The sequence below is a fragment of the Notothenia rossii genome (assembly GCF_949606895.1).
Source record: "Notothenia rossii genome assembly, chromosome: 9".
Classification (NCBI taxonomy): domain Eukaryota; kingdom Metazoa; phylum Chordata; class Actinopteri; order Perciformes; family Nototheniidae; genus Notothenia; species Notothenia rossii.
The window spans coordinates 70582285-70789335 of record NC_136907.1 but is presented as its reverse complement, the minus strand read 5'-3'; the positions used below and the strand labels follow the sequence as shown (position 1 = coordinate 70789335).

The 207051-nt window shown below is 40.1% G+C and overlaps 11 protein-coding genes across 22 annotated transcripts; 4 read left to right on the top strand and 7 right to left on the bottom strand.

Annotated features, from left to right (window-relative positions):
* The first annotated feature begins 33405 nt into the window (after positions 1-33405).
* Positions 33406-91143, top strand: LOC307017658 (netrin-G1-like). 3 transcript variants are annotated; one of them, XM_079647323.1, is made up of 7 exons: positions 33406-33542; positions 39060-39685; positions 59637-60280; positions 77242-77414; positions 81047-81073; positions 82059-82103; positions 88735-91143. In XM_079647323.1, exons 2-7 carry the CDS (start codon positions 39428-39430, stop codon positions 88971-88973), a joined length of 1386 nt encoding a protein of 461 aa, XP_079503449.1. In that variant the 5' UTR covers positions 33406-33542; positions 39060-39427; the 3' UTR covers positions 88974-91143. The 3 variants fall into 3 exon arrangements, with proteins under 3 accessions (XP_079503449.1, XP_079503448.1, XP_079503450.1); XM_079647322.1 differs by lacking the exon at positions 33406-33542 and adding an exon at positions 34436-34912; XM_079647324.1 differs by lacking the exons at positions 33406-33542; positions 82059-82103 and adding an exon at positions 34436-34912.
* On the bottom strand, positions 90286-104685 carry LOC307017659 (uncharacterized protein). Of its 4 annotated transcripts, none has more exons than XR_013802236.1 (5): positions 104427-104685; positions 99943-100013; positions 95837-96056; positions 94636-94758; positions 90286-90409 (listed from the first exon to the last, which is right to left on the bottom strand). XR_013802236.1 is itself a non-coding variant. In XM_079647325.1 (5 exons), exons 1-5 carry the CDS (start codon positions 104492-104494, stop codon positions 93951-93953), a joined length of 513 nt encoding a protein of 170 aa, XP_079503451.1. In that variant the 5' UTR covers positions 104495-104685; the 3' UTR covers positions 93389-93950. The 4 variants fall into 4 exon arrangements, 1 of the variants encoding a protein (XP_079503451.1); XR_013802237.1 differs by lacking the exon at positions 90286-90409 and adding an exon at positions 93389-93981 and having other exon boundaries at positions 95837-96053; XM_079647325.1 differs by lacking the exon at positions 90286-90409 and adding an exon at positions 93389-93981.
* Positions 104686-105737: 1052 nt separating this feature from the next.
* On the bottom strand, positions 105738-151657 carry LOC307018798 (guanine nucleotide exchange factor VAV3-like). Of its 3 annotated transcripts, none has more exons than XM_079649226.1 (28): positions 151132-151657; positions 147106-147222; positions 141593-141651; positions 141315-141380; positions 140423-140540; positions 138338-138430; positions 137861-137929; positions 137672-137775; positions 137018-137117; positions 136087-136182; positions 133868-133936; positions 133399-133485; positions 132087-132172; positions 131850-131982; positions 128921-129030; positions 126793-126894; positions 126300-126391; positions 125437-125459; positions 124410-124458; positions 122664-122794; positions 119988-120053; positions 119706-119740; positions 119442-119558; positions 115576-115663; positions 114952-115081; positions 108610-108663; positions 107212-107360; positions 105738-106545 (listed from the first exon to the last, which is right to left on the bottom strand). In XM_079649226.1, exons 1-28 carry the CDS (start codon positions 151333-151335, stop codon positions 106504-106506), a joined length of 2589 nt encoding a protein of 862 aa, XP_079505352.1. In that variant the 5' UTR covers positions 151336-151657; the 3' UTR covers positions 105738-106503. The 3 variants fall into 3 exon arrangements, with proteins under 3 accessions (XP_079505352.1, XP_079505353.1, XP_079505354.1); XM_079649227.1 differs by having other exon boundaries at positions 138338-138427; positions 151132-151656; XM_079649228.1 differs by lacking the exon at positions 108610-108663 and having other exon boundaries at positions 151132-151653.
* Positions 151658-154302: 2645 nt separating this feature from the next.
* dcaf8 (DDB1 and CUL4 associated factor 8) lies at positions 154303-164441 on the top strand. Of its 2 annotated transcripts, none has more exons than XM_079647319.1 (13): positions 154303-154561; positions 155035-155107; positions 155193-155288; positions 155503-156182; positions 157152-157292; positions 158027-158121; positions 159290-159400; positions 159514-159644; positions 160130-160237; positions 161261-161391; positions 161614-161733; positions 162195-162311; positions 162438-164441. In XM_079647319.1, exons 2-13 carry the CDS (start codon positions 155071-155073, stop codon positions 162543-162545), a joined length of 1875 nt encoding a protein of 624 aa, XP_079503445.1. In that variant the 5' UTR covers positions 154303-154561; positions 155035-155070; the 3' UTR covers positions 162546-164441. The 2 variants fall into 2 exon arrangements, with proteins under 2 accessions (XP_079503445.1, XP_079503446.1); XM_079647320.1 differs by lacking the exon at positions 154303-154561 and adding an exon at positions 154662-154804.
* A 1032-nt stretch (positions 164442-165473) lies between these two features.
* Positions 165474-173503, bottom strand: ndc1 (NDC1 transmembrane nucleoporin). 2 transcript variants are annotated; one of them, XM_079648108.1, is made up of 18 exons: positions 173332-173503; positions 172422-172542; positions 172239-172340; positions 171578-171752; positions 170599-170734; positions 170366-170474; positions 170203-170254; positions 169959-170091; positions 169383-169475; positions 169224-169305; positions 168936-169097; positions 168541-168795; positions 168162-168274; positions 167597-167647; positions 167065-167128; positions 166876-166976; positions 166467-166627; positions 165474-166371 (listed from the first exon to the last, which is right to left on the bottom strand). In XM_079648108.1, exons 1-18 carry the CDS (start codon positions 173368-173370, stop codon positions 166308-166310), a joined length of 2013 nt encoding a protein of 670 aa, XP_079504234.1. In that variant the 5' UTR covers positions 173371-173503; the 3' UTR covers positions 165474-166307. The 2 variants fall into 2 exon arrangements, with proteins under 2 accessions (XP_079504234.1, XP_079504235.1); XM_079648109.1 differs by lacking the exon at positions 167597-167647.
* A 72-nt stretch (positions 173504-173575) lies between these two features.
* LOC307020021 (uncharacterized protein) lies at positions 173576-174798 on the bottom strand. The gene has a single exon (XM_079651109.1). It carries the CDS (start codon positions 174613-174615, stop codon positions 173854-173856), a length of 762 nt encoding a protein of 253 aa, XP_079507235.1. The 5' UTR covers positions 174616-174798; the 3' UTR covers positions 173576-173853.
* Positions 174799-175663: 865 nt separating this feature from the next.
* yipf1 (Yip1 domain family, member 1) lies at positions 175664-179680 on the bottom strand. The gene is made up of 10 exons (XM_079647318.1): positions 179575-179680; positions 179156-179284; positions 178799-178953; positions 178596-178676; positions 178397-178484; positions 178099-178215; positions 177824-177990; positions 177459-177641; positions 176666-176771; positions 175664-176354 (listed from the first exon to the last, which is right to left on the bottom strand). Exons 2-9 carry the CDS (start codon positions 179187-179189, stop codon positions 176685-176687), a joined length of 912 nt encoding a protein of 303 aa, XP_079503444.1. The 5' UTR covers positions 179190-179284; positions 179575-179680; the 3' UTR covers positions 175664-176354; positions 176666-176684.
* A 125-nt stretch (positions 179681-179805) lies between these two features.
* On the top strand, positions 179806-182186 carry lrrc42 (leucine rich repeat containing 42). 2 transcript variants are annotated; one of them, XM_079647317.1, is made up of 7 exons: positions 179806-180578; positions 180667-180801; positions 180890-181008; positions 181112-181197; positions 181278-181391; positions 181524-181608; positions 181711-182186. In XM_079647317.1, the coding sequence occupies exons 1-7, from the start codon at positions 180190-180192 to the stop codon at positions 182004-182006; spliced, it is 1224 nt and encodes a 407-aa protein (XP_079503443.1). In that variant the 5' UTR covers positions 179806-180189; the 3' UTR covers positions 182007-182186. The 2 variants fall into 2 exon arrangements, with proteins under 2 accessions (XP_079503443.1, XP_079503442.1); XM_079647316.1 differs by having other exon boundaries at positions 179811-180578; positions 180887-181008.
* Positions 182187-183398: 1212 nt separating this feature from the next.
* tmem59 (transmembrane protein 59) lies at positions 183399-187320 on the bottom strand. Of its 2 annotated transcripts, none has more exons than XM_079652560.1 (8): positions 187096-187320; positions 186775-186880; positions 186448-186542; positions 185735-185887; positions 185566-185638; positions 184988-185108; positions 184757-184874; positions 183399-184113 (listed from the first exon to the last, which is right to left on the bottom strand). In XM_079652560.1, the coding sequence occupies exons 1-8, from the start codon at positions 187249-187251 to the stop codon at positions 183961-183963; spliced, it is 975 nt and encodes a 324-aa protein (XP_079508686.1). In that variant the 5' UTR covers positions 187252-187320; the 3' UTR covers positions 183399-183960. The 2 variants fall into 2 exon arrangements, with proteins under 2 accessions (XP_079508686.1, XP_079508687.1); XM_079652561.1 differs by having other exon boundaries at positions 185566-185608; positions 187096-187319.
* A 398-nt stretch (positions 187321-187718) lies between these two features.
* Positions 187719-189824, top strand: tceanc2 (transcription elongation factor A (SII) N-terminal and central domain containing 2). The gene is made up of 4 exons (XM_079651933.1): positions 187719-188110; positions 188203-188344; positions 188960-189153; positions 189444-189824. The coding sequence occupies exons 1-4, from the start codon at positions 188012-188014 to the stop codon at positions 189630-189632; spliced, it is 624 nt and encodes a 207-aa protein (XP_079508059.1). The 5' UTR covers positions 187719-188011; the 3' UTR covers positions 189633-189824.
* A 131-nt stretch (positions 189825-189955) lies between these two features.
* cdcp2 (CUB domain containing protein 2) lies at positions 189956-202007 on the bottom strand. The gene is made up of 7 exons (XM_079650600.1): positions 201871-202007; positions 193379-193481; positions 192791-193138; positions 192008-192349; positions 190783-191136; positions 190397-190575; positions 189956-190266 (listed from the first exon to the last, which is right to left on the bottom strand). The coding sequence occupies exons 1-7, from the start codon at positions 201919-201921 to the stop codon at positions 189961-189963; spliced, it is 1683 nt and encodes a 560-aa protein (XP_079506726.1). The 5' UTR covers positions 201922-202007; the 3' UTR covers positions 189956-189960.
* Positions 202008-207051: the final 5044 nt, after the last annotated feature.

Here is a 207051-nt window from a genome sequence, read left to right as displayed (position 1 = left end):
AATCTCTGGCGGTTCTAGTGTTAACGTCATTAATTACAAGGCGCAGACGTGCAATAACATCAGTCGTTTTTTTTAACTTGGGATTCCAACCAAACATTTTTTGAAAAGGAAACCCCTTGAACTGCTGCAACGATTTTACCAGTAGCTTTCTCTTTTTTTATTGAAGTAGAAATGTTTTTGCTGTACTTGGTTCCCCGGAGACTGTAAAGACATCTTCAAAAGAACACCTGCCCTTATCAGTGTGCTTGACCTATTTCCCCAGCTTCTTTGCTCCTTCCCCCCCTCGGTACGGTTTGGGCTGCAGAGGACAGGTAATCCCATTGACACCAGCAGAGACTGATGTAGTGCAGCTGTGATCTGGTTATCTTGCCCCATCTCCATCGCAGATAAACCTGGCAGCAAACCAGCGAGGTTCTTGTGGGGGTTGTCACAAATCATTGAGTAGTTTGCAGCTAAGTGAGCATTAAACTGGATGTTATTAGGGAATATATTGCTCGACAGAGTTTATAATGCTGGCTGATAATAGCTTCAGCCATGCCTAAACGTGCATGAGGAAAGAAACTGAAATACAAGGTAAAAGAGAGACTGATGGTACTTATGGATTCAGTGTAGATGAAAAGAAGACCTTGACTCAATACTTCAGAGATCTGCACAGAACAACACACACAACTAACTGGAAAGAGCTGCTGCATAATGAAAACAACGATAAGTACAGAAAATATAAAAGTAGCCCGAGCCTGGTCAATGAAGTGGAACAGCTAAACATAAACAAACTTAAATATTGATGCAGGATGCGAGTCTCCTGGGAGGAAAAGCAAAGGCGTCTTCTGGCTCCTCTGCGTCTGTCTGAGCTGCAGCGAAGCACAGGGAGCTCCCGCAGCTATAAAACATGTGAAGAAGTGAATGTAGTCCCCATCATTACCGGGCCTCCAGGTGCTTAACTCAGTTTTTACTCATTTTAAAACATAATGTGCACTTTGTTTGATCACAGCAGAGCAACTCAATCCGCGCGAGAGTTGTCCACTCATTCAATTAATTGATTTTGCTGTCAACAGCCACTCTCTGCTGAACGCTCGCTCTATCCTGTCTCTCTTTCTCTTCGACCTCTCTGCGGGCTCTTGATGGCAAGCGGACGGTCATCGCTAGGAGGCCCAGCAGGTCTTTAGGCTTTCAACGGCTCAGGATAATGTGCATCTAGTGCTCGAAGCTTAAAATGTAGCTACTCAGGCCTCCCTAATTCATTTAGCAGAGCCCAAGGAGGCTGCGCTCAGGCTATGCAAAATCCATCAGCTGGCGGAAAGAGTTCACCAAACAAACTGCCTCCAAAATGCTCTTCTGAAAGAGTGGAATACTTGTATTCCTCCCCTCCCAATGGATGCTTCCTGTTAGATGCGACCTGATAAGTCACATATGGAGGTATAGCTAACAGAAACACATAAGGAACATGGTGTTAATTAGTTTCACAATATTTATTTAGGATTCGATGGTGGATTCAACTGGATTGGAAGCTTCTTTTTTACGATGATTATGTTTTTTTGCTACAATCAAGCAAGTTGTATTTCCTGCACAGCCTCTGGGATTGTGCAGGAGATACTCATCTTTCTTACGAAGGAAACCAGGGCAACCACCTTCTGACAACTCCCTCGACTACCCTGGCTTATAGAGTCAGACAGCGAACACATGCATACACACAGGCAGCAGACAACACATACTGTAGGGGTGAGAGACAAACACACATGCCTAGAAATGCTGGCAAACAGATGTATAGGGACTTATCAAGACAGAGAAATGTGCTGGAAGTGCAGTTAAGATCTTATTGTTTCTAATTAATCAATTATTTGAACCTTTCTAAGAAATGTGGCTCTGTGGTCATGTGAACAAATCTTATCTTAAAGGAGACATGTCATGCTTTTCCGGTTATTACCCGTCCCCTTGTGTTATGAAGGTTTTTATGCATGTAAACGGTGTGCTGATTCACAAACCTTCAAAGTACAACCTGTAGCGAGTGAAACTAACACAGAAAATACCTCCCCAAAACGCCTCGTTGGAGATACGTCATTGTCCATTTGATTCTTCCGGTACGGCATGATGTCAACCCGTGCCCGGAACGAAATGGACTAAGCCGTTACCTTCTTATTATACATCCATGGTTACGTTACGTCCGCGGAGCCGTTACGTTAAGCCCCCGCTGATTGGTCCAAATTGACCAATCCACGGACTTCCTCACACACACACTCAGTGCAAGCAGCTCTGCTGATTTCTCCTCCCTGGCTGCAGGCTGATAACAGACAGTTGGGATCGTGGCAAAATTCTCTCCGCAGACCCATTCTCACAGCGTTTATCAACTTACTCAATATCAAGCCACACTTATTGTTTTTACTTCGGCTGTGACTTTGTGTGTGCTCAGGATGAGTTTGGCTGTGTTTCGCTGTGTATCGCTAAACAAGGAAACAACACCTCCACGGAGCTCAGTGCGATTCACAACGTCCCGACCAATCAGAGCACACTGGGCTCACAGGGAGGGTGGGGGCTGGAGCTATTGGAGCTAAGCCGTTAAAGGAAGAGAGTGAAATTCAGTGAATACACGTAGTTTACAGAGATGCTGTATGAGAAACCAATGTGAGTTTGGAAAATTGCACAATATAAATCTATTCTTGTAGACCTCAACAATGGAATTATGATCAGTGGAAATGGCCATGACATGTCTCCTTTCAGTTCTCGTAAGAAATGTTTTATACCCAACTTGCTGTTATTCAATTCACAACTTTTAGCATGGTGGGGCTTATTAAAAATAGATTTAAGCTTGTCTACCCAGATGTTTTTTCTCTGCATTAAATGTCACATGTAAAGTTTTTTTCTGTATATTCACACCCTCACACCATTTCTTTCTCTTGTGGCGTCAGAGGTATTGAGGGCTTTCTGTGACTGATGTGCTGTGGCATGAGTTGTCTTCAGCTGAGATGAGGACTGCAAAGGGTTCTGACAGTGTTCACTCCAAATATCCCGCTCCGAGTAGAGATGATCAGAATAGACGCCTCTCTCAGCATTGCTAAGCGGGCTCCACATCACAATCTGTCACCACTGTTAAAAAGTAGGGGCCGCAGTTGGATGCTCACTTTACAAAACGGCAATGGCCTGTAACATATTTTTTAACTCTCAAAAATGTCAGGTCTTATTTTCATGCTCTAATTATAGGTTTGGACTTGCAATACATAAAAGGAAAATATATAAGGGGTTTGGAAAAGGTCAAACATCTTTCAACAGTGAATTATGTATGAACTGATGCAAGACAGCGTAATCTTTGTTTCAGGTATAACATATCACACATATCCTTTCATCAGAAGCAGACTGCAACATGTATTGCTTTAGTATTGAGTGACTTAACCAGGCAAATGTTAGAAATGACTTCTCCAGTTATTGTGAAGTGAAGTAATGACCACTACGCCTGCAGGTATGAAGGTATAGTAGTCATTTAAAATTCCCCTGAACACAGGAAAGTGGTTACTTAAAGACACTCAAGTGTGTGCTCAATATAATAGTTTTTTGTTCCGTTATATAACACACTGGAGTTTGTCAGATGATTTTCAACACTTTCTCCATCAGTTCCTACTTAAAAGACATTGGAATACTTCTTTACCATTATCTGTTATTCTACTTAGAAAAGTACTGTATCCATGTGACAAGAAGTTATTTCTAAAGATGAGAAAATGTAATGATCTCATTTTGTACTGACTTCACACTGGAGTACACATCTACACAACAAGACAAAAACTACTGGATGTCAAAATCAACATTTCCATCTGCTTCTTCTGTTTTCTAACGTGCCATGTTTCAGTTATTGCTTTATTATGTGAAAGACATATATTTGGTAATCGTTAGATGTGCATGCACAGAATAATGCACACCTCGGTGCTTTTGCCACCAACATGAAGTTGTAATCCAACATCTAAAATGAACATCAGTCTGAATAACCTTTCCCTTGGTGATATGAGTCTGCTTTCTCTAAGGACAGCCAGAAGGGATCTCAAAGAGTACATGATGCATTCCTTCCGAGCCCGGTAGTGATAATAGCCTCCCAACTTTCAGGTACTAACAATAGATGGTGTGAATTAGCAAAAGTTACGGAAGGACGGCGCAAATCATTTGGGTAATAAGACCTTGTAATAATCTCATTAAAAACAGGGACAATACCATTATCTCATTCCTTCCCTGCATTAGAGGTATTTATTACTTTAGTTGTGTTGTGTTTTTTCTCATCAGCCCCCTGATCGGGATTCTGCCTCAGTGTTTGGCCGGAGAGAGCTCCCATCAACACTCAGGTGAAGTGAAATCTCGGACTGAAGGAGAATTCCCTGGTGAGCGGGCGGACATGGCTAATGGCCTTTCTCTAGGCCTGCCCAGGCATGGCTTGTCGATACAATTCTCTTACGTTTTGCCACTTGCCAGTTCCCATCTGGAGCCAATTCATGAACTGAGATGGTGTGTACCTTTCCCATGAGGTCAACGCCTTTCTCCGCATAACACTTAGCCCCAGTCCTTCCTTCCACATCCCCCTCTGGTCCACTCTCCTCTCGCTCCACTGAGCTTCTGTTCATTGTGACAGGCCGCACTGTGCAGAGCATTACACTCAGTCAACTTCCTCGTTACTGTTTATCTCAGGAAAAGGTGATAAAAGTTCTGCTGTGTGCCAGCCAAAGCATCACTTCACAACAGAGGGGTTTTATAACTTAGGTAGACTGTGAATAAATGTGGGCACAATTTTGAGGAAGTGTTATATTAAGGGTGTTATTCTGTGTTTCTTGCATATTTCTTTCAGATAAATCTTGGTGAATCTCAAGTGTATGTCAATGGTGTGCCTTCACATATTGAGATAATTGTATTTGCTTTGCTGTAAAACATTCAAATGTGGGTGTTTTAAGTGAGACTCAAGGTAAAGTCACACCGGAAATTCATGGGGGTTAAGCGTTTGCTTTATGCAGAGAGATATACGCTAGCACATTTGAGTTACTTTAAAAAAATAAAATTATGATTTCAAGCTGCAACTTCAGTCACTTTTCATCTGCCACTTTTACTTTTATTAAAGGCAGTTGCACACATAATCGTTGTTACTCGCAGGGACCCAGTATACTTAGGTTTTTTTCACCCGTCAATTTTCAGATGCTTAAATCAAGCAGGAGTCTGACTCCTGATGATCACCCTTTATAATGAATAGGTTTAATCATGTATGTCAAAGATATCCAAAAACATTTTGACAAAGTTGTGTACTTTATTCTTTAATAAAAGCGTTCAGTTGTCTGAAATAATAAAGCGTTGAAGGGGTCTTACAACTTCATCTTAAAAAGTTTTGCTCATTACATTTCAGAGTAACTTATCTTGTGATCTGCCAAAACATACCGTCCATAATAAAAACAAAAAACTTTGTTAGCTGCCACGAGTCAAGTGCTGAACAGCAGGAGGCTGTCAGGCGGCCCGGCAGAGGGGGTTACGGTTTCCACTCACCCAGTCAAAGAGCATATTCATTCACACCGCTCCGCTCTGGTTCATCGCTGAACTGTTCAACTGTGTCTCAAGGGTGAGCATCAGACAGGCGTAATTTCAAGGCCATGCACTGTTGCTTTCATTACTATTCTGAGCCATATTTACCTGTTTAGCAGAGGGAAGAAAGAGGGAACAGGTAAGACCGCAATAATCTTCAATTTAAACAATGGGGACTTGTTTTATATTTGAATAGAACCTTGATATCACAATCTGTAATTTTTGAAGGCAAAATAAATAATTAATGGAGAACATCTTTTCTTCAGACCCATCTATAACCTTTTTAGAGTCCAGAGGCCCGAGCATATGCCAGGATACATTTGGGAGAAAACATGGAGACACCCTGGACAGTTCATCACAAGTGCTAAAACACTGAAATACACACACGCACACACACTTAGACTAACATTGACACCTATTAGTCTACAGTTGACTTGACATGTATATCTTTACAATATGGGGTAAAAAGACATTGAAAACACACAAAAAGCAATTGTTAACTCAGATGAAGTTATTTAATGTCCTTGTCTTCACAACTCAGTGTTATTACATTTTGAATAAACCTGCTCAGGCAATGTTGATGAGCTGATTAGTTTGAACCAAGCGGCAAACTCTGGGGAAGAGCCGGGACGCCAATACGGAACACTGCAGTTCATATATTGGCCGATAGGCGATGACTGCAGAAAGGACCAATTTCCATAGACCCCCATGTTAAAATGCCCAACTTTACAGCAGAAAAAAACATGTTTCTACCCCTGGCTGCAATACATATTATTATGAATATAGTTAGATTCCACCTTCATGATTATGGATCTGTGAGTGAATTGTTTTCCAACACGACCCTTTTATTTATATTAGGTCTTAAAGTGTTTGCATAAATGATGGCGTAGTCACATTGAGTGACGGCTCTGTCAAGTGACTGCTGCTGTTGGCTTCTGAGCCTCATCCCAATACCCCTCCTCGACTCCTCTCTTCCCCTGCTCCGGGACTTGACCCGGAAATCGATCAAGACACGCCATTTTGAAGGACGTCCCAATAGCTGAAATGCAAACGGAGGAGTCGAGGAGGGGTGAGGGAGGAGGGGTGCAGGAGGAGACGAAAGGGAGGATACACGCAAGCAGACTACACGGAAGTGTTTTCATTACTCGCGTATAAAAGCCCCGCCCCCACCTTCACAGCTGGTCCATTTCAACAGAGGAAAACTGACAACAGGAAGATGAGTGGAAAAGTGTCACATAAATGTATAAGTGCTCACAGCTCCGTGGGAATTATTATGTTCAATTGACTTTTCGCAAAGCCACGCCCCCCCTTGGTTACTGTTGCTAGTCCGACAAGCTGAGAGCCAGATGCGTTAATCAAAGCCATAATGGAGGGTCTCCGTAACGTCGGAGTCGCCTTAACAGACTCATTTTGGAGCAATAACGCAGCAATATCCTCCAGGTCCCGACAAAAGGGGCTACAATACGCTATGGAGGGTTATATCCACAGTATAAACATTAGAAAAGAGGGAGGCACAACATCAATAGAGGCACTTGCATACAGGTCGCAGTGCAAGAGTGAAAAACCACATGAGCTGTATGTCAAATTCGACGGAATTATTATTATTATTTTGGAATAAAACAATACAATCACAAGAGGCATTAAATGTTGTAGTTTGTCTAAAGTTAACTACCGTTTCCTTGGTGGCTTTCTGCATCCACCTTGTTGTTCCTTTGTGGGGGTCGGGGTGCCCACTTGTGCAGCAGGATTAGGGAAGTCGACAGTAGGCTTTCCATTAACAAAATTCTACAAAGATTAAATCAAAATATAAATGAATGATTGCCTGTTGGCTTTCTTGTTTGTACTTTGACCACAGGTAGACTAATAACGGAGCTCAGCTGTTCAGACATTATTATGCATCAAGTGATATACATGGTCAAAACGACCTAGAAGCACACAGCTTACAGCTGTAATCGTGTGACTTTAGCTAACGTTAGTTAGTGAAATTAGTTAATTAAATTAGTTAATTTGTGAATGTAATCTTTGCTAGCTAGCTAGCTACGTTAGCACGTATTTACCTTGGAGCAAACGTATTTGTGTTTGTTGATATTCGCCATATTCGGTTGGGCATGGGGCCTGCCGCATTTCTTTATCCACTGGCGGCATCTCGGGTTTTGGGTTTAGGAAACGGGTAAAATATCACCCCCCCCTCTAAGCTTATGGGATATCTGCTATCCGATTTGCAAAGACCATAAGCACAACGCTTCACCATTTTCGCAATGAATTTGAACGCTAAGCTTGTCGGACTTCCACAGGGAGCCGCGCACGTGATCTAATATGATTGGACAACGGGCATTTAGGGGCGTGGCTTTGCGAAAGGTCAATTCATTTCTAAAAGGCTTTCACATTACTATAATTATAGTTTTATTTAAATGTAGGCTACATTGAATTCTCTAGCCTCATCCCAATACCCCTCCTCGACTCCTCCTTTCCCTCACTCGCTTCCCTTCCTTGCATCTTAGCTCCGCCTCCGTAAGATGCGAGCGAGAGACACGAGGAGGTGACGGGAGGACAGAGGAGTCCTCAGGTATTAATTGGGATGTCCTCGTTCACTCAAACGCAGTGGCGAGCCGTCAGGACCCTCTCTAGGCCCTCTGTGAGGGCCTAAGATATTCTACAAAATAATATTTAAAAACATTAAAAAAAACAAAAAAACTTTTCATATTTTTTTTAACATATTTTTTTAGTTATTTTTTTAGTTATATTTTTCATTAGTTTTACCAAAATAACTTGATTTAATTGTATTTAAAGTAACATTTCCAAAGAAATAAATCCTTCGAATCTGCCTAGAGTGGCGAAGTCCCGCCCACTTAATTCCGCATCATGGGACATTATTTTCCGAAAAAATAATACATTGAAGTCAATGGAGAGAGAAAACTTATCTCTTGATCCCGTTTGAATTGTGCCATTAATTACACATATGTTGTTTGTCAATCTTTAAAAATCCTTTCCATGTCAAAAAATTCAAAGTTTGTCTTAAAACTGTTGAAATATAAGACTATGAAAAATACGCAACTAGAGAGACTACAAATCCCAGAGTTGCGTAAGTGCTGTCATAACTGATGTATTCCCTCCAGATAGCTAAAAATACATTTACTTACTGTACTTACTTACTTTAACAAGATGCCTGTGTGCTTTGTACCAGGTTGTTATCATACCAGTAATAGTACCTCTTGCTCGTTCTCAACTAAAACAAAACACGAGAGTGTACCTTGTTAGCTAATGTTAGCTAGCTGACATTAACGTTACACATTACACTCGTGTTACTCACTGAAACCTTGTAAAGCCGGTTCTGCATGCTGGCTCTTACGGAACCGCCTAACTCCCCTTTTTCGTATGTTCAGCTCTCAACATGCCCAGACTTGTAGTGATTTTCACCTCTTTTAATACTTTTCGCCTCATTCTGAAAGAAAGAGGTGAAATGTACCAACGTGACGGCCATCTTGGTGTTGGTGACATGTGCAAGACCAGGGGCCGTATTCACAAAGCATTTTATCTTACCGCTAGGAATGCTCCTAACTCGCGCTAAAACATTTTACGTAGGAGTTTTTTTTTAAAAGTTATTCACAAAGCCGCTCAGACCTACTCATACTAAGGATAAATCACTAAGAGTGAACTAAGAGTGACGCTCCGTTGCTATGGATTACGTCGATTCTCGTGCATGAGTTTAGAAGCGGTCAGTACGGTGATTGGTTGTTCAGAGCAGGCGGTCTCGGTGAAACTCATCCGCAACATCCCACAAACGAGCCCACTAAATCACCGAAAAACAAGGAAATAGCCTAGGCTAGAAATGTATTCCTATCAAATAGTTATGGACAGTGCAGTTAGCAGAATACTTGCATGATGACAAGTTTGTGCAGACCACGATAATGACGTTGTATATGCACATTAAAGAGAGAGAGCAAACAATAAAAATACGTAAATTGCATTAAATCAAGTAGGCAATTAAAAGCAACCTGCAAACTATTATCCAATGAGCATATTTCCAGCACTTAAACACTTTCAATAACAGCCCATACCGCCAAGTCCCCCTATCATGATGAATGAAAACAATCTGCGTGTTGATGGAACGTACTTTCTTTCTATTGACGAACACGTCCTCATCTTTTGATGGCGCAATTATTATTATGTGCGTCCAGTCAATAGCACCGACCACACCTGCAATTGCCATGAAGTTGGCTTTGATCCTGTGTAGTTGTTGATTGTCCAAAGGAAACCGGATAAACTGTTGGATGATATGTGGTCTCGAGAGTGCGCTGATGGTTTGGTTTATGGCACGGCTGACTGATGGTTGCGATATTCCTAAATCGTCGGCATTGCAAAGTTGCATTTTCCCTGTTGCTAAATATCGTAGTGTTACCAAACATTTTATTTCCGGACTAATCGGGTTATTCCTGTTAGTCGGGGATATTATTGCATCCCGCACTAATTCCACAACAAGTTTGATACCCTCACGATTTAGCCTATACTGTATCTCTTGATCAATTCACAGTCTTCCATTGTCTCCAAAACATTTAGTCTCGCAGCCATTTTCAGATTCTTTGTGAATAGGTCTTACTGAGTTAGGAGTCCTCTCGAGGACTTTTAAGCTCTCCTAAACTTAAGTGCTACTTTTAGGCCTAAAATACTTTGTGAATTGCTCTTAGTGAATACAATTAGGAGTCCTAAATTTAAGACTGACACGCCCATTATGTTTAGGAGTTTCTCCTAAATTTGCCAGTTAGGAGCTACTTTTAGCCCTAAGATCCTTTGTGAATACGGCCCCAGAGTTGTAGTTCATTGAGCGCTTCACACAAAGAAATGTGTAACTTCACAGTTTTACGACACATTTAAATTTTTTTGACTTGCAAAATTATCTTTTAAATTGTCAAACATCTTATGTGTAATTTGTGGCACAATTCAAACGGGATCGAAAGATAATCTTTCTCTCCCCATTGACTTCAATACATTATTTTTCCGATATAAGGTCCCATGGAGGTCCACCGGAAGGGGAGGGACTTCGCTACTCTATTCAGTTTCTGTTGGAATGTGAAGGGTTAAATGAAAGAAGCTTGTCTCTGCGAGGTGAAGAGAGGAGCTGTTGGACGTCCAGCTATGAATTCACAGAGGGCTCAGCTATAGTAACTGAACGAGAGAGTAATGTCAAATGACAGTACAATTGACCAATCATGTCTTCCCTCTAAATGGGTGGGTGTTATTATCGCGGACTTTATGACAAGTTCCGTCCGTTTCCATAGCAACAACAAGTTCCTGTCAACAGCGTTAACTCGCCTTCAAAATAAAAGCATGCCAAATTACACTTAAAGAGCAACTTCCAGGTTAAAGATACCTGTGAATAAATGTGTAGGAAAATGATGAATACACTAGATTTTCAAAAAATATATACAGAAATATACACTACAGTGACATCTGGCGTCGTTTTTGTAAGAAATGTTCACTTCCGCATAAAAAAGCCTCGGCACGTGACCTCCCGCGTGTGGCGTAACATGGGGGAAACAAGGGGGAGAGCGGCCGGTGTAACATATTAATAAACATGGATCCCAATGCTAGTTTCGACACAGAAGACACAGAAGAAGTTGAACATGAATATTAGAATGCATATGACGGACCACAACCTTATAATTATGAGCCTGCTAGGCTTCCAAGAGACCAGGAGCAGCCAAGGATTAGAAAAAATAACGGCCATCGGAGAGAAATTGAGCTGTTGTGTGAGGAGAACCAGTGGAGAACTGGGCAGCTATCTTGGTGAGTGACCGGCGTTAGCTACAGAATGTTAGCTAACGTCACATCACAACATTGTGAAGTTAGCTATCATATATCAGGCTATAACTAAAGTAACATTGATAATATAGTAACGTTACTGGCAGGACTGTTGATACTGATCCATAACAGAAACTAATGCGTAAGTATCAGCCGTATCTCGCGTTACCTAATGCAACTCCACACTACGGTGCTGTGTACCGGAGGGGAGGCGCGAGATCAGCTGATACTTGACGATCTGGCGGAGAAAGGTTGTGGAGCCTCCGTTGATATGCCGTTGTAAATGGCTTGATGGAAAGCAGGTGTGTAGTCGGGGAGGGTGCACAGCTTATTGCAGCAGGTGAGTGGAGGTTGAGCCGGGAGCCAGGAGTGATAGCCACCACGCACACACAAACAACACAGACAGGGGGAAACAAACAAACACAAAGGAGACGGCTGGAGCAGTACAGCCACCACAGCGTTACCTAATGAAACTCCACACTAGTTCTTACGGTGCCGTGTACCGGAGGGGAGAGAGAGAGAGAGCAGCGAAGGGGGGGGGGAGAGAGAGATGTAATACGGTTTCCTGATAAAGCTGTGGAGAGTATGTGCTGCAGGGAGGTGGATGCACAACGCACCCAGGAACGAACGCTAGCTCCGGTCCTTTCCGTGAGGGAAACTGTGGACTCGATGTCCTGACAGGCTGGAGTTTGTGCAACCTGCACAAACACAATACTGCACCATGATTACAAATGGTGAAATACAATGTAAAACTTACGAAAAATACCAGCTCACTAAAACACAACCGCTCAACTCAACACAACTACTAACTATTCCCGCGGTCAGAGAGCGGAGATGTTTACCCTTTGTGATGTAATATGACGCGTTTCACGTATGACCTTAAAAAAAAAAGCCGTTTTTAAGAGCAGAGCTCAAAATTGCTCCTTTCCCTCTGAATTCCTGCCCTTATGTCTCGTAAAACATATCAAATCCTACATTCACTTTTTTAATTGTAATTTTCAAGCAAGTTTAAGCATAAATGTAGAAGAAAAAAAAACCTGCAAGATGCTCTTTAAGACACACAACTGCAACGAAAGTAACAAACACAATGCAATATCCTTTTCAATTTCAAAGAACACAAATAGGGTTATTTACAGGTGTTGTTTTGTGTGGTAGAGGGTCGCTTTCATTGATGCGTTTTGCACCCCGGGTCGTTGTTTTGATATTCCGCTGAAGTATACGCGAGGGAAAGGGTGGGGGTCAGAGAGCCTAGGTATAAAAGTCACGGCTCGCCACTGCTCAAACGTCACTTTTAAACGACGTCTGTTAATGATGCACAGCTGTATCCCCTCTCATCGGGCTTAACTGAATAACCCTTTAGAACCGGCCCATTTCTGGTTAAATATTTATGTAAATGAATGTATCTTTCTCTTGTTAGTCAAGGAATTCAATGTATGATGGTTGGTCCTGCTTTTGTGTTCCATTTTGGTGTAAAATGTAGCCTACATTTAAATAAAACTATAATTATAGTCATGTGAACGGAACTTCATACTGTTCATTAATAATCTGCTGAAATAAAAGCTCACTGTTGAAATAAAAAAAAACATTACAATTACAAAATAATTATATATACAGCCCCTAAACACACAAACACACCTCTTTTATAAATAACACACTTGTTCTGCAATAATATGTTTTATGTTTCCTGTAATTTTTGTTAGGAAAGGACATGCCTGAAAGACACGACTCAACATTTTCTCCTTCTCTGAGGGTCAAGAAGAACATCCAATAGGAACATTAAAAGCTGATGTTATGAGATTTTAAGACCAGTAAAGGACATTCACTAAGAAACTACTTTTATTGTGAAAACACAGTCAGCTGATCGAATGCACCTATTTCCACATCTACACTCCATCAGCTGATTATGTATATTTGCCTCACTTTATGAGCTTCACATCACCTGTACCTTGTACCGAAGAGTTTGAAACGTCACAAATAAATGGGGCAAATACAAATACAATTTATTGAAATGTGAACCAAAAGTTAAAACATGTTTTAAATAAAAAGCACATATGGACAGAAGGTGTAAACCTATTAAATGTAAAAACATGTAGTCAAATAAAGTGACAGACTAGGCCTGTGCAGTTGGTATCAGCTATGCCCAGCATGGGCTCCTCCATCAGGCCTGGTCCTCCTCGCTGATGAAAGACCCTCAGTCCTCTCCAAACCAACAGACAGGGCCTCCATCACACGGAGGTTTCTCCCTGAAGTCTCAGCAGCTCTCTGGACACCACGCTGTTATTTTCAAACGGAATCGAAAGATAAGTTTTCACTCTCCATTGACTTCAATACATTATTTTTCCGAAATAAGGTCCCATGGACCGGAAGTAGATGGGCGTGACTTCGCCACTCTATTTGGAGCAGGCTGGAGAAGGCGGGAGTTGAACTCTGACGTCACTGTCGAGCCGTTAGTGGCCGACTCCGCCTACTAAGGGCTTCTCGGCAACTCTGCAGAATCCTATGGGTGACGTCACGGACCCTACGTCCATTTATATATACAGTCTATGGTTTGAACTAAAAGGAGAATTGTCAGGAAACATGAGGGTGTGTAGGGCTCTGTCTTTACGATTTACATTCACATGCAGAATAATCATTCTGTTTTGCAAATAAACTGTAGCCTACATCTTCCCCTGATGTAATGCTAACTCAGAGACCCACCTTATTTGGTTACATAAGGCTGCCACTTTAAACCACTGGTTAGTAAACCTATTTTCTGACCGTTTCCTAAACTTAAAAGTAGGGTATGTAAATTTGAGAAAACGGCTCGAGATCGCTAGAATTTGAAAATGCACGACCGGAGAAAATCTGCCACTTCTTTATAGAGCCTCTCCTCCAACACACACAAACGCGCACATGACCAATGAGGGCACGAGATAAGTTTGTGCACAGATGGAAGGCTGACAGGCAGGTAGGCCATCCAGTTATTTTAGCCGGGCCGGCTCAGATCATTGGTCGTACTTTTTACAGTATTACGGCTTCCACAGATGAATTTTTCTATGGATTTTTTGTCAAAGCACTTAAGATATTCATTGTTATCGGGATTTTAAGAGCATAGGGTTAGGGTTAGGGTTAGGTATCTCGAGCCGGTTTCTCAAACTTACATACCCTACCTTTAATGTAACTTTTTTAATAAAAAAAAAAAAGGCCGCAAAAAATAATATTAACCAGTCATTTGCAAGAAAAGATTATTGTTGCATCTTCAAATAAGTTTTCCAATTTATCATCAGGCAACCTCTTAGATATATTGACCATATAATTATGGATATAATGATGTATGATTATTGGATACTGCTAACTATATATATTTCCCCTTGGAACAGACACAAATTCCATAATATAATTGTCCCGTTGTAGCTAAAATACAAGTATATATATCACCATTATGGCTTGAGGAGAGCACCCATTCATTTGAATGAAAGTGGCTTTCGGACTGCACACCTCGCATTATTTATTTCCAAGTTTGCTTTGTGTTGTGTGACTCACAACATATATCAGGGTTTTTTCTGGCTTCGGCTGTCTGTGCTACATTTTCATGGTCTCTAATAATTGACTGTGTTTGCAGGTCAAGTATATGTCCTGTCCACAGTTATTGTGTCTCATCATTCTACAGTAGGGGGGTAGTGCTTTTTGAGCTGTAAGGGATTACCTGTCCCTCTAACAGTAATACATCCATGTTGTGGACCCTAAGAGATGCTTGTCAGAGGGCAAGAGGGTCACATTGTTTGGCTTAAAGCACACAGCTCCATAACTGTCACACAAAGTTTACCAGAATAATCATCACATGCGCTTTCCCTCCAAGCTGAAAGCGTGCTGACAGTGCCGGTGTCCTTGCACCACATCATAAGACCAGAGCCCCGGTCCTATATACCCACAGGTCCCTCTCCGGAGAGCACTATACCTGACACATCAACCATCAGGGAAATATGCCACCTACGTAGTTTCGCCTCTCAGCGAAGGTGGTGAAGTCCTGCAGTAAATCGCACAAAGTTTGATTCAGTGCACAGCACAGTGGGCCCTGGCATCCGCCTCTCACACCCACAGGTCTCTGCTCGGTACACAGGTCTCTTCCATATCAACCACGCTCCGGCAGCATATGCCACCCACCAGCTTTCCCAGCTGCCAAACAGTAGGTGGTGGGAAGCAGAATATGCAGTTGTATGAAGTACAACAACACCTCAAAACACAACGAAGTCTCAAAGAACTCACAAGGCCTGCTCCTGGTGCCAAGTAAGGATATCAAAGACACTAGTGTCGTTTATAAACATTACTTATAATGTGTACATGCACAATCAGTATCAGAACACAAGCTTCATGTTCAATTTAATCTGCCCTTACAAAGTTATTTAAAACTGAGAAAAATTGACTTAACAGTTTTAAAGAAGAGCAAATTACACAGCATTCTAATAAATAAATATCATGCCAAAGAGAATATAGAGACCTACACACAGTTTTTTGCTGTTTGTCTTTGTATGTAAGAGGCCATAAACCACAGTTAAAGCTGCTATGAGCTGTGTGAAGCTCTCTTTACACACGAGAAAAGCAATGGCCCATTAATATAATCCGCAGGCAAATATTTGCCAGATCTGTGTCTCCTTCCTTATGTGAAACAACACCATGTATGATGCAGTATCCAATTATAGAAGGCAGAATCTTGTCAAGGGTAATGAGCCCTAGTGACCCCTGACCCCACATGCGATCTGTTGGTGCCTACGTCTTAATAACCTGAATGCAGCTGCAGATCACTGCTGTTGTGACATTCCTCCATTCAGCTGGATTCCTCATGGTCCTGCAATAGATAAAGCTGATTTGCAATGACTTAATTCGGGCATCAAGTTTACATTATGAAACAATAACATCTTCACATTCACAGATTTTACTTTTTAAATCAATATTAGACTTACCACCTCATAATTTCTTGATAGTAATTGATTGTTTTGTAGATGCAGAAGTATGAGGTAAGAGACTCTCATCATCATGTAGCACCATGTTTCTCTCTTCCATGGACGAAGAGTGTCTGTGGTAGGTTGTCAGGGAGGGACTGCTGATCATGCAGCTTATTGAGGGTGCTATAGCCACACATTGACATCTGAATTATGTTCAGAAGCAACATTTCGTTTGAGTGAATAAAATGCGACATTTATACACAGGGCAAGAGACAGGAAACATAGGATGTTATGTCATATAAAGTTAAAAACATTCACGAAGTGTCAAGGTTTAGACATCATTTGATAATGTGATGGCCACACTATTGATAAAGCAATGATGAATTCTAGCTGGTAAGTGTTAATAAACATGTCGTATCTCAAGCCACTTCAGATTTGTTCTCTATTAGACTGCAATATTTCCACAATGTTAACCAAGTACTGCCAGTGGTTGAAAATAAAAGTAGAGTTTAATACCGCAGTACCTTTTTCAAGATCAGAAATCCTATTTCGGCAGAAGCCACACGTATTTGGTGTTGCACCTGAGGTGAGGTGTATTTAAATGTAATGTACACGACTGGCTTGGAAAGGGGGAGTAAAAAGAACACTCCTTATTAAAGACCAGATCACACAGACATTTCCTCACACAGCTTTTCACTGAGAGCGACAGGGTTGTTTCTTTGTGTGCTTTAAACACTGTATTGTTTTGCATCACTGTCAATCAAGTCTGATGAAAACACATCCATACAATGGTTTCTACATGTTCAGAAGATCCACATATGCCTTTCAAGCCGCGCAAAAATACACCCTGGCTTTTCATCTGAAATGAAAAGAGTGGATCATATATCCCTGCATACGCTGCTTCTGTCTACTCGCCAGGCTCTTTGAGTTAAGGGAGAATATTACATGGCTCTTTTTTTTATGTTCTCTGTAAATCCTGTGGGGAAATTACCCAAGCCCGGTCACCACCGTTTGTGACAGATGGAAAACCTTTCCAAAGGGATTATGATGCCCTAGACTTGCGCTCGTTTCTCATTTCTTTTAAAGCCCAGGTATCAGTTATCTGTCAGCCGAGGTGTGCGTCTCGGCTCGCTCCTCGTCGGGGAGCGGATGAAATCCCCCGTTATGACCTCTCTGTCTCTGCCATTCACAGCTGTCAGGGAACACAATGACACGAGGGCGACATTTGAAACGCACCCTAATAGTGCTCTGTTGGGCCTTGTTACCACCATCACCCCCACCTAAGAAAGGCTTTACGCTAGTGTGACACATTTACAATTGCTCCTCGAATCGGGATTAACTTTAAGTGCACATCTGGGAGGACACAGTTAAGAGGAGAAATGGACTGACTGGTCTATTATAGGGGATGTTGTTGTCTTTACCTCGATTGAGATATAATGTACTGATGAAAAAGGGTAGCGTGTATGCGTGTGAATCCAGAATGCTGTTAGCATGTCAGGGTGGTTTGTTCAATATTCTGTAGCCAAGAACATTACCTCCGGCAGAAAAGAAAAAATCTGAATGGCATGTTTGGTATGGTTTGCTTTACATGTGGTTGGTTTAAGCTCATCTTAAAACAAATACAGTATATAAATAATACACAAGAGTACATATCCAAGAGTATGTGATATCTAATCAATGTGAATTGTATAGTTTTGGGAAAAATGCAACCCCTAAAGCCCCTGTCACACTGTCCCGAAATTGACACCCGATGGACACACGATTAAGGAAATGTTCAAATTCGGCTCTGATCGTAACAACATCGGGCCATTCGTGAGGGCATCTTAAGCCATCGTATGACCGCCGGTGGAGTTTCTCAGGCTCCGGCAGCAACTTCGGGAGCGGTGGCAAAATCTTTGGCATCACAAAGCATTGCAGAAGGACCTTGTGAAGGTTCATTTTCGTGTTGACTTCGTGTGTCCATTTTGCCCCTCGTAAGGCATTCGTGAGGGCATCTTAAGCCATCGTATGACCGCCGGTGGAATTTATCAGGCTCCGGCTGCAACTTCGGGAGCGGTGGCAAAATCTTTGGCCTGCCAAAGATGGCTTAAGATGCCCTCACGAATGGCCCGATGTTGCTACGATCAGAGCCGAATTTGAACATTTCCTTTATCGTGTGTCCATCTGGTTGTTTTATTGCCCAACAAAATCATGTAAACATATTATGTAAATAACCCAATTTGTGTTCTGTGAAACTAAAAAGGATCTAATATATTATTTTGAAGGCGAGGAAGTTGTTGTTGCTATGGGAACAACATGACGGAGAACATATAAAGACGGATAAAGTAAAGAACAAAGTCTGAACATATCAGTACAGTATCATAGTACTTTAACATAATTGTTTTTGTTACTTTCGTTGCAGTTGTATGTCTTAAATGTAATGTAAATGTTGCCTTCGTGTGTGGTTCGGGGCCATCTTCGTGCAAAATTCACAATTCCATATTCGTGTGTCCATCGGGTGTCAATTTCGGGACAGTGTGACAGGGGCTTAAAACAAGCACAGCACAAGGTTTAAATATCTTATTTGTCAAATGTAATACTGCATGTTGATATTGAAAACATGTAGGAACAACTGAGCATGCTTAAAATCATTTTAAGCAGCAGACATTGAGGGACTGAAGGGAGATTTAATTCAACAACTCTTTCTCCAACCTGCATGCCATTCCCCACAATGCATTTGTTTGTGTATGAAGCTATTATACAAGGGTGAAAAATCCATTATTTAACTTTCTGTGACAGATAAGCATGAGGAAATAGAGAAAACACTGGAGGAACACATACCCTTGACCCAGGGGGTGAGGAGACACAATTCAATGCATGATTGAAAAAGAAAATCTCAAGCGGAAGTCTGCATTTGCTGTTCTTGTGAGCAATCACTCTTTGTACAACATGATATTCCCACTGGTTGCCCGACACTAATTCTAGACTACCAACAATATAAGAACAAATGAAGCCTGAAGGAAACTGATTTCCATATGTCGGCCCCTTCGTCCCCACACTGCCTGAGAGTGCACTCTATATATTCATTGTCGCTCGAGGTATGTTCTTTCTTACATCTTTGACATTCATATAAATGATATGCTCTGTTTCAGTTGCATTAAGGTCTATTACTTTCTCTCCCATTAGCTCCAACGTAAGACGAAGAGAAGTATCCATGAGGAACTCGTAAAATAACTTATTTAAAGAAAAATTTAATGACACAATGCACAGATCATAATTTTTGGATCTGCTCTGTTGAACTGTTTATGTAATAAAGTAATTGCTACTAGCAAACAAATAGCAAACCATAACACTTGTCACTTGGATTAAGCATTAAAGCAGCATATTGTCCCAGTGCACTTGTTTTCCTGTCATTTAACTTGCAAAGAGAGAGAGATGTGAACATGATTACCACTCTTATGTCTTGACAAATGTGAATAGACGCTTGCACAGCCCCTGAACAGTCATACCAGCACATCGCTACATGTTAAAGGTATTAGATGTAGAATTGTTTGTATCAATACTTCATATATTTACACAAATGTGTCTTAAACAAAACAGAGCGTGCTTGGATTAATTGAGGTGCTGCATTTTAAATCAAGTGCCACTGGCAATACAAAGCTGAAGCCAAGAGAGGGATTATCTAAGTTTAGCATACAGATTGGAAGCTTGGGTAAGAAACAGGTGACTATCCTTACCAAAACATCAATAGGTCTCAAAATCACGTTATAACTTGAATGTTAAATCGGAATCTTGGTGAACAAAACATTTAAATGGCCTGTGTCGAGTTTTATTCACCTTTATTTTCCTGCAGGAGAGCTATTGATGTTCTGGTCCCACTCCTAGAAAGCATATAAACTAACAAAGTTAATTATTTTAATTCTGTTTCTCAGGTTTAGACACCTTTTTTGGAATGATGTAAAACATTTTAAATGAGGAAGAATCGAAACGGTTTAAACAGCAGCGGCAGTAAACAAGTTTATTCTCCAAGAAAGCTTGAATCGGGAACAATGAGAAAATCCATCGGACCTCTGAGTATGACAGTCTTAAATATTCTAACTCTTGCTTCCTTGTGAACCTGCCATCATCGGGACACTTTGCTTTACAGGCATAATCTATCTTCATAACTGTATATATCACCAACATATGTCTATGAATATGATTTTGTTATTCAAATATATTATTTTATATAATTGAAAAAAAGCAGAAACACACAATTTGTAAATTATTTCTAGATGTTACGATCTAATTGAAAAAAGTCAGATTATCTAGTGAATACATAATCAAAGCTTTGATTTTAAATAAACATCTAAAAGGAAGTCTTGTGACTGACCGAACCTCAGAATTAGTGGAAAAAATAAAGAAGCTTGGAGGGTAATCTTTGGAAACAGGATTGTAATTTTGCTAAGTGAGTCATCAAAGATAGCCATTTAATCCCAGATCTGTACCAGACAGGGAGAGCTCTTTTGATCAGGAAATGAGGCCAGCTCTGGGCCTCCAGAGAAAAACCCAAATCCATTTTGGGGATTGCAGTCAATCCAGGGAATGAAAAGATCAACAAACTATCTATTTGCCAAATTTTAAGCCTGTGGTTATCTAATTACGTAAAATATATACAAATGAGCCTATTGCTGTGCAGTGGCCATGTCTCTTGGAGGAATCTTTAGGAATTCAAATGTAGACTTATTCAGTAAAAGTGCCATTTAAGTTCATTATCCATTGATATGAATCTATGTCCTGTACAGACACAGGTGGCTAATGCATGATGGCTTTGTTGTAAACATGCTTTGTACTATTCTCTGTTATGCAACCATTATTCTCTCTCACACATAGAAATATCACAGCTTTGACGGCTGTCCTCTATTATTAAATAGAAGGAGAGGGAAAAACGGCAGGTGGTTGGCGTTTAATATTTAAGAGCTTTCGCTGGATTCCAGCACCTGCCAGACGTGGCCTGCGGACCCTGTGGCCTCTACACCAACCTCCATCCCACAACACCCCCTTCCCACCTATCCACCAATCTCTCAACCCCTTCCTGTCCTCTCCATAAAGCCTGCTATGCACCCAAACACTTCGTATTCATGCTGTATTCATTTTCCATAACATGAACATCACAAGTAAGTCTCTGTCTGTCAGATTCTGTGTTTAATGTAAACCCCGACAAACAAAGAGGACTCAGCGCTTGATGACAATGGATAGGTGCTATTTGTATTGTAATATTAATTCATTAGATCCGTCTATATTCAGGAGCCGGCAGCCTATTTCAGCGCTGATGTGACGTTTTGTTTCCACGGGAAACAATGTTTCCCCGAAGATGAGGGCTGGAGATAGAAATGTCCTTGTTCATCTTGTTCAATGTTTATCATGATTTCTACGCACTCCTGTTATTTTCTGACAAATCATCGGAAACACCTCTTACACCAACATTCGAGGGAGATATGCTCCCTTAGGACGTCCAATTTTGAGCTTCTCATGTTTGTTCTCTCCGAAGCATTCAGCAGGGGAGAATGTTTTATGTTTAAAATGAAAAGAGATGTCATGAGGCGTCCCTAGATGCATGGGGACTGTCTGTGTTTGATTGCTTTGCTGTGGTGTAAGGGGCTGTTCTCGTGTCTGTTTGGTGCCTATCACTTGCTGCTGGTTTGCCTCATCATAAATAATGCAGGCTCCACCCTGCCCACCCAACAAACACCTAAATGAAGGCAGCCTGCATTGCAGATTCTCAGAATGAGAAAGGTTACTTGAAGGAGCAATGTGAACCTAAATAAGAAAACAAAAGGAAACGCTTGACGAGGAAGCCTCTGTTAGGGGGCGGTGTTTAAAAATATGTGTATTCTTGTTGGGATGATGTGTTTGTGTGTTTGTCTGTGTGTGTGTCTGTGTGTGTGTGTGTGTCTGTCTATGTGTGTCTGTGTGTGTTGGTGTTGCTATGCGTGTGTGTGCACATGTATCTGTTTGTGTGGGTGGAATAAATAAAGGTACCGTACATATCAGCGGCAGTATAGAGGGAGAACAGAGAAGTCTATGGGTGGATGCGTGAGCCTGTAAAATACAGTAGCTCTATCTCCAAAAATATCATGTTTTGGGGGAGATAAGATTGGCGGAAAAAAATATGTGATGACAGTTATCTTCCACATAAAAGTCTGCTCAGGCAATGCTCCAGAAAACTTGTGGCTCAGGCATTCCAACTATCTGAATTCTGCTTCCACTCCACTTTTAATCACCTGAGTTTCTGATGAAATACCTCAGCTGGAGGCATGTCAATGCCTGTTAATACCGGGAGTAAATAAAACCCAACGGATCCCTGACTACAGCACAACAGTGAATGGCTGGATGTATAAACAGTTGCAGTAATAAATATTGGAAATCCATTCTTAAATATACATACAGTAGGTCGCAGGTAAGAATGCTACTCATTAGTAAAACCTCAAAGGCATCAACTTCACAGTAGAGGCAAAAATACAAATATGAACCTGTACATGTGCATAATATGTCTTCTTTAATGGAGAAAAAACTTGTACATAGAAATATATTTTTTGACTGATTCAATTAATTAACTTTGACTGACCTTGAATAGAATACATTTTTCCAAGAAATGTGGAATTGAAGTCCTCTTGACACTACAATGTGGGCATTATTTGAGACTTGTAAAAAGTAACCTATGCTTTGAGTGGTATTTTACATTGGAAAATACTTGAATATATTGTCATGGACCATACACTAATATCCTAGGATAATGTGAGTTTGTGGTGGCCTCTGAACATGAACTCACAACAACCCGGACTGGATGAGTTCTGAGAATGTACTCTACATATTGTCTGGACTTCATCACCAAGGATACAGAGGCCATGCTGGATAATCTGTGAACATCATATAACATTGTTAGGGAATAATTTGCTTAGGTATTCAACCTTTGACACAGTTCATAATTTTCTCCTTTCACTGTCTCTTTTGCCATGGCATAGTTCTACGGCCTTGGGTATTGCTGCTATGTCTCTTAGGAAGAGCAGCTTGGGCGCATTGTTGTTGCAGTTTATGACCGAGCACAAGCCGACATAAGATAGTTTATTGTTCAAGGACATCTAGAGGCCCTTCTTTTTTGGAACGTAGGTTCCCTGGCGCACATTCTTTTCTATGGACGACAGCTCTAGTTAGATTCAGGGTCCATATTTGTTTAGTCTCACTGATGAAGAATGTTGATTATTATACTCCTAACTAGTTAAAACCTTGAGGTGCAGAAGAGTTCTTCAGAATTGATTTTGCATCTCAACCTGTGTCAACTCGTGGCTCGTGACATGTCTTGTGAATTCTCCGGCCGAAGCTCCAAATAAACCGTCAGTGTTTGCCATCAAAGCTCCAGCTCTCCTCGTGTCTCTCTGAGTCCTGTTTCCAATTGCTTCAGAAGTTTCCCTCACAAACATGTGGTAGGTTATGTGCTTGGCTCACATATGTTTCAAAACAATAACCTGCCATGTTAAGTGGCTAAACACACTCCGGGTTAAAATCTCAAAAATAGCTGTGAGACTATTTCTACTGTTCTTATTTCAAAGTGTGTGCTGTTCAGGGGAACCAGTGGGAGCGAAAGGTTTGTTATTGGTTGAGCTGGCTGAAGTTTGCAAAGATTTCTCTCCTGATACCACAGCAGCTTCAGCCGTTTGAGTTCAGTTTAAGAGCAGCACACAGGTCCCTGTGGTTTGTAACATCCCAACAGGTTAACCTCAAAGAAAAGTAGATTAGACATGGGTGAGTGAATGCTTAGTCAAGCATTTACAAACACACAAATCAAGATAGTGGACTTTATTTTTACAATGTATGCTAACCCTCTGAATCAATATTCTCTAAGTGCACCTAAACATTAGCCAGCAGTCTCCACATCGCAATGTGTTACCCTCAATCAAAAGAAGATTAGGTAGAGGTCAATGACTACCTTGTCGTCTGCCAATGGTCCATGTTGGAAATAATGAACCGCTCAGAACACGACAGACACAAATAGCATGATATATGGGAGTAACATGCTCAGCACAGGCTGTGCAGCCTTAATTGATAGTCAAGTGATTAATAAGGCAGAACACAAGAAAAATCCAATCAATTCATAGTTTGTGGGACAACACCCCCGCTGCACTGCCTCCAGAATACAGAGATACCGTACATGTAGTAGCGACAAAGAATAATGAATGGCTGCTTGGAATTTTAATTAATGACAGAGGCAACATTTGTCTGTGCTAAAGCGTGTTAACATGCGCCCAGCGTTGGTTGGTTACATTCTGTTGACGATCTCCTGAGTGCCTCTACCAAACGTATTCAGATCTACTGTTCTCTGTAATACAATCCAATTTATAGATAATTGATTCTGGGATATATTCCATCTCAGTCTGCCTTCTGGGAAGCAGGCTAGTGGTCACAGAACTACGGAAAAGCTTCAAGACATTAATGTCCAGCCAAGAAATACTATCTTGGTCTAATTCATTCATTTCTTTTTATGACCACTGACAAAAAGATAGGATTTCATAAACTTTACAATATGCTCTAACGTCTGATTCCAAAGTTTCCCAGTAAATGAGGCTTTGATTCACAAAAATGGCGAACCTGGCAAGGATCAAACCACAAAGCAATGAACCTGTTATGGTCAAGTATTGCAGATATGCAACCTGAAATATAAAACCCTGCTGTACTGCATGCTGAGTGTTTATCAGCATGTCAATCCACCAGGAATCTTGCAAGAAAATCTCAGCTCTCCTCTGCACCACATAACAAGTCTAAACCTTGTTTAGAGCAAAGCAAAAGAACCTCAGGGAATATATGGACTTTATGGCATGCCGTACCTAATAAATGTCAAGAGGCTCACATGGGTTTGTAGACATGTGAGTCAAAACTTAGAGCTGAATCAACGCTTTACAGAACAAAAACAAAGCCTCCTCCGGACTATTACCTAATGGGATTTTCTCTTCTTTTTATACCTCCAAAACCAGCAGTGATTTTTTCCCCTAAAAGGTCCCATGTCATGCTTTTCCGGTTATTACCCGTCCCCTTGTGTGTTATGTGTCACGGTCTTTCTGTGTTGTGTTTTTGTCTATCTCTGGTTTACTGTTTTATTTTGAAAAGTGTTCACCCCCTGTCTTGTCTGTTGATTCCTGTCTCTGGCCGTTTGTCAATCGCGAGTATGCTTGCTTGGTAGCACATGTCTAGCGAGTCACTTCCTTCAGAAGCTAGGCAAGAATCCTTCCAGGCATTCAGAAAACGAAGAGTGGAACAGGCTGTGCGTCATATGAGAGGCCCCGCCTTACATTTACCGCCACAGATTTTGGGAAATTGGTCCGTGCGCAAAGCATTGTGGGGATTTGAAGGATGCGAAGTCTACCCATGTCCAGCCTCAAAATTACCCCCAAACCAAGGACGCGGCCTCGGTGGAATTCCAAGTATGCTGGAGATTGGAACAGTCCTTCGGCGGCACTCGATGACGTAGTATCTTTGAAATATTGGCTTGGAAGCCAGTTTCCTCGCGATTGAGAAACGGCCTCTGTGTTTGCCCTCCTGTGTCTGATTTCCTGATTGTGTTCACCTGGTGCCCCTATGTTTTCTCCTCCCTCCTAACCTGTCTCTTGTTCTTTGATTAGTCCTGTGTGCATTTAGGTTCGTTTTTCCTGTTAGTCTTTGTGAGATCGTTGTTTGTCTTGACTGTTTCACAGTGAAGAGTTCTGTTCGTGTCTATTTAGCCTTGAAATAAAGGATTTTTCTGTTTAATTCTGCGTTTGGGTCCTGCCTGCTTCACTCTACCCTGACATAATCAAGGTTTTTATGCATGTAAACGGTCTGCAGAATCACAAACCCTCTAAGTACACCCTGTAGCGAGTAAAACTCTAACACAGAAAATACCTTCCCAAAACGCCTCGTTGGAGATTTCTCATTTTCCAATGTTTACTTCCTGGGCACTGTGACGTGTGAATACCCAGAGGCCACACCCTCTGCCAGCCTTTCACAAAACAAAGCTTCCCAAACCTTTCAGCGATTCATGCCGGATATGTACAGCGTAGGGCACTGAAGAACGATGCTGTTCCTACTTTGTTTGGACCAGCGGGAGATTCGGGTACACAACCTGTAAGGATTCATTGTTGTTTGTGTATTTATGATGTTTAAAACAAACAAGGTATCTACATCGACTGTTTAAATGGGTAAACGTTTTTCGGGCTACGACGTTGGGATCGCGGAGAAATGCTCTCCGCAGACCCATGCTCACAGCGTTATAAACCTTTTTCTTACTCAACATCAAGCCACACTTATTGTTTTTACTTCGGCTGTGAGTGTTCGTGTGTGCTCAGGATGAGTTTCGCTTGTTCTCCTGTTTCGCCGACACGGAAGCCTGTCTGCTCCTCGCAGCAACGTCCCGACCAATCAGAGCACACTGGGTTCACAGGGGGGGGGGGGGGGGGGCAGGAGCTCCAACAAGCCGTTTAGGACAGAGAGTGAATACCGGTGAATACACATACTATACAGAGATGCTGTATGGGAAACCAATGTGACTTTGGAAAATTGCACAGTATAAATATCTTTTATTATACCTCACCAATGGAATTATGATCAGTAGAAATGGCCATGACATTATGGGACCTTTAAATTCCCGCTTGTTGAGTACATTGATTATATCATTATGAATTCAATTTTATTTAAGGACATTTGAATAAGCCTGTGGCAAGTATGAGCCATCCGCAGTACATACAGCCGTAATAAGACACTCAATAGCACCATCTCCTCCGTCTATTGCAGTAAAAGGTCAGGAAATAACCTAAAGGTGTTAATTGGCCTTGGGTATCATTCACATTTATCACCTCATTTAAATCTCAGTATTTATCCTAACAGAACGCTTTTATCTCCTCTCACATATTACAGAGGGCTGTTGATGAACTGACCATCATGTAGTGAAATGAAGCACGGCTCGCAGAGAGTTTGACGGGTTGCCCACATCTCTCAAGGAAAGAAAGGCCGGGCACCAGCTGCTTCAATGGCCTGGTTTAGGTTCCGCCCCCTGCCTCTGATACCTGCCAAGAGGAAGTGTGCCACCCACTCAACATGACTTTTGATTCAAGATTGCAGGAGTGCAAAGAGCACAGTCACGGTTGTCTCTAGTTCTCTCTCTATGTGTCTCTCTTGAGGTTTATTTCTAACTATTCATATATCTTTATATCCAGAAATGCCATTCATGTATGTTATCAATTTATTTATGATGATGTATACCAATCAAAAACGTTTTCCTTATGTCACATGAGATGTTTCAGAAGTGAATACCCTACTCAATATTTCGTTTTAAATCAGAATTTGTCCTCAAATTAGATTTGATGTTATTGATAGTTTTACTTTGCCTTCATTGCAGCAAAGCCAAGTTAAGGTACTGTCGGAGCATCCTACTTGTAGTTGGTTTGGATGGACCAGAAACCCTGTCTACGTTCAAGCACTATGTTGGTTGTGTTGAGGTCTCCATATAGGTTTAATAATTAAAACGAAAGTTAATATAATCCAATATAATCCGATATAATCTTGTATAACCCACACTGAAAACGCATTATATTTCATGTTGTTATATATTCACAGTATATACAAACACAAGTGGTTTGTTAAGTTGAGTTTAAGGCCTATTTAGGCCATACCATAGGAGAATATGTCTGGACATGTCCAGTCCTGCACACCAGAGGCCATGACCTTTTCCAACATATATGGGTATGAGGTGTGTCTTTGGGTTTTTTTCTGTCCTTTTGTGCAGCATAAAAGGACTAACTGAGAGAGAGAGTGGGGTTTCTCCTTGGTAAGTTCTCTCAAATTGGTTTTGTTTCGACTGTATTTTACTAACAAGACTTTAAATGTTACAACTGAAGAGGGCAGTTGAAGTTAGATTTTAAATGTTTCAACTGAAGTGGGCCAGTTGAAGTTAGAATTTAATGTAAGAAATGTAAAACTGTGAATTGAGTTTTTATATTAGAAAAGGACCACAGCATGATATGTTTTGTATGATTGTCATATTGTAACAAGAGAAGGTAAAAACCCTGCAGAAGTGTGGACCATTTTTCTTAAAATAAACGTATCCCACCCTTTTGGATTGGGAGAACTTAAAAGAAATCTGCGCACAACTGCCACACTCACACTTAGGTAGGGCCACACCTCATTACTGATACCAAAAGCCTTCGGGATTGCTGAAACAGATTTAGCGTGTCGTCTGAATTGAAACAGCAGTTAATTGAACCTTGTTCTTCAGGAGTTAATAGAGGTGAGACCTTGCTGACCTTGGTCGATCTGAGCCGAGCAGTAAACTTACATAGACTCAATAGCTTCTGTTAGGTCAATTATGGCGCTTTTCCACTGCAGCACGTTGCATGGTTTAAGCGGGCCGGCTTTTTTTTGCTTTTCCACTAGGGGTAGTTCCGGCTCAGGGCTACTTCTTCACCTTTTTTCTGGCCCTCCAAAGTCGAGGTTCTTACCGGGCTGAATATGATAAACTAGTGACGTAAACACTCTCGACTGCTGAATGGTCAGAGAGAATCGCTGGCAAGGGGGCTTCAACTACAACAAAATGAATATATTTTACCGTTATTTAATTGTAATACACGTTTCAAAATGATGCCGAAGTAAAAACATACTGATACCCGTCTGCAGAAAAGACGGCAGGCGAAAAACCTTTTAAAATTCAGAATGGAGATCGGATCGATAATGTTATATATGCTCCGTCCACACTCAAAACAAAGGCCTACAGACATAAATAAACCAGCGACTGTATTCGCCATGACACAGACAGTCTGTGGTTTGTACTTGTTTGACTTTTGTCAAGTTTCTGAACAGATAAAGGGCTAACAGCTAACGGCTGATGTTTTGGTTTTTGGATTCGCATTGAAGATGATGTCACTGCAGTTTTACGCAGCGTCGCTCCGCCCGCCGAACAGCCGATCGCCCCGCCTACACTGCGTTACTATAGTTACTACCCCTGTTACTAAACTGTAATGGAAACGCAGCATAAAGGGAGCCTGGCCTACCAAGGCCTAACGATACCGTACTAAGCCGTGCTAGGTCCTGCAGTGGAAAAGCGCCATTAGTAGGTCTGAGTAATAAATGAACAGGCTTCCCGACTCCAACAGTTGATTGAATTATAAAAAGAACAAATGTGTGGCCCCTTAGGCTAAAAAGTAGACCAATTTCATTGCATTTCTGTCTCTATTTGGTAGGGGCTTTGGAATGATCATTTTTACAACAGCATCTCGAGATTTCATAAAGAGTATACTAGTTTGTTTGATGTTTTATCACGAATGACAAATTGCGTACTCATTGTTTTCAGTATCAAACAGTTAGATGGAAATTCTTACATCCAAAAATAGGTAACTACTGTATCTCATGTTCTTCATTTACTGTATAAAGTTGTCTCCCTTCTGTTTTTCTTCCTGTTATCAGATAAAATAAATGAAATATACAAAAATAAATTAAAAGCGGAGTAAACTGCTATGAATCAGGGCAAAACGTGTCACCATATAAGTTATTAAAGATGTTTACAAAGTAAATGGATAATTTCTATGATTAGTGTCTCGAATAAACATTACTTTCATCATTTTGCACACACACACACACACACACACACACACACACACACACACACACACACACACACACACACACACACACACACACACACACACACACACACACACACACACACACACACACACACACACACACACACACACACACACACACACACACACACACACACACACACACACACACACACACACACACACACACACACACACACACACAGCAGTGCTTGAACTAGTTCCAAACAGTGTTTCGTGACTCTGCAACCTCCTTCCTCACCCTGATCACTTCCTGTTCTGAGCTGCACTGCAGTGGCTATGGCATACTCTCCAAAAAATGTCACATACTCCTTGTACACAGTGACTTTTATGTGTGGTAACAACCCGCTCAAATCCAAAACTGTGGAGTCATATGGCATCACACGGTAGCTCCACTTGGCACTTTAAAGGTGAAGTTTCACTCCAATTATCAGGAGACTTCTGGTGACGCAAAAATAACAGGTCAACACTTATAACAACCTTCTCGGCCAAACGATGAATGATGTTTGTCAGCTCCATGTGAATTTCACTTTAATTATAGCCAGAAGCGCTGTGAGATATTTATGTAAATCCCCAATACCTGAAAAAAAACCTTTTGGGTTAACTTTCACTGGGAATTGGGAAGTTATCTAATATTTATACCCCCTCTAATTGCATGCCATAATTACAACCTTGGCCTTAAGAAAGGCTTTGGAATAAATTGAATTAATGTGGCAGCCATAAGTTGTGTCTGCATGCTGATTCACTCTGCTCCACCTCTGGAGATAAATCTTATTAAATACACTAATAATACACTTAAACCAGATAGAAATACTTCATGAGAAAAAGTAAAAGCCTCGAGCTGGATGGGATCAAAACAATGTTATTCCAAGAAAGCTCATAGAGAAAATGTTACATGATGAGAAGGTTGAAAAGTGTCTGGACTGACTCATACTCATCTTATCTCTTTACATCTGAATGTCTCTTCATCTCTCCTTCTTTCTTTACTTTCCTTTGACTGCTCACACACAAACACACACACGTACAGGACTGCTGATCCGGTCCCCCTCTGCGGTCTTCCAACATGCAGCCGGGGTCACAGATGATTAAAGCAGTGGCAGGTGGACTCCACTTTCAAACCATCAATAGACCCCCGAGAGCTGAATCAAACAGCAAACCCTCCATCTCTGTCAGCGCCAGCTCTGGGTTGAGGACATGCAGAGGGTGAGAGGGCAGACTCCACCTCTGTCTCTTCACCAGGCACCGTAGCATGCCTCTGAAAAACCGAGGAGCTGCAATGGAGGAATTCTGGACGCTATGATGTGATTTCATGCAGGCTTTGTGGATTCATTCAGATGACCCTGAAACCTTTGACCCTCGGGGGCTGCAGGGGCGTGAGGAAAGCTATCTTCTGCAGTATATTTATATTCCCACTACTCTTTAGTTTGCAACGTTGAAATTCAATAAACTGTAGATTTTTGGTTGCTTATACTGTTTATGGAGTTAATATAGGTACAAAAAATCCACAAGGTCATTGTGATTGTTTGACCTTTCCATGTGGAATGTTTTAACATTGGGGCTCCAGAGCTTTATTTTTAGAGTGGCATGGCTGCAGGGACATTAGTGAGAGTCAGTCCTTCAGTCCAACACTGTGGTCGAGATTGTAAGACCTCAACAACTAATAGATGGATTGCTTTCAGATGCCATTTTGTCCAGGTATTTAAAACCCACAGAGGATGAATTTCAATTACCTTGGGTTATCCTCTCTCAGCTCATCTAGCACCAACATGAGGGTGACATGTTTTGTTTTGTAGCATAATGATCCAAATCTGTTAGATGTACTTGGTGTTTGGTGAAAGGTTAGCATGCTAACACTTCTGAACACATAATGAGCATGTTAGTATTGTTACTATGAACATAATAATTTGTCAGAACTTAGTCTAAGAGCCATGGCCCTAGGTTTTTGTTTCACTAAAACTGGACGCCATTACATTATAGAAGAAATTACCAAAAAGAAATGCAAGAAAAAAAATCCCTTTCTTTTATAGTGACCAAAATCGATTGTAGTTTGACACATAAAATGACCAAAATATGAGCAATTTAACTACTATGACTACTATGCTAATGTAAATGTAGTTGAACTCCATAAAAACTACTGCAAAATGGAAGTATGTTTTTTGTTTATTTACATGTTGACTACTTCCAAAACCACAATATATCTATTCATATCTATCTATCTACCTATCTACCTACCAATCTATCTACCAATCTACCTACCTACCTACCTACCTACCTACCTACCTACCTACCTACCTACCTACCTACCTACCTACCTACCTACCTATCTACCTACCTACCTATCTATCTATCTATCTATCTATCTATCTATCTATCCATCCATCTATCCATCCATCCATCCATCTATCTATCTATCTATCTACACTGCTTATAATCAAAATAACAGAGCACAGTCATGCATGTGACTGCCAGGGCGCCATGGTAGTATTTCCAGGAGGAATGATTTAATGGAAATGTCAAGAGCAGCAGTCGCTCCAAGCAAAGGCTGAACCCTCTGATACAATGTGAGCCACTTTACCTCAGTGGGGATGAGAGACTTGTTGTCATGCATGCAGCTCCGGTCTGGACCAAATCTGCCTTTATCAGAAAAGAAATGGCTTTTAATGGGATTACAAGTCTTCCCTTGCATATTAATTTGCCAGAAATCAATACAGGCTGATTTGGGGGCATTTTAAAACCCTCAGCTTCATAGTGATCAAGGTGCAAAGAAAAAGTGATATAGACCAAAGAAAGCAGGTTAAGAAATGAAGTGTGTCTATTCTGATGTCTTAGAGGAAGAGATGGAATGAAAGGACTCCTTAAAACTGATATGGTTCATTCCAATATGTTTATTCTAACATTTAGAAATAAAAAGAATGAAGTGGGTGAAAAAAGGACAATCTATATAAGGGAAAGAAAGGAACCCACTGCGAGCCCCAAACTGTATTCATCACAGTCTACTTTGCCAAACAACGTTTTAAAGCATTGTGAATATGAAAAAGCGTTACCTTCTTGATTATAAAGCCACTGGTGAAGTTGCCATAGGGCACAAGAGCTGTCCAAGGTTCTGAACATGAATGCAAGAAGTTAACAGAAGGGAGTAAAAACAATATAATGTAAAAAAAATTGTGCACCTTCACATTTCTAACTAAATGATTAGAGGAAAACACCCTGGTTGCTTTGTGGCTTCGATGGAACTCAATCAATTTACACACCTCTTAAAATGATTTGAGAATATAAGGGTCTGGAGTACTACAGTACATTTACAACTCAGTTTTTTTGCACCGACATGGGATACAGTCCACTCAATTACTGTGGTGACCTTCAGGTGGGCGCGGTTGTTCTTATCGTGCAATCTCCACCAGTTGGCATTACACCTCAATTAAAATGCGTGTTCAAAGCGACCCGTCACCGCGGCTGTTTGCCGTGCTGCCTGGCACCCTGTAGTGGAGAGGGTGACACCTATGACTCTTCGCCAAGGGAGCCCGGTATACGCACCTAACTGTAGTTATTCTATCAGCTCTCCCTTCAAAATTCGCCGACTATTAACACCATCAACTTCGACTGGAGGACTTTTTTCCCTTTCCTTTTTCTGCACGCGCAGAAATCCACACAATCTTAATGGAAGGTAAGATATTTATTTTGTCCTTCCGAAAACATCGAGTTCTGAAGCAGTGTTGTAGTGGAAACTTCGTCTATATTATCAGGTTGTTATGAGCGTCAACAAAACAACCAACATACATTATATTTCCAGATATTTTGTTTAGTTTTTTCGGCGATCAAATCCTTCCAACTAATAATGTATTCTAATTGTGTACTTTTTAATGTATGTCCTGAGGACTTGCCTCTGTTTAAATTTGGTTGATTTATTCTCCACATGAATCCCTGTCATGTTGACGGATCCTAAATGTGATAATACAATCGCAATGAGTTAACACATAGCTGTGGTGTGCACGGCGTTAGATGACACGTCTTATCAGAGCTGAACACTGTAATTACTGTTTGCTGAAGTCGAAAATGTTCTAACTGTTTTTCAATGGATGTTAGTGCGTATTGGCTTGCGTAGAGGCTGTACCACATACTCTGTTGACATCTTGGAGCAACTTTAAATATAAGATTCGACTTTCGACGAAACAAATCATGCCATGTTAATTAGTTTTAAATGATTTCCTTCAGATGAGTGAACGGGAGGAAATATGCTGTCAGGGATTTTCCAAAAGCATCCCCTCTAAGATAAAGTCAGAGTTGGATTTAAAACACAATATTAACTACTATGAAAAAAAAGAGATCTTGAGGCTGAATCGTTAGATAAACGACTCTAGGGAAGGTTTGCTATTTTACGCAGTTGCTCGAATTTAACCACGTCGTAAAAAACAATGGTTGAAGTTAAGATTTACAAGGAAGTCTGAATTGTCTTTAGGACCCCGCGGAGTGCTCGTATGTAACTGGACATAGCGTCTCCATTTGAGGAAGATTGCTTATCTCCCTCCTCCTTTACGGTCCACAACTCGGCAACACTATCAAATCTATCCAAAAGCCTCCATAAGTTGCTCAACATCAGGATGTGTTTTCATACGCGTTGATGGACTTTAATGCATTTGCGACCACTGCGAATCCCCTTAACGTCTTGTTGAAGTATTTATCGTGCGCCATTCCGATATATGCTGCGCTATGAGCAGTGCTGCGTAAAGCCAAACAGCCTGTGTGGACTGTCGTTACTTGGCGGCGTTTGCAGGCGCGAAAGGAAAGGTCTCAATGGGAGCAAGTCCCGGAACAAAATATGGACAGTAAAGCTACTCTAGTGAGACTCAAAAGTTAAAACAAAGTTTTTTTTTAAAAAGAGAGAGAAAACGTTTAGCTCTTCATTTGAATGCCGCTTCTCTTGATTCATCTGGTGAAATTAGAATAATCACTCGAAGGCGTATCAAAGTACTGCTGCAACTTCTTTTGGCTGTTAACTTGTTGAATGAGCAGCTCGACCCAGGAGCGAATTTAAATGTGAGTATTGTCGAGCTTTGAACATTCATATTGTTCATTTTCCTATTTGTGCACACCGTCACAGTTATAGAGCCATCACAGTATAGGTTAACTGTCACTCTAATCAGGTTTGAAGTGGTATTGTTTAACATAGGGAAGCCTAAAAACAACGTATGCACTTAAACATCACTATTATTTTTCCGATTAATATTTGTTTTATAATGGGACTTCAACCTGTTGCGCAGCAGGTCAGTAAAGTCAGATATAGGTGTGCCTCGCCTCTGCGCAAAATCTGACCCAGAACATAACGAGACAGCTCCTGTTAAATATCTAAGTGTGTGTGCCTAAGGGTTGCTTTCTGTGCATCTTACTTTGAAACGTGCTTTATCACATGAAAAACTATAACGTCAAGGACTTTTCCCTTGCTCTCTGTTGTGTGTTTTTGATTGCATAAATGTAAGATGTCCTAGATTTTAGAATGTATTCAACATGTTCTGCGTTTTTGCATGTTAGTGGTTGGAGAAGAACTTTGAATAATGTATGGCATCAAATTTCATGTGTGGCATGCAGTGGTGCAGGCAGGCTGCACCACTGCCTCTCTGGCTGGGCTCCTCACTGAGGGACCCTCACACTGTCTCCACATCAACCACATCCTCCCAGGGTAAAAGCTCTTTGCACAGACAGTCACTGTTGTAAATAAAAAGTGACTCCAATTTCAGAGGCTAAAGGTGGAGCCCCTGGACAGTAATTGTGATGTTTAATGTGCTTATAGATCTAGTGCAGTAATGGTGCCGTTGAGAGACAAAGAAATGGAGAAGGGTTTGAAGAGAGAAAGAGCAGGGCTGACCGATTGAATGAGAGACCCTGTGAGAGTGAAAGACAATGAGAAGACAAATGCTTGCCAGTACAGACATGCTTCTGCTTGCCATTGGATCCCACTGTGACTCATATGGAAGGGTTTGGTTCTTGGCGCGGAGGACCTTGGAAGCATTAACACGTTTATTGTTGCACTCATCAGCCGGCCACAAAGCATCAGTCTGCTCAAACTGGCTATGGATCAAAAGTTATTGGTTGGAAGTCAGCACAATCAATAAACACAGCGAGGCGGCATTGTGCGTGTACACATCCAAAATCCTTACCAGGTGCTCGATAAAGAAACAGCAAGACAACAGAACAGCAATTGTTGCGAGGTAAACCGCAGATGGGGCATCAGTTTAGGCTGTCAAGGGCTGTTTTCTTGTTTTTATACTGAAATCAATAAAAGTGTCACCTTGAAATCGACGACAGTGTTTAAGATACAGGTGTACTACTGTGAATCGTAGTATGTCATCACCATGGACAGCTCTCTTCCACTTTGCCCATTAAGGGAGCCAGGAGGAGGTCAGAAAGCCACCCTCGGAGACAGAGAGCAAAGCCACACTTTAGCGGGATTACTATAAAATGAATAGAATACATCCGCCATGGTTTTTAAGAGTCTGGCTGGGAGTTTGTAAGCAATATAAGCCACGGGGCACGGCTGCCTGCTGACTTTTAAGACACTCCGCCATGCTTGAGCTGCCCAGGGGATGGAATGCAAGCGGACACAAGGGGGTGTTTCAGAGGCTTCAAAAACAAGTGAAGGAAATGAGAGAGAGAGAGAGAGAGAGAAAGAGGGGGAAGCTGAGGGTGAGGGTGGGATGGTCACCCTAAGCTCTCACTCTCTCTCTCTCTCTCCCTGCATACGGAGAGCTGCTCAAATATTTATGACTTTTAATATAGAATCTGACTTCATATTTCTCTCAGCTAAATTATGACATTCCTTAGTTCCTCCGTGCATTATAGTGGTACGAGGTATGATGAAAAGGCGGGGGAGACAAGAGGAGTAGTTTCTAATTCCTGTATATTTATAGTGTCAGAGTGTAATTTTTATAATAAATATTTTTTTCCTATTTCCACCTCTCTATTGGATTTAAATTAGCCAAGATGGTGTCAAAACACTTGTTGTATGTAGGTTATTTTTCATTTAAAAAAAAACTGAAAACGGGTCTTAAAACATTTGTTACTGCATGATTTACTCCCTTTCCTTTCAAATTGCTGTGCTCTGATGTTGAATGGTATCTGTCAGCAGAGGTTCACTGTGAATCCTGACACATTTTCCTTTCATCTGAAGATTTCATTACTCCAAGTGTCTGTGAATTAAATCCAATATCCCCGCGGTCAGCTCAATTTGCTGTCGCTTATTAGCTTTGAATGTTCCCTTTTAAATAAAAGAATAGCCTCCCTGACACTGCAGCTGGTACCTAATTTACCTGTCTTTATAATGAAAGTCAACCTCAGCATTATGAAAGGGCGAATATAGGTGTGTGTCTGAGTGCTTGTGTGTGTGTGTGACGCCATGTGAGTTGGAGAGTGGTCCATCCTGTGACGCATCGCTGATCAGCGACTGACATTTATATTTATGAATTTTGATACACGCAAGAGAAATCGCTCATTCATCACTCAGAGCTCCAGCCGTGTTATCAAATTTGTAATTGGCCTCACCTTAGGAGTCTTGTTGATTGACATGAGCATTTTTTAAAACCCTAAATTCCCTCCCTTAAAATGTTTCTTTCACCAGTTTATTTTCCCCTCCCACCAGAGGTCTATCAAATGAAGCCTGCCTTCAAACCTCCTGACATGGCTCAGGTTGAAAGGTCTGCCGAGCCTGAATTGTGGTGCAGATATTCATTTTGCTTCAGATGAATATCTGTCATTACATTTGGAATGTATTCAAGCCCGTAGTCATTTTTGTAAAACGGGCGTTAGGTTGGGAAAAGAAAAGAGGTGATTGCCTTAGATGTGGTCAAATGTATTCAAATTGGCACCATTTTCAGTCAAAGACAAGATGGCCAATTTAAAATACTGAATTTTAATGCCTCCATATGTCAGCAGGGAGCACAGAACCCAGCCTGCGTGTGTGAGCTGTAGCAACTCATTAAGATAAGTTTCTGTTTCCACAATGTGATCCATACCTTTGTCCTTTCACACGATGAACCTTTTTTATTAAAACTCTTTCCTTAATTAATTGTATATGACTTGATAATCTCTTGATAAAACGGTAATCTCGTGACACAAATCCAAAAGAAGCTTTTTCCTCTGAACATAAAAGACTCTGCACATGCTTCCAACCCAATTTTACCAGAAACTGTTTTATTTCAGCACTGACTGTCAGTCACAGCTGTAGCCTAAATGGGGAGAGAGTAAAGCTGTTGAAGGGAAAGGCATGTTCCCAGTGGTTGTGACAGGCACAGCTTACGTCTGAATCTGCGTTAGAATAAATGTGATGTGACATTGCAAACTTGTAATGGGCTTTTAAAAGGGATAACTGTTCATGCTTGTTGACATTTGGTCCTAAGTAGACAAACGTTCAATTGTAATGTGAGTACATTTTTCTGAAGAGCCACTAGCGGATACTTCCACAGACTTCTCTCACAAACCTACGGCTACTGAGCACATTGACTGTTAACACCTAACTCCTATTTACTGAAAAGTTGCATTGCTCTGTTGCAGGTAGTTTTGTTATAGCTGCTCCATATTTTTTTCTCCACCAGCACACAGACCATTTACCTGAGACATTGAGATTGTGTGCGTCTCCACTGACTGCTGCCAGGCACCATTACCTGATGAGTTAGGCCATCTGACTGATGGCTTGTGATAGCTCCGGGAAACGTACAATCCCTCAAATAGACCATTTCTGTCTCCCAATTTTACTTTAATATTTCCCAAATGCCTCTGAAAGCTTTGGGACAAAGGCAACCCCACATTCAGCAGTGAAAGGAGCAAGAGAATCGGTAAAAGCAATAACTTAAATGCGGCTACATGACACATGGAAATAAGCCTTTTTGTATGAAAATAAAATGGAGATTAGGCTTCGCAGAACAAGCACGATTTGAATTGTATAGACTGATTTTGGCAAGGTTATTATTGAGGGTAACGTATAAATAGTGGACTGCTGCATTGTCTTTGTGTATAAATGGTGTGTGTGTGAGTGGTAGTAGGTGATGTGACGCACATGTTATCCACCTCAGTGCCCTTAAACCATGTAGAACTTTAAATATATACTATAATTCAAAAGTAATAATAACAATGTCTCAAATGCTTTATATGGTCTGTTAAATTCACCAAAGTGTCCTTTTCTTCTGTCTTATAGGATGCTGTGTGCTGCAAAAACCACAACTGAAAGGAGATCAAGCTAGAACATCTGACAGCCGCTGACTTATGAGGAGTGTCACTCCCCTCTGCCCATCACATCTGACTGTTAGTTGACCCTTTCATCAACACCCAACACTTGTGAAAAGCCCCTTGTTGACACACCTCATCAACCAGGCAGAAGTGCTAGCAATCGAAAAAACAAAATAACTAAATGGGGGCGAATCGTTGCCTGAAGCTGCTCATACAAAAGTAGCAACATGCTACCATTTGGCTGAAGTTGAATTAGAAAATTCTCAGCGATTTTGTCATTTCTTTATGACAAAGCAGCAGCTGTAAAAACGAAAAGTTCAACAAAAAACACACAGAATGAGATCAGCGATGCTTTTGCCCGTTTTGTTCGCTCTTCAAGCTGGGTGCACCAGCGTGGCCCACGCCATGCAAAACTACCCCGCGGCCTGGGGACACTATGACGTGTGTAAGTTCCAGATCTATACAGAGGAGGGACTGGCGTGGGACTACATGGCCTGTCAGCCAGAAGGCACTGACATGACGAAGTACCTGCGAGTGGCCCTCGACCCCCCAAACATCACGTGTGGAGATCCGCCAGAAACGTACTGCGCTTTGGTGAGTAGTAACCTCGCCCGTCCCGTGATGGAGACAAATGAGGCTGTAGGCAGGATCACACAGAGTACTGGGTCAGGGATAGAGAGCGGTGCATACAAGGCACCGAGCTATTGCTGCGTCAGAGATTAATGTGCACATTGAAACAGTGTGCACACTTGGATGCACTTACATGAAGCAGCACAGACACAATGCAGAAACACATCAATAAACAATCATTGAGAAGCAGGTGTTAAGATCCAATGGTTTGTATCAGCACCCTAATATGTACAGCACATGCAAGCAACAAGTCATTAGGCATGAACCACAGTTAAATTACTCATCTGGTAGCCGAGTTAAATCAAATGTGTGTCTTTTCTGACAGTACTAAGGTTTTAAACTGCGGTCACAGATTGTTTGTCAGAGAGAACCATTCAGAAAAACCCATTGAAAGCTGTTTGAGAAAAGGAAGGCACTTTCAACAAATATTTAGCAGGTGATGTTTTTTTAACCACCTTAACCACACCCATAGCTCCTCACTGGAAGCTGATTGGTGGAAACGCTTTGTATGAAGCCTGATGTGCTGGATTGGATCTTGTGATTTTTCTCGTATGATCTGTAATATGTTAAGAATGTACCTGCCTCATATGGTCATTTATGCATATTCTAACGAGCCATTTAATAAATGCGAGGTATTTTGTTCTTAATCCCTTTGAATAGATAGATATATGTTGTGCTATATCATAAAACGCTGCAGAACTTTAAAGTTATTTATTTTCCTCTTTTAAAATGTTTTTTTACATTTACAGCATGTTGACAAATTAAGGTATTTGGTCCAAAAATATGACAATATTAAAATTGTACCACTTAGCTCTAATAAGCAAACACAGGCACATGCCAAACAAAGTATCCCTGCAAACACTAAAGCATTATTAGAACTATTATTTTAGAACTACACACACACACACACACACACACACACACACACACACACACACACACACACACACACACACACACACACACACACACACACACACACACACACACACACACACACACACACACACACACACACACACACACACACACACACACACACACACACACACACACACACACACACACAAACACACACACACACACACACACACACACACACACACACACACACACACGATCAGTCTTAGCACTGATAGGGTAATTGTACTGGCGCAGTTGTTATGCACTGCATGCTCACAGCAGTCTCAGCGTCGTGTTTCATTGGCCCTTATCAACCGTTATCAACAGTTCAACCTCAGGTTGCATTTGTCTAGAATCACACAAAAGGAAACAGCAAGAGCCCACAGGCTCTAAAGTGCTTCATTAGAAGTTGCGTGTGAGCCCACTGAGAGCCCCTGAAAGTAAATATTTACCAATTAAAATGAGCATCTTTAAAAGGAGAGTTTTAATTTGTGCAGCTCCAGATGGCATTGAGACATTTAATGCCACTGTAGGATGACAAAGAAGCAAGTTGCTAGTCAGGTGTTATGTTCTGTAAAGCTTTATATGAAAACAAACAGTAAAACCTTTATCATCAGTTGATTATCCCGAAAAGCACATTAAAATAACGCAGGGAGTAGAAAGAGACACATAGTGGTCAGACTGGTGCCTCCTTTGGCTACACAGTAACTGTTGGTACCTGACGTTGTTTTTGAACAACTTTGTCTATATATATATTTTCAATTGAAACATTCCTACAATATTGTTGAATATTCTTGTATTACTCTGTGTTTATAGTTGATAGTTAAGATTAATAAACCAAGTTGTTTTACTGGACATTTGTTAAGTTTCAAATGATAATATAATGGTTACAATACATGCTAGTTGAGTCTATTTTGATGTTGAAATTCAACTGATGTTAGCAATGTTGCTAGTTGTGCGTAGGGTTGCAAAGAGGCGGAACATTTCCGGTACATTTCCGGTACATTTCCATGGGAAGTTAAGCTGGGGAACTTTGGAAATATTCGATGCAAAATTAAACAACAAACATGACATTTCAACAGATTTTTTTTTTTTACATTTTTTTTTTAAGTGGAACAGAACAAGTTTAAATTATTTTATTGAACAATTATTTGTTTCATTGAAGAACGAACACAGGAATGTTAAGGTTAAATATTACTGTGCATGTGATGGAGGAATGCACAGTGCCTGTAGGGGGTGTGGTCTTAATAGCCATGCATTAAGCAGTGTGCTATGGCATGGATATTCAAGTGTACTTGAATGGCATCTGTTTGTTTTAGTCAAGATTATGCTAAAATATACTTTCCCCAACTATATTTAAGTTCCTTATGAAGAGCCAACCTTCAATTTTGAAAATTCCCAGTTTATTCGCATACATTCTGTTAATTCCCATAAATTCCCGTTTATTCCCATGGAAAGTTTCCATCTTTGAAAATTCCCGGAATTTTGCAACCTTAGTTGTGCGTCCTGCTTCTCTTACGCTTTAAAATCCAAAAGGATTCAGTAAACTCTACGTGTCCAGAGAACACACCCTATCATTCCCTGATAATAGGGGAGAAAGGTTGTGTGACACTTTTCAATAAGACAATCTAACAAAAAGCTAGTATGTTTAAAGTCCACCGATCTATACATTTTACTCAACCACAAAACACTTTGCTACCACTAAACGTTAATCTACTGTTACACAAACAATGTAAGATGTAGACATCTGGATTGCGCCTAAACTTTGCCATGGCCCTTTCCACATTGTAGAACTACAGCAGGCATCAAAGGCGTGGATTGTCCACCCACTCAGAGGGAATTGTTTACGACAAACACTTTCAATCTTTAATAACAGGACAGGAGTGATCACGGGTAGAATATAGAATTTGCAATATCCACACCTCGTATCATTTGCCAATTCAAGCTGTTCCTCAACTTAACTAAAAGGTTTTGTTATGCGAGTGTTCATACGTCGCTGCATCTGACAGGATCACCTCTGACTTGAATCTGAGGTCATCATTGTACAGATGATCAGAAACGCAGGCTCCTTCTGCACTCGCTTAAACGGCTGTGGTGCCTTTGATCTGTTTACATTCTCAGTTGGCAGACAGACACCGTGACCTTATCCACCGGTGCTTCCTGAGACTTTGTTGGAGATGAGAGCAGCATGCAAATGAGCTTTTTTAGCCAATCACTAAGTTACCTGCAGTGAGCCTAGTCTAATCACTTTCCCCAGGAGTTGGTTTCCCTCATGGCGGACGGTCAAAGAGTCCTGGTTGGCTCGTCCACCCTCCCTTCCCTCTGTCTTGTGCTTTTGATTGCCATCTTTTTGGCTCAAGGATGTTTTTTTTGTCCAAACTAATCTCTGCTGACCGAAAAAGGGCATTAATCATTCAAGAGTGGATTTTTTACAAGTCTAGGTTTGAGGTGGTTGATGTTTTTGGATGAAATGGTAATGAAAACCGTTTTCAGTGTTTGTTCTAATACCAAGCCTGCTTTCTCTTTAGAGAAAGTAATAAAAGAGAGTCCAGGAAAAAAAGGTGTCTAGGACAGGTGTTCTGCATCAGGGAGTTAGCCCTGTTTTTATTTTTAGCTGCAGACCTTCAGGGGTTCTTCAAAATTGTGTTGGTATTAAAGCTGTTCTCCCGTGGTGCGCTGTGGCACTGTCACTCACTATCATTCAACACAGCTTTAATATATTTTCCACTTAAAGGCAGTGGGCAAGCTAAGACATTGAAAGACGTATCCTGTCATTTAAGAAGATAGATGAATTGCCATTTATTTTCCAAATGTGTAATATTTCTTATTCATGCATTTGGGCTGCAACTAATGAGGAATGATTTTGAGAATTTTCATAGATTAATACAAATTATCCAATTAGACCCATTTGAATGTTCGTAGGAAAGATTTTAATTACACTATTGCACCACATGGGATTTAATTAACAATATCTGTTAATGCATAAGAATGCCTGCTGAACGTCATCTGCATTAAAAAACCTCTCATATTCATTTTTTGATATGGTTAGCAGACATGAGAGTATTTTTAATTACAGCGCTTTTCTCCCTCCCTTAAGTCTAAATCAGGTTGGCTTTGGTGGATTTAATGGCAATTCACAAAGGTGGCAGGTCATTACTTTGCTTCATGAGGAGGTTTAATTTCCATGCAATTCAGAGTCGAACCAAATCATTTGTAGATGCCAAGTAATGGGCATGGATGTGTTTATTCCACAAAACATAAATAAGCGTTTGGCAGATGGCTGCCACAGCGTCTTAACATTTCACAAAGTGAATTTGCTGGGTAAACACATTCTGTTTTGTTAAACGGACCACCCTTGTGAAGCATTGCTAACGGAGACTGCCATGGTGGAGTAGTGTTTGGATTAGTACCCTGCTGATTAGGAAAACTTTTCACTCAATGGTGTGGTGGTTTGAATTGTGAAATCTTGGAGGAAGAAGTTGACAGACTCTCTGTTCTCCCACAACATCTCCAGTGATCTGGCAACAGATCTAAGTGAAGGAATGTGAGCTTTGAGTTAGGTGTCATCGGCCTACATGCTCCACAGTATCTGCAGCCATGCTGATTCATCCCCGTCACGTTGGCAATTGTATAAACATTTGTGAGACTGATTCAGTAATGGTGCTTATTCCAGCTACTCCGAGTCTGACTGGGTGGATTCTTGTAATTCCTCTGAACTTTATTCAGCTCTCTCAGAATGGATGAAAGGCGTTGCGGCTGCCAGATCACCACACGGCCCCTCGGAGGCTTAGCGAGGAAAGACGAGACGAGAGCTCCTACTAAGCTGCTCGGAGACTGCAACGTTATTGACAGTCAATGCAGCAGACTTATCTTAGCTGGCAATGATGGGAGCCATTGTGAACATTCAATCTGTGTCTTACATGCTCATAGGAATTGACGTAATAGACTTTAGAAATTATTCGATTATAGACAAAAAAAGTAACCTTTGCTACATGTAGGCCAAGAGGTCAGGACATACATAATACATCTGTAGAACAGCTAGTGCCTCAACTCTATGTCCTGCACAATGTGTTAATATATTAGCCTTCTAACTTGCTTTGCCGGTTCAATCGTTGGGCTCTTGGCTGTCTGGAATGAGCTTACTGGCAGTTTTAGATACAAGAAAGTACAGGAAGTGTAACCAGAGACAGAAGCTTTCCATGTGATGCTAATAACACTTGAGAAAGGTTGTGGTTAAGACTGCAAAGTGAAAGCATAAATGAATTCCATATTGTGACTTTTACAATATTCAGCTGATCATTCCCTAACCCTAAAGCTAAGCTGCACAAGTTAAAGGGGCCCTATAATGCTTTTTGGGGGTCTCCATTTCTTGTAGTGTGTTATATAGGTTGTTGTGCATGTACATGGTGCAGAAGTCTGCACAGGCTAAACTCACAAAGTTCCAAGAGGGAGTTTCTCTCCCACACTCTTACTCCCCCCACTGCCTGAAACGACTCGAGATGGTCCGCCATATTGGACAACTCCGTAACGGCAACCCAAGTAGGACACTTGACACAGTGGCGTTTGGCAAAGCACAAAAAGAAAACAAAAAAAACGAGAGAGATGAGTTATTGTTATTACAACGTGACTTCAGTATTATTTAACAACTCTTTTTATTGAGTTCTTTTATTTGGGGTTAAGTAGATTGTCAGAATAAGTGAGAAATGGATTTAACTTCTGTTAGACAGCTATATGCCATACATTTTTGCATACATTCACAGTAAATATTTATTCAGTAGGATAGCTGTACGGAGTTGTCCAATATGGCGGACCATCTCGAGTCGTTTCAGGCAGTGGGGAGCTAACCAATCAGAGCAGACTGGGCTCTGCTTTCAGACAGAGGGTGAAAATAGGTGCTGCAGCACAGGCAGTATGAGAAAAATAAAGAGCTTTTTGAACATTAAAGCACGGAGACATGTCACAGTAGAGGCACCATTACAAATATAAACCTGCAAATTAGCATAATAGAGCTCCTTTAAGATTTCCCCTTCTCCTCTTTTAACTGTGGTTCTCTTATGTCATTGTTTCTGTTCCCTCATGTGTTGGAGAAGCAAAAACAACAATACATATCGAACTAAATATCATTAGATAGCAGGAAACAAAACTCCAAGTATATTAACTTCATATATTACTAATTTGAGATGTGTAGGGTTAGGGGACATTGTCCACAAGTCAATCTATTGCTGATGCCATCAATCTCTTAGAAAATAATATGAACAGAAGTCTGACACTTCAACACAATGTTGGACCGCCATCATTTAATGAAAAGGCTAGGATCGATAGACAGCGATTGCAGACAGCTTGTGTGTGAGGAAAACCAGTTTGAACTACTCTAGCTGCTTAAATGAAAGAGCAGTTCAGAGGTCATAACTCTTTGATCCCTGTTCCCTGCACTCATTCATCCATAAATTGTATTTGTTTGGGGACAGCAAACAGTTGGAGCGTTTAGCTTCCCGTCAACCCTGTGCCCTTGACTCTGTTTTGAAATGGCCCTGCCCGGCACATCATCACCGCACCACTGCGTACTAAGACACTGAGATGACATGCAACATGTCCCCTGACGCCCGGAGAGGGGGGAGTCATCATTTATTCTTTCACTCGCCTGCCACCTGTTTTGTGTCCCAGCTTTCTAATTTCCCTGTCTCTTGTTCTCTGGCAGCTGATGATGCACAATGTCTATGCCTTGTTTAAACACGTGGAGGTTGGACGCTGTATGAGGGGAGCACTTGAGGGAGATGTGTCGGCATTATTCCCTGGGATCTGAGACAGGTTAATTCTTAGAGGGTTGTAAATACAAACACAGATGAATTATGCATGGGACCTTAATAGAGAGCGATGGGCTTTGTGGTTTGAATAGACAGAGTCTTTCTGTGCTGCTTAACATTTGAATGCATGTTTGCCATTTAATACGGAGCGCTTATAACCATACGCATTCTTTCGTTTAAAGAATTTCTAAGCAGACAAAACACGTAGAAAGACAGTTTGGAATATTTTTCTGCAGGTGTAAGCAGAACTATTGCTTTCACAGAACAAAATTACAATAATAGTTATTCTTACTGGAAATATAGCTTATAAAAAAAGACTAATTCACTAATACAAATATTGTCTATTATCCATATACATGAATTCATACCAATGTTAGTACATTTGAACTCAAGTACTGTATGATGAAACATTGTGGCAGTTAAACCCATATGGAGTCCAATGTTAGGTTTGCACACATTGTTTCATATGACTTCATGAAATTGTGACGTTGGTTTAATCCAAGTCTTGTTTCCCTATCATCATAAGAGATGATTACATTTATTAAATAACACAGCTGCACTGCAGGCAGGTGTAAGTTTAATAATCAGCTGTTGGAAACATGTTTGACCTATAGCATTGAGTCCAGTGACACTCGTGACCAGCTGAAAATCCATTGCTGAAATCAGATACTTCCATTAGATGTGAGAAAGCAGCTGTTATGATTATGGGGCGGCAGTAGCGCAGTATATGGGGACTTGGATGGTAGCACTGTTGGGTCAAGTCCCTGAATAACAAAGTACGGGGAGTGGACTGGTACCTTGAGCAATGCACAGGACCCTCGCACTGAGATGTATAGTAGCTGCCCACTGCTGATAGGGTGGGTTAAAAGCACAGTCTACATTTCATACATAATTACAATAAGAGTAATTCGGACAGTCTTTGAATTCGATTTGAATGGCAGATTACTGAAAGAAAAACAACTGAAAGTCAGTTGACCACATCCCCACTTTTCATCCGGTTTCAAATTCTAGATCAACAAACTTTACATAAGATATTAAATCTTCCCTTTTCCCTTTAGGTTTGAATTTTAAAGCAGGATAAGAAAAACGCATTCACACCTCAGGGAACCAAACTGCTGGAGATAAAATTGTATTTTGGCATAATTCAAAGGAAATCCTTTTACCTCACGATATGACTCAGCTTCGCTTCTTTCCAGCAGTTCAGCAGCATATAGCTAATTTGCTGTTACAGACTGAATGCATTTTTCGTTTTCGTTCGGCATTTCTATAATGGAAGAATGACTGTTTCATCGATGAATCACTGTGTTTGTCAGACACTTTTGATTACACAGGAAACAATTAGTTATATAGGAGTGTGTGGTGCCTGTCGATACTAAATATACAGCAGTTTTTTGAGAGCCATAGTATTCAGAGCTTTGAATTGATTACTTTCTTAGTAAAAAATGGTTTGCGGTAACCTGTGTGTCTCAGCTTCTTTGACACAGCTCTTCTGCCCTTTCAATAAAGAAATAACAGGGTAACAACAAGGCTGTCCACACTGTAATTTAAAAAAAGAATTCCTTCACCATTAAACTGAATTCTTTGCGCCCTCCCAGGCTTCAGTGCTTGCACAACCATTCAGCATTCTTTTACGCCTGACAAGCTGAATGGGATTCTTGTAAAAGATACAGTAATTGAATTACTCCAAAGCTATTTGGCAGGGTAGCTCTGCGTTGCTGCCCAAAAGAACTGAACTTGGCTCACCCAATTGCCAAAGTTTTTTTTTCCCTTCATAGCAGGGAAGTACATGTGATTGTGAAAGACTTCCCCTCCCTCAAGACACGGTCTATAATTTTGGTAGTAGTGTCAAGCGATCAACCAGGGAAATTAACCGTCAAAAGTGTGTGTTTGTGAGAATGAAACTGTGTATTGAGAGCCTTTTTGAAAATGAGCACATTCACCTGTATATTTACACAGCAGGTAAACTCCTCTTGAATCTTATACAGGAATTAATATAGGATGATAATAACAGACACATACGAGTTTCTTTCCGTGGCTTGAGAAACTGAGAGAAATTGAATTTTCAAAGTCAATATTAAGGATAGCACTAATGTGGAGAAGAGGCTATCAAGTTGGAATGACTTTAATATGTTTCTAAGGTAAGAAGTCATGCAGATATTGAGCAAAATCAAGTCTTAGAAAAATATTTTACTTAATCGCATCATGTGGCGTCTGGTTTTAGCTGCTTGACATAATTTAAGATAATTTTCCCTTAACCCATTATAATTTGTACATTTTAGTGTGCGTACATGTTAGGCGAAAAGGACAAAATATGTTTATGAGTGAGGTTTTTATGTCTTTGAACTGAACCAAGCCTATCGATTTCCTCTGTTTCCAATCTATTTGCTAAGCTAGGCCAATGATATCCAAGCATAAGCTCTAGACTGTAATGTACAGACCACACAAGATTGCTATCAATCTTCTCATCTCACTCTCTGAAAGAAAGTAAATAAGCGAATTTCCCAAAATTGTGCCTTAAAGGTTTTAATATTTGCAGGCAGCACTTTCATTTTGAATGGTCTGTGTGTCCAGAATCCCTTAGAGGTCAAAACACTGGCTGTGGTTTTTGAAAAGGTCAAGCATTACATGGCAGAATTCTATGTTTTTGTTTTCATTTTATTATTTATTTCCAGACATCATGAACTGAGTCAAAGGACCAAGACTTGAAAGAGAGAATTAATGGCAAGATGACAGGCAACTGTGGCGACCACCCTCCCCTAAGGAAACCCAGCCATCATGTTGTCACGCCATATCGATCTCTGAGAGAGTATAAAGAGAGTGTGCTGTGGAGAGAAAGAGAAGGAAAGGGAGAGAGGGAGAGAGGCAGATCAAAGTAACGAATGTCCGATTCCAAAAGTGACCGGTGTGATTTTATCATGCTCAATGAAAAGGGTGACATTTCAGTCATGCTTTATTCTTCACTTTGGCATTTCAAATGAATAAAATCCTCTAAAAACTATGCATATTGAAAAGATGGAGGACGAGTTGAAACACTATGAGCCAACACACTGATGAACAATGCAGCAATTTCACTCTCGCTGTGTCTCGTTCATTCTTTCGCTGTCTCAATTTCATCCCAGTTTCTATCAATTTCCCGGCGATGACCCCTGCGTCTCATTGTAACAGGGTGAGAACTGAGTCTATGTCTTCCGATTTTCTTCTCAATGAGAGAGCACTTAAAATCCCTCAGCCGCAGATTGATGTGTTTTGAAGCTGCTTATATGAAACTACCAAGAATCAAAATCAATAACCTGATGATTTTAGAATAGTTTATCAGGGCATTGTTAAGGTAGAGCCATGCTAGGGTAGCAAATGGATTATACTTTCATTTTCTGTACAGCCTAATAGGAGTGAAATAGAAATAGAGATTCTGGGCTGGTAAGACGTGATGAGATCAAGTCTGTTGCCTTAGCAAAGGTCAGCCATCCTTGAGGACATTGTTATTTACACCATACAAAGCAAGGGTTGAAATCAGTTAAAGGGGCCCTATCGGGATCATTTTCTGATGCATATTTGTATTTTGTGCCTTCTCCGTGACATGTACATATTTTAATGTTCAGAAAGGTCGTTATTTTTCTCATACTGCCTGTGCTGCAGCACCTCTGTTCACCCTCTGTCTGAAACCAGAGCCCAGTCTGCTCTGATTGGATAGCAGATCTGTTGTGGGTCAGCCGCCCTTAGCCTATCGAGTGCAATGTGTTGGAGCGCTAACCAATAGAAACACGAGTGTTTCAAAGCGGTTTCCCTATGTTCAGAAGTAAACAAAGAAGTCCAATTAAGTTGTTTTAAGGCAGGGGGGGAAGTGTGTGGGAGAAAAACTCCCTCTGGAGGGAACTTTATATTAGGGATTTGAGCCTTTGCACAAAAACCTACAGTATATAAACACACTAAAGGAAAGGGAAAAACCCACAAAGCATAATGGGGCCCTTTCATTTCAAAAGAAGAAGCACAATTATGAGTTTAGTCACACATGGTGGAAAAGGTCATTTTTTGGCGTTGACCAATTGCAAACTGTCTTGATAGAGCTTAAATGTTTTCAATCCACTTTGAAGTGTTTCTTTTATTTGTAGGAGTTCGATAAAAGGCTTGTTAAAACTGACTGTGCATCAAGTATGGAGCAAGAGCTGAATGAAGAGATAAGCCTTTTCAAAAATATGGCAACGAGCTGCTCTAAAACTTAAATCGCATGTATTCGCTTGAACCTTTCATCTCATCTAATTTCTTATTTATTCATGACAAAACATTGTACTGTAAGATGGTCTTTATAGTCATTATAAACCGGTACAATGACACTTTTAAGGTTTCTCTTGATGTAGTTCAAATAAAACAATTGAAAAGCATTAATACAACCAAAGGCAAACTGCAAACGCCATCTTGTATTCGGTTTTTTTCCCAAAAAATTGCACAGCTAAAGCCAATGAGAAACCACGAGAAACCTTCAAGGCAAGGCAAGGCAATTTTATTTATATAGCACCTTTCAGCACGTGGCGATTCAAAGTGCTTCACAGATTAAAAGCAAAAGACATTTAAGAAAAAATACAGCATAAATACATTATTAAAAAGGCATTTAAAAACAGGCATATTAAGCAAAGGTAATGAAATAAAATAATTAAATAAACACAGCAGGTACAGAATACATGACTAAAAAAGGCATACTGTTGTGTGAGTATGGGCAGCTCAATTAAAAGCAGCGGCAAATAGGTGCGTTTTTAATCTGTTTTTAAACCCTGTAACTGTTAGTGTCATGCTCTGTCTCTACATGATCAAACGAAATGCTTGTAAAATTCATCTGATATGTTTATTTTACACACAAATATCTGCCCGTTAAGAATTCTCTCTCAAGTCTATTGACAAGAGAGGTATACATTTTCCCACTCAAGCAGGCGGCGTTTCACCCAGACTGCTTTGGAATACGGAGCTCTGCAAAGAAAGGCAGAGACGTGGCAAAGAGAATTAAACATCCTCTCATTAAAGCAATGTTAAAGCTTTTTATTGAATCCTCAGAGGGAATCTGATCAACCAAGCTCACACAGCTACAGGCATGCAGCGAAACACACACCAATACACAAAATATGCAGGTATGATCACATACACACAAAGCAACAAATATGCAAGTACAAATGACTTTGATTTAGCTTTACACACAGCAAAGCAAATGCACACGCACACACACATGAAATTCCATCACCATCCCCCATGGTAATAAGGCAGTGTTTAATTTACCCCAGTGGGACTCTGCCACATGGGACAGATAATGAAGCCAGGTGTTAATTAATGTGGAGTGTGTTTCCCCTCGTCTACCGATGCCCCGTGAATCCCAATCAAGGCAGAGTTGCCAAGCAGTGTACTTCAAAAAGCCCAGACTGGCTGTACTGCAGTCCTCAAAGGGACCGCTTTGGCAAGGGCTGCGTTCCAAAGGGCGGAGTGCTTGGCGTGTGGCAAATCGAAAACACGAGCGCCGGGAGATTTGACTGTTTTGGTTTTGATCAGACGTCGGTGCCGATAGCAAGTAACAGCCATCACCTCTGCACCCTGTAATGTGCTGCTTACTGAACTACCTGATGCTTATGTTTTCATTTAGTTTGCTTCATTCTCCCTCACACATGACACATAAAGGAAAAGGTATGCCTTTGCAAGGTTTACCAACATATCATGACTCAATCTTTATTGCTATCATGATTTAACTCTGCAACACTGTTTCTAAAATGAGGGTGCTAGAAACCCTATGAGAGTACTGCATGGGGTATTTGAGATTTTTAAATACTTCATTTTGTTTCAAATATGTTAAAAGAAGATCAGTTTATTGATCAGCTTAAAACTGGAACCAAAAACGTTCCTACTTGGCCAACAGTATATCCGGATGGACATAACATACAGCGTTATGAACAAGTTTTTATAGATATCTGTTTATTACAAGCAAAAAGAGTGATTGCCTTAACATGGAAAAAGTTGGGCAAACCTAGTATTGCACAGTGTCTAAGGGAACTTTCTCTATGTCTGCCTTTCGAAAAAATCACTTACATTCTCAAAGACAAACAAGAACTGTTCCAGAAGGTCTGGGGACGTTTTATACAGTATACCAAGAACAACGGCCTATCTCAATTTGTGAACGAACCTGGGGCAGGATAATATGATATAGTATGTTCAAATTTAAATTACTGTGATAGCCTCTGCAGAAATACGGTCCTATTGCTGGAAAACTGGATGGTTGTCAATGTATTAAAGTGCCCTTGTTGTATGTATGTACCAATTTAATTTAGTGTTGTTATTTGTCTTTAATGTAAAGTAATGTAGTTGTCCTGTGTATATGTATGTATTGCTTTGGGCTCTATGTCTTCGCATGTATGTGATCTTTTTGTATGCTGAAAATCAATAAACATATTGATAAAAAAAAAAGAAGATCAGTTATCCATAGGTAATAAAATAAATATGCTTTGATAGGTTCAACAAGGGTAAACAGTAACCACATCTCATATTTAATATTCCTCTTTTGAATGACTGCTGCAGCAAACGCAGACAGAATATTTAACAATATCTTTGATGACTTATTCCTTCTGAAGACGCCTTGATAATGGTCCAAGGCACACAGGTTGGCCATCACTGATTACATTACTCGAGCAAGCCTGGGCGATTTGATTTTCACACTGTACAGAAATGAAGGTGAGCCAAATGTTATCTGTAATGGTATAACAAAAGCACATAATAGTACTTTTGTGCTGTACTTGCATGATATTGAACTGCCATTATCTGCTGTCAGGTCTCAGACCTTCAAAGCCCTCCAACCTCAGCTATGATATGATGGTGCACTCACAGGTCAGATGAGCAATCCTCCTGTCCTTCATTCCTCTGAAGGTCAGAAGAATGAAAAGCCTGGCTCTATAGTGAGCCACTGCTGGCCCTGACTGCAGGTCATTAAAGCTCTATTGAGTTTCTGCCAAAGCTCTGACTCTCCCAATATCTCACCATGGCTCATTTCAGCTGTCTCCTCCGTCAGGGCTTATACAGAGCCCTGAAAAGATCAACACCCAGTCCCTGTGTTCGCTCTAAACTCAAGCATTCCCTTTTCTAAAAAGCCAACCAAGATCTCTCCTGATATCCTTTTTGGCAGAGCTTCTAAGTATCATCACAAACGTATCATTCTCAGTTATGTCGTAAGTATCATGTGAGTGCCCGGTGAAGATAGCTAGACTTCTTGGACTGATTGAAAGTTTAGATTTTATTGTGGTCTTAAAATGGGCATCCTGTGATTTTGTGAAGTGGTGCTTCAGCTCAAATCATCGTCATCTTTGTCCAGGATCAAATCCCTGAACATTGAATCACAGACAAGTGATCTCACCAAGCTGTCATCTGTCAAATTCTCCTCCTCTGGTGCACCCCATGAATGAGAATGGGCATCCGGAGGTGTGATAGAGGTTTGGGCCGGCGACAGGTCTGCAGGTGTCGTGCGGCAGGTTAGGAGGTGTAAGGCTGAGCAGGATGATGGGCTGATTAATCCAGCAACACCTCGGGTCCAGGGGGAGAGACTTTCCGCCACAGAGGCTCTGAAGCAAGGAAAGAACGGAGGGCTCTGCTCTAACGAGTAAAGTGTGCCCAAGCCAAAGATTCATTAATGGTATATTACTGTAGATTTCACCTTGTAGCGTTAGCTTTTAAACTGTTTGTATAACGGTTGCTGAAACATCACGTTTAAAAAAGGGAAAATATGGTTCATTCCTATTTCTGACAAAAATGGGACAAAGAAGTAAAATGGTCATACTGTAGGTTTCAACAAACCCACAGCAGGTGGCCTGAACCTATTCTTAACCCTTATGTTGTGTCCGGGTCTCCCGTGACCCGTTTCAAGTTAAAATGATATGAAAACTTCTCTGTAGTTTTTTTTATCAGAACAAGGCTTCATGATATCCTCCACAGCAGCTATGTAAACACTACAAAAAAGATTTTGACAATTGTTGCCAAGTCTGAAGGTCTCTAAAAAATTTTTTTAATTTAATTGTTTTGGGTGACTCTGGGTCAAATTTGGCCCAACCAAGATTCATGTTTTGAATTTTTCAATCTTGACATTTGAAATGATTTTCATTAGCCTAAAGAGAGTGTAATACACAATTTGAAGGTTCTCTAATTTGTCAATGTTTCCAGACAAAGTAGTTTAGATAATCTGGATAACCTTTCTGATCATGTGACGGCTTGTATTTATTGCCTCCAATAACTCTAATATTAAACATGTCATCCATGTATACGGTATTCCATGTTTGCATGCATGTACGGAATTGAATGTGCAGTTTGTATGTGTCATTTTTTTTTTATAAAAAGCAAGAAGGTTAGTGGTAACTCTGTTGGGAAATAAACAAAATTGAATAGGTCATTATTTCGATTGACCCACAATTGACAAATTGATTTTTTTTTACAATAATCATTATCATACTTTTCCTTGTTTGTGCCTTTTGACTAAACTGCTTATCAATGTATGTGATGAATGAACCTATTTCATACTGTGGACCTTTGTTCATACCCAAAATAAATTTCCCCCGAGACTGTGACTGATAGCCCAATATTAATTTTTTCCAATAAGGGGGAATTTGCCAAATAGAGCTAAATGAATTTTAAAAAATCATACTGTGCAGAAATGTGTGTCTCAGAATGATTTACAGAGAAACAAAGCAGTGAGGACACATCAAACTTCAAAATGTCAAAAAGGTGAAATAAAAAGCTCGATTTAAAGGATATGGCTAGTGGAAAACTGCCGTGAGTTAAATCCGTGATCTGAGCTTCAAGTCCAGAAATCTGTCAACTAAACTGATTGGTTGGATTGCCTGCTCCCATCCTTCAACTGGAGCTGTCGCTGGCCAGAGAATTTATCTGCCGAGCCACATCCTGTGTCAAAAGACACATCAACGATAGGCTACGCTTTGTCAATCTCACAGGCCATATGTCACTCATTTAAACATCTGCCTCGCATCGCACCATCATGTGTACGTGTGTGTGTGTGCCTGTGTGTGTGCCTGTGTGTGTGTGTGTAGTGTTTGCATTGATGTTTGAAGCATGTGGGTATTTGCAAAATTGCAGATGTTGTCAGTGCAGCCCATTTAGTAGAGACAAAAAATCCAACACTGTATTTTTGTGTCAATACTTAGAAGATTTTATCATACATTTGTTGTGCAAAGAATATATTCTGTCCTGTGGCGTTTTTCATTTAAACACAACCATGCAATTAGATTTAATATCCACTGAGCTCTAATGATTATGTGCACACTTGAATGCTTTTTTCCCAGTGAATGACATTTGAATGCACATTCCCATCTCAGGTCTGTGTTTCTCTCTCTCTTTCTCTTTTCTTGCTCTCCTACTGTGTGACACCCTGATATTGGATTGACCTTATAGGCTGCAGAGATCGGGACATCATTAGCTGTGCGCCCAGCCGCAGCCTCGCTGCTGAGGCCTCCTCCACTGAGCCCCTGCCCCCGGACAGATCATATAGCACTGATAGAAACCAGCTGGGCTCCGTTACACAGCAGCCATGGTGGCAATAGAGATGTCAGCAATATCAAGTAGAGACAGACCCCATTAGAAGCCCTTGCAGCCCTGTATGTAATGTCAAAGGTGTGGATTAAGGGAGGCTATCTGACTGCTATGATGTTTTAAATTTGTATTCAGAACAAAATAATACAATTATAATAATACAAATATTATATTATGATGAATACAAGCTTATTAGAGACACTGCATAATAATTGTATAAATTAGTATGGTATAATAATCACAATAACACAGTTAGCCAAGTCTAGTATTACTGCGATAGATATTCTATGAGAATTAATAATTCAATCAAATGTACGAGTGAAGGCCTGGAAGACGGTGCTTTAATCAAAACATCAAAATTAAAAACTTTCCGACATACAGATGATTTACTTCTCAATCACTACATCGTCAATATAGCTTTTTTTAAGTTACAAAACCTTCAACCGGACAATAATCCATACTAAATTATACTTTCATGGCAGCAATTCTTTTTTAAGGGAAGGTCACATTTTCCAATTGGTCGATATCTCATTTTGGTACAAAACTCTTGTTCATCTCTAATTCTCTGCACACTATTTCCCTCTCCCACAGTCATGATTACAGCTAAAGGATCAAGCTGAGAGGAGGACTTATTGTTTTCCAATAGCTGCCCCACAGCAGAGCACTGAAGCCTTGGGACTTAAATGACCACAGAAGGTATTGATCTTCATAAGGAAATGTTTTTGTTGTTAAATAACCACTGCAGGAAATCCGATGAAAGGTCCTGACCTTTGGCTAAGTCCCTACCCTTCCACCTTCACTGGGTTGTATGAAATCGTTCCGGTATGGTGGGCTTTACTGGGAGAGAGTAAATACCGATGCCACTTAATGTTAGATTACATTATGGCCTTCACATTAGAGTGTTATTAATGATAGAGGGTGCTTTCATGAAAGGTTTGTCCCCAGCCAGTTGCCATATGTAAACGGAGAGAATGATCACTTCCCTGAAGGCCTGAAGTCGAGAGAATGATTATGGATTGAATTTATGACTTGCTTTCCTCTGGTCTCTGAACACTTCTTTTTGTTATGCTAGCGTGATGAAGCAAATGTCTCTCTTTTCAGAGCCTCTATTTACTCAGTCAGGAAACTGTTTTTCTCATTAGCCACGGACGTTGCGGTCTGAGTTCTTCATATCGTCTGTGAATAAGGCTCCCATTTCGGAAAGTTGCAAAGGCAGCCCGCCCGCTGGTCCCAGGCCTAACTGTGACAACAAATGAAACAAATAGAAAAATGAAAAAGTGAAAACTCATGCTTCTGAATGACAACAGGGAAATCAATTTCCGTCTCACACTGTCTTTGTTTCTCTCCCTCCCTCCTGCACTCTTCGTGTACCGTCATCGTCTGAGCAAACCTCCAAGGCAGTTCGAGCTAAAGTGGGGAATTCAACGAGCCTCAGCACACGTTATTGGCAAACAGTTAACATTATACAATATAATTTAATGTCCCGGTGGCCAAACTCAAACAGCCCCTATATTCTCTTTCAGATCTCTCTTCCTCTGTGTTTCTGCATCTTGTGTTGCCTTTCAAGTTTCCTGTTGGCTTTGCATGTGTGTGGATGTGCAGCAACGGCAGGTCTACTTCCTGAAAACACAAAAAGGTGTACACGTTTTACATTGTCTCTCCCTCCCACTCTCTGTTATGCTCTCACTCTCTATCTTAGCAGCATAACCCTTATTACCCTCCTAATTGGATCATGTAACGCTCCTTTGAGTTAGCTGAGCAGGCCAAGTGATCCACAATCCCTCTGTCTTGTTCTACCTCATGCCAGAGTTATCTCTTCTACTGTAGCAGAGGAGCTGAAAGCATATCACAGTACCACAGGAAATACAATTCACTGAGAAGATCTGTATCTAAAAAGTCATACACACATCTAACTGTGAAGATAAAGGGTTTTTTTCTTTGCGAGGGAAGTTCTTACTACAAAGACAAAAAGCAGTCATCGGCCTTTTAAATAAAATATAATGGCGTCTGCTTATCAGTATTCCTTCCAGTGATCTTCACTCGACAAAGTGGCAGGCTCCGTCGAATGCGCCGCAACACTGGAGAGATAAGGGAGTAATATGGCAGATAGCAATGTTCTCACCTTTAGATAATTTTGCGTGTAGAGTGTCAGATGATTGCTGATTATCGAACCGCTTTACAGTTGATCTGAATCTCATCTGCACTTAACCTCATTGTTCCTGGAGCAGAGGTGAGAGGAATGTCAATTGGAGTGTGTCTTCTGCTTTCTGGCTCTGTTTCAGCTCCCTCTCTCTATCTGCCTTTCACTCACACTGACACACGCACACACACTCACACACAGGGATACAAGCCTCGTGCGCACACAAGCAAACACATTCAGAGCGCTCTATCCCTCTCGCTAACAAACACAAACACATCAAGAGCTCCTCTTTCTCCCCACTAACACGCTCACACAAACATCCAGACTGGGTGGATGTCTGTGGTACAGAGCAGACACAGGCCCATGAAAAATGCATGTCCCCTTGCGTGTTTCATAAGAAGCACTCATCGGGATTCCGTTCCCATCTCCGCTGGAACACCACACAGGAATATCAATTACACTGGCTATTTGGGTGGCAGTGTAGGCAGGAATGGCGCTGAACGAGAATATGCGATCTACAGTGTCATCGTAATGAGAGGGTCACTGTCTCCTATAGCTCTCGGGCCACTATGGCTTTCGCGGATTATAAAATACACGGGGGCTTGAATGTGTTAGAAGGGCTATTGAGTACGGTGGGGGAATGGTGAAAGGATAGCAAGCCAACGAGGAACTGGAAAATAAAATAACCTTTTGACGCAACAGCCGGCCTGAGAGATGCTTTGGGGTTTATAATCGTGATGGTGGGACTACTACAGTGACTTTATAAGTAACAAGTGTATGAGGACTCAACTTTTACTCTGAATATTTTATGCAAAACTAAATATTTAACTACGTTTTTACATTTCAATTGCATAACCTCCCTTACCCAATCTACAGAGCGTAGTTTGTTCCTAGTTTTTTATTCATTTGTCATGTGCATAAGCGCCGTAGAGTTACTCCAGAGTATTTAGATTTAATCCCGACAGTCAACAAGAAAGTCAAGAAGTCTAAGAAAGTGTGTATTATCCCTGCCTTTTTAAGATACATATTATGAACTGGCTCTCAGGTATAATTACTATAGGTTTAACTTATTCAATTAGTTTTATCTTCAAGGGGTCTGCCTTTTGTGTATTTGTTGAATTGTTGAAATCACACACCCTTGGATTTGGATAATTATTTCCTCTGTGCATAATAAAAGGACAACAAAATAAATGCTTTCAGTTATACCAATTTATTTCATTTATATAAAAGAAGAAGCACCAAATCCAGACGCCTAGTGCTCAACAAATAACAATTGCATTGCTGCGGTAATGAAAATATACTTTTAAAATAATATACTACCACATGGTTGCACATTTCTCTTCATATCATATGAGCTTGTGTCTCCAAATGACATTGTGGGTATTGAAATGTAAAAATACTTTGATTTATAACAACTCTATCTTTCAAATTTTATTTTACATGATGTAATATGCATTTGTATACCCTGATTTCAACGTGCACTAACGTGTGTATCTATTTCTGTTTTTTATAGGAGAATCCTTACATGTGCAACAATGAATGTGATGCTACCACTGAGGAGCTGGCTCATCCTCCAGAGCTGATGTTTGACTTTGAAGGTCGCAACCCCACCACGTTTTGGCAGTCCACCTCATGGAAGAAATACCCGAAGCCCCTCCAGGTGAACATCACGCTGTCATGGAACAAAACTGTCGAGCTGACTGATGACATCGTACTGACCTTTGAGTCAGGCAGACCCGAGCAGATGGTCCTGGAAAAGTCCCTGGACTACGGCCGGACCTGGACCCCGTACCAGTTCTACGCGACAGACTGCCTGGACGCCTTCACCATGGAGCCCAAGACGGTCGGAGACCTCACCCAGCGCACTCTGCTGGATATCATCTGCACTGAGGACTACTCCAGAGGCTACGTGTGGAAGAACGACAAGACGGTACGCTTTGAGATAAAGGACCGCTTTGCCCTCTTTGCCGGGCCTCGGCTACACAACATGGCCTCGCTGTACGGCCAGCTGGATACCACCAAGAACCTGCGGGACTTCTTCACCATCACTGATCTGAGGATTAAGCTGCTAAAGGCAGCCACTGGAGCCACCATGGTGGATGAGAACAACCTGTCCAGATACTTCTACGCTATTTCTGACATCAAGGTGCAGGGCAGGTAAGATCCATTTATGTTCCACCAAAAACCACTGTTTGTCTAAAAAGATATGTGTTGGTTCAAATCCTTTCTAGTCAAACATTCATAAAGCTGATTTGTGAATATTTTAAACTGGACATGTTTAACATCCCGTTTCGTTGTTAGCAGTCTTGTTCTTCATTGCTTTTGTTAGGTTGTTACTTCGCTTCGTTACACATTTGTCAGGAACAAGCCCGTCTATGGTAAAAATAGTCTTAGATTGTTTTGTTTTTTTAATAGTCTTTGTCTGGGGAAACGTGTTTAAAACGTGAGTAGGTCTGTATCAACGCCTTTTAAATTACTGTTGTCCTCCGGATTGGATATAGTGAGATAATTGGTGTCTATGAATACATTTCAACTAGGAGGATAACTTCATCTAATTAAGTGAATTGACACTTTGCATAACTGATACAAGTTTTAAAAGACGCTTCAATGCCTCCATACCTTCGGGCTATGTTTTGTACAATTTGCACTTGTTAACACGGAGCAGCCAACGTGTTGCAGTGGCCTGGAGTAAGTTCAACCCTAGCACAAAATACAGTTTCTAAAAGCAGAATGGAACAGCCTGAGCAGCCGCTAAATTCGACACTCCTAAATTACTTATTACAACCCTAACTTGACAAGGACAGAGGGCTGAGATTACCTCCTGTGCGCCGTGGCAAAGGGAAGAGTTTTAATGCATGTCCCTCTGCATTTTTTATTGCAGACACTCATCAAGATTCAACAGACATCGCATAATCCCTCAATATGACATTACGATTATTTGGCCAGGTAGCACATCTTGAGCTGAAAAACCTCAGGTTGAATTATCTGCCTTGAAATGTTTCATTACAAAAGAGATATTTTCCTTTGATAACAATGACTTTTGGAGGATTTCAAAATGTGTAAAAAAGAGAATTATGATAAAAAGAGCAAAACTGTTTTTCTTTAAGTCCAAATAAACCAATTCAGTTCACTTTTAAAACTAAGGGAAAGAGAGGACAGATTTCACATGAACGCAGAGAAAAGCTGGTAGGCATACATTACATGAACGATATAAAACATCTAAAGTGAAGTGTTTAATGACTGATGAAAAACAACTACAGCGTACAGGAGAATTCAACCGAAAGCCAAGGATCTGTTTTCACAGTTATCGTAATGTTTAAATTAGCTAAAGGCAGATCTACTGGCGAGAAAAGACTATGGGATTTAAGTGGGACTAGAGAGTTTATTGCCAATTATATGAGGATTTAAGTGGTCTTTAAAGTGAAATGTCCCTAACTTTTTGTGTTCTTCAGCATGGATTTGAATGAGAAACTGTATTTTAGAAAGGGACTCTTAATGCCACTAGTTTGATCTCTATAGCCCATACGTGCAGAGAGAACATGTTTTTTTGTGTTTGGGTCTCAAGAGGGAAAGATCCAACTTTTTAGCTGAGCCACTTTATTCATTAGATAGTTGCAAACTGTGTCCGTCTGCCCTTTGGTGCTGAGCAGGTAGAGTGCTGTGGGTCCATAAGATGCTCAATAAGGGCTTAGTTTTGAAGGTCCAAAAACCCAAACAGCTAGGAGAGACTGCAGAGTTGTTCATTTCTTTTTTTGAAAGTCCCCCTTAACAAGACTAATACTATTTTTGATCTAATGTTGATATAAACTAAATGCAGTTATGAAACAATTATATTCTTTTTACTTTACATACTCCTTCCTCTCCACTTAAAAAGTTCAAATGTTCTTTTCCAATTTGAAAACCTACATTTTCAGTAAAAATCAGGAAGACCTCCTCTGCATATGTCATTTACACAGCTTGTGATGTAGCATCGTATAATATATCCATCAGTGAGTCATCAGAATGCCTCTGTGATTTTCAGGGAATGGAAACATTGTCATTTCATGATGCATGAAAATGGCCCACATGATGCTCATAAAGCCTCTACAGCTGCTCTCCAAATGGGGCCGGTGTTGCTTGCTGCATTTGGTTTAAATGAGGATAACTATTGGTAATGACCCATCAGATGGGCCCTCAGTGAATTGAAACAGTTACTCCCCAATTAGAATTCAGCCGACTTCAATGGCAGATCAGAACCATTAGCACGTTGGCTAATTGGTAGGAGACTAATCTTGTAATTAAGAGCATTTGCAGCTGATTAAATGGTAATCATCAGAGACACATCAGTGAAACGTGGAGAATTCAGAATTGCCGGGCCATGTTTCCAAATGTGGCTTTGCCCTGTTTTATAACGAGTAGATTTATGTTGAAATCAACGAGGTTTCCTTTTTGAGTAAGCTACAGCAAAAGCTTTAAACAACACACATTGTAAGATATCTCTAGTATTTTGTTTATCTTTGAAATGCTGGTTGTAAAGCCCCAATACATAATTCAGCTAACATGAGCTTTAATAACGGCCAGAAACATGATACAGCACTTAATCATGTTTGATATCTTTGTTCACATAACTCACAACTTTTTCATAATGGTGGGATATTTGCAATTCAGGCCTATCAGAGAGATTTACATGTTCTGCAGTCAGACACACTCTTCCACATCTACTGTAAACATGAATTGATGAGTTCTAAACTGCAGGGCTTCCTACCGAGCACAGAATAACATCTCCCACAGATATTGTATATTGCTATTCATTAGAAAGAGTGGCAAAAGGTTGGATGGGAGGGAAATAAGCTATTTTGCCCAATGTTCGCATCCTGCCCCCAGGTATCAAATTCAATTTTCCACAGAAAGTTTGCAGTGAGATAGAAAATAAAAATAAACATACGAATTGTGTCCAGAGATGGATCAGTAACTCACTTGAAAGAGGGTGATTGAGACTGGTGTGGGGGGGGGGGAGACTGATTAGAGCTCCCACCAGCCTTCCGGCTACAACCAAATGTGAAAGCCTTATCACAGAGTGGCCATCCTGTCCGTGAATTGCCCGAATACCCAACACAAACGCTGATTAACTTTCACTCTTACACTGCTGACAGTTCCCGATGTCAAGTAACCTACAGACATGTGTGTGAATGTCACAGCTGTGAATGTATAGGGATAACAAATGATGTTTCTAAAACTAAATGTGAATGGTTTTGAACTTTTCGCAATACTTCAGAAAATGACAAAAGTAAAATGTATATACCATGATTACCAAAAACAGAATACAAAAATGAAAAATGAAAAATGAAAAAGTCCTTAATTTTGGGGGGGGAAATGAAGGACAAAAAAAATACTAAGAACGAAAAATGATGTCCCTTTAAAGATCGTTTTTGCTAGTTAGCATCAGCCTGTTTTCACTAAGGGCTAATGCTAACGCTTCTTGTGAGACTTGTGTTTTGTTTCGGTAAAAATGGCTCATATCGTCAAGTAGCTGAGTTTTTTCCCGTTATTTGAGTATAAGACATTCATAGTTTTTTAAATATTAAGAAGCCCTCAGACGCTGTTTCTTGCAAGATGTTGCGGGAGCCCCCGGTACCGGAGGCTCTCGGGCTAAACAGGTTAAGTCTACCTGATAACAATGCACTGGGTTATTTCAAGGATTATTTTGCCAATTACTTATGATGGTTTCATATTTTAACAGTTTGTTGAGACAGAAAATACAGATTCATTGCATAAAACATTCAGCAACTTAAAATATCTTCAACATGGAGGAGGATATACCACTTTGTCCACCAATATCCAAGCAATACAATTCATTTGGGATAATTCTGCACCTTGGGATTTAAGTTTAATACCAACAGTCAGTACAAATGAAGGAAGTAGTGAGCCCTTTATGCAGTCAGACAGAAAGTAAGGACGTGGTGAATTTTCAAACCGGAGACACCCTTTCTTCTCCTTTTCAGTAAGACACATCTAGCAATACAAAGCCATTTCCACTGCAGACCTTCTGCTTAGTGCAACCCCTGCTCTCTTTCACAGTAAATAAAGCCATGCACATAGGGCGATCAATGAAAAACATTGTGCTACATCAATTAAGAGTTGCTATAGTGCTATAACGAGAAACCTGACCATGAACTATAAAGACTGAACTGCTTTCATCAACAACACATCCACCATACCTTGAGCATGTATCTACCATTTTCTAAATCTTTCCTCAACCCTTCTGTAAATAGATACCAAAGTTGTGCGTGCAAATCTTTAATTAAGTCTGCTTATTAGGTATTGAAAGCCTTATGCCTATCTCACAGCAGACTTGTCAAAATAGAAAAAGCGCAGGTGTTACTAATAATGGCTTTGTTCTATTCAAGTGTTCAAGTATGATTGACAGAGACCCAGCATGCAACATACCAGGAATCTGAACTGATTAATGCCTGTTTTTACAGCTGTGTTTTTCCAACTGTGAGAAGTCAAAATGTCCTCCGTGAAAAAGTTTGCAAGAAACAAAATGAAATCTCCAAAATTAAGAGCTGTAGGCAGGTTGAAGCAAAGCAGACACAGCAATAAAAGTAAATAACATTTCATTCAGAAATGAATCCTGCAAAGCTTAAGATCCCACACATGACAGCTAAAAAGAACCAGAGTAGATTCCTCCTTTAATAACCGAAGGATTGTTACAGAGCACAAGTTTATAAAACTGACTTCACAAGGCTCAGGCTTATATTGCTTTGAAATACTCAACAAATCTTCCACTACAATAGCATTGTTTGATACAAAAGTTATGGGTAAAAGAACACATGGAGTTTTTTTACCTAATCTGAGTTGTGTGTGGCGGGGCTTCCTGTGCTATTGATTTCTAATGTTATTCCACATAAATGAAAAACAAAAACCTTGAACCGTGCAGGCTGTCCCACCTTTCACGTCCCCCCCTCCATCGTTCCTCACTTATTGATCTGATGTCTGCTCGTTAATTAAGACCTGACCGCTGCCGGCTGCTGCTGGTCAGAGCTGCACATCTGCAAGGCTGCAGCGGGGCCTGGGAAACGGAGGCAGCTAATCCATAAGTGCTAATGGGCTATTGCTCTCATCCCTCTATGTCATTCTCGGCTTTCCCCTAACTGTTTCTACCGTTTTTCTGTCCTCACGGTTTATCTTGTTTCCATTTTGGCCTGGTATACAAACCCTGTGTGAAACTAGCCATGAAAATAACAACTGCAAAGGAACACCGGTCTGTTTTTATGATATTTAGCTCACTTTATATACATACAGAGAAATATGTGTTTCATACCTTTGTGTTTCATAGAAAGAGTGGGAATTTTATCCCAGCTTTATAGCGTGTAAATATTAGATCAACTAATCTCTAGGGCCCTATTGTGCTAATTTCCAGGTTCATACTTTTATTTTGTGTCTCTACTGTGACATGTTGTTTATTTTCCTCACACTGCCTGTGCTGCAGCACCTCTTTTCACCCTCTGTCTGAAACCAGAGCCCATTCTGCTCTGATTGGTTAGCTGGCCGGCTCTGTTGTGATTGGTCAGCTGCTTAGAGATGTCCTGCTCCTTAATCTATCATGTACAATGTGTTGGTGCGCTAATTAATTGAAGCTGTATTATGTCGCAAAAGTAAACAAAGGAGACTAATGGAGGTGTTTCAAAAAGCGGGGTAAGTGTGTCGGAGAGAAACCTATGGGTACACTTTGGGATTTTAGCCTTTGCAGACCATGCAGGTCTCCCTTGAAAAAGAGATTGTTGATCTCAATGGGATTTTCACCTGGTTAAATAAAGGCTACAAACAAACAAACAAACAAACAAACAAATGTACATACAAAACCCCCCGATATAACTCACTAGAGGAAAGGGATAACCCCAAAAAGCCCAAAGGCCCCTTTAAGTGCTAGTAGTTATGCAGCCTTTTAAAACCCGTTTAAATTAGTATACAAAGAACAAATGAATAAAAAATGATGTCAGTTTTTAAACTAGCAATTCTTGTGCAACTCAATACCCACAGAAACTCTGCGTTGTATCCCATGAGGAGTTTAGAATATTTGATTTTATCATGACTCAAGGCTTGTAGGATAAAAAAGAAACAAAGATACTTTTTATTCCTTTGAGACTTTGTAAAGTGACGAATATCAGAAAAGAAAGCACATTTCAAAGACAAAAACTGTATGCTAAGTCTTCCCTCCGAGGTATACATAAGTTATTCAAAGGCAATTTGGAAAAAAAAAAAATAGTTTTAGATAAGGTATTAAACATTTTACCATCATTGAATACTTCCCATGTTCCCCCTCAAGCTATAGACAAACTCTGCATCACCCTCTCCCGGTGGGAGTCCTGAGCTCATAAAAGTGCTGCATCGCACACTTCAACTGTATCATGCACTAAAAAAAATGTTTTATCTCAAAGTATGCAGCTCTTACTCAGAGCAAACCACGCTGAACCACATATAAGGAAGATCTACACTCAAAATATTATCCACAGTATTCCTTCAAATGCTCAATGGTCGAGATGTTAAAACGTGTAATGGTATTACATCCTATCATCTAATGTATAATGGCACATTTAAACTGCTGACATTTTAATTTCCTACTGAACAATAGCCTTCCTTACTATGCTAGTGTGTCTCTATCCTTCTTTCTCTCTATAGAATTTATAAAGGCAGGACAGGATGCAGAAGGAGGAAATAAATCAATACTCCTCTGGAGTGTTTGAGTAAAGGATGTTGCTGAGTAGCTTGATGGAATTTGTCGTTGATTTTTAACTCAGTGGGAGAAATGGATTTCATAATTTTTGCCTGTTGCAGAGTTTTCCACTCTAAAGAGAGCAGAGCATCCACATCTGGGCGTTCAACCCACTCCATGTTTTATCTTCTGCAGCTTTTTCAAATTCAAAATGTTTTCTGAACCCAGATTGACACTCCTCTTTGAAGAATGCAGTTTTTCTCCCTTTGGGATGTTGGCTGCCTCGGATCGATGCTTTTTCTTTCCGTGTCTGTTGAAGACTGTGTCGAAGCATGCAGATGGAATGAATCAGCCATTGCCAAAGTTCCATTGTTAATCCTCATTTTCGTTTTGAATTAAGCCCAAATAGGTACCAGTATTTGTTGGATGGAATGCATTACACTAAGGGCTTAAAGCGATCTTTAACCTTAATACACCTCTTTGGGGGATAAATGGATATAACAACTATATATTCTGAGTGACAACACACTGTAACTTGAATACAGCATTTAGATGAGCTCTAAATAGCTGATTAGCAAGGCCATAATTATCACTAAGCGGTGCTGTCAGCGATTTGAATCCAATTCGCTTTTCTCAAAAACAGTGATTATCTCCTCTCTGTCAACTAGCTGTCTGTTCTTTATGTGTACTGTAAGCAATCTGGTATTCATACACCATCCCTACGACGTAAAAGTGAAACACATAAAGGAGCTATAGACAAAACTATTCCAGCCAATCAGCGAAGGCCATAGATGTAAAAAGGTGAAGACAACGGGACAGAGGTGGAGATTTTGTAGGCACTGAGTTCAGGTATATGGTAATCAATCTTTCTGGATGATTCCCCCTTTAAGACATATTGTTTATTTGTATATTGTTTGAAATGTGAGGGTTTTAAAAAAACTGACAATTATACATTCTAAAATACGCACTTAGGATTTTTAAGGCTGTTTTGATATTTTTTAATTGAATATCTCTAAATTGTAGATTTTTTTCTCTGTAATTCAACTCTAAAAATGACTTTTTACTCTCTCTGGTTTCCAAGAAAAGCATTCAGCGAGTCTTCTGTTTACAGGCCAATTCAAACAGCCTCACGATGGTCAACAGCTATGTTTACACTGAAGGGGGACCATCTACAGAAGTCAAGCCTACCAATCACAATTCACACTAATTAAAAAACTTTAACTAGCTATATTGCAGTCTTGCCCTTCACATAACCACATCAGCCAACACCAACTGCACACACACCTATACGCCCACTGGCTCCTACCCAGTCTCTCACATACAGTAAACATACATCCACATATGCTTTCAATCCTCCAGGCTCGTGCCCTGTGAACCGTGACAGCTGTAGCAAGCTGGATTGACAGAGTTTGAAAGTCAGGTTCAAGTGCAGGTTCACACGACCCCCAGCGTTACTCTGCTTCCATCGAAAGGCTCTCTGACTCTGCCAACTCCTGCTCACTTATCTTCTACCAGATGTCTGTCACATGCCGCCATGTTTCCTGCCAGTCATCTCTCTGTCTCCAGCGTTTAATTAGTGCTCATTAAGGCCCAGGCTTTCTTTGTAAATAATATATGGAGAGAATGAACATCAACATAAGCTACCTCTAGTGGGCCGGCAGCCATGAATAGTCAAATCAACACGTCCTTTTTCGTCAGTTATTGTATGATCCAGTGATAGAGACAAGGTTATTATGTCAGTTCAAATGGTGTATAATGTGTGTTTACGTTTATGTGTCCTCTGAGTAATGCGGTAGAATGTTTTTGTTATTACATTGAAGTATTAACACTACGTTTCTGAAAACAGAATTATTTTATTTGCACCCATAGTGAGTGCATTCAGAAAGCACTATTTGTGTGCTTCTGGGCTCTGTCCGACACACACACACACACACACACACACACACACACACACACACACACACACACACACACACACACACACACACACACACACACACACACACACACACACACACACACACACACACACACACACACACACACACACACACACACACACACACACACACACACACACACACACACACACACACACACACGGAACACAAAAATGCAGAAAGCCTCTGATTTCCATATTAATATGTCTTCCCATACCATTTTCTTCATGGCATCTTTCTTGTCAAAGTGGCTTACATCACATGAATGAGAAGGTCTTCCTAGGGCTGAGATGTGTAGATATTACCATACTGTATGCCTACATCAATGCACAACCTTAATGACACTCCCTGTCATTGAAATAAAATCACAGGCTTTCATTGCCACTGGCCCAAGCTACGTAAATTCAAATTTCATTTTGCCTCGGCAGAAAATTGAAGCATGGGGAATTAACTTGTGATCCATTCCTAATATTTCTCCAACAATTTGTGGAGGCCTAGCGTGGCTACTTTATATTTCGATGGGGGACACAAACAATTTGCCTGAGATGTATTATATTACACATCGAAGAATGACAAAATTGGCCACAGCACAGAGCGACGAAAACAAGCCTAATCGGGCTCTTCAATTTCACGGTGACACAGCCTGGTGTAATGAGGTGACTCTGTGACTCCCCCCCCCTCCTCGGCAAAGAGTTCAACAAAATACGAAATGTAAAAAGAGCAAAAGTCAATGTAAAGTAATGTTGTCCAACTCATTATGTTAGCCGGATTGGCCTGGTTCCTGCTCAAATGCTTGTTGAGATGTTCTTTTCCTACTCTGAATGTGAACACTTAAGCTTTTGTCAAATGCTCGGCATGAATATATATGTGAACTGTAGGCTATTTACTTCTCAGTAATACACCTACACTTTCAACAAAGTGTGCTACAGCAAATATTTATTTTCAGCTTTAGGGCTATTTAACATTTACCTATGTTAACTCCATATTTATTTTTAGATCACATCATGCGAGGTGTATTATTCATTTGAATCTACATGAATGATATTATTCCAAGAGTCAACACAGCTAAGTAAACCAGATTACAGCTAACATGTTTATTCACATGAGAGCTTGTATGAGACATTTGAATAACATAAATACTGACCTTTGTTTATTCAATCAATTATTGTAATTTATTTATGTAAATGTTATTTCCCAGGATAAAGGTCTAAGTGTGATTTCAAAACCTTGTCCACACTTGAATCTTAACCACACAATCGTATTTCTGTCGTAAAAAAAATTGAGAGGGATGAAACCGAGACAGCCTTTAAATAAACAAGCTGGTGTTTGGTTGTAGAATGGCCAGCAGATTAAGAGTACTAAACACAAGGCATGAGCAAAGCATAAAGACAAGATGTAATACTTATTAGCTGCAATGTGATAGAGATCATCACTCATCCTCACAGATCTTCTGTGAATGAAGGCTTAAACCCCCTCTCGGTTTGACTCTGCTTTTTATTCAATTAAATGTGGGACCATTGTCTCATGCTGTGTCTTGCCGTGCACTGTAATTGTTATTTTCCTTCTAATCTTGTTATTCAACTTTAGCTTATTTGTATCTTCTATTGTATTGTTTTTCTTTTTAAAGGGGCCCAACTGTAAAATGCATTTTGGTTTTCCCTTGGTTTTTAAAGGTTTTTGTGCATGTCTGCAAAGGCTACAATCCCAAAGTTCCCTTCAGAGTGAATTTCTCTTCCACATAGCGACATCAATATGTAACACTTGCGCTTCTATTGGCTAGTGCTCCAACACATTGTATGTTTAGGGGCGGGACATCACTAAGTGGTTGACCAATCACAACAGAGCCATCCATTGTGAAACGAGGTGCTGCATCACAGGCAGGATGAGAAAATTAAAGCACTTTTTGAAGATTGAAGCATGTAAACGTGTCACAGTAGAGACACAAAATATAATTTTAGAACCTGAAAGTAAGAACAACATGGCCCCTTTAAATCTGACGAATGATAAACATTCTTCTTTGGCTCCGAGAACAATTATTTCTGTCTATAGGCCTATTTGTTTGGCTGGAAGTCATTTTGATATTTCTAACCGGATAGGATTCCACGACCACATTTATTTTTAATGAAATAATTCCATGTCGGTTCCTGTGTAGCTCACATTCCACATCTCAAGAGAATCTCTTCTTTTACTGTAACAGACATCAAACAGCCTCTCCCTGCAGCTCTTGGCAGGTTATTCTGGTTTGTCCAGGTTACACATTGACATTCATCTAAAACTTTCAACAAGGCCAAAGTTTCCCCTCAGCAGCCTTGATCTCTCTGTATCTGTCAGAGCTATCACTGTCAGGCTATGTGAGGCTCTCAAAGTGCCGTGTCGAGGAAAGTTTCAGGAAAGCTCAGTATGTATTTATACAGCATGGAGGCGCATTACAGTTACTGACCAGGCGCTGTGTGAGGGAATAGGTGAGAAACACAGAGCTCAGGGAGCCTGGTCTGCTCACTCGGTCTTAGCAGAGTGGCAGTCATGGGTTAAATCTCCAATGGAAAAAAATCTGGAAAAGGTGCAGTCTTAAATAGCTATTTTATAAAATGCTCAATGTCGCCAAACTAATTTTGCAGAATAGTCAGAATATATTTTGTAGGAGTTACTGCAACTTTTCTTCAAAAGGTAAATAATATTCAGTTCTTCCTATTATTTCCTGTATCTTCAAAGCAACGGGGAATAAAGCACAAACAGACTTTTAAGCTACCACTAGCCCTTCAGCAGTGTATGACCTGGCCCTGTAAGCCTCAGGGTTTATATCGTACCAAAGGTGTACAAAATAAATTAGGTCAACCACAGCATTGCCTCCTCAGAGGGAGAAAGAGAACCCAGGTTGAATCATAGGGAGCACCGGGCTCATATACTGCAGTATTGTTGCTGTTAAATCAATAGGCATATAGCCGTATAGGTTTGATGTATTGTAGGCTTCAAAGCCACATTTTTCCTTACATTTTTCCAACAAAGATGCCTCTACTGCAGTGGTGGGGAACCTCGGGCCCCCGGTCCGTATACAGCCCGCGAGACCATTTGGTACGGCCCTCGAGGTAATTTATAAACACACGCAAAAAAGAAAAATGGTAAGATATCTGGATTAAGAGGGTACTTTTGAATAAAAAGAAAGGCGATATGAATGGGCTGTGATTTTAGTATTTTTAAGCAGAGGTCAATCAATTGTACGGTACTCGGAGGATGTTGAAAAAATTGAAATGGCCCTTGAGAGGAAAAATGGGTTATGGCTAGAAAGGATCTGTCTAGTGTAAAACTCTCGCGAGAGTTTGGCTGAATGTCACATGGCTGAATGTTTACGTTTGGCAGGCAGCCTTTCAGTTACGATCGTTAACATCAGTGGGCCACAGCAACTGATGATGAGAAGCTAAACTATCTATTAATTATGTCAATTACAGGGAGTGTGATTGTTGAAATAGGGTGTTAGCGATCTTGCTGGTGTTCAAAGAAGAATGACAGCACTGTAGATCACCAACACTATGGTTTATTTTTTATTCACAGGCAAGTCAACGTTGTCGCAGTAAAAGTCCCAAGATAGCTCCTGGTGCAATAAAATGTTCCCTTGCAGTGTTTTACTATTATGTCTGATGTTTCTCTATTAATATTGCTGCTGCATTAATGTGTATGTTGCATCATGTTACTGCTGTAGATGTGTTTCTGAGCCGCTCCAATTACAACGAGAGTTACAACGAGAACGTGGCGTCATATTTACACTAGACGGATCCTTTCTAGCCATAACCGGAAAAAGGTTCCCCACCCCTGCTCTACTGGGTAGCATGGGTTAAAAAACATCACCTATCAGTTACTTTAATCCAGCTTTATTCATTATCTGCACTTAGACATCTTATGTCTTTTTATAACCGTGTTGTCTCCCTATTCAAACATCTCTATCGCTTGGCACCGAGTTCAGTGTAATTTATCAACTGGGAGTTTGTCTGAGAGGTAATGCAACAGAGGGAAGTTATATCATACTCTTTGTAGTCTTTCGCAATTACCTCAAGGCTGTATGTTTTACAGTGAAACACTTACACTTGCAAGAATGCAGTTGATTCAGTTTAAAGTTTGATTACTGTAAATGTGGCCATGACCAGAAACATCCATTTAAGTAAAGCAAAATGTTCACTTTAAGTGCCTTTAATGTGATTTTTCTTAGCAGTCTCTGAAAGGTTGAACAGTTTTCCTAACCTGTCAGCTCTGGTGCTCATACTTTGAGTTTCCTTTTTAACGAGTGCTGTGCTCCTCTCTTGTCTTGAATCAGAGACGCTACAGTAGAAGCTGTCACAAAAAAGGAAAGCTGTGTTAGACTCAGAGAGCCTGTCAACACAGTGCCAAGTATCCAGGAGAAGCCAAGGTTAGGCAGCAGACAGGGCACTGCAGCTGTCTGCTCCAGAATATCAACAAATTAGCCCCTAGCCTCACCTTTGCTTGACTGTAGAGATTTGTCCTGTTACATTTAGCATGCCCATTCTAAGGCCACAATTATAGTCCAGTATCTGTATCTCATTATTCACTAGATGAAGCATTAATAAGATGCGGAACATTAGAATTGTTTTGATTATGAGGATTAAAGAAGGTAGTTTGTAACAAAGAAGGTCATGAAAACACTCATAATGAGACCAAGCCTAAAGTCCATCCTGTTGAATGTTAAAGCTTTGGTCCATTCATAATACATCAATAAAATACATATATGCTTCTACCTGAATGGGATTTAACCTTGCAGATAGCGTTGAGATTTTTCTTATACAATGCCTTCACGCTTGTTCAAAGAAGGTGAAGGGAATAATGAACACATTTAATTCACAAAATGAAACAGAGGTGATGTTTTGGTTACTCTGGAAAATGAAAGACTCTCTGTAAACTATTTACTTTTAAACTATTTGGTATTCAAAAAAAGCACAACAATGTATGATTTGCCTTGACCAGGGATTGCACAACACTATATTGCCATTGCATAACCAATGTAATTCTATAGTAAACATTTTTAAAAAATGTAACACACATTACTAGATTTTGTTTGGAAATGTGATATTTATCTCGCTCTTCTTCAATAAATATTTCATATTGCTTTCAAAATATCGCCTTGCAACAACTATAACCTTGAATAAGGTTTCTTACAAAATATCACATTTTTCAAGATTACATTCGAAGACACCAAGATTCTGATAGTATCAACTTGTACAGTAATCACTCCCACTATTCCTTTGTGGCACGAAAGAAACCAGAACGATAACAAACATCGATAACAGTTTCCTTTCATCCTTTCTAAGAGCATTTTACCCCAAGCTGAACAAATGCAATTGATGAGTTAGAGTCAAGGACGCTTGATTATTTCCAGTATCTCCTAGGGGAGGGTCACTTGTTTGGAAAATACCAATTGTTATTCGACTGTACACTGGTTTAAAGGTCATTACATTTTTTTTAATCTGTTTTCATAATGGCGCAGGTTGAAAAGGCTGGACATACAGTAGATCTCTTCCCTCTTGTGGCTAAATTAGGGACAAAAAACCTCTCTGATTGCAATATGACAATGCCAGCGGCAAAAGCATTACATCCCAGAGCTCCCCGGAGTGCCCATCATCTGCTCTATCACTGGGCCGCGTGCACCGGTTGTACTCGATGATCCAGATTTTGCTGGTTTTTAATTAAGTGGAAGGTCAAATCTCATCGCACTTGACTTCAGGGAGCTGCTGCTGTCTGCATGGCAGAAGAGCTACACCCAGTCATTAATTTTATGGAGCAGGGGCTTTAATTGATTAAAAAGTTAAGGACTTTGGGGAATGTGGGGTAAGAGGCACTCGCATTTAGTTGCTGTGAATGTGATCTGGTATTCATTCACATCCATTATGTAGTGAGACAGCACTTAACCCGAGGAAAGATGGTGATTTTCTTTTAAAGATTGAAAAAATAAGTTTTGTTGTTTGGAACTTTATTGTTGTGGCAGTATTGGAAATCCATTTCCCAGCAAATGACAATGATTGTTTCTGGTTAATGATCAGTTTAGATTTTCTGCATGGTCACATTAGGTTTTGGGGAGTTTTTTACTTTGAGTTGTAGAAAATGGTCAAATGATTTAGTTAAATCGCAGTGAGGCTTATACACCAGTCCAGTGTCCCAATGGTTGTGCTATGTTTGATACCGTTGTTAAGTAAGCAATTCTAATCACAATTCACAAGTATTTTTCAAAATGCCTTCCCAATGTCCTTCTTTCTGAATTTTGCAAGATCTGGACAATTATCTTAAAATAATTTTTGTGTGGGAGAAATGTTGTCTATGGTTTCGAAATCAACAATACATGTTCATTATATTAGACCACATGCCTATTAATAGTAAAACCACAGAAACTGACATTTTGCAGTGGTCTCTTCATTGTATTTCCCACTATACGGTATAGTTATCTATATAAAAATATGTAGTATGTTTTTGTATGATACTTACAAATGCTGAATTGTGCTTTTAAGTGTTACCAATAGGTGGATGTTACCAGACATCCACATTACTTTAGAACATATTCACTGACTTTTATACTGCTCATCAGATTTACATACCAGGCTACAGTTTCCCGCAGTTATCTATAATTAATGTGAGACGTCACAGTAAGGTCAGGAAGTCAATTAGAATGGATGTTTTTCGGGTGGCTGCTGTCATTTCTCTGTCTCATGTTCACTGGCCATTGTAGGCAACAGATACCTCACTCTCAAAAGGGAGAAATCTTCCCTTGGAAGCACTTTGTAAAAACAAACATAGGACTGATGTGAAACCATGAGCCGCCCGAACCACTTGGGAGGGTTTGTGTGTCAGATAGAGCCGATCGCCTCCCCCTCATTCAACTCATTATGTATCACAACATCATGTCCTTGGAAGCCTAGGTTCCTGAGGTGTAACCTTTTACCCTCTTATGACTAAAATATAGAAAATGATAGCTGGAATACGCATTGAATATGAAACTGTAGTATCTCTTTGGACATCAAACACTGCATTTCTGTCTCTAATAGAGCTATTCACTGGCAGTAAACACGACTCTCACAATGGTTCTGAGAACAAATATGTCAGGGTTGAGCGAAGCAGGCAGGACCCAAATGCAGGTTTAACAAGGAACACAGTCAACAACAACAAGGATCTAACAATGACAGACAGAAAAAACAGAACTTAAATGCACACAAGACTAATCACGCACACAAGACTAATCACACAAACAAGACACAGGTGAGGAGGGAGGAGAAAACACAAGGTGAACACAATCGGGTAATCAGGCAGGAGGGAACACAGGGTGTCCGTTTCTCAATCGCAAGCATACTACGTCATCGAGTGCCGCCGAAGAACCAGGCAAGCGTCCTCGCAATTAAGAAACACCCAGGCCATTTCTCAATCGCGAGGATGCTTGCTTGGTAGCACATGTCTTCCGAGTCACTTGCTTCAGAAGCTATGCAAGAATCCTTCCTGGCATTCGGAAAACAAAGAGTGGAACAGGCTAGCAAGTGTGCAGGTGTGCGTCATATGAGAGGCCCTGCCTTACATTTTCCGCCACAGATTTGGGGAAATTGGTCCGTGTGCAAAGCATTGTGGGGATCTTAAGACCGCGGAGTCTACCCATGTGCAGCCTCGAAATTACCCCCAAACCAAGGACGCGGCCTCGGTGGAATTCCAAGTATGCTGGGGATTGGAACAGTCCTTCGGCGGCACTCGATGACGTAGCATCCTTGAAATATTGGCTTTGGAAGCCAGTTTCCTCGAGATTGAGAAACGGCCCCAGAGACAGAAAGCAACAGGCAAGACGGGGGGTGAACACTTTTCAAAATAAAACAGGAAACGAAAGACAGATCAAGACAAGACAAAACACAACACAGACAGATGGTGACAAAATAATGAACTCCCTGTTCATTCTGATTGTTAGAAACACACGATTGAGACAAACCAACTTGTGCTTTCCCCAAAATCTTGGAAAGACAAGCACACTTGTTCTTTTTGGTCAAACTAGGGGCTATATTTGGTTAAGTGTTGAAAAGTTGTCAGGCCTTCTCTCCTCTACGGTCAGGAGCATCTGTAACAGCTCTGTCTAATAAAGCAGCTCTGTCAACCTCTAGGGTCTCCTGCCTGAAGGCTCCTTTGCCAAATGACAATGTAAGACTTTGAAAAGAAAGAAAAGAGAACTCTCAGGCTACGCAGCTCCTCTTTCTGCTATCATCTCTATCAGATCCCTGTTTTCCGCCCAATTAGCGAATCTCACAGATTGCCTTTTATCTAGCGCTTTGTGAAGGTATGATCCGAGTCAGATAACCCACCAGGATTTAAACTGACTCCTGTCGAAACATTTGAAAAGCACTAATACACGCTGCAGCAGAGGCAGACTTTGTTTATTCTCTCCAGAGGTTATTGATTCAATGGATGCAGAATGATGCCCATTCATGTGTCTGTCTTTTGTTATCTCTCTGTCTCAGGTGCAAGTGTAACCTGCATGCCAACAGCTGTGTGTTTGACAAGGGGAAGCTGGGCTGTGAGTGTGAACACAACACCACAGGGCCAGACTGCAGCCGCTGTAAGAGGCATTACCACGGAAGAGCCTGGAGTGTGGGCTCCTACCTCCCCATACCCAAAGGAACCGCAAATATATGTAAGTATATGAGTATGTGTAATGTAATGGTAGATATATGTCTAATTTACTAGTAAGGCTATTAGCCGCGTTCAATCCGCAGTACTTTTCCCACTTTAGTTCCGATATAGTTCAGAAACGTCGCGTTCACACCAACCAAAATTAGTTAATCAGAACCTTTTTTCCCCCTTTTCCGTCCCTGCTAGAGAGCAGGTACTTTCGTGGGAGAAAAAGGTTCCTATTTCTGATTGGCTGGGCGGATTGCAAACCACGCCCCGTAAAATTCCCAAAAAGTTTATGAAGCCGCCATTTTATTATCCTCGCATTAGCATTAGCATTAACCCAGCGCACAAACGCAGAGAGATGGCAACACAACTTGACAATTATCAAGTTGATGAATTCCAGTATCTCCTAGGGGACTTTTGCTTCGACCATCCTTGTGGTCATCAACACAAAAGAAAACATGGGAGCGGTGGAGATGAGGAGGTGTCGGCGTTCTGGCGATTTACTCTGAAGTAAAACAGGACTCCGGGGACTTCGGGTGGCAGTATACGTCGTGAAGTTGTTTGCGGCTTGCCAGTAAACCCAAAGCAGAAGAAGAAGAAGTGACGTCAGTGGCTTCATTTTACCTAATCCTTCCCCAGGAACTTATTCCGGTGTGAACGCGATCCGTACTTAGTTCATGAGAGCTTAAGAGTTCTCATGAACTAAGTTCTCATGAACCTTTGTGGGAAAAGTACCGCGGTGTGAATACGCCTATTGACAGAACTAAGTAAATGTTTGGCTTGTTTCATTTGTATGGATTTGCACCAAAGAAAATCTATTTACAAACTGTACAAATGTTACCTTTAAGCTAATTAGCAACACATGCACTGATCTTGTCTCCTGGAGTTTGTCTGTGTTCAGCTAAGACTAAAAAAATAATGTAATTTTTCATTTTTTTTCTGGCTGTCCGCCGTCTCTTAGGGAATTATTTTAGTCCAATTTTAAATCATTAAAATAGTAGGATACAGCTGGAAGCTCCTGAAAAGGCTTGCAAGCAGACAATGAGCATTTGTTTGTTAACAGGTATTTGGGTATAGATAACCTATACTTGAACCATAGTGATGGTGGAACAGTCATAAGAGTCATTTCCCCCTTAGGCCCTTGTTGGGTATGTTGATTTGTAGGGAATAAATAATGTGTTTTTTTCTGCTCATTCAGTATATAGCAACCATCCTTCCAATAATTACACATTGAATGTATTATTCCTGCCTCAACACCATGAAAAGTGTGAAATAATGCCGGGTATTTCTTTACCCGTTCACACGGTATCTCTGAGGCAGAAGGTGCTCTTTTGCATTATCCCCATTATAATCTTGGATGGGAGTTGAGTCGCATTTATCAAATCCTACGCCTGAGGCAGGGGGCTCATTGCCTCAATAAATCTAATACAGCCACTCATGGATGTGGTGGTGGACGGCCAGGCGAGGCCAGATGGTGAAGATCTAGCCCTCTGGTCCTCCATTCACACTGATTCAGACTCACAGTCAGCAACTCTCATGGCAGGAATCTGCGGGGATTGACAGCGGGTTTTTCAGATGCTCATTTTGATTGTCTGACTTGAATTATCTAACATGCTGATCTGATTAGATTATTTACCAGACATGTGATATTGCTATTGATCCACTGATTTAGTGCGAGTACATTTGTGCAGTCAGTAACAGTACCTCGTCTTGCTCTTCTTTGGGCTTTCGTTGATGAATTGGACAATTAGACGGTCATTTGTATGAGTATTATGTGTCTGTGGTTGTGTGTGCATGCATGTATGAGCACAAAAACTGTGTGGATGTGTGTGTGCACATGCAACCCATTTGATTGCGAGTGGGAGTTTGTTTTTAGGAACGTCTGTGAGCTCTAAGGAGATATTGCTGGATTTACCCCTGCACCTCCTCGGTGTTATGAGCCTCCCTGCAATGTGGTGCTCACTGTCAGATTGACAGGCCGTTATTAAAAAATCCAACACTTGGCCGCATCTGCACTGAACCGATGAAACAAAGGTCTAGCCATCTCAAAAGCAATATTAGCACTTGTTTGGCAGTGGCATAAAATGCAATAATGTTGCACATGGAAGTGACGTAACAATATTGGTCCCCCAGGTGTTAAATGAACAAACTTTGGTCTTGAATTATTCTTATTTCTCTCATAAGTAACGCCTAGGCCATGTAACATGCCTTTATCCATTATGTGAAGCTCATGTTCCCTTTAAGGATATTAAACGTACCGGCCTCGTATCAAGACAAATATCCAGAACGTGCAAAATGTAATTATAGTTTAATAGCTTTCATCTGTCATCAATTTTCCTCTTTAATCATGGAAGTCATTTATTTCACAGATCGGAACAGGGTGAGGTCTATTACATATTCAAATCCCCGCACATGCAGATATATGGACATACGTGACCCTTCATCTAATAAATTAGAGTCCAAAATGGAGCCCTGCGTTGCTATGGGCCATAGCTGTCAGCGGCTTAGAGTGACTGAGAGTGATTCAAATCCTTGGCTTTCAAAAGGAGGAAAGAAATCCTGCAGAGCAGAAGAGGAATCACTTTGAGAATTATGTTGACAGTCCACTTTGCAGGGAGCGTCAACTCATCTTGAGTTCCAAAGCAGGTTCACAGGTTAAGAGGGGTTGCGGCTGAGAGTTTGATCAGTTTTTAGAATGTGCTTTGGCTTTAAAAAGGGCAATATTGTTTGCCCTCCATTTCTCACCCAGAACAATTATTGGTTAGGAATTGAAGCTTGCTTTTTTCTTGCAAATTGGAGCATAAAATCTGCTTGCCGTTGTTGTGACAGCCCTAAGCGGCTAATGACATGATGAATGGGGTGCAAACAATATGAAAATCCCACTGTAGCATAATGACAGAAGAGGAAAAGCATGAGAAAATGACCAGAAATTGCTCAAAGCTGATTACATTAATGCAACACAAAGATGGGGAATCCACGGGCAGACACTGATAACACATGTTTTAGACAAAGACTAAAACAGGTTTGCCAAATTCGGGAGTTTTGAATATAACAGTGCTTGAAAAAATACTATAATTGTTCTTCCAGCCGACTGTGTTTATTTTGAATATCAATCATGGGCAAATGTTCCAAAACATATTTGTATTTTAATTTATTTGATTGGCTTAACATCTGTTTTCTTTATATCGTAAATCCCACTGACCTTTGAATAGGAGAAGATTACACACACTTTGAATGATTTGCAGATGCTGTTTGACTGGTTTCATTCAGAGATGTGTTAACAATTACAATTATCAAGCCAATAACAAAAAGGAAGCAAGCGCTCCACAGAATGTTTAGTTAAAAGATAAAGGAAAATCCTGATGAAAAATACGTTTCCGCATAGAGTTTTGATTCCGTTGACATTTCGTCATTGGCAAACCTGTTATTATCATCAGAAGTGGGCGGGTGTTGGACCATGTGGTCAGGTTCTCTGCAGAGCAATGGCTGCTATTAATCAGTGGACACAGTGGAGACCAAGTGCTGCTCGGCTTTGAATTATTCAAAGCAAACAATATTGTTTCCTCTAGAAGTTTCATGACTCAAGTTTCAAGAGCAAAATTACGCTATTCACGATTTCATGAAACACTGTCCCTGCTTTTTCCACAGGTATCCCCAGTAACCATGGACCAGCGCGTAAGTTGATCAGACTTTTTTAATAGGCATGCTGACTTATGGTTTCCTCCCTCAGTCGTGACTAACAATTGTTTGACGTATGAAGTTGGTGTGAGGGGTTGTGCTGTATAATCATCTTCATTCATCACTATGTTTTCTACAGTGAAACATATCCATCCTAACAAGGCAATCAAGCAGAACCTTATCTTAAGTGAGCCAAAGATTTGTCTGAAAAATAGAGCTTTGTTCATGTTGTTTTGAATAACGGACCCCACCCAGGTTTTAAAAGGCCTATAAAAATCTTGTATAGAAATGAATAGAAGTAGCCGTATAGAAAATGGACCAATGGATTAAAAGGGGAGCTTAGGCGTTTCCTTCTTTCCAGGCATCCATCCAACCAGTATGCAGCATGGCTTGCGCAATCATCAGCAGTAATTAATGAAGTATAGACTATTAGTTAACAAACTCAGAAATAACAGTTTAAGATTAAAGAAGATATTTTCTAGATCGTTGAATACAATAGGAGTCCTAAATGTGATGGCCTGTGAATATGCAGGCACTATTGAGAAAGATGTTCTCCTTCTTACTCTAGAGTATTTGCTCTAAGCGAACAGACAGATATTGGCCCAAAGCCAGAGAAAAAACAATTATTTTTGCTACGAAGACACAGCTCCCACCATGCATCTTATCTGTGTTGATGCCTGAAGGGGACTCCTAATACTGGATAACAAAAGCAGCTACCATATGTATGTCTCTGCATTTTGTCTTCACTCATCAAGTCTGCATGCACACTTTTCTACAGTACATCAGTCCATACTCTAAAACACAAGAAACTCTCCAATAATTATAAGGCAAATAAGCCCACAAAATACCGACTATTGTAAAAATATATATCTATTTATATATATTTAAAATCTCTGCATGCTGTTACTGTGCTTTAACTAAATAACAGCATGAAATATATTTCAACCCAGTGTAATATATAACCTTTCCTATTTTTACACAGATCGAGCAAATGCTTCATCTCTTGGTGTTGCAAATCGTAACCAAGGTAGGCTTATAGGATTTGTAACTTCAGCATGACATTAACAATACATAGGAACAACTTATTGCTTATTGATTGGCGATTTGAAAAAAGAGTGTAATGTAGAATATGCTAATAGAGGTATGGAGTTGATTGTTTTCCCAAAGCCCAGATACTTTCATCTTGCATGCACACCAACACACGCTGGTCCTTACAAGGTAGACCTTTTGTTGTGAGAACACTGTAGGGAATGGACCACATGCCTCATGATCACCAAGTCCACAGCCTCTTTGATCATGCCCTCTTTTTAATTACTCAGAATGCTCTCTGGGGGTGCACCCTTTCTGCCATGTACGCAAGGAGAAAAGGGAAAGAGGGGAAGGAGAGAACAAGCTCGAGGGTGGTTTATGTAGATTGATCTCCAGCTATCTCAAGCTAATCCTCCGGCCCAGATATCCTGTGTAGTGAGTGTTAAGTTGCATCTGCATCACTGCTCTCACAGCAAAAAAAGAAAAAAAAATGAAAAGAGGACTTTCAGGATTTCCACAATCAAGAGAGGGTGTGTCTTCTCTTATCTAAGCTTTTAAAGCTGGGAACAAGATGTGCCAGCGTCCGAGGTGAAACAAACTGGACTGGTGTAAAAAACACTTTTCCTTTGTAATCTGCATCATTTCCATATAAAGTGTGAAAAACAGCTAGCTATCTCACCTAGAACAATGTCAATGAAAAGCGTGTGCTGCATTCTCTGCATTTACTTAAAGTGGACCTATCGTGCTATATTTGAATAATATAGTGTAGGACCATACCTATATAAGGCATATTTATACTTTTATTTGTCAAAATACCAAACAGATCATGCATTTTAGCCATTCCTCATTTCGTTCAAATTAACACTGTCTTTTCATGGGCGGATTCTGTGAGAACAGCACCATCTACAGGCCTGGCATATGTACTACAGCGTCTCCAGCGCTTTCGAACGGCAATGTCCGTGGCTGTCTCCTCCTGATTGGTGGAGTTGGCCCAATAGCCGTAGCGCCACTTCTGTGACGTCATAGAAGTGTTCAAATCTGGATCAGTCTGTATCAGATCCGTTGCAGCCCCTTTTTAAGAGATTTGGGTATGGAGGAAAATAAAGAGGGTTGTGTTTTATGACTCTTGAGACATATTCATGTATAATAGACGTACAAAAGTGCATTTTGTATGATAGGTCACCTTTAAGCAGTTCTAAATGTTTCATAGAAATATATATTTAGTGCATACTGTGGGAGGAGGATTTTATTTCTTTTTAGAAGAAATTACATTATATTCTTCAATAATGATTCTGGAATAAACACAAGGTAGTTATCTAGCTTTTGCAATAAAACCTCAAATTCTAAATTGTGTGTTTGGTACCTGAATGAGGTTAAATTGGTATTGTTATTGCTGGGCAAAACAAATAAAACGCCTTTCAGACATCTTGATCATTTTGTATGTATTAAAAAGAAAAGCAATCATTACCCTGTTTGCCTCTTGGACTTCAATTATACAGTAGATATGCCCCAAAACATTTTTTTAAAGGTCCTATATTTTTAAGAAACAGCTGTGTGTGTATTTGCTTTCTTGTTTATCTTAGCTTAGAACAACTCTCAACAAGTAAATAATGTTTAACTTTAAAAGAAAATCATTCCTTGCATTTAATGTGTTGGCGTGTCGCGTGTGGCGCAGTGGGTTGTGCGTAGGTGTTCGGATCAGGGGGTCACAGGTTCGAACCCCACTGCAGTCAGCATGTCGTTGTGTCTCTGGGCAAGACACTTCACCCAAATTGCTCCTGTGGGGATTGTCCACAGTATGTTAGTCGCTTTGAATAAAAGCGTCTAATAAGTAACATGTCATGTAATGTAATTTGTATTCTAACAATAACACATTTCCCAGCATTTACCAACCCTGACATGTTTAAAATGAAAACCACGCCTCTCCGTCTTCAGATGCAATATGTATATCTTTAAAATGCTTCTTTGCAGCCAACACCCGGTATTGAACTTCAGAGCTTCGAGTCATGACTAATGACGAAACCTTCATGTTAATATGATAACACGAGGCATGGCTGAACACGGGTTTCAGCTTACTCTGACACCATGGCAAAAGATATTGATCCAATGTAATTGAAGCAACACTATTCTGTCTCAGAGCTTATAATTAGAAGATCCTGTATCTGAAAACTGTGTTCAGTTATAGTTGATTGCTGGTGAATCTATAGTTATTAAAGCTATTTCAAATATTAAATGAATCACTATGAATACCTAAACTATATATATCCACAAACCGTTCTATATTGCTTCCGTTTATGTGTTGCTGTCTCCCTGGGCTCTTATCGGCCTTTATTTGTGCAATAATAGGTATTTTAATGACAATTGGCGCATTTTAAAAAAGGTTGGCTATTCTTTAGAACTTCTTTAGTCTATATGATAGATCTTTCACAAAAAAGCTTAATCTCTTCGGGCATCTCTCCTCCTGCTGATTTCAACACAGATGTGATGTTTTCAATGTAGTATTATCAGTCGAAAAACAGAATACACCCCCTGTTTCCTAAACACATTTTCTTTTGTCCCCTGGAAGAAGCATTATGAAATGAAATGCAGCTCTTTGTCCTTCCTATCTCTCACTTGCTGTTGCTGTGCGCTATTTTCTCCATGTTGCTTCGTGCAACACCAAGGCCCAAGACTGGATCTGTCACAACAGTTATACTGCTAAAATGTCACACATCTGACGGAGGTGTGAGGTGCACATATGTCTCAGAGAGAGTACCAGCTTAGCCAGGACTCACATTGCTGTGTTCTCGCTTGCTGCCAGCACAAGTCCTAGAGTAAGTGTAAGAAAGTAAGTAACACAGGGCATGTGTCAACTTGCCTACAGAAGAGACAGTTGTATAAATCGTTCAAAAAGAAAGATTTTCTATGTTATTATCAATTGTAAGGGTGGCATTTGACTGACTCTACACCTCAAGTACAGTCGACTCATCTCAGTGAGCACTGCTGAGAAGTATCTGGGTTTTTAATGCTTGGGTTTGGAGGCTCCTAATTTTAAATCAAAAGATCGTGTTATAAACAGAGTGGAGATGGAAAAACATAGGATATAATACATTGATTTTGATATAAATTGACCCTTTAAACATTATTATTCCTTTTCATATGCATTTTATTATGAAATAATAATCCCATTTTTCATTTCACGTATTGTACAAAGAAAGTAAGCACATAAAACATTTGCCTAACTGTGATGTGTTACCCAAAAGGTTCACTAAAATGTTCACCATGTCTCTACTGGATAGTAAATAAAAGTACCAACTTACTAACTTTTAATTATTTCACACATACCATAACACTGTGAGATTTAACTTTAAGCAACACAAAATGATTCCCTTTTTTCCCCTCAGTATTTGTCCTGACAGCAGGGCCCTGTGGCTCCACAAGTACACCGCAGGCTTAAGCCTCAGCATCAGAAAACAAATTGGGCTACAGATGCTTTTAGAAAGACAACGGTCCTGAGGGTCCGCTGGAGGACACAGAGATTACTCTTCGGCCACAGGAAACTAAAGTTAATGTGTGGGCCTTAATGGAGACTTAGCTGATCCCATGGTAATTTTTCACCAAAACACAGAGAGCAGGTGTTTTCCATTAGCTGTAAAATAAGAAAGCTGCTTCGAAAATGTGTGATTGGGGTGGAGCCACCGGGCCATTAATGTTTGAACCCACGGAAGACAGGGCAGCAGCACTCTGTAGTTTAGGAGTCTGGTTTAATGCATGCAAAGTTCAACTACAAACACTATTGCATTATTAATGTGTTACTTTGTTGGGCATAAATGGACTCACTATAAGTCTTGGTCCTGTCAGACTTGGTCAAAGCCCTATACTCGTACGCTAGTATTAGAGGGGGACCTCTTCAAGAAATGATATACCAACTAATATAAACACATTACTTCTGTGTTTCCAACATATGTTATGCCATTTGTGGAGGACTTGTTTTACTTGACAAATATGGACATCGCAATTTTGCATTGGATTACAGATGTACACTAAAATTAAATGGTCATCAAACATGCAATTAATGATTTTTGGCCACTTGGGACCAGTTAAGATGAGCTGTGAATACTACGCTGATATATTATCAAATGTTAAGTTGGTATTGCAATCAATTTATTCACACATCCATCAGACAAGAACAATTGTAGCATTTATTTTTATGAGAGTTGAAATTCACAAAAATAACTGTCTGTAGAACTGGTTATCACAGAATTTATTTTATGTATAACAATTTGGTAAATCATTTGGTTTACTTTGAATAAATATGGTTTATAGCCACTTAAGTGTTTTTCTATTCTTGCTTTGGATTACTAGGCTATTGCAAGATATGTAGTAAAATATTGGCCTGAATCTAAACAAACAGATTCTTCATGACATGACTTGTTGATCAGAGTAGTGTGTGTATTTTGGGTTTCATTTATAAACCTTATGATATTTCCCGCAGCGATTCAAGTTTTGTGAACTAACATTTGTACTACATCTAATACATCAATTGGAAATGTCATCAAAGAGCAGTGGATTATTGGCAGTCTCATTATTTCGCACCAGTTTTTCAACAGTCATTCAGGGAGAAATCCATCTACAGGAGACTGACTGGAAGAGCAGCTATATTTGCTCTTATAATGCAATCATTATCAATCCGTCTGTAAATACATAAAAACTGTTCAACACAAGAAGGCTGACATACCCAGCCTCTCAGGGTTGTCGGAAGTAGAGGCAGACAACGCAAGGAAAGAGAGTAATTTAGAATAATTCATCACAGAATTATTGCAAATCCCATAAAATCCCCTTTATCCCCAGGTGAAATTTCCATTTAAAGCACATAACAGCGTCTGTGTGAAGGGAAGTGGAATATTATTCACTTACATGCAATACCAGTGTCTTTTTAATAGTTTTGGCAGGAGCAATTATTTTTCTTCTAAAGTGTATTCTAATGCACGAGACACATTACTGAAAACCAAAAATGTAATTACTATTTATGCAAGCAGAGATATCCAATTACAATGAAATCTCTTGGCAAACATTACCTCTTCCAGGATTTCACCTCTGCCAGCAGAAAGGCTTCCTGGAATAATTGTGTTGTGATCTATTGTCTAGAAATGAGAATATTAGGTTATGTAGTCCTAATCAATCTATATCAAAACAAATAAATGTTTGGTGGCAATTAGAACAGTGCAGGTCAGGATACATTATTATATCCTAATAGTGTTGTATTGTTTGTTGTAAGGTTAACCCAGAAAAAAAACAACAGCAATTTATTTGCATATCAAAAGGGGGAGGTGTTGCCAGGTATCCACCCCTTAGCCTCATCCCAATATCCCTCCTCGACTCCTCCTTTCCCTCGCTCGCGTCCCTTCCTTGCATCTTAGCCCCGCCTCCGTAAGATGCGAGCAAGGGACACGAGGAGGTGACGCGAGGACAGAGGAGTCCTCAGGTATTAATTGGGATGTCCTCGTTCACTCAAACGTCACTCTTAAACAATGTCTGTTAATGATGACATGTGCACAGCTGTATCCCCTCTCATTGGGCTTAACTGAATAACCCCTTAGGATCGGCCCATTTATGGTTAAATATTTATTTAAATGAATGAATCTTTCTCTTGTTAGTCAAGGAATTCAATCTATGATGCTGGTTCTGCTTTTGTGTTCCGTTTGTGTAAAATGTAGGCTACATTTAAATAAAACTGTAATTATAGTAATGTGAAAGCCTTTTAGAAATGAATTGCACATAATAATTCCCACGGAGCTGTGAGCACTTATACATTTATGTGACACTTTTCCACTGATCTTCCAGTTGTCTGTTTTCCTCTGTTGAAATGGACCAGCTGTGAAGGTGGGGGCGGGGCTTTTATACACGAGTAGTGAAAACACTTCCGCGTAGTCTGCTCGCATGTATCCTCTCTTTCGTCTCCTCCCGCACCCCTCCTCGACTCCCCCGTGTGCATTTCAGCTATTGGGACGTCCTTCAAAATGGCGTGTCTTGATCGATTTCCGGGTCAAGTTCCGGAGGAGGGGAAGAGAGGAGTCGAGGAGGGGTATTGGGATGAGGCTCTTGTCTTCTCCTCTCTTCAGGTTTCATTGTGCCACAGGGAAGCAACAAGTAATTCTCCTGTCCCGCACAGGGGGGGCTGTTTCACAATACTCTGGCTGGCATCCCTGGATTCACTAATCGTTAATTTACCTCATCACTGCCATGGTTCGTTTGCTCTTTTGTTGAGCCAGGATTTGCCCTGAAGTCCCTTTGGCGCTTCTAAAAATATCCATAAATCCATAAAAATGTCTGTTTGTGTTTGTTTTTCATAAGAAATCATTTGTGGAAAGGGGTTGTCACAGGCTGTGGACTACATTCTAGTTTTCATATAGTATGTGTTCTGGTTATCTGTCTCCTCCTCCTCTGCATACTTCTTCACAAAGTCCTTGGCTTCACCCTCCCTAATGTGTCAGCTGTGCTCTAAGGACACAGAGCGATGCAGACAGGACAAGAAGAGGCAGCTTGTGCCCTGTGAACTTGCCTGTTGATGTTCTCAGCCGCCGTATCACTGAGTGATCTATTAATCACCCCTTCCTGTCTCCCCTGCCCTTTTTGCTTTGCCTCTGCAGCTCGGGTGTGTGACAACTCGATGCTGCGCTGTCAGAACGGTGGCACTTGCCACCATCATCAGCGGTGCCATTGTTCCCCCCGCTTCACCGGCGTCCTGTGTGAGAGAGCTCGCTGCCAGGGCCCCGGGGAGTGTGACGACCAACTGTCTGGACAGGACTCCTTCCATCATCCCCCCATCATCCGCCAGCTCGCGCTTACCCTCGTAGTGCTCCCGCTATTGATTGTTTCCCTTTGCTGAGAGACCTGAACGGCCTCTCATCCTCAACCAAAACCCTAAAACCACATATGTTGAGATTGAACTTTCAACCTTAAGGACATACAGGACAATGTGCTCAGCATACAATATAAGCAACTTTTTTTGTACATCCAAGGCCACAGTGGTGGGTGACAGTGTTACTGCTGCAACAGCTTGTGCACTGATCTGTTATACTGAATGCTAAATGGATATGTGAAGGGATAGGTGGAGTCACTGCCGTCTGATAGTGTCACAGAGGAAGCGGCCGGAGCCTTTGCTTTTTGATTATGTCATTGGCTGGTACTTTATTAAAGGCAGACTGAAGACTGGGACAGAGCTGCCCACACTCTGAGAGCAAACTGTACAAAACTAGACACATGATTTCTAAGTATCATCTGAAGTTATTAAAAAATAATAATGTGGACGGGGACATCTTAAAACATCTTGCCTCACAGCCTCCTTCCCGACTTGCCATCTCCTTTCCTCACTGTTCCCCTCCTTTCCTTCACCTTCTCCCCCCTGTGCTTCAGTGACTGGTGAATTTACTTTGCTGAAGGGTGTCTGTTGTTTTGCCAAATGCTGCACATGTCTTATTATCGAGCCCCTTGACAAATCTATAACTTTTTCCTTTTCTTTTTCAGAGGCTTTGTAGTCATGCTTGAGCTTACCTGTAAAAGGGGCAAAAAAAGTTGTAACATACTGTAACTGTATTTAATTTTTGTATAAAACAGATATTTTCATGACTACGCAAAACAAAAATATGTATTACTTGTTTTCTATTGCTGCCAACCTGTCCTAGATGTGGACTATGAGTGTGCAAAGAGTTTGGTTGTATTATTTCTTTGCTTGTGTGGCACATGGGTTCTCTTCATTTGAGAACTGCTGTCAAAACTATGTTTACATAAACACTTACACAATACACTTCCACCAAAGGGAAAAAGAAAAAACATGTCTTTGTCTTGTTGTTGAACAGTAATCATTTTTATTAGTTATGAACATGACATTTGAGACAAGATGTGTAGAGTGAAACAGTGTATTGTTTGTAGATAGGTTCAAGCCAATGACAAAAAGTGAATGTCATTTTAAAGGATTTTTGAATGCCAATCGTGGACCTATTCACTGAAGAAACAGTTGATGGTAGCAATATATCAGTCAACAATGAATTCCTAGATCTTTGACTACACTTGTGTTATTCTAATGTGTTGTAACCGTCCTTGTTGTGCTCATGAAACATGGGAAAATCTGAAGAATCTCAAGCCAAAATCCCGTCTGCTTTATGTAAATGTAACAAGATTCAAGAAAAAAAAGGGGGATTGCACGGCTTTCGCAGAGGTTGTCCAGCTCAAATCTGTAATCAAATCTAATCCTTGAATCAAATGGAAAGAGGGGAAGGCTTTCTGAGCTGGTATGGTTGAAAGCCTGCATCCTGCTGCGGGAGCCTCGAGAAGCGACACGTTCAGGAAATGAGCTTTAAGTCATGGAGGGTCAATGAATAGGAATGAAGTTGCATCCCACTGGGTGACATACTGAGCACTGAGACCAATTTCATTTGGAGAGATTAATTTTCTTACCGAGGGTGTCATGAAACACTTAATTGTGTTAGAGACTACTGTAAGTGCCTCTCATTAAATGACACTGTCGATGAAAGAGAAGAGAATGCATTTTTTGACAGAGACTCTTGCCTTGGAAAGCAACTTCTTGAAACTAAAATTAGGTACTTGAAACAGAATGTCGTATGTGAATGAAATAGAGAGAAATGAATGCTACTTATTTAGCACATGTTTGGGGGGATGAAGGAAAAGTTCATTGTCAGCATAAATATGCTAGACAAAAAGCAGGACAACCAAGTGATTGCCATTCACCTAAATAAATCAGAAACATACTTGAAGAATTTTGCATTTTTTAATTCCCAAAACAGATATTGTTCAATCATTCAATCATAGGTTAGCAACCATTATTAGCTACAACAAGCCAACATGTTGTGGTGAGCATTGGGTTGAGTTTAAAACAATTGTCTATAATTACATTTTTAAGCCTCAGAACTCAAATTAGAAGGGCAACATTTTGAGAAATGCATTAAACACTGCTTTTATCTGCTCTAAATAAACTACGAGCATTAGCATGACCAGCTCATTGGCGAACTAACCTAGAATTGCTCTCAGGCCAAAAAGGGATATAAATGTTGAACAATAATACAACCACTATGTGGAAGCCAGTCCTAAATGTTAACGGAGAAGTCTTCAAGATCACACATCCATCATCCTGTTGTTGATATTATTTGATCAAGTTTGAACTCAATCTAGCCAACTGTGTTAGTTCCGATGTTTACCAAATGTGGTTAGTCATTATTCTAAAAGCCTATTCTCTTGTAGTGAAATATACTGCTTAAAAATATGAAAGTAAAGCATCCAACCTGTGTCTTGCTTGTCAAATTATGAAAGCTAAACGCCAGGACAAAGTAGAACTACATTGCAACACAAGCTAAATACTATTTCATTATTTGTCATGTATTCCACATCGATCATGAACTGGTGAAGATGCTGACTTTTTGGAAGCCAGTAAGATCATATCCCCTTTATAGGGTTTCTTTGAAAAAAAGTTAGTTTAAATAGCTAGCTAGCTACAGGGGATAGATCAACAGCAAGTGTTGTAATTTCGGCTGTTAAAAAAAAGATACTTGATAAAAGTGGGAAAGCCTGCTTATAAATGAACAATTACCAACTGCTACAATGGTCCATTTGTGTTGGTTGTCAATGTAAACTGCATAAGTGCCACGCCAAAAGAGATAGCTTGTTAAGTTTAATGACGATTACAAAGAGGGACGGGCGCTCGGCCAAAGGTCAATTGCACTTTCTGGCTTGTGGATGTGACTATAAATTGAAAAATAACTATACCCCAAATACAGTAACAGCATCACATCAATCCAGCATTATAATTATATCGCCTTCTGTGATTTAATAGTATTATTCAAGGTTTCTGTCTCTAAACTGGCTCTGCAGAATGTGAAGTGGCCCTCTCGAGGCTTTGTGGTGACCGGCGTTGGAGGAAACTAAGCTGTAGAGCAGTGTGTTTAAGAGTGTGTGTGTGAAAGACAATTACCTTTATGGCATGTTAGTGCAATAAAATTGGTGTTTTATGAGACTTGCTCCTGGCTTTGGGCTGTATTTAGCCATTAGCACAAAAAGTTTTAAGGTTAAATCCAAGTCTCTAGCACTTTAATGCAAATGATGGCAGAAAAGGTTGATGAACAACTGGACTGAGACCATTATTGTGCCTTGAGAGCAAGTGTAACCCACTGCCAATACCAACATTCACAGCCACAGAGGGAGAACGAGCGCTATAACTCTCTACCCGGCCAGCTAACTGCTGGAGTATTGGTGTGGGGATATTTAAAGCAACTCTCTTGTCTTCCACACCAGATTTAGAGACAGAAAAAGTTGTGGAAACTCCAACTTGTGTATATGCAAGCATATATTTTCTAATAGCTCAACAAAACGTTCATATTTAACCTACATTTGGCAGCAGGGGTCAGAATTCAGTGCACAAAGACCTAAGCTTTTAGTTTGCTCCTTTGTTCTCTAATTCACTTCTAAGACTCTGGAGGGGTATAAGAAGGACATTTCTAGACACGAGCAGTCCTTGTATTCTGCCACTGTCAGCACTGGTGGCTCCAGGAGAAAGTTACCTAACATAAGACAAGGGGTATTCAGTATCTAGGAAAGAAGAGGGTCAGCAGCATGTCTGGAGCACTCATCTTGTTACGATTTCAAAGGTCCATTGTCAGATCATCAATGGCAGTCTTTAAAATGCCCGGCAGTAGAACTCAAAACACAAATTGGTGCTGCTCAGGCAAGGAAAGCCTAACTTTTCTAACAGCAAACAATTTAAATGATGCTACTGTATGCAAGCATTTTTGGAAAGCATTCAAATATTTGTAATGCTCGTGCAACGTGAGATATACATCTCTATATAAAGCAGAGGTTGCAGGGCCTTACGCTGTTCACAAGTAAAGTATTGTGTTTCTAACAACTAAACGTCTTTGACCGCCGTGCAAGGTTTGATGTGGCTCTATATGAAGGATAGCAGTTTCCACAAAGACATTCTCTTCCTTTATGCGGCAGCACTACTTACTTAATTTATTAATTTTCTTGTGAGTTAGTTTGTTTCTTCGGAAACTTTTGTTGCAAAATAATTCCTCCATTTGAAAAGAAAAATACATCTATTCATGCAAAATGAAGGCAATAACCAAATAAAAATGAAGACAATGGAAAGTTAAATAAAAGCGGATAGATCAATATGCCTCAGATGCTTCCTCTCCATCTCTGGATTCAATCAAAAATTAACACTGTCAATACTATTGATCATTAGCACAAATATGATGCAAAAAGAAATTGCCCAGATATACATTGTCTCTGCATACGACTGAATTTATTGATCATAGCAATTCCATTCAAATTAATTGGTTTAGCTGCAATTGTTGTCCTTTCACTTGATGATGTGACCAAGCCTCCCAATGAGTTGCAGCCTTGCTCAGTTGTACACATCAGCAAAATCAGTTTCACAGGTATACTTCCAAGCAAAAAGATTCACAGGGGAAATCAGTGCAGGGTAGAAATCCACTTATTGTTAAAATGTATGTATCATGCTCTATTTCCAAAAATGTTATTAAGAAATAAATTGAAAAAGGGCAATAATTATGCTTTTGTGCAGAGTACAGGTTCAACATCACATGTGAATGCCTGAAACACACACATGTGAAGAATAACCTTTGTGTGCTTTAATGATACAGACAAACAAACATAGGACCTTCAACCTATCCTAATCAATGTTCAGCTCCAACGGTTGAAATTGTATTGACTCCGTGTATGTAGCAACACATCAGGAATGGCAGTTACGGAGGAGTGGGAGCAGCATGCCATCTGTGACTTTATCAAACTCCTATTCACTTCGCTGACACCGCAAGGACAGCTGGTGGGTGGTTCACTGGCTCGGCGCACAGAGCCACAATACACTAGAATCAATACACAGAACAAAGAGAAAGTTAAGCTGCCTCTGCTGGAACATAATGGAAATACTTTCTCCCTACTGCCCTTTCAGAGTTCATGGAACAGACTTAACAGGAAGCAATGCCTCCTTTCTGCCTCCATCCATTAGCCCAAGAAAGATGTGAAAAAGAACAACATTCCCGCCATAAAAAGGTACAAGTCACGTATTTGATTTGAAACCATCATTGTATCACTGAGCTCTTACGCCAGACACTTTGTGTAGGTTGTAATTACAGTTGAACCATTGCAACAAAAAATTGAATTAAAATCAGTATCTGAAATGCAGCTTTAAGCAGGACTATTTAGAAGCACCGTGCTCAAGCTATAAAACAAAATCTGCTTTCTTGTCACGACCACCAACCAATCTGATGTCCCCTCATTTTAATACAATCCAGGGCAGCAATCGGCTCTTCGGCTACAGATGGTAATCCTATTCAGTGTCACACACGATCACAGCTCTTGTCTATTTTTTCTCAATGCCAAATCCAGCACTACTGGCCTTCAGTGCCACACCTAAATTGCAAATCAGCCACGGCTGGGATTGGCACTGCAAGCCCCCGATACCCTGTTGAAGAAATTATTTATGTATCACACCGACGCCGTCCATAAATAAAAGATACCATTCACAGTCTGCTCCGGAGTTCCTGGAGCTTGAAAGAAACCGGTTTATCCTTCTTTTCTCACGTGCTGAGAAAGACTTGGGGTTTGTGTTGGTCCCTGGGTTGCATCTTATACACCTTTGCCTGGAAAAAAATAAATAATATGCAGTACCAGTATAATAATAAAAGACTAATCACCTGTTTCAAATAACATTGCAAACAAAAACCCATACTCGGCCTATTTTAACTATTAGTATTTTTGCAGTATCATTCCTAGAGGAACCAGACAGTATTGCACTCCGAAGCTTTGGCTCTTGTTCAGTACATTTTTAACAGTCAGGGACACAAATACACTAAGTTAAAGCTAGAATAAAACAAATGAGCTGTAATGCTGTGCATCAAGAAGAGCTATAGGCATTATTTAGTAAAGGGCAACACACACCGACACACATCAATCTACCTGCACCTATTGTTATCTATGTATGCAAGCCTGCACAATGGCAGCATCCTGACCTGTGTGGCTGCAGGATGACACGAGTCAGCTGACTACCATAACACACACAACAAATGCAACAGAGGAAATTGTCAAGGTACAGCTGACAGAATGTGCTCATTAGTGGAGGAAATGGGATACAATTGTTGCTTCTATGTAGTAGAAATGCATTAAAGCTACGAAATAGGACAATGATGTGTACCCTGTTGTTGACTTGGTTATCCCACAATCATCTGACAGAGAGAGGTCAGGATATCTCCTTTGTGCAGATTAACACACATATATAACAATGGGTTTGGGTATTTTAATGCATGTGAGTATGCTGCACTTTACAGGAGACTTAGAGACTATTTCCTCCGTGAAAAAGGATAACCTCCATATTAGAGTGGCAGGCAGCAGAAATGAAAATATAAAAAAGGTTGTGGACAAATATTGTTGCAAGTCAGTTTTGTTCACAATGATGTCACTCTCGAGCCACAATTACACACAGCAGATCCACTGGTCCACATGTTGTATGATATTAGAGCTAGATGCGTGGCTGGGATGAGCAAAATAAAACTCAGCTTAAAAAAATACTTTCTGTCCCAAGACCGAGAGAACAATTATGTTCCTCCAAGCAAAACTCTTTCAAAGATTCCCAAACCGTCAGTGCGTCATGACGGGAATAGCTCTGCGATTAAAGTGAAAGTATATAGTAAATGTGATTGTCACAGCCTGTAACGCACCCACCTATAAATTTTGTTTGTATCTTTAATCCCACCTTCTGCACACAGTGTGCTATAGCTGCACAAAGAGTCTGGTAACGAAATTACCAAAGGTGTGTTTGGCACGTTCCTGACACATTTGGCAAGGTGCACCTGACTGCGATGTAGCTGCGCTGCTGGGTTTTTGAAAATAGAGCCTGTCGGTCCTCTTATTGCCTGCAGAGAAGCATCCAACCATGGACCTGCTGGGGAGATAAAAAACAAGCTGTGAGCAGAGAACTGACAGCTGCTGGTTCTGACACTCTGAGAGGCGGACATCTGAAAGGTGACACATTAATAATAACATGTGCAATAAGACACAACACAGATCTATTAGTCGGACACACCTCTCCTTATAGAATGTTAGTGCTTGAAAATTGCTATACAAATTCTGGAATCTTTTTTGAAAATCAGAGTTTCTGGTGGTATTGGTTAATTCAAGCTAAGTGTTGTCTTGTGGTTTGGAAGAAAAAGAGGCACAGGTGGTGCTGGTGGTAGAAAACCCCTAAACAAAGAGATACTGGTACAAAAAAAAGCGGCTAGAGAAAAAAAAGACACAAAGATAGTCGGAGACACTGAAAGGGACACAGAGGAGGTAGTTTGAGGCAGACAACTGGCACACAAAAACAAAGAGATTCAAGTTAAAGTGGGGAGAAATACATGTAAAGGAGGGGGAACGAAAGCCGCCATGAAACAATGGTTCCCTGATGGAAAGAGGCAGCACAAACCTAGAGGAAGGGATTGGAGAAAAAAAGGGGGAGACAGAGGTGGGAGAGAAAAGAAGCAGGAGGGGGGAGAGACAGACAGGCCCTGCCAAAAAGCCCCCCATGCTGAGCAGCACCACCTCGTTAAACCTGTCCTCAGGAGTCACAGGCAGATGCTCTGCTTTTTCTATGATAATGGCCGAGCTGCTAAGCAGCTAGCGCCGTCACGCTCCTTTGAACCACTATTGACCTCAGAGCAGTCGCTTTCAAGCCAGCGCTGGTTCCAATCACCCCACTCAGAAGGGGCTTGTTGCACCATACGTTTAATGCAGGCATATAGTATGTATATAACTTGTTATCAAGTGTTGTAAAATAATTTCCTCATGAGACGATGCTAGGCTTGTGCACTCGGCTGCGCTGCATGTGGGCATCAGATAAAGTAGCTAAAGATTCATGATCACCAATTATGTCTTAAAACCTTTGAAAACATGCTCTCCAGACTGTGCAAATTGGCGTTAAAGATATGAAAGTGTTACCCATTAATGCACATGTATTCACCATTTTACATTAAGGAGACCCACCGCTGTCAAGCATCAAAGCACAGTCAGCACATGGAGCAATGAGTCAAGATGAAGTTACCAGGGTAAGGGAGAGATAGAGGGAAAGAGGGAGATAGACGGAGGAAAAGAGAGCAGAGTTCTCTGAGGATTAGCTCATTTAGTCCGCTTTGATCTGTGAGATCTTAATTGCTGGGTAGCACTGATGGAGTCCTCACAGCGACTTAGCAACACTTTCCAGACAAGGAGAGAGGAGGGTGGTCTTGTCCTTACCTTCCCTTCCTTATTCCTTCTTTCTCTGGACGAACTCATCTTAATCTCAGAACATTATAATTTAATAAAATGGAGATGAATGATTAGAAAGTATAAGCGTCTATAACCTCTCTTGAAGCTCCGGGAAGTTTAGTTGTAAATCGAATCAAGCTTTATTTATATAGCAAATTTTTGGTCGAGCCAAATGCTGTACATATAATAATTACCTTACAGTAAGGACACTATACAGCAAATACAACAGCACAGTTTGTGCAGAATATCAGTATGACAATACGACACCCTCTGTCCTTAGACCCTCACATCGTACAAGGAAAAACTTCCAGTGAAAAACCCACAGTTTAAAGGGAAACATGGGAGAAACCTCAGGGAGAGCAACAGAGGAGGGATCCCTCTCCCAGGACGGACAGACGTGCAATAGATGCCGTGTGTAAAGCGAAAAGAGAATACATTTTACAGCGTAGGTAGACCGAATGTTTGGAAATGCATGTGTCTGTAATAAGAAGATGAATCCACGAGGATGTCAACAATCCTGTGGGAGCCATCAGGGAAGCAGTATGACGAGACCCAAGCAGGACCGCAGAGACAGGCCCAGCGACCCGAAGTCCACGACTTAATCCAGAACTCAGGATAGAGGATCCAGGGCACACAGCAAGAGGATCAGCCTCGACTCCGGTACAGCAGTGCTATGAATGGAATGCTAATTTGAGCATGCTGAAATAATGATTTTTAGCATGCAGTATTCATCATCTTCGCTTATTGATTCAGCTTGGCAATATTTAACTGGAAATAAAATCGGCCAAAAATTACATTTTGAAGTGATGATGTTGGCATTCAGATTCCATGTAGCAGATGTGGATATATTTGGCTGGATACGTGGACAGATGTCAACACAATAGCAAACCAATAAAGAAAAATACAGACTTAACAGTTGTGTACTTAGTTGGGACTAAACTAAAATAGGGATAGAGTAGGTAATGGGTATGGGTTATACATTTGCCACCCACAGCTCTTTACAATAAGACATTGCGCTTGTAGGGATCCCATTTCATAAATCGCTTACAATATATATATTTTTTTATCGGTACAATAATGGTATATTAGGAGCACTTAATTAAGTCACCCTTCATCAAGTAAGATCTAATGGCTTTATATGGCCATTAAATCATAAGTGTGAGCTACAACAGCTCCTGTGAGTTTTGCAACAAGACTGGATACATTTTTTCTACGTTCCTCTTTTGTCTTGCAAGACAGGTTAAAAAGCCCCAAGCCTGTTTTTCAGGTTTCAGGCTCGAAAATGACATTCCCAGAACAAATGACCATATCTTCCCTTCTAAAAGGGTTAAATTAATAATCTTTTTTCTCAAAGTAATGATAAACCTGTGAGTTGGATGTAGAAAAGTCAGAATCAATATACAGTAGATGTTTTTTATTTTAAAGAAAATTCAGATTGAACATGGTAAAAAACTGTAAATGATAGTGTCCGTCCAAAAAATATGTTGTACTTATAGTGAAAACTAACCTTGGATTATGAGTTAGTAGACTAAAAGCTTTAGAAATCCAAACTACAACATATAATAAGTAGCCTGTATCAAGATTGATGCAAAACAAGTGATATTTGACCTTTTTAGACAGATTTAGCAAAACAAAACCTCTTCTGGGGCCATTTGGGTGGATTTTCCTTATCTCTGGCCCCCCTTGCTCGATTTTGACATGTGACATCTCTTTCTGAACCTTAGAGCTAATAGAATCGAAGAGAAATCGTCCCGCACACACTCATGTTAAAAAAAAAATGTGGCGTCTTAACGCATTCAATCTTTCTACAGAGCGTAGGAATGGCCTGCTCTGATATTTGAAAATATTACGGAATTGCAGTTTTATTGCTTATAGTCAGATTATCCGAACATTTGAAAGGGGACAGTCACATTGGATATTAACCTATGGATTAACTACAGCATCGTTTTAATGCCATTGAAGACCAGTTTTGACCAGACAAAAACCAAGATAAGCCATGTTAGCGTTTTAAGCTACCTAGCGCCACATGTTTTGATGTATGTTTTTGTTGATAACGTCGCGAGTTTGTATCTTTCAGTGTTTAGGTGGGCACCGTTAGATTCTGTGTCTTTACGATCATAAACGATGTGTTGGATGTGCAGCTAGGATAAGTAATAAGGGAGCTAGGAGTGATTTTCAGTGCAGTAATAAGTTAGCATTTTTCGCTCGGGGCTAATTCAGAGGGTCAGTGTTAGCATTGTGTGCTTTTTTAGAAAAAAAAATGAAAAAGATCAGTTAAATGAGTTTTTCCCGTTATATGGATATAAAATATTCATAGTTTATTAAATATTAAGGTTCCTTAGACGTTGTTTCCTGCAAATGACCCGATTTCGGCCCCGGAACCAGGTCCGTGGGGCTTAAGAGGTGCACCTTGTCTGAATACAGAAACACTATGGTTTTATGATTTGGTAAGGTGGGTAGATGGTCGCAGTCAGCAGTTGAATATAAATCTTACAGATAAAGTATTTGGGAGAGGCGAGCCCTTTAGAGAGGAAGTGAGAACTCACCGTATTTGAGGGCAGCTTCAGCTCTTGCTAAATCCCTGTTTAACCCCCATATAGAGATCCTGAGGGTCTGACTGGCAAAGACAGGGGGTTAAGGAAATCATTCAGACAGATGAAGATGATGCATGGCTTCCTCTCTCTCCCTGTGTGTATGCCTTTTGTCTCCCTCTCAGATTCACACATACCCTTACACAATATTTCTTTCCTCGCTGCACTTTATCTACTCCATGCAACCTTGTACACCCATTTATTTCTCTCTGGCTGCCGTCCAACTTCTCTGTCGTCGCCTTCATCTCTTTGGTAGACAGGAACAGGCAGATTAAGGAGAGGAAGAGTATTAGGGGAGCCATTCTTTCTGCCTCTTTGTGACAGGAGGGTTACTGTTAGTGCAGCAGAGCCCTCCCTCTGCTGAGTTTGGTCATTAGAGAGGATGCAGAGCAGTGAGGGAAAAGTAAGCCTGAGCCAGGGAGTGTTTACAATACTAGATACTGATACTGTGAGACACTGGTGTATACGCATTCCTGTATTAAGTGCATGTCTATGTTTCCTTATATATCTAAATACATGAAAAATAGCAACGCTAATAGATGAATTAAAACAAACAGACGTCAAAAAGCAATGTAATGAAAATAGGAAAATGTGCCAAGAACCATTTCAGATATGGTTATAGTAAAAATAGCTGCATGCTACAGTACATTACATTACATTACATTGCATTTAGCTGACGCTTTTATCCAAAGCGACTTACAATAAGTGCAGTAAGAGTTAAGAAAGGTCAAGTGATCCAAAACTGTAATTTTCTGGAGGCAATGACATGCAACGCAAATGAATAGACCGAGATAGAACAAATTAAGTGTGAGGGCTTATTTAATCAAACCATAATTTTCTGAAAAAAGTCATAGCCGTATTATCGCTTAGAGTTGATTTACTCTTCAAAAGCAATGAACATCCCTTTCATATACAGGACGAATAGTTATTAACGTCATCCACAAAAAAATAACAACTTCAAGAAATCCATGAGGCGAGGTTTGAACTTACTAACAATTTACTTTCACTTTTAATGTTCTGTTCCCATGTTTCCTGGAAATGACATGAACTCATGCATTGGTGATGTTTTCTTTTTGAAGTTTACTTGCCCAAATGCTTTTCTTGTATCTCAATGAGGCACATTTAGACAGACCTTAAGAGCTAACATCCCCGCACCACACAACTGGTGTTTTCCTTTTCTGTTCCGTTTTATTCAGCCATTATTTGAGCTTTGCAAGTTCTCAACTGCACATCCAACTCTGTAAAGACACAGCTATGATTTGTGATGAAACTACAAAGCCTTTGTTCCCGGAATGTTACATTTGTCTAAAAGATCAAAAAGCCTCTCAAATTTCAAAAGTATAATTCTAAGGCTATGCTTTTATTAAATATTGATGTCACACTCATGGTACGCGGGATGTTAACGTTTGAAGGGAAACAGTCTCGCCGTTAACGCCATTGTGCTACCTTGCATACAGTGAACAGCTGTTTCATCAGCCTTGAATCATTCATTCCAAGAGAGAAACCAAAGAGTTGAGGTAAACACAAAATCTGTGGAATGTAAATATTCACCTGCTTTTAAAATGAATTATTAAAAGATGAAGCAGCCTGCAGTGAAGTATATAGGCCTACCTGTAATTACCATAGACTGTATATAAAAAAGGTAATTACACAATCACACACACTTTTAAGACTTGGCTATGTATTCCTTTGTGCATTTTATTTTACTTTGATGATTTCAAATAGCATAAAACATGAGAAATGGGAACTCTTTTTTCCCTATAGTGCCATTCAATAGAAACAACGTTAAATATTATAAAAGTACGTTTTTTTTGATGGTCCACAATGTTAACCTAGACCCTTGTGGCGAGCCATAACTGTCATTTTTGGCGTAAATGAACCATATCTGTCCATTAAATAGGTAGCTACAGCCAGCAGCCGGTTATTTTAGCTCAAAGAAAGGAAAAAGTAATTGAATGTTTTACTGAAGAACATAACACTTTTACTTTAAAGGTGGGGTAGGTAAGTTTGAGAAACCGGCTCGAGATACACTTTTTGTTATATTCCATGGAATGCTCTTAACATCCAGATAGCAATGAATATCTTAAGTGCTTTGACAATAAATGCGTTATGGAAGCCGTGGCGCTGTAAAAAGCACGACCAATCTGAGCCGGCCCGGCTAAAATAACTGGATGGCCTACCTGCCTGTCAGCCTTCCATCTGTGCACAAACTGATCTCGTGCCCTCATTGGTCATGTGCGCGTTCGTGTGTGTTGGAGGAGGGGCTCTGTAAAGAAAGTAGGCTTGTTTGAGACGAGCTGCGGCTCGCCTCGAAAGTAGACGAGAATAGCCGATCGCAGCCGGGGGAGGTCTCAAAAAGCTCGCCTGAAGTCGGACAGCTCGGAGTCGGCTTCTTCTTCTTCTCTCGGTTTTTTGGCGGATTGCAAGCAACTTTAAGGTGCATACCGCCACCTCCGGAGTCGGCTTGACTCGGTTTGCATTTATAAAGAATGCACAAATGTGTTTAATCGTTAATGTCAGATATGTACTAAGTAAATACATTTGTTCCTGCTCAAGATTAGATTCAACTTTATTGTTATTGCACATATTACAGGTACTGAGACAACGAAATGCAGTTTAGCTTCCAACCAGGAGTGCAACAAGCAGTAAAGTGAAAAGTAATGTACACAATCTACAGAATAAAAGATAGAGTGAAGTGAATGATGAATAAACAGTGAAGGGTATGAATACACTAGATATACACAGCAGCCTGTGAGCAGTATGAACAGTGTGTATGAATATGCTAAGATATATAAAGTAAGAAAACGGTAAGCAGTCCAAGTATAGTATAACATATATATATATATATTAATTTCATGATGATAAACATTGTGGAACAATGATGAAAAATGTGAATGGAAGTGGCGACGTAAAACTGACACAAAACAACAAACTTTTGCCGAGCCAATTGGAGAGTTTCATCACCAGCACGTGGTAAAAACCACCAATGAGCGCTCAGCTCGAGATACCAGCGAGTCGTTTCGTTTCCCATCAAGCATTTCGCTTCCGCAGCCCGTGGAGAGGAACTTTTTTTTATTTATTTTTGTTTTTTTATTTTGTATATAAATGTTTTATTGAACATTTTTATAAACATACAAAAGCTCGGGGAGGATATCATCAACTTATCAACATGAGTGCAAGACATTCATTCACAATAAGGCAAAAAAACATAAACAATACATCCAATAAGAGCCAGGGGGAGAAAAAAAAGCATAAAGGCACACAAACATTTAAGGCACAAAAACATTTAAGAGGCATTAAGCTTACTTAAAATAATAACCATTTGGAAATGTCATTGCAAATCTTTATAGACATGTTACAAGATTGTATTTTCCTAAAGGGACAGAAAAAAGGACTTGAACTCATTTATGAAAAAGGGAAAGGAGGGCTTGCCTCCTCTCCATTTACTACAATGTAAATGGTATTTAACCAAAATAATAATTATATTTACCAAATTATCAATATAATATAAAATGTGATATATTTTGAAGGCCGGAATATTTGTTAATTTAAATAACAACCAATCTCTCACATTCGACCAAAACAATTCAGAAAATTCCGTGGAGAGGAACTGCGCCGCCTCGCCAAGCCACGCTCTAAAGGCTGCAGGCGTCTTTGTCCCGCGAGATTTCAACGTCTCATGTAGGCGAGCCTCCAGAGCAAGTCGGACAAAATGACTAACCATCATGCAAGGCACTAGCAAGACGTTGATCGAAATTGCGCAGGTCTGCGCAGGTCTCGCTTGTCTCAAACAAGCCTAGTATTTTCAAATTCTAGCGCAGCCGGTTTCTCAAATGTACCTACCCCACCTTTAAAGCTCCTCTATTGTGTAAAAAGTATTTAGGGAAAAGTAATCAAGTAGGACTCTTAGAGGCACAGTAAATAAATAAGCTTATATGATGACATAATATGCAAGATCCAATTAATTAAATAACACTTAAAGGCTATAAATTAAATTGAATAAACTAGTCACGTAGACCAGAGCACATCATAGCCCTTAAGGCCAAACCAATATAATCCTTATCCATAGATGACACTGCAGCCTGTGCACACAACTGCTTATCATTCAGCATCTTTCTCAGTGTTGCCTTGCAAGAAGTAAATCCAGAAAGAGGACAAAACTCAATATTCAACACATGACCGACTTAATGACCATATAAATGATTAGAGCCAAGTAAAAGCCACATCTAGGCGGGTGTCCCACAATGCATTAAGCCACATACATTAAGACAGACACTTATCATTGAGTTAACAGCAGAATAAAACATCCACAAGAGAGAAACAACATGTAGGCTACAATATAAACCGCAAAGGCCAAAGTACACACGATACACAATACACAATGCATATTAGGCAAATAGCAAAAACAGAGCTGCATGAGTGTCATTTCTTTAACTCACCGGTTTGAAGGGCCTCCCGTCAGTCTTGTGCACCATGAAGTCCCCCCAATATGCTCCAGGATCAACATCTTTCAAATAAAGCTGTTTCAAGCATTAAGCAGTCCACTCAGTCTTTATGTCCCAAACACTCAACATTTTTAAACATTTTGGGGTGGAATGAGTGTGTGTGAAGTTGTAAAGTGAGCGGGATATTTTTACTTTACAAACAAATCTCACTGAAGGTACAAGCCCCTCAATGAACGCCGACATCACCTGAAGATCCATTTTGAAAACTTTAGCGGTACCACCTGTTCCGGTCATTTCGTTATGTTTGATTTATGTCACTTAGCGTGCCGACGGGGTGGAGCCACAATTAACAATGTCAATTTAGGTGATCGGTACGCTTTTTGGAATAATTCCAGTTTAAATCATACATTTTAATCTTTTCTTTATTGTTTATTAAAGTGCATGTGGTAGGTTTATAAACCGCTAATTCAGGGCCAGTTCCAATTTCACACACACACACACACACACACACACACACACACACACACACACACACACACACACACACACACACTAAATGCTATCTCTTACTCTTCCCCCTTGTGGCCGTAGACAGACAGGTGAGCAGGCACACCAGCAGCTTCTCTATTGCATCTGTTGATTTATTTCCTTTCTTTTGTTCCATTCTTACAAAGTGTATCCTTTGAATGTGTATTTTGTTTTTATTCTTTAAGGGACAGGAATTCAACTATAGCGAAACAAGAGATGAAAATAAGAATAAAACATATTATGATTTTCACGTGTTGTTTTATCTCCCATTTGTTAAGTGAAAAAATCTACTGTATAACTTTTTCCATAAACACAAAATGCAAATCACTCACATTTTAGACATACATTTGATCAAATATGTACTCCTTTGCCATGAATATCAATCCAACTGAGGAGTGTGGCTTGACAAGTTGCTGTTCAAAAAATACCGTTACTAAGCTCTATATGGATTACCTAGACCAGAGCAACGGATAACATGCATGTTTTGGTAACACAGGATTATTCAGTGATTACGTGGAAGGCCATCTGAGGTGAGCTTTTGCCGAATTAAGTCAAGATGCGTAGACGGACTGCAGTCAGGTGAAGACCCTGTTGAAGACGACCAGCATAAGGATGAGCTTACCTGAGCTAACTGTTATTGACAGTCTGTGGCTGTACACACAATTCTGTAGTTGTTCAAACCATTTGTTTTCTGTCCTGGTGGCTGGCCGGTCTTGCAGGTCAAATCAAATGGTAAAACTTGATTTAACAAAATTATAACAGACAAGGAATCAAAGCTTGGAGACATCGTTTTATCAGTGGTGGATACCAAAACTTTTAAAAACATTATCCTGTGATGATATGAACACATGACTTTTTGCTCAACAAGACACATTGTAATTAAGGTTACAATAACAGATCAATCCATCAAAACAGTGTCAGATCAAAACTCAGCAAAAGTATATAAATATCACATACAGCAGTTTACATCAGTCCAGTGATTTAAACTTTAAAAAGTCAGGTAGAGAGTTGAACACAAATATCTGAACAGCCAAGAGGGTTTTATTGTTCCAACAACAGTCAAACTCCTCAGCTCCTGCATTTCAATTAGTTGCGGTACCTGGGCGCAGTGCGCTGTCAGCAGGATCTGTGTTCCAGTTGGGTGACTGAGCCTTCCTGGTATTGAAACATGATGACAGTGAATGCGAGTCTCACACCAGCCAATGTAGTCATCAATAATAAGACAAGGTGAGCAGGAAAGGAGGAGTGAGGGTTATCTGGGAACAGCACATGCACTTCCCAGTGGGACCGGGGGACAGACAGGGCCGCAGAGAGGCCAGACACTCCTGGAATCTGTGATTTGACATCTGCTCTTTGTGAGAGTCTGTCAGAGGGCAAGAGAAGGTTTTTGAGGCCATCACCGCTTGCTCTTCAGTTTGAGTCCCCGGGTTTTTATCAAATAGATCTGACTGGCAGGGCACAGAGAGTGGCGGAGCAGCATGGCGCTCACAGGAGGAGGTCAACTTTGAATGTACGCTGACTTGATGTCATCCATCCCCCAAAGTCAGTCCTCCTCTTCCACGTAGGTAGATGGGAACCAGCCCATCTGAAAAGGCGAAATAACAGGAGAAAATGCATTCAATGCAAAATATAATTGACAAATAAACATCTATCATGTAAATTCTGAATATTTCATTATTTTTCCCGATTTTGAAGGGTGAATTGTTCTCACACTGTAGTCCTTGTCACCTCCAACTCTTACTCTGATCCCAGCTTTCACATTTTTGAATAATGCACAGACACACAAAGATTTCTACTTCTCCTTCCCACCTTGTCAAGATCAAACCACCCTCCATGCAGACACTCAGATATCAAGCCTTTGTATTGTGAAAAAATGTGTTTTAATTAGTTTAATCACAAATATTTAGTATACATCAGTAGATAAACTGACTTCATTCTCACAAAAATAACACCACAGGAAATCTGCTTTAACAAATGTGGTTTTACTCCCGAAGAGATGGTAATCATTTTGTATTCTTGTTCAAATTAACCAAAAGCAGAACATTATACCCTAATACTCCACTTCTAATGCCTGGTATTCAAGAGTGAATTCTCTAATCAAAACGATATGTAGAAATACTGCATGCAGAATACATGTGTAAAGGAATTATAGAGTTACCATTGACTTTGATAAGAGTGCAAAAACACCAGGGTAAGGATGAGATCCGCCATTATGACACATTTCAGTAATCACATCTTACAGGAGACCTACCCTGCCGTCGACCTCTCCCTTCCACCACCCATTGGTCATCTTGGTGTAGATCTTGATGATGTCAGCCTGCTGCAAGGAGAGCTCCCGCGTGTCTCTGGAGCTGAAGTCATAGCGTGCCACGGCAATACCCACCACCCTGGGGGAGAACACTGAGAGGAAGAGTCTTATTATTGAGAGACATCTCTTATTTAAGTTCATAGAGCAGCCATTTGATTTAAATTGGGAAAAATAACTTCATTCTTTCTTTGGCACTTTATTCAGAATCTAATGAAAAAGTATGGATACTCTTAGATATGCTTGAGAGCACTTAAGGGCGAGGATTTTTAAACATTACCCTGAACCGATCTTATTATTATATTTTAATACAACTTTGACAAGGAAAATGTAAACTCCAGGTCAACTGCAAATTAGAAACCAAGTACTTTTGGGGTCCATGGACAATCACAAGGCAAACTTAGTTTCTCTACCTTTCATATACAGTGGTATATGTTCATTATATTTTGTAGTTGATGGTTAAGGTTTTCAATGGCATGACACACAGGTATTATCCACAGTAAAATCATTGTGGATCTTGTTAGATAAGGCAGCCCTGACTCCTGGTCCTGAGTTAAGCTAATTGTACATGTAAAATCAAAACCACAAAGATGAGGGAGAAATATATACAGCTACCTGGCTTGGTTGCAACAAAAGAAGTAGAGGTGGGTTATCATATTCATGTCTTTCTATCATTAAATGTTTCAAGGAGCATTTCTCAGGTTATACCAGGTTTTTCCTACTCGTGCAGGTCAGGGCTCATATCACTTGTGACGCAGGTGTGCACGGGTTTGTTTACCTTATCTATGAAAATACAGGAGATACAAATGGGAAAATGTGCTGGATGAAAGGAATACATTTACTCCCTCATGCACACAGGCGCATTATGCCAATACAGAAGTCTAAGCCAACACATACAGTACATGCATGCATATACAATATATGCACATGCACACAAAGGCAGACAGAGTAATCTTATACCTTTATTATGTGTAACACAAAACTGTATCTCTTCCTTTTAATTAGCTGAATTGATAGTATTTGTTGGATTTGGGTCAAATGTAAATGGTGGCTTTGCATTTCTTTGCCACTGTTTTGTGGATAATTCTGAAGTTATTTTCCGAGGAGATATCAGAGCTGTCAGAAATTCGCAATATGTCCGATGTAGAGTTACAGAAAGCTGACGTGAATGTTTTTTTCCCACATGATGACTTGTTAGCGTTAGCAATATGACGTATAAGCGGCATCATTAGAATACATTATTTAACAGAGGCAGAGAAAACAAGACAGTTTGTCTTTGGAAACCTGGAAATGTGGGCAAACAGCAAGTGAGAGACGAAGAGAGTAGAAAAGATGTTCCTGTACCTGACCAGAAAGGCGAGGAGGAGGGAGGAACAAAGCTGCAGCCGCCAAGAGGAACTACAGAGAGACGGAGCGAGCGATGGGAGGGGGATTCAGGCCGTAGTGGGAGCAAAGAGAGAACATAGGCAAAGTGAACACAAGTTTGACAGAAAGAGGGTATGAGAGAGGGTAAAGAAGAGGGAGATAGAGGAAAAGTTGGCAAAGTCAAAAACAAGAAAAAAGCAAGGACGGGTGGGAGAGAGAAGGGCAAAACTGTTAGAGCATCAGACATTTGTCAAGTCACCACACACACACATTATTTTCAGAAAATACTGACAAGCTATTATTTGGGCTATGCCCCTTATAATTAAGGTTAGGTCTTATTGCAACAACATCAAATAGTATTTCAGAGAGTACTGTGCTTCAAACGTTGTGGTAACAGTTTTAAGGGCCCTTCCTACATGACAATGCCCCCCTGCACAAAGCCAGGTCCATAGAGAAATGGTTTTCCAAAGTTTGGTGTGGAAGATCTGAGACCCTTCCAACACCTTTGGGAGGATCTGAAAAGGCCCGTCTTCTCAATTCTTTGCATGAGGCCAATGCTGAGGTCCTTAAAAAAAACACAGAGAGTTTTCCAGCTAAAGTTTCACCAGCTCAACTTTTGCTGCACTGCAACACAGTATCACCCAGCAATGAGCTTCAGTAGCCAATCAAATGTGAAGAGTACATTTCTACTACACAGTTATCGTGTTGGCAGATTAAATAATTGTCGTTGAGTCGTAAAATCCTGTCTCAGAGTATAATCAACTTCTATGCAGTGATTTGGGAGGCGTGTGGCGCAGTGGATAGTAGGGCTGTACCCGAATATTCGTTCGTTGGCCAACTATTCGGGTTTCAATTTCATTATTCGGATATTCGTTTTTTTATTTTTTTTCCAAAAAAAAAAAAGATTTAAAAAGATTTTTTTTTCTTCTAAATGGATGCTATTAATAAAGGCGAATTGCCATATTCTTATACTATATTTATACTTTTGAATTGCATTGTTAAAATGCGGAAATACATACAATCTCAGCCTGTGCTCCTGACATCGCGTTCACTCACAGTCACTAACGCAAACCGCACGCTGCACCTCGCTTCACCTCGTTTCACCCACAAAATGCCGAAGACTTCAGCTGTGTGGGACCATTTTAAATTGGACGACGGTAAGAAGAATATGTGCCAAATATGCGATAAGAAACTGGCCTAACACGGTGGCACAACAACTCTGAAAAGTCACCTGGATGCTGTAAGTAGTAGCCTAGCTTAGCTGTTGTCAAGTTGCCATGATGAAGCTGCTTTATCCGCCGTTTAAACAGTAACGTTACACATGATAAAAACGTGCACTTACTTTGCTTGGAAAATAGTTGCAAGCAAGCAAGCGAATTGTTTTTTTATATTAGTTTTTTTAATTGTATCCGAATAGTGAAAATCATAGGAGTAATGTGGGAACATCTGGGGCTAAGGCAATGGCATAAAGTTGAGTAGCTCAACCTAATAATAACTTGTGCAACGCATCCCAGCCATCAACATCCTCAACAATACAGCAGACCCTACAGTTACCCTACAGAGGACACATTTAGTTTTAATGTTTGCGAGTACTGAGAAAATTAATAAATATAAATCGTAATAGTATGCTCTTTCTGCGCTTCTGCTTAACAGCGTGTTGTCAGGTGTCTCGGATTCGGAGCGTGTTATGAAACCTTTTTTTTTTTTTTTATGTTTAAAAAAAAAAAAATACAAATCTCTCCGCACCGAATATTCGAATATTCGCTGCTGATTACTACCGAATATCCGGAGCCCGAAAAATGGTATTCGGGACAGCCCTAGTGGATAGAGCCTTGGTGTTAGGATCAGGGTTCAAACCTCACTGCAGTCAGCATGTCGTTGTGTCCCTGGGCAAGACACTTCACCCCAAATTGCTCCTGTGGGGGTTGTCCACAGTATTGAGTATGTTAGTCGCTTTGGATAAAAGCTTCTAATAAGTAACATGTAATTTGGCTTTTGATAAGCCTTTGAAGGTCACTTTAACTGGCGTTCCTGGATTGTATTTTGAAAACATCCCACTGGTATTTGAAGCAACATGACCCAACCAAGGCAGCCTATTTGTGTTAGGTTAACATCGTGGCTGCTTTCGGTGTGAACGCCCACTTATTGCCCAGCAGCAGTGGCCGACCTCACTGATGCTCTGTGGCTCAATGGAAGCAAATCCCTGCTGTTTTAAATTCTCCTGTAGAAGCTCTCTAGAAGAGTTGAAGCTGTTGTAACAGCTTATTGAACTGGATTCATACTGTAGCTTCTATAATCTCCCCCAAGTCATACTGTATAACACAGCAATAAGAACCTTTTAAGCCTCAGACCAGGCGAGCCAGAGCAACAGTATGGGGGTAAGTATATGTCTGGGCACAGCACGAGGAAATGACAAGAACATCTACACCGCAGAGCCAAAGACTTCTGCTCCCATATGAAATCCCATGTGAGCCAGCAGCCCCTCACACTCAGAAAGCCGCCTGCTGTCATCACAACAATATGGTTACATGACTTCTTCCTCTGCCCACAGGGATTAGTAAATGCAGGCCAATAGGTGTCAACTGTTTGTCTGACCAGAGTGCACACACACACAACATACCTGCACAGAGTATAAACAAAACGTATGTCTCTTAAAGGTCCCATGTCATGGCCATTTCTACTGATCATAATTCCATTGTTGAGGTCTACTAGAATAGATTTATATTGTGCAATTTTCCAAACTCACACTGGTTTCTCATACAGCATCTCTGTATAGTATGTGTGTTCACTCTATGTCCTACACGGCTTGTTGGAGCTCCTGTCCCCCCCCCCCCTGTGAGCTCTGATTGCGAGGCTCGTTGCGAGGCTCGTTGCTGCGAGGAGCGGACAGGTTTCCGGGTCGGTGATACAGCGAGAACAAGCGAAACTCATCCTGAGCACACACAAACACTCTTATGTATTTTCAATATTTCTCTATTAAATGCTGAAGATTATTCACTTAGAATCCTTTTTTAAGACCACAAAATTGTAAATCTTAACACTGATGATTTTAAATTGTTTCCCATCAATCACATTCACACACACACACACACACACACACACACACACACACACACACACACACACACACACACACACACACACACACACACACACACACACACACACACACACACACACACACACACACACACACACACACACACACACACACACACACACACACACACACACACACACACACACACACACACACACACACACACACACACTTAATTAAAGTTGCTGGCTGGGATTCCTCTAATTACAAATGAATATGTTGATGTTTTTTTCGGTAGTTCTGCATCTTGTGATTGTTTGCTCAGGCTTGCATTCACTCAGAGTTTTCTGTTTTAAGATTCAAACCATTTTGTGTGTGCTTTGTGTTTCTGGCGTGACATCTGTCTTTCTGTGGAGGCTGTTTACCCGACAGAGTACGTGTTGCCCACACTAAGTCTGTCTATGGGGGTGGACGACTTAAGGCAATAATAATCTATCCCAGAATGCACTGAGGCAATGCCGGGTCTATCAAATTTTTCACACAGAAGCAAAGCGTGTTGATTGGCAGCGATGCACAAACACACCTCTTGCAGAGCTGCTTTGAAGCGTGATGCGCTGGGAGAGCCTTGCTGCCAACGGAGGCAGAGGGACAAGGATGTAGCAGAATTTTACATCCGAGCAGACACAAAGGGCTAACTTTGACTTTGTTCCGGCGTCGCCTGCTTCCCTCTGCTGCAGCAACTGTGCTTGTTTACACGTACGTCTCTCTTTAAGTTAAGACAGTTTACCTCCAGCTGCTTTCTGCTCTTTTGCATCAGATCATATTTGCAAACTTTTCCCAGTTTTTTTTTATGGAAGCAGGCGCAGTGCCTCAGTTGGACCAGGGGTGTCCCCCAGGTGTGTGTCAGCAGGCGGCTGTCACACAGTTTCCTCCACTGCCAGCCCAAGTGAAATGTCATGTCCTGTCAGGAAAATTGTGAAGCCATCTCGGAGCTGAGCAGCGTGTGCAGTGTGACGTTTGGAGTAGCAGGCTCCTGGTGCTTGCCTGGGGCATTGGGCCCTAACTGGGACCTCCCTGCCAAGCCTGGTGAGCTGCCGACGCTCCTTTTAGTTACTTCACTCTCTGGCTCTCCTACTTTGTCTTTGTCTCTTCCGGTATCCCTCCCCCTGCCTTCTCCGCATTGTGTCTTTGTTCTACCTCATTCACACTAGCTATTAGAATGCAATCTGTATTTGAATATGTGTTTATACAAAACAAACAGGTTAATATGAAGGTGCAAAATCACAAGAATACATTAGATGTTAGTGGGAGGTGGTCTGGCTTGTAATGTGTACAGTTTGGCAGAGAGGAATGGTTCAACACTTTGAGAGAAAAACTTGTTTGGGTATCTTACCAGACTAAGTGTCAATAAGATAAATATACCACAATAGTGAGGAGTAGGATCCTTGGCTAAGCACAACAACTTGCTGGAGTCTCCAGACGTAGCTGAGAAATAATTATGGAACAAAAATATCCCATGAAATGTTGTTTTTACACTTTGGTTTGAATAAATAAAAAGAATGTGTTATGCTGTAGAGGTGCAGAACGCTGCCAGCTGACTCCCGGAGTTTCCAGTTTTCCACTACAATAAGATAGCATAAAAAGCCCTATTTTTATTTCACAGGCAAGAGCGTGGTTTCTATCTCCTCCTCTAACTCTTGGTTAGCTTAAAGGTTTATTAACTCCACTATAAAAGCCTCCAGATGACCCTTAATTGTGCTCTTTTATTTACTCTCTCTCTCCCTCCCCTTGCCATTAGCTCTCTTAGCTTTTTTCTTACATCGATGTTTTGTCCCAAATAGTTCTCTCGTCCTTTACCCTATCTTACTTTCTTACACCTCTTCCTCAACTCCTACCTATCCAACACTCCCTCTTTCCCCCTACTTCTGTCAATTTCACTCTATCCACATTGTCCCCCTCTCACACTCTCTATTGCTAACCTGCCTCTTTCTCTGTCCTTCGTCTTCCTCAGGACCTTTCTCCTTCACATGCCTCCTCAGAGTGAATGAGCATCTGCGCCTGTCTCCGAGGGCCAGTAATCACGCAGGGGCCGGTCTTGTTGAATTTAAGCTCGAGTGTGCATTTATTCATGTCTGTTGAAGCCTGCAGGTTGAAATCAGAGAGGCTGCTTTACCTCTCACGGTCAACAATTACCTATTCAGCACAAGGTAACCGGTACTTTAGCAACGTTACCTTGGCTGCATGTTTCATTCATAGCCTGTGAAAGCTTCTCATATTAACAATAATTCTATACAACATCTTCTGTGAAGGGGAAGGGGTCTTTCCCATAGCATGCATAGCCTCATAACCCAAAGCCATACCTTACATAACAAAGGTTGAGTGCACATTCACAGTAATGCATCCTTGATTGTGTACATTTCACCATCTTGTGCATACTTTAAGCAACATTAAAAAAAGGCATGATATATGTATGAGTCATTGTCTTCAAATTAATTCAAAGCCAATTAAAAAAAAAGGTTTGACCCTTGAGAATAAAACATACATTACTGACCAACCTACATTAAGCACTGTTTGCAAGTTAGCAACACCGATAGCAAACATTTCAGAACCAAAAGTCTAGGTCTGATGTCATAAAGAGAAAATGTTGTATAAGACTTCATGGTAATGATGGAAAGTGTGAAAAAGGCTCAATCCAACAAAACAGCAAAAGCATGTCTCCCAAGAAAAGCTGCTACTATCTTTCCACCAGTGCCGTTCCCTTGGGAATCCTGTGGCTCATTAAACTCTGCTAAATATTTCTAGCGTGTCTCAGATATCACAGATGGGGCTGCCTCAGGTATTAAGACACACGGTGTCTGATAGCCAGACAAATGCTTTCTGTCATCATAATTTCATAATGTTACGTGGTGGTGTGGGACATCTTTCTATAGTTCTTAGAAGTGAGGTCATACAGTACATTAGCTGGTCTGTAGTCGGGGATATAGCAAGTAAAATACAGATTTTAGCAGTTTTCTTCCCTTAGTTTGTTCTGTTGTTTGTACTGTCAAATATCAGTTTCTAAAACTTACTTTAGAGAAAGAAATCCACACTGGTCTACTTCTGAGGAGAAACCCACTCGCCTCACTTTATCTGAACTGTAAACCCATCTCTACAGTTCTCAAAACAAATGCTTTGAATTACTTTCAACTGTAACCCCGGATCCAGATCTGATCTGAACTGGTAACTTTTCCCTGTGTCAGGGAGTCTCTCAGAGAGTATCTGGATTATTGAAGCACACTCACCACTGCCAGCCTTGGTAATGGCCTTGGGCGAGTTTCCATTGGACATCTCCCTATAGGGGACCTGCAGAGTGGTGTCAAGACTGCTGAAACCCTCCTTTAGTGAGTGTTGCTTGTAGTATTCCACCAAGTCCTGTGTTAAACAAGCACAATATAAAAAAACAAACTCTTAGTAAAGAAAATCCAGTGTGAACTCAGATGCTATTGTGTGCAAATGTATAGAAATAAATGCAAAGACATGGGTGGGTAGGTTGGTCAAGAACTAACTGCTTGTTTGATCTTAATAATAAAACAGCAGGAAGTTTTTATGAGTAGGGCAACTAACCACAAAACATTTATTTATCTACCCAATTCAAGTTTAAGTAATGGGAACAAGCTAATATTAGCTATTGAGATACAATACCAAAGGCAGTTGCTAACAACATGTCCGTGTATCTGTGCACACAAATGTAGAAATAAACCAGATATTTTATCATTTTACAAAACAAAAGTAAACCTTTATCTTGCATGCTGGGGGTTTATCTCAAGGGAGTGCAGCAAAAGCAATGTAATGTCAAAATGATTATACTCATTAATGCTTCAGTAGTTTATAGGGCACACAAATCCATACAAAGTTAAAACCTTTACCAGCACAGTCCCGAACAGCCGGCTCTCAGCGATGTAAAAGCAGCCATCCTTAGTCAGAATCTTAATGTGCTTGACTTTATCGTTGAACCTGTGGAGGATGAATAAGACATGGGCTGCTAATCAACTATACATGCTTCCACATCAATCCAGTCTCTGTGGTGAACCATCACAAAGGTCTGACTGTCGGATGCCATGCTGAGGAGAGCCAGCCAACTTTGTTTTACAAGAACTCCTTGGGTTTTCCCTGCTGTCAAAATCAGATCAAATTCACTCACATTAGATAATAATAGAAGCAGCATAGGGACACAATGTAAGATGAATGAATATACCAGAGTCTGCTGGTGACTCTTTATTCCAGGTAATGCCTTAAAGGGGACATGACTTGTTAGCGGTTATTACAGACATGGGGTTTCTTTCTTCGACTGGTGGATTTAAAATCTTTTTGGAGGCATTACGAGCTAAACATTTTGAGCAATTAACAAGAAAAACATGATTAAAATACTTTCCTCCTTTGTTATCCCTTAAATACTGTCGGAACCTATAAAACTTTGTAACAATCTATTTATCTTTTGAAAATAGCAGTTTAGTATTTTTTTCAAACCCAGAAGAGGAAAAAAACACAAATTAAAGGTGGGTTATGTAATTTATTTCAGAAACACTTTTTGTTATATATTGAATGGAATGCTCTTAACATGCCGATAGCAATGAATATATTAAATGCTTTGACAATAAATACATTAAAAAAATGTCATTTGTGGAAGCCGTGGTGCTGTAAAAAGCACGACCAATCATCTGAGCCGGCCCGGCTAAAATAACTGGATGGTCTACCTGCCTGTCAGCCTTCCATCTGTGCACAAACTTATCTCGTGCCCTCATTGGTCATGTGCGCGTTCGTGTGTGTTGGAGGAGGGGCTCTGTAAGGAAGTGGCAGATTTGTTCCGGTTGTGTATTTTCAAATTCTAGCGCACTCGAGCTGGTTTCTCCAAAATTACCTACCCCACCTTTAACTAAATGTATGTGTTTTTTTGTTTAACAAATTAACTCATGATGAGAATCCAAGTTAAACTGCTAGCATCCTGGAAACATGAAAAAGTTCCTACATTTTAAATATGGCTACGAGCAGGAAACAAATCACCCCTGGACAAAAGGGAGAAAATACTTTGAAATGTAAATGACTTAAAGGGAACTGTCCACCCTCAATATGTCTATGTTTTATTAAATGCATTGTGTTGATCTGTTGATTAAATGTTGTATGATTGGTTTGTAGCTGTCACCACCAGCTTTAATAATGGGCCTTTTTAACAAACATTTTGACTGATCGCAGTGAAAGCACAGGGGTAATTAATAACAGTCATGCTTCTTTTCCATATCAGTGTATCAGACAGCCTTGTGAATGAGCCAGCAAACACATTGACAAGGCTCTGACAGTATTCATATTATAAATTACACCTTTCCTACTATTACATGTCAAAATATCCACTGTGGATTTCTTCTTATTTTGCTTTACCTTTCTGTTAATTGTTTTATTAAAGCACCCCATGGATGTGCTCTCTTTACCCAAGATAAGAACATGCATCACAAAGAATACCTTTAAAACATAATGTAATGTAGGTGGGAGCAATAGGCCTGATCAATTAAGGTAATTATGAAATAATAATATGTCATGTGAGACTCATAGCTCAGACTACCTCTTTAAAACCGCAGTGTGGTCCGACCTTGAAGATACACACACACACACGTCTCTGTACATGCATACTGTTCGGCGCCGGTGGGAATGTGCCGTCAAGCCAATTGCAGACACAGTTCTGTACATTCCATGTGGCCCGCATGGTGATGTGCATGTTACACCGGAGATGGATCCGTATTGTAAATCTCCCAATGCAGTGTATGAATGAGAAGAATGTGATCATGTTGCAAATTCGCAGATACATTATGACTATGGCGAGTAATACATTATTGATGTGTGTTGAGTTATATAGTGCGTAACGCATAGAGACAGATGAGCCCTTTTTGTTGAGTCTTTCCTTCCTCCTATAGGCTCCCAAGGCCACACACACACACACACACACACACACACACACACACACACACACACACACACACACACACACACACACGTGTTTGACACTAGACAGTTGATTAGTAGCAGTTCTCTGTATAAAAGCTCCATTATCTCAAATAGCCATCCTGATAATGATCTTAAGCAGTGAGACAGGCAATTAGGATTGGAGTGTTCAGAGACTGGCCCTGTACATCAAAGCTTTGAATGAGAGACGGTGTGAGTCCACCAAAACCAAATGGGCTGGAATGGTGTGTCACTGTCTAAATAGTCCTAACATCCAAACACAATTTCAGAGCGCACCCTCAATCGTTATAATCTCAGAGAGCCATCATGTCAGGAGGTCTCGATTTCTTTTTATAAAACTGAACAAGCTCTGATGTAGCCTTAAAGATATTCACCAGTTAAATGGCCAGTGTTGTATTTCAAAAGAGGAATACCGACACATTCAACTGGCAGATAAAGCAGACATTTTTTAAAAGCCTAAAGGGATTCAAGTTTTATCTACAATTCAAGTTGGTTTCTAGCCATCTTTTGAAATATATTTCTTAGACTGATAGCCAAAGAGTAGCAAAGAATATGGTGCAAAGCTATCAGGCTCTCCTTGAAAATATGTCTGAGCAGAGTAGACGGTGGTAAAAATGATCATCAATTCCACATCTTCTCAATGCTGCATTTAGCTGCAATGTGTGGACTGAGAAGACGATCAGGGTAAACTAAAATGAACTTCAATAATGTTGTGTGTAGTTGTGCAGAGATGTGTGGTTTGGTTTTTCCCAGTTTAAGGGATATTTATCTACCTGTATCTCAATAAAGATGCGTATCAGTTTGTTTGATGCTCAGATTCTTTACATTTAATAGCAACTAGTCTTTCCAGGAACAGACTTCATTTGCACCGGTTTTCATTTGGCCTCTGCTGTACTAAATAGTTCCAATAAAAACTTGCAACAGCATTGTCTGTGAAGTGCTAAAATAAACCGTAAAAGCAATGTGTGAACATACACAATTGTTTACTTGTAAGATACACTTGGGTTTCAAATAATTGAAATGCCAAATATGAGTCGTAAGAACGGTCTCTTTCTCTTTACATGCCTAAAAACCTTAGGGGGAGCATAAACAATCGTAAACAGCTACTGCTATGCTGACCTGACCAATGAGTATTTTTCCTACTTATCTAATATTATCGCAAATTCAAAGTCCCCTTGCAGGCTTCATGTGATTTTGGCAAAACAGACCTTAATCTTAATTCTGTCTCTCCATCTGGTAATAATTACATTAATTAGTGACCGTCTATGTTTTTTAGATATTTAATTGCTCTTTTTACTGAACTTTTAGTGTAGATTTGTACCATTATGCTGCTATGTTTATTGTATTTGTGTAACTCTGGCACAACAATTTCCTTCTGGATAAATAAAGTCTTATCTTATTTGCATTCAAGGATCAATCGTGATTCATCAGATCAGGCAAACTTTTTTCCATTCTTCATGATTATATAGCCACTGTAACTTCTTGTATTTCATTGGCCAGAGTTGAGCACAGCATGCCTCATCCTGCTGCGGCACATCCACTTTTAACATTTGATGAGCTGCTTGTTTTCAGATACTGTTATAGAGGGCTATTGTTTGCATGTGGGCGTTTGCTTAAATGATTCTTGCCACTCGCCTCTAACAATAAGGTGTTTTCGCCAACAAGATTGCTGCTGACTGCATGTGTTTTGTTTATTTCACCATCCTTGGTAAACTGAAGTGAGTGTAAATTGTAGCTTAAGTATGGGAATAAATGGAAAACAAGCCATCATGTCACTTACTTTATACTTATGGCATATTCAGTGCATTCTTTACTCCTGTGTCGAATCAGATAGGTGCTGTTTCCTCGGTCCAGAAGCTCCACCTCAGCCTGGTATCTCTCCATAGGCCCTGCAAACCTGAAACACCCATAAACAACTTCTGCACTTACAATGCAATCAATCATTCTAAACAGGATGAAAACAGTCAATGCAATAGATCAAATAGAGTAGGAATGACTTGTGGTTGTTGCAAGCAATCTGCAGTCATTTGTTGTTATCACTCACCAGGGCTGGGCCGAGTAATCGACAGGTTTTGGAACCTGGCATTGAAAAGAAGTGCTGTTATTTTGTGTTTAAATGGAGTCAATACACAGAGGTGCAGGTCATTTGTTGTAATGTGATATTCAAGCCACATCTAATGGCTAAAATCAGTCTTCTAGAGCGAAAAAGTGCAATTGAAAAGCCTTACATTTCAGTTCCAAGACATCAATAGTAGCCATTATCCACTGAATGCATTGTAATCACACTCAGTGTGTCTTATTGATCGTGAAAAATATGCACACTTACACATGGGCAAGGCCTCACAGCGTCACTTGGAAAGAAGCCAATCTTGCTTGTTGCCAGGATTCTCCCCTGCAAAGGCAACTGGCTGTTAATCGCATTATATTTGTCTGGAAGCAACTACACCTCTCTCTCCCTCTCGCTGCCTTTTTCCCTTCCCCTCCCACACTAGCTTCAATAAATCCTCAGCAATTAGCACACAACAAGCGGTGCATCTAATTTGCAGCCCAAGTTAATTATGGTTCAAACTCTGCCGGCAGTTAGATTTGTACTGCATCAAAACAAGAGCCTCGTTTAACACTAAATAATGGATCTTATTCTGGTCTTTGAATACCCAAACAGCGCGAGGTCTTTGGCTTGAACTAAAGACTAACAATTGCATTTTAGCTAACCTGCCTCAAGCACAACATGAGCTTTATATGGAAATCAGTCATTCCTTCAACAAACACAGTGTAGACTTCATAAACCACTTTGTTTAAACAAATTACTTAATTTGTTTAAACAAACAGTCGGCTACAGATGTTCAGTTTATTTGTATAACCTTAGTACTCTATCATGTACATTACCTGGAAGACAGTAATATGCATATACAGTATATCAACATTCAATTACAGATAATTGGAGTTTCCAGTTCTGAGTTTGAGGTCAATTTGAAGTCCATTGAGTCAATCTGAGGAGACAGTGAGTGTTGAGGGCATGTGGAGCCCCTCATTCAGCTTCCTGCCCTGCATGCTCTCCTCCTCACTCTTCTTTATTAGAGTATGAAATGCTTTTTGGGACCGTGCAAGCCCCGGCAGTAACTAGATTGGAAAGCGAATCTTTACCCATCTCAATGATTCATTCTGTGTAATAACATTTCATCAAAGCTTTTTTGAAAGCCCCTCTCTATTTGTTATGCCTTCGATAAGCGTATGATAAAGATTAAACTTATTACTCTGTTGGCATAAACAGGCAGCAGCCAAAGGATCAAATGAAATTACAGTGATTGATTGTATTGTTCTGCCAGTGGGACGGGGGATAATTGCCTCCTGGGTAACAGGGGATATGAATTCTCAATGTTCTGTAATTCCATCCTCTGGCGCCACTGGGGACGCTGAAGATTAAAGGAACCCTGTGGGGATGTCATTGTAAACAAAGAGGGTTTTCTTTGGATTCAGTGTTTCCCACCAAAATGCATTGTGTGTGACCGCAACACCCTTACACACGTGTTGAGAACTCTTGCAAAGTCTTTATTTCATGCTTTGAAACTTCTATTGTTTATATTTGAGTATTTTAATCCTTTTTTCTCTTTGTACACTCAATCCTACATTTTCTGGCTTATTACTGCCACCATCTGTTGATATGCTACCGTCCTGTGAAAAAATTAAAAACAAAGGCTACAAACCACAACATATAATGAAACAGATCACATAATAATAAAATAATATTAAAATAATAATAATAAATGTAATGTATATAGCACTTATTAAAGACACTTCAATATTGATTGATATAGTGACTTATTAAAGTACATGTATGGATTGGAGTCAAAATCAGTTTCCCACTAACATTGCTGTCCAATAGCCTTGCACATGTGATGTATATATAATTGCATCTATTCACTGCTTTGCAAAGCCAGAACAATTGGCTAATTGGATCTGACTTTTTGGTGGAGGGCCTTGTTGCAGTATCATTATGCACCCTACTGGAATAGACACAAATGTGTATTATCATTTAATTCCTTTAATTATCCCCCTCCAGCATGCATTGTTGCCATGGCAGCAAACAATGCAGTGCCATCAGGTCATTCAGCGAGTCGTTCTTTCGGCTTACAAGAAGTCTCCCGGCATTCGTGTCCTCTCCATCCACCTTGTGCTCTTGCCACAACAGAGAGAAACATGGAGCATAGGAAATCTGGCCAGGTGCCAAATCCCAGCGGTGCCGTTGGCAAAGACTGCAGTCTGATTGGAGCAGCACCAACATGAGGATGAGGCTTTAATGCAGCCGTAAAGCACAGTGAGAAACAGCTAGGGAGTCTGCCGGAAGACCCCAGATAAATCGCCCCATCCTTTCAAAAATGGATAAGGTCAAACGCTGTCAACCTTTGGCTGACCTCGTGAGATGGTTGCTAAATGTGCCTGTACTCGAGGTTGTGCACCAACCATTAAAACGTCCTCCAGAGACTCCCACGTCCGCTGTTTTATAGTCACTCTGTGGCACTCAATTAATCAACTGAAGCCACTAATTGGTTAGATCATCTGATGGAGGCTGTGATTCAATCCGAGGAGTGAAAGAACAGACAGATATCCTACTTTTAATGTAACTGGGGTTCTGCGGAGTTCAAACAGATATTTCGACTCATATTTCTAATTAACGCTGACCTCATCATTTTGTCATATTTATGGCTCACCTGACAGGACACAGAATGTGATAAAACAACCTCGCTATAATGTGTGATTTATAAACAATAACGGCCAAAGGAGATAAATTGTCGATGTCACCCCGTTAGTTTCAAAGCTTTTATCGGCTAGAAGGACGTGCAGCAGGTAAGAGGGAGAAACGGTGACATGCGGCACGGCTTCAAACCCATGACACTGCAAAGACTTTGCGTGCACTGAGCCAACCCGGTGAGCCGTGACATGTTATCTTTTCATAGAGTCACAGATGTTCAGATAAAACGAAGATGAGCTGAGTGACACGCACCTGCCACCAGGAGCTGTGCAGGTCGGCAAACATCAGTTCAATGACATCCCCCGCATGAATGCTTAGTGGGGGCCCACACTGCGGATAGGGGATGCCACTGTAGTCTCTGATCACAACCATCCTGGGTAAACCTGGCAGACAGAGAATACAAACACATGCACACTCAACTTTTGAAACATTTATCGGAGAGTCTTATGCAGAGGAAGATACAGCAGGTGCAAGATAAATAATGTTGTGTAGCATGAATGAGTCTAAGAAGGTCTTGGTCATACATAGCCACAGTATTTTGTATCTATTAAATGTATGTTATAGTTAAAAAATACTGTTAATGTGTACAACAAAGAGATTGAAAATGAGTTACATTGTATGTTAATTTCTTCTTAACTAAAAATGTGATTTTAATGCTTTTAAGTCTAAAGGAAATATTATTTGCAATAGAGCCAACTGGAACTACGTCTATATGAACAGTGGGCATATGTTTGATGCATTTCCTGTTACTTTTACTTGACTTCTATCATCTTAGTCACAACAGTAATATCTCGCTCTTGAGTACATTTCTATTTAACTGCAGCAAGCTGAAGTGAGCAAAAACATTTTTTTGGATCCTGATAAGTTGCTATCTAATTGCAGATTTTCAGTTAACTAAGAACGACTACGTACATTTTCCGTGACACGCTGCATTGTACTGAGTTGACAGCAGAAATCTCCGGGGCATGACTATCTGCATGAATACGCAGTGGGTGATAACCTATTGTTGTTTAATACAAAAGTATGTATTTTACACATTTTTTTCAAAGTCTCAGCATGTATTATCCCTCACAGGTACATACATGTGACTTCCTGACAGTCATGTTGATTGAACCAACTAAATGGAACAATCCAAAAGACAGGGATTGACTCTCACAGGGAAATTAATCTCTTTGGTTCGTGTACGGTGCAGCTCCAATCTTTTCCCTCGGCATGGCAGACCAACACAGCCACAAGCATCCAGCTAAGGCTAAGACTAAACACCCCTGCCAACTTTAAAGACACAGCCACTTACTCTCCACAGACTCCAACATCTAGCCCCCTCAGACACATCTCCCCTCCAGCCATGGCTCCCCTGCAAACCAGCCCGAGGAAACTATTTGCTGCCGGTGACCTCAGATGAATGGAATACCTCAGATTCATGTTTTTAATAAGAACAATAAGCATGGCTGTCTTTCTAATAAAGCCCCTTATGGAAATTGATTTATCACAAAGGCACAGCTCAGCGGTTGAGGCCGACGCATATAGACATCTGGAAGTGCTTTTCCGCCAGCGTTTCTCCTGCAGGAGTCCTCATAATGACTCCACCCACTCCAATTCATCTCAATGCCGTCCCGGGTGTAGGCATCACAGCATGCGGCGAGAAAAGGCTTTGTGCATTGGTTAAGGTTCCCTTCTACATCCTTTTATTCATAGGTTATTCTTACTCAAATATATAAGTCAAAAAAAAGAAACTGCTGTTGCTCTCCTTTAAACCCATTTCGTGAGCATGGGAGATTCACGTCCTTGCATTTCCAAGAAGAATACGTTGAGCAATATTTGATAAATAATGTGAGGTTTTGTAGGTTTGATAACATCTGAGGGTAAGCTATAATCTTTTTCCTTCAGGTCTAACCTTGGCCTCTGACTAACCGTGCCATTTTCCTCCTGTTTGTTGTGTCTGAATTGAGAAACAGCTTAAGAAGGTTCCTAGAGGCAGAGTTCCTCAGCCATACTGACCTGAGTTTGGTGGTGTTGGGATTTCCTGTTGTTGGGGAGAGGAAGTACCCTAAGCAAAACGGAAACAAATAAATAAAGGAAGGAAGAAATATGGAGAGAGAAATAGACTGGCCATTCAATCAGCCGAACAATGAGTCACACTTTTAAAAACAATTATCTGTGAGTGTTTACTCTTTGGATGTTTGGTCTAACTATTTTACATAAAAGAGTAAAATGAAGGAGGTCTGTTTCTGAGCTTTTTGTCTATGTCGGAAGTTATATATGAAAATATGATCCACAAACCACCTGGATATCATAGACTGAGCAGTCTTCAAATTAGCTGTCACAAATTACAAAAACAGGGTTTTAAAGGTGAAAGCCCTCGTACTTTTCTGACAGGTTAATTATATTGAGCTTCTAATGTGACACAGAAAAAGTAATAGATATACTTTTTAAGAGTTTAATTATGAAGCGTCCACACGGCGGCGTGCGTTGAAGCTTGCAGGTGGGCGTGTCTGAAACTCGACCAACAATCAATTACATGAATCTCCCGCCCCGGACACAGGGGCACGCGGTTTGATTAGCTAGATCTTGTACTGGCCTATGATTTGATTGGCTGACGCTTCCGTCGAAGCTTCAAAAGTTGAACATTGCTCAACTTTTGAAGCGAGCAACATGAGCAACGTGAGCAACGCGTAGCGACGCTCCCAAAATGCAGTTCGGCGAAGCGTGACGTCACCCCATTCAAAGTGAATGGGCAGAAGCGTTGAAGCTTCAACGCACGCCGCCGTGTGGACGGGCCTATGGTTTATAGTTTTATTTTTACCTAAGATCCATTATATTTTCGATTCAAAGTGAAGTGACAGCAAACATTAACTTAGTCTTAACCCACAGAGCAGCAGCAGTAGATCTTATTGGTCATCTGTTATGAGTTGACAGGAGTTTGGCCAATCACTCCACATGTATTGGTGAATATTATCTTATCTGCTTTGTTTTGCTTCAATAAGTACATAGGCGTAAGTTACGAAGAAAAACTGTAGAAACTTACCTTGGCCTTCAGCTTGGTGGAATCTGCAGTCAGGTGAGAGACAAACAAAGTGAGAAGAATACAATATGAGTGTGTGGTCGCTTCCTGACATACAACCTCAACTGTCAACCTCTGCTGGCCCTCATCATGCCCCAGAATACATAAAGACCACCGCGCTGCTGCTCCAGAAAAGCATGTCAAAGGCCTGAGCTGCCTTCAGCTGTCGGTGAGGGTAATGTACCTGGACTACAGCCCCACACTGGTGACAAAGAGCTGAAGCTTCACACGGGAGTCAGATGCAACAATGGCTAAATATCTTTAGAGCACAATCTGAATGCTAAACGTCATAGGTAATGTGCACTTTTTTCTAAAAACACTATTTTAATTTTCTTTGAAGAGGGAAAAGGGTATGTTGGAGAAGCAATGTGGGCATGGGGAACGCTAAGTAAGAGAAGATCAAGGGGTTATATATTCAAAAGCATGGAGGCTATGAATATTTACAACAAATGCCATAGCATGCCAGCTGTTAGATAAGATGTGTACAAGGTTGGCAATCTGGCATTTGTGTGTGTGTGTGTGTGTGTGTGTGTGTGTGTGTGTGTGTGTGTGTGTGTGTGTGTGTGTGTGTGTGTGTGTGTGTGTGTGTGTGTGTGTGTGTGTGTGTGTGTGTGTGTGTGTGTGTGTGTGTGTGTGTGTGTGTGTGTGTGTGTGTGTGTGTGTGGGATTTCGATATTTTGTGTGCGGAAAATTAGGCGCTAAAGGGAACTTTCCCAAAAAATTAGGAAATGATTTCAGTGGTGTTCACAATAAATTTAAAGGGACCAAAGTGTTAACAAGTGAAACACAATACATTTAGTTTTTCTCCATTGTGAATTCCCTCTCACCTGTTCTCCCGCAGATTCCCAGTCGTCCCAGACACTCCTTATGAGCCCCCAGCCCACATTTAACACAGAGATAACCCTGGTTAAAGATGCCCCTGAAAAACAAACACAGGACATACTTCATGTATAACTGCCTCTTTAAGAGAGGCAACGTGACATTTCCGGCTTCTTTCAAATTGTCCAGGGAAGACAAAAATACACAAGAAATTTCATTTAGCTTTCAAAAACCATAAAACAGATACTGGTTGCTGAAAGGTAGACAGCAGTCTGCAATTATCTCAGTGCCAGTAATTTTGAAGACTGAAACAAAAAATGTTTATGGTGTTTCTTTCATACGTTCAATAAAGTATAACACATATTTGAAAGTGAATTTGAATAGTGCAATAACACATAATGACTTGCCAACATAGGACAATTAGTGTTACAGTTCATGTTCACCCTTTACAGCTGTGGTTTACAAGGACTTCTGATCAAAAGCATACAGTAAAAATATTACCTGAGCAAGAGGTGACAGAAACTACAGGAAGTGATTCTCTCAAAGGTGTGCATCTTGAACTGGTGGGAGTTGTGGTTCGCTTTCTCAGGGCGAATATTTGATCTAGGACAGGGAATATGAACAAAACATTGTTAAATGAAAACAAGAGTCTATAATCATACTGTGGTAAATGGATTGACATTTGCTTTGGTGTATATATGCAAAACAAATACTTAGAGCAAAACAGTCAAATTAAAAATAAAAGCAGGTAAGAACATAAAGAAAGAAAAAACTAAATTTGAAATGAAAGAGCTTTTTTTGTTTGTTTATTAGGTGGTATTTTTGTAAAAAATTATCCAAGGAAAAATCTGTGCGTTATTGTAACTGATATGATTTTAAGATATTAATGTAACTTATATGGGAGTAGAGGATATAAGAATGGTGCGCGGTTGTGTTGATGACAAGCAGGGGAAATATTAACCATCTCACATCAGGGGGTCAACATTTAAAAAGAAATAATGGCACTGCAGGAAAACGTATGGGATTCCCAAAGTCATTAGGATGTATGGGCAAAAAGTCCTCGTGCAACCGATCCAATGTTTGTTGAGATATTTCAGTCAAGCCCTGAAAATGACTGTGTTTCTCGGTAGTGAGAACAACTTTCTTTTATTTATCTCAATTAACAAAACATTCTTAATTATTTCCTCCTCAACTGAACAAAACAAATGTGTTGTGGCAAAAACAATTAGCAATTTGTTCCTTCAACTGACTGAAGTAAAAGCAATTTTCCCCCCAGTGCATCTTTACTTGTATGAAGAGGACTTGAATTGGCCTGGACAAATCCAATTTTGAGCTGCATGTGTTCAGAAGTGAGAGGGGAAACATGCATTCGCAAATAAGCACCCTTTCCTGGAACATGAACAAACATGACTGAAAAAAAAAAAAAACTCTTTTTGGTTGAATACACCATCCGGAAGCCACTTAAACTGAGTGCTCCTATAAGTGGCTCCTTCATCAGCAGCCCATACAGGTACAATGTTCCCTTTCTGAAAAGACCCCTACTAGGGGCCTTACCTAATATATACACACACACACACACACACACACACACACACACACACACAAATCCTGTATCTGCAGAAAACTGTTTTAGGGGGTGGAAAATAGTTATTTGTTCTTAACTCATTTTAATAATTACATGTTTTTTTTCCAATATTTTGAGCAGGCGTTAAGGGCCAAGTGGTTGTGTAGGTTAATGCATTTGTACTGCAAGTTCAAGTAAGAGAAATAAATACTTTGAAGTAAAGTAATTAGCACATTTTAGTGGGTGATAAATGGTAATTGAGAGGGATAATCTTTGTATGAGTCTCTTCATTGTTTTGAAGTAAAAGGCTTCAAAACAATACCTTTAAATTGCACACTGATTCATCTACCTCCCTACACGATGCATTGTTTTGCCGCTGTGCACAGATCAAGTGTAATCCAAAAATTGTATTCTGCAAGGCCATAGCAGATAGTCAGCATGCATTTCAGAAATATTGTATTCATACATATCCGGCCCAAACACAAAAGCATTTGTTCAGTCAATCAGATTGGAATGTCAAAACAACACTGTACACTTCTGAATCAACATTACAAAGGATGCAGACAGGATTCTGCCCGAGAAATCCTCCCACTGTTACAAAATAATACAAAAGATATATCTCCATAAATCGCTGATTTGAAGAAGCATCGAGTCGGAGTGACTTCTTTGTAGTTTTGCAGCTCTTTGGCAGAGTTTATGTGTGTGTGTGTGTGTGTGTGTGTGTGTGTGTGTGTGTGTGTGTGTGTGTGTGTGTGTGTGTGTGTGTGTGTGTGTGTGTGTGTGTGTGTGTGTGTTATCATGCTGTCAGCAGTATGTGTTTGATTACAGCAAAGACCTGATCAAACACTACACATGAGAGTCAACACCTCTCTCTCGGCCTTGGAATACCATGCATGCGAATGACAAATAAACAGCACACACACACACACACACACACACACACACACACACACACACACACACACACACACACACACACACACACACAGCTTTTTTTCCAGTGACATACATACAATGGTCTACTGTGTTGTGTCCTGACTGGTATTCACGCCTCCCTGTACTTACATGGCCATTTCAAACTGATCCAGCCACTTCTTCTTTAGTTCTCTGGTCTTGAAGAATAGTTCAAAGCCTGTGTGCCCCTGCTGGTGAGTCACGTAGAACCCGTAGCACCACTGGGGAGGAGAGAAGGAAAACAGGCATGTTCTCATGAAGGCATACGTACATTTGCAAATGGATGTGCATAGAAAGGAAATGTAATGGTTATCTGTAATGATTATCTAACAGAGTGTACACTTTAAATGATGACTGGCTCAAAACTACAATTTGAGTTAAAAATGGGTGTTTCTCCTCTAAGAGTTTTTATTTGTGTTTGATAAATCTCAGAAACCCATGAATAGATAGGATGTGTTTGTAGGTATACAGAGCGTGATACTCTGAGACTGGCGGTTACATAAATACTTGCGCTGTTTCCAATACCTAAGAAGCATACAGTAAAGAGACACATTCAACTTGTGTGGCTGTTAGAAAAATGGTAAATATGTTTTAAAAAATGAAGAAAATAACCTGGAAATACAAGTGTAATAGAGGGTTGATTTAATGGGCTGACGTACTACCATTAATGCTGTCTTCAATAACTTGGTGCCACTGGGCTCAAAGATCAACCAAGGATGCTGTTATATTTTGTCATTGTCAAGAGAGCAGCAGCAAGAGCAGTTTAACCAAAGCTTGCCCAAAGAGGACTTAAGCTGTGATGACAGAAAGGCAGAGTCTCCTAATCTGCCTCAAAGGAACCAAAGACGCCGTTCGATCTTTCCTTTCCAAACACAACTTAGATTTAGAAACACCATCAAAACTTTTAAACCACAGTTGCAAAAGTCCTCTCCTAAAATAATTCAGGGAGTAAAATATAACTATTGATTGCTTGTTTTCTCTTTAGCCACCCATTCCCAGCTTGGACCACCAAATAAATACTACGAGTAGAACACTCACCGCGTTAAACGCCTTAGCCGTGGCCATATTTGGGAAAACATTTCAATCAATTCCCAAGCCTCTTAGTTTTGGCCACCCTAATCTGTTGCAGCTTGTTTGTGTCATACCTAATAAGAGGAACAGTGGTCCAGGTTTACCGGGCAGTGATTGGCCAGCCTTGCAAAGTCCTGAGAGTTAAGGGCTCAGCTGAGTGTTAAATCATTGATGACTGTGTGTGTGCTCAGCGGCGCCACAATCACACTCTGAAGTTTCATTTAGTAGAAAATGATATAGAGCTATAAGCAGCCTTGGAGGTCTGCACACATTCATCACCCGATATTAGCATCTCTGTCCTGCGGTGTGTGTGTGTGTGTGTGTGTGTGTGTGTGTGTGTGTGTGTGTGTGTGTGTGTGTGTGTGTGTGTGTGTGTGTGTGTGTGTGTGCGTGCGTGCGTGCGTGCGTGCGTGCGTGCGTGCGTGCGTGCGTGCGTGCGTGCGTGCGTGCGTGCGTGCGTGCGTGCGTGCGTGCGTGCGTGTGTGTGTGTGTGTGTGTTGAGGTGGATGTAGGTACACAGTATCTGTGTGTCTGTGAATATGTGTCTGTTCTCTGTGTTTCTGTGTCTCGTTACCAATTAAGTCTTAGACCTGTCTGGCAAAATATTGGAAATTGAACAGGATAAAAATGAAGACGAGCAAATTGCACTGTGTCATTATATGTTTAGAACAAGGTTATTTGCTTCTAAAACCCGGTATAATGCTAACCACACACATAAACACATCAGGACCATGACCATAGTTGTTAAATACCAATCACTGCCAGACACATGTCCCACACAAACATACAACACCCAATCACACTATCATTCCACAATGCAGTATGTGAGGATGATAATGGAGTCAATTTGGTTTAAAAAAAACAAACAGAACCATTCCACTCTGGCAAGCTGTCAGTTTCACATTAGCAATCAGCTAATGAGTGAGAAGACACCATCTGTGGGCATACATCAACAAGACATCAACAAGTCCCCTTCACTCTGATAACGTTCCCACAGGGCGGAAAATAGCATACTCTGTACAAACTGTGTGTGGTCACCGACCCCACACCAGCGAGGGAGAGAAGAACTCTTACATGGCATCCAACATCTCTCACGTTATGGTTTTGGTTCAGTTTTTTAAAGCTGGATTACAGAAAAATTACCAACCATGTTTTCATGCAAAACAGAGATGTCCAAACTTTTTGAATCGGCCCTCAGCAAATTCAAAAAGTATAATGGGATGCAGCCCCCAAATGAAAATTGAGCTTGTCTTGTACTTCTTAAATACATCTGTAAACATATATCACACAGTAGTATTCATGTGTTAATAAACCCACTTTCAGTCAAGTAAATCTAAGTCGATAAGAAAAACGCCCACTAACTTATTTACATAACAACCTGGAAATATACCCTTCCTATTATATTCCTATGATAAACAATCTAAGGCTTCTGTTGTAAGGAATGAGCTGCTAACACAATAAATGAAACCCTATGGGAAGCTGTGATGTAGGCTGTTGTATCAAGAATAATTTACTTAGATGTTGCTAACTTATAACTTCACTTGTGAGGCAATAAACCTCAGTTCTAGTGAGTGGCCCAGCCCTTCGAATATCTTTTCTGTATGTGGCCCTCGGTGAAAAAGGTTTGGACACCCCTGATGTAGGAGAAACCCTCACGTTTTGGAGAGTCACAGGGTGGATAAACAAATACTTTTTTCACTCATGGAAACGGGCTTGGTGGAGGCCTGCTTTCTCCAAGTGCCCGTTTAGTTTAAGTTATCAAATCTAGAGGCGAACAGAGGTTGAATTGAAATATTTCCATGGAGTGGTTTACTGATATTGACCTTAATATAATCAAAACAAGAGGGACAATATTAAACCCATTCATCCAATATTCAATGCAATATGAAGTGCACAAAACTCATATACAAGCGCATTATGTGTACATGTGCATGTATAGAGGTATATTGTGTTTTCACGGTCAACTGACCTTTTTACTCTCTCTGTCCGTGGTGGGGTTGTTTGTGATCTTAAAATAGTTGAGGTCGAGGATTTCCTTCATCTCATAGTTGTCTCCTCTTCTCTTGCAAACAATGACGGCCACGTCAAATAGGAAGATGTGTCTGTAAATAAGACCGAATGTTAAATATCTTCATCAGACATTTCTTGTGTGTTGAATGTGTGTCCTAATTTCTTTTTCAGGATGAAGAAGGTGAAACAGAACAACCTGTCCTGTTTCCTCTTGTCCACACTGGAGACCATGCGCACTTCTCCGTCACCTTTCGGGCGACCAAAGTTGATTAGAGGCTGATTCTAAAAAGAAAGACAAATATATAAAATATGCATACCGGTAGATAATACAGGACAAAGGTATTCCAAATGAAAGCATATGAAAGTAACCAATCATAGGCAAAAACATTGTAGTAAAAGTTCAAATGTGTCACTAAACATTTCCAGCATTAAACATCTTTTGCATAATCAGTGTATCTCAGTTACTTTTTAAATAACCCAGATATCCACCACCAATACCACATCATTGTTTCTTTTCGATAATCCAAATGTATCTATATTGTATTCCCAGTGAAACATCATGTAAGGCATGTCACAATCAGCAGATCAGTCCGAGCAGACTCTTGATACATTCTGCCATTACATTCACTCATTCCACCATTTTTGTTCAATGACAACTGAGTGATGCTGCTGGTTACACTTTTGTCCAACTTTCTACTCTTTCTATCAACTGAATTCTTTCTTCACCACCATATATCGTCCTTTTCCACTTTCTTACTACCCCTGTTTGTGATAGCATATTTTTGCTTATGTATTCCATATATTACACCTTACATAAAGGTGATATCCCTGAGGGGCTTGACTGTATCATATGTCCCTTATTGAAATGTAAAAGCTGTTTAATTTGAACACTAACAACTCAGACCTTTAACTGGTTTAAGGCTGTGTGCACAATTGTTTTCAGAAAATGTCAGAAAATGCAATTCCCCAGTGCCTAAGGTGACGAATTAAAATGTCAACATAAATATACTGACATAAATATATGTTTTTTTTTATCAGGATAAACAAAATAAACAAATCCTCACATGTGAAAAGTTGGAGGCAGGAAATATTAAGCATTCTTTCTCCTTTTTTTTTTGATTGAAATATTTAAACATTATGAAAATTGTTAATTTAAATGAATTCAATGTGAATAATTAGGGACCTTTGTTCAAATGGAAAGTGATGAAAATGGAAAGAATAATTAAAAAAATCGACATATATAAATACAGTGGCCGACTCTAACAAAGATTAGATGAATCCAGGGAAAGCGAGTAAAGTATTTTTACGTTTTTACCAGCATTAACCCTTTTAGTCTTGAGTAAGAGCAGTTCTATCTTGTAATACTGATAAATTATTTCTGGGTGTGCTATTGAATGACCATGTTTGGAAACTTGACTCAGAAAGGTGTCTGTGACCTTCTGATGTTTCTCACTTTTATAAGAGTACACAGACTGCTGCTAATGGATATAGAAATCGATTTGATTTACCAGGTTTTCAATAGACCGCTGGTACTGGTCGATCTCTCTTATAGTCTCATTGTCTCTCTTCACCTCGTTGACAAACTGAGCCAGGTCCTGAGAGACACAAATACACACAAACACACACACACATTTTCTATAGTTAATAATAGTCTGGGGGAAATGAAAAACGTTGTGTCGGGTATTTTCTTGCTTCTGTGATCTGAGTTAAGATTCCATGTAAATATCATTTGTATGATCCAAGCCTTCAGGTTTTCTAAAGCTATGTATTTCCTGTTTGTTTTGTCCTTAAACCAGCTGCCTGTCAGGCTCTGGGTCCCCACAGGATCAAAAACGTTTTATATTTTTGCTTTTTCAAATCACAGCCATTTGCAGCGGAGAAACGTGTGATTTTCGAGACAGTCTGAATCAGCCTGCTCTTGGTAAAAAGCTTGAAATACAAAGTTGAGGGACCATTAATATTGAGCACTGCACTTACTTTCATGGCATCAAGTGCAATCTTCAAGTTGCTCTTGTCAGCAGCGTCGTGAGTGTGTTTGACTAGCTCCTGTTAGAGCAAGACAGAAAGGAAAGGATGGGTACTGTTCACACACCAAACTCACACACTCACACACACACATTCAGCACAGGTTGTTTAAATGTCACAATGTCATCTTCTTAGCAAATAAACTGGTGTGTTGCTCTAGAATTGGAAGACAATTTCCTTAAATGTATCTTTTTTGATGGCAAATGGGGAGTTTTTAGCTGAAGATTGATAAATTGGATCCAATTAATGACATCAAATGGGGGAGGGAAACAGTTTACTTTTTGCTTCAAGACATTATTTGACAGCTACAGTATATTCAGTACACTTTGAATTTTGAGATTGTACTTGCAAAACATGTGATCAGTAGATAGAATTGTCTTTACCTCAACCAGCAATAACATTAAAAATAATTGAATCGTTCATTATTTAATTGTAAAACACTTGTGTTGGTAGGTAAATAATATGTAAACTGCATTTTTTCAAACATAAAATCACCATTTGTTCTCAGAAGGCAGCTCAGTTCTTGTACATTTAATTCATCTTATTTGCATGCAGAAAATGAATGTGAGGCAGAGATTGGCACGTGCTGTAGAAGTCAAATTATTAATGTCAAATAATCAGGAAATTGAGGACACATAATTAGGACCTGTTTCTCTTCAGGTAATAAACTAAATATATATATGACTTCTTGAAGCTCCACAGCTTTATAAAAAGACTGTCAATTGCCATTTTATTGCCAGGCAGGAATATAATATATATATACATTATTATATTTGCATAATAACCACATAATGACAACATTATTCTGCCATTACCTTCAAATATGTCATCATGAAATCTCAGGAGAATAATAATCAAATTACACCAACATGTACATTATATATATATATAATATCGAATATAAAAGGTGTGTGCAATCTTTAGGTATATTGGCCCTTTATTAAAAATCGTATAATATTAAGTATTCCTTCACAATGCTACAGTTATGTTGCCTTGCTGAGCTGTGTCTACTTTTCCATTCATTTCACCACTTCCTCTTCTATTTCTGTATTTTTTACCCACTTCCCAAAGTCTCTCCTCAGGGGGCCTGAACACTCAGGATCACCACTATTTACCACGGTGGCCTTTACCCTCTAAAACCATTTAAAACAGCTCTCTAGTTATTGTCCTCATCTCTCCTGCCAGCTGCAGTCTGACCTCTGATCCTCATACTAACCAGGGGAGACGGTGTCACACAGTTATCAGTGAAATTGGGGGGGTTTTGAAAGGCTACGTGTCTACAGGAAGCAAGAGTGTAACCACACTGCAACACATAGATATAACCATGTAGAATACAATTTATAGTTCCATGCGTATATCCATTTTACACTCAGGTGAAAGACTCTCCTATAAATGATCTTCCCCTAAAAAGGAGAATCTGTTGACTGAAATATATTGAACTCAGGTGGAAATGATGATTCTTTATTCATTATCTGCACCAATGTTTAAGGGATGTGAAATACAAAGAGTAAATGCAACACTTAAATGAATTGTCAAAATAGATAGGGTTTTTGTGAATCTGAGATTCTGTGCAGGGAGGCACATGAGAAGCTAAGTTGTGGAGAATGTCGCCCTCAAGTGGTCACTTTTCTACTGAAAGAAGCACTTAATAGGCCCACAAGTTGAATCAACTGAAATTGACAAAAACCCCCATGTTATAATGTAATCAATAAAGTAAAAAAATACAATTGGCAGTGTTTGATATCCTCAGAGAAGGAAATATCACTTTACCAAGTAAAACCTGGGTAATGTTGATGTTTTTCACGTCAAAATAACTTCTATGTTAAAGCTGTACGCCTCAAAGGTTACAATGGAGTTTTTAAATCAATAACTTTATACACCTTAATTTTGTACTTTGTAATTTTACTTCCACTCAAGATTCAGCAAATCCATTCAAAGATGACCAAACCAATCTAAGTCAGGGGACAGGAGAGAGACCGGGAGTGATAAGCACACTTTTCCATAGAGGCTGATCTCTAGAATTTAAAAAAACAGCTCGCCGCCCCCGCACTGCAAGGGGGACCCAAGTTCCCATCAGCAAAAACATGTGGGTTTGCTATCCTGGCTTCAAAATGGTGGAATGAGCTCCCCATTGACATCAGGACAGCAGATCAGAAGTAACAACTCCCTACCTGAAGTAGTAGATGGTACTTGAGGACTCTCTGCATCGGGACCACCAGCAGATCTCTCAGTGTAAACTTCCCATTGTTGGCCCTCTTCGAGCACTCCTGCAACAAATACAAAACACTTATTTGTAACAGCACAAGCTACATTCATCATTATACAGAAGACGTTGGTGTTGTTGAGACTTTTCACACGGACTGATCAACCAAAAGACACAACTGCGTGTTAACCATAGCTTACATGTATCTGTTGCTGTTTACTTAAGGGCTTTGACTCGTCACAAACCAAATTGTAAAATCTGGTATGAAATATCTGTGTATCCTATTTGGTTTAAAAGAGCATGCTACAAGTTCAGAGTTTTCAAAGAAATGACATAAAACATATATTTTACACATATATCACGAAGTATCCTATATTTAATTTTATTTCAAATATATCACATAAAGTCAGCAATTGTAATTGATGGTTACTAGTATTACATAGCTTTTCAAATGTTTTAAAGCTGAGACAACAAGCAATAAAGTAAATGTATGTGTAGTTTACAAGATGAACACTAGGGGTCGCTGGAAAAACTGTATCTGTGAGAGATGTTTGTGTGTATATGTGTGTGTGTGTGTGTGTGTGTGATTCAGGTATTTTTTTATCTTTTTATTTTTATTTTGATATACTTTATTAATCCCCGTGGGGAAATTGTTTCTCTGCATTTGACCCATCCTAGTGTTAGGAGCAGTGTGCTGCCATTTTGAACGGCGCCCGGGGAGCAGTGTGGGAACGATGCCTTGCTCAGGGACACCTCGGTAGCACTTGGTCTTGCCGGGACTTGAACTGGTGACCTTCCAGTTGCCATGCCAAGTTCCATTTCGACTTCGCCACCACCGCCCACTACATTTTTTTTTTTTTTTTTTTTTGCTTGATTTTGATATATTTTATTAATCTCACCTCCAGCTTCAAGCGAACCTCCTCTTTCTCTTTGCAAATGATGTCTAAAACAGCAATGGCAATCTCCACCCGACTGCAGTATATCCCATAAATGAGCAGTCTATTCAGAGCAAAAACAGGATGAAGGGGGATTAGAAAGGGAAATGGACTGTGAGTGTGTGCAGAGGCCAGTTAGTGATACAGTGCTAACTGAAGATTAGATAAGTGTAACATGAATATGTTGCGTTCATGTTGCTTGTCACAAAGATGGTATAACGTTAACATTACGTCAGTGTATAAGAAAGTAATCCTTCCTCTTACATGTGAACTTGCACCTGTTGTGTCCCTAAATAGAACACTGCGTGAAATCTGAACTCAACACGTAGATGCTTGATACATAATTAAAATGTAAATATTTGCAAACATCCTGCATTCAATTCAAAAGGTCTGATTTAAAGGAAGTGTGTTTGGCAATGTTTCTCTATTAAAAGTCCATTGCAAGTGAAATAACAGTGATCAACTGAACCTAAAATGAACCTTCTTTAAATATGAAGCCAATTAAATGTAACTCAACAAAAAAAAAAAGGAAATGATGTGAGGTGCCACTGCAGTTATAACTCAAATACTGTCCTTGCAACACAACAATACATTTGATTGGATGTTAATTATAAATACCTTTCTTTGTAGCTAATGAATATCTGGTAGAGGTTTAAAGCATTTTTGTTTAAGATGGAGTCCTGCACGTCGACCATCAGGCTCTTGTGAACTTTAACCAGGTCCTGAGAAAGAAGACATCCTGTTTATCTGGAAATTTAAATAATATTTCCACGTCATTTGACAAGAAGGGAAACTTGTGGCATTTACCGTTATGTTGACAAACACTTTGTCAATTTCAGCCGCAGAGAAGAATGTCCTCAGAGGATTCAGGAAATACTGCGGAAAGAAATTATTTATATCCTGAGTGAAACCTCCATCGCCTCCTCTCAGATTATTTCACTTAGTCATTACTTAACTGGAGTCAATAACCAATATTAAAGGTCATTTTAAATAATAACAACAGCTACGGGTCACAAATACGGAAACTAATAAAATACATCACATTGGACGTCACATAAAGGGCAAATGTTCTTGAAATTCACCTTTTAAATGACATTTAAAAATAAATAAAAAGCCTAGATATATTATTTGTCCACAGACTTAAACAAGGTTGATGGTGACATTTCTCTACTTTGTCCATTGATCACATTTCAATACATCTACACCCAATTTGTGATTTTACACAAAGAAAAGCATATTGTTTATGATCTCATTGCACTTTAGACCAGCTGGATGTTTGTGTACCTTCTCGATGGACTCCAGGGTCTCGGTGTATTTCTCCTCCGTCTGTTTGATCTCTGAGAGGCAGCAGCTCCGGACATCCACCTCCGCCTGCTTCTGGAAAGACGCACACCTTAGAAAGTGATGCTTAAACATTACTATCTTTACATTTGGTTATATCTCGTACACTAATGTGAGCTAGTTTATGCAGAATATGCACTCAGAATACTACAAATAAATAGATGGAGGACGATGGATAGATGGAGGGTCTTATGCTTTGAATTTGTAGTATATGTAAGTAGTATTGTCCTAGTTTGGTTCTGTTGATGGTGAAGATAGTTCAATTATTTTCAGTGATATGGTCCTTCATACTTAACCAAACTGTGAATTCTGGACGAAGGTTAAGAGGGAAATTAGTCTGACATGGTCATTATAAATATTGTTTTAGATTAATCTACCTAACAGTTAGGTGACTATGTAACTTGCTACAATATTAGAATTCTGCTTACATGTCTTTTTATAATATTAATTAATAATAATTATACAACATAATACTTGTGTACTCATACAACATGTTGAATTCAGTACTTTTACTTGTAAGGTCATTACATTAAAGTATTGGTACCCCTTTCCCAAAGATAGTGTCTCTATCGCTGAGTGTGTGTGTGTGTGTGTGTGTGTGTGTGTGTGTGTGTGTGTGTGTGTGTGTGTGTGTGTGTGTGTGTGTGTGTGTGTGTGTGTGTGTGTGTGTGTGTGTGTGTGTGTGTGTGTGTGTAGTTCTGCACAGTGTTTGTCAGAGATGGAGTACTCGAGTCCTGGACTCGGACTCGAGTCCCGAGTCCCGAGACTCGTGACTCGACTCGGACTCGCGCACTGATTGACGCGACTCGGACTTGGACTCGTGAATTCTCGCGTACGCTGACTTGGACTCGGACTCGGACTCGTGAATTCCCCCCCACGATGACTCGAACTCGAATTGTACATTGACGCTCTGACTTGGACTCGGACTCGGACTCGAGCAAGTTTTCTCCGGAGTCTGATGTCCTCTATCCTGGCATGTGCACCTGTGAGGCGAGTTCACGGACTGGGCCCCGCTATTCCAGTCTAGAGATGTCTAGAGACACACCCCGCATCGTGCTGTATGCTTTCACACATTCTGCTTCCACATTGGAAAAGAGCAGCGCAAAATGCTCGCTATGTGGAAACAATATTGAAGAGAGTGCTCCGTAACACATTACTCTAAGGATCGAGTTCAGACATATAGGCTGTCTTGAACACTATCATCAGAGTAACGTGATCTTATCAATAAATAAAGATTCAACCGATAACACGAAAGCACATGGCTACTTAATATGCAGAATTACGTCATTTTGCATGCTAAGTAGCCATGTGCTTTCTGGGGCGAAATCTTTATCAGTAAACCGATTTAACCGGTAAAAGTTCCTTCAAAATAAGAGTCCCGATCTTATTACTATCAAAATAAAAGTGCAAAACGAAAACTTTACCATAGGAAAAAATTGGCATACAAATATAATCACTTCTCTAAAAGGTAACTCATTTTAAATATAGTTAGACATATTAAAGGTAATTTACAATAATAATAATAATAATAATAATAATAATATTAATATTAGTAATAAGCTTTATATTTGTATAGCACCTATTACAAGAATTGTAGCCAAACTCGCTTCACAGCAGTTCAATAGACAGATTAGTATAACATGACAGGATAAAAGCAATGTGGAGGAGCAGCTACATTTCAACACATATATCCACGAAGATTAATATATGAAGACTTGTGACTCAGACTTGACTTGGACTCTTCTTAGGTGACTCAGACTTGGACTCGGACTCGAACATAGGTAATGATGACTCGGACTCGACTCGGACACTCCTTGCGTTACTCGGACTTGGACTCGGACTCGACTACGACTCTCCCTTGGTGACTCGGACTTGGACTTGGATTCGAAGAGTGGTGACTCGAGAGTGACTTGGACTCGTGAATTGGTGACTTGACTACAATACTGGTGTGTGTGTGTGTGTGTGTGTGTGTGTGTGTGTGTGTGTGTGTGTGTGTGTGTGTGTGTGTGTGTGTGTGTGTGTGTGTACCAATGGGGCATGCTGCTCAGTCCTCATAAGGTCTTCATAGATCTCCCCCCCTGCGTTGTCTTCCTCCAGCCCGTACACCGCTGCATACAAGTCGTCATCGTTTTCAATTTCATTCTCACTATTACACACACACACACACACACACACACACACACACACACACACACACACACACACACACACACACACACACACAGACACACACACACACACACACACACACACACACACACACACACACACACAATAACACAGTTATAATGTGTTGATTAGCAGTCGTAAATAACTTCCTGCTTAGTGTAAGGTAACAGTTTGTGGTTAATGAAAACAGTGTATTAAATACAATTTAACGGTAAGAAATATACACATATAAACAAAACACTATACAGCATTTACATTATTTTTTTATATAATTACAAAACATTATGTTAATGCGAAAATAGATAAGGACTTGTGCTTTTCTGTTTCTCATTAACTCATCAATAACTACTAATGACTGCACGTATAAGAGAAGTACTTGCTTTAGAAAGGCATACTGCACTATACAAAGCAAACATATACTCTAATGTCATATTGAAATAAAACATATTGTATTTGTTCATTACATATTTCATTCATATTATTTGTCTCTTATCCATCAATAGCTAAATACAGCACGCTTCCAGGACCTTGATGTGGGTTGTTTTGCAGGCGCTCAGCAAAAAAATGCATGATTACTCATTCGTTCCCTCTGACAGTAACAGAGAAACGGAGCCAAACGTTTTACCAGCACACGTGGGAGTCCGGACCCCCGGAGAGCGAGGATGATGAGCAGAGCGTTTTGCTACAGAGCGAAATAATCACATTCTATCAACAGCAGTAATGGCCCCGCAGAGAGGAGCCTCATACATACTCAATCAAGTCTTCCAGATTATTGTAAATGTCCTCGTCTCTCAGGCTCTCCTCAGTTGGAAATGGCCTGGAAATGACAGCAAAGCAGTGTGAGCAGTTACCAGAATAAAATCACTATACGGAAAATATAATGAAAGAGGGTTGGTCGTGTACAGCAGATAAAATACATACATTCGTGAAGGTGTAGGAACTCCAACACTTCTTTTTTTTAATCATGGATAACTTTGTGAAATGTCTACTAAGATCCAAGTTGTTTTTGTTTTATTTTTGTTGACTTACTTGAATCCTCCTTGTTGTGCAGTTGTTGTGTAGGAGAGCTTGGATAAAGTGTCCATCACCTGGTGAAAAAGAGGTGTGTTCATCATTACTGCAGTGCTCTACTTTGAAGTTATGTGCAAGCCATTGTTTAGGTTTTTTTCTTAAATGTCAGATCGTAAATTATGTACATTCTGTTGCAAAAACGTTACTTAAAGGTCCCATGACATGGCCATTTCTACTGATCATAATTCCATTGTTGAGGTCTACTAGAATAGATTTATATTGTGCAATTTTCCCAAATCATATTGGTTTCTCATACAGCATCTCTGTATAGTGTATGTGTATTCACTCTCTGTCCTAAACGGCTTGTTGGAGCTCCTGCCCCCCCCCCCCCCCCCCCCCGGCCCAGTGGCCGTCTGCGAGACAGTGAGACACAGCGAAACCCAGCCCGAAACCAGCCCGAGCACACACACACACCCGCATTCTGGCTGGGAGTTTGTGTGTGTGCTCAGACACCGACTCACAGCCTCGCCACGTCCCGCCGTCTCAGGGAGGAGAAATCGGCGGAGCTGCAGCTGAGAAAAGATTGAGTGTGTGTGTGTGTGTGTGTGTGTGTGTGTGTGTGTGTGTGTGTGTGTGTGTGTGTGTGTGTGTGTGTGTGTGTGTGTGTGTGTGTGTGTGTGTGTGTGTGTGTGAGGAAGACGTAACATCTCCACGGATTGGTCCATTTGGACCAATGGGTCCATTTGTGTATGGGCACGTCACTGTACCCAGGAAGAAAAAGAGAAATCTCCAACGAGGCGTTCTGGGGCAGCATAGTCAGGTCTTTTCTGTGTTAGAGTTTTACTCGCTACAGGGTGTACTTTGAGGGTTTCTGACTCTGCAGAACGTTTACATGCAGAAAAACCTTCATAACACACAAGGGGACGGGTAATAACCGGAAAAGCATGACATGGGCCCTTTAAATAATATGACAGCAAGAGCTGAACAGAAGAAAAAACGGAAAGAGCGACAGAGTAAATTGTCTGCAGGAAATGGTCATGTTACCTCATCTCACACCTTTGCACCAGACCATGTGTGTGTGTGTGTGTGTGTGTGTGTGTGTGTGTGTGTGTGTGTGTGTGTGTGTGTGTGTGTGTGTGTGTGTGTGTGTGTGTGTGTGTGTGTGTGTGTGTGTGTGTGTGTGTGTGTGTGTGTGTGTGTGTGTGTGTGTGTGTGTGTGTGAACCTTAAACGCCTCAAAAACATACAGTCATTGCAAGTACATTAGTAACACATGTATGTCTTCTGGAGACTGCAAACTGAATTGAATAGGTGCCAAATGTGTTCCTTTATTGGGGGCTTTTAAGAATAAATGAAATACAATCAGATACCCAACAGTGCAGTAAATATATGCTTTAGGAGAAATAGTGAAAGGAAATGTGTGTTTGATAAGGGTCATAGAAGTCCTTAGAAATCAATTCTAATCTCATGCTTCTCGGAATGAAGACGTTTCGATTGATTCTTATTATTATTATAGACACATGCATTTCCAAACATTTGGTCTACCTACGCTGTAAAATGTATTATCTTTTCGCTTTACACACGGCATCTATTGCACGTCTGTCCGTCCTGGGAGAGGGATCCCTCCTCTGTTGCTCTCCCTGAGGTTTCTCCCATGTTCCCCTTTAAACTGTGGGTTTTCTCTGGAAGTGTTTCCTTGTACGATGTGAGGGTCTAAGGACAGAGGGTGTCGTATTGCCATACTGATATTCTGTACAAACTGTGAAGTCCACTGAGACAAATGTAACATTTGTGATATTGGGCTATATACATAAACATTGATTGAGATAATGCTGCAAATGACACTCTTTGAAGTGCATGCATGGCAAGGCATAGTTGATGATGTTGGTTTTGCCCGCCAGTCTATCTGCAGTGTGTCTCCTCTTCCTGTGTGAAGTGTACGTTTTGTGGTTTTGGCTAAGCCCAGGTGTGCTGATGAATTCGAAGGGTCGTGTCTGTAGTGTATGAGTCAAGCTGCCAAACCACAAGAGACCTCTGCATCTTCACAAGTTCTCTACAGCAGTAAAACGTTTCTTCTTTCTACAAAGCAAATATGTTTCTGTCTGGTTGGATTGTTTCACTTATTCAAATAGGGTGTTCATTATTATTTAGATTTGTATAACTTATCCACAACTAGATAGTGAGAGATTTCTTTCAGTCAGTTGACTACAAGAAAATGATCAGCATTAGAATCCCTATTCGCCTTTGCTTAAACAGCATTATGTATTGAGAGAACAAATTACTTTTTACTATTTTTGCAAAAGAAAGACTTTTGTTACTTTCAATGTCCCACCCTCATGATGCTGCACAGGACTTACTATTCTGTAAAGCTTTTTAAAGAAATGTAGTGCTAATTAGATAAATTTCCAAGAAAAAGCTGAATATATAAGTCATTAAGAGAGAAACACACTGAAACATAAACAAAAATCTAATTGACTTTTTGTGATGAATTGTAAATCATTCTACACAGCTTTGAACCAAGTTGTTCTCACAACTGACATGTCTGACGGTAGACAAAGCCACAAGAGACACATGAGAAAGAAAGCCACAAGCTGAGCTGAATTCAAACCGTCGTGGTGAGTGTGGCCTGTTCATAAAGTGTAGCTTTAATTCTCAGAGCAACATCAAATATAAGAAAGCAATGGCAAAGTCACATGTGCATGTTTGTCTCACAGTTATTTTGTCATATTAATTATTCAAGCTGTAGTATTTACATATGTGAACACACATTAAAGTCCACACATCTTCCGTCCCAGACTGAAAACCTACGTTGTTTTGTGCCTCGGCCATTAAACCCAACACACCAAAAATAATAAATTGTAGCCCATTTGAAGCTAAATCAAAAGCACTTACTATGGTTTGGCCTATTTGAAGGGAATATATAAGATTCTTGTGTTGTCCTTGTAAGATGCCTTGGATAAAAATGTCAGCTAAATGAACGGTAATGTGAGAAATATCTAATAGTGTCTAATTTTAAAAACGTCACGCAAACTAAAGGTATCTTGCTTGTTTTATTTGTACTAAAAAAAATATTTTTGGGTTTCAGAGGAAAGGTGGACTTTGTTTCTTTCAGACCAAGCCAAGCTAGCCTTCTCTCCTGTTTGTTAATGCTAAGCCAATCACCCCTTAGCCAGTAGCTTTATACTTTCTATAATAATAATAATTTAATAAAGTAAGAGAGAACAATTTGCTAAAACATTTAATTTTTTTTTAATGGGAAGACTTTTTTTTTTTTTTAAATGTCCATTCACTTTTCATTTTACATTACATTGCATTTGCAGTAAGCAAACATCGGGTTTCTACAGTCAAAGTTGACACATTTGATGTTGAGCGAAGAAGTAAACACATGCTGGCCGGCGGGTGCAGCCTGTAGAGACTCTGCAGAGGAATGTAGGTTAGAGAGCTCTCATTAGACATCCAGTGGACTAATGCTTAGTCTACGGGCAGAGTTGGCACAAGTCAACCCGAGTGGATTAGACTGGCTGAGATTTGAGATGTTCTCTTTTGAATGTTTTCTGGAAAATAGGAAAGAGCATTTCTTGTTTGGCTTAACAACCCTCCCTGGAGCCGATTCAACCCAATCGCTGAACCTGCAGTCACCCGTATTCCTAACTAATGATGAAAAAACAAGTAAAGATCCGGCACAATCTTCCCACTGGTGAAGCTTGTCTGTCTGATGGACAACTCTTGGACATGACTGAGATTATGCAGCCCAGTTTGTATGTACTGTACATATTTACAGGCAGCACCTCCCCTACGGGATTATCAGCAGCCAGATTAACTGCAAGCTTCTTTAGAGCGCAACACACTGGACTGAGAGAAAGGAGAGTCTGTGTGGGAAACTGCACGCAATCCCTCACACTTACAGAGAGAACCAAAGACCAGTTGCTATTCTCTGCAAGCAAGTGAATGAAAAACATTAATCATGTATAATACACCTGATTTAAATACTTTTGATATAGCTTTTGCCCGCAGGAACTTTTCGTTTAATTGAAATTCGCTCACAAATTATCAGTAGGGAGTTCTAAAATGACCTGCGATACTATATAAATTATTTTTAAAAAGATGTTCGGACAAAATAATTAAATTACAGGAAGAAAATATGATATTATTTACTTAAAGGATATTAATTTTCCCAAATGAAGCCCCATTGACACGGTTTTCACACTTTAACTGCCTTAATGTTCTGTATTTTAGACCTATTAAATAATTCAGTACAGATTAAAAGAAGGGAAATATATTCAGAAGGAAATGTTATTATATTTCCCCATGGATAACGCAGATGCTGAGGCCACTCAGGATGCTCCAAGCTAATGCACTGAATGCGCGGAAGCAGGGTATTGTGGGAAAAGGCTGTTCCAAAGTGAGCGTGCTTTCTTCAGTTAAATCCTTCCCCTGTGCTGAGAGCGAGGAAGAGCGCACTACAAACCCACTGGCCTGGTAACTCTGTGTACTCGGACTAAAACCAGCTCCCACAAAAATGCAGCAATAAAAAGAAGTCAACCAATCCCGTAAAGAAATACCGCAGAAAAAGCAACACCAGGCAATGAGAGGGCACGAATTGAAACTCACTTCCACACATGCAATGCTTTCTTCAGAGGAAGACCTCTGGCTCGATATCACACGGGTCTTATACTGCTAGACTTCCCTCAACCTTCAAAGTAATCTAAATATGCGAGTGGATATTCAAGCAGTCAGATTGATAAGCATTTTTATAATCTTCAGGTTTTAAGTGATGACATTTCAACGACATTTTGAATACATTCTAGTTTCAACAATTCCTTTCTCTTGTGTAAAAACTTTTTTTTAGTTGTTTTTTGTTGTGGTTTTTCGGAGTAATTACAGCTGCAAACCCAGGATTTTATGAACTATGGTAAAGAAAAGTATTTTGCTGTCTTTGAGGTGTTTTTCTCACATTTCTTCACAAGACACCATTATGTTTTGTTTCGTAAGAAGACATTACAATTGCTGTTGTGCAAACTATAACTCATTGTTGATGTTTTTGTCATCTGAACAATGGCAAACACAATCGATTAGAGAGCCAGTCAAATCCCTCCGTTCTAATAGATGTCAAACAAAGGATAAAATATGTTTCATTTTGTTAAGTAGGAATAGTTTTGATGACAAATATGATCCCTGTTAGGCAAACTTCATCACAGTTATGATGTATGTGTCACCAATTTCCCCGTGTGGTTTCTAACAACTGAACAACAGAGAAAATGTAAAACATACTATCAATTAGACAGCCAGCATAATAGCTGTAATAGAAGTCATATGAATTCAACGTATTTTCTTGTAAAACAGCTTTTAAATGTGCGATTTCCTGTAAAGACGTACATAAATCATGGCAACCAGAGAAGAAGGCAGCCGATAGAGGAAAGCAGAGCAGAAAAAGAATAGAAGAAATATGTGCATCGTTGGAGAATACCATCAGTTGTGAAGACAGAGGACTGTTTCCTCGAGTTGTGACAGAATAATGGATGAGGGTTTTACCTTTCCAAAGTCTTGAACATCGAAGAGATCAAAGGCTTCAAACAAGTAAGTCTTCCTCATCCCAAACACCTCGTAGCAGGACGTCAGGAAGGTGCGGATGTTCTTCAAGCACAGGAACTGCAAATAGAAAACAAATCGTTTTAGATATCAATTGTGTAATATTCCTGGTCTCCACAAAGCACACATTCTTTCATATAAATGACTGCCCAGGTTTAGAGAGGTCAGTGTGTCAGATGTCTCACACAACAATGGAACATTATAAATAATACATCACAAATTCCACATTTATTTTTATTGAAATAGTTTCATTTTTATATTTTACAAATATATTTATAAGGTGAAAGTACTTTAGATCAACTGAATTGTATATATTCTATGGACTAAACAACGTAGTCTACAGATTCTTCAGAGTAACAACTTTAGTGTTTATGGAAAGAAATGTTGTGGCTGTTCAATGTTTTAAAAATAAAATGTAATGCTTTAAACGTCAAGAATAGGCACGCACTTATGTGCCCCTTTTGCATGCTTAGTGACGACTGTTTAACTTTCTTTTTTGTTTGTTTAAAGAATTTAACCTTTATTTGATTTCACCTTGATAAAGTTAAAGTAACACCATAATGCAACAAGAAGTCCACTTAAAAAAAGTGAAGGTGAACCGCACATAAAACAAAGCAAACTGAAAATGAAAACGAAAAATGTCATTTGGGAAAGAAACCACTCAGCATGTGATCTTTTGGTGTCACTTCCTATTAAGGATCTGTGTCTCGGTGGGGAGAAAACCAAAAAACATTCAAAAAGACAATGGCGATGGGTTCAAGAGGTCAAATAGCATTATCAAAAAAAAAACACCTTAAGCATTCATCAACAATAAACAAGCTATAAACATGTGTACCAGCATAGTTAGCCCATGTGCAAATTAGTGATATTACTAAACTAGAAATCGTGTATGGTATAATGTGCAGCAAATACAGAGCGGATTCTTGCGGATAGATAGGCCCCTTTTTTATCATTTGAGCTCATCGTGGAGACGCCTGTAATCACTCCACCGCCCCCCCCCCCCCCCCCCCCCGGGGCCCTGTTAGTCTGCGGAGGAAGTGCATGAACATGATGGCTTTGCACCACCATCAGCCTCTTACTCCTGATTACAGCCTCAGTCCTGGTGCATACTCACTTTCCTCCTCTCATCTTCTTTGGAAAGAAACACTGCATTCTTGGCTTCAAGGATGAAAAAACTAGAAAGTAAAAGTGCACATCTTTCTTGGTACAGTACAATTATTGAAGGAGGGTTTGCTTTTGCAGTATTTAATCAAAATCCTGTTTTTGATTATCTTATATTGCATATCTTTTAATCTGTAACATTTGACATCAGTTATTGCCATGTTTGTGCTCAGATGTATTGATGTTTAGCAGCATGACTTTCTCTGATGCTGAAGTCTCTTGTCTTATCCTCTCTATATGAACAAATATATATCAAAAGCAGAGGTTATGTTGAGGGTCTTTTATCCACACATAAGAATATTACAGTCACAATCCATATTTTGTATTTAAACAGGCCTCACATATAGAAGGGAAAAATAGCACTTCTGGGTGCATTTTCACTTCAGTACACTCCACTCTCAACCAGTACATTACTCTGATGCCCTTATTTCCATTTCCAAGATCTTAGGTCAGCGGGGCACAAAGAAAGGACCATTTCAAATCTGACACACATGCCTTTCTGGACCATATTCATATGGCCTACAGCTGCAGGCTCTGGCTAGCCATTGTTCAGGACATTATGCCCTGGGTTTGCTCTTATTGTCCATCAAGAAGATAAGAGACGAGTAGACATGCACTGACAGAGCACATACACAACAGTTTATACCACAGAGCACAATGTGATGCCCTACTGGGAGGGATTTCATTTTTTATGGAGGCTAAGATTTTTGTAGGTAAGATATGTAATATTGAATACATGTCTCCATTCATTTATGGCAGTGAAAGAAATGTAAAACTGATTAAATAATTGTACAGAGATTGTGGTGATGCAACATTTCAAGCAAACAAATACTAATACAGTCGCACCCTTTAGAAAAATAACCATGTGAAGTCCAGTAAGAAATTATCACACCTGCTCATATCAAAACGTTGTGTGTGTGAGCTTCATACTGTGTCTTTTTAAATTAGGAGTTCTTTGAGTTCTTAGATTAAGATTACTTGGAATTGTACGTGTTCAAAGCCTTACTAGATAATCATGTGTCATATGTGTCATACTTATAAGCAGATAAAGATCTCATCACCGGAAAAAGGAAGTCTTGTTCCTATAGTGACACATTAATATATATAATAGTAGTAGGCCTAACAGTAATTTGAAAACCCAAGCTGATTTTTTTCATTGAGATTATTTGCAGCTATAGCTATCTCGAATATATCTGAGCAAGTCAAATATGCTTTTAATTTCTTTCTTCCTTTTGTTTTATTAAATATAAAAGAGATTTTAAATGTTTGATCTGTTTTTGAATGAAAATGTGTAGTTTTGAGCTTTCACTATTTATAAGTGTAAGAAATCTCCTAATGACTAATTAAACATGGTTTGAAACTCAGTTGCGAGACAACTTAAAGCTGCTGTACAGTTCCCGAACAAATGGGTGGATCAAAGCCGGGATTTTTATCAGGCCTCTCCAGTGACAGAGGCAAAAATTACGGGTAAAGAGGTGAAAAGAGGTTAAGCCTGGGACCATCTCTGTGCGAAAAGAGAGTTGCATTTGCTTAAAGTAAGATTTAAAAACACATAGAGAAAGGCAAATAATGAATCGCTTTGAATCAATCATATTTTGGGGAAGTAGACAGAGGAAGCCTTGTCCATATTAGATCTCCAAATGATTTAGAGGTCATTTTTTCGCATTATTTGTATTACATTACATTACATGTTAGACACTTTTATCCATAGCGACTTACATACTCAATACTGTGGAGAATCCCCACAGGAGCAATTTGGGGTGAAGTGTCTTCCCCAGGGACACAACGACATGCTGACTGCAGTGGGGTTTGAACCTGTGACCCCCTGGTCCGAACACACGCGCCACACGCCTCCCTTTTATGAAATGCTTACAGTGACACAGCACCACAGGAGAGAGGATGGCTTTATGTATGCTTATTCTGGACTTGAATGTAAGGAGTTTTACGGATTAAAAAGTATGATAAGCTTGCCTTACCTTCACTACTTTTGTGTATTATCCTAAAGGAAGATAATTCATCTCACACCCCTACAATACACTCTAAAGAACCCTGGAATAATGCACATTTTTACCATATGTAATGTGTTGTTTTGAGGTGAGGTTTTGAATGGTTTGTCAAGAGACCTATATGTGTCTAATTGTTCCTTGAAAAAAAGCATCGTTGTGTTAGCCTTCTAAGTTCATGCAAACCAGAACACATATTTCTGTCAGTGTTAATAAGCATAGGTGACATTTAATTGATTTCTCCCACTAACAGGGCTAATTGATTCTGGAGCACGTGATATTTAGTAAATTAACTAACATTGACGTGTAACACTAAATGAACTATTCTGGCCCGCTTTTAATCCCATTAATGTAATGGAACGTACATTGTAGTGCAGTGTTTGTAAGTGTATATCATATATTTAATGTTTACATTTTGGGAGTTTGATAGGTTGGACAAGCCTAATGTGCCAATGTTCCATTCTGTATATTTGTATATGTATATTGTGTGTTCTATATCCTTCATTATTGATATTCACTGTTTTGCGTATTTTGTTTATCTTCTGCTCATATCTTTTTTGTATTTTTGTTATTGTATGTTAGTTACCTAAATTACATTGCACATTATTCATGTGCAATGTCCATGCTGCTGTGATGAATTGGGACCAGATTGGGATCAATAGTAGGCCTACATCTTATCTTATCTTATCTTATTACTAATGTCTGGCAACACTCATTTTAACTTCAGAACAGTTACGCAGTTCCTCTGTTTGCACACGTTACCACCAGAGTAAAGTTGCTTTGAAAGCAGAGCTGAAGAGTCTACCTGTGACATCTGCGGCCTGAGATTGATCTCCTTCAGGTTGATGGTGTGAGGTTTCAGGTTGTTGAGCAGCTGGCACAGCAGCACCCCGTCCCGCAGGGTCTGTGCCAGGTCGAACACCTGCGCGGTGTCCGCAGTCACCCGGTGGTTGGCGGGCAGCACGTTGCAGCTGATCAGCCACATCGCACACTGCCTCCAGTACTCCATGTTGTCGGTGAAAACAGAAGGTTAGTACCAAATGTGTAAACTTTGTCCCTATCTGAAGCCTGTGCACGGCATGGTAGCTGCGCTCAGCGGCGTCCCCTCGTCTCTCTGAACTCCTTCATGTCCTCTGGAGGGGGGGGGGGAGCTGCAGCTTTTCGACGCTGCACAGCTGGGAGGCTGTCTGAAACCCCCTCTGCATGTGTAAACTTCCCCTTCCTCCCTCTGTGACACTGTTTCCACAGAGGTGGTCGTACACTGTTCGTAAGCCTTCCCCTTGCTTATCAAGTTTTAACACTTTATATAGGAAGCTCTTCTAGCTGTTGGCAGCTATATAAAGTAATTTCACATATACATAATCTAAATGGAAATTGTTTTTTCATTCAATATAAAACATTCTGTTCATAAATCTATTATTTCTATTAATTCCGAATGCCCATTGAAATGCCCATTCTAAAAAAAAAATGATTTCTTTTTAAGAAATATGCATTGTCTGAAACAGCAATCCAAAATCCCACTAATACATAATATGAATGAAAAAAGTATATCAATCCAAAATTGAGATTTTCCTCGATAAATGTTGATCAACGTCAATTTGTGAGAGTTTAACCTACTAAATATTTTAGTACTTTTTCTTCTTTCAAAAACAGTGTATCTATTTATTCTATGAAAAACTGTGTGTGTGGCAGTAATCCCTCAGTCACCCACTATGAGTTGACATTCCATATGGATTATAGACAGTTTTGACAGGTGACTGTAATCTGAGTTCTTAGAGAAACTGTGAAAACTGTTTTTGTGTTTTTTACAAGTCAGATATAGTAAAGAATCGAGGGATAACAAATATGGAGAGAAGGACATCCTCCTTCCATGGGATTTACTGTAGATCGCTGTCATCAAGGCCACGACATAAACACAGGAAGGAAGCGGAGGGATCCCATCTTGTTTCACCCTAAGTGAGGGAGCCAGATGTTTCCGCAGATATTGGCTCATAAACTACAACTTCTTATATAAGAGTAAGTAGGTTTAGCAAGAAAACTTGCCCTCTTGATTACTTAAAGGGGACATATAAAAAACATATTTTTCTGATGCTTTTGCATATTTGGGCATTTTGAGTGCCCAACCCACTGCGCAATAAGTTACTCCAGTTCGTTTTTTCTTGAGCTGCCGATGTCATAAAACATGTGATTCAACAAGCCATTCAGATTTGGCTCCCATGTCCCATGCAGGGACATTATAATATACAGTACTGCCCCTTTCTTAATATCTCCACCCTCTACTGGAGATCTACTGTAAACGTGCAGCAAGTTTTTCTCACAATATATTCAGAGCACTGCTGGGCTATTTTGCAATGGGGGTTTAAGACAGGTAATAGACAAGTGCCAGTGTTTTAAACAGAGGATGAAAACCAAGCAACAACCTCATGTAAAGCTTATGCAGAAGTGCCATGAATGCAGTTCATCAAATGGCTACTTGAAACAACAAAGTACAAAATTAAGTCAATCTCCCTAAAACCCCTATGTTAATTGCACAACTTTCCAGCAGTAATAAAACATTTTTAAGCCTTGGATGAAAAACTATTTTGATCCCTGTAGCTTAACTCCCTATTTATGACAATTTTAGGGGGGCTACATTCGATATAACACCCTTGTGTATTTTTTACTAAAGCTTAAAGTTACAAATTATAAGGATGGCGTCTACTTTGAGTGACAGCTGGATGCCATCTCAGGGCATTAGCCTCTTGGGGTCTGCTCTGTTGTGTGACCTGGCATGATCAATTCCACTATGATGCCCATTATACAATGCTGTTCATTGACTACAGGTCAGCTTTTAACACCATTGTGCCCTCCAAGCTTGTCATCTAGCTCAGAGATGTCGGGCTCAGCAGCGTCCTCTGTGATTGGATCCTGAACTTCCTGACGGGCAGACCCCAGGCCGTCCTCCACCCTGATCGTCAACACCGGAGCACCTCAGGGTTCTGAGCTCAGCCCTCTCCTGTACTCCCTTTTCACACATGACCGTATGGCCACACACAGCTCCAACACCATTGTGAAGTTTGCTGACGGCACGACCGTCATCGGCCTGATCACCGACGGCGACGAGACGCTGTACATTGAGGAGGTCAGACAATTTATTTATCTTAATGTTAATCACCACAATGAACAGTATTACATGTTTTCACTACAATATTTACATTTACATATTCTATTCTACTGTTTTTCTTCTTGCACTATTTTTGTTATTTTATTTTTTGTATTCTTATTTTTGAATTTGTTTTATTGTTTTATGTTATATATATATATATATATTATGTTGCATTGTTGGAGAAGCTTGACTTAAGATTTCCAATGCTTTATCTACAATATAGCATCAGTGTGCATATGACAATAAAGCCTTTGAACTTGATACTTTTTATAATGTATACATTGGTGTGAAGTAACTAGATGTACGACAAGTAGCCTACTGTACTTAAGTACTATTATGTATGTGTACTTAACTTTTCAATTTTATGCTACTCTATACTTCTACTCAACAACATTTTGGAAGAATTTATTTTACTTCATTAAAAAATGTTAATAGCCATAGTTACCAGCTACTGTTAAAACACATGGCATTTGTATATGACATAGTGCAGTATTGAAATAGCAATATTGAAAATAAATCTAAAATTGTCTTAATATAAAACACTGCTACATTTAAATGCTAAATAATATGGTAGTTTCACCACAGCCATTGTGCATAATGGGTACTTTTACTTTTAATATTTTGAGTACATTTCCACTTGAGCAACATTTTTAATCAAAGACTTTCCCTTGAAATGGAATATTTTCAAATCAGAGCATTTCGACCTTTACTAAAGAAAATAATCTAAGTACTTCTTCCACCTCTGTATCATGGATGTATAATGTATACAGTATTATTTTGTAAATGTACTGTAAACTTCCGGCGAAAAAAACCGAAACAAGCACGACACCGGAAATGGAACAAAAAAAACTAAAAAGAAAGAACCGTCAAAACATAAACAGAGCCGTCAACCTTGCAGTTAGCTTGCTTTATAGTCTGTCTTTTGCAAAAAACCTTTATGCACGCTTTCCTAATGTCGTGTATTTACGGCCAGAGGATCCCTTGTCACGGCACTTAGCTCAATTGCTAAGCTGTGAGTTGGAGAGCATAAATCTGCAATAAAGATTAGGACTAAACTGAGAAGTACGCCTCGTCGGGCCTTCGAGTAGAGGTAACGCATGCTACGCTAGTTAGCAACCACGAGCAATGCTTACTGCCTGCCTTCTGACAACCAGCTGTTTGGTGCTTACGCAGGATTCAGCAGTATTTAGTTTCATTTGTGTTAGCCACACGCAGGCTAGTTAGCATTAGCTCACGACAATAACAATGACAGATAGTCAAGCACTGTACAGGACAATGCACTGTTTAAATGCAGTGATAAGCAAGTCAGGCCTGTGAGCCAGCTACCAAGCGAGTAAGTTTGTTTATGTGTTTGCAGGCAGTGGAACTGTACTAAAATTAGCCTCGCTGTTAGTTTGGAAGAGCTAACAGGTTACTTGTGCCCCACGGCGCACAGTGCGGCAACAGATTAGCGGCTGCAAGCAACAGTGTTGGCTTACTAAAGAATACAAGTAGTTTATCATCTCAATAACAGCCCTAGTTAATGTGTTTCCTTAACAACTTGCATTTTGTTTTCGACCAAAGGTTCCCCCTCGGGGCGACGCAGGACAAAGAGACAGAATGGCTGAACCTGAAGTCAAATCTACTGCGCTGAAAGGTAAAGGATCAGTGCAAGAAAGTGACTAACTATTTATATAGACTACCTGTTCCTAGGGTACTTAATTTGAGTGTTTTTTTACCAGGTGGCTCTGAAGAAAAAGATCCAGAAGAAGAGCAACACAAGGAGGAAGGAGCCTCTGGAAGTAAAGAGGGACAAACACAGTCTTCATCTCAAGATGGTACCCACATTCGTTTTGTTTAACAGCAACTTAAAAGTGTATTTATTTAACAGAGTAACATATGGTAGAGACTTTGCTTTGATGTATGTTCATTTCTAAATGCAAATGTAACATTGATACCAGTAGCAGTTGTGCACCTTTTGTTGAATCTCCCAGCGAGACAGAAATGTCTTGACCTAGTCCTCTATGGCTCTGACTTTTCCTATTTCTGTAGATCCCAAAGAAACAGGAGAGGCTTCAGGGGACAAGCCTATGCCAGATGTGGAAGGAGGGATGAGGGCAAACAGAGAGGGAGAGGAGGAGGAGGAGGAGGAGGAGGAGGAGGAGGAAGACACAGACAGCATGGATGGAAGCGGTCTTTACTCCCTGACTGAGGATGGTGACAGAGAGAGCGAGGGAGGCAGACGGGAGAGAGTTAGGGATAAAGATCGTGAGAAAAGAGCAGCCAGAAAGAGGAATAGACCTGGCGGTGGCACCAATCACTCCTCCAGCTCAGATGATGATGACGATGACGACGAAGAAGAAGAACAGAAAGATGATGATGATGACGATGACGACGACGATAACGAGGCTATGGAGGCGTGGCTGGGAGCAGAGGTCCGTGACATGCGTGCCCCTATATGGAGGTCGATACCCTCGCTGCGCTCCAGGGAGATCGGCAGGGACACACACCAGTTTGTGAGGCGTGTGTGTGGAGCCCGGGGTCTGGTGCAGAGGCTGGAGCTGCAGGGCCGGCTGGAGAGGCACACGGGCTGCGTCAACACGCTGCACTTCAACCCCTCGGGCACACGCCTGGCTTCGGGCAGCGATGACCTGCGAGTGGTCATCTGGGATTGGGCGATCCGCCGTGCTGAGCTGGAGTTTGACAGTGGCCACAAGAGCAATGTCTTTCAGGTAAGGAAAGCAAAACGCTTTACCAAAACCTACAGCACTATCATTTAACCAAAGGCAATGATAATGATATACTTTGATTTCATTATGAGGGTGAGTCATAGCTTTATATTGATGATTAGTTTAAGCAATCATACACGAGAGGCCGCTCTTGAACGTCATTATTGGTACGACAGTTCTGCGACAAGCGCCTCGGTCCTGCCGCAGTACTGGAGTCAATCATGACGTTCAAGAACGGCCTCAAGTGTATGATTGGGATTCTATTACACAAACTATCATTGTAATCAACAATATCGTCAAATAATTTCATAATGTGGGCTAGTTTGCTCCCAAACCTACGCTTTCTGCTTGAGTTAATCTCCGTCAGAAAGTAGTTCCTAGAAAGTAGTTCCCATGGTAACGGTTTTGACACTGTTCCGAAATCCACCATTTTCTCCTTTTAAGAACGCTTTGAGACATTTCACAGCCCAGGTAGTTGACGCCAATGTACTCTTTTCGTTGCGACTTTTTTCCAACGCACTCAACTCGTCAGTTGCCGCAAATCTTTCGTTGGTTTTGTGGTCTGTGTCCACGTGCAACCATTCATCAATACTGAGGCCGCCCAACAAATCAAAATTAACTTTAAAATCTGACATTTTGTAGCTACCGATTTCCAACGAGAGACAATGTATAACAGTATAACGGATGTGTGTCGCTGAACGTCGCTATGGAAACCACACGATGTAGGCTCATGGAAGTAGTTTCGGTAGGCTAGTGGCGTGTGTAGGCCACTGGATATTTTGTGATTAAGCACGTTCTATTTGATCGTTGTTTGATCGTGGAATCAAACACGCCTATTGACCAATCAGAGAGCTTGCTCAAACCTATGTGTTATAGAATAAAGAATAAAACAGGAGAGTAGCGAGTGGCAACGAAGTGACCAATGCAGTCGGACATTTAAAATGGGTCTCCCCCTTCCCTTCATGCACACAGGCAAAGTTCCTGCCTCACAGTGGAGACTCCACCTTGGCCATGTGTGCTCGAGATGGGCAGATCAGAGTGGCGGAGCTCTCTGCCACACAGCGCTGCAAGAACACCAAGCGGGTAGCTCAGCATAAAGGGGCGGCACACAAGGTGAGTGTCTGTACTGTATGTGCCAATGGATGTGTGAATGCAGTATATCTCAGAAACACTTGAGGGGAATGTATTCAAATTTGGCACAAAGATCCACTTTGACCCAAGGACGAACTGATAGGATTAGAAAGGCCAAGGTTTTTTCAAATTCTAGACGTGTTGTAAATACTTTTTTTTTACCGTCTTGGACTCTATTCTAAAAGTTTTGATAGTTCCTCTGGGTGTCTCATTTCACATATCTCCATTAGGATTGCATTTTTAAACTGAGAATACATTAATTACATTGAATTGAACTGTGACCTTGCAATAGGGCTGCTCAATTAATCGTATTTCAATCGCAATTGCGATTTTGGCTTGCGACGATCATGAAAACAACATAATCTAAATAAAACGATTATTTTTGTATTGGTTTTTCAGTTGAATTATACTTAAACTTCAGGGTAATCAACTGTTAAAAACACACTGTTCACATGTTTTTTTTCAATAAATGGATGTTTTCAAAGTAAATGAATAATCGTTTTTAATAATCGTGATATCAATTATTGACCCAAATAATGATTTTTGCCATAATCGAGCAGCCCTACCTTGCAAAACAAAATATCTTGTCTAATAGGTTACATTTATAAAGTGTGGACATTTAGGACAGACATGGATGAAAGTTGCAACTTGACTTTTGTCGTAAAGGCATACAACTTTAAGGCGCTTATATTAGTTTCTACTTGTCTTTGTTCCAGCTGGCCCTGGAGCCAGACTCCCCCTGCTCCTTTCTGTCTGCGGGGGAGGACGCTGTGGTGTTTGGTATTGACCTGCGCCTTGACCGTCCCGCCAAGTGAGTGATACCGTAATTAAAGTTGTCCAAGTTTAAATTCATTCACCTCAGGAATTGAATTTGGCTTTTGCAATAGGTGAGGATAATATCATAAACTTTGACACAATACGCTTCTAATCACTGATTTCTGTTCAGGCAGTGTCTTGTTTTAATATAACTGTGGCCTTTTTAGACCATGCAGTGTTTTTACACAAACATCCTTTCATCAATGTCGGTGAATGTCCTCTATTCCAGGGTTTTTCAAAGTGGGGGCCCCGACCCCCGGGGGTCCGCCAGGGGGGTCACGCAAAGTTTGAGGGAAAGGGGAATTTTTTTTTTTAAAGTTACATTTATTTATTTTTTAAGATTCTATTAATAACTGCATATCTATCAATCTATGTGTCCTTTGATGCCAATCTTTTAATATTTTTTACTTATTCATATACATTTTTTTTTTTGAAATCACACGACCGCCCTTCAAGCCAATCAGAATCGAGCTGCTGCTACTGAGAGTGAAACTGAGTATCTGCTCAGCTTTTGGAGCAAGTGAGAGCGAGTGAATATTTCGCTCAGCAGCTGGATGAGAGCACGGATGTAGCAACTATTGATGTTTATATATATGAATATAAATGTGTTTATTGTTAATATTACTGTTGAATATTATTTATAATATTAAGACATAAGTAGCTTTCAAAAATGCTAAAAATATATGTTAATTGTTCATATTACTGTTCAAAATTATATAATATTATAAAGACAGAAATCACTTTAAAAATGCTTTAAAAATATATTTACTGTTGATATTACTGTTTAATATTGTGTGAATGTTCATAACAGAAGACACAATGAATGTAATGAATGACAAACAAAAGATAAATACAAATATTTTCTAGAAGAATAACTGATTATTAATTATTAATACAAATATATATTAAGAAAATGTATCAAGCTGTATGATTCATTTGTCATATTCTCCATCATAATGTACTCATCATTTAAAAAAATAATTGTATAAGGGGGGTCCCCGCCAGAGGATAATGCTATATGGGGGTCCTTGGCATGGCAAAGTTTGGGAACCCCTGCTCTATTCAACAACTGTCTCTTTTCACTTTTCCTGCGTTCGATACAGTATAAATCGTTTTGCCAGAGCTAACACGTGCCTTTCCTTTGTGTCTCCTTTCATTGGCAGTAAACTGGTGACCGTGAAGGAGGGGGATAAAAAAGTGGGCTTGTACACCATCTATGTCAACCCAGCGAAGACACAACACTTTGCTGTGGGAGGAAGGGATCAGTATGTGAGGTATGGAGCAGGTTCTGATAATCATATTTCATATTGTTGCTTTCTATTTCTTAGATGTCACTTCTGAACGTATTTCTTCTGTTCTCACTCTCTCTTTTTCTCCCCCTCTTTAGGATCTATGACCAGAGGAAGATCAATGAGAACGACAACAATGGTGTGCTGAAAAAGTTTTGTCCCTCACATCTGGTATCCAGTGAGTCCAAAACCAACATCACCTGCCTCGTGTACAGCCACGATGGCACAGGTAAAACACTGATTAACATTGAAAGAAAGGGTCAAAGCATTCAAAATGGTTATCTTACATTTAAGTACAGAATAGCATGCTGTAAGAAAATACAGTAGATTAGCATGATTTAATTTCCCTGCAATCTACATAATCCTGTTTCCTGTTTATATGTAAATGTATTTTGATTATCTCTACCCTTTTTTCTAATTTGGTTATGAACAAAAATAATGATTCCTTTACCTGATACTTTCTTGATTTACTTTTTGAAAAGACCAACATTTCAGGCCTTCTCAGCCTTCGTGATGCAAACACAATGCAATCAGTGAAACGTACACAGAATGAGGATTATTCTATAAAAGCATGTGCTCTCATCTTTGCAGAACATCACTAAGGTCGAGTTCAGAGCGAGATACACAAATCGACTAAATCCAATTTGTTCTCTCTTTCGAAAACATTGCGTTCAAAGAAAGCAAACATCATTTGACTTGTTTTTTTCTGTTCAGAGCTGCTGATCAGTTACAACGATGAGGACATCTACCTGTTTGACTCCAACCACAGTGACGGGGCAGACTATCGCAGGAGATACAAGGGTCACCGCAATAATGCTACAGGTGCTAGTTTCAGTTCCTATTTATAGCAAGCATGTAAGAACAGTAATCAGATTCACCCTTTGCTTAAAGACCATAGTTTTCAAAATCAGTTATGAACCAACTTCCGAAGCATTTACCTAGTGATGGGTATCGTTAAGGTTTTAACGGTACTACTACTTTTATTGATACCGCTTATCGGTCCCGTCTTTTAACGGTACTCTTATCGGTTCTTTTGGAGAAAAATAAAAAGGTAAACTAACTAAACAAATTGTGAACAAAACTAACATTGCTTTTTATTTAAATTAAATACATAATATTTCACATCAAAAGAAACAACAATGTTTTAACAAATCTTATTAAATAATCTGATGACAGAACTGGAAACAGAATAGCTGAAACTTTAACAAACTAAATAACTCAGTTACCTCTAATCATGAACCCATGTTTGTATCATTGAGTTAACTCCGTGTGTTGCTGCTAGCATTCATAACACCTGACGTGGAAACGTTACTCGTGGAAGGGGGGGGCTACAGAGCTACTAGAAGGCCAGTGGAACCCGGTGCATTCCTCCGTCTGGATGTGGAGCACTTTTGCTAAATGTTTAGACAAATTGCTCGTGTTACCGCCCTTACATGCTAAACTCTGATTGCACTTTTCGTAACGAGGATTGTCCACATCGAGACGGGTAAAGTTTAACCACACCTCTCCGCCATCTTCTCTGTGTGTGTGTGTGTTTCTGCATGTAGCAACCTGCAATAAACTGCAATATAATGTTTGTTTAGCAATAATATATTTTACATGTCTCCAGTACCGATAAAAAGACCGTTAACGTCGGAGCTTAACGGTACCACGGTCTTTAATAATTCAGCCCCGGGGCCCGTTTAATACCGGGGCTCGGTACCCATCCCTACATTTACCTGTTAACCAATCATTCATACTGTTTAGAACTGTGTATGTGCTTTTCTCCTGAATCTGTACTGCAGGACTGTTAAACGATTCGGTTATCACACAGATTGAAACTGAGTCCGCTTTTCTTTCTCACAGTGAAGGGGGTGAACTTCTATGGGCCGTGCAGTGAGTTTGTGGTCAGTGGCAGTGACTGCGGACACATCTACCTGTGGGACAAGAACTCTGCTCGCATTGTCCAGTTTATGGAGGGAGACAGGGGAGGAGTGGTGAGTCAAAGACAGAGAATCCATATTGTTTTGTTGGGTTCAAAGATGACTTGGCAAAGGCTGTACAAACACACTCAGTAGTGCTTCTGTAATCTCGTTGTCTTCATCTGGTTGTATTCGCAGTAGAGTTAGCGTTTTACTGCTAAGACACGCATCCCGAGAATATTCAATTTATCGGAAACTTCATCTCAGTCATTTTTCTCCCCCCCTCAACAATGACAGGTGAACTGTTTGGAGCCACACCCCCACCTGCCAGGCATGGCCACCAGCGGGCTGGACCACGACGTCAAACTGTGGGCCCCCACAGCTGAATGCCCCACTGGACTCAAGGGTCTGAAAGAGGTATTTTTTAAATCATCCCTACATTTAATTCTGCTTTTTATGGGTTAGTCTATTTATACTCTTTGTTGTGGTAACATTTCACCCACTGCCTCGTAGAGACAGGGCTTGGGTTAAACCATTTAGAATCATTTTTAACAGTCTGCATGTATATTGTACAAACCCAGTTTTACTCATTTATCCAAACCAGTTATTTGAAATAAAAAAATAAAAGTTTGATTTAACTGAACTGTCCGTTATAAATGTCTATTGCACTGCTAAAAAGCTAACTCTGTATTGTTATGGATGGAGGTCAACTTAATCTTTATTTGTTCCTGCTTGAATTTTTATCATTACTTCCCATAATATGGCAATAATGGCTATTCAAGTGGCTCTTTTTTAAGTTTGAAAATTCAAAGGCATATTCTTTTTCCCCTTTGCGCCCCTGTTCTCCACACTAACACCTGTCGGTTGTGTTTGTGAAGGTGATGAAGAAGAACAAGCGGGAGCGAGATGAAGACAGTGTTCGTCATGGCGACCAGTACGACACCCAGCTGCTGTGGTTCCTGATGAGACACATGAGGAACAGAAGGCCTCCCAGGGTAAACACTCAAACAATCCAACACCCCAATTTCTTTGTTCTTTTGGAAGTTTCTTTTCTCCCAGTGTGTTGGCATACCAGATCAGCCATTAATAGGTTTCTCTCTTTTCTCTCTGTCTGGATACAGGCCCGCCGTGAGGGTGCTGACGCAGACACAGACGAGTCGTGGAGCTCTCCAGATTCCTCCGATGAAGAGGAGGGAGGTCCAGACAACGTCCAGTGCATGTCCTCCTGAGCTACACATACTTAGACCCACACACACACACACACACACACACGCATACACACACACACATACTGTATTGCCCTTGAATTGATGCACATAGGCAAGCACTATTGACACACTGGCACACTCAAACACAGACGAGCCACAGACTTGCTTTTTGTTTTTCCTCATACAGTCTCACAGAGATGAAAACACACATTTACTTAAACATACTTTTGAAGAAGAGATGCTTAACGCCTGGTTTCCCAGCAGTTGTGTGTGTGCAAATGACAACTAAAGACTATATACACACTTCCTGAATCCTGATTTTGGGGAATTGTACAAAGAGGTTTAGTGAGTGCTTACACCCCTACGAGCCCCTTGGAGGCTCCTGCTTGTCTATACATTATCTCTAAGCTCTGCCTAGCCCCAGAACATTGTACTGTGCATGTGTGGCAACAACCACCTCTTCTTTAGGAACACTGTAGGAAGCTATACACCACCAGCAGGCGTCACTTCTCTCTTAGTAACACACCTTCTCTGGAGCTCTCTGTGCTGACGGAGGGAGGGTCAGCAGGGGGTAGAATGGTACCCTCAAACCATCCCCTTGAATGTGACTCCCTTTTAAGATTTGAACACAGGAGGGAACCCCCAGTGTACTCTGCATCGCCCCAGTCTCATATTGATTTCTGGCCCTGAGCTTGTGCAGCTAGTCTCATTTTTCACACACTAATTCCCCCCCCCCCCCTGGAGGACTACTACATCCCTACATGCTGCATCACCAGACATGCTACTTCCTCCCCCTCCTCTCTGCATCACCCCCTCCCCTTCACTACTGAGTGCACTTTGAATCAGGGAAGCTTTTACTTTGAGACAAAGACAAAATGTGCACCGAGTGTGATTTTGAGGGGGGAAGAGCTTTTGTCTTGTATCCTTCATTGGAGACCCCACAGTGAAGTTTAGTTCATTTCTATTGATTATTTGAGTGGGGAGATATTTTGCACTTAAAAGTTTTTTGACTGAGGATTGCTTCCACCAATCTTCCCCCCTCCTCCTCCTCCTCCTCCTCCTTTGAAAGGAAAGATTAAATGTTGAGGCGAATCGCTTTGGATGGTGAGGGGATCTGACGTTTAAAACAAAAAAGCAAGATTCAACCGGGATTGATCCCAATTTAAAATGTGAAAATTGAGATTGGAGTTATAACCACGTGGTTCCCCAAAATCCATCTGTGACGCTAAAAGTAAAAAATAATTGTCTCAACGACAAATATTAATATTAGGCACACATTTGATCTTAGTCGTGGTGAAGGTTAGCACACCACCTGTTAGGAGAGGGGGGGGGGGGGGGGGTCAATGTTCTTGCCAGTCATTTGTTATGAGAGCGATAAAGTCCAGCTTTTCTCATTTTCTATGAGAACTCATAGTTGAATTTATATGTACATATATAAATATATATTAAAACTGTAAAAAAAAAAAAAAACGTACGCAAATGCTGTTTGACTCCAAAAAAAATTAAAAAGATGTCAAATAATTTGATTGGTATTGATGCAGAGGTTTATATTCTATATGAGGACAAAGTACTTTTAAAATCAAGAGAGAAAGACGAGGCACCATTTTGTTCTATTTCTTTTTATGAATGGCATCCCTCTGTTATGAACAGATCAGCTGTCATTTCAAGTATTACAGATTCTATTTCTTGTTCAAGGAAAAGGCAAAATAGTATTTCCTTTCTAGATCTTAATCCATCATTTGAGAAAGTTCTATCCAGATTTTCCCACTGGCTATTTTTGGCAACTTGTATACATAAGGCGTTAGATGAACACTTTTTTTGTCCACCACTGCCTAATATTGCGTTCTACCAGTTAAGTTGGAAATATGTACGATTCGTGCAATAAACAAAAAGACAGTGCTTTTGATGTTGTCATTTCATGGTCTCGTGTTATATTCATTTTATTTATCGACTGACAAATAAGTACTCTGTGAAGTCTTTTGCTTTTACCAGTTTTGCAGGCTGCTGTATATTCACTTAGAGAATGATGGCTTCCTCAGATCACACTTTCAGGATGTCTTTAGATTCATGTGATTGATATGCTGTGCAAATATTAGCAGAGCACAAGAGGTCCAAACCAGATCCAGCTCCAAAAAGATGTGGACCCCACGTTCCCCATAAAGGCAATCAACATTTGTGTTAAAGATGTCACTAAGATATAATATACATCTCAAGAAATGTGACTAATGCTGGCTTTACAATTATGTCCTTTGGTTAGGATAGTAATTCATATTTCAGGCCCTTTCTTGATGTGAGATGGTTTGGCTCAAAAGCACAGGTGTAAAGAAAATATGAATAATGGTTGAATGTAACGTAGCTGTTTCTGGTGCAGCCTTTAAGTGGCATCGTCTGTGCCGTTCCCAAAAGAATAAGTCAAATCTGAAAAAGGGTTGACTATGGCCCTTTCTCATTTCTCTAACTCCCCTCCTCGACTCCTATCCTCGAGACTTAGTCCCGCCCACAGGAGATGCGAGTGGAGGAGCTGAGGAGAGAGGAGGGGAAGTAGCGGGTGGTTAGAGAAATGAGAACTCCTCTCCTCTGAGCGGTCATTTTAAAGAGACGTCCATTAATGATGACAGGAGGCACGGCAGCTCTGTCTGATGGACAGATGTGTTCATGACCACTTATATATTTACTTTGAATTCATTCACAGTGCGGTATAATGCAACGATAGCAGGCTACAGATGCGGACACACACATTTATACAATTTCAGAATCAAACAGAGCACTCTCATAATAACTTAACACGATCAGAGACTGGATATATCCCCCCCCCCCTAAATATTTGATAACCCTGCCTCTATCTGTATTAAGCACATCAAATCCCTTGATCTATAAACAACATTTGAATTTCTGGGAGCATTTGATCATTTGATTGTTTCTGCTGAGAAATGACAACATGGAAATGGATCTTTACATAATGTTTTTATTCAACAGGTCTCTGAGCGGATATCAAACTCAATACGCATTTTTGCAATCAAATCATTTTGCCCACACTTTTACCAGTCACACCAAATCTCCATCCTTTATCTGACATGACAGACAGCCTCATTTCTCATGAGCAAAAGCTGACAAACTAAATAGTTAACAGACAAACAGGTGTCTGATCTGTACATCTGATGGTGTATTTTCTAGTTAGAGAACCTGAACTGAGGTGGACAGCAAACGAGTTCTCCAGGCTGGAGTTTAGAACAAAACCAGATCTTTAAAAAAATATATATTTCCAGAACACATTTCAGATCAAGAGAGCAACACAGCTTCTTTCTCATCACTGACACGCCATGCCAACTGCTCTCTCACTCACACCAAATGATAATGTTTTGAAACCAGAAGGATATCATAATTCCATAAGACAGCTTATGAAGTGCGCTACCAAAAAGCACATCATGTAAAACAAAGCCCTTCACAACTTTTCCAAATGAATGAGTCAAGTCAAATATCATTATCTCGTAATACAAATGAAACAAATATTTTTGGAGTAAGTTGTTTTTGTGAGCTAGTTTAAATCTCCTAAAGAGGAAGAACAGCTGGGCTTCTATCCTGTTTCAGTCTGTCAGTGTAGCAGGAAGCCTCACACATGGAGGATGTGATATAACTATCAAATATATTCCACCATGACATCTTGCACACATAAATATAAAAAAAGGAGGCACTATCATGGGCTTTCAGTATTGGCCTCACTCATGCTAGTGCACACACAAGCTGATAAGAATCTGCAGGCACACGAGCCAAGTGTCGGGTGTTCTACTCCTTGTTTTCCAGGAACTGCTGCAATCTTTTCCGGTGCTCTGCAGACATCTGAATAGCACTGAGGATTAAAAAACAATATATACATTATACATTTTTATAGTCCCACATGTTTTGTATAATTTGAAGAGAGTCCATTTCAACAACAGGCCTTACCTTAAGTGACTTCCAAAAGTAGTAGTTATCCTGTAGATGGCAGTCTTGAGAGTGGCTCTGAGGGCAAAGCGCAGTGTTTTGTGAGTGGAGTCTCCCAGGCTGCTGGCCGACCGGACGGGCTTACTGGAGGCGTGAGGCAGCTTGAAGTGACGATCTACTGCCTGGAGACACACAACACAATTCACTCAATTTCCTTGATGTCTCAGCTTCTTGTCAAACAGATACAAATGGTCTTTTTTATACATCTATGTTGAACTTATGGAGCGTGAGTAAGTCTCTTCCAGTGGAAGGTTTTCACTTGCAAAGCCAATTCACACTCAGCACAACACAGATGGGCTTTTACATTTGATAGCAGTCCCTTGCTCCCCCATATCTCAGGGTAGCTGCAGTAAACCATAAAACAGCTTACCTCTTGTAAGACGAGCATACACCCGAGAATGCTGGGTAATGCAGTCTGTACGACCCCAAACTGGTCTTCTGAGAAGGAGGCTTGAACAAGGTACGTCAGCCCTGGGGGAGGATGTAACAGAATATATTGAGCATGGTGTATCAACAGGACATATCGGCTTTAAATGAACAGTCCACCATCTCTGCCCACCTTCTAAAGCCCAGATGTGAGCCTGGCTGTCTGCAAACAGAGCCTGACTGGAGGCTTCTGGAAGCTGCAAGAGAAAACGTTAACTAGTACAGAGTTTTCTAACGACTCAGACGGAAGCATAGCTACAGCAGACGGATGAATCAGGAAGTTGGGTTTAGTGATACTACAAAATGCATGCATGTTCAAAGGAAAATACATACCACTCAGAAAGACACGCAGACTAACTGAACTAGTTTCTAGTTCTACAATAAGGACATCGTGCTCCAACGTTACGACATTCGATTGGTGCAAACAAGAGTTGCAAGACACGCATGCTGGAATCAAGCTTTTAAAGTCATTAGTAAGGCTCATTGTATCAGCTAGGGGGGGGGGGGAAGAGCAACATTAGTAATGTGTGTACAACTACATCCAAACACAGTGATCAATTAGTGATGTCTGCAGGTGGGGGGGGGGGGTAGATTTGGTCAAACACGATGAGCGATGAGAACATGCAAAGAACCCCTCACCGAGTTCACATGCCACACATCCTTACCTTGTTAAACAAATACATTATCAGCACGCGCTTTGCCAAGAAATGTTTAACCTGAATGGGACGATTAAGTGTAAAGTTGTTTCACTTTAAAAACAACAGCAAAATGAAACACACGTAGCAATAATGGCGTTTCACACTTAACCCCGGGCTAAGGAAACCCTGATCAACTCTGCACTCCACCAGATGGTGACTTCATGAAGCAGAAGTAGGAAATCAATAGCCAGGCTACAGATAGGACACATGTTCCGAACATTTGTGGCACTCCTCCTGATTCTTCTCTCCAGTGGCAGCACAGAGATGATTGGTGTGATTGAGCTGTGGAAAAAAAAAGTGGCGCAACTACTAGTGCCATGTCCATCTTCTCACCTTCGCCCTCCTGGCCCATCAGGGCGTAAAGGATTGTTGGCTTTGGAAAATCATGAAAATCTGACAAGAGAGAGAGAGACCCCCTCTGTGGGTTTACTTTCGTTAGCCCAGGGTTAATACATGTGTGAAAGCCTTGGTCAACACTGTATACACTTAATGATATTGATTCTGTCATTCTGTATTGACAAGACTGAAATACCTGTTCTTTCCTGTTTTGGAGGAACTGAGCCAGGAGACTTGGTTTGGACGGTTCCTGTTTGGGACAGGGAACTGAGGAAGGGGATGCTGGGGGACTTCCATTGACCTGTGAATCTGAACAGAAATACTAAATCACAAAAGGGGAAACCAGCAGTAAAACCTTGACTTGAAAGATATCTATTTTTAATTTGAATACCAATGTAATTATACCCTGACGCACTTAAAAGTCGAGAAGATGTCATACCTAAAGCGTCAAACCCTCTGGTGATATTATGAATGGACTCAAAATACTACCATTAGTTTCAGAGCTACAGTACGAACCACGGTTTGAACATGTAAATAGTGGACCAAGGTGTTTCGTCCGAGTGACCTCCTCTCACCTGTGGGGGTGGACCAGAGTTTCGGGAGTCTCCTCATGATGTGGGGGCTCTGCACTGAGCCGAACCACGGGGAACACGGGTCCGCAGGAGCAGTCAGACGCCGCAGAGCGGGAGAAGCAAAAGGGCTGTCCGGGTCAGGACTAGTGAAGGGCGCTGTCAGAGGGCTCTGTGAGGCGCCAACAATGGAGCGAGCAAAGACTGACGTTGGGGTTTTCATCAGAAACATGGGCCTCGGGCTCATCAGATCTTCTGTACCTGAGGTTGATTTGATAAAGAACAATGGGACACAATGGAAGGTTTATTTTTATATGCAGGATAGCTAGGGAGGAGTCCTCAAAGGATAAAGAGCACAGGTAAAAAAAACTATGACATTTCTATGTTTTCTAATAACATACTTGATGTCTCAGATGAAGTCTTCCTCTCACTCCCAGTAGAAAGGGGTTTGGCCCGGCCATTGGTCGCTACAGTGTCATGATAGGCTATGAGTCTCTGGGTCAGATCATTCAGAAGAGACAGACACTCCTTACTGATGGCGTTCCAGTTGTGAGGATGGCCACCTGTTGAGACAAGAATGAACAGATAAATACATTTTTCTACTTTACATACAATCTGAAGTGTGTCAAGAAGTATGTTACAAAAGGTCAATCAAAAGCAGTCAAAAAAAGGACCTCTAGCGGACAAACCTGGCTGACTGAGACTGAAGACCTCCGAGCGTCTCAATGGGGAGTGTTGAGAGAGCAGAGCAAGGTCCTGCAGAGCTAGAAACTGACATGTGGAGAAAAAGAATCGTTACAATAACCAAATGCAAAAATTAGAAGAGAGGTACCATGTGTTTTATTCACCTTTAATATCATGGGCTGCTTGCCGGTAATAACTTTAGGAAGACACTGATGGGCATCCTCGGTAAAAGAAGACTGCACAGGAAAGCTGTACACCTGCAGATGACAGCAGGACATATATTATTAGTTTCAAGCTACTAAATGCACTTGAGAGGAATCCTGGGAAGTTCATGAATTTTATAAACAAGTTAGGCCTAGTGCACTTCAGACACTTGAGCACTCAAAGCTATGACAACATTGCCCCCTAGTGTCCCTAAATTATTTAAAAAGCAAACTGAAGTCGTCCCTGCAACACAACACTTTACTTTTAAGCCAATAGCAAGCACAGATTGGCAGTCAGATGTGGTTATCAGAACTTGGCCGAGTCAATGGTCATCACAGACGGCTGGCACTGATGTTAACCTTTAACCTTTGAATGAGCTTGAGACAGGTAAATAATATATAATCGGAAGGAAAGTTACACGGTACAGAAGAGAAACAGAATGGAAAAAAACATATATGTTTATAACCAACCACAACGTGAGACCTTTGCTTTTGAAATATTAGCCGTTGTATACATTTTGTCTTCTATGGACATACCTCAGTGACAAAGATCCTAAAGAGCAGCAGGGTGACGTGCCATGTGAGGAGCAGGAAGCCGGCACTGACCCACAGCTGGTACAGCAGGTTGAGGTCCAGCAGGCCAGCTATGCTGTCAAGAGGGTGGACAGAGCTGGGGATCACAGAAAGACATTAATGGAGTCCAAGAAACAGCAGTGAGTGGCTGCATGTATTATTGTTTGAACAGATTGTAAAGACTCGATAACACAGAAGCCACACTGACCTGTTCAAATGCAGATTCAGTGTTTTACAAATCCATGCTTTTGGAATGTATCCTGTTAAAAACGAAGACCAGGTACAATAACTAATAGTATGCGTATTAAAAAAACGATTCATTCAAGCCTCTCCTAGCAGTGAAATGATAAATGTAAACAGACATGACTTACCCAAAAAGAAATACACAACAATGTAGTTCCTGACAGAGTAAAGGGCCTGAGTGGCGCTGCACTTCACCAACGAAGGCAGGGATCCCTTAAAGCGGAGGTATTTGTATTGCTGGAGGGAATAATAGTGGGTTAACATTAACAGAGGATGATAACAGAATGTAAGACTATTTCAATCTTAGGTATTTCATCTTGCCTAATGATCATTAGGGAGATGAATGAGTCGCATCACACACCTGAACAGTGAGAAAAGGGACATAGTTCATGTTGTAGATCACACCCAGCATACTGTGAGATAATCCAACGAAGGCTCCAGCCAGCAGCAGGATGAAGTGATGCTCGTTCAGACACATCTGATGGGAACTGTCAGCGCTGAAAACAAATGGAGGAAATTAAGACAATGGATGAAGCATGAATATTCAACATGATAGTTATGTTGTGCTGCTTACTAGGGCTGAACGATATACCGTGTCATGGCGATAACCGTGATATGTGCATGCGCGATATTTACATCGCAGGGGCGTGCGATTTTTTTTTTTTTTATATATCTTTTTTTTTTTTTTTAGGGCGTTCGATATTAAGTAGGTAAATTAACTCAAACATGTCATGTTACAATTATTTTTGCTGCTTGCTAAAAAAGGAAAACTTGCGCGGCTCTCATGTCAGGGGTACTTCAGTGGAGTGACATGCAGGCTCTGAGTCTGCATGCACAGCAAACAACCATTTCAGATGCCTTTGCCGGTGTTACACCATATGAGAAAGGTTCAAAACGGCATAAAGGAGCTGTTCTTAATTTTATTTGTATAATGTTGTTTAAAAGATGTCCACTACTTTGCTGCTATTTGCACAAAAAAGGTTTTAATTGTGGAATAAAAAGTTAAATGACCTATTTGGTCACGTATGTTAATTCCCTAATGTGATAATGAAGCTTCCTATAGTTTAATGTAATACGTTTAATCTCTTGGATCCCTTCTAGACACCACTCTTCTTCATTCACATATGAACCCCCTTATCTGAGGGTAAGCAACCTGCATTATCATGACATGTTAGATCATGACTTAAGGTATGAGGAGTCAACCAGTTAAGATCGAGACGTCCGTGACTAAAATCCTTCATCCGATTAAATATAGTTAAAAAAACGCATTATATATATCGCAGCGGAAAAGAATATTGCAATATCAATTTTTTTCAATATCGTGCAGCCCTACTGCTTACCCATCGCCCGGTGTGCAAGGGTAGGCGATCGTTTCATATCTGCCCCCGATGGCGATGGCACAACACCAAGCCACGATTATTCCCATGATGCAGTGGGCCAGGGAGTTGACGAACTGACGAGGGTGGAGCAGCTGACCCAACAGGGCGATTTTCGAGCATGCAATCGTCGGGATGACTGAAAAGAAACAACAGATTTACAACCGAAGAATATCATATGCTAGAGGTCAACTCTTGGCCTGTCAATCACAAGACTTTTCTCAACACTGATTTATTAAAAAAAAGGTATGTATATTTAGAATAATTGACAAGAAGTGCACATTTTGGAACCACGCTTTATACTGATTGATGTATGTTATACTGTATGAAAAGTATTACATATATTAAAAAATGTCCAGAAAAGGTGAGGTGTTTCTTTAAATGCATTCATCACTCTACAATGAACAACCTGATAAGGAAATTATGTATCAAATGATGTTATACCAATTATTTCATTTGCAGATAAAATTATTTACTTTCACAGTGAGCTGTCACTTCTGATTTATGAACCCTATGCCTAAGCCAAAAGCCTAAACTATCAAGGCACATCCTTTTAGACAAAGCCATTTACTATTTAACAAAACAACAACACAGGAATATTTCAGAATGACATCATGTCTCTCACCTGTATAATATTCCAGGTTGAGGAACCCCACCATGATGATGACTCCACACAGCAGGATGAAGGAGAAGATGGCACTTGCACTCGTTAAGAAGGACAGACATTCTGCATGTAAAAAAACAAGTCTACAGTGAGCTTCAGACAACTTCAGATAGTCGCGAGTCTCATATCACAATGACCACTGACCTGATACTGAGTGGATGGGGTGAAGCAGACTGAACCTGCTGAGGAGCACAAACACTGCTGTGATGGGGGGCAACAACAGGACAGCCCAAGCGATACTCGCCACAGCTCTCCAGCAAATCACCTGTAGAAAACAGCCAGTCATTATTAAATACATAACAAACACAATGTTAACTCACATTGACAGTTTGAAAAATTCGAGAATATACGTTAAAAAAGTTAAGGGATGATTCAATATTGTTGTTATCATTTCTGACATGCTTACCGATTCATTCATATTGTAAGTAATAGCTATGGTCATTTTGTTTTCCTTGTTGTCTTAACTTCTTTGAGTTTGTACATACATTTTGAAACAAAAGACATCCGTATCTGGAAAATTCTATACAAATATATTTTAAGTTGAAATATTCTCATGTTGAGAAATTAATTAAACAATTGCATTTTTCATTTTTTAGATATTTTTGTTTCAATCATAGCGCTGTTTACATTTGTGCAAGAGGACTAACAAACTCTTTTTCAATTATTCCTGATGAATTTGGCTCACTTCTTAAAGTCTTTTAAATTCATCTCATTAAAAAACGTAACTTTAGACTGAAATGTGTTGATGTATTTGTATTATAATTGTCAAACGTGCGCTCCCTAGCCTTTATTTCAAAACAAAGCTTTTTTTGCTCTTGATAATCCTATGTACTTTTTTCAAATTACTCCGGTTTCTTGTATGGTATGTGCTTTTAAACTGTGCCACTTTTCTTAATATTTTTGTAACTTTGGTGCTTTTGTGTGGATTCATGAAAGCTGAATGTTAGCTACAGCCACAGCTAGCATAAACAGAGAGGCTAACGGTAATGTATTAACGCCAACTCACGCGATACATTTTCTCTTCTATGAATGAATACTTAAGTTAAAGACTCACCTTGCGGACAAACCAACAGCTTTGCTCAGCAGAAAACATGTTGCTGGGATAAATAGAGAGCCAAATGGTGATAATAATCTCTTCGGCTCTCCTGCTGTCAAACTATTTTCCACTGTTTCCCATATCGCGCCACATGCATTCAAAGGACCCTGAAGGACCCCGTTAAGAGTTGTCCGTGTACCTGCCTGTTGCTAGCCAGACGATTGTAGTATAATGAGCTTGTTCGACAATAACATATTCGGACAGTCGGTCCAACTCAAGCTAGGTTAAAAAGTACAAGCCAACAAAGTATAGCTAGGCTGTTACAGGTAAATGTTGACTGAAACAGAGTGATACAAATTCTGAAATAACTACATTAAATTACAGAAGGCATCAAAACAAGCCAGAAATCAGCTTTACATTATTTTATATTGCATATGTTTTACTTGTTTGTTTGATATTTACATATATATCACACACTAATAATTATCTGTTTTATCTCGCTTTACTTTCTCACTGCAGTCTGACTGTCACAGAATTAAGTTAATTCTTAATTCCATTGGTTTCGTCGTGCATGAAAGATGTATTTTCATGATGAAAGTCATTTCCATAAGTTTGGAAACTGTGTTTATCCAAAACTGTCTTTTTGTCATGGTCCAGAGAGAGTTGCTTGATCTCAAAAGCATTGACTGGGAGCTTTTGCGATGAATTGACAGACATCTCAGTTTGAATGGCTTTATGAACAAATGGTTTCTGTGCAGGTTTCTGGATAATTGCCGGGAGGGCGGCGGGTTGATCCCTCTGGACCTTCTTGTCTTCCCACAATTTCAGCAGGCGGCGTTGATTATTTGTCATATCCTTGAGATTTTGCTGCAATGAATGCACTTGATCCTTTAAAAGTGTTTTAGATGTGACTGTGTTTGCCAACTCAGAGGTCAAATCATCAATGTTCAGACTCAGTTTGGCAACCTTCTCCACAAGGGAACTGCACTCACGGTCCTTATCTTGCATGTCATTGATTATGTCCTTTGTGGTCTTTCCAGTGAACTTAGGGTTGCACTCAAGTCCAATCTCAGTGCGAAGACCCTTCACTTGTTTCCTCAGCTCCTTGTTTTCAACCGCCAAGGTCTTCAGCTTCTGTTTCTGAGCATCAGTTGAACGCATCCTGGACTCATACTGTCTCAGTTTCTCTCTGAGAACACCTTCTCTGTGCATGGCATCATCTCTTTCCTTTCTGCATTTCTCCAAAAGTCTTAATGTCTCAAATTTGGACACTTTTTCACCTTTCCCTTGTGAAGTGGCCATCTTGTGGTGATAAATTCTCCAAATCAGAAAAAAGAAAATTAAAATGGCAATTACTTCAAACTAATGTTATAACTCACAAGCTTTTCCAATAGTTCTTGCGCATTATGTTGGCAAATCCACTTCGCAAGCTGGAGCAGCTACAGATGAGGCAGGTAGCATTCCTCTAAGAGGGTTATCTGTTTGACAGGCACCTCCTGTGTAACTCAAAGCTGGGGCTAGAATGACCATTAATTAGGGCGCCACCATCCATTGACACCGTTTCAAGTGACAAAATGTTTTTCCTAATTTGTTGATTAATCAGCTAACGTTGCCCCTGTTAATTAATGGAAATCATAAACTTAACAGAGTTCCCCCCCTGCGTGCAATGTATACACTGAGTGCTTGTACACAGGATTTACATACATAAGTAACATTTTTCCACTGTGTGCATCCAAACAGTGACACAGTAGATCCTATTAGGCAGGACAGTTAAGATGGATGAGTAGGAAAACAGTAACAGCAGCCAAATGTCCACTTTTAAAGTGAACGCTCTCTTTGAGATGTTGAAGTTATACCAATTAGGTACAATCTATCCCTTCAATATTTAAAATGTCCAACTGTTGAAATGTACTGGCAGCTTTTACCGCTGTCAGGAGCGGGTAGAAGTGTATCACGTTGTCTAGACGTGTGGGAGCTTTGGTGAGTTTTCATACATATAAACTTATATTTAAAAAAGGTGAACAAAAGTCGTGAACTAACATTTTTTGCATTTATATGTTGCAACTGTTCAGGTTCAGAAGAGGAGTTTTGAAGTAGACAAAGATGGAAAATATTAAATTAATATCTTTATGAAAAATGGTTAGTGTGTTACATTAGATTGCCTTAAAACTATTTGAATATCTAATGTTGTTTATTGTACGTTTCCCACATTTTAAAAGTTTGGTTTATAGTAGTATGTATTTTAATGAGTGAAAACTGTTTGCAAATAATCGGTTCACTTTGCGATGTAAATGTAAATAATTTTTTATAATACCTTTATTATTGATGATGATTTTATCAAAAACGTGGGTCCCACAAAGAACATATTTTATTTGTTTACCCATGAAACACTCATTGCAAATGAACATATTCAATGTTATACATGTTATCAAATGCAGTTATTCAAAGTAAAAACAAATTATTTAAAAAAGTTACACAAGTGTAACAGCCTTGGACATTTAGAATGGGTCTTTGGCATTAGTTTGCGGCACTTATGGTTATATCAGAGAAAAGATGATACAAAAATACTAAAATTGTTCATAATAAGTCCAAGTCTTGAATTTCTCACTAACACCTGTTATTATTATGCTGTGAATAAAGAATCTTCATAACACAAAATTAACTAGCCAGTTCCCATTAACTGAGTATGAAAAATGTATATACAAAATCACTTTGATGCCACCAACATTACTGCATAGACTAGTTATTTAAGTACTTTGAAAAAAGGACTATAAAGTAGAAAACTGCCATACTGCAAGAGATCATATATGTGCTGAGTCACACCATACCCCATGTATCTTTAAGGAAGCTGAGAACCCATCCCATTAGAAATAACATACTTAGTACCAGTGTTCATTTCCAGAGGTCATTCAATTGAAACAAGCATTGACACTGGGGTTTTAGGTCTTGGGCCAGAATGTCCGAGTGCAGGTGAAATCCAACCGACCCATTACTTCATCACTGCAGCAACCTGATTCCCTCTAATAAGGCAACAGGAGAACCTGCAATTTAAAAAAACATATAACACTTGGTTTGAAAAGGAGAAATCATGTAAAGGAAGTCCGGTGTCAGATGTGCTACTTTAGCAGGTTAGAAGAAAAAAAAAAAAAAACACTTGAGAAAAAACACTAATATAAGCCAACAGTGTAATGCAGCTACTGCCATAGGAGGTCATCTTGAATGCCATTGCATGTGAATAAAACAAAGTCGATGAAAAGTACAAGGATGAGGAAGATGACACACACCTATCAGGTTATTAGTGGATGTACAAAAGGATCATGGCTTAAAAGGCTTGTGTGTCACTATTGTTTACCTTTAGACAATGAAAGGCTTCATGTCGCAGATGGTGCCTTGGTCAGCTGCAGTGCAGCAGAAGGTGCAGCTGATAGTGATGCTTCTGGTTTGCTAAAGAAATAGGCCTGGAAAAGCAAACAAGGAAAGGAGTCAAACAAGTGTAAAACAATCCGGAATTTACAATATCAAGAGAAACTACTAATCAATCAAAATAAAAGCCGGTGTCTTTAAGTAAGTGTGTTGCAAATGTTCAGTGTTCCAAGAGAGAACGCGGCATTATTGCAATCCATTCATCTTTGCCAACCTTCAGACACAAGCTTACTTTGTAGACTAATTACATAGACTAGACATATGATAGCTCTGTGCAGCTGACAGTTAGACTAATAGCCCATTCTCACACCAGTTAGCCAATGCAGTCACAGTTTCCTATTGAGAAAGTCTCCTCAGTGGGAGTGAACTTAACACTATCAGGTATAGTCATTTCCCAGGAACACACAAGGAGGATATACAAAATGCTATCCATGTAGTATAGTGTAGTGTCTGTGTTTGACATTGACAAGAGAGGTCAAAGCTTGGCCACGCTGAGTTCATTGAGGACAAATGAGAGTCTCTCATTGGCTCAATATACAAGGAGATGGACAAGCAGCTTGAATTGAATGGATTAATAAATAAGTGTTTTGCCAAAGAAGGATATTAAATGTTGTATCTTATTTCCCTGAACAGATTTATTTTCCATTGCTCCCAAGTTTGTAATAAATCCTAACAGTAAACGGATGTAAAAGCAGCTTCAAAGCTATAGCAAGCACAATTACCTTACAGCCTACAGCGAGCAGGACGTTGAGTAGAACAATGGCCGACATTATTGCTGCAATAACTTTGGGGTGGTCTTCCCTGACTGCAGGCCAGAAAGTCATCACCAGAACGGAGCCAGAGAGGCAGAGAGCCACCACGATGGAGCACCACCTCAGCCATTCAAATGGGATAATCCATAGGACCTAGTGTGGGAAAGAACAGTGCATTGTTTAATATTCATCTCCATTACAAGACACATTCAAGGCTCTGAATGTATTCATGATGCAGGGAAAAGTAGCATTAATCATCAAAACGTTATTAGATGTAATCATTCAATTGACAATATTACACTTGTTATTATGAGATAAAATAAATAAGGCCTTACCACTGCTGGTATGTATATTGCAAGGGAATATCCATATACACAGACGATCTCCATAAAGGAATATGACACTGAATTCATGATCTTGTTGTTTCTCCAGAGCAGGCAACCCCAGAGGGCAAGGGGTACAAACCAAGCATAGCTGAAGATCGCTGTTGCAGCTATTGTCACTGGAAAACACATCAAATACAAACAAATGAATAAGTAAAATGTTCAGTTCCATCTTACCTCCAAACTGAGAATGTTGAGCCATAATATTAAAAAATAACAGCACTTACCTTTTCCAAACTGTGGGCTATACTTATGGCCTGGTTTGCCTAAATTCAGCAGGAGGTTGGAAAAGTTTCCACTAATGGCTAGAGCAAACACAAGGGTGGTGCAAATCCAGAATGGTCCTGAAAGCACATATATCAGGCATCAGAAACTCTGTTTGTGTGCCCATTTGGTGGTACAACATTTAAGTACAGCATTACATCAACAGTACAAACAGGGAAACTTCTCTTCTTTTCCAAATTACAAGAAGCCGGACAACCTCTAATAATTAGGACTTGAATGTGAAACTGTTTAAGTGCTAACCATAAAGATCAGGACTTCTACGAAGGTGGACATGAATGAAGTTCTTTCCAGGCCATGGCAGCATAGATCCAATTATTCTTTCCTTCACCTGAAACAAATGTTAATAACCATTACACATGTAATCAAATATATTAATGTTCTGAACTCCATATTATAAGACAACATATTACAGTGTTAAAACAAGTTATGAATGCATTACGTGATGGGTCTCGATGTCAAAAAATCTTTGGTAGTACTCAAAAGTCCAGAAGGGGGCACTTTTATTTTGCCCAGAGAGGAGCTTAAATAAAACAAATAGAGATGGGCAAAATTAATAAAGTACGTTTTCGAAGCAACAACATTGAATAGTTCATAGTTCAAAAAGTAAGAAATACGTTTGAAAAGTGTTATTGTTGTGCAGACCTCTGTCTTGTCATCACTGGCATGTGGATCCTCGTCATCAACATCCGGAGTGAAACCAGCAGCCTTTCTCTGCCTCTCTGGCATGCCATCATCTTCAATGCTGATGGTGGTTGCATCTCTATTGGCTTCCAACAGATTGCCAGCTTCTTCAAATTCTAATTTCATAGCAAGGATAAATGGAAAATATGAATCCAAAAAAAGTGGATGTTGCTACCGATGCATAACAATGCAGCAGTTTAGAGAGATGTGGGTTTACAAGTGCCATAGAGACTTTGAGCGAGACGAGTAAACCGTATAACATCATCATTGAGTAAACTTCATTTCCATATCACATAAAGGATGCTGGAGGACACTTACCTTGAAATTGGAATGGATCATTAGTCGACGCCATTTACACGGATTCCCTGTCCGTGACGTGGAGCGTCAAACAGGAACTTATCGGCAAGTTTATGTTTCACAAAGACGATCAAAAGTAATCTTAGCAAGCTGTTGGATAAAGAAACAACATTTGAAATAGCTTAACCCCAAGTTGACCGTGTCTGAATGATGGTTAAAAATGGTGTACTCTATGAGCAACACAGTGAAAAAGAAACAAAGTTATAAGTTAGCTCAAGTTAGCTACCAACTCCAAGTCCTCACTTGACAGCTCACCAACAGTTACATTAGCTAACTTAATAACATCATTTTCCGACTGGGTAAACATATCAAGATAGCCTCTGTTTTATTAACAAATATAGTGCACAGTATCAGTTATTTTCTGAACAATTAACGCTTACCAAATTATCTATTAGCACCTCTAAAAATCATTTAATTTCTCTCAGCTAGGTTAGCGTTGGCCGGAACCGGATATATACCGGGCACGTCAACAAGCCTTCTTCCTGTATCGAAACCTTTTCAAAGTAAGATATTGAACCTTTTGAATTTAGAATATAATTAACTGTTTCATGATGGGTTGCATAACACATTTGTATAAGTTAATATATGCAAGATATCTGCTATCTATTTTTGAGTTTTGGGGGATCTTGAAATAAGTTTATATTAGCATTGGGCTTTTATTTTGAAGTTATCAAGCAGAGACCACCACCACCAACTGTGTGAACTTGCACGGTAGGCTACGGAACTCGAAGTACTTTACTCTGATACAAGCAAATAACTTGGCTTTATAAGCCAAATAAGATGAGAAAAGAAAGCAGATAATAGAAGACACTCACATAGGACTTGTGGGTCCTTTTTGGTCATGGTTTTAGCTGATTCAACGACCATGGATTAGCTCACAAGTGAGGTACTTTTGTTTTTTTAATGCATAAGTTGTTTTTGAACGCAACTTGGAAGCTGACTTTTGTGCATCTGTTAAGAGTGTCCTTCTTACAGGAAAACAAAAATACGTTAAGATGGAAAATAGCGCCATTTATGTCCGAGAAAGAGGAAACCTTCGTCGTGTCAGTGACATAGTCCTGGCCCAGCCAAAGCCTGTGTCATCATTCAGAAGGACAAATCCCTTTGTGCTGAGAAAAGAGAACTTTATATTCACCTACAATGCAGAGGGAAGTCTGAGATACACAACCAAATCTCTCTTTGACATCACTCTGTTATTCGTAGCTGACAACATTCACCATGTGGACTCTCTGGTGGGCTTCCCTGATCAAATAGGAGACAGGCTGTTTGCAGCAGCAGAGGAGAATCGTGTATTTTTAAACGCAGACATTTCCTCAAAAGCCCTGCAGTTATTCAGTGACGCTTATGGGGAGATGGTGCTTGGATCCCTCTGTCTGAGAAATAGGTCAGTTATCATGCCAACATATATCCAGCCTCACAGTGTGATGTGCCCGAGACAGAAACAGCATTTTGTGTCATTTTCATTTCTGCAGATTTCCACTCTTGCATGAGAGGATGGATGAAATAAAAACATTTCATAGTCTGAAGTGTCTGGATCTGTTTGGCTGCAGACTGGGTGATGATCATGAGATATTCCAGCATTTAACATCATCAAGCTCATTGGCAAGGTAATACTTGATTTGTCAGTCCCTAAGATATGATGTGGAAAATATATGAAGCTATGTTACTAACAATTCTGCCTTTCATTTTCAGCAGCCTAATGCAGCTTTCCATTGGCGGTAACAGGCTGTCAGACGTGGGCCTCCAAAGATTTACTGCACCCATTCGGATGCTGAGGAAAGGACTGGAATGTCTTCAGTTACTTGACGTTTCCTGTTAGTGACCAAACTATTTTAGTGCAGATACTACCACCTCCACAATTAAAACGGGTTCAGATTCATCATTGCCTGTTTAATCATTCTTATTTTTCCTGCACAGATAACCCTGTATCAGTCAGGGCTTTAAGATACATCACATGCTTCCCCAAACTTGAAAATCTTGATGTATCTGGGACCAGTTTGAAGGTACGACACTAACTACTGTGCATTACGTTTAGCTGCAAATTATTGTGATGCTGACATCTAAATGTAATTTATATTTCTAGCTTGGCACAGGATTGAAGACCACCATATGGGACCTGTTGGGGCTAATTTATTCTGAGAAATCACTAGACAGCTTTGATCACTCGAGATGTAAAACAGAAGGCTGGGCAGAGCAGGTAAATATATTCAGACAATGATTAAAGGAAACACGTTCCTGTAATGTAAGCACTGTTCTTCAAATAAAGGCTAAATGTTGCAATTTAGTGCTGGCTCACAACTCATGAATAAAGGCATTGTTTCCTTTCCAGGTGGTAAACCAGTGGGAAACAAATAACTCACAAATGCCAAAACTGAAGAAAATGGATGAATCCAGAACATCAGCACTTCACTTTTGTAAGTTTATTTTACCTTACATTCCCATTGTAATACTTTTTAGAATTAATGATGATGACACAGTGTCTAAGACATACTTTACAGTGTTTGTTTTTGTTGTAGTTGGCAGGCAGAAGTTTGTCAGAGACGTGCTGAATGCAGCACCCTTGGTATGCGAGAGCGAGGAAGAGGCTCAGAGAGAGAGACTGCATTTCTTCAGACCTGCAGCAAACAGTCACATACCTGAGAAACAGACTCCTTCCACAACAAATCAACAAGGCAAACCTTCCTGGCACAATATAAAAAAAAGGCAGCGTCAGTCAGAGAGGTGTGACAGTTCACGTCAAAGTCCTCCAACCAAACGTCTTCCCTCATCAGCTCTTACTGCAGAGGACCTTGACTTGTTGAACAACTACTGAACTATTCACCCTTGTAGCATGCCACAAAGAGCAGAGAGCAGCTTTGGTATGCAGGTTACCTCTAACACATAAGTGCAAATTACAATAATGTGTTTCTAGATCATTCAAACTGATGAACCGTCTTGGATACAGGTGGTGTTATGTGTATATATTTTTATAAATAAAGTGTAGTATTTTGTACGTCTCCATGTCCTTGGCTTTCATTTTGCTGTTTGGAAACGGTCTACATGATTTTTGAACAGTGCACATTATACAACATATGTCAATTGTTTTGCCTATTGCATCAATACTTAATTACTTACAGGGCAAGGTGGAATATTGCAGTGAAACAGCTCCATGCTAACAGTGTTTGAAATTGATTCTAATATTTAAACAGAATTTGCTTAGGAATATGCAGCACTGAAACCCGGTGTCAACAGCAGCAGCTAGACCTCTGGACTGGAGGGCTGTGGTTTTATGCCACAACCAAATATTTTTTTAATTTCCAAATTTATATTCCTCAGCCCGAATTGATACAAGCGACACCACTTTAGGCAATGTATCACACTTAAGCTCCTTAAGCCACAAAACACTTTATACATCATCTTTTTTCACATATGCAAGACCTGTAAACAGACTTTGATGTATTAAATCGGTGCAGTTCCGCTGTAAATCAAATTACCACACAGTAAACCTGGAGGCTAGGTAGTATTCCAACACAGAAACACAGTATGCAGCACAGAGTTGGAGAAAAAGAGGGTTAATAGGGGGTCTAGCGGATCTTTTGTGTGTGTGCTGGCCACCCAGCAGGTTCATTCAGCCGTGAATAACATCTTGTATGTATCGTGTAATTGCTGTGTCTTTAAAATGCCACCATAGAGCAGTCATCACACTCGTTTATGTCATGCCATATTTAAGATATTTACACTAAAGCAAACAATGAATATGGCTACGTAAACTGTAGCTGTTGATTTAAAAAATATAAGATTGTACTTTAGATTATAATTCCAGTGCAAGGGTAAACATGTGTTATGATTCATCATCACAAGCCCCAAGACAGTTGACTTGTCACTACACAGGAAACTAGTGCTATTCTCAGACTAAATGACTAAGTGTAATGATTTTAATTGGAAGCAGTCACTATAATCAAATGTTAGCATGTTCACTGTAATCATAGAGGCTGGAGATCCAAAGATGACATTTACAGCAGTGTAACTTGATCACGAAATATGGTATCATACTGAAGTTTAGTTGACTTTTTAAAGGACATTTTTCAGATTTAAAACGAGTATTTTAGGAATGTATGACGTTGGTTACTTTTACAGCTACATTGTTTTGTTCAAGATGTGTTTACCAATTGAATCCAATTCCAACGCTAGAGTATGCAATGATTGAAAAAAAGTCACACCCATGTCAATCCATTGTATTTAATTCTGCTCCATCTTTAAAAGAACAGACAACCGTAAAGCAGGAAAGACATACTGTGTGTACCGTCACCATTAGTTAAGATAAAGAGCATACCATTTTATTGTAAAATTCAATATCATCTGTAAATCATGGCAGTAAAAACATGAACAAACAGGGAGAGTCTGCAATATTAGCACAATCTTACTTACAAGTTGAGGGTATGGGATTAAACCTGTATCACTTCAAGTCACAAATAGTTCATTTCAACATTTTTCAAGAAAACAAGCACACCAACACCACCAGCTAACGCACACATTGAATTTAAAGAAAACTTCCAAAACATTTGACTGCTGCCATCACTATATTATAATGCCTCAATTATACCAATATACAGAAAAAAACCTTTATCAATCTAATTTAGAAAGCATTAATAAAGGAGACATTATATCAGTAATGCAGTTACTCCTGTTTAGACCAAAGGAAGCACGTGTCTTGTGCTAGAGGATAACAATCAACTAAATATTATTCATTAAAAGAGGAAATTGCTTCTTTGCTACAGCTTTGGCTTCTAGATGTCAGACTGGCCCAGGTTGACTTTGGAAGGGAGGGGCCCGGCTTCTTCCTCAGGGCCTTTGGAGGTAATGATCAGCAGGGAGGAGGCTGGATATGGAGTCAGCTTCTTTTCACTTAAATACTCCCTGTCACCGTAGATGCTCAATTTCTAAAAAGGAAGAATAAAGAAATGATTGGAATGTAGTTTAAATATAAACAGTACTCAGAAGTAAATATAACCACAACCTTGAAAATAACTACACTCAGCTTTATTATGAAGCAAGAATAAGGAATCAATTAAGAATCAAGTTCTGCATTTACCAGATGCCGTTTCACTCAATATAATCATAATTATTATTTTGAAAAGTACACTCATTAACTTCAATGCTGCAAACCAGATGTACCTGTACACCTGTACTGTTAACATGACGTTTAATTCAGCACAAAGACTTGAAACAGTTCGCTATGATCTATCCGAAGGTTCAAAATGTGCCTAACATCACCTCAAAAGCTCACATGTTAAATCTTGTCTATTTAATCCATACGAAAACAGAAGGGTTACAAATACAGATGCTAGGCAACCAGATGTTACATCTCAGTTTTTGTACAGATTTAACAAACATTATATGCCTTAATACCTTTTGAAGCTAACCAGTTGTTTGCCCCAGCCACATATTTACACTACAGATATAAAAAGGGTATTAATCACTTCATCTACATTTCAGCAAGAACATTTGGATTAGACATGTCTAAAATTTGATTTAAAGTAACCCGAGAGCCAATAAAAAATTAAAAAAAAGCACAGAGCTTACCTCAGCAGGTACATACTGGTCCACAGCAGTGGCCACGGTGGCGCAGCAGATCCAGATCAGGACCAGCACAGACAGGATCAGGGTTGTGGTTAGGATCCACCCTGGTAGCCAAGGGTTCCTGAGGAGGACATAACAAACAGAGAACTTGTGTGGGCAGCGTTGCTAATATCGTGCTTTGCAAAGCAAGTTATAAAAGCCCCTTGACAAATAGATAAATGTGTGCTAACCAACCTTGAAAGGCAGCTGAAGAGGTTGTATCCATCATCGTAGCTGCGGTCCCCGGTCATGTCTCTATCCCTCTCCTGGATTAAAGTGCGGTGGTATTCTTTGTAAAATGGGCCCAACCCTGGGACTAGAAAAGGAGAAAAAGAGGTGAAACATTTGCTCCGCATATGAAGATGCAAACTAGTAAAGACTGCCCAAAGAGATGTATTTTCATTACATTTAATTATTATGTAAAACAGCTGGGCAATGTAGTTTCTAGAAAATGTTCCTCAAAACTGAGTCACTGAAGCATTTGGTGGTCTCGTCTGAGCATATATTGTGGCAGGATGATGTATGTGAGGTTGGTTAAAAATAATGTTTCGTGTCAATGTTCAATATTCAATATAACAAACAAACATGTCATTTAGTACAGCTATGTGGCTCTATTGCATTTTTTGGGTGATCAGAAGATTACACTAGGTCAGGTTAAGACTATACTGGCCATACCCAAACACACGTTTATACGTATAATAAAGAAATGCAGAGAATAACGACAACTTCATTCATAAGGTGTATTTTAAGAAAATTAAATAAAAAGGACTTACAGTTCCTCTGCGGCTCTTCTTTGACTTCTTTTTCTACTTCAAACTGGGTGAAAAACTTGACTTGTGGTTCAGTCTGTTACACAGAATATTTTTAACAGGGTAATTTTTGCAAACAGTATGTTGGATAAGATTGCCTAGTCTGTTATGTTTTCCCTACTCAGTACAATACCTGGAAAATGACAACTTTGCCATCATCAGCCTGGAGGTAGAACGTCCACGTGGAGGTGATGAAGCTGTGAGCCTGATTCATCACATCCTCCCAGAATCCTCTGACCAGCGTCAGGGGGTACAGCATGTGGATCCTAGGCATCATGGCTTCCAGCTGCAAAGCAAAAGCAAGCAATACTGAGTAAACAGTTCTTTATTGAGAAATGTGTACATCCATCCAAGGGTGTAACTTTGGTTTGAGAAGTGGGGGGACACAAAACAGGGGGTCCTCCGCAATAAAACATTGTTCTCGATTTAATTCCATTTCCTGCCTTTCTACAAATATATTAGGGACTATGGTGTTAACTAATCCAAGAAAAATGTGTAGTGTAATGTGCATGTGAGCCTGTTTTATTTGTGAGGACCTGACATCCTCTGGGGGGGGGTTTCTAATCTCCATTAGCTCCGAGCTAGCACCAGATGCTAACAACAACCCCAGTAACTCTTTCTGTGTCTCTCTCTCACACACACAAAATGCACTTGTGCCACGCACACAGACGCTCCTCCGTGAAGATGACCCCTTGCGTAAAAAATAATAATAAACACATTTGAAAAGTGGGGGGGACACAAACGGGATTTTGAAAAGTGGGGGGGACATGTCCCCCCTGTCCCCAGTGGAAATTACGCCCATGCATCCATCCCTACAGCTACTCATTGATTCACACTTGATTGTACCTGCTCATTTCGCTGCTCAGCAAATGGAAGCTGATTCTGACAGCCCAGGTTGCATGCATACTGCTCATCAGAATGAGTGTAGGCTTCACGACAGGCTGTAAAAAAAATAAGGATGTAAAAAGAAGTAACAGTTGAAACAGGTTTGACAAAAGGAGTATAATTAGTCTACCTTTTATGCAATTGGGTGTGCCAATATCAGGGTTTATTATTAGGAGGCGCACCCGTTTACAGCTTTATATTAGGTGACTACTTCAGAATGGTATCATAAAGGCCTGGACACTTTGCATTGGTGAATAAAATAGGTCAGTAGCTAAATGCATAACTTACTTGATTCACACTCGGATTTGGTTTGATTCAGATCATCACTGTCACGGACAAACTGACAAATTGAGAACAGGCGGCAGCCTCTCTGACAGGCATACAGTTCCTCCTCCTAAAAAACAAACCACATGACCCGTTAAATGGCAACACAAACAACAACCGTGAAATATATATAACGCCATTAACTTTTGCATGAGCTCTCCTTTGCAACATTTAACAAGACAGAAGGCGTTGTGACAAAGTGAGGTTTACACTTCTGCTCAACCAAGTTACCAACGTTAGCTAACACTAGCAGACATTACTTTCCTCATCGGAAGGAGTACTTACCCGTGGATACGTGTGCAAACTGTATGTCATTTCACATGACTTATGGCAGGATGCCGTGTTTCCCAACACGCTGTCGAAAGCATCAGTAGATGCTGATGTGAACGCAAGCAGGACGAAAAGTCCTAACACACAAACAAAGGAGGAGAGAGTCCCCATTTTGTCTGCGAAAACCTAAACAAACAACACGCTCTTCTTCTTCCTCCTCCCTAATCGGCCTGTTATATCACGGGAACTCTGCCTCACGCGAGACTTCCTGAATGTTTTGCTGTGTTTGAGTGTTCCTCGTAAACTGTTAAATCCTTCACATGATAGATAATTAAACAACAAATTGTTTGAGAATCAGCATGTTTTTATTTTATGAACCAACAATGTTTTATTTTCATGAATTTTAGGAGATACCTAGATAATTAAAAAAGGAATTCAAATTAAGAGTTAATGTTACACAGAGAATAAGAAACACTGAATATTGAAGCTTTTTGTAGTTTAATAATATTACCATTTTCTTTCTGAATTCATTCTTATCATTTGTATGTATTGCACAATACTTTCGGCACAATTTACTTTCCATCTTATTGGTTCGGGTTCAACCAGACTAAGAGTTCAACGAGCATTCTGGTATTCTGGTAATTTCTCCAGCACCTGAAGGCAACATCGGTCGCTACTGTTTACTAGCAATTCAGCTGCAGCTAGCAATACTAACCAAACTGATTTGTCACAGTTGTGGTTATGAACGAAACTTGTTATTAGTGTAGTATGAAGGAATGACTTGAATCAAGCTGACAATGGCTTCAATTCACTGAATTTCAAAAGGAGATTAGAGTTAGCTGGGCAACATTATATACCTAAATGCTAACAGCAGTCCTTATCAGTTTGCCTGTCTTAATCTAATAGGTATCTTGCTACTTTGTTTTTGAAGATGGACAAGTTTGTAGTGCGACTTCCCAAGGGGGAAACACCTACAAAATCCAAAAGCAACGGAAAGGTTTACAAACAAACTACAATTGAATCTTTACGGGTGAGATATGAGTCCTACATGTGATGATCAGTCAGTGTTACTTTGTGACAAACTTACTCTGGTCATTCATTGCCCTTGTGTTTTGCTGACAGAGGGTGGTTGTGATTGAGGATATCCTGCGCTACAAGTCCATGTTGGAGCTGCCAGAACAGAGCAAGGACAACCTGCTGTCTGCCCTCACAGAGCTCGGCAAGAAGATGCCATCCAGAGAGGTGCTCAAGTCCACTAAAATAGGTAAATTAAGGAAACTCCAACAAGTTATTTTACAATTTGCTGGTTGCTGTGTTGATATGGAAAGCATAAACATGTATTATACATCTTAAGCATGTACAGTACTGAGCACTGACTGTATAACAACCATCTTATTTCAAACTAATTTAATGAATATCTCAAAGATTGACATAGCCTACTGCATAGTTACAACAAGTGCTGAGCAATATATCAATAATACATAAATATCATGATATGAGACTAGATATCTTCTTACATTTTGGATATTGTAGTATTGCTTAAATGTCTTTTCCTGGTTTTAAAGGCTGCTTACAGTAAATGGATATTATTTTCTGAACCTAACCTGACTGTACTAGCCCTTCAATGATTTGCCTTTACACACTTTTTCATTATAACCACAAATTAGATTGTTTAAATATTTGGTGAAAGCCTCAATAGTTTACCCTGCAATTGTGTTGTAAAACATGGTAATATTTTTTTCCTTATCGCACAGCCCTAGGTTCAAGTCCTGAGTTGTAGTTGACTGCATTGTTAGATCAGCACTAATACCTACCAGGCCCTGAATCAGATTCACATTGTTTATTTCAACACATTATGAAAACCTCTCTCTCTTCTAAGGTCACACTGTCAACAAAATGCGCAAGCATCTGGACCCTGAAGTTAGTTCATTGGCAGCAAAGGTTTACACTGACTGGAGGACATTCATTGAGGAGAATTCCAATAAGCCGTCTATTGAAGTGCGCTCCGACAAACAATCTGAAGGACTCCGGAGCAACGCCAGAAGACTAATGTCGGAGGCCCTGGAGGTCAAGGTGAGAAGGAGCGTCTCAGTGAAGTCTAATGTGATGCCTACTACTTATTCTGTACCTCACATCTAATTTACATTTGACATTACACCGGTTGCGGTAGTCTGGTAATATAAATTGATGACTAATGTATAATACATTCTACAAGTACAATTTTGATTGGAAAAAACCTCTTTCTCATCATGTTACTCTTTATACAAATACACAGTACGTTTGATTCAAGGCCATTGACATCTTTTTGTATGCCTGTTTTTTTATGTATTCTGGTTCTTTTTATTTTCTTATCTGGCCTACAGGAGGATTCGGGTCTAATAGACAACATTGAGAGAGACGTGTTTCACCTGAGCTCCCGGTTACTCAGCGGTTCATACAGACGGACCGTTAGAGCGCTGGTGTTTGCCTTCAAACACAACCCAGAAATCAGAACTCAAGTGAAGGACAACACAATGTCAGTCAACCAGCTGGTTTCCAAATACAAAAAATAACTGGTGTAAAGACCTCTGGACGGTTTTACTTGAACATTGCCAATCTTTTTGATGCATTTGATTTTTTAATCTTTTTATTATTTTCTGTAAAGGAGATACAAAATATGTTTACACTTTGTGGTACATCAGCAAACTTAAACTGTTTCATAACTGAATGTAAAACACAGTCAAGAATAATTTATTTTATCTGTAATCATAGACGTTTTTTGTAAATTCTGTGTTTTTATACTATTGGTGAACATTTTTTTATAAAAAAAATATGATTGAAAATATGCCAACTTAAGCATTTGAGTCCTCTTTTGTCATATAAGGTCATTAACATATATTACTAAAGCAGCACCAGCCAAATGATAGCAATCACCATGAGAATAACAGCCAGAACACAGATGCTAATGAAGACAATATCACTCAGGTCGTGAGGCACAGCTTCTGGACCCCCTGGAGCTTCAGGACTTTTGTTGTCAGTTTGCTTGGCCTGCTCCTCCAGACGACGCTCCTCCGCTGAAATGATGGAGACTGACGCTATCTTCCTCAGGGCGTCGCACTGCACTCTATATTCCTGCACATTCTGCTGTTTCCCATCAGAGAAATCGATGTAGAGTTTGTTCACCAGCACGGTGATGTTCCGAATTTTCTGTAAGGGATCATGAGTTACAGTATTAGAAAAAAGCAAGACATACAAAACATCTCTTTTCCAGCTAAAGTACGGTTCATATTTTTGCCAATTTGATGCATCTGAAAGCGACAGGATACGGGATAGTCACCTGGCCAGCAGTTCCACAGTTGACAAACTGAGCAAGTATCTTATATGAGGTGGCTGTGAGCTGGGCTGTACAGGAGGTGTCTCCCAGGTAGATGCTCTCTCTGTCCAGCTGAGGCAAGGACTGCTGTGGTATCAGTATGGTAAATTCTGATCTTGTGCAGCTGATGTTTACAGGAACCACTTGGATTAAGGGGTAAAAAAACATAGTTATAACTTTTTTAAACAACATGGAAACCATTTTTGCATATTAGAGTCTAGCCAAGAGTATTTTTAGCTGAGATTTAGAAAGTAGCAGCAGGGGGTGCACCCTTAGTAGAAGTAGTACAGATACAAATAAGACGTTTTTCCTTCTGAAATGAATCAAATGCTTTGGTAGGGAACATTTACCTCCAAGATAAGAAGCAGTAAACCCTCTGTGAGCCTCATTTCTGTCAGTGTTGAGGACCACCAGCAACTTGTTTCCTTTGGAGACGAGAAAGGGGGTGTGATCTCTACCACACCAGCACCCCAGCAGGGGGTCCGTCTGACTTTCCCCGTCATAAACTGCCACAGAGTCGTAGTCGCACTCGTCTGACAGACTGTTGCGGTCTTCCAAGTCCATGACAGGGAAGAAGAGTTTGATCCGGTACCCAGCCGCTAGAGTGATGCTCCAGTGGCAGTTGATGTTGTTTGGGTAGATGTTTGGGAAGTGCGGGCTGCTGAAGTTTCCGTTTACATCTGACAGGACCTGCTGGCACTCATCTATTAAGTACAGTTGATCAGATAAGTTAGTCAACTCTATTTATAACACATTACTTTTCTGAGGATGCTGCTTCCAGTGTTTGATTCAAGTGAGTACCACAAAAGTAAAAGTTCATGTTTGTAAAAGTATCTCTCTTTCCATGCGTCATAGATACGGGAGTCATTGAAAGTGTTACCAAATAAGAAGTGTCTATTATGTCCTAAACTGTCTAACAGTTCATTCACTGGTGTGGTCATCATAATTCAAAATAGATTCAAAATAATGTGAAAAGCATTATTTTATGACAAATTAAAGAAGTGAGGATTAATGATACAGTAATTCAAATCTGTCTCAATCCTTTTGCAACTGTGTCGAAGGATTTTCATCCTCTTGCAAATTGGTTTATGCTCGACAAGGTCAGACGGGGACATTCTGTGATCAGCTGTCTAAAAAGTTATTATGCAGTGCTTGAATTGGATTTAAGTCTTGAACACTCAAGGAATTTTACTGTGTGGAATTGTTTTCTTCTTGCTGTAGGGACGGTGATGACTGATTTGCAGTGGTATTCAATTTTCATTCATCAGACGTCAACATCTTTAGAGCTATTTTGTAGGTCATTTTTGTCTTGTTTCAAATGTTCAGTGTGATGTATTATTTTTGATCTTATTATTTTTATTTCATGGTAGATTTTCTCTTCTGAATTAGATTTTATTGAATAACAGCTGCTTTCTGATAACCTGAAAGTCTCATATTGAAGTATTTCACCTTGTCCTTTGTTACATTTCCAATTCCTGTTGTTATTCAAAAAGCATAAAGGGGCAATAGGGTAAAATACTCAAAGGAATTTAAATTGCATTTTCAAATAAAACGTATTACATTAAACTTTCCTACCTGAGTAATAGTAGGCCTTGAACCCACGCCCACCAATGTTGAAGTCAGACTTGAAGAGCACCAGAAGATGATTGGAGGTGGTGACAATGATAGGAGGTCTATCTGCCCCGCAGAATTTGCCCAGGTGGTGATGGGTGACTGTCGGGCCATCAAACAGGGCGACAAAGTCAAAATTACACCCCTCGTTGTTTTCCAGCTGGAAGTCCAAGAAGACCAAGGTGACCACGCTAGTGTTGGACACGTGGATGGCCCAGGAGCAGTCAGCATTGTTGCTGTACTCCAGAGGGTAGCCTGGACTGGAGATCACACCTGAAAGTCCTGTGAGGACTCCACCACACACATCTATAGAGAAAAGAAGGCAAACTCAGATGCATCTTGAACTTATGATGTGAATGGGAACAATAACCTTTCATGTTGTGCCGAGTCTAATTTCCAACGACAATCCCTTTTCATTATCAAAGGTTAGTATGATAACACACTCAACGCAGATGATGACATTGTAGCTAAACATACAAATGTATGCAACTTCCATTATTATTGTGAGCATGCTGAGGTTGACATTTAGCGCAAAGCACCACTTTGCCTAATTACAGCCTGACAGAGACATAAGGATGTCCTAAGAGTTTTTTCTATATAATGATTTTGTGAGATCTAAATTATTCTAAGGTTAGGAAGTTTTAGCTTAAAGCCATGGATTTTATTACAGCTAGAAAAAAATTAACTCAAGTTTTGGGCAGATGGCCCACCGATCCCTGTCACATTGCATCAAAGATAATGAGTTACCTTTTCTGTAGCCAACACTGAAGCCCCTGTAGGCCACATGGCGGTCTGAATGGAAGATAATGGACATGACATTCCAAGAAGATGTGAACTGAGGAGGGGAGATGTCACCACAAAATGTCCCAAGGAGGTTCCCTTCATCCTCGGATATGCCATTGTAGATCTTGATGTAGTCGTAAGCACAGTTGGCATGGTACTCCAGCTCAAAGTGGTTAAAGGTGAGGAGGACGGAGGAGCCCTCGGCCACAACAATGAGCCAGGAACAGTCGATGTTGTAGGGATACAGGCCAGGGAAGTTTGGACTAGAGATATTACCAGATGGAGCAGAGAGGATTCCTCCACATTTGACACCTTATAATTACAAAACTCAAGTTTAATTTCTTGTCAAAAGGAGAATATACTTTTTAGCTCTTTCCGTGCTCAATTATTTATTTGAAACTTTTTCTCCAGCAACCTGATACAACCTCTGAAAGTAGTATTACAAGCCGACATTGAACAATTGAGGCCCAACTTTCTCAGTATACACAGTACCTGCAAGACAAAGCTCTTTCATCAAATGTAAGCTTTGCAAGATAACAAATAGCAACTCACCTTTTTTAGAATCAGCCTTGTCAACAAGCAGTAATACATGAATCAGTATAGCCACCCTAAGACTCATGTTGTTATTGTTGATTCTGCTTTTGTCACGCCTTAGCTACAACAACAGAAAAGACAAACAACAGCAGCGTCAGAGCACACAGCCTTGAGACATCAGCAGCGGTGCCTGTAGAGGTAATAGGACTTTGAAAAATTCATCCACAGCCTGAATGAGAAACCCGACACCAACGTAGCCCACGCTTTGGCCTCTTTGCTACATTTTAATGACTGATACCCAATGAGCATGAGTGGCTTGTCAGGACAGTGCTTGGAGAGTTGCTATACATTTTTAATGGTTCTCTCTCTCACACACACACACTGAACACCAGCTGCAAGTAGAGTTGATAAAAGAGACAGGAAGAAAGAGAGGCGGATGATCACATTTGTCACTTATATAAATGGCTTCATTAGAGCAATGTGAGAGAGAGGAGCCCAGAACTATTGATGTCTTGGAGTAAGGGGCACTGTGTAGACTTTCATTTTCTTGTGTAAAAACAGCTCACACAGACTCCAACATCTCTCCTTTGAATGGGTATGTAAGTCTACCCTTTGTGTGGTGTTTGGGTCAAATTGACCCGACTTCCATTTTCAATGAATACAAAAAAATATAAGGATATTTTCGTTCAACCTGAAACTCAATGGCCGGGGCTTATTTATTGTGAAGGACATGTGGACAATTGTTTTTATATCCTTCATAAGAGATTCGGGTCAATCTGACCCGCATACAATACCAGGACAGACAGACAGAGAAAAACACATAGAAACACACAAACTAAAGACACACACACGTCACACACACACACATCACACACACACACACACACACACACACACACACACACACACACGCACACACACACCCCCACACACACACACACACACACACACACACACACACACACACACACACACACAACCACAAACACACACACACACACACACACACACACACACAAACACACACACACACACACACACACACACACACAAACACACTCACACACAAACACACACACACACACACACACACACACACACACACACACACACACACACTCACACTCAAACACACTCACACACAAACACACACACACACACACACACACACGCACACACACACACACACACACACACACACACACACACACACACACACACACACACACACACACACACACACACACACACACACACACACACACACACACACACACCTGCACCCCCCAGAGGAGGGACTAAACAAAGACATAACCTCACATTACAGTGTTTAGTGCAGAGCTACAATTATCTACCAGCTAAATGGCCAAAAGATATTCTGCTCAGAGAGCCTCGGATCTAATAATGGATGAGAGTGAGTGGAATGCATTAGAAGAACACGGTGAAGTGGAACAGGAAGACATTTCTGAAGATGAGGATAATGTGGAGGTAAACTCAGAATTTGACAGCGAATTGGAAGATGAACTTGACTCAGAGCCAGCTGCTGGAAGACCCCCACAGCCATCCGCTGAAGGACCCCCACAGGCAGCCGCAAGAAGACCCCCACAGCCAGCCGCAACAAGACCCCCACAGCCAGCCAGCCAAGGACCCCCACAGCCAGCCGCAAGCAGACCCCTACAGCCAGCCACAGTAGGAGAAGAGGTGAAGACATACATGTCAAAGAACGGCAGGATTGAATGGTGTTCATCCCCAATAAGTGAGCCCACTCGCTTGTCTGCAAATATAATAAGGATGGTACCCGGGCCGACACGAATGGCGGTGACGCATGTTCATGACATCAAGTCATCGTTCGAGCTTTTGATGCCAGACTCAATACAAAACATCATATTGGACATGACCAATCTTGAGGGGAGACGGGTTTTTGGGAAGGAATGGAAAGAGTTGGATATTACACATGTGCATGCATACTTTGGCATCCTTATTCTCGCAGGTGTGTATAGGTCAAGAGGGGAGTCCACTGAGAGTCTGTGGGATGCTGAAACAGGGAGAGCCATTTTCAGGGCAACAATGTCTCTTGAGACTTTTCATATTTTTTCAAGGATCGTTAGGTTTGATGACAGGGAGACCAGACCTGCTAGACGACGGAGGGACAAGCTGGCAGCAATCCGCACAGTGTGGGACAAGTGGGTGCAGCGGCTTCCATCTCTCTACAACCCTGGGCCAAATGTTACTGTGGATGAACGGCTTGTGGGGTTTAGAGGCCGCTGCCCTTTCAGGCAGTATATTCCCTCCAAGCCAGCAAGGTATGGAATAAAAATCTGGGCTGCCTGCGATGCTGTTTCATCCTATGCATGGAATATGCAAATGTATACAGGGAAGCCAGAGGGAGGAGTGCCTGAGAAAAACCAGGGGGCAAGAGTGGTGCTTGACATGGTGCAGGGCCTCAGTGGCCACAATGTCACCTGCGGTCATTTGTTCACATCGCACAGCCTGGGACAAGAACTTCTCAGAAGAAAAGTCACAATGATTGGAACAGTACGAAAAAACAACACAGAGCTTCCCACTCATCTTCTAACGGTGAAGAAAAGGTCAGTTCACTCCTCCGACTTTGTGTTCACAGACAACACTGCCCTGGTGTCCTACATACCAAAAAAGGGCGGAAATGTCATTCTCATGAGCACGTTACACAGAGATGCAAAGATCAGTGGCTGTGAGGACCGTAAGCCAAATATAATACTTGATTACAATGCCACCAAAGGAGGAGTAGATAACTTGGACAAGCTGCTGTCCTGCTACAGCTGCCAAAGAAGGACCTTGAGGTGGCCACTTGTGATATTCTACAACATCCTGGATGTCTCTGCTTACAATGCCTTTGCCCTTTGGATGGCAATAAACCCAGAATGGAACCAAAAGAAGCTCCAAAGAAGACGCATTTTTCTGGAGGAGCTTGGCAAGGCACTGGTGACCCCTCACATGCAGCGAAGACAACACATGCCCAGGAACCCAGCCTCTGTTGCTATATTGAAGAAGATGGTGGCAACTCCTGCTGCTACACCTGCATGGCCAACACAACCACAACCTGCAGTGCCTGAAGTAAGTGGTGTGTGTGTGTGTGTGTGTGTGTGTGTGTGTGTGTGTGTGTGTGTGTGTGTGTGTGTGTGTGTGTGTGTGTGTGTGTGTGTGTGTGTGTGTGTGTGTGTGTGTGTGTGTGTGTCTTTTCCAGTGTTAGGAGATGCGATGAAAACAATTTCTGAACTAATACATATGCTACTGTTCTAGATTGCACCCTGTGCCAGCAAAAGGAAGCGCTGTGAGGTCTGTGGACCCTCAAAGGACTCCAAGACACAGACTACATGCAGCAACTGCAACAAGTACATCTGTGCTGTACACACGAAGAAGTTCTGTAAATCATGTGTTTCCTAAACGGTCTCGCCCGTTGACTCACATGATGTTCTGCAGCGTCACTTCATCAATATATTTTTCGGATAAACAGTATTTTATGAATAGTGACTGTTAATTGTTTTTATTTGCTTTGTGTTTATATCTGTTCTATGTCATTTATATGGATGTTTCATCATCTCTATATATTTCACAACCAAATACTTTTGGATGTTTCAATTACTGTTAAATTGCTTTATTTCCTTCAGGGCTTTGATTATTATATGACAAATTAAAAATAATAAACATTAATGAAAAAAGGTTTCATTTACATTTGCCCTAGAAAAGCATGAGCAAAATGTAAACCTAGTTTTTATTACATTGTATTTATTTGAACATAAATTACATTTTTATCACAAAAAACGATGGACACTTCCATTTTTAAATTTGATCTAGCAAAGAGTATTTAAAAAAAAATCATATATTTCATTTATATTGTTGGGGAATGAGTTAAAGACAATATATATAAGGAATTGTGCATGTTGAATTTAGTTCTGTATTTTTTTAAACCCTGAAATATGTCCCGGGTCAATTTGACCCGAACATTACCAAAGGGTGCGAAATGTGAACATAACACAAGGGTTAAAAAAATGCACAGGTGTGTTAGATGGTTTCAGAGTAAAAATAAAATGATAAGTATCTCACTTTCTCCAATGCGATGTTACTATTCGAGTAGCTATAACAGGGTGTTAAGCACAGTCAGTAAAGTGTAGTACACTATTGAGCATGAAAGCTAGTAATCCCCAAAGCCCTAGAAGAAGACTGTGAGATGCAGCTGAAAGTGTGAGATAGAGATTGTAGGGTAGGGGGCGCAAAAAAAATGTAACAACCTAAAACCCTTCACAGGAATAGTTTCAAATTCTGGAAAATGTGCTAACTTTGTTTCTTTTAAAAGGTTAAACAAGAGGATATCATACCAATCTCATGTGTGTCCATTGATTATGAAGCAGCTAGGAAATGGTTAGCTTAGCTTAGCACAAAGACTGGAAATGTGCCAAATTGTTAGCCTATACAGCTCCTGAGTTAGATCCACAACCCCCACCCCTCTCAGCAGCACCTCTTAAAAAATGAACATGTATTATGTAATTTCTTTGATTTGGGTTGGGGGTGTCGGTGTATGAGGTAATCTATTTATTGGCAGGAGCAGTGACATGCGGGAGCCAAGCCAACTGTCTCCTGGCTGAAGCTTCATATTTAACCGACAGATTGGTATCGACCTTCTCAGCTAATTCTCCAACAATATACCCCGCTGTTCCTTTATGTTTAAGTTATTCTCTAATATGCAATTACAAGTAGTCATTCCGCATTTAAATTTGACTAAAGTAAAAGTCCTCGAGCATTTGCACTTTAATTTAATCAAAAATGAAAGTACCTGCTGTGAGGAATGGTTCCTGTCTCTGTTGTTTATGTTACCGCTGACGCTCACACCAGCAGCTTGTATTTGAGTGGGAGAAAAATACATCCTTCATTATGTACCATCCAACATTTTAATGGTGCATCATACTGTGTATTTAAATAGCCCATAAAATAAATGTCTCTGTGAAGAACCTAATTACAGCTGTCCAATAAATGTTGTTCAGAAAAAAGTTGAGTTATAACGAAAGGTTTAGTGAAATTATAAAGTCTTACATAATTGTGCGCACTCCTTTAGTAGCATTACTTCATATGCTTGTGTGATGCATCATCTCTCCCATTATCTGATCTAATAAGGCAATAATTGCATTCCTTATTTCAGATGTTTAAATAAAAAATAACTGAGATGGCAGAAGTCTTAACATTTTGATAGATGCAAGCTTTTTAATGCAAATTCTGTTTACACTCCACACTCCACACACTAAATGCTCCAATGTCTCTCAGATGGAGATTTTGTTGTATTTGCTTAATGCAAATCATATCCCCTGACTTATTCCTCCTGGCAGTCTTATATCTGAACAGGACAGACAAGCAACAATAATCCTGACACAGTGGAGTGTATAACAGACAGGGAGATAAAGTACTCTTAGCAAAAACCTATTCTGCAAATAAATGTTGACCTAAGTGCTGTGAAGGCCGGGAATATCTAATGGTTTCAGTGAGCAAAGATAATACCCACAGAGACCTTCTAGATGGTGCTGTTGCACTATAAAAACTGAAGAGAAAATCGCCACAGGCTTTTAAAAAGTCATACCGAGCTCTAAGCTGAAATAACTAAGAATGTGATTAAAATCAGTCAAGTGTTTTTCACACAGCGGTTCCTGGAACTAAAATGAACAGCCTTGCCTTTGAATTTTAATTCCGTCCTCCCTGAAAGCTTGTCATTGTTCAAGGATGTGAGCACTGGGCAGTGCCGAAATGTGTTTCTGAAAGATATCGTTTGTTTAGAGCAATTAAATCACCTATTAGCAAGTAAATACTCAATAAACAAATAAGGCTGAAACTATTAGAAAATTCCAGCAGATTAAAGAGGGGAACGTCAGCCAAACAAATAGCAGCCGATTGACCTGGAGCTTAATTGAATAATTGTGGTACAAATATACATGAAATTAGCATTTTGTTACACTTTTATATATTCAGCAGTATAACAAAATCCATTATTAATATACTGAATCATAGGTGGAAGGGATTTTATTGTTGGCAGTGGTGCACATTTCTATATTTGTAGGTGTGTGTGTCTGTGTGTGTCTGAGTTAATGTTGTTGTGGGCAGGGGGCATTTGACAGCTATGGCATCTGGCATCTTTGGATCCAAACAACAAGAGCGCAATTGATGCAAATATTTTGTACACAAGAAATTAATGAAACGTACTCTGTTTACAAAACACACTTTTCCACATCAAGAGAGATTATGTAAGATTCTGTTACAGCTATACAGGGACTGTTGGTAACTGCGCACTCTGATGAATGCCCTCTAAAGCTCTTGACAGTCCGGGGGAAATTAAATGAATATATAAGCATGTATGTCACAAGACGATACAACGTTAATGTTTGTGACACAGCCTGCAGCTTGGCAGCACATCTCCATGCCACCTCCAAGTGTACTATGGTGTGTCTTATAGTAAGCATGATTTGTGTTTTAATATTTTTCAATGCATGGTGTGTTTTATAAAGACAGAGCCTAAGGAAAAACCTGAATGAGTTAATGCTGCATGATTTTTAGATGTACACAACACATTGATTCATAAATTGTTGACTCCTATATCATTCGTTTTTTGAAAACACATAATACAAAAAACTTCCTTTCTAACAGTATGGGTTTACCTAATGACAGAGTGTTCAGCATCACAATAATAGTCCTACAGCACTTGTGGCACGTTTTATGGAGGACTGGACCAGCCAAACTGAATGAATAGAGAGAACATTGCTACAACCTTGTACCTTGTATTCCCAGCTGGTGCTCACTTTCAGCCAGAAATGTTTTTTGTCACAGTGATCTTTTAACATTTTCTCTGTACCACTTTGTTACATTTCCACCCTCTCTCCCTCTACCAAGGACAATATTGATATTGCACTTCGAATTTAGGGAGCTTTCAGATTGGATTATGGACCATAATGAGCTAAGCCTCCCTCTATGGTTATGAGGGCAATGAAAAACCATTAGAGGCTAAGCTACACAAAGGAGAAGAATCAACTTCCCTCGACAACTTCTTCTATACCTTCACTTCGCTATATACGATGACATTCATTATGTTGCCTTTTGGTATTCATACAGATGTAAATGCATAAACGTAGTGAATATTCAACAAAAGCCTCATACACATGACCAGTGAAGAGATACGAAATTTAAATAATGAGACAATGTAAAGCCTGTGCTTGGAGGCTTAAATAGAAGATTTAGCTGTTTTAATTGGATGTTATTGTCTAACATGCACTGTATAAGATAATTGTTCTTATAAAAACATACTGCATGTTGTCACAGCTGCATCAGATATATTCTCTAAAAGATTTGGAGTTTGGAATTTAATTTAAATCATTACAACACCAACAAATAGGTAAACGACATGTTTATTTTATTTTATTTTCTTGTTTATTTCTAGTTTTGTTGTTTTTAAAATGCCTTGTCTTTTATAGTGCTGCAACAAAAACAATAACCCAAATTGGGATCAATATAGTACCATCTTATCTTATAACCTTTTCAGAAATGATCGTGAATTAATCTAATACAATACTATAAATATACAATATGTAGGACATTATCAGATACATCAGCAGTATCACTAATTCCATCACTAAATACTATTTAATATTTACATTTGAATATAAAACAAATATAAGAGCCCAGAATTGTGAGAAGTGGTACTAAATAAAATGCCGTTTGGGACAACTAAAGCTTACAATTCTTATGTAATGTGTTACATTTAGATTGGTATATTAGTATTCATTTATTTTGAATGCTAAGGCAAGCCAATTGTCTCCTGGAGGAGCTTCATATTAATAGACACAGTGGTATTGAACTTATTTTCTAATTCTTAAACAATGTATCCCCTGCTGTTGCTTTAGGTATCAACAACACTTTAATATTGTATTATAAGTAGTCATCTTGAATTAAAATTTGACTCCAGTAAATGTGTTTAAAACATTTGCATTTTAATTAAATCAAAAATAAATGTACCTGATGTGAGGAATGTTTCCTTTCTCTGTTGTTTGAGTCTCACACAAGAATGTATTGTATTTGAGTATGGAAATTACACCCTACACCCTGATCTGTCGCCATTTTTACAGTGCACATAATTTGTGTACCAAATTTTGTGTTTCATCAATATGAACACATTTTAATACATTACACAAATAATGTAAAATGCTGGTATTGTCGAAAGGATAAGGTTTAGTAGGAAATAATTACACTGAATACTTTTAAGGATTATATTCTATTTGCACCAATCATAGGTCAAAACTTTGCTAAACATGGCTGAAAAAAACAAACCATATGTGGTAGGCCTACTAAATAAAGAACTGTTTGGGAGCCAAAATATGACTTTTTAAAGTTGATCCTAAAGATCTGTCTCTTTAAAAAAGTTTCCCCATCATCTTCAAACACTTGAGGTTGGCTGCTACACTCATGTGACATACCTTCTACACAATTTACATGGAACGCACCTTTTGCAGCGTGGCGGTCATTTTACATGGATGTATAAGAAATATCTTCATTCAGTATCTTCATTAAAAGAAGGAATAACAACAATGTATCAAATTACATTGTTAAAACAGTGGGACAATTTAAAAGTGGTCGCCCGGCCTAACCTGGAGATAATTATCACGCGAATCCGCAGCTCCTTGACACAAGATGCGTTCAAGTACATCACCTGCGAAATGTCAGTGCTCAGCACACAAAATAGTAACCGCGCAAAAATAGTTAAGTAGCTTTGAAGCAAAGACAAATATCACAGATATATAATGAGCGAGTTTCATATTTTTTTGTGCGTTATCTGTCCATAAGGTTACTGTTTTGGTTCACAGTCACAGATAGTGTCGTTATCGCCAACAGGAAGCTGTTTTCACCTAAAGCAGAACACTTATCTAAGACAAAGTTAGCAACTAATGTTAGCTAGAAGCTTTTGAAAACAGTGTAGCATTTAGCAGCTAAACAAAGCCAGATTGCCACCAAGAGTTGGAAAAGGCCAAAGACAGTGCTAAAGGGGAGTGAAAACAAGACTTCCGTTTTTTCAGGTAAGTTACTATAATGCATCTTAATGAATGTTTCTCTTGAACTGCTGGGTGTGTAATTAACTTACTCTTTTAAAAAATGTAAGCCATATTCACTTTTAAAAAGATGTGTGACGACATGTCTATTTCACACTTTCCCAAAACGAAATAGTGTGTTTGTCACTTGTTTTTGCTAACTCTGCTCCTCATAGCCCATATATTCTTATTATTAGGTAGCTTGGTAACTATCCCTTAATGTCATTTTCAGGATGCCTTTGTAAAATGTCTTCCGTGGTCCTCCTATCAGTGCAATTTTCTGGTCTTGGACGTGGCACTACGACGTTGACTCTCCCCAAACGAATACCAAGCTAAGTGCTGCATACTTGAGCAAACTAATGTACCTTGAGAACTAGTCTTGTCTCTGTGTTTGTCCAAACGCTATGCTGCTGCAATCTGTGTGCAATTGTGTAGACTTTTCCTCTACAGTAGCTGAGCATGGTACTGGTTCTTTATGTATGCCATATTCTATTTTAAATAATTCATGCTGTTGTTGTATGAGGGATGATGATGCATCATTGTGCACCTTAGTTCATAATAGTGGCTAAGACTGTGTTGCTGTAGGGATGTAAACATGATTGTTGCATTGCACACAGCCTCTTCACATAATTGTTCCCATTTACGATTGGCTTCATGGGAAGCTTCAGTTGGACATGCTGCCTATCAATGTAACAAAACCCTTTCATAGAATAAATGGTCTCCTCCCATCTATACATTTGTGCGTGATTTCAACGCTTCATAGCTGAATTGTTTGGTGTTCATACTGAAAACAGCATGTTGCTGCAGGTGGCTGTAAAATTATGTAATATCATCCAGGAAGGTTGGTCTGAGTAATTGATTGTGAGTTTAAGCACTTTCGAGACACCAAAACGCTGCACAACAGTTTATAGCGCTACGAGGAAAGATTTTACAACTCTGAAAATCATCAGGATGGCAATTGCTTTATCCTTCTGTTGCACTTGGATGGTAAACAATATACCAGTTGAGATTTCAAAGTGATTTACTTTTTTAATTGAATGAAGAATGTTTATTGCATTGATTTAATTTTCTTACACATTGTGTTGCCAGATAGCACCAGTTCAACGGGTTTTCCATGCAGCACTATGTGTTTAGTTTTTCTGCTGTAGCACTCTGTGTCAAAGCATTGCTGTCATTGAAATAAATTATAATGTTAGATTTCCGCGCTGTGCTAACATGAAGGCCATGATGGCAATACAATGGATTGATACGTTTAGAAAGGTTGCTACCATTCTTTCAGCTTGTTTCCTATGTAGGCTGTTTACAAACCACATCTCCAGATATGGTAAATTGTTCATTGCTTTGAACAGCATTGTTTTCTGTACACAGTTGATCACATTAATTTCCCAGTTCTATTGGCTACATTGTAAACTCAACATAGCTTTTGTCATAGAGTAGTCCTCTACATATCCTTAACATGTTTTGTATTGAGCAAAGCTTTGGCAAAATACTGTTATTCAACTCAAAGGCAATAGGTTTATACAACGGATAAAAAAACAACCCAAACACAATCCTTTTAATAGCTGGCTTTGGGTTCAGTATGTAATTAATTTTTTGATTGCAAAGTTTATCATCCTCACTTACCAAATCTCCTCTATGGTGTATTTTTGTGGGCAGCGTCGGGTTTATCACTGCAACTAGACTGTGGGGAAATCTAAATTCAAATTGATTGACTAGACTTTTGATTCACAGACAGACAAGTTTTGCTGATGCTGTTTGTTTACATAAATGCATTCAATATTAATCAGTTCAGCTTTGCTAATTGCGCAAATTATCTTTGGAGGCTCATTCCGAGATGTACTTTCATCTGTGACAAGTGAAGTGTTTGTTTATAATTAAAATGTATATCGCAGCTTTTGACAGCAAATACACAAAAGTATAGCATCAATAGCTAAGCTCTGTAAATCAATTCCGACTGAGGCGTCTAGACGGCTGTATTGTTTTAGGCAAAAACTGAATTTTAATTAATCACTTTTGTGGTAATGCTGCAGTGTAAATACTTCACATAACAGGAAGTCAAAAGGGTAGGGGGGGATAAACCCACTGGCACGTAAACAGAGCACAATTATGGCACCTGATTAAGCTGTTTTGGTACCCTTTACTCACTGGGTACAAAACATCTGACTCATAAATGCATCAGCGATATCCGAAGATTGCTCTTGCTATGATCTGCATGAATATTCACCCAAGTAATTAAAGGAGTGCAATGATGAAGTGGTTGGGAACACAAACGGCTTAACTTCTCAATTACACATTTGAGTGCGGTGAATTGAAAATGTTAGAATTATTATGTCACTTGTGTCGCACATTTTGATCTTATGGAGTGAATCTAGTAACTGTCAGTTTAACATATTAAGACAGCCTCTCAAAAAAACAAAAGCAATAGTCGTTTTAACAGATGCCCAAAAACATGTATTAAGACACAAGTGACTACATCCTCTCTCAGCCGTAGGAGTTATGCGTCTTGTCTGTCAGGATCATAGGAGGTATTTTTTTTATTGAGCAACAAAGTCTGTAGAAGGTAGGAGGGAATGTAAGGGTGGGATCGGACAACAAACGTTCTAGGGATGTCCCGATCACCTTTTTTTGCTTCCGATCCGATTCCGATCATTGATTTTGACAATTTGCCGATACCGATTGTTCCCGATCCGATCTTTATGCAATGCATTAAGAGAAAAAAAAGAAAAAAAGCAATTCAAGTTGTCCCTTAAGGTTTTTGTTTTAGGCCACTCTGAAACGTGCAGTTTTGCTTTATTGGGGGGTCTGGGGGGGTCCGAAAACCCTAGGGTTAAACCCTAACCCTAACCCTAACATGTCACCCATCTCCTTCGCATAGAGTTGATCAGGTTGTTGATTGTGGCCTGTGGAATGGTGGTCCACTCCTCTTCAATGGCTGTGCGAAGTTGCTGGATATTGGCAGGAATTGGAACACGCTGTCGTATACGCCGATCCAGAGCATCCCAAACATGCTCAATGGGTGACATGTTAGGGTTAGGGTTTAACCCTAGGGTTTTCGGACCCCCCCAGACCCCCCCAATAAAGCAAAACTGCACGTTTCAAAGGGGCCTTTTATTATGGCCAGTCTAAGGCACACCTGTGCAATAATCATGCTGTCTAATCAGCATCTTGATATGCCACAGGTGGGTATGGATTATCTCGGCAAAAGGAGAAGTGCTGACTTTCACAGATTTTTTCAGATTTGTGAACAATATTTGAGAGAAATGGTTATTTTGTGTAAATAGAAAATGTTTTAGATCTTTGAGTTCATCTCATGAAAAATGAGAGCAAAAACAAAAGTGTTGCATTTATATTTTTGTTCAGTGTAGCTTCTTTTTTTCACAGCTGCATTGGATCAGTTCAGTTGTGCAGCATTGGATCAAAACAAAATAAAGCTTTCAGTACTCGTTAGCTTACTGCTACAATTAGACACTGCGCCCTGCCCACTCTGTTGCCAGATTTGAGAGAAATAAGCAACCAGGTCTGAAAACAAGCCCCAAAGAGCAACACATACATGATGTTGTGTAATTTGAAACCAAAACTAAGGCCTCAGGATGACTTTAAGACTTGAACATGGTCATTTTTGTTTTGTAACATGGAATACAAAAAAAATTTAAAAAAAAAAAAAAAAAAATCCCGATCCCCGATTTTTTTCTCCCGATTCCGATCTTTTGAAAATCACGTGATCGGCTCCGATCCCCGATCACGTGTTTGGTTCGGGACATCTCTAAAACGTTCTAAAACCAAATCATGGTATAACTTAAACTAGTCCTCTTTAATGTAAACTGTAACTAAATCACAGTATCCTTGTTAGAAGCTGTTGCTCAGAGTCGAAGATATAAGGCCTCTTTACAATGTCAAATAATAACCCATCTCTGGCCACCTTTTGGTTCCTCCCTACTGTTGACCCTTTTGGCCTTTGCACCCCTTTGGGTCTTGATCTGCTTTTTTGCTTCCTGACAGATGGCCTAATGTGCCACTAATTTCCTGGTCTGTGGGGGGCACCAGCTGTATGTACAGACTCGGCACATGCAGAATACCCACGTTGCAGTTCTCATTTAACATTCACACGATATTGAGTTGCAAATAATGTGAAGTCTTGCAATGCACACAGCAATATAAAACCAATTTGACTAGCCGTAACACTTGACAAAGGCCACGCCAGTAGTGTTCCATCTGAACAGTTACGCAACGCTGCAGTAATCGGACAAAACAGGGAGGTAAAACAATGAGCAACCTAATTATTCCGTGACATTTCTGAATTTGATATTAGATATTGTAATCCATGAAACACAAAAATGTGCGTTTGTATGCAATAACAATTCAAAGTGGTTTTGGACTAATCCACTTCTGGTAAATAAACAGTTGGAGATAATCAACCCCTTATTGAGAGACAATGAACATTATTCCCAGAAGTCATTTTGAAATGATGCCCACCCGTATATTAATAGTAAGGGGGACAACATCAGCCATAGAGACAAAAGGTTAACAGCTATTGGCCAGTAACACCCCTGGGTTGCAGGAAAGCCAATTACTTTGATTAATTGGGGTCCATGTAAATAG

Excerpts from the sequence above, each read along its gene's own strand:
- yipf1 (XM_079647318.1), bottom strand. The coding sequence starts at position 179,189 with ATGGCGTCGACTAATGATCCATTCCAATTTCAAG. Across the intron at positions 178,677-178,798 it reads CCAGTGATGACAAGACAGAG|CTCCTCTCTGGGCAAAATAA; the intron begins GTCTGCACAACA and ends GTTTTATTTAAG. Across the intron at positions 177,642-177,823 it reads CAATATACATACCAGCAGTG|GTCCTATGGATTATCCCATT; the intron begins GTAAGGCCTTAT and ends TTCCCACACTAG.
- tceanc2 (XM_079651933.1), top strand. The coding sequence starts at position 188,012 with ATGGACAAGTTTGTAGTGCGACTTCCCAAGGGGGAAACACCTACAAAA. Across the intron at positions 188,111-188,202 it reads CTACAATTGAATCTTTACGG|AGGGTGGTTGTGATTGAGGA; the intron begins GTGAGATATGAG and ends TTTTGCTGACAG. Across the intron at positions 189,154-189,443 it reads CGGAGGCCCTGGAGGTCAAG|GAGGATTCGGGTCTAATAGA; the intron begins GTGAGAAGGAGC and ends TCTGGCCTACAG.
- cdcp2 (XM_079650600.1), bottom strand. The coding sequence starts at position 201,921 with ATGAAGATATTTCTTATACATCCATGTAAAATGACCGCCACGCTGCAA. Across the intron at positions 191,137-192,007 it reads CAAGGCCTACTATTACTCAG|ATGAGTGCCAGCAGGTCCTG; the intron begins GTAGGAAAGTTT and ends TGTACTTAATAG. Across the intron at positions 190,267-190,396 it reads ACTGTGGAACTGCTGGCCAG|AAAATTCGGAACATCACCGT; the intron begins GTGACTATCCCG and ends GATCCCTTACAG.
- lrrc42 (XM_079647316.1), top strand. The coding sequence starts at position 180,190 with ATGGAAAATAGCGCCATTTATGTCCGAGAAAGAGGAAACCTTCGTCGT. Across the intron at positions 180,579-180,666 it reads TCCCTCTGTCTGAGAAATAG|ATTTCCACTCTTGCATGAGA; the intron begins GTCAGTTATCAT and ends TCATTTCTGCAG. Across the intron at positions 181,009-181,111 it reads TCAGTTACTTGACGTTTCCT|ATAACCCTGTATCAGTCAGG; the intron begins GTTAGTGACCAA and ends TTTCCTGCACAG.
- dcaf8 (XM_079647319.1), top strand. The coding sequence starts at position 155,071 with ATGGCTGAACCTGAAGTCAAATCTACTGCGCTGAAAG. Across the intron at positions 157,293-158,026 it reads ATAAAGGGGCGGCACACAAG|CTGGCCCTGGAGCCAGACTC; the intron begins GTGAGTGTCTGT and ends TCTTTGTTCCAG. Across the intron at positions 160,238-161,260 it reads TCACCGCAATAATGCTACAG|TGAAGGGGGTGAACTTCTAT; the intron begins GTGCTAGTTTCA and ends TCTTTCTCACAG.
- ndc1 (XM_079648108.1), bottom strand. The coding sequence starts at position 173,370 with ATGTTTTCTGCTGAGCAAAGCTGTTGGTTTGTCCGCAAG. Across the intron at positions 166,977-167,064 it reads TCACATCTGGGCTTTAGAAG|GGCTGACGTACCTTGTTCAA; the intron begins GTGGGCAGAGAT and ends ATCCTCCCCCAG. Across the intron at positions 166,628-166,875 it reads GTATGCTCGTCTTACAAGAG|GCAGTAGATCGTCACTTCAA; the intron begins GTAAGCTGTTTT and ends GTGTGTCTCCAG.
- LOC307018798 (XM_079649226.1), bottom strand. The coding sequence starts at position 151,335 with ATGGAGTACTGGAGGCAGTGTGCGATGTGGCTGATCAGCTGCAACGTG. Across the intron at positions 124,459-125,436 it reads CCACCAAGCTGAAGGCCAAG|GGTACTTCCTCTCCCCAACA; the intron begins GTAAGTTTCTAC and ends CGTTTTGCTTAG. Across the intron at positions 108,664-114,951 it reads CATTACCAAGGCTGGCAGTG|TTCCTCTTGGCGGCTGCAGC; the intron begins GTGAGTGTGCTT and ends GTCTCTCTGTAG.
- LOC307020021 (XM_079651109.1), bottom strand. The coding sequence starts at position 174,615 with ATGGCCACTTCACAAGGGAAAGGTGAAAAAGTGTCCAAATTTGAGACA.
- tmem59 (XM_079652560.1), bottom strand. The coding sequence starts at position 187,251 with ATGGGGACTCTCTCCTCCTTTGTTTGTGTGTTAGGACTTTTCGTCCTG. Across the intron at positions 185,888-186,447 it reads CTGAGCAGCGAAATGAGCAG|CTGGAAGCCATGATGCCTAG; the intron begins GTACAATCAAGT and ends TTTGCTTTGCAG. Across the intron at positions 185,639-185,734 it reads GCAAAGTTGTCATTTTCCAG|ACTGAACCACAAGTCAAGTT; the intron begins GTATTGTACTGA and ends TCTGTGTAACAG.
- LOC307017658 (XM_079647323.1), top strand. The coding sequence starts at position 39,428 with ATGAGATCAGCGATGCTTTTGCCCGTTTTGTTCGCTCTTCAAGCTGGG. Across the intron at positions 39,686-59,636 it reads CAGAAACGTACTGCGCTTTG|GAGAATCCTTACATGTGCAA; the intron begins GTGAGTAGTAAC and ends TGTTTTTTATAG. Across the intron at positions 77,415-81,046 it reads CAAAGGAACCGCAAATATAT|GTATCCCCAGTAACCATGGA; the intron begins GTAAGTATATGA and ends CTTTTTCCACAG.
- LOC307017659 (XM_079647325.1), bottom strand. The coding sequence starts at position 104,494 with ATGTTGATCCTGGAGCATATTGGGGGGACTTCATGGTGCACAAGACTG. Across the intron at positions 100,014-104,426 it reads ACGGGAGGCCCTTCAAACCG|TCAGACCCTCAGGATCTCTA; the intron begins GTGAGTTAAAGA and ends TGTCTTTGCCAG. Across the intron at positions 93,982-94,635 it reads TCCGGAGCAGACTGTGAATG|TGTATTGTGGCTCTGTGCGC; the intron begins GTATCTTTTATT and ends TATTGATTCTAG.